At 42.8% G+C, this 288,358-nt stretch overlaps 4 protein-coding genes, 1 non-coding gene and 1 pseudogene across 6 annotated transcripts; 2 read left to right on the plus strand and 4 right to left on the minus strand.

Annotated features, from left to right (window-relative positions):
* On the minus strand, positions 4,043-17,272 carry NQO1 (NAD(P)H quinone dehydrogenase 1). Its single transcript, XM_005692193.3, has 6 exons — positions 17,106-17,272; positions 9,147-9,311; positions 8,908-9,038; positions 6,649-6,762; positions 5,895-5,996; positions 4,043-5,014 (listed from the first exon to the last, which is right to left on the minus strand). Exons 1-6 carry the CDS (start codon positions 17,110-17,112, stop codon positions 4,709-4,711), a joined length of 825 nt encoding a protein of 274 aa, XP_005692250.1. The 5' UTR covers positions 17,113-17,272; the 3' UTR covers positions 4,043-4,708.
* Positions 31,917-42,251, minus strand: NOB1 (NIN1/PSMD8 binding protein 1 homolog). The gene is made up of 9 exons (XM_013971262.2): positions 42,076-42,251; positions 41,822-41,954; positions 38,521-38,651; positions 36,794-36,865; positions 36,469-36,594; positions 36,177-36,377; positions 35,457-35,554; positions 34,268-34,412; positions 31,917-32,511 (listed from the first exon to the last, which is right to left on the minus strand). Exons 1-9 carry the CDS (start codon positions 42,136-42,138, stop codon positions 32,242-32,244), a joined length of 1,239 nt encoding a protein of 412 aa, XP_013826716.2. The 5' UTR covers positions 42,139-42,251; the 3' UTR covers positions 31,917-32,241.
* LOC102174238 lies at positions 39,027-39,566 on the minus strand (annotated as a pseudogene). Its single transcript, XR_310693.3, has one exon. The product of XR_310693.3 is annotated as a ubiquitin-40S ribosomal protein S27a pseudogene (transcript).
* On the plus strand, positions 48,293-191,881 carry WWP2 (WW domain containing E3 ubiquitin protein ligase 2). Its single transcript, XM_018062219.1, has 24 exons — positions 48,293-48,395; positions 64,644-64,728; positions 73,536-73,683; positions 74,039-74,160; positions 105,598-105,735; positions 107,719-107,815; positions 130,484-130,611; positions 144,566-144,776; positions 159,205-159,294; positions 168,571-168,745; positions 175,197-175,251; positions 179,132-179,213; positions 179,799-179,927; positions 180,516-180,591; positions 180,882-180,953; positions 181,183-181,271; positions 183,335-183,494; positions 184,725-184,858; positions 185,086-185,226; positions 185,928-186,048; positions 186,375-186,479; positions 187,639-187,735; positions 187,916-187,988; positions 189,288-191,881. The coding sequence occupies exons 2-24, from the start codon at positions 64,659-64,661 to the stop codon at positions 189,385-189,387; spliced, it is 2,613 nt and encodes an 870-aa protein (XP_017917708.1). The 5' UTR covers positions 48,293-48,395; positions 64,644-64,658; the 3' UTR covers positions 189,388-191,881.
* MIR140 (microRNA 140) lies at positions 182,336-182,449 on the plus strand. The gene has a single exon (NR_129588.1). It is a non-coding gene; the product is annotated as a microRNA 140 (primary transcript).
* On the minus strand, positions 201,789-210,343 carry PSMD7 (proteasome 26S subunit, non-ATPase 7). Its single transcript, XM_005692196.3, has 7 exons — positions 210,088-210,343; positions 208,073-208,164; positions 207,086-207,178; positions 206,283-206,380; positions 205,631-205,711; positions 203,643-203,734; positions 201,789-202,730 (listed from the first exon to the last, which is right to left on the minus strand). Exons 1-7 carry the CDS (start codon positions 210,159-210,161, stop codon positions 202,292-202,294), a joined length of 969 nt encoding a protein of 322 aa, XP_005692253.1. The 5' UTR covers positions 210,162-210,343; the 3' UTR covers positions 201,789-202,291.

The following is a 288,358-nucleotide window of genomic DNA, read 5'->3' on the forward strand; positions in this document are numbered from 1 at the left end:
GTGATGTATAAATAACTGAAGCTTCAGTAATGCTGCTTTAAACAACATTCTTATACTTTCTTATCAAATACAGATGGTATCTGTTGATTCTGTGAAAGTGACTGCATTTTTTTTTAACATCCAAATGTATATAATCCATCTAAATAAGTTTTCACTTTAGGGGTCTAAAGTAATAACACTGCTGCCATTGTTCTAAATATGTTTAAAAGTTGTCTTTTAGCATTTATGGACTTCAGCAACATTGGAAAGAAGTAATAACCAGATGTAATTTAGTAAGTATAAATATCAAAAATATTTGGGTATTTTTGATCTGAAGATGGAACTACAAGTAGCTGCCAGAAAGGCTGATGTGGTCCTGGGTTACATAATCTAAGTTACAGTGTCCAGAACAAGGGAGAGAGTTTTCTTGCTTTACTCCAAGCTGATAAGAGTCCTGCTTTGTCATCTTGTGAGGAGCAAACAGTTCTCAGCAGCCATATACATATAATTAGGCCTGTCAGAGAACTGAACATCATTTATCCCTGCTTAGGGACACAGGAGGACTTTAGAAGTGTAAAAGCAGCTACTGACAAATATATACTACCATGTGTAAATTAGATGGCTAGTGGGAAGCTGCTGTATATAACACAAGAAGCTGGCCTGGCGCCCTGTGATAACTTAGAGAGGTGGCATGGGGACAGGGAGAGGGTGGCTCAAGAGAGAGGGGATACACACACACACACACACACACTTATGGCTGATTCATGTCGTTATATGGCAGAAACCACCACAACATTGTAAAACAATTATCCTCCAATTAACAAATCGCTAGTTTCTCAATCGCAATACTTATGGTCTTTCAGGAAGACAGTTGATTACTGCTCTTGTGCTCTATTTCATGGTGTCATTGTCCCTGCCTGTACTGAGGCACAATAGTATTTAAAGGCATAGTCTCTGGAGTTTGCCTCTTGGGTAAAGTTCTGGCTCCTATACCGAATGTTTAACCTCTCCATTCCTCAGTTTCTTTATAAAGTGGAAAGAAAACTAGAATGATCCCCTAAGGGTTGTTATAAAAATTACATAAGTTAATCAGCATAAAACTACTTAGTTCCTGGTACACAGGAGCTAAGTGCCTAGTAAGTGTTAACTTTGTGTTAGTCATACTAGTCCTGATACTGCTTTGTTCTGCTGCCTCTGGTGCACTGGATCCATATCCTTTTGCTTTCTCAAATACATGGTCCTTTAATTATCCTCTTTTTTAATTTGTAATTTACTTTTTAATTTTAATTCTTATTTTTGATTTTTATTTTCTGTTGGAGTATAGTTGACTTACAGTGTTGTGTTAGTTTCAGGTAAACAGCAAAGGGATTCAGTTATATATATATAATTACCCTCTTTCTCCAGCATCAAAACCTTTTCTCATACCCACTAGAATATGAATTTTCTGTAATGTTCCTCATCTCAAAATTAACAATTTTCTTTGACCACACATCCCGCATATACACTGTTTCCACTTCCTCTCTTTCCATTCCCTCTTAAATCCATTCCGATCAGGTTTTATCACCCCACTCTCCAGAAATAGCTCTTGTCATCACCACCAATGGCCTCTCAAAAGTCGATTCCCATGCCTATTTCACTCACTCATCAGCAGTATTTGACAGTCTTTGAAACACTTTCTTCCCTCGGCTTTCAGGACATGACGCTCATCTCTCTCGCTTCATTGGCCTTTTCTCTTCTCATCATCTTGACCTTCTAACGTTGGAGACCTCTAGAAGTCGATCATTAGATCTCTTCTCTATCATAACTCAATTTCCAGTCGACCCCATCCAGTCACATTGCTTTATATACTCCTACATGTTGACTTTACTCCAAGTTCCTATTATCCAGCTGTCTACTTGACAGTCACAACAGGCATCTCAGACATAACATGTCTGAAGTCAAATTTTGATTCTCCCCTTCCCATCCCCATCTTCTGCCCCAAATACTCTTTCCAGATTCTTCCTCATTTGAGCAAAATGAAATCTCCATTCTTCCAGTTGTTTAAGCCAAAATACCTTTGAGGGTTTGTGTTTTTTGACCTTTATACAGTCTGTCATCAGATCATGTTACTCTGACCTTTGAAATACATCCAGAATCCAGCTACTTCTCAATACAGCTATTGTTATCACTTTGAACCAAAGCATTTGTTGCCATAACAGTTTCCCAACAATTCCTACTTCTCTCATTGCTCCTCATACTTGATTCTTCAGTTACCAGCTAGATTTAAACGTAAGTCCTATGTTACACATTTGCTCAAAGCCACCCAGTGACTGACTTCCTGTTTCTGCATTTCACAGTGCTTATAAGGCCCTTTGTGGTCTGTCCCAGCTGTGTGTCTGACCCATCCTTCTCTTGCTTTCTCTGCTTTGGTCACACTAAGTTCCTTTCCCTCCCTAAAACAGACTGATCATGCTGCTACCTCATGGGTTTGTGCTCACATCACTCCCGGTATGCCTATCCTTCGGGGATCCACATGTCTCAGTCTCTTAACGTTATCAAGTCTTTGCTCAAATATAACCTTATTAGATCCTTCTTAATCACCCTGTATAAAACTCAGATCCCATCTCTAACCCTCTTACCTGCTCTTCCTCTCTAGCATTTATCACCTGACTGACATTTGTTCTTCAGTCATGGAATGCAATCCTCCATGAGGATAGGTATTTTGTCTGCTTTTGTATATTTCCAGTGCCTAGAAGAATGCCTGTCCCATTGATTAATCACGATAATTCAGTCAAGTCACAATAAATATTGCCCCTTGGCAGTTATTTGTTACATTCTGTGTTTTTCTTGATTTCTATACCACTCTCCTGATCCCTGGGTTGGGAAGACTCCTGGAGAAGGAAATAGCAACCCACTCCAGTATTCTTCCTTGGGAAATCCCATTGTCAGAGGAGCCTGGCCAGCTATAGTCCATGGGGTCGCAAAGAGTCAGACATGACTTAACAACTAAGCACTCCTTCCTGGATCATCTTAAATGTCCTTTAAATCCCCTGCTGCTGCTGCTGCTCAGTTGCTTCAGTCATGTCCGACTCTGTGCGACCCCATAGACGGCAGCCCACCAGGCTCCGCTGTCCCTGGGATTCTCCAGGCAAGAACACTGGAGTGGGTTGCCATTTCCTTCTCCAATGCATGCAAGTGAAAAGTGAAAGTGAAGTCGCTCAGTCGTATCTGACTTAGCGACCCCACAGACTGCAGCCTACCAGGCTCCTCTGTCCATGGGATTTTCCAGGCAAGAGTACTGGAGTGGGCTGCCATTGCCTTCTCCCTTAAATCCCCTGAGAGAATCTTAATTGGTTCCATTACCATTCAGAATGAAGCAGCCCTATTGGGCAAGCTCTCAAGCCAAGTCACTGTTTAGGCTTCTGGCCACAGTTTATCACTGAATCCTCTGATCCCTTCCCTGGTAGATTCCACTTTTGCCTAAAACCAATGAATTTGAGTTTGTTTTATAGAAATGGATTTTATTTGGAACTTTTAGAAATATACATAAAACTGCAGTGAGGATAAAGGCAACAGGAAACATTTTCATGTTTTCAAATTGAAACACCCAGCCATCTGCCATTGTGGATATTGTGGAAAGAATACCCAGTGCTTGCTGGCATCTGGCATTTGAGGTTCTCCTGCCTGACGCCATCATTTCCTTGGCAGGTAAGAGGCAACCTTGCTTTGCATCATTTCTCATGTTTTCTTTCTCTGGACCACAAGAGGGCATTCTTTCATCATTTTCAACTTGGATTATACCAACACTTAGTAGACATGCACCTCAATTATTTAAACAGGAAGTTAGATTATGAATGCCAAAATCGTTCACCAAAGTTAGTGAAACTCTAGGCTTACAATTTTGCCCCCAGATTCATGGAACCAAAACACATCCGTGAAAGGAAAGTCATCAATTTATAAATGATACGGGGAAAATTTCCAGGTTAGTTATATGGATCAAAAAATGAAGTACTATTTGTGGAAGGCTGTTTTTAGGTATTAGGAGTACTATTTCTTTTTGTGAATTCAGACATTATAGCACATGTAGTTATAGCTGTCTTGGTTTATTTGCAGATACTAAATCGGAAGAGTGACGTGAAAAAGATTTTTATTAACTTTTCATTTCAAGGTATCTGTGTTAACTAACAACAAAAGTTGAAGGAAGGAGGACATTCATATAGGCATGGTAGTCATTGTATAGTAATAAAGCTAATATATATCACAAACAAGCAGAGAGTAGCAATTATTAAACAAGTCCCTTAGGTCAGACAGATTCTGTCATTTCTTCCTCTGAGCAATTCCCTTCTGCCATAAACCACAGAGAGGTAATTAAAGAAAAATAGATCATTGAGGAGTTGGATGCTCTCTAGCCAGATTTATTCCTAAATATATATCCCTAAAGAGAGAGGAATTAAATTGTGTAGAGGGCCTTAAAGAATACTGTCTGGCATCTTTCTACCTTTCTGTCTGGCTTTGCATCCTAAGAGCCCTTTTGAGCCTAATCAGATTTTGCCATGATAGCAATCGTAAGAATTGGTTACATTATTTAATAAAGCTATCCAAAAACGTATGAATTTAGTCTGTTCTCTATTATTCATTCCTCATGGAAAAAGAAAAACACAGATCTTAAAAACTAAAGCAAATCAAGGAAGCTCAAAATAGCAACCAAGATTAGGTTACATTCTTAGAAGGAAGTCCAGTCTTGTGAGTCTTATTTTATGGCTTTGATCTGATTGTCCATTGGGATGGACTTGCCCAAGTGATGGCCCACAGAAAGGCCAAATTTCTTACTTTTCTGCTCATCCTGCACCTCCTTTTTCATTAAGAATCCTGCCTGGAAATTTAGGTCAAAGAGGCTACTTGGAGCAAAATACAGTGGCATCTCATCCCAAATATTCTCCAGGCGTTTCTTCCATCCTTCCAGGATCTGAACTCGGGCATCCTCGGGAGTGTGCCCAATGCTATATGTCAGTTGAGGTTCCAAGACTTGGAAGCCACAGAAGTGCAGAGTGCCACTCTGAGGATACACAAAGCACAGAGGTGAGTCACAGGTCAAACGCCACACACCTTGTACCACAGACAATGAAAGTTAATCTGGGTTTCCCAATAGGACACCCTGATGTGAAGGCCTTGAGAATTAGTTCATAGCTCCATCCTCTCACCTTGTGCTCTCTGTACCTAGCTGTTACCTATTTTAGCCTATTCAGCTGTACTCTTCTCTTAATGAATAAAGCCTTTGAAACTGTCCCAGCCTGGCACTATCTGCCAAAAGTGCCCAAAGTTCTGTTACCTCAGGGAGGGTTCCAGCTTCTCAGCAGCTGACTGTTGCCAAGACCTGCAAAGGTGCGTTTCTTTGCCTCTCCACATTACCAGGCAAGTCTTCATGAAGTATTCTTGCCATTTGTTCTCCAGTGTTATTACTAATACTGATTCCCTCATTCTGTAGATGGCCACCTCACATGCTCTTCTTGCCAGCCTTAGGAGATTATCCTAAGGGTCCAGTGACCGCCAAAAAAACGTGCTTCAGACTTCAGTTTTATTAGCTGAACTAAATAATTTCTTAACTTTTTTTGGGCTCTAATAGTCTGTAAGACTGTTGCAGCAACTTGGAGGACAGAGAGATTGGTGAGAGATGCCTGTCACATGGCTGTACAAACCTGGGGGAGTCATCCACGCTGTCCTCTGGCTAGGAGGAGAGAGTGGTATTTGACCATGTACACACATGAATTATTCTATAAGCCTGGGGTCCTGGGAAGACAGGTCAGTCCTAAAAGGAAGCCCCTTCTGTAGTTATTTGATCTTCATACCTCAGGTCTGTTTCCAGATGCTATCTGGAAGATTTGGACCCAATAGAAAATTCAGTTAATCCCCCTGAAGGGTCACTGAAAACAAGATACCTGAATTGGCCAGAGAATGATGTTCATGTCCCCATGGATACCATGCAGAGAGTACATGGAGCCGCTGCCACCGGTGGTGATGGAAAGCACTGCCTTCTTATTCTGTAAAAGAAAAGTCATTATCATCCACATCTCTTTGGTAACAGGAAGTTAATGGAACAGCCCAGAGAAAAGAATATAAAAGTCCCCACCCCCCACCCCCTGCTGCCTAGATCTGCTCCTTAAATTACTTCATACATTGGCTCTTCTGAGCCATGCAGTATGACTCTGCAGAAGTACCAGCCTAGAAAGTGGTATGCAGAGGGGCAGGCCCAGGATTCCATACTCTCGCATGTGAAGGCTGTCACAGTAACGCAAAATCAGTGCTGACTGCTGGTGCCTAGGTGGAGTTTTTAAAATCTGTCTTCTCACAGTACTAGGCATGTATCAAGGCTTGTGATCTAGAAGGTCTCAAAAATGCTTCTTGTGTAGTTTTGGGTGTCTAGAAAATGAAGACAGACTCCTTTTTTTAATGGACAAGTTCATAAAGTTCATATCAGTACATAAACAGAAAATAGTATGATGATGCATTCACCATCCTGCTTTAACTCTCAGTATTTTGCCATTCTAGGTTTATCTAATCTACACACATCTCTCCCAAAGGGACCTGGAGCCTGATTGTGGTATCTAACTGTACTCAAAACTCTGCATCAAGACAGTCTTTCTAAAATCCAGGCGCTAGAAAAAAGAAAACCAAGAACAATTATCCACCTACCCGAAAAGGCCCCTTATCATACATGGCAGCATACTTGTAAGCGAACTCCCCTACGAGCACCCGCTCAAACCAGCCTTTCAGGATGGCAGGGACTCCAAACCACTGCAGGGGGAACTGAGGGACAGAGGACAGAGAGGTTAGATTGGGAACACCCCCAGCACAGGAGATTCAATGCTTAGCTGCTGTCCATGACATCACTGAGGGGCAAACTTTCTTCAGGCCCTGTCATTCCTCTTGGAGAAGGTAGAACATTCAAGAAAAGAAAATTTTAAAGAAAATTATTGCCCTTGGTCAGTCAACTAGACACTCCTGTTCCTGCATACAAATAACAAATATCGGGCGGGTGTGAAGAGAGCCACGTGAAATAAAGACTTGTTTCTGTGAAATCTCATTTGGCAGCAAAATCTAAACAGCAAGGATTGGAGGCAAAGTTGGCCTCAGTGTGTGACACCTAAATCAATATTTTCTCAAGAACTTGCTTCAGTGGGTGTGGTATCACAAATATGAGACCTGTACCTTGTGTTCATGGATGTAAAGTCCTATCATTTAGAATAAACAGAACCACTCACAAATGCTATCAAATGATCAGTGTAACCAAGGTTTATCAGGGAATTCGCACAAGAAAGACCTGCTGGGGCTCTTGTCCTGGTAAAAGTCGAACAAGGCCGTACCAGTATTTCTTCTTGACTCACTTAAAGGCTATGATGACCAGAGGCTAAAAGAAAAAGCTAGGACAGAGAAGAAATTTGTGGGACTTGGTAGTTCTCTCTTTGAAGAATGGTTGACCCACAGGAAAGAGAGTAAGGAAGTAAAGTTCTGGACACAATTGAGAATGAGACCAGCATTCGTACCCTGAATCTGCCAATAATGTGAGGCATGACCTCTGCAACACAAGCCCCTTCCTCATCCGTAAAAAGAGGGGCTTGAGGGGTCTCTAGTAGCTTCTCATATTCTTACATTTAAGGTGCTTCAATTGTGAAGGGCATATCTGCAGCTTTTAGGATGTGTAGGTTGTTCAAGCAAGTAGACTTGGTCCTCTGTAAATGTTCTACAGACAGGGCTGAAAATAGAATTGGTTGGCTTGCTTGATATTAAAAGTTTACTTTCTCAGGTTCCATTTGGAGAAGTGAGACAGCTGAGCAGGGCCTAGCCTGTGTGGCACGTTGCTATGAATGCGGGCAATCTTTCCTCAGGATGTTTATTTTAATGTTGCCAGACTATCATTTCTAGCACACTGCTTTTGCTGGAATAAGACTCTTCCTGTCATCTGTTGCAAAACTGATATAATAAATATGCAAGTCTGTGGAGTTTACATTGCCCTTCCTTGTGCTGCTATTTTGTACGCTCAACCTATACAGTTGTACTGGTAGTAAAGAAAACACATGCATTGGATAGAAGCTGAATGTAAAGGCCAGCCTTTCCAGTTTTAAAATACGGTGATTCTTAGAAGCAGAACTGAAAGTTGCTACTGCTACTGCCTTGGCTGTACTGCAACGAGAGTAGAAAATGTAGACCAAAAAGGGATCCTTTGGGGCACTGGCTCATGTTATGTGGCTTTGATTCATAGCACCAGGTAGAATAAGGGACTTCAAAGGTTAGAGTCTTTGCAGCTGATTGAATAACTGCAAAAATCACCGCCAGTATCAAACTTATGAAGTTTCCAGTGTCGCATACATTTCATGTTTAATACCAAAAAGCTGGTTGGGATTGGTAGCAGCAAAGTCACTGACTACAGTCCACCATCGTCAGGAAAGGTGACTTACAAGAAGCATCCCCAGTTTCAGTGCTGACTGCTAAATGGTGAGGCAGCTTCCAGGAGGAGAAAGGCCATGGTTTTGCTGCTAGAACACATTAAGCAGGGCAGTGCACCCTGCACTGGGAGCTCCCATCGCAGAGAAGCCAAGCTCTTATGCCTCTACAAAATGTTTCCAGGAGGCTTATGGAGATGGGGTGAGAACTGCAAACTTGAGTGATTCCATGAGAAATTACTAATTGAAGAAAAGACTAAACATTCTCGGGAAAAGAGCTCAAGGCTCATATGTCATCTCTGCAGTCACAGTCATACTTTCAAAGAATACACAGCCAGTCTTCATAACATCCATAAATCTGTAATCCTGCACCTTTGAAGTAATTATCCTTCTTAAAGGAGAGTATGGTCAAGGGGCTGTGACTTTCCTAAGAGCACATAGCTAATTAGGTGTCAGGTCTAGGACAAAAAAACACAAGTGCCTCAACACCCCTTCTGATGCCTTACCACACCTGAAAAATCACAAGGTCTGCAGTTTCCAGCTTCTTTTGTTCGGCCACAATATCTGGGCTCAGACGGCCTTCTTTATAAGCTAAAACAGTCTCGGCAGGATACTGAAAGTTCCCGGGGTCCTTCAGTTTACCTGCAGAGAGGAAAAGAGAAGCTGACGCCAGAGGGCGAAGGCGGGGCCCGAAAGCCCACAAGGGAGAAGTTCCACAAAGACCTAATTAAAGGGGAGAGCCGCTCCCACCTGTGATGTCCTTTCTGGAGATGACGGGATTGAAGTTCATGGCATACAGGTCCGACACAGTGACCTCCCATCCTTTCCTCTTCAAAGCCTCTATGGCAGCCTCCTTCATGGCATAGTTGAAGGACGTCCTCTCTGAGTGGGCCAGTACGATCAGTGCTTTTCTGACTATTTAGACACACACAAGGCACATGGAAAAAATCAGTCACCAACCAGCAAAGCTCAGGCTGCAGGGGAGCCCAGCTGGGCTCCACAATGGAAGACGTGACTTTGTTAGACACTGGGTTATGCAACCCATCCACTGCATCCAGAAATATATTTTCTCCTTATAAGTCCCATTCATCAAAGGAGCGATTTTTAACTCACTGGGAAAACAGTAGCTAATCTAATAAATGGTTTTGGCATACTTAATCAAACATCTGCATAAAAATAAAATTCAGTTCAGTTCAGTCGCTCAGTCGTGTCTGACTCTTTGCGACCCCATGAATTGCAGCACGCCAGGCCTCCCTGTCCATCACCAACTCCCAGAGTTCACTCAAACACGTCCATCAAGTTGGTGATGCCATCCAACCATCTCATTCTCTGTCATCCCCATAAAATGATCCCCTTAGAAATCTCATATAAGGTGTTAGAGGTCAGTACAGTGGTTATCCTCTGTCGGGGAATAATGACCGGAAGGAGACAAAGCACCTGGGGTGCTGTCTGTGTTCTATTTTATTTTTTAATATTTATTTGGCTTTGCTGGGTCTTAATTGCAGCACTTGGGAATCTATGATCTTCATTACAGCTTGGAGGATTGTTGGGGCATGTGGGATCTAGTTCCCGGACCAGGTATCGAACCCAGACCCCGTTCACTGGGAGCAGAGTCTTAGCCACTGGACCACCAGGGAAGTCCCCTGTTCTGTGTCTTGAAATGGATGCAGGTTATACAAGCATGTGTTCAGTTGGTGAAAATTCACTTAGAACTTGTGCGCTTTCCAATGTGTCCATTATATTCAATACAAGTTTCCCACTAATACCACATACAGCAACAACTTACTGGCAGATTAGAGATCTAAATTTTAAAACCTGAAACTATTAGACTAGTATGGGATGCTCTATGTACTCTGTTGCCTTCTGTCTCATTTTTAATTGAACATCAAGAGACTACAGTATTTAAATTACAAACTCTGCCAATACCTTTATCTAGAGGTTTATTGTCATTTTTGACTTTTATGAAATTTTTGTTGCCAAGAAAGGCAGGATTACATTGAGTTGGTGTAGTGTATCATTGGTTATCAGAATACTCATAGCTTTGGGACTTTGAAATGGTAAATATTCACGATTTGTGAAAAAAGCATGACACATAACTGTATGATCTTAATTATAAAAAAAATGGATGTTTAATTGTATAAATATGCAAATAGGATCTAGAAACGACATATCAGGTAAACATTATGGATAACTTTTTTGTTTTTGCTTCTTGTGTTTTTTGGTTTCCTATTATTGCATATGTTAACTTTTAAGAAATGTTATTTTTAAAACCTTAAAAAAATAAGTATGGGACGAGAGGGAGAAGTTGTATAACCTCTGGACAGAGGCTGCTTTTTAAGAAAGACAACAGCTTCAGAAACCATGAAGGAAAAGCTTGACAGATAAAGCCCCAGAAACATTAAAAATTGTGTTTAATGAAAGCTTCCAGAAACAGAGTCAAAAGACAACCAGGAGAAGATATTCTCAACTCTTACCAAAAAGAGTTAAAATCCCCCCAGTTCAGTTCAGTTCAGTCGCTCAGCCGTGTTCAGCTCTTTGTGACCCCCATGAATCGCAGCACGCCAGGCCTCCCTGTCCATCACCAACTCCCAGAGTTCACTCAGACTCAGGTCTATCAAGTTGGTGATGCCATCCAGCCATCTCATCCTCTGTCGTCCCCTTCTCCTCCTGCCCCCAATCCCTCCCAGCATCAGAGTCTTTCCAATGAGTCAACTCTTCGCATGAGGTGGCCAAAGTACTGGAGTTTCAGCTTCAGCATTAGTCCTTCCAATGAGCACCCAGGACTGATCTCCTTCAGAATGGACTGGTTGGATCTCCTTGCAGTCCAAGGGACTCTCAAGAGTCTTCTCCAACACCACAGTTCAAAAGCATCAATTCTTTGGTGCTCAGCTTTCTTCACAGTCCAACTCTCACATCCATACATGAGCACAGGAAAAACCGTAGCCTTGACTAGACGGACCTTTGCTGACAAAGTAATGTCTCTGTTTTTGAATATGCTATCTAGGTTGGTCATAACTTTTCTTCCAAGGAGTAAGCGTCTTTTAATTTCATGGTTGCAATCACCATCTGCAGTGATTTTGGAGCCCCCAAAAATAAAGTCTGTCACTGTTTCCCCATCTATTTCCCATGAAGTGATGGGACCAGATGCCCCCCAAATGCCTACAAATACTTAGAAAAAGACAATGCAATAGAAAAATAAGGATAGAGAAGGAAATTACAAAAAAACTAAATGAGAAGGTGCCCTGCCAGGCCTGTGAGGAAGAACAGATTAAAATGAGTCATCATTATTTACTGATCGATTGGGAAAACAAATTACATCAAGGGCTATTAGGAGTGCAGAAAAACTGGCACATTACCTGTGGGAAAATGCATTGCCTCAGCCTTTGGTAAGAGTAATCAAGCTGAATCTTTAGACATTTTAAAGACACACAAATCTTTGATCTAGTTGTCCAACTTTGGGGAATTTGTCCTACAGACTGTAAGCATCAGGACAGATGAGCAAGGATGTGTGCTGAACCCTTGGACCTTTGTAGTCATTAGCAAAAATTAGACATAACCTCAATTGCCTATTTATGGAGCACATCTGAATAAATTTTATGATACATACTACTGGAATGAGAAGTAAAGTGGGCCTTAGGAAGCATCACTATGAACAAAGCTAGTGGAGGTGATAGAATTCAAGTTGAGATATTTCAAATCCTAAAAGATGATGCTGTGAAAGTGCTGCACTCAATATACTAGCAAATTTGGAAAACTCAGCACTGGCCACAGGACTAGAAAAGGTCAGTTTTCATTCCAATCCCAGAGAAAGGCAATGCCAAAGAATGCTCAAATTACCGCACAATTGCACTTGTCTCACATGCTAACAAACTAATGCTCAAAGTTCTCCAAGCCAGGCTTCAACAGTATGTGAACCATGAACTTCCAGATGTTCAAGCTGGTTTTAGAAAAGGCAGGGGAACCAGAGATCAAATTGCCAACATCCACTGGATCATTGAAAAAGTGACAAGAGTTCCAGAAAAACATCTGCTTTATTGACTATGCCAAAGCCTTTGACTGTGTGGATCACAACAAACTGTGGAAAATTCTGAAAGAGATGGGAATACCAGACCACCTCATCTGCCTCCTGAGAAATGTGCATGCATGTCAAGAAGCAACAATTAGAACTGGACATGGAACAACAGACTGGTTCCAAATAGGAAAAGGAGCACGTCAAGGCTGTATATTGTCACCCTACTTATTTAACTTATATGCAGAGTACATCATGAGAAATGCTGGGCTGGATGAAGCACAAGCTGGAATCAAGATTGCCAGGAGAAATATCAATAACCTCAGATATGCAGATGATATCACCCTTATGGCAGAAAGCGAAGAACTAAGGAGCCTCTTGATGAAAGTGAGAAAGAAGAGTGAAAAAGTCAGCTTAAAACTCAACATTCAGAAAACTAATAAGATCATGGCATCTGGTCCCGTCACTTCATGGCAAATAGATGGGGAAACAATGGAAACAGTGACAAAGGTCTGTCTAGTCAAACCTTTGGTTTTTCCAGTAGTCATGTATGGATGTGAGAGTTGGACTATAAACAAAGCTGAGTGCAGAAGAATTTATGCTTTTGAACTGTGGTGTTGGAGAAGACTCTTGAGAGTACCTTAGACTGCAAGGAGATCCAACCAGTCCGTCCTAAAGGAAAACAGTCCTGAATATTCATTGGAAGGACTGATCCTGAAGCTCCAATACTTTGGCCACCTGATGAGAAAAACTGACTCATTTGAAAAGACCCTGATGCTGGGAAAGATTGAAGGCAGGAGGAAAAGGGGATGACAGAGGATGAGATGGTTGGATGGCATCACCAACTCAATGGACATGAGTTTGAGTAAGCTCCGGGAGCTGGTGATGGACAGGGAAGCCTGGTGTGCTGCAGTCCATGGGGTTGCAAAGAGTCAGACTCGACTGAGCAACTGAACTGAACAGAATATTATGCTGGTACCAAGAATGAGTCTGCTGCACGTATTGATATACTGTCACCCTGAAAGATATCTGGGATATATCATTAAATGATAAAATGGGGACTTCCCTGGCGATCCAGTGGTTAAGACCTCTTTCCAATGCAGGGAGTGTGGATTCAGTCCCTGGTTGGGGAGCTGAGATCCCATATGCCTTGTGGCCAAAAAACCAAAACATGAAACAAGTAATATTCTAACAAACTCAATAAATACTTTTTAAAATGATCCACATTTTAAAAATCTTTATAACGTGAATGTGAATCTACTTTTACAATAAAGAAAGAAACTCCATGTTTGTAGGTAGATCTGCAGTCTATTGCTCTGAAGAGAAAAAGATGTGGCGCAGTTTTCTTAGGCAAGTAAGAGGTGACAAGGGGGTAGACGCACAGGGGAAGATGAGCTTTTTCTTGGACATCCTTTGTGTTAATAAAGCCATTAGAACATGCCTGCTTCTGCAACAAGAGCATGTAAAGGGTGCTTACTATGCGCTGAGCATTGTTCTTAGTACTCTGTATTTTTTGCAGTTGTCATAGCAACCCTGTGAGGTAAACAGAATATCATTAGGGATGGGAAGACTGAGGCCCAGAAACTTTAAGCAAGTTACCCAAATTTACCTGTTAAGTGGTGAAGCTGGAATAACTTGAAAATATATAGAGAGAAATCCACACAACAACATGCAGGCATGGGGAAGAGTACCAGAGAAAGGAAGATTCACCATCCTCCTGAAATTGGAGCTAAAATTCCATACCTTACTAACTCTTCAAAAGCAGTGACTGTGGGTGGAACTGAGGAGAGAGTACACCTACAACTTCTTATAGTATTGTTGGAAGAAAATTAAGGCACCTGTAAGCCTTTAGTTCTCTCCCTGATTTCAGTATTAACCACACCTGGCATAGGCATCGCCCATTGGCTTAAACTCAGTCATATGTAAGCTTTAGGCTCCCGCTTGTCAAAAAAGAGGATTCCCAAGCTTGGCCTGGCCTTTTGGACTCCATAAACTCAGATTCGGTGGGGTATAAATTTGGTGATGATTCAAATGCTACAGAAGTGATTTAGTTTCTTCTGATGTAGCCTGGGAAAATGGAAAGGAAATCCTGAGGCTGCTTCAACAAATTCCCACCTGATTTCTTACCAACTCATGGACTGAACACCACTGAGAGCAACGTGAGTATATTAAACTCTAACATGCATTTTCTTTGTGACTTATCTTTGCATTAGTCATATCAGTTTACTAAGTACTGCTTTGTCAGTTTTTATTCTCTTGGCTTCTTACGTATGTATATTTTAATTTTTAAATTTATATATATATAGTTTCACTTCTTACCAACATTAACAAACGTTTTATAAGTAGTAAAACATAAAAGTGATTCCCAGAAAATGAGTAAGTCAAGACATCTATCTCTTGCTTTCAAAGAGCTTACATCTACTAACTACAGTACAGCCATGACTGTTACCTTCAAAAACAAAAAAAGATGAGACTCAAACAGGAAGAATATATTCACAAGAAATATAACCAATAGAGTTCAAAATCTGAAATATATAGATTTCTTAAAAACAACCCAGTAGAAAAATGGTCAAAGGCTATAAATGGGCAATCAATAGAACAGTTGTGCATATTTGCTAGAGGTAAGGGTAAAGCAAGAGATAAGCCACCTCTCTAGTTTTCAGGTCATTTTCCATGGCCAATTCTGAGATTTTTTGGACTTAGAGGGCTCAGTTTCCCTTCCTGCCATTTAGCTACACAAGCTTGACTTTATCAGAATTTACTCAAAGAAAGGCATAAGACATATACACAAGTAACTAACAGAGGAAAACTCTTCACTTCAGGGCCAGGCCCCCAGGAAAGGCCTTGAGAAGGAGCTGCATTTGAGCTGAGTCTTGAAAGACAAATGGGGTTATTATCAGTACCTCTAATTTACCATTCAGTAGAAGGAAATGGCAACCCACTCCAGGACTCTAGCCTGGAAAATTCCATGGACTGAGGAGCCTGGTAGGCTACAGTCCATGGGGTCACAAAGAGTCGGACACGACTGAGCGACTTCACTTCACTTTGCTTGTCCTGCACGTGATTAACCCATCTGCTAGAAGCGACTGTGTAACATGGCTAAGCGCATCTTGTTAATGCCTCTCTCTCCCTGCACCAGTTCCTTTTCAGGTCTCAATCCCTAAGCAATATGCTCCCAGTCCGTCCTCATTTCTCTGTGTCCCCACCGTCCTACACCTTCTATTTCCAATCCACATCCACACCAGCCAGCCTTCTTTCCCCACCTTGAAATGCTAATGTTCTCACTGACCCAGCCTCCCCACCTCAGTTTACTGAGCACTTAGGATGCACCTGGCACCTCTCTAGGCATTTGGGATATATCAACATACCAATACAAAACAAATCTTTGCCATTTCCTACTCCCGAGGATCTTCCCTACTCAGGGATTGAAGCCGTATCTCCTGCATTGGCAGGCGGATTCTTTACCACTGTGCCTACCTAGGAAGCTTAATACTAGTTATACAAGATCTAAATCTTCCCATTTTCCCTCACTAGCTCCCCCAACCCCCCTCCCCTTTTTGTGTTTTTTTGGTCTGTTACACATAGATACAGAACATTCTATAGGATTGGAGAATGGAGAAATAGTTCTTGCCCTAGTATTTCAAGAGAGGTATTGATGCCCTCCAGACAACTGGGGTACAAATAACCAAGAGGGAAACGGCCACTAATCTGCGTGCAGAAGCCTTGTCAGCCAAGCCCTACCCCTTGGGCCATGAAACCTTGGGTGGGCTTCCAGTCCCCTGCTTAGCCCTTTTCTCTTGAGCACCTAAGTAGTCTGTCAGCTCCAAAAGCAATGCCTTCCCTCACCCACTTACTTTTAGCAAGATGAGGTTGTGTGTTTGTGTGTGTGTTTTCAGAAGGTAGAACTAGGTTCATAGGGAAGGAAATTACAGAAAGGTAGAATTCTGCCTTCTAGGAAGGAAATAGATATCTAGATTTTAGCTCATTATCCAATCTCAGAGTAAGGCTCTCTGGAAAACAGGGATTCCAGCCCCAGCAGGTGTTGCAGCTGGTCCAGTATGTGTGAGAGGCCATTCACACATTAGATTCAAGTTGTGGGGACCTCCAAGGTCCCCCTGTGGTTGACGGTGGAGAAGGGAGGCTCTGTCACTAGAGCGGCACCCAGATCAGGTTTGCCCACTCCACGGGTCACAGTCTGAAAAGTTTCCTGGCCCAGCAGCCTGGAGCTGGGTCTGATGTCCATCAAACTAAAGGGAGCAGCTTCCCCGGCTCAAGCAACCCCACTGCCAGATCTTCCAGTTTTCCTCCAGAAGCTGGGAACCCACGTTTTTAAGTGAAATTGCCTATATTTATTTTAAACGTTAGCAACTTATTCCAAAAGATTTTAAATACTATTAAGGTCAAGCAGGGTGTGCAAGTTGGCCAATTTGGTCTCTGACGGCTGATTCTGACCCCAGAGGGAAGGAACCTTTTGCTTCCAAGGTCAATTCTCTCCTAACCGCCCATCGTCGTTTCTGGGAGTGGGGTAGAAACAGGAGCCTCTCCTCTCCCGGCATCTGTCAGGGCTCATCCAGCGATTCTAATGCCTCCACGTTTCCAGTTTTAAGTCGAGGAAGGAAACTATAAGCTCCTGCTGAGGAACGAGGGCTGGGGACAGCAAGGCGCCCGGAGTGGTTGGGGGGCGGGGGGCGGACACTCACCAGCCATGGCTCCGGCAGCGCGCTGATTGGCTGGTCTGCTGGTTGCCCTGGTGACTCAAGCTGGGGAGGGGTGGACGGCAAGGTCCTCAGGCTGCTTAGCGAGCTGCCGCCTAGAAGGCGTCACCAGTGCTGCTCGCCCCCGAGCGCCTGCTACTTTATACCCAGTCTGGCTGGCCCGGCCCATAAACTAGGGAGCCAGCAAAGGCGGAGCCGCCGATCAGGCCCTGGGGTGCAGGGCGGAGCTCGCCTCGGCTGAGGTTCTAGGAAGAACTGGCAGTCTGAGTGCAAGCATACGGACCCATGTGGAAGAAGGGTTCCTGGGGGATAGGGAGCAAGGGACCCATGAGTCTGGGGGGGTGTGGGGAGGCATGTTTTCTGGACGCTGTTCTGAAACCACCCTGGGACAAAAGGAGGAAGTGTCCGATGGAGTCCGGGGTTCCTTTGGGCACGCTATCCAGGCCACTCCTAGCCCTGGGAAATGGCTCTGAATGGAATGGGCCTGTCTAAGAGAGGAAAGCGAAGGACTGCAGTTCTTTAGACTCAGATTCGCTGAGTCATTGTGACTAGACTTAGGTTTCGAGGGCTGAGATGACCTGGGAGACTTGCTTCTAGAGAAAAGAATTTGTTCCTGCCTTTGGAAGTTTCCCATTTTACACTTGCTGGGGCCGGGGGGTGAGGTGGGGCTCCCCGCCTAGAATGCACTGCTGCTGCTGCTAAGTCGCTTCAGTCGTGTCCGACTCTGTGCGACCCCATAGATGGCAGCCGACCAGGCTCCCCCGTCCCTGGGATTCTCCAGGCAAGAACACTGGAGTGGGCTGCCATTTCCTTCCCGGGTACAAACCCCTTCTCCTCATAATCTGGAGAAGAGCTTTTTTTCCTGAAGAGCTGATCATCATCAGAGGAAGCATTTAAAGACTAGCCAAGATAGATAAAAGTGTGGTGCTGTTTATCCAAAGTCCTACTTAGGACAATTGATCGGAACAGAGCAAAGTTTTACGTTTTTAAGTTTCTCAAAGTAAAAGTTATAATAAAGTCTTCATCCTACAGAAGGAAGACATTGTCAAAAGGCAAAGGAAAAAGAAATAGAACTTTAAAATGCTAGCATAACCTTCAGAAGGACTGAAGGTTACCCTGGTGACCCTTCCAGTGGTTGGATCACTCCATGCATCCACTGTGGTATGCACGGATTGGATCCCTAGTCTGGGAACTGGATCCCACATATTAGCACTGTGCTGGTGGAAAGAAAAAAATGTAACCGTCAGAAAATTTACAGGTGATAAACTAAGAAAACTCGAGGGAAGAAAGTTGGGAAGGACACTAAGGGAAGAAGCAAAATTTAAAGGGGTGAGAAAACTCAAGAAGTAATCAAGATAACTTTTTAGTGCAATTTATTAAAAATCCATTTGAAGGCAAAAAGCTTGAACAGATGAAAAATTGTTAAATAAAGATGGACTTAGTACTTTTACCAAGCCAAGCCATGTTGCACCTAAAGCAAGAGGAAGAGTTAGTTGAAAGAGATTATTTTGTTTAAAAACAACATTCAGTCGAGTAAGTTTTAAAGCTCTTACTAGCTTTATTCAACAATTCAGTAATCCAGCAGCATTTAAGACTTAGCAGACAGAAAGGAGTTCTGAGGAGCTGTCAAAAAATTGAACAATTTTCTAGGTGAAAGGAAGCAGGAACAAGAAGTTATACCAGGCAAAAGGTGGGTTAATTATTGCAAGGTTACTTTCCTTTAAGGGATGGCAGGAATCTCTCAGGCAGATTACTGAAGATTCCAGATTGACTAAATTTAAGAGTCCATTTTTGTGAGAGCCAAAACTAATTGAGTTTTGACCTGAAGCAGCCTAGGCTGCTACTGGGGCCTATTTTGTTTTAAACAATGCCCTCCTTTTGATCAGACTCTCAGCCTGAGAGATGTGACTTTAAAAAAAAATTTTTTTAAGGTTTTAGTGCTACTCCCAGCAAAACTCTGGAATTCTCACAGTTTTTTATGAGTCTCTGTGTTGTATTCACAATATCGGACTCACTTTTTTTTTGGCTGCACTGCGGACCTGGTGAGATCTTAGTTCCCAGACCAGGAATTGAGGCCAGTGAAATCACTGAGGCTTAACCACTGGACTGCAGGGAATTCCTATCAGGTTCACTCTAAGTCCATTTTTTTCTTTGATTTTCTTCTACGATTCTTTGGGAAATCCTTGGTTTGGTGGTGAGCAGTTGCAAATAAGCGTTTTAAACTTTTGAGAAAATACAGCACATGAAGGAGACGACTATGATCTTTATAAGGAGGCATGTCTGGAGTGCACTTGAGAGCCATAGTCCCCAAGACCCAAGCCAATCAGAATCAAGTAAGTCAAAGAAAGACACTATTGAAGGAGGGTCTCTTTTCAAAGTCAGCTGGCTTACCCAGTGATCTTATGTAGCTGAGTCTTAATTTCCTCAGAAGTGTCAGTCCAAGTATAGCAAGTGGTGTGGTCTATACGCAGCACAGTTGCTCAGCAAAGCATACTTGTCTTTCTTCCTGACTTACTTCACTTAGTATGATAATCTCTGATTGCATCCGTATTGCTGCAAATAGTGTGAGCACACACAGACTATTTAGGGCTTCTGCCCATTTTTTGATTGGGTTATTTGGTTTTTTGTTGTAGAAATAATCTTGATCCGACATTTTGGAGAAAGCAGTCCACCTTGCAGTTGGCTACTTCTCTTCCTCGTCAATTTGATTTTGAGGTCTCCAATGTTTGTACAGGACCAGATGTCAGGTAGAGCCTTCTTCAGGTGTGAAATATGCACCCAAGTTTCAGCACCTTGTAATTTGACAGGGGTATCAATGATCAGAAGCACTTGGTAGCACCCTTTTCTTGAATCTAACCTTTGCAAAACATCAGAATAAAACAGTAGTAGTCTGTAGCCGAAAGACTTTAGAATGCCCATGATTAAAGATTTGATGAGAGTTTTTTACAGTGGATTAACAAGGAAATTTGGTCATTTATGTGATATACAAATTTTAAGATCATAAGTGGAATTAGGATTGATAACATACTAGGATATGTCAAATTTCTAGGAATTTCTAAAATACCACCTATATTAATAACATGCATCATACAAATATAATCTAAGAAGGTTTAACATCACTTCTTTTTTTTTTTTTGATAATGCTTCCCAAGTAATATAACAAGTCAAATAAATGTAATTAGCTCAACATCTTATCTGGTGAGTAACAAATACTTTAGATTTTCTAGGGGGTTTTGGAAAGACTTAAAGTAAGTTTGAGCTTTAAAGACTCCACTTAGGGACCTCCTTGGTGGTCCAGTGGTTGAGACTCTCTGTTCCCAATCCAGGGGGCCTGGGGTTGATCCCTGGTCAGGGAGCTAGATCCCATACACTGCAACTAAGACCTGGCACAACCAAGTAAATAAATATATTTTTTAAAAGACTCCACTTAGAAATTTTTAAATTGAAGTGTACTTCATTTACAATGTTGTGTTAGTTTCTGGTGTATAGCAGAGTGATTCAGTAATTTGTGTATATAGTCTATACTTTTTCAAATTTTTTTCCATTATAGTTTATTATAGGATATTGAATATAGTTCCCTGTGCTGTACAGTATGACATTGTTGGTTATCTATTTTATATGTAGTAATTTGTATCTGCTAACCCCAAACTGTTAGTTTTTCCCTTTTTCCCATTTGGTAACTGTAAGTTTGTTTTCTGTATCTGTGAGTCTATTTCTGTTGTGTAAATAAGTTCATTTGTATTATTTATTTTTTAGATTCTACATAAGTGGTGTCATGTGATATTTGTCTTTAGCTATCTGACTTCCTTCACTTATAAGAATCATTGCTGCAAATGGCATTATTTCATTCTTTTTTATGGCTGATTAGTATTCCATTGTGTGTGTGTGTATATATATATACACGCCACATCTTTTTTATTTATTTAGGCTATGCCATATCTTCACTGATGCACCGGCTTTTCTCTCACTGCAGGGAGCGACGGCTACTCTCTAGTTGTGGTGTACAGGCTTCTTGCTGCGGTGACTTCCCTTGTCGTGAAGCAGAGGTTTCAGGGCGCCCGGGCTTCAGTAGTTGTGGCTTGTGGGCTCAGTAGTTGCAGTTGCCAGGCTCTAGAGCACAGTCTTAGTTGCTCTGCGGCATGTGGGATCTTCCCAGAAGAGGGACTGAACCCATGTCTCCTTCATTGGCAGGCAGATTCTTTACCACTGAGCCACCAGGGAAGACGGGAAGACCCCTGCATCTTCTGTAACTATTCATCTGTTGATGGGTCTTAGGGTTGTTTCCTTGCTCTGACTGTTTAATGCTGCGATGTACATAGGGGTCTTCTTTTGTGCTGTGCTCAGTTGTGTCCGACCCTTTGTGATGGCTCCTCTGTCCTTGGGATTTCCTAGGCGGGGATACTAGAGTGAGTTGCTATTTCCTACTCCAGGGGATCTTCCTGACCCAGGGATCATACCTGTGTCTCTTGAGTCTCCTGCATTGGCAGATGGATTTTTTACCACTGAGCCACCTGGGAAGCCCTAACATGAACTTAACTTGACTTTTAATAAACTTAGGTAGAATAAAAGTATTCTATTTAATTTTGATAACTGTAAAGGCATGCCTGTTTTCATCAAAACACAAACTAGCTTTTATATACCAAAGATTATTTTCATCACATGAATATAAATGGAGCTCTTTATAAATAGTACCTTCTAGAGACAGAAACGGAGAAGGCAATGGCACCCCACTCCGGTACTCTTGCCTGGAAAATCCCATGGACGGAGGAGCCTGGTGGGCTGCAGTCCATGGGGTCGCTAGGAGTCGGACACGACTGAGCGACTTCACTTTCACTTTTCACTTTCATGCATTGGAGAAGGAAATGGCAACCCACTCCAGTGTTCTTGCCTGGAGAATCCCAGGGATGGGGGAGCCTGGTGGGAGGCCATCTATGGGGTTGCACAGAGTCGGACACGACTGAAGTGACTTAGCAGCAGCAGCAGCAGAGACAGAAAAGGATGACTCATTTATAACATATAGACATACATAAACATGCAGACAGAGGCAAATAGGGTCTTATGGCTTTTGTTTCTCAATTTTATATCTGGGACAAGTACAATGATGCAAAATCCACTAGTTTAAAATAGAACAGTTGGGTCCAAGTTGTATTTCTGGCAGATGGACTAAAGTTTAGTTTTCCTTCTCCAATAACTGAAGCTTTTCGCTAATATTTGTGGTGAAGATTTTTAAGATTTCTTTCACAGGCCTAATTTCCAAATCTGCCTGCAGTGCAGAAGACCAGGGTTTAATACCTGGGTCGGGAAGATCTTCTGGAGAAGAGAATGGCAATCCACTCGAGTATTTTTGCCTGGAGAATCCCATAGACAGAGGAACCTGGCAGGCTACAGTCCATGGACTTGCAAAAAGTTGGACACAACTGAGCAACTAACACACTAATTTCCAAATCACCTCCCCCCACACTCCTTCTGATAAGAATTACCTTTGTTTCTAGAGGAGACCAGGTAGAACATTTACAAATCACATGGCACAGAAAAAGAATTTAAGTTTCACCAAGAAAGAATTTTGTTCCCCAAGTCCAGATGGTTTTACAATATCTGCTGCTGCTGCTAAGTCGCTTCAGTCGTGTCCGACTCTGTGCAACCCCATAGACAGCCTCCCACCAGGCTCCCCCTGGGATTCTCCAGGCAAGAACGCTGGAGTGGGTTGCCATTTCCTTCTCCAATGCATGAAAGTAAAAAGTGAAAGTGAAGTCGCTCAGTCATGTCCGACTCTTAGTGACCCCATGGACAGCAGCCCACCAGGCTCCTCCGCCCATGGGATTTTCCAGGCAAGAGTGCTGGAGTGGGGTGCCATTCTACAAGCCTTTTAAGATGGATAGGAGAGGTTTGGGAATTGGAAGAAAGAAAAGGTGTGGTTTGAATTGCTTCTAGAGATACATTTCAGTTCTTGTAAAGACTCAATTTGCAATACAAGAACAGTTTGGTTTTTTTAAATATTTATTTATTTTGCTGTGCTGAGTCTTAATTGTGGCATGCCAACTCTTAGATGGGGCGAGTGGGATCTAGTTCCCTGAACAGGGATCAAACCCAGGCCCCCTTCATTAGGAGCCTGGAGTCTTAGCCCCTGGACCACCAGGGAAGTCCTAGTTTTTCACTAATTTTGATTTTAGTTTCCTACTGGATATTTAAAGAAATAACTGGTAAAGTTGACCAGAGAATCTCTTGGAGTCCCATCAACATGGGAGGTGTCCACACATGGGCCTCCTTCAAGGGTGGAAATGGGGGCCGTTAAGTTTAATGTGGAATGATTTTGTTGCAGAGAAAAATCCAGTTCTGACTCCATGTTGGAAACTGTTTCTTTGACTTGCTTTCCATTTCTTTTGTTACTATAATTATACTTAATAGCTGTTTCCTTTAGGAAATGGCAAGTGTCTATCATACAGCTTATCTAACTTAGTACTGATCAGGCAATTCCTGATTGACTGCCGTTAAGGTTCTGTTTCTAGGAGAGCAGAAACTTTATTGGTTTGGTGATGTGGGACATAGCAAAAGCTATTGTCATATTTTAAACAATTTAGTGTATTATTTTTTTTCATCCTGGATTTCCTTCACTAATTTTGATTAAAAAAAAAAAAATTGCATGATTGGGACTTCCCTGAAGGTCCACTGGTTAAAGCTCAGAGCTTCCACTGTAGGGAGAGCAGGTTGATTCCATGGTCGGGGAACTAAGATCCTGCATGCCTTGTGGTGTGGCCATCAATGAATAAGTAAATAAGCATTGTGTGATCCAGGGGATTCCCTAGCCGTCCAGTGTTAGGACTCTGTGCTCTCACTGCTGAGGGCCTTGGTTTGACCCTTGGTCAGGGAACTAATCCCACAAGCCACATGGCACAACCAATAATAATAATAATAGTAATAAATAAAAATAAGTTAAAATGCTGCATGACTTATATTGATACTATCTAAAGCTGATAAACCAAGAAATAGAGCACATTATCAGAGTGTAACCACCAGAACCTTCAAACACAGTGTTTCACAGTATTTCTTCTAGGAATGAAAAATGACAGATTATTTGTTTATATTTAAGAACTAAAACTGCTAAGGGGTATGAGAGTTTAATGAAGAGTTTGCTACTCAGTAAGAGTTTTCTGGGGGACATGAGAGTCCGTCTAGTCAGTTCAGTCTCTCAGTCGTGTCTGACTCTTTGCGACCCCATGAACTGCAGCACGCCAGGCCTCCCTGTCCATCACCGACTCCCGGAGTCCACCCAAACCCAGGTCCATCGAGTCAGTGATGCTATCCAACCATCTCATCCTCTGTCGTCCCCTTCTCCTCCTGCCTTCAATCTTTCCCAGCATCAGGGTCTTTTCAAATGAGCCAGCTTTTCACATCAGATGGCCAAAGTATTGGGGTTTCAGCTTCAACATCAGTCCTTCCAGTGAACATCCAGGACTGATCTTCTTTGGGATGAACTGATTGGATCTCCTTGCAGTCCAAGGGACTCTCAAGAGTCTTCTCCAACACCACAGTTCAAAAGCATCAATTCTTCAGCGCTCAGCTTTCTTCAGTCCAACTCTCACATCCATACATGACCACTGGAAAAACCATAGCCTTGTTGGGAACACAGAGTTTTAGCCACTGGACCACCTGGGAAGTACGTCCTTTTCCAAATTCTTGATGCCTTGTGGTATGCTGTGTTTTAAAGTAATGTCTTGTGTGTGACTTTTCATTTTAAGATGGTGGTCCACAATGTTTACGGCAGCAGAGATGGGTTTCGTGGAAGGCAATTATTCCATAGACTCGGGCTGGGGCGGAGATGATTCAGTGAAGAAGCTGGCGATGGGGAGAGGCACATGAAGCTTCTCACCTGCTGGTTCCCACCTGCTCTGCTGCCTGGCTCCTAACAGACCACAGATGGGAGCAGTCTTCGTCTGGGGGTGGTGGACCCCTGTTTTAAGACAGTACTTATTGGCTTGCTATTATGAAAAATGAGGATGAGTACTTGGACAGTATCCACCAACTCCACTTTTTCTCCCTATTTTTCCAACATGGTGATATCAAAAACTCTGACTGAATCAATACTTAGCATTTATGCTATTATGACAACAGACCAAGCAATGAATTATGATTACATTTCCTCTCTTCTACAACTTCGTATCTTTCTGGAGTAATATTTGCCTCTCTTTTTTCATGATTTTTCTCTACTGCAAGCACTCATGGTTCCCAACCATGCCATCTGATGTGTAAAAAAACAAATAGCATACATACCATGAATGCTATTTTTTCTCTTGGTGAAATTCATCAGATTTCTTGTCAGTTCTAGTCTTTGGAGAAAGGCATGCTGGATGTCCTGTCTTCCAGGCTGGGCTGATCACTCTCTGAGCTTTGCTGCACAGCTGTCTTCCGGGATTCTTTTTACCTTTGTCTTATGTTAGATCCCAACTGTTTCTCTTTTGTTTACTCTTCCCCGCCCCACTCTGGATTACTTTCTCCAGTAGTTTCCCCAGAAAGGATAAATGAAAGGTAACTTTTTTGATATATCACATATCTGACCATTAGACATCAGACCATTTGGTTGTGTGTAGAAGTCTATGGTTGTCATGGAAAATCTGATACAATTTGCTTCCTGATCGTTTGGATGTAGATCACTTACATTTTTCTCTGTAAGCACCTGAGATCTCTTTACTCCCAGTGTTCTGAAATTTTACCAAAATGAACATTATAGGGGTAACCCCCTCATATGCCCTTATTCTGTATATTACTATGAAATGTAATATGTACATTTGTATATTACTATGAAAACCATATTGTATTAATTTGTGCTTTTCTAAATGATCAAAATATACCATGCTAGGCTTATCAGTGGACAATTCTTCTAATTTCATTATACTTCATGGAAGAAAAGTCAACAGATTTCATTCCTCCATCCCTGTAGAGTAGGAAATAATGATCATGGAATCACTGAAGACTTACTATGCATCAAGGACTGTTCTAGATATAGTTATATATGTGTAGCTCATGTTAATTCCCCATAAAACCCTTTGAGAGAAGTGTTATTATAACTCATTTTTTAACAGCTTTATTAAGATATATGAGCCATAAAATGTGCCAATTTAAAGTGGCTAATACAATGGCTATTAGTATATTTTTAGAGTTTTGCTGTGAGGACATTAATCTCATTTTAGAACATTTTATCACCTTCAATAGCAGCCTTGTACACAGCAGCAATCACTCTCCCATTTCCCTGGCTGTCCCTGACCTTTGGTCCTAGGCAACCAGTTATCTACTTTCTGATTGCCGTTCCAGGCATCTTATAAATGATATCATACATTATATGGTCTTTTGAGACTGGCTTCTTTCACTTAGCATAATGTTTGCAAGGTTCATCTGCTATTGAGTCCCAGTTCGTACTGCTCGCTGCACAACAGGTCAATACATTGAGAGACAAGTTGTTGGGGCAAGGAAAAGTGATTTCATTCAGAAAGCCAGCAGACCCAGAAGATGGTGGAATACTGTCCCAAAGAACAGTCTTACCCTGGTTAGAATTCAGGCTTCTTTTATACTAAGAGGAGAAGGGGATGTGGCTCATTATGGCAAACCTTTTGGTGCTGGAATCCTTTGCTCTTGCAGCTGGCCACAGAGGTCTGGTCACAGTGTTCCTATAAACATCCAATAAGACAATTTTTATTTTCTGATTTTTTTTTCTTTTTATATGAATGGAAAAGTGTTAAAGGTCAGAGCCTTGAGAATGGGCTGTCCTATAAATGTCAGGCTATAGGCAATATTCATTTATAAAGGTACAGAGACAGCATGGCTAAGCACAGGCAACAGAGCACAAAGATTAGAGCTAAAGAAATAGATTCAGTACGGAGTCAGGTTTGTTTTCTCTGTTACGCATCCATGTCAGTACTTCCTTCCTTTGTATGACTGTATAAGACTCCATGGTGTGGATAAACCACATTTCGTCTGTTCATTCATTAACATTGTTTATTCATTCATTCATTTATTCATTCAGTTGAAGGACATTTGTGTTGTTTCCACATCTGGCTATTATGAGTAATGCTACTATAAACATTGTACACAAGTCTTTGTGTGGACAAATGCTTTTTATTTCTCTTGGGCAAGTATATATAAATAGGTGTAGAATTGCTGCTGCTGCTACTGCTGCTAAGTCACTTCAGTCGTGTCCGACTCTGCGACCCCATAGACGGCAGCCCACCAGGCTCCCCCGTCCCTGGGATTCTCCAGGCAAGAACACTGGAGTGGGTTGCCATTTCCTTCTCCAATGCATGAAAGTGAAAAGTGAAGTCGCTCAGTCGTTCAGTCGTGTCCAACCCTCAGCGACCCCATGGACTGCAGCCTACCAGGCTCCTCCCTCCATGGGATTTTCCAGGCAAGAGTACTGGAGTGGGGTGCCATTGCCTTCTCTGGTAGAATTGATAATAACTCTATATTTAACATTTGAGAAACTCCCAACCCGTGAGGTCAGGAATAAATGCTCCATTTTACAGATGAGGAAACAGGCACCCAGTGCCCACCGGCTTGTCCACGGCTCTGCAGCTTGTCAGTGGTGTCGTTCAGAATCGGAGCTCAGGCTCTTGGTCTCCAGAGCCAGCTCCTATCTCCCTGTTATCAGAGCTAGGGTCGAAATTCTTGAGTCTAGCTCCAGGTCAGCTGCTAATGCTTGTCTCTCTGAGCCCTGTTTGCCTTATCTGTAAAAATACAGGTTGGGACTGCATTGTCTTACAGGTCTCTCTAGCTTTAATTTGCTGTCAGTTTAAGATGGTACAATTCCCATGATCTTCTCCAAGCAGGCCTCTGTCCCAGGTGTAGGTATGTATTGGGCATTGTGTATCAACTGAAAACAATGTCCTCAGGGCCTTCCGTGCATCCCCAGGGAGCATGCCAGCACCATGGAGCTGTAAGAAGCTTTGTTGACCGTTTTTGTTATCTAGAAATAAGAAGCAGGGGCAGAACCCCCAGGGGTCCCCCATCCTCCTCTCGACGAAAGAACACAAACAGCCTCATTAGTCACCTGCCAAGTCCCTGCATCCAGAAGTCCCCAAAGCCCCCTTGGTTTTTTCCAGCTGCAGGTGATGGACTTAGAACAGTAGCTCAGAGCCATGTTTGGACCCGTCTGGGGACCCAGGCCTCTCCTGTCCTCAATGGTTCCCATGGCTACCAGCCAAGTATTCGTGGAGGGAATAGGTCCTTGGTATTAGGAGAGAGATGGTTCTTCTACTTTGAGCGCCATCCCATTTTGCCTTCCTGTCTCACAGTCACAATCACTGCTGCACAGGACACACACTGCTATGTTGGACTCCCTGTGTTCCTGTGTGTCTTGCTAGAATTTTGTCCTGTTACATATTGTGTGAAGTAGGTCATCCTCTGTTGGACTTAGACCTTCCCTGATTAAAGTGAAATTTCTCTTCAAATGGCATACATGTGTTGTAAAGAGATTTTTTCTGATGTAGCAAATTGAGTTTTGATCTCAGATCAGAGAAGTATAGAAGGGACCCGTTTCCTTTTTTAAAAAAATTGTTTATTCATTTTGCTGTGCTGGCTCTTAGTTGTGGCAAGTGAAATCTTTAATCTTCCTTGCAGCATGTGAGATCTTTAGTTGTGGCATGCAAGCTCTTAGTTGAGGCATCTGGGAGCTAGTTCCCTGACCAGGGTTTGAACCTGGGCCCCCTGCACCGAGAGTGCAGTCTTAGCCACTGGCCTGCCAGGGATGTCCTGAGGACCCATTTTCAATGCTTGATCCTTTTCACATCACTAGTAACTCTTAGATTTTGCACAAATAACCTTCAGGATGGGGAACTCATTTGTTATTTCCATGAGCAAACTAAAAAAAGTTTGGAAAAAGTATTTCTTGCCTCTTGAATTATGTTCTCCAAAGTGGTCTGAGTCACGCATTCAGCTCCACAAGCATTTGTTGAATATCATTCAAGATCCAGGCACTGAGCTTCGTGAACAGTGTAGAAAGAGAACACCCAGTGTCTGAAGAGGGAAAAGCAGCTGTTAGTAAACATGCACAGTGTAACTCTGCTTCATAGAACTACAGTTTCATCATTGTCTTACTTACACAAAAGGTTTCATTTGTAGGAATTTACCTCCAAATACATGAACACAAAAACACAGTGATGTGGACATGGTGAATGTTTCCCCTCCAGATTTCTTCCTGTCCATAAATACTGGGGTAGATAGGTAGGTTTAGTTGCTCAGTTGTATCCAACTCTTGTGACCACATGGACTATAGCCTGCCAGATTCTTCTGTCCATGGGATTTCCCAGGCAAAAATACTGGAGTTGGTTGCTATTTCCTTCTCCAAGGCATCTTCCTGACTCAGGGATCAAACTGGGGTCATTGCTAATAATGTATATGGAGTATTCTTCTAGATCCCCTAGACTGTTGCTGCTTGGCTATGAATTAGGATGATACTGCTTCCTTGGGAGAGTGTTTTGAAAATGTGAGAACATTGAACTTTCTCTTAAAAAAAATTTTTTTTTTGGCCACCTCCGGTCTTAGTCGCAGCAGGCAGGCTCGGTGGTTGGGGTGCGTGGGCTCTCTAGATGAGAGACGGAGTTTCAGTTGCCACAAAGCTTGTGGGATCTTGGTTCCTGAACCAGGGATGAAACCCATGTCCTGTGCATTGGCAGGTGCATGAGACCAGCAGGGAAGTCCCAGGGATTGTTTCTTGTTCCAGTGGGATTGGGTGGGGCCACAAGGCTGGTTCTGGCATCAAACTAGGAGTAGGATTCTTGCAAGGTTGGCTTCGTCGGGTGAGACCAGAGCAGCCCTTAGTTTGGAAGTAATTGTTTCCTGATCTGGAGTACCTGCCTGATGCCTGTGAATTAGAAAGTTGTCCACTCTGTATAGCAAGAGTATGAAGTGTCCCTGGCTTTGGGTGAGCTTCAAGGATTATCTCGTTTTGGTGGGGAGGGGTATTTCCTTCCTCAGCCTCAGGAAACTCCTCACGTTTAAGTGCTCATCAGTACTTCGCTGAGGATGCACAGCAGACCTGGAATGCTCGCGTGCACTCGAGTGCTGTGATGGTCGCGCCTTTCCTTTGTTTGGGCCCTCCTGGACTCCCGGCACTGTTGCTCCACCTCTTCCTTCTGGAAATTCTCTCTAGGTATCAAACCAGTGCAATTGTGGAGCTCACCTGTCTCCTCCTCTCCTGGGGATCACCTGCTTGACCTCCAGAAGCTGAATACTGTGATTTTCTGTGTTTTAGCTCTTTTTTAAGTTGTTTCAGGTGAGAGGGTAAATATGAACCCTTTTACTTCCTGTTGGCCAGGAGTGAAACTGTATAAAGACAACCCTAAAGGGCCTCCACAACCAAGCTAGTATTCTGGCTCTGTCTTCAACAACTGAAACTCTTAAATCAGTCAGTAGAAAGTTGTGATGCATGGCCAGCTAGTCAAGACACTTTGAGTAGCAGGTGGTGAGTTTGGTTTTTATATGTTTTTACAAAGTGAGTATTAAATGCCAAATATATGCAACAAGTATTTACTGGGCACCCACCATGTTCCAGGTACTGTTCCGTGTGCTCACGAGCAGTGGACGAAATACTGCCTTGTGTCTTCCAAAATGTAACACATACCCACACACTTTTTTACAAAAGAAAATACAAGGATAAGTCAGAAACAAATGAAATGGATTAGCCAGGGAAAAAGAGGAAATGAGGATGAGAGGGAAAGGCCATCCAGTTCTACACACACTTGTCTCATATAGTTTATATAGTTTTTACTTTTGGAACTGAGTTTTCACATTTAAAAAATACATAGGACAGGAAATATCTTAAACTGAATTTAAGCTCCCCCAAATTAGCTTTATACTAAATAGAAGGCAATGGCAACCCACTCCAGTACTCTTGCCTGGAAAACCCCATGGACGGAGGAGCCTGGTGCGCTGCAGTCCATGGGGTTGCTAGGGGCCGGACAGGACTGAGCGACTTCACTTTCACGCATTGGAGAAGGAGATGGCAACCCACTCCAGTGTTCTTGCCTGGAGAATCCCAGGGACGGGGGAGCCTGGCGGGCTGCTGTCTATGGGGTCACAGAGTCAGACATGACTAAAGCGACTTAGCAGCAGCAAATAGACAACCATACAGGGAAAAACTTGATGTAAGGAACTTTTGAAGCTAGCACTCTGTGAATATACTGTTAAAGAACTTATGAAATCTTCTACTCAGCAGGTTTATTTACCAAGTAATCTGTTAACCATCATTTAGGGTGAGGCACTGAGAACCAATGATCACGTATGTAGCTTTCTTGAACCATGTGGATCACCTCCATCTAATTACAAGGAAACATCTTGTCAAGCCCAAATGGAGGGGCATGTTGAAAACCTGGCTTATACTATTAAAAAGGTCAACTTCACAAACGACAAAAGCGGAGAGATTGTTCAGATCTGGGGGAAAATGTTATAAAGAACAGTACTGGGGCAAGTTGGTAAAATCTGAAGTGTTATGTATTAGGTAATAGTAACATATCATGTTAAATTTCCTGAATTTGATCACTGTGCTGTGGTTATGTAAAAGAACATTATTGTCCTAGGAGACACTTTGTGTGTGAAGAAAGGGAAAAGCAAATAAAAAATGTTAACAATGGGAGAGTCTAGGTATTTTCCTGGATGACTGAAATGTTTTCAAAATGAGTTAAAATTAAGAGCTAAAATTAAAAAAAAAAATAAAATTAGTACCTAGTATAGTTTCTGGCAAAAAGAAAACCTAAATGCTTGATCCTTGAGTGCACACCTACAGTGTTTCTCTAAAACAAAAGAAAATGCACAGAAGCTTATAATCACATTTATTAGAAAAATATTACCACTTAGAAGTTCCTGTCTTTAAAGGCTGAAGATCTGCTCCAGGCACCATTTGCTCTGTTTTCGTCAAACTCCCTCAACATGGCAGGAATCCCGGTTCTCTGGATGCGCACAGGTCAGGGGTTAGCCAGGCTCCACCACACACCCAACCCGAGGTACCACAGCAAGTCCCAAGGCAGCGCTGAGGAAGTCGGGCCCCTTCTGCGTCCAGGGGGTTGTGGGGCTGGCACAGTGGGGGACCTGAGGCCGGATCTCCTGGGCAGCCGTCCAGCTTGCCTGTGGAGCTCATGCTTCACCTTTTCTTCACAAACTTCTTTCTGGAAGCATTGGGATTTAACCGTCTCCTCCCGGCTCCCAGGGTGCTGTCTCGGACCTGCAGGGTGGCTGAGCGGCTGGAGATGTCATTCTCTGCAAAGGGAGACAGCCCAGCTATGTAGTCAGGGGCAAACACGTCGGTTTTCTGCCTGGCCTTTCGGGAGAGTCGCAGCTGAGGGAAGCGCTGATCCTCGGTCAGGTGGGGGTTGATGGCGTACTTGCCCCCTTTGGGAGTGGGGAGAGAGTACTGGAAACAAGAAGGGGAAAGGCCATTAGAAGGACCGGGATTCATATTCATGCACACCAGATCCTGCTAACGTAAAGCTCACTTGACGACTCTGCACGCGGGCCAACAGCCCCCGTGGAGTCTATCACCACTGCCTGCTGTGCACTAAGCCCCTGACACGCATCTTCCCACTTGAGCCTCACCTCACCTCACAGATGCAAAACCCAAAGCCGTATGCTGACTACATACTCTCAGATAAAGACAGAAAGACTGCAGGCTTCCAACTATCTTTCTCTAAGTTACTTATTAATTACAAAGAATAACCTTACGGGAAATTGGATCATCTTGGTTTTTGTTAATGATATTGATATTAAATAAGAAACTGCCTTAACTAAGTGATCAAAGTTATTACCAGCAGTAAACCGGACAACTAGTTATCATTTACCCCGACAGGATGCACCGGGAAGATCCAGCATCACTTCTGGGTGTTCCTGCCAACACTGCACAGCCTGAATCTAAGCAGGGGGGAACACCAGACGAACCCAAGGTAAGGGATGTTAAGGAACTGCTTTGAACTCTTTAAAACCATTAAAAAAGGTCAAGGTGTGAAAGACAACAGACTTGACAAACTACTTCAGTTTTAAAGGGACATGACAAACACAATGTGTGATCCTAACCCTTTTCTTCTTTTGCTGTAAAGGAAATCTGTGTCAAAGTTTGAGCACGACCCATAGACGGTAGAACCGCATGCTAAGTCGCTGAGTTGTATCCGACTCTTTGCGACCCCATGGACTGTAGCCCACCAGGCTCCTCTGTCCGTGGGATTCTCCAGGCAAGAATACTGGAGTGGGTTGCCACTTCCTACTCCAGGGGATATTCCCAATCCAGGGATCGAACTTGCATCTCTTAACATCTGCAGACAGATTCTTTACCACTGCACCATCTGGGAAGCCAGGATAGTAGTCCTGAAGTCATGTTAACGTCTTGGTTTTAGTAATTGTTCAGTGGGCATGAAAGACAAAGTCCTTGTTTCAGGAAATACACACCAAAGTATCTAGGGGCCAACGGGCATCAAGTAGCGTTTACTCTCAGATGGTTTTTAGGGGAAAAAAAAAAAAAAAAAATATATATATATATATATATATATATGACAGAGTAAATGTAGTAAACGATTAAACTGGGAAATTTAAGTGAAAGGTAAAATAGGAATTTGTACTATTTTTTGGCAACTTTTCTATAAATCTAAAATTATTTCAGAATAGAAAGTTTAAAAATGAACAACACTTCTCACATTAGTGGCATCTGCCTAGAGAACTCAGTGCTGGGCCGGCCACAGGCATACCCACTGGTCTCTCAACGCTTCTCTCCTGATTCCTCAAGACAAATCCATTCGGCTGTGTGTCCAGCCAGAACTCTTGCGCAGAGCACTTTACCCCCTTCCCTTGTGGTTCTTGGAGATTCTGGAAATTCTGCCCATCCCCAAACTCCTGCACACATCCAACCTCCACCGCCCTACAAACAATCTCTCTGTGACCCCACATGTAATTTATTGTGTGGAATTACTGGTGATTTCTTCTTAGACTGCAAACTCCTCAAAAAGCTCATGGGGAGGCTGAATCGTGAGCCTTCCCCATCTGGATCACAGGCTTTCACGAACTATCTTGTAAAAACCATGAGGTTTGTTCTTCTCTCTGATCATTTTGCTCCCCATGCTAAGAGGTCTAGCTTCCGCAACCCTGGGCTCTGCCGTGAGGGTAGGGGAAGCCGTTCCACTCACCCTCAGGCCGCGAGGATTTAGCACCTTCGGGTTGCGGGAGAAGTGCATGTGCAGGGTCCCGTCATCGCTGACGGTCACGGACACCTTCTTCAGCGTCTTGTTTCCACAGTGTGCACAGAACACTCGGCTCATGTCAGACGTTGTCCTACAGACACAAAGGAGCCTCACTGCACTGGAGCCTCAGGCAGCAAACCCAGTCCCTGGGGCACACGGCGAGTCTCGGGCCTTGGAGGAGGAGGCAGCGGCATGAGAAGTGGAAGGGGACAGGCTGAACTGCACTGCCACCCTGGACCAGGGCTGCCTGGCTGTATCGTGTGGCTGACACACGCACATTGCTGCCCCACAGTTCCAGGGAAAAATGACACAGGTAGTAAGTAAGAAAACCTCGCAGAATGTTGTTACAGTGACCGTGACCGCTTTACCGAGTTCTGTCAGGCATTATGCTACAAGTGTACCCTGGAAACAACCCTATGAGGTGGGTACACCTGCATTTCATAGGTGGGGAAATGGCGGCTAGGCAAGGTAGCCAGCTGCTCAAGGTCACAGAGCCAGTAAGTAGCAGGCATATGCCCAAGGAATATGGCTCCAGAGTCAGCGCTCCTACCACCACCCCTCCTTCTCCAGGGGCACGCTATTACATTATTACAACTATTACTGAATACCTTGGCCCCAAATGTCATGTCACTGGGCATGATGCCAGGAGGTGGCTCTGGAGATGCTGAGAATTTATTAACGAATCATATAGGAAGCACTATCGAAGCTGCTATGGTTGAATGGGTGTGGGGGCTGAGGCTGACCCCCAGGCCTTGCCTCTCTCCTCCCCTCTCAAGCCCCAATGGTGGACTCTGAACAAGAGAAGCTGCTGCTCTGAAGGACCAAGCAGGAGCCCTAGTGTCTGTCCTTGAGGAATTCTCCCTCAGTTCCCAGAGGCAGGAGACAAGAGCTGCGTGCATCTGCCAGAGAAGCCAGGCCCCTGACCTGATGTCTGTGCAAGTGAACAGAGCCCTCTCAACAGGAGCTAGGAAATAATTATTCTGTGCAAGAAACCATCCCGTCACTGGGGCTAATCTGAGGTGGAAGGAACACCTGCACAGAAGGCAAGGCTCCCTTTCAAGAAGCCCACAGAAGGTTTAGGAAGAGAGGGGTGTTTGACAGAGGGGCACCGGCGCCCACACTGCCGGCTACGTACTTGAAGCAGCCATGGCAGCGCAGGATGTAGCTCCGGGCCTCGCGGATCAGCATGCCGTTCACGGCCAGCACGTGCAGCCCCATCTGCAGCAGGACGTTCTGCAACCAACACGTTAATGGGGAACCGATCTCAGAGCAAAACCGACGCTATCTTTAACATCTGCATAATCACAGTTAAGAGAACTTCACAAACCCTGGTCTGGCTCATGAAGGGCTTCTGCTCACGAAAAGCAAGCATAGGATGCCTCTCAAGACAGGTAAACTAGGACAAGGACACAGATTCTTCTAACGTCAAGTGCCACTGACTGTGAGCATTAATTAGCCAAGACCTCCCATGAGTAATCTCTCTTTTTTTAAAGCAATCTCTCTTAATGGAGACATTCATTGTGTCAGAGCGAAATTATTCATTTCTGGATTGGAAACCTCTATCGTCTCGAAATACTGAACACAGCACAGAACACCACACACACTGAAAGAAAAGCAGTAACAGATTGTGAATGTTAGACATTAGAAATGTAATGTACTATACGTACATTTTGTCAATATGATTCCCCAACCTCCAAGCAAAACGGCAAATTACCAAAGAGCATAGGCAAGTTTCTAGAACCAGGAAGAGAAGCATTATATAACAGTTCCGCACATCCCATCCCCAACCTCCGAGGGACCACTGTCCGTAAGAGGTGACACTGAGCCCAGGCCAACAGATACCCACTCCACCCACCTGCATGGCAAAGTCTGTGGTCACACAGCCGACCCGCACGTCCCTGGGGACAGCACACTGCTTCATCTCCTGCTGGATCTGCTTGATGTTGCTGGGGGTTATCCACCCGCCCCCATCGTCATCACTGTCTTGGTCCTGTCTTTCGTCAGGTCCATTCTCTTCATCCTCCTCCTCGCTTGGGACATCCTCACCTCCGTCCATCTGAAACATTAATAGAATTCAAACTCCCTGCCCATGGGCGCAGCTGGAAGATGCTAGTCTGTGGTCATCAGATCATAAAGCAGGGCCTTACCAGCAGCTCCTGCAGTTCACAATCAATGTTAGGCAAAGGATTTCTCCAGAACATGAAGGAACTGAACTCTAGGTCCTCAGGCTCACTGGCTGGGTGTCTGTGTTCTGTTTCTCGTGGGGGTTTAGGCTGAGATGAAAAGAAAGTAATTTTAAAACCTGAAAACTGAGAGAGTTACAGATGAAATGATATACAATGTACAAGTCAGATCAGGCAGGGCTGGACACATTGCAGCATCTCTCAGGATAAATTTGGCTCCCTGGAATTTGTAGAGATCTGACATGGAGCAGAAAAAAGCATGAAGAGCCCGGCCTGTCTCAGAAATTACCTTTGAGGGCAGATGGAAACCAGAAACGTGCAGGGGTGTTTCCGGGTGCTGAATCGATGAACTCACTTTAACCTTTAAAAAGAAAAAAGAAACAAGAGACAGCACTAAGCAAAGAAATACAGGCTGAAAATTCAACATGGAAGAGTAATTAAAAAAAAAACCAGAAAACAAAATACTTCCCCCTGGTTATTGAAATAAAAAAATTTATTCAATGTTTTTAAAAAGTGAGAAACATAAAAATATATATGAAGAATTATTCAGGGAGTCCACTACCACCAAATAACCATTTTAGGACATTTCTTTTTTGGCCCTAGACATAAAGCTTTAATGAACATCATTATGTATACAACTTGGAAGTATCTTTGGTTACATCCTTAGGATAAATGCCTATAAGTGGAATTGCTGGGTCAAGAGACAGGAGTTTTAAAGCTTCTGATACAAAACAGGTCAACTCCTGCCCAAAAGACTGCAGGAAAGGGTGGTCTTTAGGAATCTCAAGTTGACAGACGCCAAAACAGAAACCCGGCTCAGCCACGAAGTCAGTCTTTATGTAAAACTATTCCCTTGACTCCCAGCCCCCCAAAACATTCTGGTGACACAAAGAAGTCTGTATTTTAGGCATCACTTTTAGACTTTTTGGATTAGAGGACTCTAAACCTGGTTGAGAACAAGTGAAGGCAGTTCCAACTAGAATAGGAACATCAGTCCACTACAGTGGAGTGGTCAAAACAGTCTACTAGTTTTGATGACTTTAGACAGTGAAGATCAAGTAATTCTTTGTAAACACCAGTTGAAATTACTTTCTGTTTTCCAAAATCCTCTGTCCTGGAAACAGTGCGGCCCAGGCACAAAACCATTAATCTCTTCAACTTAAACGAGCTGGGTGAATACGTAAAAGCACAACAGGAACCCAGAATTTTGAAGGCTAGTAAGAAATGAAAAAAATGGTAGCTTTTTTGGTATTCTTTTTTGCTTGTTTCTGGAAGAGAATTCTATTTTTTCAAAAGTAGTGAGAATATAGTTGATTTTTATTCTTTCTGCATTTTAAAATTAAAAAATATATATTTATTTGGCTGTGCTAGGTTTTAGCTGTAGCATGCAGGATCTTTTAGTTACAGTATACAAACTTGCTTAGGTGCAGCATGTGGGATTTAGTTCCCTAACCAGGGATTGAACCTGGGACCCCTGCATTGGGAACTTGGTATCTTAGCCACTGGACCACCAGGAAAGTTCCTCTTTCAGCATTTTAAAATTTAACCAATCTCACCAACAACTTACAGGTCAAGACAGACACATTTGCTAACTACACTATGATGAACCTTATCTGGATCCTGATTCAAACAAATAAACTATTAAAAAATTTATACAATAATTAAGAAATGTGAACAAACACATATTTGGATATTTGATGATACCAGGGAATTGCTATTAATTTTGTGTATTTATAATATTGGTTTTGTGGTTATTTTTTAAGAGGACATACCTTATCTCTTTCAAGACACACCAAGAAATATCTATCAGTGAAATAAGATATCTGAATTCAAAATGCTCATGGCTAGAGTGCTCATGGGTAGAGATGAAAACAGACAGATCATGAGTTGATAACCATGGAGGCTGAATGATGGGGACACCGGGTCCATCATACTATTCTCTCTACTTCTGTACATCTGATAGTTCTCATAATAAAAAAGTAAAAATGGATGAAATCAACAATCCTTCTTATTTACCTTTTCTGGTTCTTGTTTTAGGTGAGACACCCCAACAAATTCTGCTTCCAGCTGGTAAGTTAGTGCCAGTACTTGGATATCTGTAGCAGAAAGGCTAGGATAGTCTCCAGTTTTCTTTGAAAACTCAGTCACTGTAAATAAGAGATTCCAAACTTCAGTTAAAAGCAAAGAGCCATATGACTCTGGATAACTGTAATGAAAGTATGAAAAGAACTTTGGATCAGTATCCCCCAAAACACCTCACTCATTCATCTCCTGATCTTTTTCTACTCAGAACTCAGACATTTATATCTCTCAAGATTTATGCCAGTTAGGTTTACTGTAATGTCCTTATTGAGTGCTGATGAAGGGACAGAAAAAAGTTAATAGAAAATCATTGAAAGTTAGCATAATATTTGCAAGTATTAAGTGTTCCTTTTCTAGGCTCTGGTATTAGAATAGAAAGTCTCTTCTCCCTCAGCAATAAAGTTCTCTGATTCTAACAATCCTTTTTTTTTTTTTTTAAATGTTAGCTCATATGTTTATTAACCAATATACAATTACTTGTCTTCTGGTTTGTTGAAACAATAGGTCAGACAACATTTGCCACAATAATGTCTGTCGAAGTGACTGGCCATAAAAAACTCCAGCACCACATTCATCTGAGGGACACTCCCGGCGAAGGCAACTGATTTTGCCATTCTCATCCACCTTATCAGAAAAGCCAATTTAACCTTCTTTCTCTTATGCTTGTTCTTCTTGGGAGTGGTGTAAGACTTCTTCCTTTTCTCAGCGCCACCACGAAGTCTCAACACTAGATGAAGAGTGGACTCCTTTTGAATGTTGTAGTCAGACAAAGTACGTCCATCTTCCAGTTGCTTGCCAGCAAAGATCAGTCTTTGCTGGTCAGGAGGAATTCCTTCCTTATCCTGGATCTTGGCCTTTACATTTTCTATTGTATCCGAGGGCTCGACCTCAAGAGTGATGGTCTTCCCCGTTAGGGTCTTCACGAAAATCTGCATCTTGGCAGCGGTTCCACCGCAGATGGTGGATCCGAAAGGAAGGCCCCAAGCTGGTCCACGAGCTTTCCGGGTGCTCCGGGAGGCCCTAACAATTCTTTTTAATAGAATGGATGATCACAGTTCAAGTGGGATGGAAAGGTGATTCAACCAATAATTATTGTCTATGATGAGACAAAAATACTGGGTAACAAATATTGAACAGTTTTTGTATGTAAACCCACCCCAACAAGAAAACCCACATCTCTATTTAGCACAAAGTGATCTCCAGCTCTTTTCTCCTGAAACATCAATAATAAGCATATAGAATAATATTTTGACACATTAACAGAAAGATGTCTCTGCTACATTCAGTTCAGTTGCTCAGTCGTGTCCGACTCTTTGCGACCCCATGAACCACAGCACACGAGGCCTCCCTGTCCATCACCAACTCCCGGAGTTTACCCAAACTCATGTCCATTGAGTCGGTGATGCCATCCAACCATCTCATCCTCTGTCGTCCCCTTCTCCTCCTGCCCTCAGTCTTTCCCAGCATCAGGGTCTTTTCAAATGAGTCCACTCTTTGCAGCAGGTGGCCAAAGTATTGGAGTTTCAGCTTCAGCATCAGTCCTTCCAATGAGCACCCAGGACTGATCTCCTTTAGGATGGACTGGTTGGATCTCCTTGCAGTCCAAGGGACTCTCAAGAGTTTTCTCCAACACCACAGTTCAAAAGCATCAATTCTTCTGAGTTCAGCTTTCTTTATAGTCCAACTCTCACAACCATACATGACTACTAGAAAAATCACAGTCTTGCCAGTCTGACCTTTGTCAGCAAAGGTCTGTCTCTGCTTTTTAATATGCTGTCTAGGTTGGTCATAACTTTCCTTCCAAGGAGTAAGCATCTTTTAATTTCATGGCTTTTAATTTCACCATCTGCAGTGATTCTGGAGTGCAAAAAAATAAAGTCAGCCACTGTTTCCCCATCTATTTGCCATGAAGTGATGGGACTGGATGCCATGATCTTAGTTTGCTACTTTAGCACCAGGAATAATAAGTATACAGCTCACTAAAAATGCAGCTATTAATTAAGAGCAGCTAAAATTTATTGGGTACTATGTACCAGGTGCTATGTTAAAAGCTTTTCATTTTATCCTTCAGTCAAATCTTTACAAAAATTTTTAAGTTGAAATACAGCTGATTCACAATGTTGTGTTAATTGCTTCTGTACAAAAAAGTGATTCAGTTATACATTTATACATATATATTCCTTTTAAAAATATTCTTTTCCATTATGGTCTATTATAGGATACTGAATACAGTTCTCTGTGTTGTACAGTAGAACCTTGTTGTCTATCCAGTCTATATATAAAAGCTTACATCTGCTAATAACCCCAACCTCCCTCCCTCTTGACAACCAGAAGTCTGTTCTCTATGCCTGTGATTCTGTTTCTGATAGGTCACTTGTGTCATATTTTAGATTTCACATATAAGTAATATCATATGATACTTGTCTTTCTTAGTTTGATAATCTCTAGTTGTATGCATGTTGTTGCAAATGACATTATTTTGTTCTTTTTTACGGCTGAGTAGTATTTCATTGTAATAAGTACCATATCTTCTTTATCCATTCATCTGTCAATAGACATTTGGGTGGTTTTCATGTCTTGGCAAACGCAAATAGTGCTGCTATGAATATAGGGGTGCATGTATCTTTCTGAATTACTATACCTTGTCTCCATGTATCTCTAGGAGTGGGACTGCTTTAGCCCAATCTTGTAAAGTAAATACTATTAGTATTTCCTCAGAAAGATTAAGTAACTTGTCAAAGATCATAAAGCTAGTATGTTAGAGAAACCTAAAGAAGTCACAAGTAGTGTAGGTAGCATCATCTCCAGTATCAGCCTTTAAACCCTAAAATCCCTAAAACACCCTCAACCACCTAGGTTTTTTCCAGGGCAGGACTTCTATTTTTAATCCAAACAAATTTAATATTTACAAAACGCTGGACACTGTGCTGAGTGACATTATTCTTCTTTTAATGCTCCCAGCAACCCCGCGGATAGGTACTTTTGTTAATCCCATTTTACAGATGAGGAAACTGACGCCTAGAGAGTCTGAGTGATACACGCAAGGGCACATAGCTAATAAGCAGCAAGGCCTGGCTGACTCATGACCCTGGATGCCTCTCTCCCACCAGGATCTTGACCGTGGGGTTTCTAAACCAACTCTGATCAAGTAACCAAGCTCCAACTAGCACCAGAGCAGGTTCAGTCAGCAACCTGGGGCCCAGCTTCACCACCAACATCGGGCAGAGGTACTCACCCAGTCGCACGTATTCAGGGAAGGGCTCCTTGAAACGCAGCTCGTAGGGCAGCACGGCGAGGCGCCTGCGCGTGGCTTTGTCCCGAATCTCGCTGATCACATTCCGGGTGGTGTAGATGTTCTTCCCGATGTCCTGCGGGGGGACCAGCCCAGCTCACACCATTCCGCACCACGCAACGTGCTGCCGGATTTCCCAAACCCCTTCAGGGGCCGCCAACCCAGACCCCGCTCCTCCCCACAGAAGCACCCTGTACCTGCAGAGCCGCATCCAGCAGAAACGCCCCGGCATCCGCTACAACGTGCTCCACTGGCGCCATGTTGGCCCAACGAGGCCACACCGCGCAAGCGCGCGGAGCTTCCGCCAGGCTCCGTACCAATCCGGGCCTCCGGGAACCGAGAAGAGAAGCTGCAACTAAGCGGCGACTCCTGGCGGGCGCGCCAGCATTTTCCGGCGCTGGGTCACCCGCGCGCCTGCGCAGTACGGCCGGCCGCGTGCCTGGGAGGTGTGGGCGGGGTCAAGTCTTGGGAGGGACCTGGCGTGGGGGTGGTCGCATGAGAAAACGCGCTTTGGTATCAACTATTGAGAGTCAGACACGACTGAGCGACTGAACTGAACTGATTGGCCCCTCAGGGGCTTCCCTCGTAGCTCACTCGGTAAAGAATCTGCCTGCAGTGCAGGTGACCCGGGTTCAATCCCTGGGTTGGGAAGATCCTTGGAGAAGGAAATGGCCACCCATTCCAGTATCCTTGCCTGAAAAGTCTCGTGGACAGAGGAGCCTGGTTGCAAAGGGTCGGGCACGACTGAGTGACTAACACTATTGATCGTTAGAGACACTTTAAGTGGCTCTTGAAAATCCCATGGAGGGAGGAGCCTGGAGGGCTGCAGTCCATGGGGTCACTAGGAGTCGGACACGACTGAGCGACTTCACTTTCACTTTTCACTTTCACCCATTGGAGAAGGCAATGGCAACCCACTCCAGTGTTCTTGCCTGGAGAATCCCAGGGACGGGGGAGCTTGGTGGGCTGCCGTCTATGGGGTCGCACAGAGTCGGACACGACTGAAGCGACTTAGCAGCAGCAGCAGCAGCAGCAGCAGCAGCAGGGCTTCCCTGGTTAAAAGTATCTACCTGTAATGCAAGAGACCCAAGTTCGGATCCCTGAATCTGGAAGATTCCCTGTAGAAAGGCATAGCAACCCACTCCAGTGTTCTTTCCTGGAGACACCCTATGGGTCATATTCTTGCCTGGAGATGCCCCAGCTTCTTCTGTACACTTGAATTCAAATAGTCTGTATTTGGTTTTATTGTTGAGTCAGTCAGTTCAGATGACCTAATTTAAAGATTGGGTTTCCCTGGTGGCTCAGTGCTAAAGAACACTACCTGCCAAGGTAGGAGACTCCAGTTGGACCCCTGGGTGGGAAAGAGCCCCTGGAGAAGGAAGTGGCAACCCTCTCCAATATTCTTGCCTGGGAAATTCCATGGACAGAAGGGGATTGGCAGGTTACAGTCCATGAGGTCGCAAAAGGGTTGGACATGACTTAGTGACTAAACAACTCTATGAAATAGTATTTTATAGGCAAGGGGTGGTTGCTCAAGAAAACGAGGCCAGGCTAACATTTACTAAATGGTGTATTAAGACTGAAACGAACCAACTCACAGCCACTTTCTTACCTTTATGCCAGGCCAACCGCTGCTTTCTTACTCACCCCTACTTCATTTTGAGCAATTTGGGGCAGGGATCTCTCTTTCTCAATTTTTTACCTTAATAGTCTTGCTCCACTTACATAAAGCAAGGCTCATAATTCCTTGCTGAAATTCTGTAATTATGAAATCTGGTCTGTTAGAAATTTATGCTGGTGAACTTGACTGAATAATGTCTTTTCAGTCATCTATCTTCAGTGGTGTTGAGTTAATTCTAAACTGGCTTTCTAGTCTTCACTCCAGTTTTCACCCCTTGATTATAATTTAGCCCTTGTATCTCCAAAAAGTCATTCACATCTCTGGGGGGGTCTTAACCACTGAACTACCAGGGAATTCCCTATCGTATCAATAGTTCCTCTGCAGAACTTTACATGGTTGACCGTCTCCTCTTTCTGGACTGTCTCTCCTCTCTTCACTCTCCTGATGCATCACTATGGTCCCCCTGCATCTCTGATGATTTTTCAGCCTCCTTCAGTGCACTCTCTTCTGCCTTGCACACAGGGCACCATCCACAGAATTGTCTTGGCCTCCATGTCTCTCTAAGTTTTCTAAGTTTTCTCCTTCACCAGTACTATCTATCCTCAAAGCTGGTCACAGTGATCACCTTATATGAATACCTCTGGAATCTATAGGTCCAATCCCTGTTTATTCCCTAACCTAGTCTTTTGGCCACATCTTTCTGAAAATTTTTGGCACTGTTACTCAGGAGGAGGGTTGAAACTAGGTAATTGTCTCTCCTGCCAAAAATTTCTTTCTCTGCTTAAAATTTCTTCACTGGTTGAGTTCCTATTTTTACTAACGGCATTACCAAAAAAGGCATTCAAGGTAAGAATCTCTGAGTCATCTTTACTTCAACCTGTACTCCTTTTGCTCAAGTTTATTGACGTCACTTCTGAAACGGTTTGAGGTACCTGGGTCTCTTCTCCATTCATTCCCATTACTCTAATTAAGTTTTTATTTCATGCCTAGAAAATATAGTTCACTCAACACTAATATTCCTGTCTCTAATTTATTCCTTAATTGACTGCTCTTGCTGCCTGGAAAGGGAGGGATTATATAGAAACTAGACCCTACAATAAAAGAGGTTTATTGAAATCAGCAATAATTCTGCGGACACTATGGTGAAGAAGAATGACTATAGATCAATGGTCCCCAACTTGAGGGTAAATCAGAATCACTTGGAGAGATTGCAGAACTAGAAGCCCAGCCCAGTTTCTGATTGAGTACATCTGGGCAGAGCTGGACTTACTGCTTTTCTAGTAAGTTTCAGGTGACATTGATGCTTCTGACCTGGGGTCACACTTGAGAACCACTGATTTAGGAGAATAGTCAGGAAAAGAAAGATCAGGCTTTGAGCCATTCTTTCTCTAGTAAACATTAAAAATACCTGTCAATATAGGTTTCTTGACACTTTGTAGCTTTTGTTATTTTTTGGTAATACTTTAATCCCTTTTCTCTTTCCCTGTAATGTTAGTCTCCAAGTCCCTTGAAGCCTTGGGACTGTCATTTGGTGAAAAAATACATACTGAGAGCTAATTTATACCACCACGATTTGGGTGATGTAATAGCTATGAACAAAATGATATCCTGTGTAGTGTCGAGGGGCAAGTTTGAGTTTAGAGGCCTAAGCTTTGGAGCCACATCTTGAAGGATGATGAGGGCAAAGACTCATGAGGTCTGAAAATCCAAAGGGAGTGTTCAGGGAGTTGAGGGTAATGTCTTTGGTAGCTGAGGGTGTCTGGGGACAGGTTCTCTCAGAAGTGAAGGAAGAAATTCCCTAGTGGCCTAGCGGTTAGGATTTAGAGCTTTCACTGGGAGACCCCAGTTTCATCTCTGGTTGAGAAACCATCCCACATGCTGCCAAAATACAAAAAAACAAACAAACAAACAAAAAAACCCTCAGAGGACCCAGAAGTGAATTGAACCTTGAAACATGTTGTTTGAAGCTCCTTGTTTTTTTTTAAAAATGAAGAAAGTGAAGAAATCTCAAACATTATTATGAAAATTATTGTCACTGGAAACAATTTACCTTAATAAATGAACACTTTCAAACATATGTAGTGGAGAAGGCAATGGCAACTCACTCCAGTACTCTTGCCTGGAAAAATCCCATGGATGGAGGAGCCTGGTGGGCTGCAGTGCATAGGGTTGTGAAGAGTGGGACACGACTGAGCGACTTCACTTTCACTTTCATACACTGGAGAAGGAAATGGCAACCCACTCCAGTGTTCTTACCTGGAGAATCCCAGGGACACCGGAGCCTGCTGGGCTGCTGTCTATGGGCTTGCACAGAGTTGGACACGACTGAAGTGACTTAGCAGCACCAGCAGCAAACATATGTAGAAGGACTCCATGTATAACTCATTTGGAGATAATGACAACTTTAACACGTGAGACCCTTTATGAAAGAGAAAAGGTCCTGATTGTGTGCCAGTGAAGATCTGACTTCACTTCCAAGAAAATTTACAGGCTATAAAACTTTACACTTAACAGTTGGGTAGGGAAGAGAAAAACTTGATGCAGAAGAAACGCGACTTGAATTCATTAAGCATATCTAGAATTCCTCTGGACTTTCCTGGGAGTGTCCCGGACTTTCTTATCTCTGCCTTTGACCTTGTTTTCTCTTCTGCCTGAAAATTATTCTTGCCAACCCCCACTTACTTAGTCTCCAAGAAGCCACTCTGTTGTTCCCTCTGTAAACTTGTCCTGATTACCCAAATCAGAGTTTTCTCCAAGGACAGATTTGGACCCTTATTTCCCACCATACTTAAGACATTTCAAATCTAGCCCTAAATGAGCAGTTATTACTTCTGCTTTGCATTGCAGTTACTTGGTTGTCTTCTTTAAGTAGATTAGAAGTCAGGGACTGTTTTAGGGGCCTTTTTCCGTAAATGAACATTTCAACTTCTTTTTAATTTTTTTGGGGTGTTTTCATGATGACATAGTTCAGATTTTTTATGTGTCTTAAAATATCTCCTGTATTGCAGGACCTATAGAAGCCAGTTCAGTGCTCAGTAAAAGTTGATGTAGCCTATTCATTCAACGGATTATTTAAAGAGGCCTCCTATTGGCCAGGTACTGCTTTGGAAGCTGGGTTATAGCTCCAGTCTTCGTAATTTTTTTGTAGGGGGGTAACGTAACAGATTATACATATACACATTCATGTGAAAGGCAGATAGTGCTAAGTTGAGGAATTATGGAGAGAAAAAACAAAGCAGGAAGGTACTGGTAGGAGGGGAAAGGAAGAGATGAGTTGCGATTTAAACTAGTGTGACCAGGAAAGGCTTCACTGCAAGGGACAGTTAAGCAAACATATGAAAGAGATGAGGGGGTGAGCCAATTGACTACCCAGGAAAAGAGCTTTCCAGGAAGAGGGAAAAGCCAAGTCCACAGACCCTCAGGCTAGAGTGGCTGAAGCAAGGTACTGAGTGAAACTGCTGTTGGAGATGAGATAAACAAAGGGGAGGGGTGGAAGGGACCACGTAGAGACTTTATGAAAGAAAAGTGAAGCGCAAGAAAAGTCTTTCAGTCGTGTTGGACTCTTTGTGACCCCATGGACTGTAGCCTACGAGGCTCCTCCATCCATGGGATTTTTCCAGGCAAGAGTTCCGAAGTGGGCTGCCATTATTCAGGATATATATCAAGCTTTTACTCCTTTAACTCACAGTGAGAGACTGCCTTGGCTAATCCCTTTTTTTCCTTTGGTGAACACCTACTCAAATGCCACCAAATCAAAGAGGCCTTCCCCTAGAATAGAATTAGTACCGCTCCCATCTAAAGACTGTTACTAGGGAAATTTTAATAGTTTTATAGATGGGATTACTGTAAGAATTAAGGTGTTAACAGAGGACTGTAGCTCCTTTAAAGGCCATCTCCTGGATGGATTTGGGATGGGAAAAGTAGAGACTAAATGCTCAACCAGTTTAATTTGTATGCATATCTGATCCCTCCCACCTGGAAGACCTAAAAATAAGACTAATTAGTTCACAGTGCTTAAGGCTAATTAGTTGATTCATACTCATTTTAGTTAATGCTGATTGAAAGTGAAAAATTGAGCCTTTATTCAACTTGTCAAAGCTGAAATTCTTGACCATCGGTAAAGAATACTGACTTAAAATATTTTATTCTCCAATTCATAAAGTTCTATCTAATCTATATATTATCGAAATGGGTCTAGTTTGCTGTGCTGGGGCATCTTATGGACAACAGCAAAGGTTCCAGTGCTTTTCTACCTTTGTTTTATGTCACAAGAACAGATGCTCCACAAAAGCTACTTTTGAGTTTCTAGAGCCTAGAAACGTGCCTGGCACATAGTAGGCTTAGGTTGTCAGATATAGCAAATTAAAACATAGGATGCCGATTACATGAGTATCAACTAGTTTTTTTAAACTATAAATATGTACTGTACCAGACAATATTTTGGGGCACATTTCCGTATTAATGGCTGTTTAAAATTACAATTTAAGTCGGTGTTCTGTATTTTATCTTGTCTGTTAACCCTAAGGAGTTCAATAAATATCTGCTGACTTAACAGACTGAACGCCTCCTCTCACCTGTAAAATGGGGCTAAGATAGACCCGCCCTCAGCGTTGATGGGAGGAGTAAACGAAGCGCCTGGCACTCTGCGAGACTTCAATTTGTTTGCTGGGAGACCATCTAGCAAGTGGAAAATCCTCCCACTTTTTAAACATACAAAGGACAAGAAGGCCTTCGGGCCAGAGGGTCTCAGGCCTGGCCTAGGTTGCCCACACCTGAGGCCCGGCCAGCCTCTTCCGGGTCAGCTGACCGCGCGTGGTCACGTGACCTGGCCCGAGTGCGGTCTGTGGAAAGCGGAAGTGGGAGAGGAGTTGGGCGCCGCTTCTGTGGCCGCTGCAGGTAGCCAGCGCGGGCACTGGGGACGCAGCGGGCGGGTGGGGGCGCGGAGAAGTCCGGGGGCGGCGGGCGGCGCGGGGTGGGCCGGGGGAGGCGCGGCCCCGGCGCCGGGGGGCGGCGGCTTCCTGTGGGAGGGGCCTGGCGCGGCGGTTCCGGCCTCCGAGGAGGGGTGTCCCGACTCCCGCCCGAGCGGGGTGGGCGCGCCGCTGGCCGTGCGCGGGGGCTGCTCCGAGGTGGGCGCGAAGGCCGTCCTGAGTGCGGCGGCCAGCAAGTCGTCCTGGAAAGGGAAAGCATCATAGGTGCCAGGCATGAAGAGGACTGACCTTTGTGGAGGAAGCGGGGCAGGGGGAAGGGGCGACTTGGGGGATTGAGTTGCAGTGGGTCGCCTGAGAATGGGCGAGTGACGTGGTGGGGAAAAAAGGAGAAATTAGCTAGCAAGAAGATGCAGCGTGAGCCTCACCTGAGAGTCTTTTCCTTTCTTCCTCTTTGGAAATGATTGGTACTCCAGACTTTGATTTTGTTCCCATTCAGTGTTTTAAACTTCAGGAGGGATCACAGAATCTTGACCATCTTGCTTTGGTCACACTCAGTCCTGCTTGGGTAGAGTTTCCACTTCTTGGGAACCTAGTCCTTCAGATCATTTATCTTAGAGGTTTGCTCAGATCAGATCAACTTCTAGACTTAAAAACAGAGTGTGGGCATTTTGCTCTGGCCTTAAAATAGCTTTTAACCTCCAGTGTTGAGCAGGACCTAGTCCCAGCATGCCCTCGCCAATATAGATACTGCTGTAACCTTGGACAGTGTCTGCCTACACTACTTTATGAGTTTTCCTCTTTCTTCAGTTTAAATTATTCAGTTTGCTTTACCATGTGACTGCTCATCTCCACGGACTGTAACTAGGTAGCAAGACTGAACTGTGACCTGGATCATGATTTTGAAAATAAACACCTGTGCTAAAGCTGTTCGTCCTCTTTTTCTTCGTATTTACTAACATTTGCAAAGGTGGAATGAATTTCACAGATGTATTATTGGAGTGAATGTGTAAACTGGACATTAAAAGGAGCCAGAGTCGTTTTGGATTACAAGTAGGAAAAAAAATACTTTTGTAATGAATAATGAGTTCAAGTTTTTGGAGTACTTGACAAATATTTAAAAATTGATTTTTGTGGCAGCCCTGTGAGTTAGGTTGGGAAGGTGTTATTCCCATCTCACAATGACTAAACAGACCTGAGAGAGATGACTTGATTTTTTTTTTTGACAGTTTTTTGCTTTTTCTTATCTATTGATCTCTTTCTCCCTGCTAGACTGCAAATTCCTCAGGGGTAGAGTTCATATCTTATTTGACTTATTTAACTACTAACCTAGTTTCTGGCACGTTGTGGGCACTTGGTAAGTGTTTGGTAAATAACTGAGTTTCTAAAGGTCACAGACCTGTAAGTGGAGGACAAGATTTGAACCTGAGTCCTTGGTCTTCTCTTGTCAGATGTGCTTGCCATGTTCTGTTATTGGTACATGTGAAAACGATGGGCATGAGATAAGGCTTGAGTTGGCTTCTCAGTCTCCTTCATTTAATGACTACTTTCCCAGTTGCAAAGAATTTATGACAGCATCTCATTTAATCTTTACCGTGATCCTGTGAAGGTTGGAATTGTCCATTTTCTGCAGAAGAAGAAACAGGCTTAGTGAAGTCCTTGCTTTAGAATCTGGAAGTAGTGAGTGACTGAGTAGGGACTCAGGCCCAGGCATTTTATCCTTGAGGACATTCTTTTCCATTTATAGAAGCAACATAAAGTTTTATTTTAAAATATTTTTTTCAACTGCATAAAGGATGACATTTTAAGGGAAAGCTAGTACAGGTTATAGCAAAAATTGTGAACGTGGAGTGTAACTGAAGTTTAGAAAATCCTGTGCTATACCATAGCTGCCTCTTCCTGGGAAAACATTTTTTCATTCAGTGAACATTTATAAGTGCCCACTCTGTGCCAGGCATTGTTTTAGAGTCACATTGTCCAGTATGGTGGTCACTCTGCAGTGTTGAGCCCTGGAATTAGGTTATGAATATAAAATACAGACTAGATTTTTGGAGTCTTAGTATGAAGAAAAAAGGCAAAATATTTAATTCACTTCTTAAAATATTATAATACATGATGTAAATATAATATGAATATGTGCTACAAATGATGGTATTTAAAGTTTATTGGGTTAAATACAATAGGATTGAAATTTCCTCTGTCTTTATTTTTAAAATGCTTCCTGAAAAATTAAAAATTATAGTGCACAGTGCTATTCTGAGCACCAGGACTATGTTACACAATGAAGGCAAAAACCCCTGCCTTTGTGGATCTTTCATTTTAGTGGTGAAAGGCACATGAACAAATTAACCAAGTAAATGCACACTATGTTGTAATAAAGGAGGCAGGCAGAATGTGGAGTGTTGCCTGGCATTAAAATTTTATTTATTAATAAAGTAATAAATATTAGCTGTACCAGGTCTTAGTTGTGGCACTCGGGATCTTTAGTTGCAGCCCATGGGATCTTTAGTTGTGGTATTTGAACTCTCAGTTGGGATGCATGGGATCTAGTTCCCTGGCCAGGGATTGAACCTGGGCCCGCTGCATTGGGAGCTCAGAGGCTTAGCCACTGGACCACCAGGGAAGTCTTGGCATTGCAATTTTGAAGAGAGTGCTTAGGAAGTCTTCCTGAGAAGGTAACAGTTGAGTGAATATCTGAAGGAGGTGAGAGGAGCCGGGTGGCTAAATGGGGACACAGTGGTCCAGACAGAGGGAAGAGCAAGCTCGAAAGCCCAAAGGATGGACCACCCCTGGCAGGTTGGTGGACTTGCCAGGAGACCAGTGTGATTAGAGTAGGTGGGTGAAGGGGAGGAATGAAGAGGATGAGGTCAGAGAGGCATTGAGGGTAAAGGGAGAGATGGGCAGGTTGTGGGGACCTTGCAGACCACTGTGAGGATGTTCGTTTTCACTCAGAGTGAGTTGGGGCCATTGGAGGATTTTGTGCAGTGGATTGGACACATTTCATCCTGTCTTTTAACAGACTCACTCTGGGTGCCTTGTGGAAAAAGCAAACAGGAGTGAGGTAGAAGCAAGGAGACAAGTTTAGAGGGTCCTGCCTTGGTCCAAGTGAAGAATGGGTGGGTGGCAGTGATAGAGGTGGCCCTCAGCAGTTTGGCGTGGGTTTATTTTGAAATACGCCAACAGGGGGTGTGGAGGGGACGTGAAAGGAAGAAAGGAGTTACGGCAGCGCAATCTGTGGTGTGAACACCTGGAAGAATGGAATTGCCACTAACTGAAACAGGAAGTTTCAGACCACCTGACCTGCCTCTTGAGAAACCTGTATGCAGGTCAGGAAGCAACAGTTAGAACTGGACATGGAACAATAGATTGGTTCCAAATAGGAAAAGGAGTACGTTAAGGCTGTATATTGTCACCCTGCTTATTTAACTTATATGCAGAGTACGTCATGAGAAACGCTGGGCTGGAAGAAGCACAAGCTGGAATCAAGATTGCTGGGAGAAATACCAATAACCTCAGGTATGCAGATGACACCACCCTTATGGCAGAAAGTGAAGAGGAACTAAAAAGCCTCTTGATGAAAGTGAAAGAGGAGAGTGAAAAAGTTGGCTTAAAGCTCAACATTCAGAAAACGAAGATCATGGCATCTGGTCCCATCACTTCATGGGAAATAGATGGGGAAACAGTGGAAACAGTGTCAGACTTTATTTTTTGGGCTCCAAAATCACTGCAGATGGTGATTGCAGCCATGAAATTGAAAGACACTTACTCCTTGCAAGGAAAGTTATGACCAACCTAGACAGCATATTCAAAAGCGGAGACGTTACTTTGCCAACAAAGGTCCGTCTAGTCAAGGCTATGGTTTTTCCAGTAGTCGTGTATGGATGTGAAAGTTGGATTGTGAAGAAAGCTTTGAATTGATGCTTTTGAACTGTGGTGTTGGAGAAGACTCTTGAGAGTCCCTTGGACTGCAAGGAGATCCAACCAGTCCATTCTGAAGGAGATCAGTTCTGGGTGTTCATTGGAAGGACTGATGCTGAAGCTGAAACTCCAATACTTTGGCCACCTCATGCGAAGAGTTGACTCACTGGAAAAGACTCTGATGCTTGGAGGGATTGGGGGCAGGAGGAGAAGGGGACGACAGGATGAGATGGCTGGATGGCATCACCAACTCACTGGACATGAGTTTGGATGAACTCTGGGAGTTGGTGACGGACAGGGAGGCCTGGCGTGCTGCGATTCATGGGATCACAAAGAGTTGGACACGACTGAGCGACTGAACTGAATTGAACTGACTGAAACAGGAAGACTGTAGGAGGAACAAGGCTGGGGCTCAATTTTGTTGACTCTGATTGTAAAATGCCCAGTGATGGCGTCATGGACCGTTCAGTAGGGAAGTCTGGAGTCAGGCTGGGCTGGGGATGTACCTGTAGAAGTGGTTAGCATGAGCAGGTGAAGAGACTGGGCAAGGTCACTTATGGCGTAATGTGAATACATAGCCAAGAGGAGTGCTAGAACTTAAATTTTGAAACAAAAATCTTGGTTTATACTAGCAGGTATTTTAAGCATTTCAGTGTGTCTTGGGGATCTTGGTTTTCTCTCCTTTTCACTTTTCATCTAAAGACCCTTTTGAAAAACCACAAACTAATGGGTTTCTTTTCTTTCTAAGAAGGTGACTCTTCCAAGCGCGTGTCTCTGTAGTGCCTCCGAAAATCAATTTGAGTTCCAGTTTTTGGAATTAGTTGGTCTGTCTGGGTTGGCAACCAATTTAGAGACCTCCAAGAAAGAAGGGAAAGAGACAGACAGCCGGCAAGGACGGGTAATGGCTTTTTACTGTTGGAAATGTTGGTTCTACCTAAGAGGTATTGAATGAATGTTGTTGCCAGGCATCCTGCTGTTTTATAGATTTAAAACAAACAGAATCTCTCTGTGGTGAAGTGATCCATGCATGAGGTGGTGTAACTTAAGACATGGATGGGCTGGCGTTTGAATCTTGGTCTTCTGAACCCAGGTCTGATGCTTCTGTCAGCAGGACCTATGGTAGTGGATGCATGAATGTCAGCTTCCACTGGAATCAAGTCAGTGAACTGCTTTTGATTGACTTTGGGTCACTTCAGACAATTTTAGACTCTTGAATTTCTGAGAGGTAGGGACAAAAGGGAAAATCTTGTTTCTCTTAAAAAGAATCAACTGAATCTTTTTGAGAAGGTTGCAGTCCCCTGTTCCTGCTTCTCCCCCAGCAGCTTGAAAACAAACATTCAGTGCTTTCAGTCCCCATGTTAATCACTCCTTCCAGGAAAATACCAGATATCAAGACTTGGCAGCCCTGACCTAGGGCAGGTCCTCTTTCTGTGTCACCCATGCCTTTTGCTTCCCGTTTTGTCCTTGGAACTGCTTTCCAGTCTCCTCTGTCTGTTTTATTTTGGCCAGCTGTGCTGCTTGCAGTTCCCCAGCCAGGGTTTGAACCTGAGTCACAGCAGTGAACACCCAGAATCCTAACCACTAGGCCACCAGGGAACATCCCTGTGTCTTTTATTACTAACTTACAATTCCACTGTGCTTCCAATGCTATGACCTCCCTGTCCCTCCCTCTCTTTTTATCTGCTTGGTCTTTGTACGAATGGCCTTTGGCCAAGTTCAGTTCCATTTGATTGCTTTTCAAGATGGGCCTTTGGAGGATGGAAGGGAACTCAGTGCTGGACAGAGGAAAGAGGCCAAGAAAGAAGCATTAGTGTTGGAAAAGCAAGAGAGGGTGGAGGAAAGGAGAAATCTTCTGAATAGACCTGTCTTATCCACATCTTTCAAGAAGTGGATACAGAATGGATCTGCACTTATGAATAAGAAGCTCTGCCTGTTTCTGCCTGTTATTAAAAACACATTCATTTATTTATTTAGGGCTGTGCTGGGTCTTTGGTGCTGCACAGGCTTTTCTTCAGTTGCAGTGCGTGGGGGCTACTTGCTCGTTGTTGCGAGCATGGACTTCTTACTAAGGTGCCTGCTCTGGTGGGGCATGCACTCTAGAGTGTGTAGCTTCAGGAGCTTCAGCTTGCAGGCTCTGGAGCACAGACTCTAGTTAGTTGTGGTGCAAGGGCTTCGTTGCTCTGTGGCATGCGGCATCTTCCTAGACAAGGGATCAAACCCGTGTTTCCAGTACTGGCAGGTGGATTCTTTACCACTGAGGCACCAGGGAACCCCTTCTACCTATTTTTAAACTAAAAATCTTAGTGCTGGTGAGTTGTCTTTGCTCTTCCCTACCTCGTCTGCTGTGCAAGTTTTTCTGTCTCAAGATCAGTGTTTCCTTGAGTCAAACCTGGGTCAAGAATTTCAGGAATCTCAGAGCTGGAATTTCAACATCAAGAACACGTTTAGCTTGTAGTAATCCTTAAAGAGCCCTTAGTATTATTTGCTGGCTGCTTTACCTGAACTCGTTTATTCCCTATGATCATCTTACAAGGTAAGTATTAAATGCTATCATTAGGTTCATGTCACAGACTAGGAAACTGAAATTTAGAGAAGATGAGAAGTAACTTGTCGAGTGCCACTTGATCGCTAGTGACTGATGAAGTAGTCTGTTTCCAAAAGATTTACTTACTGGTCTGAAAGATTCTTGCTGAAGTTGAGTGATAAGAAGAATCAAGTACTTCAGACAGTGTCACTTGCTAAATCTGATGTGTGGTTGCTTTCTCCTGCCAAAAGCTCTCTGAGGATTTATTTAATGGGGGTCTCTTAGATCAAGATATCTGAGTCCCAAAGGGCAGGGGCCTCATGGCATTCTGTATTTCCAGGGCCTGGCACAGACCTGGGGCTCACCAGGGGTCTGTGAGCATGTGTTGAAAGACTGACCCTGGCTCAGGACTGGTTGGGTTGAATCAAAGGGGTTTGGAAGAGGTACAGTCAGAAGGCCAGATGTCCTCTTGCTGAAGGTGCCCTTGACAGTTATAGTCCCCTGCCATGACCCCTGCAGATACCAAAATCTGCCACTGCTAACTGAGAAGTGTCAGTCACTCAACTGTATCCAACTCTTTATGAACCCATGCTTAAAGAATCAACCTATCCTGGGAATTCCAGTGGTAGGGACTGGCACTTTCACTGTGGTAGTGTCCACGTTCAGTCCCTGGTCAGGGAAGTGAGATCCTGCAAGTCATGTAGCCCAGCCAACTGCAACAACATAAGAATGAACCCATCCTAATAACACAAACATTGAGTTGTCCATTGGCTGATGAATGGGTAAACAAAATGCGGTCTGTTCTTACAAATGGAATGTTACTCAGCTAGAAAAAGAAATGAAATATTGATACCTGCTACAGTGTGGGGAACCTTGAAAACATTATGCTAATGAAAGAAACCAGGTGCAAAAGACTACATATTGTTTGATTTCATTTATTTGAAATATCCAGAATAGGCAGATCCAAAGAGACAGAAGAGGTTAGTGGTTAGGGACAGGGAAGCAAAGATGAGTGAGAAGTGACTATTGGTTTCTTTTGGGGTGATGGAAATGTTCCAGAATTCAATAGTGGTGATGGTTGTACAACTCTCTGAATATACTAAAGCTCACCAAATTGTATGCTTTAAAAGGGTGAACTTATGGTACCTGAACTATATTTCAACAAAAACAAAGAGTCAGCCATGCATTTTCACCTCTATATTCTGTCCAGGTCAAGTCAAGGATTGTTTTTCTATTTTAATTTCTCTGGGTCTTCGGTGTGGCACTTGGTCTTCTGTTGCTGTGGAGCATGAGCTCAATAGTTGCCCCGAGGCCTGTGAGATCTTAGTTCCCCCACCAGGAATTGAATCCATGCCCCCAGCAGTGAAAGTGCAGAGTCCTAACCTCTGGATTGCCAGGAAATTCTCCAGTCACATCTCTTACCACTGTCATCCTCCTCTTTCTCTGCCCTCCAGCAGCACTGGCCCCCTTTGGTTCCTTACACTCTAAAGACAATCTCAAGAGCTTTCAATTTCAAGAGCTTTTGTTCTTGCCCTTTTATCTGCCTGGAATGTGGTTTATTTGGTTGCTTTGGGTCTTAGTTGCATCAGCAGGCTCTTGTGTTGCTGCGCACAGACTCTCTAGTTGTGGTGTTCGGGCTCAGTAGTTGCGATGCTCTGGCTTAGTTGCTCCATGGCATGGGAGATCCCTGCATGACAAGGTGGTTTCTTACCCACTGGACCGCTAGGGAAGCCCCTATCTGCTTGGCATGTTCTAAGGCAGATGCCCTCAGTTCCCTTCTTCAGATCTTTGCTCGGAAGGAAAAGTGAAAGTGAAGTGAAGTCGCTCAGTTGTGTCCGACTCTTTGTGACCCCATGAACTGTAGCCTACCAGGCTCCTCTGTCCATGGGATTTTCCAGGCAATAGTCCTGGAGTGGGTTGCCATTTCCTTCTCCAGGGGATCTTCCCAACCCAGGGATCGAACCCAGGTCTCCTGCATAGTAGACAGACGCTTTACCGTCTGAGCCACCAGGGAAGTCGGAAAACCCCCCCTTCTAAATGAGACTTGCCTTGTCTGCAACCTTTAAAATTTTACTTCCAGCTCCCACCACCAAATCCCTGTGTTCCTTCAATGCTTTGTTTTCCCAATACCGCTTGTCCCTTCTCTGGTTCTCTTGTTTGTTTCCTATTTGACGTCGCCTCCCCCCACACGCCATTTCCCTTGGTGCCCGTCTTTTACTGTATGAAGAAGCCAGCCGGTGGAGCTTCATTTATTCCTTCCCTCATGCTCTTTCCTGGTAGCTTAGTGGTAAAGACTCTGTCTGCAGTGCAGATGACACAGGAGACTTGGTTTGATCTTGGGTCAGGAAGATCCCCTGGAGGAAGAAATGGCAGCCCACTCCAGTATTCTTGCCAGGAAAATCCCATGGACAGAGGAACTCGGCTGGCTACAGTCCCTGGGGTTGCAAAGAGTCAGACATGACTGGGCATTCACGCGTGCGCCTGCATGCTCTTTCCTGTGTGTGCGTGTCAGTCTCTGACCTGTTTAGTTTTCTTTCTTTCTAAGGAACTTCTTTTCAGTAGTTTTTGCAGAGCAGGTTGTTGTTTGAGAATATCATTTTTTCTCCTTCACTTTGAATGGTAACTTCGTTGGATGGAAAATTCTAGGTTGGTGGGTTTTTCCTTTTAACATTGTAAATATCCCATTGCATTCTCTTCTTTCTTGTTTTTTAAGTTTATTTTTTGATTTTTATATTAAAAGGCCAAATTGACTTTGGTATTTTTGATACTTATGAGCTTCCTGGTTTTGTGGTTTGGTGTATGTCATTAAATTTAGGAAATTATTGGCCATGTTACTTCAGATATTTCTTTTGCTCTGTTCTCTCTTCTTCTGGTATTTTAGTTATGTGTATTTTATACCCTTTAAAATTGTCCCACAATTCTTGGAAGTTTCTGTTTTTTCTTTTTTCACTAATTCTGTTTTTTTTTCTTTGCATTTTAGTTTGGAATGTTTCTGTTAATTTATTTCCAAGCTTACTGATTCTTTCCTCAGCCACGTCCAGGCTACTCATGGGCCTGTCAAGGCCTTCATTTCTGTTACTGTGTTCTGCATTTTCTTTGTATTCTTTCTTAGAGTTTCCATGTCTCTGCTTACTATTACCCCTCTGTTTTTAAATGCTGTCAGCTTTTTCCATTAGAGCTCTTTAGATATTAATGATACTTATTCTAAATTCCCTGTCTGATCATTTGAAAATCTATGTCATATCTGAGTCTAATTCTGATGCTTGCTTTGTCTCTTCACACTATTTTTTCTTGCCTTTTAGTATAGCTTATAATTTCTAGTTGAAAGCCAGGCATGATGTATTAACTAATAAGACCTGAGGTGAGTGAACAGGCTTTTATCTAGTTGGGCATTCTGTGTAATCTGGCTTGGAGTTGGCTTGTATTTAATGACTGAAGTAATTGAAGGTACCTGAAGCTCATATTCAGAGAAGGCAGTGGCAGCCCACTCCAGTACTCTTGCCTGGAAAATCCCATGGATGGAGGAGCCTGGTAGGCTGTAGTCCATGGGGTCGCTATGAGTCAGACATGACTGAGCGACTTCACTTTCACTTTTCACTTTCATGCATTGGAGAAGGAAATGGCAACCCACTCCAGTGTTCTTGCCTGGAGAATCCCAGGGACAGAGGAGCCTGGTGGGCTGCCGTCTATGGGGTCACACAGAGTCGGACACGACTGAATTGACTTAGCAGCAGCAGCAGCAGCAACAGCAGCAGTTCATATTATGCTAGGTATCCTTGTTTTTGTTTCCCTTGTGTCTCTGGTCCTCCTAAGAACTTTTTCTTAAGTAGAGTGTATACCTTTTAGCTCTTTCAACTGTAATCCACTGTTGTTATTACTATTTTGGACCCTTGATATAGTGGCAGAATGTGGGGGAGGGAAAGCATTTTATAATTTTATGGTTGAATCTCATTTTTTTGTTGGTGTTGGGCTACGTGACTTATGGGATTTTACTTCCCTGACCTGGGCCCTCGGCAGTGAGAGCGCAGAGTCCTAACCACTGGACTACCAGGGAATTCCTTAAATCTGAGTCTCTTAATGGGTCTCTGTCCCTGGGCTGTGACCTTCACAAGTGTTTAATTAATTAGTTAATTATTCATTCATTTGGCTATGTCTAATCTTAGTTGCAGCACTCAGGATCTTTAGTTGCAGCATGTGGGGTCTAGTTCCCTGACCAGGCTTTGGACCCAGGCCTACCTGCCTGCCTTGGGAATGTGGAGTCTAAGCCATTGGACTCCAAGGGAGGTCCCTAAAGACAGTTTTTATGAAATAACACTTTTCTTTATGTATGATATACTTTTATATTTCCTACTGTTATTTTATATTTTATTTTAGAAAGTGCTTGTTGAGATCTATATAGAGGTGAAGTTCAGAAGACAGTGTTTTTTATTTTTTAAGGGAATGTGGGTAGCTCTGCCACACTTAGTTCCAACTCCCCTCTTTTCCTCCCAATAAATCCATCACTCCCTTGAATAATGAAATTCTTTGTGCGTCTATAGCTTTTAGTGGTATTTTAGCATGTTCTCCCTCCTCCCTCTGCCTGTCCCACATTTATGCTAACTCAGTTTTCTTGGGAATGACTTGAATACAAATACTTTCATCACTTTTAGCAGGGGAAAAATTTACTTGAGCATGTAAAGAGTCATTTAGTTGTGTTGCTTAGACAGGCGAAGTGTAAAATCTGGATCTCAGGTTTCATAAACTTCCTAAAGTGGGTGTTAGGAGTTTAGATCTCATGCCCATTGGAACCAGGTCCAACATGGGGCTCTGAGACAGAAATCATAGGTACTTTGGGGTAGGATCTGACTTCTTTCGATAGTGATGGTTATTTGTATTTATACATGGATTGGAAAAGTTCAATTCAAGACCTACCTTGTAGTGTCAGGGTGGTATATCTTGATAATGGATTTGGAGAGACAGACAAAGCCCTGCATAAATAACATGAGTTTTTGTGAGTAAACAGTGACTGTAATTATGAAAGATGTTAGAGAAAGAAAACATGGTAGTTTTATCTGTTTCTACTGCTTTTCCTGTTGGTTTTGTTCTCAGCTGCCTTTGGAATTTATCTGATTGATTTTGTTTTCAGGCCATGGAGTATAGATCAAGAGGTTTGGTCTTCCTCCCATTTAACAGAACATGTGGGGGCTTTGAGTTTCATCCTCCAGAATTCTCTCGAGTTCCGTCCAAAGGCTAAAAACAGCTAAAGCTCAGGGAGAACAAGCTAGTTTAAAAACTACACTCAGTCGAGTTGCTTTAGGAGAAAACAAGTCCCAGTAGATGTAAAGATTTTTAAATTATTCTTTTTTTTTAAAGTCTACAAATAATGGATTTCCAACTTTTAGTGCTTGAACCTCTGTTACTGAAAGCCCTGAGGCTCAATTTACAATCATTAATCTTTCCTTCATTACTCAAGATATCTTTTTTTTTCTCTTTTAAAATTACTGTTAAATTATGAAAAAAGATCAAACATATGATGTGGTTCAGAGAATAAGATAACAGTCATAAAAGCCACCATCTGGATTTAATGAATATTAACATTTTGCCATATTTGCTTCAATATTTTTTCCTTTAAAGAATGAAATGTGGCAGATACAGTTGGAATTCCCTTGGTCTCTCTCTGTTCTCGTCAGTGGCCCTGCCCCCTCCTCTGCTCCCCTGGAGGTAACTGCCATCCTCAGTGGTTCCTTCGCATTCATGCTTCTGTACTTTTATTCCCTTATGTGTGTCCACAACAGTAGACGCACTTGTTTTGTGTAGGTTCAAATGCATACCAATGGCATTGTCCTATTGGTATGCCATTGGTGTCTAGGCTGAATTCCTACATTCAAGAAATGTGTAGCATTGCATTTTGTAACTATTTCACAATTTATAACTATTTCACATTTTATAACTATTTCACAATTTCCTCTCACTGTTGGGCATTTGGGTTATTACAAATGCTTGCTGTTATGAACATTGCCCTGTTGAACATTTTAAACATGGTTTCTTCTGCACTGGTTGGAAGATTTTCCCCCGGCAGATACCTACGGGTGGAATCCTGGGAGGTACAGTTATTGTTGTTGTTCAGTCTCACAGTTGTATCCGACTCTGCGACCCCGTGGACTGCAGCACGCCTGGCTTCCCTGTCCTTTACCATCTCCCAGAGCTTGCTCAAACTCATGGCCATCGAGTCGGTGATGCCATCCAACCATCTCATCCTCTGTCGTCCCCTTCTCCTCCTGCCTTCAATCTTTCCCAGCATCAGGATCTTTTCTAATAAACTGGCTCTTCGCATCAGGAGGCCAAAGTATTGGAGCTTCACCTTCAGCATCAGTCCTTCCAGTGAATATTCAGGATGCATCTTTAACTCATTCAGAGGTTGCCAGATACCATCTAATTTTCATTGCTTCCAGAAGTATGGATGGAAGGAGTTGTCATTAACTGAGACACAGAACAGGATTGAGGGCAAAAGTTGGAAGCTCAATTTTGTCAATGGACAAGAGGACCTGAGGTTCAAGAGTGAGGTTCGTACTGGACACACCTGTTTGGGATTGTCCACAGAGAGATGGTAGCTGAAACCATGAGATGTGCTGAGATAACCCAAGGGGAGACGTGCAAGGGCTAAGCTATGGGACACACGGGTGGTTGAAGGTTCAGCAGCTGAGAAGAAGCCAATGAAGGAGGCTGAGAAAAAGCAGCCTGAGAGGCAGGAAGAGAATCAAGCAGGTGTGGTGTCCTGGAAGAGACCAGAGGAGAAAGCATTTCAAGGAAGAAAGAGTCAATCATCCATTGTGTCTGAAGCTGCCAATAGGTCATCTAAGACAAGGACTGAGAATTCACTATTGGGTTTAGAACCATTGATGTCTGGTCTCCAGAAGTCTTGACAAGAATAGTTGCCGTATTGTATTCCTATATGTTACCCGTAACATTCCAGAAGTTTCCACTGCTGCTTTGCATTTAAGATCAAAGTAAAAATGCCTGTTACAGACTAGTCTAGAAAAACAACTGGCCCCTTAAAATGTTTTTTGGACTGGTTATATCTCATAAAGAAGACAAATGGTTTTGTTTTGTTTTTGCTAAAATCTTGAAGCATAGAATTCATCTGTGGAAAATGTCAAAGTCAATGTGACTTAGCTGTAGCTACATTTAATTCTCATACAAAAGACTTCCATTCTTAGAATAATATGGTGCATTCATAAGCACATTTTAAGGCTAAACAGCTCTTCAGAAGAGGGAGTTAAGAGGAGAGATCAGATACAAATAGAATGAAAGGAGGTACAAATGATGTTGAATGGAATAGGAATTTCATAGTGTTCTTTTTTAAAATTGGGGTATAATTGCTTTACAGTGTTGTATTAGTTTCTGCTGCACAATGAAGTGAACCAGCTTTATGTATACATATATCCTCTCCCTCTTAGACCCCCTCCATCCCAATACTTTAGCCATCTGATGCAAAGAACTGACTCATTAGAAAAGACCTTGATGCTGGGAAAAATTGAGGGCAGAAGGAGAAGGGGACGACAGAGGATGAGATGGTTGAATGACATGACCAACTCAATAGACATGAGTTTGAGCGAGCTCCGGGAGTTGGTGATGGACAGGGAAGCCTGGCGTGGTGCAGTACATTGGGTTGCAGAGTCAGACACGACTGAGTGACTGAACTGAACTGAACTGATCTCACCGTGTAGGTGAGCACAAAGCACTGAGCTGAACTCCGTGTACTGTATAGCAGGTTCCCGCTAGCTATCTATTTCACACATAGTGTATCAATCCGCCTCCCAGCTCATCCCCTCCCCCACCCCATGTCCGCACATCTGTTCTGTACGTCCACGTCTCTATTCCTGCCTTACAAATAGGTTAATCTGTACCATTTTTCTAGATTCCATATATATGCATTAATATACAATATTTGTTTTTCTCTTTTAGCCCTACTTCACTCTGTATGACAGCCTCTAGGTCCATCCACGTCTCTACAAATAGACTATTAACTCATCCAGAAAAAGGAATGAAATTGGGTCATAGTGGGTGTTTTTTTTGTTTTTTAAATAAGATATATTTGTTTATTTTTGGCTGTCCTGGGTCTTCATTGCTGCACACGGGCTGCACAAGAGTGAGCAGGGGCTCTTCTTGATTGTGGACCACCAGGGAAGCCCTGGTCACAGTGTTTTCACAGTAGCTGTTCTTGGGTGTGGTCCTCAGGCCCCCGGTGGCCCCTCACGACTTTCAGGGTTCTGCAGGGTCAAAGCTGTTCTCATGATAACTTTGCCTTCTTCCACTGTAACACATCTGCACTCACGGTGGGAAAGCAAAGGTCAGTGAGCATGTTGGTGCTGTAGTGTAAATCAGGGCAGTGTGACCAGCCCGGGCTGCTGTCAAGTGTGCTCCTCACCACGACCCACTCAGTAAAGAGGAAAGAAAAAGCCAGTTTCACTTGAAAATGTGCTCGATGAAGCAGTAAATGACTAATATTCTGTGTGATGAAAATGGAAAATATGCCTAAAACACCTTTTCCTGTGTACCACAGTATAATGGCTGTGTTGAGAAAAAGCACTTGTATGACTCTTTGAATAGAGAGCTGAATTATATAGTTGCTTTTCTCATGAAATAACATTTTTGCTTTATAAAAAATCAACAGACAACCTAATGTTAACAGATTTGGGTGTTTGGCAGACATTTTCCTGAAGATGAATGAAGTGAGCCTGCCACTTAAAGGAAAACAACTGACAGGACTTTTTGCCAATGATAAAATATGAGTTTTAAGTGAAAATTAGAAATTTTAGAACCCTTACATCTACCACAAAGAGCTTGAAATCTTCCCAATATTCAAAAACTTGTCTGATGAGATCAGCGGTGACATTCACAAATGGGATTTTTTTGGATAGAGTATGATGAAACATGTCAACATTTGGACTATCTACAGACCTCAGTGAACCAATATTTTCCAAATGATGATGTTTATGCAATTATATATGAGTAAAAAGATCCATTCAGAAGGCAAGATAGACTTCTGCTTCTAGCCAGGATGGAGCGACGGGTATGCCTGTGGCTGATGTCAATCAAGAATTATTTCCTGTGCTCATTGGCCCGGTTCACGTGCACATGCCCGTGAGCACAGGGTGGTCGACTTGTGCCCAGGTAACTGTGGGGCTTTGGAATCAGAAGATGTAGGTTGAGTCCTGGGCTGTCATTTCCTTGTCCAATAGGCACACTTACTGGCATATCTTCTTTAGAGAAATGTTTATTAAAAGCTTCTGCCCATTTATTTATTTTTGGCTGCACTGGGTCTTTGTTGTGACATGGGCTTTCTCTAGTTACGTCCTGGGCTTTCTCGAGTTGTGGCAGGCAGGTTTTCCTTGTGCACCACGGACTCTAGAGCTCGTGGGCTCAGTAGTTGTAGTGTGTGGGCTCAGTTGCCCTGCAGCATGTGGGATCTTAGTTCCCCTACTTTTTTTCTTTTAATTGTTGAACTGTAACTTTATTTTTAGAGATATTATTTTAGGCTCTCCCTCCTTAAGACTCGGATGTAGCAGTGCTGTGTCCTTCTCAGCTCATCCAAGTCATACCCAGATTCAGTAGTCATTGCAGGAGAGACAGACAGACATCATTTGGCCAGAAGCAGCATGGCTGCTGATGGCTGCAGTTGCTTGGATGTTGCTATTTTCTTGCTTCTGTCTCTTTAAACTCAGATATTAAAATTGAGCTCAGTTCTTAGTCTCTTATTAGATGTCCTCTAAACCTGCTGCCGTATTTGTCTTTCAGTGTCCTGGTAATGACATGGCATCTGCCAGCTCCAGCCGGGCAGGGGTGGCCCTGCCTTTTGAGAAGTCTCAGCTTATCCTGAAAGGTGAGTGGCATGGTATGAAGTTTATCATTTAAGGCCCAGCCCCATCTTTGGGAAAGAGGTGGAATTATACCACATCTTGGCTTACGAGCAAAACTATTCATTCTCACAGGGTTGTCATATTATATCTGGAATTCTTAATTTTTTTTTTAGAATTAAGACATTTTTTTTGGCTGTACCATGCAACATGTAGAGTCTTAGTTCCCTGACCAGGGATTGAATGTGCACGCCCTGCATTGGAAGTGTGGAGTCTTAAGCACTGAATTACCATGGAAGTCCCCTAAAGTTGGAATTCTTGCAGAGGAAGGAAAAAAGGAACTTTTTCGAAGGATTATACAAAATGGCAGTTCCTTGCCTCCCCAGGGCTCTTCTCTATCTACGCTCCTCCCCTTTGTGTGCTCACCCAACCATATCACTTTGAGATGTCACCAATAATAAGATGACTGCCACATTTGTACCTCCAGCCTGGCCTTGTTTCTGACCTCCAGGTTTGTATATCCAGTAGCCCATTTGTCATCTCCTGAATGCTTAGTAAACATCCAAAATGTGACATGCCTCGAACTGACCTCCTGACTTCTATTTTTCCTCAAAATTCTGTATTCAGCAAATCTGCTTGTGTCTACCCTCAAAACAGGGGCCATGTTCAGCCACTTCTTACCACCCCTACTGTCCCACCAGCTGGCATCATCTCCACCTAAGATTAAGGCAGAAGCCTCCCAAGCCGGCTTCCTGCTTCTTCCCCTTGCCCCACTTCATTCTGTTGATCACACAACAACCTGTGATCTCCTTAAAATGGAAACCAGCTCCTGTCACTCCTCTGCTCAAACATATCAAGGACTGTCTCCCTCATTCAGCGTACAAGTTGAAGATCCCACGTGATAAGACCCCTGTCACTCCTCATTTCCTGTCCCTCGTTTGCTCTGGCTAGACGCACAGGTCCATGTGGACCTCCCTTGCTAGTCATTGCCCCTGCCAGGCACGCTCCCACCCCTAGGCCTTTGCACTTGCTGTCCTCTCTGAGTGAAATAACCATTTTGACCCAGTTATCTACCTGGTCTGCATCCTTACTTTCTGCAGGTCTTTACCCCAGAGTCACCCTGTTCAACTAGGCCTTCCCTGACTCCCCCATCTGAAGACCCCCTACCTTGATTTCTTCATATCTCTCCTCTTTTTGCTACTTTATCTTTTTCTTCTCAGCCCCTGGTAGTATTTAACACTCTACCTATTTTATTTTTTTACAGTTATTCATTTATTTGGCTGCACACGGTCTTAGTTATGGCACTCGGGAGAAGGATTAGAGTGAACTGCCAGGATTTTGAATTTGAGATTACAGCTTGTACTGCCTTATCTAATAATTGGCAGGACTAGGTCAAAACAGAGGCCTGCCCATGGAACCCTGCGATATCCTGAGGTCCCTGTTTTGGGGCCATGTTATTCAGGAACACAACACACTGACTTCTGAAGGTTTCTCTATTGCCTTTCCCCGGTGTGTATTTTCTTACTAGTGTGGCGAGAACCAGCTTGATAATACAGGTGCATCTCGTCATACATGCACTTAACCTGTAGGAACTTGGTAATACTGACCAGGAAGGTGGTGGGGGAAGGAGAGAAGGATAAAAACAGCCACTTAAACAGTGTGGGTGGTTCTTCCTCCCATGTGTTTCCTGGGTGGAACCTCAGGTGTAATTCGGGAAATGTGGCCTGTATCCCCTCTATCTGCCTTAGTTCTGTGCCTCTCCATAGGGCAGTCCTAGAGATTTTTAAACAATTGTATTGGAGTGTAGTTGATTTACAGTGTTGTGTTGGTTTCAGTTGTACAGCAAAGTGAATCAGCTGTACATAAACATATATCCACTCTTTTTTTTTTCTTTTAGGTTAATTTCTTTAATTGGAGACTGATTATTTTACAATATTGTGGTGGTTTTTGTCATACATCGACCTGAATCAGCCATGAGTGTTCATGTGTCCCCCATCCTGAACCCCTCTCCCATCTCCCTCCCCACCCCATCCCTCTGGGTTGTCCCAGAGCACTGGCTTTGAGTGCCCTGCTTCATGCATCAAACTCGCACTGATCACCTATGTTACATAGGGTAATATACGTGTTTCAATGCTGTTTTCTCAAATCATCCCACCCTTGCCTTCTCCCAGAGTTCAAAAGTCTGCTCTTTACATCTGTGTCTCTTTTGCTGTGTTGCATATAGGGTCATTGTTACTGTCTTTCTAAATTCCATATATATGTGTTAATATGCTGTTTGGTGTTTCTCTTTCTGACTTATTTCACTTTGTATGATAGGCTCCAGTTTCATCCACCTCATTGGAACTGACTCAAATGCATTCTTTTTTTTTATAGCTGAGTAATATTCCGTTGTGTATATGTACCGCAGCTTCCTTATCCATTCGTCTGCCGATGGACATCTAGGTTGCTTCCATGTCCTAGTTATTGTAAGCAGTGCTGTAGTGAATGCTGGGGGTACATGTGTCTCTTTCAGTTCTGGTTTCCTTGGTGTGTATGCCCAGCAGTGGGCTTGCTGGGTTGTTTGACAGTTCTATTTCGAATTTTTTAAGGAATCTCTACACTGTACTCTATAGTGGCTGTACTAGTTTGCATTCCCATTAGCAGTGTAAGAGGATTCCCTTTTCTCCATACCCTCTCCAGTATTTATTGTTTGTAGACTTTTTCATGGCACCCATTCTGACCAGCATGAAATGGTGCCTCATTGTGATTTTGATTTGCATTTCTCTGATAATGAGTGATGTTGAGCATCTTTTCATGTGTTTCTTAGCCATCTGTATGTCTCCTTTGGAGAAATGTCTGTTTAGTTCTTTGGCCCACTTTTTGATTGGGTCATTTATTTTTCTGATATTGAGTTGTATGAGCTGCTTGTATGTTTTGGAGATTAATTCTTTGTCAGTTGTTTCATTTACTATTGTTTTCTCCCATTCTGAAGGCTGCCTTTTCACCTTGCTTATGGTTTCCTTTGTTGTGCAAAAGCTTTTAACTTTAATTAGGTCCCATTTGTTTATTTTTCTTTTTATTTCCATTACTGTGGAAGGTGAGTTATAGAGGATCTTGCTGTCATTTATGTCAGAGAGTGTTCTGCCTATGTTTTCCTCTAAGAGTTTTATAGTTTCTGGTCTTACATTTAGATCTTTAATCTATTTTGAGTTTATTTTTGTGTATGGGGTTAGAAAGTGTTCTAGTTTCATTCTTTTACAGGTGGTTGACCAGTTTTCCCAGCATCTCTTGTTAAAGGAATTGTCTTTTTGCCATTGTATTTTTTTGCCTCCTTTGTCAAAGATATGGCGTCCATAGGTACATGGATTTATCTCTGGGCTTTTTATTTTGTTCCATTGATCTATATGTCTGTGTTTGTGGTAGTACCATATTGTCTTGATGACTGTAGCTTTGTAGTATAGTCTGAAGTCAGGCAGGTTGATTCCTCCAGTTCCATTCTTCTTTCTCAAGATTGCTTTGGCTATTCGAGGTTTTTTGTATTTCCGTACAAATTGTGAAATTATTTATTCTAGTTCTGTGAAAAATACTGTTGGTAGCTTGATAGGGTGGAGAAGACAGTGGCACCCCACTCCAGTACTCTTGCCTGGAAAATCCCATGGATGGAGGAGCCTAGTGGGCTGCATTCCATGGGGTTGCTACGAGTCTGACACGACTGAGTGACTTCACTTTCACTTTTCGCTTTCATACGTTGGAGAAGGAAATGGCAACCCCACTCCAGTGTTCTTGCCTGGAGAATCCCAGGGATGGTGGAGCCTGGTGGGCTGCCGTCTATGGGGTCGCACAGTCAGACATGACTGAAGTGACTTAGCAGCAGCAGCAGCTTGATAGGGATTGTATTCAATCTGTAGATTGCTTTGGGTAATATACTCATTTTCACTATACTGATTCTTCTAATCCACGAACATAGTATATTTCTCCATCTATTTGTGTCATCTTTGATTTAAAAAATATGGACTGCTTCACGAATTTGCGTGTCAACCTTGTGCAGGGGCCACGCTAATCTTAGTGTATGGGCTGCTAAAGTGAGCACTATCCATTCTTTTTAAAGATTCTTTTCCTATATAGGTCATTACAGAGTGTACTGAGTAGTATTCCCTGTGCTATAAGTAGGTCCTTATTAGTTATCTTTTATATATAGTAGTATGTATATGTGTCAATCCCAATCTCCCAGTTTACCCTTCCCCTAGTCCTAGAGTTTTAAGATATAATTTTTAAAGACACCAAGGCCCTCAAATGTAAGCCAACTATTTTATCTGATATTTAGCTGAAGGAACACCGAAAACAGCACAGCGAAGCAAAAATCTGGCTGTTTGGAATCTATTGAAGGATAATATGCCACCCTGTCTTCTGTTGCCTTCCTAAGAGCTCTTCAGGGATGTCATTTTGGAAATACGTGATTTTTGCCTTATTTGTTGACTTTAAAATTTAAATGCTATGTGAATATTTGACTCCATGTATAAGAAACTGACATTTTATGTTTCCTCAGATAGTGAATAAATAAACTCTAGATGAATGTGAGACCTTTATTTTGAGTTATCTTTTAAGAACAAGAAACATTCAAAATACCATTTTAAGCATTCAAAATTAATTATAAATTATTGAAAGGAAATGTATCTTTACAGTGAAGTGACCTGACAAACTGGGCCCACATTAACCACAGGATCAAAATTAGCATCCCCAATAAGGGGTTGCCTGGTGTATACAGTAAGTCTAAACCCTAACCTGGGTGGTTAGTATTCTTGACAAAAATGTTCAATGTGCATCTAACCATGAGGGAACAATCAGAAAAATGCAGAATTCATTGTGTCCTATGAGATATCTGGTGGAAGTCTTTAAAAATCATTGTCATGGAAGAAGGGAGTGCATTCTAGGTGTTAAAAGATTAAGGAGACAGCAACCAAAAATAATTTATTCATCTTGATTGGATCCTGGGTTGGGGGAAAACAGCTTTAAAAATATATTTAGGATAATTGGGGAGATTTGAATATGGAATGGTTATCAAATGAAGGAGGGAGTGACTGTACATTTTTTTTTTAGGTATGATGACAGTGGGGTAGAGGTGGGATGGGAGAATGTCCTTATTGTTAGCAGTTGCTTTCTGAAAGTAATTTGGGCTGATCTGTCATGAGGTCTCCAACTTACTTTCAAACAGTTTACCAAAAGTTAAAATGTGTGGATATAGATGTATATACGTACACATGCAGACATAGATGTCTTACATCTGTACCTTGTGCTATCCAGTAGGTTAGAAAGTGTAGCCACAAAAAACTATTTACATTAAAATTAAATAAAATTTAAAGCTCAAATCCTCAGTCTCCCTAGCATGGTTCAAGTGCCTTGTAGCCATGTGTATATTGCAGCAGTGTATTGAACAGTGATGGAACAGATATTTTCATTATTGTAGAGGTTCTCTGGGTGGCACTGGTGATAGTTACAGTGGGGGCAGGGAGGCTGGAGTGAATGTAGCAAAATGATAATAATTGGTGAAGAATATGCTATTATTTTTCTTCAATACTTCTGTAAATTGGAAACTTCATGGTAAAAACACTAACAACACTGTGTGATCTTAGCTTGCATCCAGGACTAGAAAAAAATCTTTCCTTTTCTCTTTTGCTATAATGGACATTGATAAGATAATTGGCAAAATTTGAATAAGGTCTGTACCTTAGATAATAGTATTAAAGAATGTTGAATTTCCTAATGTTGATAACTGTACTATGGTTGTGTTAGAAAATGTCTCAGTTATTAGAAAAGACAGCCTGACATATTTAGGACTAAAGGGGCATAGTGTCTATAACTCTTAAATAGTTAAAAATGAGTATGTGTATGAGAAAAATCAAGGGAGATAAAGAGAATGATAAAGCAGATACAGTAAAAAGTTAATGTTTGGTGATTCTGGGTGAAGGGTTTATAAGAATTCTTTGTATTAGTCTCACAACTTTTCTAAACATCTGAAATTATATATATATGTATATACACACACATTGTATATGTATCAGTTCAGTTGCTCAGTCATGTCCGATTCTTTGTGACCCCATGAATTGCAGCATGCCAGGCCTCCCTGTCCATCACCAACTCCTGGAGCTCACTCAAACTCACATCCATCGGATCAATGATGCCATCCAGCCATCTCATCCTCCGTCGTCCCCTTCTCCTCCTGCCCCCAGTCCCTCCCAGCATCAGGGTCTTTTCCAATGAGTCAACTCTTCGCATGAGGTGGCCAAAGTACTGGAGTTTCAGCTTTAGCATCATTCCTTCCAGTGAACATCCAGGACTAATTTCCTTTAGGGTAGACTGGTTTGATCTCCTTGCAGCCCAAGGAACTCTCAAGAGTCTTCTCTAGCACCACAGTTCAAAAGCATCAATTCTTCAGCACTCAGCTTTCTTCACAGTTCAACTCTCACATCCATACATGACCACAGGAAAAACCATATCCTTGACTAGACGGACCTTTGTTGGCAAAATAATGTCTCTGCTTTTGAATATGCTATCTAGGTTGGTCATAACTTTTCTTCCAAGGAGTAAGCATCTTTTAATTTCATGGCTGCAATCACCATCTGCAGTGATTTTGGAGCCCCAAAAATAAAGTCTGTCACTGTTTCCACTGTTTCCCCATCTATTTCCCATGAAGTGATGGGACCAGATGCCATGATCTTCGTTTTCTGAATGTTGAGCTTTAAGCCAACTTTTTCGCTCTCCTCTTTCACTTTCATCAAGAGGCTTTTTAGCTCCTCTTCACTTTCTGCCATAAGGGTGGTGTCATCTGCATCTCTGAGGTGATTGATATTTATATATATATATATATTTTAAGTAAATACTAAAAAACAAGAACCAGAACTTCTCTGGTGGTCCGGTGGCTAGACTCTGTGTTCCCAGTGCTGGGAGCCTGGGTTCCATCTCTGGTCAGGGAACTAGATCCCACATGCTGCAACTAAGACCTGGTGCAGTCAAATAAATAAATATTTAAACAAACAAAAAACAAGGGCCAAAAGAAAACATGATGGCAGAGTTCACAGAACTGGCCTGGGAGCTGGGAGACTTGGTTCAAGGCTGAGCACTGCTCTGACTAGCTCTCTGATTTTGGGTACATTGTCTTACCCCTCTGGATCTTAGTTGGCCCAACTGTTAAATAAAAGGCTTGAGCTTGTTGATTTCGAAGAAACTGTCTTGCTCAAAATGGTAGGGCTCTGCAAATAGTCCTTATTTTCTTTTTAGATTTGAGTCTACACGCAGAGCTGCCCTTGTACCACTAGGTGGCCTCAGTTACCTCAATCTTTGTGTGTCGTAGCCTCATTTTCCCGCTCTGGGCCACATTTCCCATTTCTACACCCTTTTTTCCTAGGACCATCCATTGTTGCTTCTGAAACTTCACCACAGCTTTGTTGCTGTTGTTCCTTGATTTCTCCCTCCTGTTTTTTGGGGCCTGGAGAAGAAAAGGATTGCTAGAAGAGAATCAGAGGTGGCTTTGCCCTGTCCCAGGTTGGGGACCCTTATAGGATTGTCACCCCTCAGAAGGATCTGGGAGGGAGAAGTATGCTAACTTTTGGTGGGAGCTCAGGCTCAGGCAGTCTTGTCATCACCGGTGAGGACTGTCAGTTATATCTTCTGATTTAGGGCATAGGATAGAAGCCATGTAGATGGGTTTTGTCCTAGTGACCTGGAGTTTCCACTGTGGCTGATACATAGTATAAAAGGAGCTTGTCTAGCATCCAGCCCTGGACATGTGCTTGCGTAGGTGGTACTGAGTCCCTGGCTAGCTGGTAAGTACCATGTGAGCATCAGAAATGCTGCCACAAGAAACGAACAAAAGAGGAAATGGAGATGGTCAACAAGTACACGGGGAAATATTCAATCCGGTTAGCGACTGAAGAAACAAATAAGAACAAATAAGCAAAGTCTGTTCGGCATGATGTGGAGTCAGGCAGCCAGAGGCACATCCTGGCTCGAAGCTCCTGGATGTGTAGCCTGGGGCAGTGACCCAGCTTCCCCAAGCCTGTTTCCTCGTGGGTGAAATGCCGTGATGATGTCATTTCCTGCTTCACTGTAAGGATTCAGTGAGATAATGTGTGCACAGCATAGTATCTGTGATAAGTGCTCATTAACTTGTAGCTGTTATCTTTATGCTATTTCTTTATTTTTTTTTTGCTTCACCTACATGATTTGCCAAGAGTGAAAAAAAACATAGTACTCAGTGCTATGCAGTGGTGAAATGGATATGTTCCTATAGTGCTGATGGGTATCTATACGGGTTTAGAAAGGAATTGAGCGGTTTTAGGAGCTTTAGAAAATGTTCGTATCCTTTGGAAGAATACTCAGACATACATGCAGATACTTTATACATTTGTAGTCATTTTTCCTGAGCCAAAAGTTGGAGGCAATTTATTCAACTATGGAAGAATAGTTTACTAAATTATGGTATATCCTTATAAACGGGCTTAGGTTATAATTTTGAAATGAATTTTTTGGGGAGAGGATTTTTAAGGAATTAGGGACGTAAGAGATGAAAGTCTAGAAAAAGTCTGTGTTCACCAGATAGCAGAAAAAGTCTGGTATGACTCAATGATAATCATCCCAGTGTTTTCAGGTTAGGAGTGATTTTTTTTCTTATCTTCTTTTCTTGTGTTATATATATATTTTTATATTCTCACATTTTGAAAAAGTCTTTTTAGAATGAGGAAAAAGCAAAATTTCCTTTTTTAAAGGAAACAACAAAAAAGAGGTAGAACTTGTGCCACAGGGGGGCAGCTGGGAGCCCTCTGACTCATCCTTGACTTTTTCTGTCTTTCCCGGCCAGTGGTGTCAGCAAAGCCCAAGGTGCATAGTCGTCAACCTCGAATTAACTCCTTTGTGGAAGTGGCTGTGGATGGACTCCCCAGCGAGACCAAGAAGACTGGAAAGCGAATTGGGAGCTCTGAGCTTCTCTGGAACGAGATCATCATTTTGTAAGAGAAAACCCCTTCTCTCCGAAGGCAGCTCCCTTGGGGGAGGTCGAGAAGTGGGTGGTGGGAGATCCAGGTGTGGTGTATCAGCCTCTAGTCCCCTGCCTTGGGTACCTGAGGCGCCTTCTCTTCAGGTGTTTTTACACCATGGAGCTCACAGAGCATTCATTGTTTGCTAGATGGTTCCAGGGTCAGCTCGGGTGGGGGTGGGGTGGGGAAGGGTATCTGTGACTGTCTTCCTCTTTGGGGTCTCCCCTCTGGTCTCCAAGAAGACAGCAGTATAATTTCTCTGCCTTCTTCTAAATTACAGGAATGACTGGTCTGCTTGGTTGTGATGAATCAAGTATTTGTTTTCTAGGAATGTCACAGCCCAGAGTCATTTAGACCTGAAGGTCTGGAGCTGCCACACCTTGAGAAATGAACTGCTAGGCACCGCCTCCGTCAACCTCTCCAATGTCCTGAAGAACAATGGGGGCAAAAGTATGTATGGTGCAGGGGTGGCTGACGTGATTCATCTGTGGGTGTGGGGAAGGGATATGAAGACGGGGATCTCTCTCATGTGGCGGATAAACCTGGTTGACCCGTTTCCTCCCGGGCCAGGGGCCGCAGTGACTCTGCTCCCTGTGCGTGGGATCCCTGGAGTTCTGAGAAAGCTGAGGGCTGCCCTCTGCCTCTACTGCGGGACTCTGCCCTCTTGGTCCAGGGCCCTTCGTGTTGGGATGCAGTGACATTTCCCTCTTGATCTTTCCTCAGGGATATGTGTACTCTCCTTCTGCCCCTGCCCCTCTTTTCCTGATGGGTGATGTGTAGAATCAGACTGTTGAATGCTTCCAGCCTAAATCATCATTTTCCCAGTCTGATCCCTCAAACAGAACAAAGGAGCTCTGCGCATGTGTGTGTGTGTGCACGTGTGCGTGCGTGTCTGCATGGGATGGTGTTACAAACGGTGCCCTGTGCAGGCACTTGATAAACATTTTCTGTATATTGGAATGTGATGGAAGCTCCATCATGATTATTCAACGTGTCTCTGCTACACAGAGATCTAAATCCTAACGTCTGTTTATTGCTGTTTGTGGTCAGTGGAGTAGCTTGTGGTTGGGGCATCTGGACCCTCCCTCATAAAGCCTCTATTCAGAGCAGCACCAGATGTGGTGAGGGACTGCCACAGAAAGAAAGCCTCCTTCTTCTCTTGATGTCTGCTGTCTAGCGAATATTTTCTGAACGTGGATGTAGCTTGAGAGAGAGGTAGGGCTGGGGAGCGCTGAGATTCAAGGGTCTCGCCTTTTTGAGCCTGTCCTTTCTGATGGGCCTGGTGAGTGCTGTTTGAGGCTCCCCCAGTCTCTTCCTTTCTGCTGGGCACGCAGTGACGTGCATCCACTGTGGACCCGGGAATCGTCTGAGATCAGGGCCTGCCTCTGTTCTAATTCTATAGGGAACTACCCCCTGCTCTGTCTTCTGAGTCGGTCTTTATTTTCCCACGTGCTAGTCTACCTTTTATAGTTTGATTCTCAAGGGTAATTATGTTTACTGTGTCATTTGGAAATATACTTCTGGGCATTCTCTTGTTAGGATCATCAGCCGACATGCGTGTGCTTTTCTCTCCTTTTCCTCATGTCCAGTTGGCGTACTTTTGCTTTCAATGGCAAAGGTGATTGTAGAAAAATTGGGACTTACACAAAAGCACAGACACACAAAGAAAATAAATTCTCCTGGAAGCACAGTACCTGGTGATAATTACTATTAACTTTTTGATATATACCATTGTGAGGTGTTTTTTTTTCCTGTATGCAGTGTCTTAATATTTAAGATGTCAGTGAAACAAAATTGAGATCATACATGATCATATTGTTTTGCAATATGCCTTCTTTTTCTTCAAAGTTTATTAATATAGAGACTTCCTTGATGGTTCAGTGCTTAAGACTCTGCTTCCACTGTAGGAAAGTCTTAAGTAGGAGGCATGGGTTCAATCCCTGGCCAGGGAACTAAGATCCTCATGCTGAGCAGCATGGCTATAAAAAAAAAGAAAAATTAGAATGTGTTAATATATTTTTATTTTAATTGTGATAAAAAGCACATAACATAAAACTCATCTTCTTAACCATTTAAAAATGTATAGTTGAGTGTTATTAATTTCGTTCACGTGATTCTGTAGCTATCACCTCCATCCATCTCCAGAGCTTTTTCATCTTGCCAGACTTGAACTCTGTCCCCATTAAACAGCAACTTCCTTGCTTCCCTCAACCTCACCATTCTGCTCTCTGTCTCTTTGAATCTACATATTGCCTATAAGTGGAATCATGCACTTCTGTGTCTTTCTTCTTTCACTCAGCATAATGTCCTTAAGTCTCATTCACGTGGCATGTATCAGAATCACCTTTTTTCTCTTTTTTAAAAATGTATTTTATTTTATCTTGGTCAAGCTGTGTGACTTGCAGGATCTTAGCTCCCCAACCAAGGACTGAACCTGTGCCCTCAGCAGGGAAAGCACAGAGTCCTAACCACTGGACCACCAGGTATTTCCTGGCAATCACCTTTTTAATGTTGAATAATATTCCATTGTATGGATACACCACACTTTGTTGATCCATCCATCCATTAAAGGACACTTGAATTGCTACTTTCTTTCCTATAGTGAACAATGCTGTTGTGAACATGGGTGTGCAAATATCTCTTCAAGTCTATGCTTTCAGTTCTTTTGGAAATATATTCAGAAGTAGAATAGCTGGATCATGTGGTAAATCTCTTAATTTTTTGAGGAACTACCGTACTGTTTTCTGTCACCGCAGTTCCATAAGATATATCAACATAACTTTAATTGTTCTTCAGAAGTCAGTTTTTGATGTCTGTCTGGTAGTCGTCTGTCAGATGACTGTGTGAAAATTTAGGGTTAAACACGTGAGTAATTTTCAGTGGTCACAGATAATTTTCACAGTCACAGATAATGCTGTGATGGTGCTCTTAAACAAGTTTACAGATTTTTGTACCAGTTGTTGAAAACTTGTGTTAAATTACTGAACACTGACTTGCTGGGTTTAAACATTTTTCAAGGCTTTGGACACATATTGCAGGATTACTCTCCAGAGAAGTTCTCCCCATTTATCCTGCCATCAGTTTTTGCCGATGTGGCTGGTTTCTATTGTACTTTGGCATTTATTAGATTTGTTTGTAAGAAGAAAAAATATGTGTGTGTGTGTATTTGGTAATTAACATTATGCCAGATTTGCTTCATCTGTTTATTTTTGGTTGCAGTATTTTATTATTTGTTTATTTTATTGTTATTACTTAAAAAGTGGTTTTATTTCGTATGTATTTCGTTTTTGGCTGTGCCTGGTCTTTGCGGCTGTGGGGGGTTCTAGCTGCCACGAGTGGTGGCTCCTGTCTAGCTGCAGCATGTGGGCTTCCCATGGCAGTGGCTTGGGTAGCTGTGGAACATGGATTTAGTTGCTCCTTGGCACATGGGATCTTCCTGGACCAGGAACTGAACCTCTGTCCCCTGCATTACAAGGTGGAATGTTAAACACTGGACCACCAAATTAGCCTTGGCTTCAGTATTTTAAAGTAAATTACAGATGTTTCAAGCTTTTATCCTAGATTCTTCAGCGTGCATCTCATTAAAAAAGGACTTTTTAATTTTAAACATAGTTACTTTTTTTCTTTTTACAAAAGTACCATTGTCACATCTGGCAATATTTAACTGAATTCCTCATTTTCAACTAATACCCAGTTCATATTTGATTTCACCATTTATCTCAAGGTATTGTTTTACAGTTGGTTTCCCTGAACCCTGGCTTTGGGCAAGGTCCCCTCACTCCTTTTGGCTGTTATGTTTTCGAAGTCCCTGTCCTCCATTCCACTTTTTTTAAGGCTGTGATTTACTCCAGGAGACAGAATGTTTTTTAAAAGTGTGTTTGTTGCCTTATTAATGTCTTTTGCTCAGTTTTGAACTGAAATTTACTTATACTGTATTTATATTATTTATACTGCATTTTAAATTTATTTATACTGCATTTTTCTCTCTTGATTTTGAAAGAGCTCTTTATATATTAAGGTTGTTATTCTTTGTCTTCTAATTTTTGTTTTCCCAGTTTTTCATTTGCATTTTGATTTTGCACTCATTTAAAAAAATTTTTTTCCATACCGGTGTTTTAAATTTAGTAGTCAAATCTTTCACCTTTTAGGTTTTCAGCCTTTTCTTTTATGATTTGAAAGGCTTTCCCTCATTCTGAGAACAGGTAAATGATCATTTTCCTCTAGTTTACTGTGATTTTGTTTTTTTTTAACTTAATTCTCCATCCAAATGAATTTATTTTTGTGTTCACTGTGAGTAGGGATATCATTTATTTTTTATTCTATTTTTTAAAAAACTGGAATGTAATTGCTTTACAATGTGTTAGTTTCTGCTGTACAACAACATGAATCAGCCACTTGTGTACATATAGCCCCTCCCTCTTGATAAGGATCTAATTTAATTTTTCCAAATATTTAACTTATTACTTTAGCACTGCTTATTGAATCTATATCCCCAGTGACTTGAGTTGCTACCTTAAGCATATATTAAAAACATATGTATATCTGGGCCTGTATGGGGACTTTATATTTTATTTGTTGTTTAGTTTCTAAAATCTCTGTTTATGTATTTGCTCTGATCTTAGTGGCAGTGCCTGGAATCTTTTAGTTGTGGCATGTGGGATCTAGTTCCCTGACCAGAGATCAAACCCTGCATCGGGAGCTTGGAGTCTTAGCCCCTGGACCACCAGGGAAGTCCTTGTTTGTTTTTTTAATTGGCCTTTTAAAATCACTTTGTCTTAGCTATTATAACTGACAGTTCAAGTTTCTCTTCTTTTCAGAATCTTCCTGTTTTTTTCTTTGCATGGATAATACCGTCACATGAACTTCATTTTATTGGGTTCTCCCCTCTTTCTATTCTCCTACCCCAAATCCCTTGAGATTTTGTTGGAATCCTGTCATGTGTAATGTTTCCTTTATGGAGAATTTCCATACTAATTCTTCCTACACAGGAACATGGAATGTCTTTAAATTCACTCAGGTCATTTTGAAGTTATCTTCAGATAGATTCTTTTAATTTTTGAAGAAGCTTTGATATTATTTTCAGTGGGATAATTTCCTATTATGTTTTTTGACTTAATGTTTATTATTGGTATATGACTATTAGTGTCAGTTGCTGACTTCTCAGTATAGATTTTCAAGTTTCTTTTGGTAGACTTTTTTTTTTTTTAATGTGGGCCATGTTTAAAGTCTTTATTGAGTTTGTTACGATATTGCTTCTGTTTTTCTGTGTTTTGGTTTTTTGGGCCATGAAGCACAGGATATCTTAGCTCCCTGACCAGGGATCAACCCACACTCACTGCATGGGAAGGCAAAGTCTTAACCATTGGGCCATGAGGGAAGTCCTTTGGTAGATGTTTATATGGTTTCTAAGATCAATAATTTTGCTCCTCTTAGGAGTTAATTATACTTCTTTTTCTAATCAGTTGCTTTGCATACAACTTCCTGTTTTAGTGGCTATGGAATAGGTATTCTTTCCTGTTTAATAACCAAGCTTATATTATAGTGACTTCTTTAGGTATGAGGTTGAGGATTAGGTGGTAACCTGTCTTCTTGGTTTATTAATCATTGTTGTCTTTTAAAAAATATCTAGATGGGGTTTGAATTTTTAGCAAATAGTTTTTAAGCGGCCATTAGGATAATTACATGATTTTTCTCCTTTTGATGTATTATATTAAGTTCCATGTAGTAACAACCTTAGAATTTCTAGAATATACCTAATTGCTTCTGGTAGATTATTCCTTGAAAATTTTCTTAGAATTGCTTGTTCATATTTTATTTGGGAGTTTTCCATCTATATTCATGAGTGACATTTGTTTGTAGTTTTGTACTATTTTTGTCAGCTTTGGAATTGAGGCTAGGCTAATTTTATAAAGTAAATTGAAGTGCTTTCCAACTTTGGGAATAGACTCTATAACATGGGAATTATCTGTTCCATGAGTGCAGGAAAGAGCTTACCCATAAAACCAACTAGGTCTGGCAGCTTTCTCTGAAATAATTCTATGATGACTTTTTCAGTATTTTCCCCCCATAGTGATTGGTTTGTTCAGCTTTTCTGATTTATCTCGTGTCAATTTTGTGAATTGAATATGAATTTGTTTTCTGAGAAAACCATTTCATGAGATATTCAAATTATTAATATAAAGATTTTAGATAGCATTCTCATTTTAAAAAATGTTTCTAATTTTTCTCACTTACAAATGTTGATATTTGTGTGAAAGTGAAAGTCGCTCAGTTGTGTCTGACTCTTTGTGACCCCATGTGGACTATACAGTCCATGGAATTCTCTAGGCCAGAACACTGGACTAGTTCTCCAGGGGATCTTCCCAACCCAGGGATCGAACTCAGGTCTCCCACATTGCAGGTTGATTCTTTACCATCTGAGTCACAAAGGAAGCCCAAGAATACTGGAGTGGGTAGCCTATCCCTTCTCCAGGGGATCTTCCTGACCCAGGAATTGAACCAGGGTCTCCTGCACTGCAGGCGAATTCCTTACCAACTGAGCTATGATATTTGTGTATTTTTTCCCAATTTTTTTCTCTTGCCTGGCATAAACATTTTTGTTTTAATTTTTGGCTTTTGATTTATGTTTTCACAGGACAGCTAATGTATTTGGACTTATCAATTATATTGTATTTTCTAATGTTAATTTCCATTTTTAATGTTAACTTTTTTCTACCCTTTGCTCTAGATTTGCCTTATTTATTCAGTCAATCATTTATAGCTGTTTGAGTTGAAAGCTTAGTGACTTTACTTTTGTCCTGTCTTATTTAATAATGAAAACATTCTTGCTTTACTCGTGCTTTTGGTTTTCTTTTCCCCTTGGTATTCAAGTTGTTTTTTTCTTTTAAAAGCGCACACATCTTAAGCGAGACAGCTCAGTGAGTATTTACATATGTCCACATCTGTGTAATGACCCCTCAGATCAAGAGAGAGAACCTTCCTAGGACTCCAGGAGTCTCCACATGTCTCTTCCTTGCCCTGCCCTGAGATAACCACTATTCTGAATTTTATCATTATTGATTCGTTTTGCCTGTTCTTGAACTTTGGTATCACTGAAATCAGCTAGTGTGTTTTCTTGTGCCTGACTCTTCATTATATCTGTGAAATGCATCTGTGCTTTTGTGTGAAATGAGAGGTTTTTTCTTTACTTGGGTGTGGTATCCTACTGTATGAATATGCTACAGTTTATTTGTCTTGTCTCCTGTTGGTAGACATTTGGGTTACTTCCAGGCTTTAGCCGTCATGAGCAATACTGCTGTGAACATTCTTTTTTTTTTTTTTTTTCCATTTCATTTATTTATTTGGCTGCACATGGTCTTAGTTGTAGCACAAGGGCTCTTCAATCTTCGCTGTGGCATCTGGGACCTAGTTCTCTGACCAGGAACCGAACCCGAGCCCACTGCATTGGGAGTGTGGAGTCTTAGCCACTGGACCACCGGGGAAGTCCGCTGCTGTGGACATTCTTACACATGTGTTTTGGAGGACACAGGCACACACTTCTGTTAAATCTGTCTACCTTTCTGTCTCCACCTTGTGGACTTGGTTCATTGGGTGGGCATATGTTTAGCTTTAGTGGAGACTATCTGCTGGTGAACTGTTTGCCATCCCTTATGTTTTGCCGGTTCTGCTCCTTTTTTTGTAATTGCTATTGTGACTTTCTGTTTGAGCCCAGAGCGATTCGGGAGGGTGTGTTCTGTGGCTCCCAGGAGCTTTGTTGCTTATGGCAGTGGCTACAGCTCCTGCAGCTCTTGCTGACACCAGCCTCAGCACTTTGAGCGTGTGGCTGGGTTGAGTTGTGCGGCACATCAGATCTGAATCTGATGGAAAAATTTGGGCACTGGGCTGCTTTTTCTTAGAAAAACAAACCTAACCTGGCAATGGCATAGCTGATAACAGATAATACTCATAATGCCTTCTGTGCAGAGCAAGGCTGCTTCTGGTGATTGTAAATCTGTTGTGTAGAGAGAAGTGGTTAAGAATGTGTAGACTCTGGAGTCAAACTCCCTGGGCTTGACTCCTGATTCCCCCAGCTTTGTACATCAGACAGTCACTTCACTTCACCATGCTTCTGTTTCCTTGTCTGTAAAATATTGTTTTGAGGTTCAGTGAGCTAACAACAGTACCCGACACATGTTGGTGTACTATATTCGTAGTAGCAATGGTAGTTATTAATATTATTCTGTCTCCTCTGATACTTTCCTTCCCAAAGATTAGAAAGTTCACATTCCAAAGATGGACAGGCAGAGACCCAGTTTGCTGATATGAGACCTCCTTGCCTAACTGGGAGGCAGCCCTGAGGTTGTTCCAAGAGAGAATGTAAAGACTGGACAAATGCAGTCTTTGCAAGTGTGAATGCTGAAGGAACACAGGACGTCTCAGCAGTGTGGTCTTGGCATCTCTTCTCCTCTGGGAGCTGCTGGGCCAGAAGTGCTTCCAGAGTGGCATCTAAGGTTTTGTAGGGAAGTGGCTCCCAGTAGGTGAGGTAACCCTCCTCTCACTGTGGCTGGGTCTTCCTGGAACCACTTTTCCTGGGAAAGGGCATGAGGGTGGTGCTTGCCTCACCTGGTATTTTTCTGCTCCATGGGACATAATTCATCCTTTCATTCTCTCCCTTGTTGTCTCCTGGGTGGACTTGGTGGTAGACTGGGAGACCCAGCTCATGTTTCCTGCGTCCCTGCTGGCCAGCAGTGCTACAGTGGAGGGTTTTACTCAGGTCCGGCAGTTACGTAATGGTCAGCCTTGGCCAACTCAGCAGGGACGTTGACCTGGCTGTGGTTGCGCATAGAGGACTTGACCAAAAGTCCTGGTCTGGCTCTTAAGGATGGTTCTAGTCATCTCTGTGCGGAAGCCAGCTTTTGAGGTTGAATATTGATTTTTAAAACCCTTTTTGTTTGGGGTATTTTCAAACATAATCCCTACCTGCCCAACTTCAGTGACCATCGGCATGTGTTTCATCTGTACCCGAGACTCCCTTTTCTCTTGTAGCTCACCTCTCTGTCACCTGGCCTCATCAACATTGCAGAACCTGGCACTACCAGATTGTCCCACTTTCAACGAGGGAAAATGGCTTGAAGTAGATTAAAAAAACAAGCAAACAAACAAAAAACAGCCAAATTTCTTTATTTTAAAGTAATTTCAAATTCAGAGAAGTGTTATAAGACTTGGACAAAGAATTTCCTAGACTCTTCGTCCATGTGCTAATATTTTGATGCGTTTGCCTTAAACATCATCTGTATATGTGTATCTACGTGTGTAGTGATTTGTTGAATCATTTCAAATTATAAACCTTATATTTTTTTATACCTGAATATCTAAGTGTGTTTTTTCTAAGAGGGGCTTCCCTGGTTGCTCAGCTGGTAAAGAATCCACCTGCAGTGCAGGAGACCCCGGTTTGATTTCTGGGTTGGGAAGACCCCCTGGAGAAAGGGGTAGGCTACCCACTCCAGTATTCTTGGGCTTCCCTGGTGGCTCAGCTGGTAAAGAATCTGGCTGCAGTGCAGGAGACTCGGGTTTGATCCCTGGGTTGGGAAGATCCCCTGGAGGAAATTAACCAAATCAAGAAATCTGACATTTTTACAATATTGTTATATAATTCATGTTTTCCAATTGTTGCAAAGATGAACTTCAAGTGATTTCTTCCCCTGTCCCCCACCCCATCCAGGATCCCATGCAAGATTATGCATTGGATTTGGTTGTCCTTAAATCTGGGGTCAGTTCCTCAGCCTGTTTTTGTCTTTGAGAGCAGCGTCCTTTTTGAAGAGTTCAGGCCGTCTTTTTGTGGATTCCCCTCAGTTTGGACTCAGAGTACACATTTTTGGCGGGAACACTAGAACTGATGTTGCATTCTGTTATTGTGTCAGACCAGAGGGCACCCCACTCAGCTTGTTTGATTATTGATGACGTGAACTTTGTCTATCAGGCTAAGGTGGGGTGTGCTAGGTTCTCTACTGTAAAATGACGATTTTCTCTTTATTTATTCAAATTAAAAAAATTACTTTATTTTTGGCTGTGTTGGGTCTTTGTTGCTGTGCACAGGCTTTCTCTAGTTGCAGAGAGCGAGGGCTACTTTCTAGTTGTGGCACTCCGGCTTCTCATTGCGGTGGCTTCTCTTGTTGTGAAACACAAGCTCTCGAGTGTGTGGGTTTCAGTAGTTGTGGTGCATGGGCTTAGTTGCCCTGAGCATGTGAAATCATTCCAGACCAGGGATGCAACTTGCCGTCCCTCGCTTTGGCAGGTGGATTCTTTACCACTGGACCACCAGGGAAGCCCTGTTTTTCTCTTTATAACTGAAAAGTTATTTCTGGAGAGATACAGTACTTTGACACCATGTAAATATGGGTTCCTCATGGCGCCTTCAGAGAAGGCAGTGGCACCCCACTCCAGTACTCTTGCCTGGAAAATCCCATGGATGGAGGAGCCTGGTAGGCTGCCGTCAGGGGATCGCTAAGAGTCGGACACGACTAAGCGACTTCACTTTCACTTTTCACTTTGATGCATTGGAGAAGGAAATGGCAACCCACTCCAGTGTTCTTGCCTAGAGAATCCCAGGAACAGGGGAGCCTGGTGGGCTGCCGTATATGGGGTCGCACAGAGTCGGACACGACTGAAGCAACTTAGCAGCAGCAGCAGCATGGTGCCTTCACCTACTAGTTTTTGCATTCGTGAACGATTTTTGTCTGAATCAGTTAATACTGTGATGGTTGCAGAGCTTTTTTTTTTTTCCAATTTAGTCATTCCTTCTACATTTAGTATTTGGTATACTGCTGTAAGGAAGAGCTTTTCCTTTTCCTTTATGTAAGTATGTATTATCAGTCTCATGGATTATTATGTAGGTATGTATTATTATCTCATGGATTCTTCTTTTATTCACGTGTTGTAATTTATTATTTCAGTGCTCAAGTTATCCTTGATTTGGCAGTGGGTAGCTCTTTAAGCTCGCTCCTGTATCCTTTTATAAGTCCCCATCATATTTTTTTTCCAAACATCATCTAATATACATAGAATTTACTGTGTGATAAAAGTGGCATTTAAAATCAGTAAAGGACTTCCCTGGCAGTCCAGTGGTTAGAGACTACATGCTTCTACTGCAGGGGGTGCAGGTTCTGTCCCTGGTGGGGAAACTAAGATCCCACATGCCATGTGACACAGCCAAAAATAAAGAAATAAAATCAGTGAAGAAAGGCGAACAAATGGCATTGGGACCTTCAGTTAGCCCAGTGGTTTCAAAGTGTGGTCTCCAGAGCACCTGGAAACGTATTAGAAACGTAAATTCTCAGGCTTTATCCCAGTCCTACAGAATCAGAAACTCTGCAGGCAAGGCCCAGTGATCTGTCTGTGTTTTAACAAACGTTCCAGAGGATTCTGAGGCCTGCTCAAGTCAGAACCGCTGAGGTGCCACGTGGGAAGAAGTGCAGTTAGATACCTTCCTTATGTAACATTTGTGATGGTTTTCTTTATTTAGTTTCTAAGATGTTTCACTCTTTAACTAATCTGGAGTTTACTTTGATGTATGGTGTAGGCTGAGGATCTGGTCGTACTTTTCCCTCCTGGGTTTTACACAGTGGTAAACTCTTTTCACCGGAGGGAGTGTCAGTCTCAGGGTGTACCTCTCTCTTCTTTCTACTTATTTGTTTGGCTGCATCAGGTCTTAATTGCATCATGTGGGATCTTTTGTTGCAGGGCACGGACTCTCTAGTTGTGGCGCATGGGCTTAGTTGCTCTGTGGCACGTGGGATCTTAGTTTCCCCACCAGGGATCAAAATCCATGTCTCTTGCATTCCAAAGCAGATTCTAAACCAGTGGACCACCAGGGAAATCCCTGGACATAATTCGTCTCACTGCTCTTTTTCTTCAAAATGTTCTTGGCTTTTGAGCCTTCAGTTTTCCTGAAAGACTTTATGTACACACACGCACACGCACGTGCAGACACATACGTATTTCTGTGCCCGTATATTGGATTGGCCAGAAGGTTCTTTCAGGTTTCACTGTAACGTCTTATGGAAAAACCCAAATAAACTTTTTGGCCAACCCAGTATTCTACATGATGAATTCATGCTGCAATTGGTAATTCAACCTCACAGGGTTCTTTCTAACTTTCCTCCTTTCCGTAGAGAACCCTGGCTCTCACCATCATCCATATATTTACTCACTTCCTCAGTTCTATATACATAGGAGGTGGTTTGAGAATTGTTGAACCCAGACCTCTGTGACAAATGAAGTGCCTGTGAAAACTCCTTGCTTAGCTCTTCCTTTTCAATATGTGTCTGTTTTCTTTCCCCATGTGTGTCTCCCAGATTTAAAAAAAAAATAAATGAGAGAGAAAAAAAGCAAACAGCTTCCTATTTATTTAAAACTCTTTTAAGCAGAGGGCCGTCACTGCACTTTATGTCCCGGGAACAGACAGACCAGTCACACGGGCTGCACTGCCTCCCTCCCTCTGCTGTGAGGGTGAAGCGTTCTGGGGCGTGGGGATCTCAAGGAGGCGGGCCTGACAGACAGTGCTTGCATTTGTTTTAAAGTAAACACACTGTTTTTCCAGTTTTTCAACTGAAAGATAAATAAAATCACTGATCTTTGGAACCTGAGTCAGAGAAGAGAGAAAATTTTTAAAAATTGCTCCTCAGTTAAAAACAGTTCTAAATCTGAGAAATTATTCGCAACTTCTTCAGGTGAGGAGCAGGCGGGCAAAAGACAAAAGTGAAAGGAAGGGTGTGACAGTCCTGTAAACCGGTAGGGAGCTGGTAGTTAGAACATAGCTACAAACTCCAGTGTCTTGATTAGGCCTGATGGGAGAAATGGCCAAACCAGTCCTGGCCTAGCCAAGGAGTTACTTTTATGAACCTGGCAAACCACTAAGGCCTAGTTATTTCAGTCTTATGGAATGCTCACAGAAGACTTCTGAGAAATTCAGCCTTGCTCCCCAAATTGAAAACATTATAATTGTCCCTTGGTGTCTGTGGGACCCCCTCCCCCTAATACCACAGTCTGCAGATGCTCAAATCTCTTCTATAAAATAGCGTAGTATTTGCATATAACCTGTGCACGTACCCCCATATACTTTAAATCATGTCTCGATTACTTATAACACCTAATACAACCTAAAGAAAGAGAAAATGAAGTCGTTCAGTTGTGTCTGACTCTTTGCGACCTCATGGACTGTAGCCTACCAGGCTCCTCCATCCATGGAATTTTCTAGGCAAGAGTATTGGAGTAGGTTGCCATTTCCTTCTCCAGGGGATCTTCCCGACACAGCGATTGAACCCAGGTCTTCCACATTGCAGGCAGATGCTTTACCGTCTGAACCACCAGGGAAGCTCTAATATAACCTAAGTGCTTTGTAAACAGTTGCTGGAGCACAGCAAGTTCAAGGTTAACTTCTGGGAACCTTCTGAAATTTCTTTTCCCTGAATATTTATTAAAAAATTAATTATTTATTTAATCTGGCTGTGCTGGGTCTTAGTTGCAGCTTGCAGGATCTTCGATCTTCGTTGTGGCATGTGAACTCTTAGTTACTACATGTGGGATCTAGTTCCCTGCCCAGGGATCGGACCCGGGCCCCTTGCATTGGGAGTGCAGAGTCTTAGCCAGTGGACCACCAAGGAAGTCCTTCCCTGAATATTTTTGATCCACAGTTGGTTGTATGTGCAAATGGGGGAATTTTTTTTCATGCTTATTGAAAAAAAAAGAAAAGACAAAAACTTTGTGAGTGCTAAGTATGTACCAGGTATTGTTCTGAATTCTTAAGATTACATATACGACATACTATACTATGCTATTGCTATTGCTCTTGCTAAGTCACTTCAGTCGTGTCCGACTCTGTGCGACCCCATAGACAGCAGCCCACCAGGCTCCTCTGTCCCTGGGATTCTCCAGGCAAGAGCACTGGAGTGGGTTGCCATTTCCTTCTCCAGTGCATGAAAGCGAAAGGTAAAAGTGAAGTCACTCAGTCATGTCCAACTTAGCAGCCCCATGGACTACAGCCTACCAGGCTCCTCCATCCATGGGATTTTCCAGGCAAGAGTACTGGAGTGGGGTGCCATTGCCTTCTCCGATACTATGCTATAGTATAATATAATATAATATATATAAATTTATAATATTATATATTATATATATATAGACACACATATATATATATAACTCTTTCCTGGAAAATCCCATGGTTGGAGGATCCATTTAATCCTCCAGTATACCTATCAGGTAGGTTGTACTGCCATCCCCTCAGATGATAGGTAGATATAGGCAGGTATTACGTAGCTTGCCCAAGATCACATAGGAGGTGGTGGCAGAGCTGGGATTTAACCTAGGTCTTTTGGTCTCTGAGTCTTTGTCTGCAACCTCTGTTAATTACAGCCTTCCAAAAAAAGTGAAAATGTCAGTCTCTCAGTCGTGTCCAACTCTTTGTGACCCCATGGACTGTAGCGTGCAAGGCTCCTCTGTCCATGGAATACTCCAGGCAAGAATACCAGAGTGGGTTGCCATTTCCTTCTCCAGGGGATCTTGACCGAGCCAGGGATCAAACCTGGGTCTCCTGCATTGCAGGCAGATTCTTTACCGTCTGAGCCACAACGGAAGCCTTCCAAAGAAGGAGAAGGTAAAATCACTGGAAATTTTATTTTTTCCCTACAAAGCTTCAAATCATACTCTGTTATTATGAACTCCAATGGATGTTTGTGTTTTTTAGACTTTTTTTTTAATAGCCAGTTAACAAATAGTGTTGTGATAATTTCAGGGGAACAGTGAAGGGACTCGGCCATACACGTACATATATCCATTCTCCCCCAACTCTCCTCCCATCCAGGCTGCCACATAATATTGAGCAGAGTTCCATGTGCTATACGGCAGATTCTTATTGGTTATCTATTTTAAATATAGTAGTGTGTACATGTCCATCCCAAACTCTCTTAACTGTCCCTTCCCCAGATCCTTCCCCCTAGCAACTATAAGTTCATTCTCAAAGTCTGTGAGTTTCTTTTTGTTTTGTAAGTAAGTTTGTTTGTATCATTTTATTTTATTTTTTTAAAAATTTATTTTAATTGGAGGCTAATTACTTTACAATATTGTAGTGGTTTGTGCCACACATTGACATGAATTAGCCATGGGTATACATATGTTCCCCATCCTGAGTCCCCCTCCCACCTCTCTCCCCATCCCATCCCTCAGGGTCATCCAGTGCACCAGCCCTGAGCACCCTGTCTCATGCATTGAACCTGGACTGGCGATCTGTTTCACGTACGATAATATACATGTTTCATTGCTATTCTCTCAAATCATCTCACCCTCGCCTTCTCCCACAGAGTCCAAAAGACTGTTCTATACTTCTGTGTCTCTTTTGCTGTCTCACATATAGGGTCATCGTTACCATCTTTCTAAATTCCATATATATGTGTTAGTATACTGTATTGGTATTTTTCTTTCTGGCTTACTTCACTCTGTATAATAGGCTGCAGTTTCATCCACCTCATTAGAACTTTTTCAAATGGCTGAGTAATATTTCGTTGTGTATATGTACCACAGCTTTCTTATCCATTCATCTGCTGATGGACACCTAGGTTGTTTCCATGTCCTGGCTATTATATACAGGGCTGGGATGAACATTGGGGTACACATGTCTCTTTCAGTTCTGGTTTCCTTGGTGTGTATGCCCAGCAGTGGGATTGCTGGGTCATATGTCAGTTCTATTTCCAGTTTTTTAAGGACTCTCCACACTGTTCTCCACAGTGGCTGTACTAGTTTGCATTCCCACCAACAGTGTAAGAGGGTTCCCTTTTCTCCACACCCTCTCCAGCATTTATTGTTTGTAGACTTTTTGATAGCCATTTTGACCAGTGTGTGATGGTACTCACTGTGGTTTTGATTTGCATTTCTCTGATAATGAGTGATGTTGAGCATCTTTTCATGTGTTTGTTAGCCATCTATATGTCTTCTTTGGAGTGTCATTTTAAAGATAATTTTTTAGAGCAATTTTAGGTTCACAGCAAAATTGACAGGGTACATGGACATTTTTTTATTCAGAGCTAACCTGGTTAATATTTTGTTATATATCCACTCAGCTTTTTTGGGTATGTCAATCGTGTATGTATGTATGTATGTATGTATGTATGTATGTATGTATGTATGTATGTGTGTATGTGTGAATATATAACTTTTTTCCCAAACTGGGAACTGACTATACATACTGCTTGTAACTTGCTTTTTTCCACCCAGTTTTTCTACTTCAGTGAAACTAGACCCTTTTAATGGCTCCAATAGCATTTTTTTGCTATGAATGTACCATAGTTTAACAGACCTTTTCTTGTTGGCCGTTTCTCCTTTACTGCTATAAGCACGACTTTTCAGTAAGTTCTTGTAAAGATACCTTTGTTTTCCTGTCATTTTTCTTAGGGTAGTAAATTCCTAGGCATTCATTGCTGGGTCGGAAGGCAGGCGAGTTGCAGGTTTCATGATACCCACGGCCTGGGGCTGCCCACTGTGCGCGCGCGTGTACTTGTTTCCCTTACCCCCAGTGGTGATGGGCATTGCCAGTCTTTTAACCTCTGCCAGTCTGTTTGGCTACAGCAAGTGGTTTCTCTTTGTTATTTTAATTTGCGTCTCTTTTCTTTTCTCCTCTCATTTCCTTCCTGAGGCACTCTCAGGCAGGCTTTTACTCTCGCTGCCCTGCTGCAAATATTGTACCAAGTCTGCGGTCGCCTCCGTGTGGCTCAGTTCTCATTCCTTGAGGTGGAATCCATCGCTTCTCCCTGACCTACTCTTCTCACTTGGTTTTCAGGACACCATGTCTGGATGGTGTTCTGTCTCTCTCTCCGGTAACTCTTTTCCAGTCTCCTTGGCTAGTTTCTTTCTCTCCAGTCTGAAAACATTGGGATACTCCAAGTGACCTCGTTTTACATCTGCCTGTTAATTTGTACCTCTAACTTTCACGGTCTTATCTGGCCTCATGACTGTAAATTTGGTCTGCACACCTATGACTGGTACCCTTTGCCTTTCCTTGGGCAGCTCTGTGTTTCCAGCCGTCTAATCAGTGTCCTCAAATTAACGTGGTAAAAGCTGAGCTGCCTGCTTTCCTGGACTTCCCAGGTGGCTCAGTGGTAAAGAATCCACCTGCCAATGTAGGAGACATGGGTTCAATCCCTGGGTCAGGAAGATATTCTGGAGGAGGAAATGGCAACTCATTCTAGTATTCTTGCCTGGAAAATCCCATGGACAGAGAATCCTGGCAGGCTAAAGCTCATGGGGTCACAAGAGCTGGACATGACTATCTGAGCACGCACATGCCATATAATATACATTTACTTATTTTTCTGACTTATTGTCCTCTATACCTGGTATGTTAGCTCCACGAGGGCAGTCATTGTTTGTTTTTTATTGACTCTTCTTTTTTTAAATCTTAGCGATTACCTGATATAACATGTTTGTTTATTTTATTTTTGACCACACTTTGTGACTTGCAAAGCTTCCCCAGGGTACGAACCCACGTCTGCAGTGGAAGTGTGGGGTCTTAACCACTGGAGCACCAGAGAAGTCTGGTTTTTGTTAACTCTTGTATATCCCCCAGCCCTGTGACTAAAGCACAAAGAAGATACTAATACAATATAATACAATATCATGTAATTTGATAATATTTAGTATTAGTATATTATATATATAAAATAGGCACACTTAATTAGATTAGTGAGGACGAACATCTCTTTGTGTGCTTAGGTTTTGTGGCCTGTGTCGGGGCTGAAGCAGAGGTGGGGCCAGGGTGGCGCTGGGTGCCCTCTCTCAGGAGACATTGGTCAGAGTCCATCCCCAGACTGCAAATGCAGAAGTCTTTGTTCCATTTTTGCCTCCTTCTGGTCGCAGTTACATCGGTGACTACTGTTTTCCTTGATTGGCACCAGCTGCCAGGCACTAGGATTTAAACCTGTCTGTAACCGTCTCTGAAAAACTCCCTGTGCGTTGCTTCCCATCATCGTGCACCTCAGGACAGATACGGCCGAGCCAGAACCTCAAGGAATTCCCGAAGAAGCCAGAAGCCACCCCCTCCCCCTCCTCCAGACCCCCCTTCCCCCCGCCGGCTTCTCAGAGTTACAGCCGGGCCCATCCGTGGTTTTGGTGTCAGTGGAGAGCTGGTCTAAAGAAAAGGTCCTTTTAGCCAGGAGTCTCAAAGAGTAAACACGCAGGCCCCAGCAACGCATGTGAAAACAGACCCGTTCTCTGTGTCACTGGCTGAGAGGCTGCCTTGTGGAGCCTCACTTGAGAAAAGAAGAAAAGCTTTTTCTGTCAGGAAAGCCTTTCCCGCCGTACATGGCTGCCCCAGTGTAGCCTGGGGTTTCAGGCCGCCTCCAGAGCGTTCTGTAAACTTATCGGCTTTGGAGGGCAGTCAGCCTCATGGGAATGTATATTTAAACAAAGAGTGATTCCACCCCTCAAAGCATGAATGTCTACCAAGGCGGTCCCCTTTTTTCTTTTTCTTGAGATATATTGAGAACTTTTGCATTTTAATCCATAGTATGTGGTCAGATAGTTTTCTCCTTTCTTCTTTTTTTTTCCCTCCTTAGACTTGGGAATTTGTCAGTTTTGGATCAGAGTTTTGTGGGACAGGGAAGTTTCCTTCTTCTTTTTATTTATTTATTTTTTGCCCATACTATGTGGAATGAGGGATCCTAGTTCCCCAGCCAGGGGTTGAACCCATGCCTTCTGCACTGGGAGACTTGGAGTCTTAACTGCTGGATCACCAGGGAAGTCCGTCTTCTTTATTTGTCAGTGTTCACACAGCAAGTCCCTTTAAGCACCAGCTTGGATGCTGGAGATGCAGCAGTGAACTGAGGCAGACATCTTGGAATTTAGGATATAGAAAGGAGAGTGGACGGACTGGACAGGCAACCAGCGCAGACTGCTGCCGTGGTGACAGATACAATGGAGGAAAAGTACAGGGTACCTAACCCAGCCTAGGGACAGGGGCTGTTGAGGACGGCTTCCCAGGGGAGGCGACACCAGAACTCTAGAAAAATGAGAAGTGATTGTCCAGGTCAACAGTAGAAAAGCATTCCAGGCTGAAGGAAGCTTTGAGGCAGGAACGAACTTGGTTCACCCAGGTCACACAGAGAACGCCGGCTGGGCCTGGGCAGTGAGAGCTACTCATGATTATGGCCCCCAAAATGGCAGGAACGGGGCACCTGAGCAGCACTGTCCATTAGAAATGAGAAGTGAGCCACATAATGTAACCTAAAGTTTTCTAGTAGCCACATTAAAGAGAGTAAAAACAGAAACAAGAGGGTCAAATTGGTTTTAATGATCTGCTTTCTTCAGTCCAGGAGAAGGAAATGGCAACCCACAGCAGTGTTCTTGCCTGGAGAATTCCATGAACACAGAAATCTGGTGACCTGCAGTCCATGGGGTTGCAAAGAGTCAGACACGACTGAGCAACTAACACTTTTCTTCAATCCAGTATATCCCAAGTGTTGCCATTTTTGATATATGTGGTGGTGTTTGATATATGATGTGTTGTTTATACCCTCAGCACATCTCAGTCTGGACCGGCCACATTGCTAGCGCTCAGTGACCACATGTGGCTTATGGCCGTCACATTGGACGTTGCTCATGTCTAGAGGTTAAGTTACTCAAGGAAGATTTGGGAGATTTTTCTTCTAAACCAGGTTGCTAGTTTGTACTGTGCGTGTAGTTCTAGAAACTGCCGCCTGTCCTCTAAAGCCTGTCATACTGTGGTGCTGAGCTGTCTCCTAGAGGTGCCATGCTGTCTCTGATCATTACAATCTGCTTCTGAATTGACTGCTGTTTCAGGCATGAAATGGTAGCCTTGCAGAGAACCTGGAATGGGTGATAGGAAAACAAGACTGTTGCCTGGATATGAGCTGTTTCCTTCTCCTTGCCAGAAAAAAAAGGAAAACCCCAACAAAACAGCCCTGAAACATTGCATCTGATGGTGCGGTCTCTGTCTCTGTCTTAGCATCTTTCCAGGAGGCCACATAGCAGTGTCAGCTGTAGTCACCATGCTGTTCATCACACCCGCAGTCTTTATTGATTTTACAACTAGAGGTAGTTACATTTTGACTGGCTTCATCCAATTCCTCCTCTATGCTAATTAAAAAAAATTGTATTCACTTATTTGGCTTCTCCAGGTCTTAGCTGCAGCATGCAGGATCTTCAGTCTTTGTTGCGGCATGCAGACTCTGTTACTGCCTATGGGATCTAGTTCCCTAAATAGGGGATCAAACCCGGGCCCCCTGCATTGGGAGGGTGGAGTCTTAGCCACTGGACCACCAAGAAGTTCTCACTCTGCTGATTTTTTTAAAAGCAGAACCTAAACCATGGAAGTTCTCTTCTAGCTGGGCTCCTACATTTTGCTGTTCAGATGCGGTTGAAAAGGTTTGTTCATTGAAAACCAGTCTCTACTGTATTTAAATCACAAAGCCTAGATTCTGTGCAATGGAGAGGGATGATGTGGTTGCCCAGGTTCCCTGAAGGCGCAGAGAATGGATGAGCTGCCAAGACAGGGCTGGTCTAGGAATCCTAGGAATTAATGGGTGATGAGGACTTTGCCCAGCTTGGGGAAGAGGGCCTCTGGTGACAAGGCAGCAATAACTCATGTAAACTGACAGTTTATTCTAAAGACGTATCTTTCCCAGATCTGTATTTATTCCCCCTAAATCACTTTAAAAATAGGCGATAGCTTGACAAACAGTGAGATTCACCAAGACATATAAGGCATTTTTTCATTTTTTTTGTTTGTTTCCTGTGTTAAGAGAACACTCTGTTGATGCAAGGAGACTCCTTGTCTATAATGTACTTGTTAGATAGATGACTCTGATGAATAGCTGGTTCTGGAGTGTTTACACTGGTGTGTTTTTTGTTTTTTCCACAAGTAGAGAAAAGCATTTGTAGCTGTAGGGGCTTGGACTTTAGAACACTGGGACCCTGCCCCTAAAAAAACAATGTTAATTAGCTATACCCCAGTACAAAATAAAGAGTTTAAAGCTACCAAAAAAAAAAAAATTAGGGCAATCGTGATTGATGAATCTGTCATGAACCGAAGTGAGGGTGTGTGTGCCTAACCTCTCCTCACAATTCTTGTGGCTGAAGGCGAGCTGTCCCTCTTCCTCCCATCTGAAGGGCAGACTCTCCGTCCATGCTTTGGAGCCCACCCTTTCCTGCCTTCTCAGGACTCCTATCTGACTCTGCTGCTGCGTCTCTGCCTGTTCTCTGTCTTCTTTGCAAGGTCATCTTCATCTGTTAGGCTATGACCTGAGTTTCCCACCGTTCCATTCCTCTTCTTCTGTTTTCACTTTCCTATCCTCTTTATGCATAACTGCTTTGTGCAGGTGACCCATAGGTTTGAATCTCCAGCCTAGACCTTCCCTCTGAGCTCTTACCCAGTGCCTGACTGCTGTCTTGCCATCTCTTTGTGGATACCTCAGAAGCACCTCAGATTCAATGTATTCAAATCTGAACTTATCCCCTCTTCCCTGGACCTAGACCTCTTCTAGTATTTCATATTTCAATGTATAGATCCTCCATTTGCCCAGTTAAGTAAGTTAGAAGCCCAGGAATTGCCTTTGATCCCTCCACTCCTCTTGGTAGTCTCTGTCTCTGTCACTAAATCGTGTCCGACTCTTGCAACCCTGTGGACTGTAGGCTGCCAGGCTCCTCTGTCCATGAGATTCTCCAGGCAAGAATACTGGAGTGGGTTGCCATTCCCTTCTCCAGAGGATCTTCCTGACCCAGGGATTGAACCCGGGTCTCCTGCATGGCAGGCAGATTCTTTATCAACTGAGCTACAATCCACTCTTCTTGTCTTCTGTTTACTGGTTCTCTTGGTTTTTACCTTTGCAAGTCTGTCCACTTGTAAAACCTCCACCTCTACCGGTCTGGTCCTTCCCTCTGGCCTCCTGCCTGCTCTGCTTGCATCTGCTTTTACTCCTCTCCATTCTGTTTTCCATGCTGTGGAATGATTTTCAAAATCATGAAGCTGATGTTGCCACACCTTGATTAATTAAAAACTGTTAAGTACCATGCTGCTGCTGTTAGGATAGAGAAAGACTTCAACATTGGGGCCCACAAGCCACTGTCACGTCTGGTCACCACCTGGCTCTCCTGCCCCATTCAGATCCCATCCCATTCCATCCACACACACTCGTCTCTGTTCAGTTTCCCAGATGCATCTCCCTGCATCTAGATGTGCCCGTCCAGCCTGCTTCACACCCACCCCCCAAACCTGCTGGCTCTCTTCCTGAGACTTCAGATCACAGCTGAGTTGTCAGTTCCTCAGGAACCTTTTCCTGATGCTCTGACCAGGCCAAGTGTTCAGCGCTCATGGCACCATAAGATCTCCTGCATGAAATGTTTCACAGCTGCAGCTTTACATTTCTCTGTGAGGTTATTTAGTGATTTCTGTTTCTATCACTGACTTGGTGAGGTTCCTAAAAGCAGAGGCCATGTCTATTTCCATTCTTCATGATAACACAGCTTCTAGCACAGTGTCAATAGTTGATGCCCAGAAAATGTGTCTTGAATGAATGCACAAGACAAAAAAGAAAAGTTCACACACTTTGTGAAATGAAGCACTTCTCATTTCTGGAGGAGTTAATGCAACCCTCTGTCAGCCAAGACTTTAATTTAGAGATGATTATTAAGAATGGATTCCCCGCGTTAGCTTACAGAAGAAACTTCCAGGCCACACTAGGACTCTTATACCTTGTTCTCTGGGAAGAGGGCATGAGTGACGGGGGCTGCAGGAAGGTGGGGTGAAGCAAAGTCAACATTGGTACCCCAACAAGAATTCCAGTGTTTATGACCTGCTGCTAGCCTGGTAGAAAAGGCTTTCTCTTGTTAGGCTCTAACTGAGGTTGGAAGCCAAAGAGACATCGTTAACAGTAAATCCTGGAAGCCCCTTGGCTTCCTTTACTGAGTAGGGAACGTGAAAGGGTGTTCTCTTTAAACCTGGGGTAGTCTCCAGGCTGTGTGTGTCTGAGTTAATGGGGAACCAGGGAAGGGAAAGGGGTCTGTTTACTCTCTGCCCTTCTGGAATTTCCTGCAGTTCCGTTTCTCTGTGCACCAGTGTTTCACAGCTATGTGCAGAAGGAGCACTGACCTGTTAATGAATGCCCTGCTTATTTTCGCTTTCTTCTGATGGGCCTGTGGGATCAAGGGCAGAAGGAGGCAGGAAGAAGGAGGTTTGTTTGCTCTGTTGAACAGCTCTGTTGAGGCCAAGTTAGTCACGTCTTCATAAGGCTTCTTCTGAGACTCCTGGCCCGAGAGGACTTGGTCTCCCCTAAAAGTATCCTACTTTGTGTCCTTTTTCTCAAATTTCCAGGTTGATCCTTCCATTTGTATTCTGAGTCAGGAAGAAAAAGGGAAGAAAATATTTTTCTTTTTATAACATAGAAGTGTATATGTGCACATGCATTTTGGGGGGTATGAGGGGAGGGAGGGACAGTCATGATAGAAGATGATTCTAAAGTAGAAAGTCCTTTTGTACTTGGTGGTGAGACTGTCCAACTAGGGGTTCTGGATTTAACTGAACTGCATTATAAGGGCACAGTTTGGCAGTTCTGGTATATGTAATTTCTTTTTTCTTCTTCTGTGGGAATGAGGAAGGTAGCTTCCATGCTCTGTTTATCTATACTTATTGGTACCATATGCAAAAAACATATTAAAAAGTCCAAGTCAGGAAAGGGAAAAAGTAACTCTTAGAAAAATATTACTCATCCTTGTTGCACGTAACAACTCTTCCCAATAGGAAATTATTAACCTGAAGCCACTTGCAAATCTGAAGCTTTGTAAGCTTCTCAAAATAAGAGTCAAGAGCTACTCCTTAAGCAGCTTGATTGTGTATTTTCCTTCTTTCGTTTTTCAAGATGTGTAGGTAATGTTAAATTTGTGTGTGTGTGTGTGTATGTGTGTTTTAAGTTTACAGTCTCTGTTCTTTAGTATGCTGGCTGAAAAAACCCCCAAAAACTATCTTGGAAAATGTCAGGCATCCACAAAAGTGGCAAGAGTAGTCCATGAATCCCTGCTTGCAGAGGTGGTGTGTGCTTCCACTGGAAAGCACCTAATGTCTTCTTGTCTCTCCCAGTTTGCCAGCTTTTAAAGAGATTTCCTGGCACAGTACTTGAGGATTTTCCTAATTCTTATCCCCTAGCTTCTAATATCTAACCCTACTGCTGTCTTTGACCTCCAGAAAGTAGCATCACAAGGTATTGGTAACCAGAGGGTTCTTGTAGAACAGAAGAGAAGAAATAGGCTTGCTAAAGTTCATATGCATTCGGGGCCTTAGCTTTCTTCAAGGAACTGAGGTCTCTTGCCAGTGAAAAATTTTCATGGTATATATATGTTCCACTTGATTGTAATTGAACCTGACTTCTTCCAGCCATGCACTAACTGGGCACTTTTTGCAGCCCCTGCCAGTGATGTGCCCAGAGCTTTGATTCCAAGAGCCTGGTGGGCCAGTGGAGCTTGGCTGGTGTGCTAGGTGGGCAGCCACAGGGCTTTCTTAACACATGCTGGCAAGGAAGAGAGGGGTGTTTCCCTCTGGCACCCCATGCCCAGGAGACACTGCCGTCACCTGGACTGGCTGCCCGCCATGACCTCCTCGCTGGCCTCATTGGCTTCCTCTCTGGCTCCTCCTGCAGCCAGTGTGACGGTGCTGCCACAGGTATCACCTCCCTTCCTTGTTCACAACCTTCTGGTGGCTCCCGGTCTCACACAGAGTAAACGCCAGACACTTCGCCAGGGCTCCAAGACCTTCCTTGTGAGTTCCAGCTTCCCACCGCCCTCATCTTGCTTCTGTCTTTGCTCATCCACTCCACCCACAGCGGCCTCCCTGCCCTTGCTCAGACCAGTCAGGTGTGGCCCCTATTTGGGGCTCCTATATCTCACTTTCTCCCTGCCTGGAATACCCTTCCTCCAGACAGAGACATGGCGCCCCTGCCTCATTCTTCTTTAAGTCTTTGCCTCACTGTCACCTTCCTGGTGAGACTTTCTTGCCAACCCAGGGCCTCCTTCTGCCTGTGTCACTCCCCATCTCTTTCCCTCCTTTCATTTTTTTTTTTTTCTACTGCATTTGCTGCAGTCTAATGGATTATGTGATGTACTAAAAAAATGGATAGTGTCTGTTGGCCTCAGCTAGAATATAAACACCCAGGGGCACAGCATTTTGTCTCTTCCGTACCTGTTGGATGTCAGAGACCGGAAAAGTGAGTGCTTGCTCGCTATACACGTGTAAATGGCACGACCGCAGATGGAGCAGGGCCGCACAAGATTGAAGGAGGTCAGTGAGCCTCCGATGCTGAATCTGGTTCCAGTTCTGGAACTCGACTTATAACACCCATGTTTTCATCAGCTTTTTGATTTTTGAGCAGTGCCTGAAAAGGTCTGGGGAAGACCTGGTGCAAGAGAAAGGCCCTTTGTGGAGTGCATGGCATGGCTGGAGTGAAACCTGAGGGCCCCAGAGGCGAGGTGGCTAAGGCTGCTATTTATAGCTCAGATTCCAGTATATGTTTTCCAGCCACACTTCTTTCAGCCTCCCCTGTATGCTCGAGTCTGTCACTCAATTAGCTAATGGTTTCTTTAGTCCCATTATGCATTGTAGGGTTCTCCTGGCTCAGGTGTTTTTTTTTTTAAGAGAATAATAGAGTGTTCTGTTCTCAGAGTTTTAATTTTGTAATAGCCTTGCCAATTAAAAAAAACAACAACCCTTTCCCAACTTTTTAACATGCAGTTTTTTCAACATACAAAAGAATGAAAAGAATAACACAGTGAACACCCAGGTGCCCTCCACCAAGAACCAACACTTGCTGCATGTGTTTCACCTCTGTGTGTGAGCCTGTGAGTGTGTGTGCATTTATTTTTTCTCCCTGAACCACTTGAAGGTAAACTGCAGATATCATGACACTTCACTCCAGAAAACTTGTCTCAGTTCAGTTCAGTTCAGTTCAGTCCCTCAGTCGTGTCCGACTCTTTGCAACCCTGTGAATCACAGCATGCCAGGCCTCCCCGTCCATCACCACCTCCCGGAGTTCACCCAAACTCATGTGCATCGAGTTGGTGATGCCCTCCAGCCATCTCATCCTCTGTCATCCCCTTCTCTTCCTGCCCCCAATCCCTCCCAGCATCAGGGTCTTTTCCAATGAGTCAACTCTTCGCATGAGGTGGCCAAAGTATTTTGATTCCAGCTTGTGCTTCTTCCAGCCTACAAAACCATGAGAGTGAGTGCAGATATCATCCTAATTTCTCTTGGATCTCCCAAGAATGAAACCATTCCTAAATACAGACATAGTGCCTTACTGAACCTAAGAAAATAAATGGTAATTAAAGACATCATTCAATATCCAACCTGGATGCGAATTTCTCCAATCGTCCCAAGAATATATTTTTCAAACTAAGACTTAGCCAAAATTCACACAAGACATTTGGTAGTTATGTTCCTTTAAATCCAAGAGTCTTCTTCCTGCCTGTCCCACCTCCCATTTTAAATGTTTTTAATGACATTGGCTTTTCAAGGAGCCTGGGATAGTTGCCCTATAGATGTCCCATATTCTGGGTTAGTCTGATTGCTGTCTTGTGGTATCACTGAATTTGTTCCTCTGTCCCCTTATTTCATGTAATCTGGGAAGGAGATTTAGTGGCCTGATTGGATTCAGGTTAAATGCTTTTGTAAGAAGACTATTTATTTATTTATTTGGCTGCATTGGGTCTTCATTGCTGCCCAGAGACTTTCTCTAGTTGCCCCTCGGCATGTGGGATCTTCCTGGACCAGGGATTGAACCCATGTCCCCTGCTTTGGCAGGTGAATTCTTAACCACTGGACCACCAGGGAAGTCCTATAATAAGACTTTAAAAGTGCTGTTGTGTACTTCATCCTGTAACACGTCAGGAAGCATGTGGGTGTTGGATTGTCTTGCTCTTAGTGATGCTCAGTTCAATTACTTGGTTATAATACTGACAGCCAGAGGTCTCTCTGAAGTGTTTCTCTTTTAGTAAATAAAGCATGAGCGACTTCACTTTGACTTTTCACCTTCATGCATTGGAGAAGGAAATGGCAATCCACTCCAGTGTTCTTGCCTAGAGAATCCCAGGGTTGGGAGAGCCTGGTGGGCTGCCATCTATGGGGTCGCACAGAGTCAGACACGACTGAAGCGACTTAGCAGCAGCAGCAGCAGCAGAGGGTTATGTTCTTAGTTTAAAGGGATCTTCCCTGGGGGCTCAGCATTAAAGAATCTGCCTGCAGTGCCAGAGTCCTGGGTTTGATGCCTGGGTTTGGGAGTTCCCTTGGAGAAGGGAATGGCTATCCATTCCAAAATTCTTGTCTGGAGAATTCCATGGACAGAGGAGCCGGGTGGGCTATAGTCCATGGGGTCGCAAAGAGTTGGACATGACTGAGCGACTAATACTAAAGAGAAAAACCTCCCCCATCACTGGCTCTTTTTGAAAGACAAATGTGTCTCCAAGACTTGTAAGGTAACTTCTGCACCTATGTGTGTATAATGACACTGCTCGACAAGGTGAGCAGGTAATTGAGTTGGCGCCTTGACATGAGCCCAATGGAGAGGAACATGCAGTCTGTGCCCCTGGCTTTGTCAGAAGACCACAGTGGGGGTGGCTGTCAGGAGGTGGAAATTAGCAGCAAGAGACCTTGGGTTCTTCTAGTTTCCTGTCAAATGTTATCATTCCTCCAGGAAGGACGGAGGAAGGTGCCTGCACTCTCTTTGTAAAGTGATGGCCTTTGAGATCCCAAGAAGGGAATTGAGGAGCCCTTCTAGAATGCTTATCCCAGCACATTTCCTACAATGGCATGCCAGACATCTTTAGGAAGTGTCCTAGAAATACGATGGAAGACCATTTGTCCATGTGATGGATATGTGACTGACCTTGGAAGACTTTTGTTGACTCTTTTGCCGAAGCCTGAAAAAGGCTTAGAAAGGTCAGGAGAAGAGTGACTGTACAATGAATGAGTTAGATCAAGAGAAATTTGGACTCTCCAGCCTGAAAACAGGACCATCAACAGGGAGATAATAGGAACTTCCCTGGCAGTCCAGTGGTTAAGACTCCATGCTTCCAGTGCAGAGGGCTCGAGTTTGATCCCTGGTCAGGGAACTAAGATCCCACGTACTGCATGATGTGACCAAAAACAACTTTCTTCTAAATTAAAAATTATTAAAGGAACAACACAACAGGGGCATAATAAAAATGACAGCTTACCAGGAACCTACTAGATACTATTTAATTCTTAACATTTATTCTCTGGAAAGTGTGTTCTTACTCCTCCTGCTTTGCAGGTAGCGAGACTAATGCTCAAGCTGAGTGCTCCAGTCTGCCTGACTGGTACTGTGCTTGAATCCAGTCTGCCTGACTGGTACTGTGCTTGAATCCAGTCTGCCTGACTGGTACTGTGCTTGAATCCAGTCTGCCTGACTGGTGCTTGTCTTAGACCTCTGAGCTCTACTGCCTGCTAGGGACTTATGCCCTGGATCTCAGCATGAAGACTAGGGAGATGCTCCTTGATTAAAAAAAGAAAAAGTAAACATCTATTACCTCATAGTCTCAGTGTGTCAGGTTTTGGGAATGGCTTAGCTGGGCAGTCTGGCCTGGACTCTTCCATGAAGTTGCACTCAGTACCCTGGGTGGGCTGCAATAATCTGAAAGCTAGACTGAGGCTGAAGGGTCCATTTCCAAGGTGGCTCATTTGCATGGCTGGCAAATGATGCTGCTTCAAATGCCTCAGTTCTTTCCCCTCTCTTGGACTTTGTTTTTTAATTGGAGGATAATTGCTTTACAATATTGTGTTGGTTTCTGCCATACGTGAGCACCATCCAGCCAGAGATATGCGTATATCCCCTGCCTCTTGAACTTCCCTCCCACCTCCCACCCCATCCACCTCACCCCGGGTTGTCAGAGAGAACCTGATGTGAGCGCCTGTGTCGTGTAGCACATTTCCAGTGGCTGTTTGTTTTACATGTGGTAATTTATGTTTTTGCATGCTACTCTCTCAGTTTGTCCCACCTTCTCCTTCCCTGACTGAGTCCACAAGTCTGTTCTCTCAGTCTGCGTCTCCACTGTGAAACTGAAAGCGTTACTCAGTCACGTCTGATTCTTTGCAACCCCATGAACTGTAGCCCACCAGGCTTCTCTGTCCTTGATATTCTTCAGGCAAGAATACTGGAGTGGGTAGCCATTCCCTTCTCCAGGGGATCTTCCCAACCCAGGGATCAAACCCAGGTCCTGTATAGCAGGCAGATTCTTTACCATCTGAGCAATTTCCTGCCCTGTAAACAGGCACATCAGTACCATCTTTCTAGATTCTGTATTAGTTCAGTTCAGTTGCTCAGTCATGTCCGACTCTTTGAGACCCCATGAACCACAGCATGCCAGGCCTCCCTGTCCATCACCAACTCCCAGAGTTTACCCAAACTCATGTCCTTCAAGTTGGTGATGTCATCCAACCATCTCATCCTCTGTCGTCTCCTTCTCTTCCTGCCCCCAATCTATGTATGTGTTAATATATGATATTTGTTTTTCTCTTTCTGACTTACTTCACTCTGTGTAATAGGCTCTAGGTTCATTCCCTCATTAGGACTGACTCAAATGTGTTCTTTTTATGGCTGAGTAATATTCTGTTGTATACATGCACCACAACTTCTTTATCCATTTGTTGATGGATATCTAGGTTGCTTCCATGTCCCAGCTATTGTAAATGGTGCTGGAATGGACACTAGAGCACATGCGTCTCTTTCAATTATAGTTTTCTCAGGGTATATGCCCAGTAGTGGAATTGTTGGGTCATATGGCTCTATTCCTAGTTTTTTAAAGGGATCTCCATTCTTGGACTTTTGAAGGAACTAGTTTTCAGGTTACAAGTGTTCTTTTATAGAAATTTAAATAAGTTTTATTTTTGGTGTGCTGGGTCTTCCATGTGGTGTGTGGCTTTCTCTAGCTGCAGCAAGCGGGAGCTCCTCCTCACTGCGGCGCAGGGGCGTCTCATTGCGGGGGTGTATTGTGGAGCACAGGCTCTAGATGCTCTGGCTTCCGTGGTTGTGGCACATAGGCTTAGTCGCTCTGCAGCATGTAAAATCTTCCCTTACCAGGGCTCACCTGCATTGGCAGGCTGGTTCTTAACCACTGTGCCACCAGGGAGGTCCTATAGAAGTATTAAAATATGTATATATTTATTTATTTGGCTGCACAAGGTCTTAGTTGCAACATGTGGGATTTAGTTTCCTGAGCAGAGCGCAAACACTGATCCCCTGCGTTGGGAGCATGGAGTCTTAGTCACTGGACCACAGGGAAGTCCCTCTTGGGTCTTTGAAGGAACTAGTTTTCAGACTACACATGTTCATTTCTAGAAATATTTGAAACTCACCAAACCCCTTAGTGAAACTGATTGAAAACAGACTCAAAAGGATTCAGAGAGATCCATTGCAGGGAAGAAAAGTTAAAGGAAGGGAGAGATGCCTTGAGAGCTCAAAAACCTGAAGGATAACTGATTTCTACCTTAGATCCTTGAATTGATCAAGACTTTTTTTGGGGTCTAAGTTCTTAAAGGACTGTATCTATTTCTTAGAGAGATGCAAGGCAGACTCTTTTTGGTGGGGGGCGGTTGTGTCTAGGAAATGCTCATGGAGATAGTTATTTATACATACCCTGCCTTGTTCTAGAAAACCAGCTCATAATAATACAGTAGCAACTAAGAGATAAAATGAAGTGGTGGTTTGATGGGTAGTGTGGGCACGGAGGGAGGTTGGAATATATGGCATTTTCCTGGTTTGGCTTTGTAAGATGTGGGGAGGCGTGGAAGGACTCTTTGGAAGTTCTCATAAACGCCGCCCTTTCTCGGTAATTATTGAACAGCCTTGAGCTGGAGGCTGTGGATCCCAGGCAGTAACTGGATGGAGGCCATTCCGTGTGGCTGGTCTCAGTGGTGGGGTCGGGTATGTGTGTGCAGCAGTTTTCGGCTCCCCTGGGGTTTGGTGCCTTTGCCTCTTGTTGGCTTGTTCGGTTTCTTCCTTGCCCATAGGGCTGAACTTGCCTCATGTTCTAGGGGCTGGGTAACTCTGAACTGCCCTCTCACCTCAACTCATGGAGCCAGGTGTCCGTTAGTCTCTCCTTATGGAACTCAGCCAGGACAGTGTAATTGGGGGGCTAAGTTGCCCGTACTGAGCTTTTGTTGTAAACTTTTTTTGCCCCTTATTTCAAAGCAAAACATTTCCAGGATTGAAAATTTAAAAACAACTATTTTAGGGCTTCCCTGGTGGTCCAGCGGTTGAGACTCTGTGCTTCCAGTGCAGGGGGGAGTGTGGCGGCGCAGGTTCAATCCCTGGTCAGGGAACTAGATCCTGAATGCCTTGAGGCATGGCCCCCCCAAAAATTAATTTAAAAAACCCAACTTTTTAGCCCAGATAAAAAGTCCCTACAATTGTTTATGTAGAGATGATTCCTGATGACTTTTCCTTAGTGTCTCTTGACCTGTCTAGACTCTTTTCGCTCCCACTCTATACTGGTTGGGGGATGCTGCTTGGAACTGCTTTCTTCCTCTGCATATCATCAATACCTTTTACTCTTTTTTCTCGGTCCTGCAGATATAAGCAAACATATAAGGAATTACCTAGCAAACCTAATGCTCTAAAATGTTTAGAAGAAAAAACAAGCACATCCTTCCCCACCAGCCTGATACAACAGTTAGGCATAGTCCTCCGTGTTCCTTTTTCCATGCCTTCAGACAAGTTTGAAGATGCAATGAAAAACGTTGCCAGGGAAGCCAGAGTTGGTGAAGTGGGAGCTCATAACTTACAGAATCTTAACCTTGGTGTGGGTTTGCGTTTGTCCATCCACATTGCTTTTTGTGTCCAACAGTGGAGAACACACAGCTGACCCTGAACCTGCAGACAGAGAACAAAGGCGGTGTTGTCTCGGGTGGTGAGCTGACAATTTTCCTGGACGGGCCGACTGTTGATCTGGGAAGCGTGCCTAATGGCAGTGCCGTGACGGATGGTGAGTGCCGCCCTGCTCCCCAGGGCTGTGCTGGGACAGGGCAGGGTGGGGCGGGGCAGGGCAGGGCTGAGGAGGTCACCAGAGCTTGGTTCTCTACCAGATATCTGGGTTCAAGTACTGCTTAGCCGGCCCTGACTCTTCTGAGCATTGTGGATCCCAATCATGACATGATTTTTCAAGGACTGCTTTCTGATAAAGGACCAAAATAAATGTCAAGTCTTTGTGAATGAGAACAGAGAGAAACATCTTTTCATCCCACATGAACTTTGGAAAATAAAAGATTTTTATTAAATATTACTTGGGCCGGGTTTTCTTCTTCTCAACCCACTTAAACTCCCTGGGGAGCTTGAGAGTGTCTTTTATGAGATGGTCTTGGTTGGGAGAGGGGAACCATGTGTATCAGAGATTCACACCAGCAACATATAGGCAAGAAGCAGGGAAATCAGAGAGTGGTTCCTGCCTCGTCCTGAATGTGGGCGGTTTGTTTCTTTTCATCTAGTCTGAAATTAGTCACCTTTGGATCTAGCAGGAAATTATTTCATGACGTCTGAGGTCTGAAATGGGTTGGCTCTCTGCATAATTTTTTCTCATTAAATGTGATGTAACTATGGCGCTTTCCAGGCCCCAACCAGGCTTTCCATGGGTGCAGGGGGTGAGATTTGAGTTCTGTCTCAAGGGCATTTGGGTGGAGTCTCAGTGACTGGATGGGCCTTACTGCTACAAATCCTCCCTCAGCTGGGCTGCATGGTGCTTGGGGCACTTTAGGTGCATCTAGAGAACATGTGTCATTCACTCATTCAGCACATATGTCCATAATTGGGCACTGGGTATGTACTAGCTCCTGGACCAGGTGCTGGCCAGATGGCAGGGGTAAAATTCACCTGGTCTCTGCTCCCTAGAGCTTGTGATCTACTTGGCAGGGGCAGGGGATGTTAGACACCAAACGAGTAAATGCACAAATAAGTATATAATCATAACTGACCTGCTATGAAGGAAGAGTGCTGGGTGGTGTGAGGTTCCTCCACTTTAGGGGAATCTCATCTACATTAGGGACCCAGAGAAGGTTTTCTTTGAGGACGCTGAGATTTGCTAGAACATGAGTTTAGGCCGGCCAAGGTGGGGATGTCAGGTGTTGGCGTGGCTGAGTAAGAGGTAGAGGGGTTTCAGGAGCAAAGGCTCTCAGATGGAAGCGAGTGTGGCCTTTCATAGCCATAGGGACGGCCAGTTGGATAGTGAGGAGTGAGAAAAGTAGAGTGGTAGGAGATGAGGCCAGTTGGATCACACAGCCTCCAAGACCTCGATAAAGATTTGGAACCTCAACATAAGAAGCAGAAAGCTGTTGAAGGGTTTTTAATCAGGAGAGTGTCATGATTTGATTTAGATTGGATCTGATCTGACATTATTAAGTTTTTTAAATTTATTTTTTAAATATTTATTTTTTTGGCTGCATCAGGTCTTCATTGTGGCCCACGGGCTCTCTAGTTGTGGGCTTAGTTGTCCTGTGGCATGTAGATCTTAGTTCCCCGACCAGAGATGGAACCCATGTCCCCTGCATTGGAAGATGGATTCTTAACCCCTGAACTGCCAGGGACGTCCCTGATTTGGCTTTTCAAAAGCTCTCTGATTGCAATGTGGAGAGATGCCCCAGTTCCTTGCCCCCACTTGGCATGGCCAGCATCTGGCCTCTGTCTCACGTGGTGTGGTTTCACATAATGTATAAGGCAATGTGCTTGTAAAGTGCCTGAGATGTTCTTGAAGGTCTTGAGGAGGAAGAAGTGTTTCCCGGGTTTGAGCCCCTTTGTTCCTTGGCCCCAATCAGATCTCACCTGGCCATCCCTGTCCTTGTTGGGCTGGCAGCTGCAGCTTAGTGGACACTCGCTGTTCCTCTGGGGTGGAAACACGCAGTTAACGGTGTTGCCGTACCCATATCTCGAACAGAGGTTCTTCTCAATGGTTCTTTCTTATGATGGATCCCTTTTCCAGGTTCGCAGCCACCTTCGAGAGAATCCAGCGGAACAGCCGTCGCTCCAGAGAACCGCCACCAGCCCCCCAGCACAAACTGCTTTGGTGGGAGATCCCGGTAAGACATCCTTCTCCTGCCCTGTGAAGGAGGGGGAGCCAGGAGTTGCTCAGAGCTCCTGAAAACATGTGGGAAAGTGACGAGGAACAGTTTATGTTAGAAACTGTCAGAAATTTCCAGAGAGCTTGTAACTGACTTGCAAGACTTATAAGTATGTCAGTATGGCCCAGAGGGGAATACACAACTCAGGATTCTCAAATGGGTCAGTGGTTCCTTGACAAAGATGGGGATGGACCAAGTTGTTTATTGCTCAGTTGAGCAGAGCTTGACTGCTTTTTGATGATCAGGTACCATGGCCACAGTTATCCTTCCAGGAAATGCAAAGGAACACTTAGAGCAGTGGTTCTTTTTTTTTTCCTTTTTATTTAGGCTTGCTGTGCAAAGATTTTCTCTAATTAATGGCGAGCTGGGGCTGCTCTCCAGTCGCGGTGCGCAGGCTCCTCATTGCGGTGATTTCTCTTGTTGCAGAGCATGGGCCTTAGGGCACACAGGCTTCTGTAGTTGTGGTACACAGGCCTCGCTGCCCCAAGGCCTGTGGGATCCTCCTGGACCAGGGATCAAACCCCTGCGACTTGCATTAGCAGGAAGAGTTCTAACCAGCAGACTACCAGGGAGGTCCTCAGAGCCGTGTTTTTGTGTATGTGACATTTTCTCTCTGCACATTTTTGTTTGTGGGGATGATCCATGATTCCCTTTGGAGTGCTACTTCAGACTTCCTGCACTCAGAGTCTGAGCTGTATTATACTTGTTATATATACATCACAAATGATGTTATTTTTAGACTTAATTTTATTTATTGACATCCCCGTCTTATACCTATGTTAATGGTGCATACTCATCTCCATGGCCACTAAATTCCCAGGCAGGGGAATAGGTTTAAGTATATTAGATGGGGAGGAGTTTTTATTATATATTGTTTATTGTTTCACTGTACAAAATTCCTAGACATTTTGAAGAAATTTTTAGGAAAAGAATCATATGGAATGTAGTTTGTAAACCAGAGAGCAGGTGGATGGTAAAATCTTCCCAAACAAGTCCTGGGGCGTGGGGGAATAATGCTTTAAGAAACAGAGTATATAGCGAGCTGGGGCTACTGTATACCCACAGCATCTGGAAAGACTGCACTGCAGACAGCAATCAGCCTGTCTGGATTTTGTGGTCTTGAGGGCTTGTGAGGTCGTGAAGGCGAGCAGGCGTCAGGAACAAGAGAGGGTTAGACGTTCGGATCTTCCGTCTGTAGCATCATTAGGAGCAGAGGTACCATTTCCCTGTTGTCTCTTCTCCAAGCTTCTGCAGAGCTGTGGCCTCATATCCTGAAGATGGGTCACCTGGTCTATCACGGAAAAGAGAGACTTTAAGTTGGGAAAAATAGCAGGGTCTCACAGGGTGGTGGTTGTTTAGTTGCTCAGTGGTGTCTGACTGTTTGTGACCCCATGGACTGCAGCTCACCAGGCTTCCCTGTCCTTCACTATCTCCCGGACTTTGCTCAAACTCATGTCCATTGAGTTGGTGATGCCATCCAACCATCTGATCTCTGTTGTCCCCTTCTCCTCCTGCCTTCAGTCTTTCCCATCATCAGGGTCTTTTCCAGTAAGTTAGTTCTTCACATCAGGTGGCCAGAATATTGGAGCTTCAACTTTAGCATCAGTCCTTCCAATGAATATTCAGGATTGATTTCCTTTAGGATTGACTAGTTTGATGTCCTTGCTGCCCAAGGGACTCTCAAGAATCTTCTCCAGCACCACAATCTGAAAGCATCAATTCTTCAGCATTCAGCCTTCTTTATAGTCCCAACTCTTACATCCATACATGACTACTGGAGTCTCACAGGGTCAAGTACCAACAATACAACTGGCAAATCTTGTATGAACATTGGCACCCAGAGCTAGAAAAACAGAATCTCTTCAGTGATGAGTGGCTGGTGGAGAGGAACACCTCAGGTGCTCACTGTGAGAATGCTGCCTCTCAGCCCTGGTGCTTGTCACTGCCATCTTGGTCTTTGAGCTGACTTGGAAAATTTGTGTCAAGCACAACTGATGTCACTTAATTTGGGGCTGGAGGAAGGCAGTGTTCAGCTCTTAACAGGTTCGGACTTAAGTTCTTGAGCTATTTGTTGCTCTCTGAGGTTCTCTGATTGGTAGACCTTCAAACTCACATATCTAGATAGCCTTCTTTGTGCTCTTGTTTGTGTTGAGGGTTTTTGGTTGTTAGAGCAGTAGCCAGACTTCAACAGAAAATCAGTCGCAACTTTGCCCACAACACACAGTGGACATTCACTGGTAGTTAATTGTCAGTGGACAGAGTGCTTACAGGTAACTGAAGCCATGTGGGAGCCTCCTCTATCCGCCTGGCTACTGCTGGATTTTCCATGTGTGGTCTGTGAATTTTCACAGGCCTCTGCCATCTAGGTATTCGTTGTATGTTCGCATGGAACCCGCTGCCATTTGGTGGCGAACACTTGGATGTGTGGCCTTTATGAAGTCACCGTGCGCACAGGGAGTGGCAGGGTGGTCTACTGGATGAGTGTGAGGCTCTGGTAGCAGATGGAGACGGAATCCTGACCTGTCATTGACTTGCTATACATTATTGGGCAAGTCATCAAACTTCTCAGCCCCTTAGTCTTTTCAGGTGTAAAATGGGGGTATCGCCTGCCTCACAGGATCACTGCAGGAATTAATTAGGATGAGTTAGGTGGCTCAGATGGTAAAGAACCTGTCTGTAATGCAGGAGACCCGTGTTCAACCCCTGGGTTGGGAAGATCCCCTGGAGAAGGGAATGTCTACTCACTCCAGCATTCTTGCTGGAGAATCCCATGGACAGAGGAGCCTGGCGGGTTATAGTCCATGGGGTCAGGAAGAGTCAGACATAATTGAGTGACTAACACACAGTAACACCTGAGGGCCTTGCACACAGGCATTGCGCAGTAAAGGTGGCCAGGACTTGCATCTGGAGACTGTCTTTCACGCCCCACTTCCCCACCCGCAAACCTGGGACGTAACGCATGATGAAGCATTCCTGTCCAGGAGTCTGTAGTTAGGAGGGTGATGAATCAAACCTTCAGGACTCAGGGACAATCCTCCACTGTCCTTGGTTTCCTGTGGCAGAGAGAATGACGGGCTTCGGCCCGCCGCCTCCCAGACTAAATATTTAGCTTTCGCCGTCTGAAAGGGTAGGTTTTTCTTGGACTTGGGTGCTGTTCTCCATGATCAAAGGTGCTCTGATGTGCCCATGGAGGTGAAGATTGCAGTGTGAAAGCAGCCTTTTCCTATCCTGCCCCTGCTTTATAAAGCTACAGAACTGGAACCGTGTAAGAGCTGTATCTTAAGGATTCATTTCCCCAAGTTCATCCAGCAACATTTCCAGGTGCTTGCTGAACAGGACCTCATAGCGCTGTCTCCTAGTGGGATCTTTCCCACTCGTTACAGGTCACCAGGTAGAACATCTTTAGTTATTTTGCCATTTGGGTTGCCACATGGAAGCCAGCACGGTGTCACCGCCCATGGCATAAAGTTATTAGCAGACCAACCACCTTAGGATCCACTCAGTGGGTCTGGTTGAGTAAAGAAAGAGTTAATATCACACACTGTTGTATAGTCTTGCAACGAAATGCTGTCTGGTAGCAAAAAAATGGGGAATAGAAAGTTAATATCAATGTCTTGGAATCTCAGAAACATAATGTTGAACAAGAGCTTCAGATGACAGAAAAAATATATAGTATAATGTCATTTATATAAAGTTTAAAAATGTAAAATGAAACCATGTGTATATATATATATTTTTATGGATACCTTTGTGGGTGGTAAAACTGTAGAAAACAGAAGGGAATCATTAACCCTGAATTCAGGAGGATGGTTGTCACTAGTGGGTGGGTTTAATGAAGAAAGAGCACAATGAAAGCTTCTGGGTACTGGGAATGCTATTTCTTAGCCCAGGGTTTTTTTTTCTTTAACTGAATATTTAATATATTCTTTCATTTGCATGATATATTTCAAAATATAGAAACTATCATCTACCAATCTAGGTAAGCTGAATAGGGATGGTGTTCGGTAGCAGAGATTGTTGTCTACCGCTGAGGCAGATAGGTTTCAGAACTTTGGGTTTCTCCAGGCTGGATGACGAGCACTCGTTTCTCTTCCGCTCTGTTCATCTTTACAGCAGTGGAACTGGTGATTCTAAGACGATGCTCCGTGCTGGCCTTGGTGGCTGCGCTTCCGCCACTTAGAGATATCAGGTGGGAGAATGTCATCTGGGCCTTGGGAACAGGATCCAGATGAAAGCTGGCCACTGCCAGACCGTGTGTCAGAATAGCAGTAATCTTGGTGGCCCGAGAGGGCCAGTCTGGTGCCATTTTGTGCGTGGAGTGGGGGCCGTTGCGTGGGGTGCCCAGAGCTCTGTCTGCGCGTGTGAGGGACTGTGTGTCAGAATAGCAGTAATCTTGGTGGCCCGAGAGGGCCAGTCTCGTGCCATTTTGTGCGTGGAGTGGGGACTGTTGCATGGGGTGCCCAGGGCTCTGTCTGTGCGTGCACTGTCCCGGCCTGCGTCCTCAGCCCGTGTTCCCTGTTCAGTGTTGCGGAGCCCCCGGGAGAGTGTGTGCTAGTTGGCACTGGGAAGGCCTTCCACACCCTCCAATAATCCCCCAGTGTTTGTTTTATTTTGCTGGAATGAGGGCTGACTTGGGAACCGTGCCTAAGTCAATTCAGGTTCTGCAGATCTCCTGTGTGCCTGGTGTCGTGCACACATTGCCTTGCACGAGGCTTGCCAGAAGCACGGTGTCTGCGTTCACATGCAGTCTTCATGACATATGCAATGAATGTGAAGTTTCACACCATGGGAGGCTCTGAGAGAGAAGAGATGAGTGTGTGGGGAGGAAGACACGAGGAGAAGGAGGGCGGAAGTTTGCAGAGAGACTTGTCCAGCGTCCAAGGGTTCAGTACAGTGGCTTAGGGGCTAACGTTGGTAACTAGAGAAGCTAACAGTGGGGTGAGCATGGAGGGAAAAAGAACCCAGCAGGGGAATCCCCGATGGTACTGGCAGACCTCTTTAGAGATACCGTCAGGTGAGAAATAGTTGGGAAATTCCAGACTGAAGGTGGAAAGCCAGAGCATTGGAATCCCTCTGTGGTTTGCTGATTCTTCATCACCTGTGATTTCACCCCCTCCTCCTTGGCTATTACATGAAAGCAGGGAGTTAAGGTGGTGTCAACTGATGGGTGAAACCATCATAGGACTGTCTGTGAACTATGCTGTTGCTCCAAGCACAGATTTAAGATTCCTTCTGACTTGCAGACAGAAAAGGATAAATATCCTTTGACATCTCTTATATGCAGAATCTAAAAAGAAATGATATGAATAAACTTAGAGAACAGAAAGAGATTCAGACTTAGAGAATGAACTTATGGTAGTGGGGAGGTGGGAGGGAAGAGAGAGATAGGGAGTTTGGGATGGGTGTGGACATACTGCTATATTTAAAATGGATAACCAAGACGGACCTACTGTATGGCACATGGACCTCAGTTGAATGTTATGTGGCAGCTTGGATGGGAGGGGAGTTTGGGGAAGAATGGATACATGTATATGTATGGCTGACTCCCTTCACTGTTCTTCTGAAACTATCACAATGTTGTCAATCCTTAATTGGCTATACCCCAAAACAAAACAAAAAATTAAAAAAAAAAAAGATGAGAAAAGATTTCTTCCAACTTGAACAACTAGCTCCTCTGTCTAGAATCCCTATAGATTTCCCATCGTCCTTCAGGGAAATGGTATGAGCAAATGGGAGAATGTGTTGAATTTGATTTTGGGTTCATAGAGGTTTTCACTTATAGGCCTGAAATCTGTGAAAGAGATCTTGGTTAAGAAGATACAGGGGCTTAAATAATTAATTTGTCTTTATTACATACTATATACATATTTATTGTAAGAATATGTGTGAATGTACACGAGTGTGCATGAGCATGTTTGTGTGTGTATTTGGTGTGAAGGGCTGGAGGCCTCTGTTCCCCATCAGCCATCAGTATTGGACCGTGTTGGTCAGAATCTGCATTTTAACAAGCTCCCACACAGTTCTTTGACACGTGAGTTCATACCTTCCTAGACAGAGTTTTCACCCACCCTCCTCTCCTCTCTCTCTTTTATCCTGCTCTGATGAAAGCATATCAGATTTATTGACTCCCTTGCCTTGGCATTAGTAATCTCTGGAGATTTAAAAGCCCTAATCTCAGAGACATGGAAAGGCCCAAGGTCTCTGTTGAGCTCTAAATAGCTCATCAGCTGTGTCTGCAGACAGCCTAGCCCAGAAAGGAACTCCACCGAGCGCGAGGCTGCTGGGAACACTGCTGGAAGTCCCTGGGGGACCAGCGACGGCCGGGAAGCAAAGCTAATGGGAGCAAGAGGCAGGTGGGAGCTGAGCCTCCGGTGCGGGGCCGCTCTCTGTCATTGCTGCCCACTGCCGCCGGTCCCACCACGGAGATGGCTAACGGTGCTTGATTTGGAATTGCAGTTAGTTAAATCTGGCCATGCTGTGCCACTTGAGGACGTTAGTTCCCCAGCCAGGGACTGAACCTGGGGCCCCAGCAGTGAAAGTACCGATTCCTAACCACTGACCACCAGGGAAGTCCCTTCAGCCTGCAGTGATGTGGCGATGTCACCCTGTCAGCGTGCCACTGATCCAAATGTCTTTATGGTCTCCATTCAGGTCTCCCGCCCAATAACTTCTACTTAAAATCTAGCTGTAGGCTCATTACAATTGCTAGGGAAGAGATAGGAGCAAGAAAAGGAATATGAGTAATTTGTTTACTCGTATGGTAATAACTGAGACCCGGTTCCTGCACAGAAGGAGCTTGCAGGGCTCTCTTCTGAGTAGATGGTATGTAAGGAATAGGGTTGACACCATGGACAAGAGCTACCCTGCATTCCCAAAGCCGCACATTGAAAAGTCATCATCGAGATGAAGTACACATTTATTTATATGTTAATTTATTAATTCTGCACTGATTAAAATTATGCATTATGGTACTTTTTCTGTTTTAGGGTTTTATTTTTGTTTTTTTGGCTGTGCCACGTGGCTTGTGGGATCAAGGATTGAGCTCAGGTTTATGGCAGTGGAAGCACAGAGTCTTAACCACTAGACCAGCAGGGAATTCCCTACTGAATGTTTGTTTATTCAGATTCGTTTTATCTCATTGGTCTTTATTGGAGGCAGTTTTTGCTGGAGGCAGTATTTGTTCCACAAACATGAATGCCAGGCTGTGAGCTGGGTTGTAGATAAAAAGATAAAAAAGTCATGGCCCTTGACGTTGAGGACTGGCATCTGGTGGGAGACAGAGTTGACAGTTCCAGTGTAGTGCGATGGACCCCATAGTGGTGGTGAGCGAAGCTAGTGGAAAGTTTACCTAAATCTACCAGGGGATAATAGGGGAAGACTTCACACGTTTGATCTGTATTTTGAAGGCGTTTGCAGACCAGTGAAGTGGGGGAAAGGGAAGTCACTCAGGCTGAGGGAACAGCGTCAGCAAAGGCAATTGAGAACAAGAGAACTTGGCACATTTGGACATATTAGTCATTTGGTAATGTTGACACAAGATATTCAGGATGATAGCTGAAGCCAGCCATGGTCTGCAGGTCAAATCCAGGCTGCCACTTGTTTGTTTGTTTAGAGCAGTGTTTGGTTCACAGCAACACTGAGCAGCAAAGTACAGAGATTTCCTGCCTACCACATACACACAGCCTCCCGCAGTGGGGAGCGTGCCGTCAGCATCCCACACTAGAGTGGTTTGTGTTCAACAGTTGTTGAACCTACATTGACATATCATCATCCCAAATGATAATGAGAGACTTTATCTCCCAGTGTCCATAGTGTATATTAGGGTTCACTCTTGGTGGTGTGTACTTTATGATTTTGACACATGTATAGTGACATGCATCCACCATTATAGCATTATACAAAATAGTTTCAGTGCTCTAAAGATCTCCTGTATTCTGTTAACCATTGATCTTTTTACTGTCTATATAGTTTTGCCTTTTCTAGAATGTCATCTAACTGGAATCATAAAATTTGTAGCTCAGATTGTAGCCCTTCACTTAGTAGTATGCATCTGAGATTCCTCTGTGTCTCTTCATGGTTTGATAGCTCATTTGTTTTTTAGAACTAAATAATATTTCTGGTCCCATCACTTCATGGCAAATAGATGGGGAAACAATGGAAACAGTGACAAACTTTATTGTTTGGGGCTCCAAAATCACTGCAGATGGTGACTGCTGCCATGAAATTAAAAGATGCTTGCTCCTTGGAAAAAAGTTATGAACAACCTAGATAGCATATTAAAAAGCAGAGACATTATTTTGCCAGCAAAGGTCCATCTAGTCAAAGCTTTGATTTTTCCAGTAGTCATGTATGGATGTGAGAGCTGGACTATAAAGAAAGCTGAGTGCCGAAGAATTGATGCTTTTGAACTGTGGTGTTGGAGAAGACTCTTGAGAGTCCCTTGAACTCTTGCAAGGAGATCCAACCAGTCCATCCTAAAGGAAATCAGTCCTGAATATTCATTGGAAGGACTGATGCTGAAGCTGAAGCTGCAATACTTTGGCTACCTTATGTGAAGAACTGACTCATTTGAAAAGACCCTGATGCTGGGAAAGATTGAAGGTGGGAGGAGAAGGGGACGGCAGAGGATGAGAGGTTGGATGGTATCACTGACTCGATCGACATGAGTTTGAGTAAACTCCAGAAGTTGGTGATGGACAAGGAGGCCTGGCATGCCACATGCAGTCCACGGGATTGCAAAGAGTTGGACACGACTGAGCGACTGAACTGAATTGACTGAAATAATATTTCATATTCTGGACATACCACAGTTTATTTATCCATTCACATACTGAGGGTCATCTTGGTTGTTTCCGAGTTTTGACAATTTTGAACAAAGCTACTGTAGACAGCCCTGTGCAAATTTTTATGTGGACATGTTTTCAACTCCTTTGGATAAATACAAAGGAGAGCAATTGCTAGGTTGTATGGGAAGAGCAAAAGAGTACTTTTAGTTTTGTAACAAATTGCCAAGTTGTCTTCCAAAATGGCTATACCATTTATATCCCCACCAGCAACAGATGAGAGTTCCTGTTGCTCCACGTCCTCACCAGCGTTTGGTATTGTCAGTGTTCTAGATTTTGGCCTTTCTAATAGGCCTGTCGTGGAGTCTCATTTGCATTTCCCTAATGACATACGATGTAGGGCACCTTTTCATATACTCATTTGCCATCTATATATCTTTTTTGGTGAGGTGTTTGTTCAGGCCTTTTGCCCGTTTTTTAAATCAGGTTTTTCCTTTCCTTGTTGAGTTTTAAGAGTTCTTTGTATATTTTGGATAACAGTCTTTTATCAAGGTATGTTTTTCAAATATTTTCTTCCAGTCTGAGTCTTGTCTTCTTATTCTCTTGACCACTTCTTTTTGTAAATAAAATTTTATTTGAATACAGCACATACTCATTCATTTGGGCTTCCCAGGTGACACTAGTGGTAAAGAACCCGCCTGCTAATGCAGGAAACACAGGTTCGGTCCCTGGGTTGGGAAGATCCCCTGGAGAAGGAAATAGCAACCCACTCCAGTATTCCTGCCTGGGAAATCCCATGGACAGAGGAGCCTGGTGGGCTACAGTCTGTGGGGTTGCAAAAGAGTTGGACATGACTTAGCAACTAAAACAACAAACTGCTTCCAGAACCTAGCTGCCTTGTTGTTGGAGAGTCTGCTAGCCCTTGGAGTGAAGGGGTAGGAGAAGGGACACAGGAGAAGGCAGAAGAAGGTAGGAATGTCTTGACACAGTGGAGGCCAAGGCTAGACTCAGGGACCTAGAGGATTCCTAGATTCAGGTCCCTAGGACCTAGGGATCAGGAGGATTGCTGTGGGAACTGGAGAGAGAGGAGTGGAGGACTAGCGGCAGGTGGTGACTCCATTGCAGCATGCAAACACTTGGTTGCAGCATGTGGGATCTAGCTCCTGGACCAGGGCTCAGATCTGGGGCGCTTGCATTGGGAGTGTGGAGTCTTAGTGACTGGACCACCAGGGAAGTCTGAAGCTGTCACTTTAAAATGACTTCCTCCATAATGGTCGTATTAGTGCTTAGCCGGCTCTGTGGAACAGTGGTACTGAGTGACTCTGGGGCAGAGTCATTCCTCTCAAAGTGTATCCATAGGAGGAGAACACAAGCCAAACCTAGGAGATGCAGAGGACCACAAAGTGTATTCCTGACATTGAACAGTGGTACCAGTATAAGGGTCTCCATGATTTAGGGGGCAGGGGTGAAATTTCTACTTTAACGAGACCTGTATCTGGATTCTAGGACTTCTCAGTCCTAGAAAACTGTAATTGAAAGGGCAAGAGTTAGGACTTCCCTGGTAGTCCTATGGCTAAGAGTCCACACTCCCAATGCAGTAGTCTGATCAGGGAACTAGAACCTGCATTCTGCAACTAAGACCTGGAGTACCCAGATAAATAAATAATTAAAAAAAAAGGAAAAGACAACGGAAGGGAAAATGTTTAGAGAGAAGTCAGTAAAGAGTATGGATCTCAGAGAAAAGACTTGAGTCACAGGAACTAGCGCAGTTTGGGTATGTGATGATCAGAGATCGGAACAGAACTGACTGGAAATGCTTTGGACAGATGTGGATGGTGGGGAAAAGGACTGCTGAAGCCATGGTGTTTGTGGCTGTGGTTTGGTGTGATGAGGTTAGACGTTTCCTTTAGGAGTCTGTTGGCCCTGCTTGGCTCCTTTCGAAAGCGCCAAGGTCTGTGGAAGTGGAGATTTAGGGTTTGGTTTAGCGACTGCCTTTATGATGGCATACTCAATAACCTAAATAGAACGACTTTTTTATACACTGGAACAATTCTATATTTAGGTTTTTCACTTTGCATTAGGTAAAAATAGTTACAGAACTAAAGCGCAGAACACATCACAGGATTTCCTGAAGTTGTTATGTACCCATACCTATTGAAAATATAGCGAAAATACTAGTCTCAATATTCTGAGTCTCCTATCCTTATTCCTATTTATGTGTTAGTTCACTTCATTCTGGCATCTGCCCCCTACCATTCTGCCAAAATTACAGCCGCAAAGGCCCAGCTGACCTTGTCTGCAGGTTTGATCTTGTGGACTTGTTACATAGCAATAGGATGCACTATGAAATAATGCAGTTGAGAGAGGTATGGTTAAGAAGGCGACCTGTAAGCAAAGCCTTGAAGAAGGTGAGGGATTTCTCCATGAGGCTCTCTCGTCAGGGAAGACTTTGGGCAGAGGAGTGGCTCTTGCCAAGGAACTCAGTTGGGAGTGGGCCTTTGGAGTTGAAGGAGGCCAGTCTGGCTGGAGTGGAGGGAATGATGGGAAAATAGGAGGAGGTGATGGCAGTTAATAGGTGGGGCCAGGTTGTATCCAAGAATTTCTGCTTTGTGTATTTAAAGGTTTTATTCTTGGACCCACTATACAAGTTTGAAATATGTCTTATGGGTGAATTGAAATTTTTATCTTGTGATCCTCTCTTTTTCTAGCATCGTTAAAATTTTATTTGTTCTGGGCAATAAAAAGGAACAGCGTTAAACAACATGGATGACTCTCAAAAGAATTATGCTAAATGCAAGAAGCCAGATATATAAAAGACTTCCTTGGCAGTCCAGTGGTTAGGAGTCCACGCTCTCACTACCTGGAAAGTGAAAGAGAAAGTGAAAGTCGCTCAGTCGTGTCTGACTCTTTGCGACCCCATGGACTATACGGTCCACGGAATTCTCCAGCCCAGAATACTGGAGTGGATAGCCTTTCCCTTCTCCAAGGGATCTTCCCGACCCAGAAATTAACTGGGGTCTCCTGCATTGCAGGTGGATTCTTTACCAACTGAGCTATCAGGGAAGCCTTACTGCCTGGGGCCAGGGTCAATTCCTGGTTGGGGAACTAAGATCCTGCAAGCCAGGTGGTGGGGTCAAAAGTAAATAAATAAGTAAAATAAAATGATTAAGATGGTAAATTAAAGAAAAGCCAGACACAAAAGGCTACATTCTATGTGATTCCATTTATATAACTTTGTGGAAGAGGCAAAATGATTGGGACAGAAATCCTGTTAGCAATTGTTGGGAATTGAGGGGAAGGATTGACTACCAAGGGCACCAAGAAATTTTGGGGGGCAGTGTAAGTATTTTATATCTTGATCGTGGTGATGATAACACGGTTGTATATGCTGGTAAAAGTCATTTAACTCTACCCTTGAAAGGGAGTGAATTTTACTATATGTAAATTATGCCTGAGTTTTAAAAATCATTTAAAAAGTTTGTTTAGTTTTGTATTTGCATAACTTCCCCAGCTTCCTTTTGTTTTGTATTTTCTTGTCATGTTTTCTGCATCCATTTAGTTTCCACATTTTTGGTGCTTATATATTAGATAGTGTTGCTCGAAACATCATTGAACTGGATTTTTAACAAACCGTGCAAGGAGGGTGGCAAGTTGGAAGAACTAGATGAAGGGCACTAAGAGATGTAGACTTCTGGTTATAGAATAAATAAGTCATGAGAATATAATGTACAGTGTGGAGAATATGGGCAATAATTTTGTGTTCACTTTGGTGGCAGATGATTCCTAGACTTTATATACATCGGTTCAGAATGTATATAAATGTTGGATGACTTATGTTGTATACCTGAAACTAATACAGTTTGTATGTCAGCAATACTTCAGTTAAAAAAAAAAAAGATTGAAAAACAAACCCAAACCAGTATAATACCTTGTATCTTTAAACTGTCATGGCTGGTCCATTTGTTTCTGTGATTCATGATGTCTTTTCATCCTCTTGCCTTTTAAGTTGCTGTCTGTTCTGCTTTCTTTGCCTCTCTTTGCTAAGCTAACTAGCCACTCTAAGCCTGTGTTTGGCCTGCCTTTTCTTTGTCTTTATGAGTTGAAGGTATCTTTGGCTCACGGATTATTTGATAATGGAGTGTGAAATTCTGCACCTAACAGCGTAGAGAGAACAAGAATTTCTTCCCTGGCCCCCTCTCTGAAGATTTTCTGTTTGGACTGGGACTTCTCTTGGACTTTCATGGCACGTCTATGTGTCGGGTCTATTTTGTGTGCTCATAAATGGCCTTTGAAGGTACAGCTTTCAAATGAGAAATTGACAACAATTTTTAACATGAGATTAGTGAAAGTCTAGAGTGGGAGATGGTGTGAATCACTACTGTTTGGTGAAGGAGAAGGGGAGATGAACTATGGTTGGTTTTGTTCTTTCTCTTTAAAGTTTTTCCCTTTAAAAAAGGTAAGCAAAACCTTTATTTGAAATCACACCCTACAGTTTTGCTTTACATGTAGAGAAGAATGATGAAATGGGGACTCCTGAGGAGTTGGTTTTTTTCTCTCCCATCTATAGCACTCTTGTTTTGAAGGTGAGGAGGGGTACAGGGGGAGTTCTCAGCCAAACTCATCTGGGCCTTATGCATCTTTGTGTCCCCACCAGGGCCCGGAATAGTGCTCGGCTGCACGTAGCAGCAGCTCAGTGAATCCTTGTTGAGTTGAAAGAGTCTTGTGTTCCTGCTTCTCACTTGCCAGGACTTCAGGGTGGGTCTTGCTACCAGTTTACATTCCTTGGCACCTCGACTCCCTGAGAAGTGATGGTTTCAGGGGCACAGGGTACAGGGGAGACTTTTTATCAGGACAGCCTTGTCTTTCTAAAGCTTAGCGAGACCGCCAAGAGGGTGGTGGATTCCCCCTGTTTTTTTTTTTTTTCTGGCTGCAGCATGCAGGATCCTGGTTCTCCAACCAGTGCTCCAGCCCACGCACCCTGCAGTAGAAGCATGGAGTCCCAACCTCCGGACCACCAGGGAAGTCTCTGCTCCTCCTGTTTTATTTATTCTTCATGATTGATACTTCCACTTTGAACTTTTTTCTTGGATTGTTCTTTTCAAGTCCTTACAACTTCGATGGTTAGCACTGGAATCAGAGATAAGCTGACACATAAATACGTCTTATTTGGAAAAAGCATGTGTAGTAACGTCCATGTTCCTGAACTCTACCAGGAGAGAGTGTTACTTACTGACCCTCTGAGAACAGCGATGTCCCACATATAGATAACTATTCACATCCCCAACTGATGATTGAAATGTCAAGAGTGTGTGTCTCATGAAGGATATTTGGATCACAGAAATGGCACCCCTGTGAGATGAGCACTGATTCCACAGGGCATTGCCATCTCTCTTTAAGACCTCCAACTTGAGTAAGGCCACGTGCTCAGCAGAAATTCAGGCTGTGTGATATGTCATCACAGTCCCTGGTTTTATGCATTGAGGTGGGGTGTCTTTGGGAGAAGGGGCATTTTAGAAAATATTCCTGCCATAGAAGGTATCTCTTAATCCCCATGTTCAATCACTTGCCTAGTCTTTACCTGTTGGAGAATGCTTGAAAACTATAGCTAGAACAACAAAAACAACAAAACTATGATAAATAAAATTTGGTTGGATGTGGAGACTGTCTTGCAGTTTTAGTATATGTGGCACACAAGAAACTGTAATGATATGATTTTTATTTGTAGACCTTGGTTTGCAGACTAGAGAATGTTCTTACGTGATGTTGAGGGCTAACCTTTTTGGAAGACACTAGCTGTGACACTTCTCAATACCTACTACCTTGTGGATTCCGTCTCTTGGCAGAGATTCCATTCTTTAAAGAGGTGGTTGGAGACAGGGAGGTGAGGAGTGACTGGATTGCCAGGAACATGGGAAATATTAGAGGTTACAGGCCCAAGAGTGCTTTTGTACTTGAGAGGTTGCGTCTTTTATTCATTCAGCAAATGTTTCTTTGTGCCTACTGTGAGGCCAAGCAGATGCTAGGTGCTGGTTATATAAAGTTATACCTAAACAGACATGGCTTCCACCTTCATGGGCCTTGTTGAAGTTAGACATTAAACAGATAAACAAACATAAATTACAAATAGAAAGGCTGAGTCCCTTCAGCTGTTCACCTGAAACTGTCACAACATTGTTAGTCGGTTATACCCCAATACAAAACAAAAAGTTAAAAAAAAAAAATGCCATTAAGGAAAAGGATAGAATGCTATGCCAGAGAAGTCAGGGAGTTTAGTGCAGCCTGGGAGGTGAGGGACATTTAGACTAGGATTTGAATGAGGAGCCAGCTGGGCGAAGAGTCCAGAGAAGAGGATGCCAGCGAGTCGATCAGCAAAAGCTCTAAATTTCCCTTGGGAGGAGTTTAGAGGGAGGTTTGGAGGAACGTCTGATGAACATATTCTTTAAGGAGCGTGCCTCCTTCCTGCTGAATCCCTGCCTTTGTGATTTGTTGTGTCAGAGCACTTAGAAATAGCGTCCTGGGCACTGTCATTCTGGTACCGTGTGGTCCTTTCAGGTCTGTGGCTGTAGCTCAGGGATGTTCTATGATAGGCCAGGTTCAAGCAAGAGGTGATGCCAGGGGGAAGAAGGTGGAAGAGCCTTTTCTGGCCCACCTATAGCAGAAGTTGGAGCCCCGTGTTCAGGGTCGGCCCCCTGCAGCTTCCTGCTGTGTATCAGTGGAGGTTGACAGTCTCCTGAGCTGCTGGAGCGTCCTGTGCCCTTGTACCATCTCAGGACATGGGACAAATAAGTGAGGGGCTTCTGTGTTCAGGGAACCCCAGGTCATTCCCTGCTGCCCCAAGTGGGGGTGGGGTGGAATGAGACACTGACCGCTTCCGCTAGAAGCCCAACATAAAACCTGGAATGAGATGAGTCAAAATGTAGTCTATAGTCTCTCTTAAAGTGAATTTTTCAGTCTCAGAAAGCTGCCACCGTTGAGAATGTCTCTCTGTTCTCCAGATTGTGCAGAAGTAAATCACTTGTCTTTCTGTCATGTAGAATGGACTTGGCAGTTGTTTTATTTTTACCTTTCCTGTCATTTCTGAGGCTGGCAGCCAGAGGTAGGGTGTGGAATGGAGCCGTAAATTACCCTCAGAATGATTCCAGCGGTCCCATTTTAACTCTTAATTGCGCCTTTCCCTTTTCACCTCCCCCTTTTACCCCCCTCCCATCCCCCCCCCTTGTCCACATTTGAATGAACAGGAAGAATTGAGGAGGCTGCATGTAGGTGGGAGCAGGTTTGCTTAGTGACGCCTCTCTGAATGATGGAAACCATTTCTTTTCCCATCACTGCTTCCCATTTTTCCCTCCATGATTCTATTTTAAGTGACTGTTTTTTTTTTTTATCCTGAGTCTTTTACTGGAAACAGGCCCAGCCTCACTCATTTTGTTTCCATGCTGCTATTAAAAGACAATGCCCAGTTAAGAGGACTTGGAAGAGGGGCAGGACGGCCACTCTCTTGCTTCTAGTCATCTAGGCAAAAATCAATTCCCTGGATTGGGATGTGAGAACAGTTTTAAGTTATTTAGGCAATTTTAACTTCTGTGTCCGTTTTTTTTCCTTTAATAAATTTAAAGGGAGGAAAAACCCCACTATCAGTGGTTCTGCCCAGAAACTTCTCTTTTGCCAAGCTAATGGGCTTGAATTCTGAGGTCAAAGAACTTCCCTTTATATTCTGGGCCTCTTTTACCAAGATAGAAAAATACGCTTGGCACCCAGTATCCGGTCAGCCATGAATTCTTGACATTTGCAAGAGATGTGTCCTCGGGCATTGAAGAATCCCTGTATTTATTAATACAGAGTGTTTGTAGAGTTCTGAGTATTGCCTGAATCATATTCCCTTCAAGGTTCTTGTTTTCTGGGTGTTTTTTGGGGGGGCAGATCCCCTAGAGAAGGAAATGACATGACAACTCACTCCAGTATTCTTGCACAGAAAATCCCATGGACAGAGGAGCTTGGCGGGCTACAGTCCATGGGATCACAAGGAGTCGAACATGACTGAGTGACTAACACACACATATCCTCATACCATACTTAGGTTTTCTTTTAAAACTTTTTGATTACTTAAAAAATTTTTCTCATGTGATGAGTTGTTTTTGCAGTGACTAAAACACACAGATTGCTTTTTAAAATGAAGATAGGTCTGTGGAGGTATAATTTGCATACAGTAACATAAACCCTATGCAGTGTACAGTTCTGTGGGTTTTGATGGAAGTATAGAGTCTGGTGTGTCCTCAGTCACTCAGCTGTGCCTGAAACTCTTCTTTATCCTATGAATGGTAGCCCTCTAGGCTCCTCTCTCCATGGGATTTTCAGGCAAGAATACTGGAGTGGGTTGCCATTTCCTTCTCCAGGAGATCTTCCTCAACCAGGGATCGAAACCATCTCCTGCATTGGCAGGTGGATTCTTTACCACTGTACCACCTGGAAGCCCATATGCTCTGGTAACCACCACCGAAAATCAAGATACAGAATGTTTCATTTCCCCCCAAAGTTCCCTCTTGCCCCTTTGCAGTCAGCCTCTACCTCTTTCTCCAGCTACTGGCAGATACTATTTCCTGTCCCTGCAGTTTTACCTTTTCTTAAATGTCATAAAAATGGAATGATACACTCTGTAGCCTTCTGTATCTGTCCCCTTCTGCTTCACATAATTCATTTGTGATTCATCCATGTTGTTTCATCATCAGTAGTTCATTCCTTTTGTTTGCTGAGTAGTGTTTCACTGTGTGGATGTACCACATTCGATCTGTTCATTCACGGATTTGGGTTGTTTATGGTTTTGCAAATTATGAACAGTCACCCAAAATAGTTTGCCTACAAGTTTTGTATAAACATGTTTTCTTTTCTCTTGTATAAATACCTAGGCCTAGGATTGCTGGTTGGTACACTAAGTGCATGTTTATAAGAAACCGCCAAACTTTTTTGCAAAATGATAGTACCACATTGCATTCCCTTCAGCAGTGTTTGAGAGACCTGGGTGCTTTGTGTTCTTACTAACACTGTTTACTGTCAGGTTCTTTTGTTTTGTTTTTGTGTGTGTGTGTGTCAGGCTTTTTTGTTTGTTTTTACTTTGTCTGTTCGTATAGTTGTGTGATGGTATCTCACTGTGGTTTTAATTTGCATTTTCCTAATGACTTGATGGCGAGCGTTTCTCCTGTGCTTATTTGCTGTTTGTAGATCTTTTCTTTTAAAACTTTTCGGTTAGTTTTATTGGTTTATTCTTTTTATTATTGAGTTTTGAAAGTTTCCTTATATATTCTCAATAGAAATTCTTTATCAGATACATATTTTACAAATAATTTTTCCCAGTTTAGGGATTGACTTTTCATTTTCCTGATAGTGTTTTTGAAAGGGCAGAAGTTTTGCATTTTAATGATGTGCTTTTTAAATCCATTTCCTCGCAAGGGGTATGGTAGACTTACCAATCCCAAGTTCTGAGCCACCACCAAATTTTGAATTTCATTTTTTAATTTAGCAGAAACTTTTCTTTTTCTATCTTGTGAGCTATTACTTCTTTTGACTCTTCATTTTGTTTTAACTTACATTACCGATAGTAAGGCTGCTTTTTTTTTTTAAACGAAGTTTTGTTTATGCGCCACATAAACTATTGCATATGTGATGATGATCAACAAAGCTGCACTGGTTGATAGAGCTAAGTTACCTTCAGGCTCACTCACTAGCCAGTGACTCCCACACACCAGCTTCATAGGGAGTGATGCAAATTTGTGTCTGAGCAGAATTATCGATCACTGCATTTCCCCTAGCATGTAGATCCTTGAGGTCAGGAACTCTTTTTATTTTGTTGCTAGCTCTAGAACATGGCCTAATAGGTCAGAAAATAATGATTGAGTTCAAGTTACTGGCTTTCATGAAGGACAGTGCCAAATATCTCACAGCATTTGAGGCTGTGGCTCTCAGGGTTAGCTGAGGACCGAGGCCAACACTGAATGTCAAAGCTTGAATGGCAAGGGACAGCCAAGAGCCCTCTCCTGGGGGCCTCACTTGCATCAGATCGTTTTCTGAAACATGGGGAGATAATCCCAGGACCCAGACCTTGACTGGTATTCCTTAGGGAGGCCTTAGTTTCTGGCCTGAGACACGAACTTAGGTAAGTTCACACCAGCATTCTGAGAAAGCACATATACTCTAGTGAGAGCTGAATCTTGGTAACTAGAGGACTGAAAACCATTTGTGGAGTTTTGCTGTTCCGCCGCCTTTTGACTACCCCAGGGTCTGCATAGCTGTTCCCTCCTGCCCCCAAAATGGCAGAGGCATCAGGCCAAGGTTGAAGTCATTGGCAGAGCCGTAGCCAGGCTGCCTGTGGTGGAGCCCAGCTCATCTCCACCCATCACCCCACTTGCGTCCTGGTACTATTTTGGCTTATGGTGCGTGGTTTCAGCATTTGGGCCAGCTTTTTAATCATGACACAGTCCCATCTTTTAAGGGTTGAGTGAGTCTTCACATGAGTTTGAGCAGGCTCCGGGAGTTGATGATGGATAGGGAAGTCTGGTGTGCTGCAGTCCACACGGTCACAGAGTCAGACCCGACTGAGCAATTGAGCTGAACTGGGTCCTCCCAAAGAAGCAGCTGCTGAAGAAGATTTTCCTCAAATGTTCAGGCCTTCTCGTCTTTCTAAGAGTCTTATTTTAAAGATAATTCAAGAGGGGAAAAGTAGAAGCTCCAGATTTAAGGCAAGGGAAGAATCTGGGGGAAGTGTGTATGTGTGTGTAAGGGTGTGTGTTTGGGGGAAGGGTGTGTGTGTGTGTGTGTGTCTGTGTATGCGTGCGTGTATGTATGGTGGTCGGGTAGTGGGGTGGCCGTGTGTGTGTGTGTCTGTGTGTACGCATGTTTGTGTGTGTATGGTGGGCGGGTAGTGGGGTGGCCGTATGTGTGTGTGTCTGTGTGTGTGTGCGCGCGCGTGTGTGTGTGCGGTGAGCGGGTAGCGAGGTGGCCATGGGCCATGGGCAGGGAGGTGGCAGTTCACAAAAAGCGGTCCCAGCTGCCCCTGGTTCTGGGCTGACCCCAGCGCCGCTCCAGCCTGTCATTCCGGCTGTGCTGCTGTCATTAGTGGCTGAACCTTTCTGAAAGTGTTCTCTCTCAACTCTGACCACACGCCCTTTCGGGGAAGGGAGGGAGGGGCCAGGAGAGTAACAGGACCCACCCTGTTGTCATGCGCAGCCGCCTTGCAGAGTCAAGGAGCCCAGGGGTCTGGAAGAAGTCACAGGCCTGTCAGAGCCCGTGTCTCAGGGTCCAGCCCTCTGCTGTGGGCTCTGAGCACCCAATCACAGAGGCTTTTTCCTTTTGTCCTTTTAAGGGGATTCTTGGCTGAAATAAACCTTCTATTAACCAATTTGATCTCTCTCAAGCTCTCAGCCCTCAACACATACACACACATTCACCAGCAGCTAACGACCATCTTCCTCTCTGGAACTAGTCTGCACTCCTGCTTTCGATGAGGACTTGTGGTAAAGTGCTCAATGCTAATATTCCTTCCCATGGAGTGGGGACTCTGAAATATTTTTCTTGACTGAGGTGTGGTTGACAGCTTTGATTTATAAAATTAGCTCAGGGAAAAATAAGATGGAAAAACAGTCCAAATTAAATCTTTATTTCCATAGCTCAGTTGTGCTCTCCTGTCCATTTTTAACTGCCACGCAGTCTTAGGTACTAAGGACTCCAGGGTTTGCTAGGTTGCTTTCTTCTTCTTCTTCTTCTTTTTTTTTTTTTTTGTAGTTTTGGCCTAAGAAAAACTTCTTCTTTTTAAATAATTGTGTTTCTTCCTCCCTCAAAAGGAGGCAAGTTTAATGAAGAAAATCAGAAAAACCTAGGAAAGCACAAAAGGAACCATCCATATTCCCAGCATCCAAAGACAGTCACTGTAAACATTTGGGTGTGTACCCACTGTGTTGGAGAAGGTAGTCATGGGGCCGCTTCCTTCCCCTGGGAATCTCTGAGTTTGTTGTGCTGCAAGATTTTCCCCAACATCCTGGACCAGAATGTCTCACCAGCAGAGGTGTTCTGGTGGGTGTGGAGCCTTCCCATGGGGGAGATTTCTGCTCAAGGTCTTCATCTCACCGTTGGCCGAGTGACCCATGAATAGCCTGAAAGGGATTCAACTTAAGTCCAGGCTTCCCCCCACCCCCACCCCAGCCTCCAACCAGGGAGCGTGGACTCTTGATCTTAGAGTATCTAGATTCAAATCTCTGCTCCATTGCTCACTTTCTCGGTGTCTATTTTCTCACTTGTAAAATGGACATCATAATAGTCGGCGACCTCTAGGGTTGCCGTGTTAAATGAGATAATATGTGCAAAATGCATAGCACACCGCAGGTACCTGGAACCTGATATTCTAGCCCTGCTAAGTTGCTTCAGTCATGTCCGACTCTGTGTGACCCCATAGATGGCAGCCCACCAGGCTCCCCTGTCCCGGGGATTCTCCAGGCAAGAACACTGGGGTGGGTTCCATTTCCTTCTCCAATGCATGAAAGTGAAAAGTGAAAGTGAAGTCGCTCAGTCGTGTCTGACTCTGTGCGACCCCATGGGCTGCAGCCTACCAGGCTCCTCTGTCCATGGGATTTTCCAGGCAAGAGTACTGGAGTGGGGTGCCATTGCCTTCTCCAATATTCTGGCCCAGTGCATATTAAATACTTCCTTCGTCCTTCAGTTCATTTCAGTCATTCAGTTGTTTCCGACTATTTGCAACCCTGTGAACTGTAGCATGCCAGGCTTCCCTGTTCATCATCAACTCCTGGAGCCTGCTCAGACTCATTTCCGTCGAGTCGGTGGTGCCATCCAACTGTCTCATTCTCTGTTGTCCCCTTCTCCTGCCTTCAGTCTTTCCCAGCATCAGGGCCTTTTCCAATGAATCAGTTCTTCCCATCAGATGGCCAATGTATTGGAGCTTCAGCTTCAGCATTGTCCTTGCTTCCACACTTATTGTAGGTGGTATTCTCACTGCCCCTTGTCCTGTGGTTATAAATTGTTCCTGGACCTCTCTCTGCCTGGACAGGGGTGATCTTTTCTTCCCTGGGTAGTATAGAAATCCTCTCACTGTATGTAGTGATGGAGTAATAGAATAATCTCCCTTTGACGAAACGGAAACCCAAGGGCAGGGAACCTGAGTTATTTTCATTGAGTGAAGGAAGTCAAGCTGTGACAAGACTGTGGAAACACATACTGCCTGTTGCCTTGCGTTCTCTGAAGATGTCTCTGTTGCTGAATTCCACCACTTTTCCTGTACAGATCCCTCTCTGCATTGTTCCTCATTTACTTGCATAGTTACTGTTGAGTCACCTTTTGTAGGTAAAACATGGCAACATGCACGTTGGTTGAAGCTGTCTAATCCCCTTAACATTTATTCCCAAGGCAGGCATGTTTCTAGCTATAGAGCAAATGGATTTGGATAAGTTTGGGGCTGCTTTTTTGGCTAATGGGAAAAATATGTTGTCTGTAGCCCATCCAGTGATTTTCTTGTTTACTTCCTACGGTCAAGCCCAATAAAAATAATGTGATGGTCACAGGATATTTTGCCAGTTATTTCAGATGTAGGGGCAATTCACTCTGGATTTGTTTACTTCAAGTGGAAAAATTTACCCAAAGTTACCTTCTGTACTTTTTACCAAGAAGGAAGCTTACCTGGGTTTCTCCGTTTGGGGCTAGCTTCTGTCGAGTCAAAGACCAGAAGGACTATTAGAGGGCTTATTTCCCATAAATAGTGAGAGAGGGAATACGGTAACTTAGGTAGGGGCACAGCTCGCTCTTCTTCATGGTAACTTATGTCTGTCTGTTTTATATTTTGAACCTGCAGGACGCACAGACATTCAAGTGGTTCAGCCAGACCAGCCACAGCAGCCGGAGAGCAGAGCCCCGGTACTAGCAGCCGGCACCACCAGCCCGTCAAGAACCCGAGCCACAGTGGCTTGGCCAATGGCACAGGTGAGTGACAGCGCAGAGCACCAGCCCAGACTAAAGCTGTGCTCACGTGGAGCCGGGACTCTGCCTGCCGTGTCAGAATGCCGGGTGGGTGAGAGAAGACTCCCAAACTAAGGTGGAATTTGAATTCATCATTCTTTCCATGACCCATCTTCCTTTCTCTCTGGCATAGTCTGTACAGCCAAGGTCATTCTCCACATGACTGCACTGTTCTCAAACCTTCCTTGGCACAGAAATAAAAAGCATTAATTTTAAAATTCATTTCTTATCAACCTTGGATTTCTTGAGTGGGGATATCTTTTTTAAGTGACACTTTTTTTTTTTCATTTCCCTAATTTATGGAAATGATCAGACTAAGGAGAAAGAAGGCTAAGTATTATTGTTAAGAGCTGGTTTAGAGAAGATGGTGGTGCTGTTGAGTGGGTTGAGATGCTGAACTGGGGCAAAGCCCTGGTGCCACCAGGGGGCCTCCTGTGGCTGTTCCATTGAGAGTATTTGTCCCATTTGAGAGAGGAGAGTCCTTCCACATCCACACCGAACTTCTCTGCACTTGATCCTGCTTCCCCATAAGTGGGAAGAGAAGGGCCTGTTTCAAAACAAATCCATTTTTGTGCCGCGTTTCTTCCATCTCATTGGGACAGTGCTGAATTTAGAAGGGAAAAGCCATCCCCCAAAAGTTTATTCTTCTAAACATCTTGAGGATTGTCAAATCTTTTGTGATTTCTGGTCATTTGGTGGTTTGTCTTAATTTGGGGCAGTTGGGCCATTTGCTTTGATAAACTATAGGTGGGGGAATGCAAGTGTTTAAATCAGAAAGTGACACAAATAATTTTGAAGATGCTTGTAGTAGCAGAAGTGTGGCAAGGACAGGAAATTTGGAGCAGCATAGCTTCTTCTTTTTAATAATTACAAAATTATTTTATTCTTATGTTTACAACACAATATTTAATTTCGAATCTTTATTTAGCAAGATCACTATTTAATATTTCCTTTATTTACTGGAAGTATTAGATTAAAAATGAAGTGTCATTGGATTGAACATAGCAGCCTAGCTTCTCCATGCAAGCATTAGCCTGGTGTTGTTACTGTCCTTTCTGTAGCAAACTTATTGAGCAGGAGGCATCATTTGGGACTACCTTCTAATGACTTTCAGTTCTCTGGCAGCACCATCTGAGGGCTCCAGAGCCACTGTGATAGCTTAGGGTGTCGGCCATGACGTTGTCTGTGGATGACTGCAGGACAGAGTGGCCTGGGTCCTGCGAGATTCACTGTCTGTGAGGTGGCCTGACTTTCTCTCTGGAGTTTGGGACCTGCCTGCAGGAACTGAGTTGGCCAGCTGGCCCTGAGCCTTGAGGACGAGGAAGCACTGGAGGTGAGGAGGATGAGTGGCTGGGCTGCCGTCTCGACCCACCTGGCACTCCTGTGCCAGTCACCGTGTCCAGGCACTGGCATTGCCAGTCACAGAAGCCAAGGGTGGCCTGGCTTCCCATCTGTGTGGTGGAGACGGCAAGGTGGTGGCCATGGGCCATGCCGGAGAAAACCAGGTGAGCACCATGGGCGCCAGTAAACATGCTTCTCAGAAAAGCAAGTCACCCTTAGAAGAGGGCAGGTGTTCACAAATGGGCGGGGAACTGGCTTTTGGAGTCAGCTGTGACCTCGATGCCATGGCCATGATACCAGCCTCTGTGTCCTTCCAGGGGCCTCCATTCTTGTGATGCTGGTCTCCCTCAGCCATCTCTGCTTGTCTTATAAAGACAATTCCCTACTATGGGTAGGAGTAGGTCCCTACTATGGGCACCCTACAGGGTGTACTCAATCCCTGGTAGGGGAGCTAAGATCTCCTATGCTTTGTGGCCAGAAAAGCAAGCTATTAAACAGAAGCAATAATGTACCAAATTCCATAAAGACTTTAAAAAAAAGTCCACATTAAAAAAAAAAAACAACCCAGCTATGGGTAAATTACATTTCTATGGTTACGATCTTTGAGTTAGTCTCCTTGGACGTTTAAACAGGTCTGTGTTTCCCCTTGGCTTATTTTTAGGTACCTTCGCATATTGTCCTTATCTCCAGGAACATTATGTATTTCAGCAGACGAGGCAGGTGCCAGCCACGTCTTCTGAAAGCCAAGTATCTGTAACCCCAAACTGCCTTAGAGATGTTTTATGGTGCTGTGTCTGAATGTCCAAACCGCTCCCAAACCCGTCTGTGAAAGACAGTTGTTGCACGTTAGCGATTTCTGCCTGTTCAAATACCAAGGCCTTGTCCCCTGTCTCGTCTCTCTCTTTTCTGCTCTGAAGATGGTTCACCATGCCTCACAGCCAGCCTGGACCTGGTAGGCTTTTTAATGTCTATCCAAAGGGTACAGAAAGATCTCAGTTTTCCTTTGGGGAGCAGACAGGAGCCCCCTCTCTTTGGCAGCACAAAACAACAAGGGGGTTGTGGCTCTGACTGAGGACACCTCCATCCCTCAATATGTCTCTGTTCGAACTGTGGGGACCGGTTCCAAAATGGTGGTGGTAGTGAGCCGTGCCTCCAGGGAAGGTTTCCAGGGACCCACAAGATTTATTTAGCAAGCCTGTTTTTGGCTGTGCTCTGCAGCTGTGCATGAAAAAGACATCTGGGGCAAAAAGGGAGCCGAGTTCCAGGTGGTTTTTTCACGTTGTCACAACTATAAAGTATCCATTTTTTATAAAAAGAAGGTGAATGGCAGCCTGTCTGTATAAATATAATGTTTCTAAGGTTTTAGAAGTGGTGGAATCGGGGTCTAGGACAATGCCATGGCACTTTATTGAGACTTGTGTGCAATGATTTACTTTCTCACTTTTTAATTGAAAACTTTATCCCCCTCAAAAAATTACATCTCTCACTCAATTCTCCCTTAAATGTGATTTCCATGCATATAAGGTCGGGAGTCACACAGGCTGTGGTTAGATTCTACATCCCCATGTGCAGCATGTGTATAATGCCCAGGGACTTGATGGCCCTTAGATTTCTAATTAATAAAATCAGGACAAGAGTTTATATCTCCCAGGCTTGTTATAAGGAATAAACTATGTAAGACATATAGCATGTCTCGCACAGTACCAGTACATAGTAGGCTCTCGATGTTAGCCTGGCAAATAATTTCATATGGTTATAATTATGTAGCATGGATAGACGTTCTTTTCTGCATTTCATTATTTTTTTTTAAAGATGTTTTTGTTGTGGACCATTTTTAAAGTCTTTACTGAATTTGTTACACTGTTGCTTCTGTTTCATGTTTTGGTTTTTTGGCCGAGAGGCATGTGGGATCTTAGCACCCTGACCAGGGACTGAACCCGTATCCCTTCACTCTCACCTTCGCATTGGAAGGCAAAGTCTTAACCTCCAGGGAGGTCCTCATGTCATTATTTTTGATACACATGTCCATGTTTCAGGGTCTTTCTGTTTACCTTTTTTTAGTGGTTTCATACTGTTTATCAGTTAATATGCCATAACTCATATAACCATTTCTCAGTCCCTGTGCATTTCTCTTACATGAAAGTAAATTCTGATGTAAACATCTTTACACACAACTTGGTTTCTTCTGGAATGAAGGTCTTGAGTCAAAGGATAAGTAAGTAGTGTTAGTCGCTCAGTTGTGCCCGACTTTTTGTGACCCCATGGACTGCAGCCCTCCAGGCTCCTCTGTCCATGATCTTCCAGGCAAGGACACTGGAGTGGGTTGCCGTTTCCTTCTCCAGGGGATCTTTCCAACCCAGGGATCGAACCCGGGTTTCTTGCACTGCAGGCAGATTCTTTACCGACTGAGCTACGAGGGAAGCCCCGAGTCAAAGGATGTGAACTTTTAAAAATCTGAAGTGTGTTACCAGATTGCCTAAATCTGGTGTTATAATAATCATATATGCCAAGGCATTGTAAAATTTTCCTCGTGGCGTATGAAGCTTATTTTTTCCTTGACCTTGTAAATACTAGGTTGTCATTTTGCTAACAGGTATAGAGTCCCACCTCATCGTTTAAGCTTATCGTGTTTCTACAGTTATCAGCTGCTTTTCTCTTATGTGACTTCTTTGATAGTGTTCAGTTATTTGACTTGTGGAGTTATAGAGGTTAACTTTAGAGATTTATACAGTCTTTTTAGTAAAATTGTGGTAAAATACGCATAACATAAAACTTACCATTTAAGCCATTGTTAAGTAAATAATTTAGTAGCATTGAGTGCATTCCCAATGTTGTGCAGCTTCATCACTGTCCTTTCCCAGAACTTTTCATCTTCCCAAACTGAAACTCTGTACCCTTCACCCAAAAGCATTCTCCCTTCCTTCTGTTCCCCCACCCTATCCCCTGGAAACCTCTGTCCTACATTATTTTTGCTTATTTATTTAGGACTGCCCTGGGCCTTTGTTGCTCTGCATGGGATTCTCTAGTTGTTGTGAGCAGGGTCTGCTCTAGTTGCGGTATGGGCTTCCCACGCAGTGGGTTCTCTTGTTGCAGAGTGCAGGCTCTGTGTGTGCGGGCTTCAGTAGTTGCAGCGCCATGGGCTTAGCTGCCCCTCAGCATGTGGAATCTTCCCAGACCAAGGATTGAACCCACCTGCCAATGCAGGGGGATTCTTAACCGCTGGACCACCAGGGAGTCCTCTGTGTTCTACTTTATGCTCTGTGAGTTTGCTTATTCTAGGTGCTTCATGTTTTACGTGGAATCATTTGTCCTTTTGACTATGGCTTATTTCCCTTGCATAGTGTTTTCAGGATTAACCCATGTTGTAACAAGTATCAGGGTTTTGTGCCTTTTCCAGGCTAAATGATATTCCGCCGTGTGTGTTCACCACATCTAATGCATCCGTTCATCTGCTGATAGACATTTGGGTTGTGTCCTCCTCTGGCCGTTGTGCTGCTGCTGTGGTGACTATGGATGCCTGAGTCTCTGTCTGAGTGTGCTCTGGTTCTTTGGCTGTACACCTTGGAGGAGGGTTGATGGCTCATATGGTAATTCTGTGTTTAGCTTTTGAGGAACCTGCGCACTGTTTTCCACAGCAGCTGCACTCTTTTCCCACGGGCAGTGGATGAAGGTTCCAATTTTCCCACATCTTGGTGAACACTTGTTTTTTTCTTTTAATACTTAGTCATCCTAATGTGTGTAAAATATCTAGGTACACAAGTTTTACTGGTTATTTTTATGATTATTAAGTTTTTATTATATTTTTGTTTTGCCTTTTATCTCATTTTCTGTGGTTTTTCTAGAAAAGTAGTTAACTTAAAAAAATTGTGCCTGAGCATTTTTTAAAAACTGTAATTTCAACTTTTGCTTCCATAGTGAGAAGATTCTCTCTTGTCTCTGCTGCTGCTGCTGCTAAGTCGCTTCAGTCGTGTCCGACTCTGTGCGACCCCATAGACAGCAGCCCAGCAGGCTCCCCCGTCCCTGGGATTCTCCAGGCAAGAACACTGGGGTGGGTTGCCATTTCCTTCTCCAATGCATGAAAGTGAAAAGTGAAAGTGAAGTCGCTCAGTCGTGTCCGACTCTTAGCGACCCCATGGACTGCGGCCCACCAGGCTCCTCCGTCCATGGGATTTTCCAGGCAGGAGTGCTGGAGTGGGGTGCCATTGCCTTCTCCAGATGGAATAAATATTTTCTTCTGTTTTACTTTTTTTTTTCATGTTAAACTATCCCACCAGAAATTATAGTGGCATATCTGTATATGCATACGTATGTATACATTCATATTATATGCATAATGAAGGCTGAGTTTCAATTAATTTTTCCCTGTAGTGAGATCCTATTATCCTATGAACATTAGTTGCTTTTTTTTTTTTTTAAATTGTGGTGATGCTTTGTGTTTATCACTTACTATATTCTTATATTCTTATATGCAGTGAGTGTTCATTTCTGGACTCTTTACTTATCCTGTTTATCTCTGGTCTTAAACCAGTCTTGTGTGATTTCGAGTATCGACATGTTTTTTTAATGCCTGGAAAGGCTAGTCCCATCTTACTGCTTTTTCTCCATGATATGCTTTGATAGCTTATATATTTTCAAAACAAATTTCAGACTTTGAATGCTTAGGAACTTGAAAAATAAATGAAAGTGTAACTCGCTCAGTCATGTCCGATTCTTTTGCAGTCCCCGTGGGGACTGTAGCCTGCCAGAGAAGCCTTTAAAAAATTGGTGGAAGGTAAATGGAAATTGTCTGAATCTATGTATTGACCAAGGAAAGATGGAACATTCCCATCAGGTGACATAGTATGACTTTATCCATTTTCAATTTTCCTTTTTCCATCTAATTTAATTGCTTTTCTTTATATAATCCTCACCCACCACCATGTCATGCTAGTTATGAACTGTTTTTCTAGTTTTGGTTGGTCTCATGAAGAGCTGAGTTGATCAGTTGCATTGGAAGGCATTGCTTGGGTTTCACGGGTGAGACATACTGACTGCTTTACCTTGTGTCATATGTTATGAGCTGGTCTTCCATTTAAAAAGCTTCCATTGTTGGCAGGCGCCTTTTCCACACCCGAGTGAGGGGGCTGAAAAGACGTGTGTGTACAGTGAGAGTCTGTGCTGCACCACACACACACCTAAAGATCTTGGAACACACAGTGAGCTGGCAGCGTGTCTAGGATTAAGCAGAGGAATTTCCAATTCCTGATCTCTTTTTGGCTAACTGTGACTAGAGTATGTCTGAGCCCTCAATGAATATCTGATTCATAAAGTCACAGTGTTTAACCAGCATCACAGAGGGAACTTTGTGAAATACCCACAGTGGCAGAAATCAGGCATTTTGCCTCCTTACCCCATTTACCCTCTCATCTCGGTACCCAGCTTTTCTTCCCATATGTGAGAGCCATCTAAGCCATCTCTGCTTCTCTTTCCCCCAAACCCTTCCATTGTGTTTGTTTAGTGGTCTTCTGGATTTGAGTGCTGATTCTGCTAGTTGCTTGCCACCTCTCTAAATGGTACTTCTGGGAGCCTCTATTTTACCTTCAGTAAAATGGGGATAATACTACTTTTCTTATGGGGTTACTAGGAAGAAAATTGAGCTCATGAGAGTGAACTTGTGAAAAGCAGCATGGGATCCTGGATTAGATTTTGAAATAGTAAAAGGACATTAGTGGAAAAGCTGGTGAAACCCAGATCAAGTCTGGGATTTAATTAATAGTAAGGTACTAATGTTATTTTTTTTTTTTAGCTTTGGCAAATGTGCCATAGTTAATCAAGGTAGTAATATTATATAGCATGGATGAAGGGCATGCTATCTTTGTACTGTGTTTGCAACTTTTCTATAAATTTGCAGTTATTCCCAAATTTCAAAATTTTAAAAAGAACCTGCTTTGCAATGATAGTGTTATCCAAATGTGAGGCACATTTATTTCAGATATCTTTTTCTAGATTATTAGGCCTATTAAATAAGTATTTGTTCAATGAATGTTTATCAAATGCCATTTTACTAAGTGCTATGACAGTATAAAAAATTATAAAATAAGCCTCTGCTCTATAGTCTGTTTCAGGGAAAGAAGCTGAAAAGACACAGTCTGCCAAGTGCTAACACAGTAGATGTCACAGGGACTGTGTGGTTGAGTAGCTGAGACCACAGGTACTATGGGCTCTGCAGAGGGACCCGTCTGGGCTGAAGCAGTACAGCAGTATAGGAAGAGCCTGTAAAGAAGCGGGGCTGAGGTGAGCAGAGGGATGGAGGCAAGAACATAGGAGGTAGAGAGTAAATGTAGCCAAAAACAAAGGAAACAAATTTTCCCTCATTCTCAAGAAGGATACCATCCTTTGGGATAGATAAGTTGTGTACATCAAATAATTAGGATTAAGAGAGAACACTGGCTATACTGAATAGAGCTTAAAAGTAACATACAGCATTTCTCTAAGGGGTGGTGAAATTCTAGCTCCTCGTCTTTGACAGTCCAGTTTTTCTCTCTACATTAAGTCGTGGTTCAGGATCGTGCCCTGTCACTGTTTTACCAGGGTGACCATGGGGCAGTAACTGAAGTGTCCGAAATTTGGTTTCTCCTGACTATAAGCTGCGACGGGGTGGATTTAATTCTGAAATTCCGAGCCCTTGTGTTCTAAGAACATGTGTATATATACAGGCACACCTTATCTTATCACGCTTTGCTTTATTATGCTTCATTTGTTGCTTAGTTGCCAAGTTGTGTCTGAATCTGTGTGACCTCATGGACAGTAGCCTGCTGGGCTCTGTCTATGGGATTTCCCAGGCAAGAATAGTAGAAATGGGCTGCCATTTCCTTCTCTAGGGGATCCCCCGACCCAGGGATGGAACCCATGTCTCCTGCATCTCCTGCTTGGCAGGTGGATTCTTTACCACTGAGCCACCAGGGAAGCCCATTGTACTTCACAGATAACTAAAAAAAAATTTTTTTAAGCAAATTGAAGGTCTGTGGCAATGTTGCCTCAGGGCAAATCTGTGGCACCATTTTTCCAACAGCATATGCTCATTTTGTGTCCCTGTCATATTTTGATAGTTCTTGCAATATTTCAAACCCTCTACTGGCAAAAGAGTTGATGGTTAGCAATTTAGCAATAAAGTGTACATTATATTTTAAGACATAATACTGTTGTACACTTCATAGAGTATCAGTTCAGTTCAGTCACTCAGTCGTGTCCGACTCTTTGCGACCCCATGAATCGCAACACACCAGGCCTCCCTGTCCATCACCGACTCCTGGAGTTCACTCAGACTCACGTCCATTGAGTCAGTGATGCCATCCAGCCATCTCATCCTCTGTCGTCCCCTTTTCCTCCTGCCCCCAATCCCTCCCAGCATCAGAATCTTTTCCAATGAGTCAACTCTTTGCATGAGGTGGCCAAAGTATTGGAGTTTCAGCTTCAGCATCATTCCCTCCAAAGAAATCCCAGGGCTGGTCTCCTTCAGAATGGACTGGTTGGATCTCCTTGCAGCCCAAGGGATTCTCAAGAGTCTTTTCCAACATCACAGTTCAAAAGCATCAATTCTTTGGTGCTCAGCTTTCTTCACAGTCCAACTCTCACATCCATACATGACCACTGGAAAAACCATAGCCTTGACTAGACGGACCTTTATTGGCAAAGTAATGTCACTGCTTTTCAATATGCTGTCTAGGTTGGTCATAACTTTCCTTCCAAGGAGTAAGCATCTTTAATTTCATGGCTGCAATCACCATCTGCCGTGATTTTGGAGCCCCCCAAAATAAAGTTTGACACTGTTTCCACTGTTTCCCCATCTATTTCCCATGAAGTGATGGGACAGTATAGTGTAAATATAACTTATATGCCCTTGGCAAGCAGAAAAATTATGTGACTTGCTTTATCATGATATTTGCTTATTGTGGTAATCTGGGATCACATCTGCAATAACTCTGATGTATGTCTATACATACATACACACAGTTTATTTGAGAGCAGAGAGGATAAGCATGGATGTGTAAAGTTTCAATGCTAGGATATCTGGCTTTCATATTTTGTCTCTAATCCAAACTGGAGATAGCACAAAACTCTTGAACAGATGAATGACTTTGGTAAATCACAGGCTCTCAGATAGCTCTGTGCACAGACTCAGTCCTGGTGGGAACCCTTGTAACTAGATTTGCAGCTGCACAGATGGTCAAATCCGAATAGTATTGACTGGACAGTCTTTTCCACTGGCATGCCACAAGGCTCTGGTTTTATTCTTTTCCTGGTTGACAATTTCATCATAATTTTTTAATAGGCAGTACTTACATGTTGTCAACACTTTATACAAAAGTAAAAAAGCTTAAACAGTGTAAAGAAAGTCTCTCCTGTTCTCGTCCTCCAGCCTCCCCTTCCCTCCCCAGAGGCAGTCCCTGTTCTGTTTCTTATAATTCTTTACAATTTGAATATACAAGCATGTCCATGTATATTATTTGAACGTATACACATAAATGTTAGCACAATATACCTGCTGTTCTTCACTTTCCCACTTAAATCATCTTAGAATTTTTTCTGAAAAACTTGAAACTGACTTGAAAATCTTTGCCCCTTCAGTCTCCTGTTAACCCCAGTCAAAGAAGGAAACAGTTTTAGTTCCAATAAGAACAGTAATCACAGCAGATTGAAATACTTTTTGTTTTCAGTTGCTCAGTTGTGTCTGACTCTTTGTGACCCCGTGGACTGCAGCACGCCAGGCTTCCCTGTCCATCGCCATCTCCCAGAGCTTGCTCAAACTCATGTCCATTGAATCAGTGATACCATCAAACCATCTCGTCCTCTGTCATCCCCTTCTTCTCCTGCCTTCAATCTTTCCCAGCATGAATGAAATACTTGAAACATATTTAAATCTGAGAATTCATAATGATTTTTAAACAGAATAAAATTTCACTTTTTTGGGGAGGATGTGAGAGTATCCGCTCATTCTTCTGAAAACTGGTAAATAAAAGGAAAGTCTCCAACTATTCTCCTTCTTTTTCTTCACAAACTGAACCTTGAGGTAGCCAAATAGTTTTTTTTTTTTTTAGTACATCTATTGGTTTATTTTTGGCTGTGCTGGGTCTTCGCTGCTCTAGTTGCAGAGAGCAGGGGCTCCTCTCTAGTCGTGGTGCGTGGGCTTCTCATCGCGGTGGCTTCTCTGGTTGCAAAGTGCAGACTCTAACGCGGGCAGGCTTCAGTAGTTGCAGTGTGCTGGTTTGTTGCCCTGTGGCATCACCCACCAGGGATCGAAATGGTGTCCACTGCATAGCAAGGTGGATTCTTAACCACCAGGGAAGTCCACCAAATAGTTGATAGGTCAAATTCCTCTTTAGAGGCATGATAGATTATTACTGTTTTGCAGTCCCTCACCAATTAGTGGATTCAGGCAATAATCATCAATGGCTGGTAACATTGCAGGAGAGACACCAGACATTCTGTGCCTCCTGATGGGAGTACTTCATATGTATGGGGTAATTTGTATTTCCTTCACTGTGGAGTATCTTTGTGCATTTTTTTTTTCTTGTTGATTTGTAGAAGCTTTTTTCATATCAAAGAAATTAGCCACTGGTCTGTAATATGAGTTGATAATGATCTTTCCCAGTTCATTGTTTTTTCTTCTAATTTTGCTTTTGCTTTTTTTTTTTTTTGCCATTTCAATTAAAAAATGAATATAGTTGAATTCATCAATCTTTTATGACTTTTAGATTTTGGGGGGTCATTTTGTTAATTAATTTATTTTTGGCCATGTCTTATGGCTTGTGGGATCCAAGTTCCCTGACCAGTGGAAGCACAGAATATGACTTTTATTGATAGATTTTGTATGCTACCTTAAATACTCTTTTCTGCTTTGAGATTGTAAAAGTATTCTTCCCTATGTTCTTTTAGTTCCTTCATGGTTTCCTCTTTATGTCAAAATCTCTGGTCTGTCTGGAGTTGATTTTGATGTAAGGAGTGAAATAGGGATGTAACTCAGTTTTTGTCTAGTACTCTACCCACTTGCCATAGTACAGTTTACTGAACAGTCTGTCTTTTCTGTAGGAATTTAAAATGTCACCTTTGTCATATATTGAATTACTTAATTCCAGTGTGTATTTAATTATGTTTCTGAACTTTCTTGTTTATGTAATCGACATCTGTCTATTCATGTATCAGTGCCACATTGTTTTAGCTGTTGTAACTTAATAGTATGTGTCAGCTAATACTTTGGAGAACACCCCTGCCCCTACTTCCTCATACACACAAGACTCTTCATCTCTAGAATGTTTATGGCTATTCTTCTGTATTTAGTTTTCCTTATAAATTATTGAATAAATGTATTTGGTTCTCAAAAAAGTCATGGTGTTTTAAATTGAAATTGAGTAAAATTTATATATTTTGTGTAAAGAGACTTGCCATCTGTTGTGTTTTACTAACTCAGCCAAGATACTGGGAATATAAATAAAAATTCTTGGATTTATGTTGGGGAAGCATCAGTTGCTCAAAATAAAGTTGTTTATTAACTAATTTACTCTGCATGTCAGACAATATTTAATATATTGGAGAGAAAGCAGATTATTTAAATTAATCACAGGTGGTTCTTAGGCTCTTTGCTGTTAAGATCAAGCTTGGCATCATATCATGTGAAGAAATTATAGTTTCAGCTGACAACCAATCTTGCGTTAGCCGACAGGATCATGTGGTTGCTTCTGAGGTATAGTCCTGGGTCACCTCAGAGGATGTGCAGAGAGGAAGAAGTAGTGTGTAGCAAGTGAGTGGTTCAGGCTCTGAAGGCAGACAGCAGGGGTGTGAATTAGGTGCCCTATGACCTTGGAAGTTTGTTTAACCTCTTTGGGCTTCAGTTTCCTCAACTGTAAAATGGGGTTGTGTATAAGGCTTAAATGAGATCATCTAAAAGGCTTTGCACTTTGTCTGGTACATACTGGTGTTCTTTAAACATTGCTGTTATCATTTATATTGGGACTCTAACTCTGCTGGTCTGATATTGTCTCATTTATTATGTTCAGTTGGTGATATCATTATTTAGAAATAAAGGCAAGAGAAGATAACTAGAAAAGGGCAGCCAGGCCGTTAGAATATGGCATGACCTAGAGACATTAAAGAAATGGTAGGCCTTTTACTGGAACAGAGAAAGTGAATGAGAAACAGGGTGGCCAGGTATTTATTCTGTATTGCTTGAGAGCATGGGGATTAAAACCATCTAGTGGAATTCAGTTTAACATGAGGAAAGTCTTTCTGGTAGCTATTTCTGTTCAACAGTGGAATGGCTGTTGGAGGAGAGGGGAGTTTGCAGGAGAATGGATACATGTATATGTATGGCTGAGTCCTTTTGCTGTTCTATCAGATAACTGCAACTATCATAGCATTGTTAATCAGCTATACCCCAATACAAATAAAAAGTTAAAAAAAAACCAATGGAATGGCTCTATAGTGAGCTGTTTCTTAGAAGACATGTTCAATAAGGATCTGGATGGCCATTAGGAAACACCAAAAAGAGTTTCTGAATTAGAAGATGAGGCTAAACCAAGGGGGTTTTCCTATGGAATTCTAGTGTAAATGTACATATATGTTAGTCACTCAGTCGTGTCCAACTCAATGCGACCTCATGGACTGTAGCCCGCCAGGCTCCTCTTGTCCATGGGATTCTCCTGGCAAGAATACTGGAGTGGATAGTCATTCCCTCCTCCAGGGGATCTTCCTAACCCAGGGATTGAACCCAGGTCTCCTGCATCGGCAGGTGGATTCTTTACTGTCTGAGCCACCAGGGAAGCCCAAATCACATATGTGGAAAATTCTCTGTATATTTTTGGCTTATCCATTTTCAAAGAATTTTAAATGTTTGAGACATTGTGTGGTTCCTTTCTGAGTGAGAGGATATTGCAGTGCCTTGGGGTCCTTGTGAACATGAGTGATCATCAAAGACCTGGAGAAATGAGGAGACTCAGGAATCAGCTCATTTCACTTCTATCTTTGTTGTTCCCTTGGAGACAAGTCCCTTATCTCTGAATGCCATCTTTTCTGTGTAGGCTGTTAATCTTTGCTCCCCACTTTGAGTATGTATCTTTAAAAGAACAAGCAGGTTACTCAAAGTTTACTACCTCTTAGTGTGAATGGAGCTTTTTGAAAGAAGGTGATATTTATTTGGACCTAGCAGATAAGTGACAAGTTTAAAGAAAACCCTATAAACTTGACTTTGGCCTTGACTGTGCTCCATGTATCACTAACACACTTCCCTGGTGCCTTACTTTCCTGCTGCTTTTATTGCAATAAATGTAACCATAGTGTGTTAGAAAATTTTAATAAAGTTATATAAAGGAGGTAATATTTAATAATCTGTTTATTTCAGATCCATCTTCCTTTTTTTTACCCCTCGCAGGCTCCTACTGACTTGCTGTCTTTTCCAGTATTATGTTCTGTAAAACCTTTTGCTATCACTGGGTAACATTTGTGGTACCCTCGTAGGTTCTGTGTTATACCACTAAGTGAGAAACCTGGTAAATGTGAACACAATGCTGAGTTGATCTCTAAAATACCATTTCTGTATTTTCAGTGAATGACGAACCCACTGCAACCACCGATCCAGAAGAACCCTCTGTTGTTGGTGTGGCGTCCCCGCCTGTTGCAGTGTCCAGTGTGACCCCGAACCCCACCACCGCGGCTATCCCTGCCACGGCCACGCCGGCCGAAGGGGAGGAGCCCAGCACTTCGGGCACTCAGCAGTTCCCTGCAGCTGCCCAGGCCCCCGATGCTCTGCCTGCTGGGTGAGTAGCCTTCTGTCCCACCGCAGCACCCCCTGACCCCCTAGAAAAAAACCAACTGGCGCTCCTTCACTAGGGCAGAAACAACGTGCTTATTCATTACCTGGTGGCTAGCAGTCCCTGGGGAGGCTGCCATGCATAGGAGTGAGGAAGGTGTGGAAGGACTGCTCATTCTACATAAATCTTGAAAAAGACCTAAATCATCTGGGGCTGAATCAGTGCTACCTTATACAGTGACTTGAAATGAACAGCTCGACTCAAAGAGTGTGGCTGTTATGGAACAAGGAGCTCATTTTGCCCTCCAGAATCACTGGGTTTGCCCAGATCCTGCCTAGAAAACAGCTTTTCTCCCTTGCATTTTATCTTAATGGCCCATGGAGGGCTTTAGGCCCTGAGTATTACTGTATGTTTTTCCATGGCTGGGGCTGATGTTAACGTGGACTCATAGTTTTCCTGCCACCTTTTCGTTCAGAATGAAATCTGATGCGAAAGGCCTTGGGTGACAGGAAGATGGCCCCAGTAGGCCAAAAGCAAGAAGAAATGAAGCGTAGGGACCTGGGAATCAAGTAGATCTGGATTTGAATCCTAACTTGACCCTTTATGACCTTGCCCAAGTGACTTACCACCTAGGTAAGGTAGAGGTGATAATCACGCATAACTACCTCCCCAGGAATTTGCTGTTGTTCAGTCACTCAGTCATGTCTGACTCTTTGTGACCCTGTGAACTGCAGCATGCCAGGCTTCCCTGTCCTTCACCATCTCCCGGAGTTTTCTCAAACTCACGTCCATTGAGTCAGTGATGCCATCCAACCATCTCATCCTCTGCCGCCCCCTTCTGCTCCTGCCCTCAATTTTTTCTCATCATCAGGGTCTTTTCCAATAAGTTGGTCCTTTGCGTCAGATGGCCATGGTGTTGGAGCTTCAGCTTCAGCATCAGTCCTTCTAATGAATAGTCAGGATTGATTTCTTTAAGGGGCTCCCATAAGACAGTGTATGTGAAGCCCTCACCCAGTGGTGAGTGTTACACCTGGTGAATGATATTTTTGAAGTGGTTATGAAAGAATCATAAAAGAAGAGAATGGTTCTGAACTGGGAAACAGTCTTATCTCAGGGCTCCCAATCACTTGTCAGGGCCAATTCCATGTGGTCTCACTGCCCATCCTGGTTATCAGCTTGGAACCAGGGAAGCCCTTGTGATAAAAGGGAAGGATGGTATACTGATGTATAATACACCATACTGTTCTTCAGCCACTTTAGAAAACCCCATTGTCCAAACAAACAAAAAATCCTAAATCTGAAGACATTTGGGATTTTTACCACTTATATCTCGCATCCCTAGCATCTGGCACACAGCTCAACTTAAATTTCTTAACAAAACATGATGAATACATGAAAAATATCACAAATGGTTTTTAATCCCTCAGACCCATAGAGAATCAGGAGGTACTGAGAGGTGGCTCCAAAGTCTTCTGTGAAATTTTTCATTTTGTGAAAAGATTTATAACTACTTGCTTCTGTGCAACTTCTTCCTACAGAGGTTTTTTTTTTTTTTCTCGTGTATGTGGTAAGGAATACTCGAAAGACCCTTGTTTGGTTTATAATTTGAAATCTGTATATAATTTGGGAGGAGCAGAGTGGGATCATTTTGGCAGAGGGAGAGAAGATGGCCGCTCGGTGCCTCAGGAGCCTGTTTGCTTTCCGCTGAGCAAAGCCTGGAAGGCGGGCTTCCCTCCCGTGTGTCAGTCACAGGCAATTAGGGCTATTGGCTCAAGGCGTCTTTATGTAGGGCGTGTGTGAGGGTTACTGTTCTCCTGGATTGGGCCCTTCCTGTTTCCAGGCAGCTGGAAAACTCCAGGCCCTGAAAACACTCTTTATTCTGAGTCTGGCGGTCAGAGCAGCTCAGAGAAGCTAGTTTTCCTACTTGGCCTCCCAACCCACCCCAACAAGAGGCCGAATCGCTTCTCTTGGGTAGAGTTTGAACAGCATCTTCTCCCTGGAGCGTTTAGAATGGGATGGTAGGTCTGAGGAGGCTGCTTCCCACTTGAACATGAGTGATGGTCCGGAGAAGGGCACTGAGACCCAGTCTTGCCACCCAGAGGGGCTTCCAGGTGCCCACTGGGAGTCCTGGTACTCTGCGGGCTGTCTCAGGGCCTGGCGATTACCACTGGCGGTGCTGAGTGTGTGGCGGTGAAGCTGGCAGGCTTTCAGTTCTCTGCTCTGTGATGGCAAGCCAGAAAGGGCACACTTTCCACCCCGAGCCTTCCAATTCACAGACCTGCCGTCTCCACCCTAGCAGCTTACTTACAAGTTTAGGAGATCCAGACAAGATGGATCATCCCTCCCTTCTTGGTATCTTACATTCAGGAGTCAGGGGAACCACTTTTAACCTTTTAAATAAAGTTCTGAACATAACATTTCACTACCTAGAATGCCTCACTGGTTTCCTCTTGTCTTTAGGAGTCAGTTCTCAAATCCTTAATAAGACCTGAAAAAGCTCTGCAGGATAAGGCCTCATCTGCCCCTCAAACCTTCCATGGAAGACACGCTCTGCTTTGCTCTCTAAGCTTTACCCTTAATGACTTATTTTAGTTTGACGAGTATAGCACCCTTTCTCTGGGTTGGGGACTGTTATGCTGGTTACCGCTCTCTGAAACCTTCCTCACCATTTTGTCCGTTACTTTCTATCCGTCTTCAAGTCTCAGATTAATCAGCACTTGCTCTGGGAATCCTTCCTCAATCCCCAGCACACAAGGTCAGACCGCTGTGTATATTGCAGTTCTTCTCACACGCGTAATTGGTGTTCTGCCTCCCTCTACCCAGCTGGGCTGTAAATGCCAAGATGGCAAGGAGCCTGGCACAAAGCCAGCTCCCAAGACATACTTATAGTACATTAATGAACCAGTTTTTTGAGGATTCCCCACGTGGCTTAGTGGTAAAGCATTGGCCTGCCAATGCAGGAGACGCAGAAGACATGGGTTCCATCCCTGGGTTGGGGAGATCCCCTGGAGGAGTCAGTGGCAACCCACTTCAGTATTCTTGCCTGGAAAATCCCATGGACAGAGGAGCCTGGCGGGCTTCAGTTCGTGGGGTTGCAAAAGAATTGGACATGCCTGAACGACTGAGCAACAGCAATGAATCAATTTAAATGCCATATATATGTATATATATATTTTTTCTCCACCTGGATGAATGTTTTCTGCTTCTTTGATGTCTCAAATAAAGAGGACCTATGACAGGATTTACATTTTTTTCCTAAGAGCAAGACCTTAATGGGTCCCTCACTAGGTTGTCTGGCTTTGGGTTCATGTATGACTCTCTCACAGGGTCGGGATGCTGCTTCCTGCCCAGTAGGGATCTGCATGCCTGGGGAACACTGCAGAGCATGTCTCCCCCTTTGTGTGGCCTTTGTGAGCCACGCTAGACTGGTTTTTTTTGAGACATCCAGCCGACTCTGTCTCTTTCCAGCCTTACCTTCTCAACTCCTTCATCTCCTTCACAGAGCAGTCAGGCACAGTTCACTTGGGGATGCCAAGGGCTTATTTTTCCAGTTGCCACATGGCCTTTCTGAAACTTGCAGCAGATGCAGCTGGTCACAAAGATGTCACATCCGCCTGTGTTTTAGTGACTGAAGGCCACCGAAACCTGGGCTGCCTCAGTCCAAACAGAACACCCTTTATCCCGTTCCTCTCTCCCGGTCTCCAAACCCTCCTCCTGTCTTCTGTACCTTTTAATTTAATTAGCGAGAAAGAAGCCAATTGGAAGGGCGTGGCGCTTTCAGGCTGCGAACGCCTGTCAAGGGAAGGGGTGCCAGCCAGGCTCGAGAGACGTGGTGAGATAGTGGCTTGGGCGAAGGGCAGTGGGGAGGGAGGCCTACTTTGATTAGCTGGCCCTGCATCTGGTTTTTATCAGCAGGGAGCCCACTTTGGGGACCAAATGCTCATTAACAGACCGTGTGTACATGGCTTAGATAAACTCCAAGCGCGTCCCGGGCCCCGCCGCTCGCCCAGGCCCTTGCGCACAGAGGCGCATTATCCCAGGCTGGCAGCCGGCGCCGCGCTGTGGTTCCTTACATAAGGGAGGCCGTTGTGTTTGGACTCTGCCGGCTTACCTCAGCACTGCCATTTCACACCATCCCTCTCCTCCCGCAGTCATTGGCTGCTCCGGCTGTTTCCTGCCTCAGGAGAATTAGTTGAGGAGGGTGTTCTTCGGATCTGTTGGATGTGCCATCTCCCCCCACCCCCAGGTCCAATTCTGCAGAGGTCCTTTCTCCAGGTGGTCCTTGACACGCTATCAAGGATGACAACCTGGTAAGAGTTCTTTGATGTTTTCTTCGTGGAGACACTTTAAGAGACATTGGAATTTGCAGCTTCTCTGCTAAGTTATAAACCAGCTGCTGCCATTGAATTTCATTCCAAACTCAATTTTGTCGCTAGCCAAAGATCCTTACCCAAGGAGTTTTAAAACAGTGCTTTTCAAACTGTCTGTGAAAAACTAGTCCTTTTTTTCTCCCCACTGTTTTTGTTTGTTTTAATTTTTTTTTCAGTCTCTTATGAACTCTTACTTTGGTCCTCTATTTAACGAAATAGATCTACAGATCATGTATTTGGATGTTGTGGCAAATTGGTACAAAAGTTTCTAAAAGCCTACAAACTTCTGAACTTTTCTGGTCACTGAACAGTAACAGTGTGAGCCACGGACCATACTTTGAGTAGCAAAGGATTAAAGGATTATACTGGGAGAATCTGTCCCTTTGTGCTAAGTAGTATGGTTTAGTTCTTGACTCTGCGAGGATTATTACATGCTTAGGTAATGCCAGGTAGTACATGTTACTGGCTTCCTCCTTCTCATCTCAGAATGAAATCCTTGTTTCCAAAGATTCTACTGTGTCAGGGCTGGCTCATGAGAAGTTCTCGCCCTGCTCTATGTATGTTTTTGTGTGTAATTAGGAATTTTCATTTTACTACACTTTCTTGAGGGCTCCTCAGGAGCTGGTGTTACTGTGTCCTCCATTTTTTTATTCCCAGCACCTAGCATAGTACTTGGCTTCTAGAGAGATGGAGTGAGAAGTGGCTGTTGAATGACAAGTGTTTTCATTCTCAATAGCTGTTACAATTTTTTATAGTTTCTTTTTGAAAAATTGGGAAAAAAAAATAGAAGAAACAGAACAACAACAGTAACAGACACCCACCTAGATGTAACCATTGGCACTTTTCACGCACCTTGTATCTATTTTCGCCTGATCATTAGTAATTGTTAACACATGTTAAATGCTCCCAGTGTGCTGGGAGTGCTAGGTTTCATAAGTGGGTTATTTCAGTCTTCATGGCACTCTGTAGTGCTCCTACACTGCTGCTGCTGCTAAGTCGCTTCAGTCGTGTCCGACTCTGTGCGACCCCATAGACAGCTGCCCACCAGGCTCCTCCGCCATGGGATTTTCCAGGCAGGAGTACTGGAGTGGGTTGCCTTTGCCTTCTCTGAGCTACTACACTACTTTTACCCTTATTTTGCAAATGAGGAAACCTTAAGTGGTTTGCCCAAGACCACATGTACAGACATGTACATGTAAACATTAAACATACATCTACCAAAATTTAATAATCTTAGGGCATATGCTTTTAAATTTTATTCTTTTAATTGTAAAATATTTTAAGCATGCAAATAAGAATAGTGGGCTCCCCAACTCAGTCTTATCAAACTTTAGCATTATGCTGCATTTAGTATAAACCTCCCCCTCCTTACCTTGTTTTTTAACCTCTTGATGAAGAAGACATTATAAAGTTTAAAGTCCCTGTGAATGCCTCCTTGATCCCATTCCCTATATACAGAGATACATGGAACTGGGGACATTCATTTAAACTGCTCTATGGTATTCTGTTGTATGAATAGATAAAATTTTATTTTTATAATTAAAATTCATGTTTACCGTGTCTGTGGTAGATATATAAATATAAAAATCACGCTTTATGCTTGTGTGTGTTTATATCATACTTGCCTTAATTAACAGTGCTGCAGGGAAGTGTTTTCTGTGCCTGCCTTTTTGTGTGCATGTTTGTTTCTTTAGGGGAGGTGCTCAAACTGGAATTTCTTCTTTGTAGGAGGATGGGGGTTTTCACTTTTAGTAGATGCTGTCAAATTGCTTTTTGAGTCAGTTCACCAATTCATACTCCCATGAGCATACATAAGCATTCCTGCTAAAACAAAATTGTCAGATAGTTTTCACTTTGGCCAGTCTGAGGGACGTGAATGGGGTGTCTCATGCTGGGTTTACTTTGAATTTTCTTCATTATCCTTGAGATTAAACCGCTTTTTATATTTTTTTAAAATTTGGCTTTTGAGTTTCTTGTGAATTGCCTGTTCATATATTTCTGTCAATTTTTCTGTTTGGCTATCTGTTGTTATAATCTGCAGGATTTCTTAATATGTGCTGGATACCAATTGCCTCTCAGTTATGTGCATTGCAGATATTTTCTGTGGCTTGTCTTTTAACCTTTTTATGTTGCTTTTTGTTGTACAGGAGTTCAAATTTTAAGTAGTCAAGTTTGTTCATCTTTTTCATGCGCCTTTTGTGTCTTGTCTGAAATACTGCCTTACTCTGATCATATAAAAATTTTACATGCACACGTGACTCCCCCGATCCCCATGTTTTGTAGATTCTGATATGTACGTTATTTCACATTTAATTTCTTTAAAATCAAGATGTGATTTACAAGCATTAGAATGTTACAGTTTAATTGGCAGAGTTTTTCTTTCTTGGTTTAAAAATCTTATAATTGGTGGCATTTTAGATTTAATGAACAATAGTGTATTTTTATCGGAGAAGGAAATGGCATCCCACTCCAGTGTTCTTGCCTGGAGAATCCCAGGGATGGAAGAGCCTGGTAGGCTGCCGTCTCTGGGGTCGCACAGAGTTGGACATGACTGAGGTGACTTAGCAGCAGCAGCAGCAGCAGAGTATTTGTATAATTTTTAAACAAAATTTTGTTTATCGTATGCATGTTATTTTTTCCACTCAGCATATTGTAAATCATATTTTAAATGACTGAATATTCATTATAGAATATTTACTAACATAATTTACTAATTTTCCATTTTAAAGCATTTAGGTTTTTTCCAGTTTTTCTGTAACATGCTACAACGTACTGTGACAGATACACTTACTGCTAAATCTTTGACACATAATTATTTCCAAAGGATATATCTTCGAAGTAGAATTGCTGAATTAAAGGATGTTTATGTAGGAGAAGTTTTTAACCAAGTTGCAAGATTGCCCTTGGGAGCGTATATATCCATTTTTGTTCCTATCAACTATGTCTTTTAAACACTTAAAATTTTTTTTTTAATTTAATTTTTTTGGGCCATGCTATGAAGCCTGTAGGACCCTAGTTCCTTAGCAGGAATTGAACCTGCTCCCCCTGCATTGGAAGCATGGAGTCTTAACGATTGGACCACCAGGAAGTCCCCCACCAACTTTTTTTTTTTTTAAACTGGAGAATAATTGCTTTACATTGTTGTGGTGGTCTCTGCTTACATAAACTCGAATCGGTCATAATGATATATATCTCTCCTCTCTCTTGAGTCTCCTTACCCCCAACCCCCTCCATTCTACCCCTCTAGGTCATCACAGAGCACTAGGCTGGGCTTCCTGTGTTATACAGCAGCTTCCCGATAGTTATCTGTTTTACACAATAGTGTATGTATGTCAATGCTACTTTCTCAATCTGTCCTACACTCTCCAACTGTTTTTTAAAAATAATTTTATTTGTTTATTTTTGTCTGCACTGGGTCTGCACTGCTGTCTGAGCTTTTCTGTAGCTGTGGGGAGTGGGGGCTGCTCTCTGGTGGCAGTGCGTGGGCTTCTTGTTGCAGTGGCTTCTGCTGCGGAGCACAGGCTCTCGGGCATGGGGCTTTAGTAGTTGCAGCATGTAGGCGCCGGAGTTGTGACGCCTGGGCTTTAGAGCACAGGCTCAATAGTTGTGACCCATGGGCTTAGTTGCTCCACGGCAAGTGGAATCTTCCCGGATCGGGGATTGAGCCCTTGTCTCCTTCATTGCCAGGTGGATTCTTTACCACTGATCTACCATGGAAGCCCTCTTCACCTATTTTTTAAGAGTGACTATTTCCCAACATTACCAAACTTATCTACAATTTTTAAAATCTGCAAATTTGATTTTTAAAAAAGTTTTTATTTTTTTAGTAGACACCATCTCTAGCACTTGTCTTGCATCTCTGTGAAAGCATATCTTTTAATGTTGTCATCTTCCATTGAAGAAGATGGCTTTGTGGACCTTTCCAAGGCAAAAAAAAAAAAAAAAAAAAGGAATGGTTGAAAAAGGAGGAGAAAAACAGACCTTAATTCAGAGTCCTCAGTAGCTACTACTGTGCCCCTCTATGCTTAGAGGGCATAAAGTGCTGCTTGTTGATAGTTTTAAAAAGGGGGTTAGTGTGCTTGGATTTAAAGGAAAGCTCAGTGTTTCGAGAAGGGTTCTGGGGGGAAGGTCTGAGTTTAACATACTTCTTACCTAGTTTATAGAGGACCTCCTGAAGCAATGAAAACAGTGACGAGGAGATGTATTCCACTGCACACAGATTTTTGACTCATAAAACAGCCTGACAGTGTCCCTACAGAGGAAATAAATCTTATGGTTCACCTAGGAAGTGGCCAGAGCTTGGGGAATAAATGGGATTTGGTTCAGAGTTAAAATTTATTATAGGATCATAATGTAAGAAAACATGAATTTCCTATAATATTTGCCTGAGAGAAGTTGAATCTCTACATAGGCAGCTTTAAGAATACCTGAATACTTTCAGTGTATTTTTCTGAAGTTTAGTTTGTGTCTAAGTAACCAGCAAGGCATCTTTTGTTTACTGGTACCTAAGTACTCTGGTAGGACTTTGTTTTCTGACGAAGAGAGTGTATTTTGAATGAGAGGCAGCTTCACTAATGCCCAGTGCTTGTGTTAATAAAGTTTATTAACAAATTATAAATAATACAAGTTTATAATGCTCTTAGTAAGAATTTGTGATTCATCTCATCCTAAACCAAAATACTTGGGGACTGTCAGATTTAAATTCCTTCTCAATTTAATTTGACTCTTGGTGAAACTGTGATTCTGTCCAAACTTATGGGAATCTGACCAAGATGTGTGTTAATCAGGATGGTTGAATATACACTGTAATGGCAAGTCACTGAGAACTGATTTCCTGAAGACCTTTTAGGAAACTTTCCACAAGAAAATGTGGTTCAGGTAGCCAGACAGTTTCCTTTCAGATAATGTAGAAATGATTGCATGCCATCCTAATCATGAAATTGAGATTTTCTGCCTTTAGCTTTTTAATAATGATGGTGGTTTGGGGGGAGAACTGGGGCATGGAAGAGATACAACTTGTTATTAATACCAAACACAAGGTCGTGTGTTTGATGCACAGCGAGGCCAGACAATACCTAAACGTTGTGGTTTGGAGGGCAGAGAAAGGTTTATTGCAGAACCATACAAGAAGATGGGTGGCTTGTGCCCCCTAAAATCCCAAACTCCCCAGAGGGTTTCAGCAAAGCACTTTCAAAGGCAAGGTGAGGGAAGGACATGGTTAGTTGTTGCAGACTTCTCGGTGTTGGAATCCTTTGTTCTTGTAGCTGTTCCACATAAGTCAGGTCACGTTGTTTCTATAAACCTCCAGCAAGACAAATGTTATTCTCTGTTCTGAAACTTTTTATATGAATGAACTCTTAAAGGTTAGAACCTTGAGAATGGGCTATCCTGTATATTTCAGACTATGTGTAACATTCTTTTACAATAGGTGCAGAGCCAACATGACTAAGCACACAGTTTAAAGTAAGAGAAACCGATCTAATATGGAGTCAGATGTGTTCTTCCCTATTACACACTGAATAAAGGACAGTTAAAATCCATAGGAGCAAAGGGAATTTAGGTGTTTTTTAAAAAGTACAGAGATTAATTGAAACTGGAGACTGTTTTTTAAGTCCTTTCAAATAGAAAGACCCTGTGTAGTCCATGGTCCAACTGAATGTTACGCATTGAAGGCCAGGGAGCAATGTGTTGGGAAGGGACCTGAATCGAGCTTGGGCTTTTGAACAGTTTCTGAGAGCATCAAAGAAAGCTATTCAGTGGGAGAGGATGTGACCCACGTGACCAGGATGCAGTATCGAGACCCATGGGTAGTTTCATTGAAAAGCCTTTTAATCTCAGCATGAAGAAGATGCTTATAAGGTTCAGAAACCTAACCCCAGCCAGGGATGCGCTGATGAAAGGTCGCTGCCAGTATCACTTTCTTGGCATGGGGAGACCAAACCAAGACAGTCAGAAGGCTTAATCTATGTGGGTCAGCAGCTACAGAGGGGAGAGGAGAATCGGGAGGCTCATTTGATTGACGATAGAATCGACCGACTCTGCCACAGGAATGGAGGGGAGGGATTTGTATGAATTCTGAGGAGCCGTGCAGGTAGGGAGGAGTTGAGAGTTCTCTAGGAAAAGCAGCTAGGCCAGGTCACAGATCAGGGAGGACCCACATGGACATTTAATCCAAGCAGGAGTCCAATTTTAAAAGGAAGAATGTAGATATCAAAAAAAAAAAAAAAAGAAAAAGAAAGGTAATGGAAGAAAGGTCTTATTCTTCTTGGTAACTATTTTTCTAGCTAAGCCAATTGAGAGGGTTCATAGAAGGACACTGAGATTCACTGGACAATAATAGTGCCTGAAAGAGAGCCTTTCATTTCTAAGGATCAACTGGGATCAAAGACAGGGTAGACAGGTCTTGTCTAGGCTTGGGAGGAGCAGCCATAACTCTTGAATATAAGCAAAGAGGACTTCACGCCGATTTCCTTGCCGACAGTGCAGGAAGACCACTGTGCCAATTAAAGGGCATTTATTTCATGGAATTTTAAGAACTGTCCCTTCTTCAAATGAAAATAGTAGTCAAAGTATAATAAAACCAAAGTTCTCTCCTTGCCTCAAATGAAATAGAAAAGAAGCCAGAAGTTGAGACCACTTATGAGATGAAAGTTACAACAAAAGAATTGTTGAAATAAAGAAAAATGTGTTTTAGCACCTTTTCTCTCCAACTACAACACCACGTATTTTGTCTTTATTCAAGGGACAGCCCCACCCGCCTATTATGGTCAGTTTTCCAAACAGTGACTGCAAAATGAGCAAAGTTGTTTTATTGGGGCTTTTGTGCCACAAAATTGCCAAGGACAGGAAGGATAGAGCTAATTTCTTAGGAAATGCGGAGGAATTCTCGGCTCCTTAAATCTTTATTAGGAGCAAATGTTACGAAAGAGTGGTTTGCTACCCTGCCTTGAGGAGCTTCCATATTTCAGTACTTATCCTTAAGCCAAATATCTTTCTCAAGACCTTCTTTATTTCCAAATTCAGATGAATAAAGAGTATCAAATTTGCTGCTTGATTACCAAGCAGACAGGAAGAATTTGGAGAGGTGGTGTGAAGTCATTCTATGTTAGCCTCCTTTGTGGCTGAAAAGTCCCTACTTGATCCCCAGAGATGGGACACTAGCCTCTTGAAACTTTCAATATCTGTCACTCTTTTATCTTTAATACAAAAGGGCATCGAGAGGGAGAAGAGCTTTAACTTCGCCCTGTGTGTCTTTTCACCTGATCACTTTTGCCAGAAGATTCTCCCCCCTGCTGCTTCTTTTTTCTTTTTGTTTAAATTTGGCTATGCCGAGTCTTAGTCGCAGCACTCAGGGTCTATATTTACGGCATGCGGGATCTTTTAGTTCTGCCTTTTAAATGAAATACCAACTAAAGTGCATAGATCTTCCTTTTGCTGTGGGAAGAGCCAGGGCACTTGGGCCAGGTTACCAGTAACCGCTTCAACCAGAAGCTGGAGTGGGAGTATATAATATAGTGTTAGTCATTCAGTCATGTCCAACTCTTGGCGACCCTGTGGACTGTAGCTCGCCAGGCTCTTCTGTCCATGGGTTTCTCCAGGCAAGAATACTGGAGTGGGTTGCCATTCCCTTCTCCAGGGGATCTTCCTGACCTGGGGGATCAAACCTGGGTCTCCTGCTTTACAGGCAGCTTCTTTACCACCTGAGCTACAGGGAAGCCCCAGGGAGCAGGAATACCCAGAGAACAAGTATCCTTGAGCACATTTTAATGGTGTTTGTAGCACTCTGGTCCTCAAACCAGTAGTGGATCCCTTTTGAGAGGAGGGAATGTGGAACAAGCAGACCTCAGTGCTCCCAGGGGGAAGCCTCCTGGTGGTGCAAAGTGTGTAGCCTCTCTCTTCCTGTAGATGATATCTGAGCAGGGGTTTGTGATTAAAAATGGAGCCTAGAAATGAACAAGGTGGATTTACTGTGATGTCTCCCCAGTCGTCATGATCCTGCAGGGCTCCCTACCTAGACTCCTGTGCTAGGGAGAGCTGTTCACATTGGGGTGGGTGGCGGAAAGGCACCCGGCACCTTGTCTGCTGGGTTGTGGGTTTCTTATAAGTTCCACTTGCCCTTCCTTTCTTCCTTTCAGGGGTCCGTGGTAAAACTCATAGGCTAGAGAGTCTGAGCTGAGTTTTATTTAGCCCCTCTGAGCCTCGGTTTCTTCGATGATGATGGCATGTCCCACATTAAAGGATGGAGGCAGGACTGAATGAGGTAAAACAGGAACCTGCAACTCATTGTGGATGCTCTGTGGGTGATGATTACCCCTTCCCATTTTTGCCTTGAAAACCTTGCATGTATCTCTATCTGAATTAGCCTCAGAGGGGCTCATCAGTGCTGTCCACTGATCAGATGTGAGAAACGGTATCAAATAAAGCTCGTATCTATCTGAGTGGATACACCAGGCTTAGTGATAGAAGTTAGGACATTTATTTCAGTATACAGTCAACTCTCTGCTATAACGTATGTGTTCCTAGGAATTACCACTGCCAAATCATGCAGCAAAAACCACAGGGTTTATGGGAAGAAATGGGTTAAGGACATAACAGACAAAAATTTGTCAGTGACACACACACAAACAAGAATTAATAACATAGTAGCACAGTTTTACACATGTTAAATGGTTGAGATCATAATACTACAATAAAGATGCAGGATTCCACGAGAAGACCTGCAGTTTGCTTGTGGAAGCAGGTGCCTGAGGATTAGAGCTTGTTGAGTGTTGCCTTAAAGTGGTACAAGAAGGGTTTTCTGAACTCAGATGGGAGTTGTAACACCAGATGTGGGTGAGTGTGATATGTAACACGCTCCAAAGTGAGGTAGCCGGTAGATGTGTGTGGTTCTTTGTGTTCCTATGATACTGGGTTCAGCCCAGGGAAGTCTTCTGTGTTCATATGGTATGTTTAGAAGACAAATACATGCACGGCAAACACAAAATTCACATCATGCTCACGTTCCCTTAAGTATAAAATCACACTGGCATAGACCTATGTCTTTAAAATAAGCATTTCAGCAGAACTGACTGTACTAGCTTCCTGGTAAAGTCCACCTTCCTCTTGGCAGTACCCAAAAGTAGAAGTAGATAAAATCAGTGTCAAACATAAAGACTAAGGGACCATTTGCATCCTTTATAAAATGGTAATCATTTTATAAACAAAGATAAATCTTTGCATCCCTTATATGTAGGTTACTGTATTCTAGGTCAGTGGAGTTACTGTCAGACTGTGTTGAATGTGGGAATAACAGGAGTATGGGGATGGGTGGTCCTTGTCTGTATTTTGTAGTGATTTTGCCTTTGGATCCACTGCTTGGATCATCTGCTTACCTTGTCTTTCCGCCATTGGCACAGATGAGCCACCCTCAGCACCCACACACTGAGACAGGGCTGGAAAAGCAGCAAAACACAGTTTGCTGTGTTTCTTGGTTCATCCAGATCTCTTTTAAAGACCCTCTGTAAATGAGTCCTATATTTTAAAAAGAAATGTGATCTTGAATATATATGATGCTAGGAGAACAAGGGGAATTGTATGATTTGTGACTTTAAGAAGTAATAGGTTACAAGGGCTGGAGAGTCCATGGATGAACTTTAGGTGTGGGGGTCTGTGAATCCCAGAAACTGCACACATTTTTGTTGGTAAGTGCATTTTGGAGGGAAAGAGTCTTCAGCTTTCATTACCTCCCTAAAAGGACCTTTGATCCCCAAATGGCCAGTAAACAGTGATTTGGAAAAATCCATGGGAATGTAGATTCATAGGGATTATGTAGGGGAATTTAACACTATCTGTGGGATATCTAATAACCTTGAGTCTGTAGAGGGGAGTTCTTGTAGTTTTCTCAAGAAGCAGGCATGGGTCCCGTTATCAGGGATGGCGTGGAGCTGGTCTGACCAGCGGGTTGGTCTTGCATGTTGTCTTTGATGTTTTCTGTCAAATTAGCCACATCAGTAGTGGACGCCATTGAACCAGGACTTATGCCTTTCACCAGTGCATCTCATGCCTCCCTTGACTTTATTTTGCAGATGGGAGCAGCGAGAGCTCCCCAACGGGCGTGTCTATTATGTTGACCATAACACCAAGACCACCACCTGGGAGCGGCCTCTTCCTCCAGGGTAAGACTTGGACCAATGAGCCCCGAGGCTCTGGAATGGGCACCGAGTCCCCCGTCGGCTTCCCCACCACTCTGCCACAGTCATCTCCCTATTTCCCCCACTCGCCTCCTCTCTCTCTCTTTCCCCTCCTCCGATTGTCCTCCTCTTCTGTGGCCTCTGCTCTCTCATTCTACTTTCCCTTCTCCCTCCATTTGTTGCCTTGGCCATGGGAGTTCTTTTCTTTCTTATTTATTTGTTTGACTGCACTGGGTCTTTGTTGTGACATGCAGGATCTTCGACCTTTCTGGTGCATGTGGGATCTTTTAGGTGCATCACGTGGAATCTAGTTCTGTGCCCAGGGATCGAACTTGGGCCCCCTGCATTGGAAGCCCGAGCTACTGGACCACCAACGTAGTCCCCTGGCCCTGGGCTTTCTTAAGTGATACTCAGAGCCCCATGGCTGTTGGGTTCTGGAGGAAGGAGGGCTTGGGAGGCCTCTGAAGCCATTGGTCTCTCAGTGGCTTCAGACATTTCACCTGCAGAAATAACCTATAGGGTGCAGTTTTCAGTTTCAGCAGACGTAGCAAAGTATAAAGACATTTATCCTGGCTCCCTTGACTGCTTTTCCTACCCACTTTAATTCTGTTCTCATTTCTTAGGACATACTAGGATATTCAGAGCATCTGTGGGGGGGATAGAGTGCACAAGGAAACCAAGATAGAGAGGGTGTCGATGAGTTTCGTGGCACCCTGCATCCTGCCAGCCCCCGGAGACAGTGCGGCGTTCGGCTGGGCTTTGTGAGAACGCAGCTAAGTTCTCCAAAACCCGAGGATAAGTGAGGCTTCCAAGTAAAGGAAGACTGTCCAAGTTCAAGGAGAAGGGGTTTGGTTCCCTGCCTGCCAGGGACAGAAAGTTCTTTCCACATGTGTCTCCCAGTCCTGAGAGCTTTTGAAAGGGAATGTATTCTGCTCTCGGGAAAGAATCACCAGTAGAGCAGCTATGCAGGCCTCCTATGCAGAACATGAACACTGACTCCCTCTTCCGAAGCTGGCGGAGGGAGAGGATGTCAGAGTGGGCAGGGAGAACCCTGTGCTCTGTTCTGTTCACCTGTCAGGCATGTGCTGGGCAAATACCACCTCATTTCCCCGTCCTACAAGTTTCCATGCATGGACTGCTTTTAGTTTCCGTTTCCCTAGTAGATTGCTTGTGTTTTCCTTTCCTTCCTTGTCCTTGTGGAAGTCACGCTCGTAATCCACCATCCTTAGTTCTCATGGCTCCCCCTTCTCTTTTCTTAAACAAAGGAAACCTCATTTATTTTATTTTTCCTAACATTTATTTATTTGGTTGTGTCAGGTCTTAGGTGTGTCACGCAGGATCTTTCGTTGCAGCACACAGACTCTCTACTTGTAGTGCGCAGGCTCATTTGTTCCATGTTTTGTAGGATCTTAGTTCCCCAATCAGGGATCAAGCCTGCATCCCTTGCATTGCAAGGTGGCTTCTTAACCACTGGACCACCAGGGAAGTCCCTGTTTTCTCCTTTGATTTAAAGTCCAAGGAACTTACCAAAGTTAAACATTGACTTCTTAGGAAAAAAATTAAACATTTTATTATGGAAATTCTAGAAATATTCATATTGAAGTTTTCGAATGTGCACAAAGAATCCCTACACGCTCAACACCTAGCTTCAATAATTATCAACTCAAGGCCATCCTTGTTTCATTTGTACCAGGAGTTGGCAAACTGTGGACCTGTTGGCAAAATCCACCTGCCACCTGTTTTCATAAATAAAGTTTTATTGGAACATAGCCCCTCTCATTTGTTTACTTATGGTCCATGGCTGCTCTCGTGCTCTTTGGGAGAGCTGAGTAATTGTGACACAGACTGCATAGCCAGCAAAGACTAAAATATAATTTACTTTGTGACCCGTCGTAGAAGACTTTTGCTAACTCTTGCTCTGTCATCCTCGTTCCCCCCTCCCCGACCCCCATCTTAGATTATTTTGAAGCAAATCCCAGACATCATATTATTTCATCCAAATTTCAGTATACGTGTCTAAAAAATGTTCTCTTTTAAAAGTAAAACCACTGTATTTTTAAGTGTTTACCTACTACTATCAAATACCCAGTCAGTAGTCAGATTTCTCCAATTGTCTCACAAATTAATCATCAGCTTTTAACAGGATGTGTTGCACACTTGTACTTTGTGTGTTCACAGCACAAATAATTCTTTAAGTGTGTTGGTTGCTTGCCTCTTAACCTCTCTGGTTTATAAGTAATGGAAGCCTTGACCTGGTAAATGTATGGTGATATCTAAATGAAGATATTTAATAGTGTCTTCTAAGAATGGCTGAGGATTTACTCTTGTTTAAGTGTTGAGGTGGGATACTAGAGCCAGCTTTCTTATTTTCGAGAGAGTTACAGTGATTTTTTTTAGAAAAATCCTTCATTTATTCTTGGCTGTGCTGGGTCTTTGTTGTGTGTGGGCTTTCTCTAGTTGTGACGGGCGTGGGCTGCTCTTGTGGGGCACAGGTTCTAGGTGCTCGGGCTTCAGTAGATGCAGCATGAGGGCTCTGTACTTGTGATGTGAGGGCTTAGTTGCTCTGTGGCATGTGGGATCTTCCCGGACAGGGATCAGATCGGTGTCTCCTGCATTGTAAGGTGGATTCTTAACCACTGGACCACCAGGAAAGCCCTGTAATGTTTTTTTGGCTCAGCTCTGTGCCCTCTATAGCCCATGAGTTCTTCCTGAGCTTTAGGCCCTTTGAACTCCTGGCACTTAGTTCTACGATGTAATAGGGAACCTGGAGAGAACAGAATGCTCAAGCTTTCATCGCTAATTAATGGGAGAAGTTCTGCTCTAGGGAAGTATTACCATGGTGAGAGCAATCTCGAAACTGCAGATGGAGCCGTTGCATCGTCTCAGCAGTCCTAGTCATCCAGGAGCGAGACTGAGCCGAAAGAGTCACTTTATTGTCCATCCCCTCTGTCTGACCCATGGGACTCTTGTATAAAGACCAGTCATCTACATGTCTTATCCTCGTATTGAGACTCATTATTCAAGTTAGAATAAAGGTTGAAATGCTTATTGTCCTAACTTGTTCATAGCTTACAAAAGCTCTTGCCACTTAATAATACCATATTACATAAAAACATCTATTTCCGCTTTATTGACTGTGCCAAAGCTTTTGACTGTGTGGATCACAATAAACTGTGGAAAAGTCTGAAAGAGATGGGAATACCAGACCACCTGACCTGCCTCTTGAGAAACCTATATGCAGGTCAGGAAGCAACAGTTAGAACTGGGCATGGAACAACAGACTGGTTCCAAATAGGAAAAGGAGTATGTCAAGGCTGTATATTGTCACCCTGCTTATTTAACTTATATGCAGAGTACATCATGAGAAACTCTGGGCTGGAAGAAACACAAGCTGGAATCAAGATTGCCGGGAGAAATACCAATAAGCTCAGATATGCAGATGACACCAGCCATATGGCAGAAAGTGAAGAGGAACTAAAAAGCCTCTTGGTGAAAGTGAAAGAGGAGAGTGAAAAAGTTGGCTTAAAGCTCAACATTCAGAAAATGAAGATCATGGCATCCGGTCCCATCACTTCATGGGAAATAGATTGGAAAACAGTGGAAACAGTGCCAGACTTTATTTTTTTGGGCTCCAAAATCACTGCAGATGGTGACTGCAGCCATGAAATTAAAAGACGCTTACTCCTTGGAAGGAAAGTTATGACCAACCTAGATAGCATATTCAAAAGCAGAGACATTACTTTGCCGACTAAGGTCCATCTAGTCAAGGCTATGGTTTTTCCTGTGGTCATGTATTGATGTGAGAGTTGTACTGTGAAGAAGGCTGAGCGCCGAAGAATTGATGCTTTTGAACTGTGGTGTTGGAGAAGACTCTTGAGAGTCCCTTGGACTGCAAGGAGATCCAACCAGTCCATTCTGAAGGAGATCAGCCCTGGGATTTCTTTGGAAGGAATGATGCTAAAGCTGAAACTCCAGTATTTTGGCCACCTCATGCGAAGAGTTGACTCATTAGAAAATACTTTGATGCTGGGAGGGACTGGGGGCAGGAGTAGAAGGGGACGACAGAGGATGAGATGGCTGGATGGCATCGCTGACTCGATGGACGTGAATCTGAGTGAACTCTGGGAGATGGTGATGGACAGGGAGGCCTAGCGTGCTGGGATTCATGGGGTCGCAAAGAGTTGGACATGACAGTGACTGAAGTGAACTGAACTGAACATATTTGAAGGTTGCTAAGAGAGTAGATCTTAAAAGTTCTCATCACAGGAGAAAAAAATTGTAACCATATGCAGTGACAAATGTTAACTACACTTACTGTGGTGATTGTTTTGCAGTATATACAAATATTGAATCTTTATGTTGTAAAGATAAAACTTAAACCTGTTATAATGTTACATGTCAATTAGATCTCAGTTAAAAAAAAAAAAGCAACCAGTCATTTTATCCAGGAGCTAAAAGTGTTGGACCTGGTAATTTAGAATGAGCACAATGATTTTTCTTCTGACACTCTTAGGTGATTCTCAGACCAGAGGTGAGCAGGGGGAGTAGGTACCATCGAGCATGGTATTGGGGACCACTGTCACAGAGGACTCCAACTTGGTCTTTAAGAAAGGCTGGGGGTGGACTTCAGTGAAAAGAGGAAGGTGATCCAGGTTAGGGGAACAATGTGAATGTGAAAGGTGTATTTGGGAATGATACATGGAGCAGTTTTGGTGGAGTGGAGGGTTTGTGTGAAACAGAGATGATCAAAGTGTGTCTAGTAAGGCCCTTGGGTTTGGCGCAGTTGCCCCCTGGAATCAAACAGCATGAAAGGGCCTCCAACTGCTGCTCTGTTTTTATCGATTGTAATTCTGCGTAAGATTTCACCTGCTGTCAAGGGTGTGATTATGCTGTTTGACAGTCTGAAATTCACCAATGCAGAGGACTTCTAGTTAAACATATGGATCAAACATGTTTATTTCCATTCCTTCTTGAAAACCCACTAAAATGGCAATAAAAGTTATGTTAAAAAGTATAATGATAAAGGCATGGAAGAGGAGAAAAAGCATATGGGAGATTGTAATCAAAGTTTAGTTGCTGGTGGATAAATGGTAGAACTGAGAAAGCTGAAACCCGAGCTTCCAGTGTGGGTTTTCCACTCAAAAAGCAGCCAGTCTACACCATGGAGCCCTAGAAAGCCTCAGCTGTCAGGGACATATGGGGTATGTGTGTGTGAATGTGTTATGTGTAATGAGACTAAAAACCTGAAGTTTAAAAGTTGTGCAGGGAGCAGCTAGATTCCTAGGTTGTCAGCCATCACTCCCAACCCCCTGCCACACGTATGTGCGCGCACACACACACATGCAACCACATGGCTGCTGCTGGTGTGAGAAGTTCCTGGTAGAATAGAAGCAGTGTGGTGAACATGGTCATAGCTGAAGGCAGAGGTGAGCTCAGGAAAAAGGGATTAAGTGAGAATGCTATCCTCAGGGAAGAGATTGGGAAGTTTTTTTTTTTTCCTGGGGTAGTGACAGGTGCCCAGTTGATAAAGAATCTGCCTGTGGTGAGGGAGACCTGGGTTTGATCCCTGGGTTGGGAAGATCCCTTGCAGAAGGGAACGGCTACCCGCTCTAGTATTCTGGCCTGGAGAATCCTATGGACTGTATAGTCCATGGGGTCACAAAGAGTTGGACATGACTGAGCGATTTTCCCTTTCACTTTCTTTCAGTGACCAGTCTAAGGGGAGAAAACTACAGATCATGATATTTGAGAATCTCCTAGTGAAACAACTGAGCAAATCCAGAAATCAGCTTTTAGACATGTTAGCACTCAGGTATGAGGATTGATATAAACGCATCATCAGATATGCAGGGTTTCAAAAAATTAACTTTGGTCCATCCTCTCTCAGAAACTCGTTTTCTTCCACCAGACAAGAGGAAACAGAGAAAGAAATCGTGAGATGCAGGACACAGGAGACTGACTCAGCTCAGGGGCCAAGAGGAAGATGAAGGAGGATGACTTAGGACAGGAATGTAGAGCAGACCTGGAGAACAACTGTCTGCCCCAGATAAAGGGTGCTGGACAGACGAGGCCAAGAGTTACGTGGCCCTGGGTGGCACCTGCCCTGTCAAGAGTCTGGGGCTGAATTCGTGGCAGGTCCTTGAAGTCCAAGCTGAATAAAACATGCAGTTCTTAACTCGAGAGAAGAAGAAAAAGTTGTACAAGTAAGGATGTGTATGTATAGTATTCTACAAAGTTAAAATCCAAACTCCGAATATTGATTTAATGATGCTTTTTAAATTGGGAGGACAGGAAAGGAGAGAGCTTTGTGTGTGTTAGCCGGTAGGGTACAAGAACTAATTCTTTAGCTTCGATAGTGGCAAGTCCATAGTAATCTCTGACTTGGCAGAAATCAAGAAATTATAGAGTAAGCATTTATTTAGAAGATACAATCAAGAGTTGAAGGTAATTGTTGCCCCTGGGAAGCAGAATTCAGCAGTGGGGAGGAGAGCAGGAGACACTGGTTTTCATTGTCTCTCCCGTAGTACTGTTTGTATTTCAAACTATAGATACATGATTCCTTTGCTAACAACTAAAACTAAATAAAGATCACCCATTGGGAGAATTTATGAGAAAGGTGGGAAGGTTCCAGGTTGTTGTGAGCCTTAAATACTAATTTGACGTTTTTGACTCCAGCATTTCATAAAGGGTCAGTCTGCTGGGGTTACCCTGATGGTAATTTATGGGCTGGATTGCATGGGAAGGTTCATTCAAGGATACTTGGACATGGAAATGGAAAGTCAAGGACAGGGAGACAAAATAAAAAGAAGCCCTGGGGCTGAGCGGCTTACTGACATCAGTGGGAAAGGGAAAGTCAGGAATGATGGTGTGGTTGCATTCCTGGGTGGAGGGCTGACGGGGGGAAGACTGTGGAAGATTCAGGTGTGGGGCGAGAATGACGGCGTTTAGGTGAATCCAGAGTGATGGCTGGTCATGAAAGCAAGGCAGTCCAGCAGGCGGGATCCATGCGCAATCCAGGAACGGGCCTTGGGAGGTGAAGAGAAGCCAATTTTAGGGAGGCTTTCAGTTTGAAAGAATCACTGAAGAGGTGGCAGCAAAAGTCAGCTAGGAGGCTAACCCTGAAAGCTGAGGAAAGTATCAGTCAGCCCAAAGCATGGTAGTCTTGTGAGTAAGACCGGAATTCAGAGATGGTGTGAGAAGGTAGTCAAGGAACAGAGACCCTCTGACACTTTGGAATCATCCAGTGTAATCCATTGTGGATTCCTTTTTTCATTGGGTGAATCCTGTTTTCTTCAGTAGTATCTCCGTCTTATCTTCTTGAAACTCCTTTTCTCTCCCTTCTCGTTTCAGACTTATAATGGAAAATTCAGGCATACACCAAATTTGAGAGAATAGTACAATGACTCCTTTGTAACCATGGCCTGGTTCTAACAGTTAGTAAGATTTTGTTTCATCTGACCTCCCCCTCTTTAGGGGAGGCGACTGATGAATTGTCAAGCAAGTCCCAGTCATCCTATCCTTTGATCTATAAATACACCACATACACCTCTAACAGATGAGATTAAAAAAAAAAAATCAGAATACCATTATCCCAACATAATTAGCAGGACTTCTGTTACCTCATGTCATGTGCAGTCTGTGTTCCATTTCCCTGATTGTCTTAAAAACATTTTCACATTTGATTTGTTTGAATCAGATCCAAACTCAAGATCAACCCATTGCTTTTGGCTGATAAGCTCATAAATCTCTCTTAATCTGTAAATTCCTTCAACCTTTTCTTGTTGTTGTTTTTTTTTAATAACTATATATCTGTTGAAGATCTTGGACATCTGTCTTGTAGAAATTCTCACATAATGAATGTGGCTGATTGTGATTCCTGGTGTTGTGTTACATGCTCCTTTATTCCTTATCTTTCCTGGCAAACTGGTCATTAGATGTGGAGGCTTAATTAGATTTAAATTCATTTTTAAATAATTGAAATATAATTTACACACAGTGAGATAAACAGATCTCTGTTAAGCAGTTCACTGAGTTTTGATAAGTGCATATATACATTCATGTCACGCACACTCCATCAAAATGTAAACCGCTTCTGTCACCCTGCAGAGCTCCCTTTCTTACTTCTTTTGATCACTTCTTCACCATATATGTGGAAATCAAGCTACACCTACCAAGAACAGCCAAGAATTTTCACTCCCTGTTCTAGCCCTGCCTTCCCCGTGGATATTTTAGAGCCAACTTTGGAAGATCGCTTCCTCACTAAAGATAATGTGGAGAGAGTCCTGCTGTCTTTTGCAACAACTCTTCCTATGACCAGTCAATATATTTTTGCTGGCATCTCATGTCAGGACAATTTCAGTTGCAAGGAAGAAAAATTTGGATACAAATTGGCTTGAATAATGAAGAGATTTCACTGCCTCATGATCCTGGAAATTCCAGACATAGATCCTGGTTTCAAGGGAACTATGATCCAGTGGTTCAAACAGTATCCCCAGGGGACTGGCGTTTTTCCCCCATTTTTCTGCTCTGCCATCCACTGGGTCAACTTCATATTGTGTTTGGGTCCAGGATGTTAGCCAGTCCCAGGACTGCGTGCTTTCTCAATCACATCTGGCAAGGAAGACTATATTTTTCCCACTGTAAGTACTAAAAATTATGAGATTCACCCTGATTGGTTCAACATAAGTCACATGCCCACTCCCGGTCCAGTCAGCTATTCAACTCCAGGGTCAGGAGTATAGTCAGCTGCCCCAGAGCCACTTGGATCTCTGAAATGGAATTCAGGGCCTGTTGGTAGAAGAGATTGGTTGGGGTTTCCCTGGTGGTCCAGTGGTTAAAACTTCACCTTCCAGTGCAGGGTGTGTGGGTTTGATTCCCGGTCAGGAAGCTAAGATCCCATAGGCCTCATGGTCAAAAACCCAGAGCATAAGCAACAGAAGCAATCTTGTATCAAATTCAATAAAGACTTTAAAAATAGTTCACATTAAAAAACAATCTTTAAAATGTTAAAAAAAAAAAAAAAAAGATTGAGATTGGTTGCTGCAGGGGCAACCACAGATGTCTGTTAGAATCATCCTGGCCCCCAAAGCCTCCGTGACTGGGCCCCACCTGGCTCTGCCTCCCTGGAGCAGCCAAGCTCCTGGGCCAGACCCTACACCAGACCTTTCCTCGCCATCCTCCTTGCCAGCCTGCCCAAAATTTCTCTTTGTGAGCGTAGGGGTGAGGTGGTCACCGTGTTCACTCGGAGCTTGATGTTTTCAGCTGGGAGAAACGCACAGACCCCCGAGGCAGGTTCTACTATGTGGACCACAATACCCGGACCACCACATGGCAGCGCCCCACAGCCGAGTACGTGCGGAACTACGAGCAGTGGCAGTCCCAGCGCAGCCAGCTCCAGGGCGCCATGCAGCACTTCAGCCAAAGATTCCTCTACCAGGTGAGACGCGGAGGCCGGCCACAGGGTGGAGGGGGAGCCTCCTGGCGCTGTGAAACAGGCAGCCTCACGCATTCTCCTTCGACCTGTTCTGTTGAGTAGAGAAAATGGTGGGTAGAAATGTCAGTGCTCTGACCCTGGAGATTTCACTCATCACAGCGAAATTCCTCCAAAACTCCGGCATTTCTAACTTAGTGACTCAGTGTCTAGCTTCTGTGTTTATGGACTCAGTACCTGTGTCTGAAACCGAATTTCCCATCTTCCTTCTGAGACTGGAGTTCTCTTCCGGTCCTTCCATCCAGGTCCATTTATACTGCCTTGAGACCTGAAGGTCACTGTGACCTCTCCCATACCTCACCTTTTCAAATCAAAGTAGTCACCCAAATCCTTTCCTTTCCATCGCTGCTACTGGTTTTCTTTAGATCTTTATTATCTGACAGATTCTAAAAGCTGGAGGGACTTTAATGTTCACCTGGATCTGGGGATGGGCAAACTATGGCTTCTGGACCAAATTGGCCCCCATCTGGTTTCGTAAATTAAAGTTTTTTTGCAACACATGTACACTTGTTAGTCAAGGTTTTGACTGTGGCTGCTTTTGTGCTACAGTGACAGAGCTGAGTAGCCACAACAGAGACCAGGTGGCCCATAAAGTCTAAAATATTTTTTTATGGCCGTTTACAGAAAAATTGTATGAACCCACCAGTCTAGATCAGCTTTCTTCTATCTGATTCCTGATTTTCCCCTTCTCCTCTCACCTGGAAGGTGAAGGCAGCCTTGGAATTGTCTCTTTGCTGGCATTCTCTCTGGTCTGTACTGTTTTGAGCAGAGCTATCTTCAAATATCACTGTCATTTTGTCACTTTTTAAAAAATCACTGTGGCGGATTTAAGGGAAGGGGGCCTTTGCTCTGAATTGATCACTGGTTCAAACCCTTCTGTGGCCATTACCTTCAGAATAACATTAAAATTTTCTAGTCCAGGATTCAGAGTTTTGTGGTCCTGTGTCCCTTTAGGAACTTTCCTGCCTGGGTCTCTGTCTCATTGGAGCCCTTCCCAGCAACCCAGTGCTTGGTGGGGAGCCTCTTTGACAGAGAGGTGGGATTCTCAAGTTATAACTCTGATTGCATTTTCTCTGAGCCCCTTGAATTTGAAACTTGGGATCTGCAATATAGAACCTGCACAGGGTGTGGTATATTGGAAGTTGGAAACTTGTTGAGCTGGTCTATGTTATTACCATGTTTAACAAATATTATTCCTATTTGAATTGAACTTTAACCCTACAGCTCGTGTCTAAGTGCTCAGAAAACCTGTAATTCCAGTTAACTGAATAGCATTCATCATCAGCTTTGCCATCATTTTCCACCTCTTTCTCTGTTCACCCAAAGCATGAGCCACCCCATCAACCATAGGACATTGCCCTTGGCTGGCTTGTTACTTCTTTTGTTTGTGGGGGCTGACTGCTCACCATATAGTGTTCCCTTAGTGTGAATGAGCAGAAAGTCTGCTGTTTGTCACATTGAGTTGCTTCCAAGGTCAGCTTGATGTCTGTCTACACTCGTGCCCCGTGGTGTGTACCTAGTTTAGCATCTATACTGCTGGGCATCTGGCCACCCACTCCACAGCCCCTCTACATATGCTGGGTATCACGTTCTGGTATGTTTCAAAACTGGGTGGAATCTGACCCTTCCCTGCATTTCAGTAATTATTCCTCTTGAGTTGGGCCCCAAGGACTTTCCCTGCCATTTCCTTGGGTGGTCGTGGCTGCAAAACTGGGGTGGTCTGAGCAGCTTTGTCCCTTGACTTAGAGACAAGGATGCATTTTAGGAGCCTTGCATAGTTTTGTCTCCCTGCTTACCCATCTTCTCAAATTGAAAAAGAAAAATCCATTGAAGGGCTCCTTCTCCCCCTTCCCTTCCCACACACCGTGTGGGTTCTGTCGGTTGGACCAGATGTTTGGTGTGTGAAAGGGAAAGTTCGGGAGCCCATGTCTGCTTGTGCTTTTGGAGGCTTCATTGCCCTCGCCTGCCTCTCTCATTTCAGCAACACCATTCTGGGCCTGCAGAGGTAGAACTTTGACTTGGAGTGTTCCCTGAAAGTAAAAGTTCAGTGCTTAAAATAAAAAAGTTCGTTCTGAGTCCTCTAACACGGTTTCCTCAGTGTGGCTGGGGATCCAGGAGGGTTCTAGATGGAGTGATGATTCCCTTTTCTCCCTGAAACAAGACTCATGTTGAAAAATGCGGTAGGCCTCTTTTTTTTGGGTCAGCTCTCAATGTCTCTCTGTTGACTTCCCTCCTCTTTGGAATTGGTTTACCCCTCTTGTTTGCTGTGGTCCCATGTCCTGGTTACAAGTAAGAAGAGTCGCTTTCATAGAGTTATTTTGGGGTTTGGCCTTGGCCCAGGGTTTGACTCGGAAGACTTAAGAGCTGATACTATAGCAGTGGCTTCCCCTCCTCCTCCTCCTCTGCCCCTCCTGCTGCTGCTGACGCTGTTGGGCCAAAACCAGACCTTGTTCTTCTTTGCTGCCCTGCAGAGAACATGAGCTATACAGTTCAACGTGGGAAGTCTAGCGAATCCCAGATGGCAGCCTCCTGCAGTTCCTTCCAGCCTCAACACACACCTTTTTCGATCTCTCTGTTACTGTTCCTTTACTTCTTTTTAAAAATTAATTAATTTTGTTTAATAAATTTCCTTATTTGACTGCACTGGGTCTTAGTTGTGGCATATGGGATCTAGTTCTCTGAACAGGGATTGAACCGGGCCTCCTGCATTGGGAGCACAGAGTCTTAACCACTGGACCACCAGGGAAGTCCAGATCATTCTTTTTTTTTAAAAAAATATTTATTTATTTTGGCTGCACCAGGTCTCAGTTGCAGCATGCAGGATCTTCAGTCTTTGCTGTGGCTTGTGGGTTCTTTAGTTGTGGCGCGTGGGATCTAGTTCCTTGATCAGGGATGGAACCTGGGCTCCCTGCCTTGGGAGCGTGGAGTCTTAGCCACTGGACCACCAGGGAATTCCCTTGGTCCCTTATTTCTGACACGTTTCCCTCTCCTGATGCTCCAGTATGCCTTTGTTACTTGTGATCATCACGTGCACACGTGTGTTTGACCCATGCTGTCTTGCTTTGCCATCTGTTTTCGTGGTCTTGCTGCCATCCGCAGAGCAAGCCCAGCCTGTTCCTGTGCATCTTCTAATTGCAAAAGGACCCTGCTTGCAGCCTGCTACCATTTCTGTGGCCACTCCTCCTCCTCTGCCGCTTCAATCCTGCCCTAATAATCAGAGAACAGCCAGTGTCAGCAAGACCGAAACACATCACTCTGTGGCTGCTAACGTGTGACGCAAAAGTGCTCTATCCAGAAACAGTGTTTCTTACTCTATAAAGAGTCCCTTGGATCAAATTCTCAAGCCACCTGGGGTTTCTTCTGCGCCTACTGGTTGCATCTTTTTAAAAAAAAAGAAAGGAGCCTGCCTTCTACACTGTGTAACCTCTGTGCACCCCCCCAGAATTTGTCTTGCCCTCGGCTATATTTGCTAGACATTCTTTATTTCTGAGTTGGTATCTTAAAATATTACTGGAACTTATTGCTTAGTCCCTGAGGGACTTGAACTCACGTGAGCCCTCTGGCTCACGGCCGGCACCCCAGTTCTCCCCACCCAGGGATGGTTACCAGGAAAATCATTCAACAGTGTTCCTTTCTCTTCCTGATAATAAAGGAAACTATCTTGGTCTCTTGGGGTCACCGGCACACCCCAGGGTCCCTCTTCTGCCAGCAGTCTCCCCACGCCCCTCTCTCTGTGCTCTCCCGGCTGTGCTCCAGGTAGCACTTGCGATCTCGTTTCGGGGGAAGGTGTGGAAGAAGAAGAGAAGGGGCAGGTGATTGGCTCATTGCAGACGTGGGATTTTGGGGTTTGGGTTTGCTAGCCAGCAAATATAGATTTTAATTTTTTTAAAGTCTCCTTGGCTTCCTTTCATCTCCTCTAAACATTTTTCAAGTTGTACTGTATACATTAGGGAAGAAATATCTGAAATAATCAAGTGCTTTGCTTTAACTGTTAAGAGGTAAAATCATGACTGTCAGCTTCCACTGACCCGTTTCATATATTTGCTCATGATTATCAGTCTCTGGCCTCTCTCCCTTCCCCAGCCGCCCCACCCCCGCCACCGTCCTGGGGAGGGGGTGATCTAATAGGATGAGAATGAGAGAGTACCAAAGGCATTTGTCAAAAAAACCACCTATATAATGTAAAGAATGTAAAGTTTCTGACATTAGAAGAAGGCAAAGGTTAAGAAAGGGGCCTATAAACATTTTTAAAAAAATTTTATTTACTTATTTATGCTGTAGCGTGCAGTATTCAGGGCCCTAGTTTCCCGACTAGGGATCACATCCATGTCCCCTGCATTGGAATTGTGGCGTCTTAACCACTGGGCCACCTGGGAAGCCCCAAACATTTTTCATTTCTAGTTCAGTACAGGTCACAGAGGCTGTGAGGAAACACCTTTTGGTGTGTTGATTTGTAGAGTTAGATGACTGTAGGCCCACTGAAGCCTGGTTGGTACCAGTTGGGAGCTAATTTCCCATCAGAGCTCCTGGATGCTTTGCAGATCATTTGTTTACTCTGAAAACAAAACAAAATAAACAACAAAAACACAGAAAACTCAAATCAGCAAAAAGAGAAAATTACATCAAATGCTGCTGCTTTTAATTTCTTAAAATAATCTTTCCTGTAGTCCTTCCCTTTTGCAAGGACATTCATTGCTCCAGCTCAGTGCTCACCCACTGCTTTCTGTTTGGCTTCATTATCTGAAGTGCGTGTGTGTTTCACAAGGTGGTTCCTTTCCTTCGTTGCCAAGTATAGCTACGAAAAAGTCAGAGGAGCTTGAATTTTATGAGATGCTGACTCCCCTCATTTCCCCACCTCCATACACACACACCAAAAAAAAAAAAAAACAAAAACCCTCTGAATTTGGGAGGTGTTTTTTTTTCCCCCCAGTAACCATCAGACAAATCTGAATTGTGGTGACAAGCATAAGGTTGAGGGCAACGTGCCCCAAATCGAGGACAGCCTAGCATCCCACACCTTGGAGCAGTCTCACCCTGCCTCTGCTGAAAGGTGACTCCGTTCCATCAGGGGACCTGTGGTTTCCAGACTTAAACATCTTTGTTGTGACTTGATTTGGAAGAGATGCCTGTGTCGCCACCACCTCGGAAAGAAAGTTGCTCTGTCCTTTCAGCTGGGGGTGGAAGGGGTTTCGTTGGCCGTTGAGTTCTACCAATGTTTTCTCAAGCCGAGACTGAGCTCCATTCATTCTCCTGCCCGTGTGTGGCTCCATCGGCCCCAGACGGGGCCAGCCAGGCAGCCCGAAGTCTGCACTGAGAACTTGATCCCCCTAACATAGCGATTAAATTTTAGTAAGTGAAATAAAAATGCTTCGGCGAGAGAGAGAGAGAAGAAGAAGAAGGAAAAAAACAACAGAAAGAGAGAAAGCAAGCAGGGAACAATGCTTGTTTTATTTCACTCTGAAGAGTCTTTGACAGCCCCCCCTTCCCTGCAGGATATGAGAACTCTCAGGCTGCTGCAGCCTGGCCCCAGGGACCCCACAGCAGAATTAGGCAGGGGGTGGGGGGCTCTAATGTAAACAGTAACCCTCAAGGCCTGGAGCCAGCCCCCCCAACCCCTCCTTCTTTCTTCCTTTCTCCTGTCTCCCCTTCTCTCTCGCCACCTCGCCCCCAGCCCCACCTCCCCAGACAGGCGCCTACAGAACACTGGGCAGCTTCAGGTTCAGGCTGGAGGAGAATAAAGGTGCTTTGTGAAGGGAAGAGAGCGCTCCTGGGGGCAGCGAGGGGCCCGGGGCCTGAGTGTGCCCTCAGTCCCTCGCACACACGCTGCTCCCTCTCCCTGCGCACCCAGGAGTGGGGTGGAGGGAGGAGGGCCCAGCCCCCAGCCAGGAAGCTCTGGGCGTGGGCAGGGCTTGTGGGAATGATTTCATTGGAAAGGCCTGCGATATTTTTTCCCCTCCCGTGTGTGGTTCTTGGAGAAAGTTGGAGGTGGTGGTGGTGATTTCAGTCGCCTTGGCCGCCCTGAGCAGGAGCTGAGCGGAGGCACCAGGCCGAGCTTGCCGGGCAGCCCCGCTCTGGGCCCTCCTGCCACGCCTGGGGCCGGCTCTGGGCTTCGGTGCCCTGGCTCACCTTCACCAGCACACCTCTCCCTCCCCCTTGCTCCACCCTCTTCACTACCTGTCCCGGCCCTCAGTGTGCAGGGTTCTTTTTGGGTTTTTGCCTTTGAAGAAGAAGAAGACTTTGGAGAGGAGCAGATGCCACCTAAGGCCCCACTGTCTGCTCTGCAAAGTGCTGAAATGTGGAAGCTAGTCCTTGGCAGTTTTTATTTTGATCGATTGGTTTATTTTTATCCAGCAGCTTTTTTTTTAACACCTGTGTTTTGCTGTGTTTCTGTGTTTAGTCTTCAAGTGCTTCCACTGACCATGACCCACTGGGCCCGCTCCCTTCTGGCTGGGGTAAGTATTGAGTTCTCTGTTCTGTACCCTCAGGGCATCAGCTGATGGCTCCATAGCGCTCTGTCCTCTTTCCCCACGCGTCTTCCTCACTCTCCTGCCTCCGTTCCCCTGTTTCGACTCTTTCCAGCACACCCTCCACACCCTCCAGGGATGCCCAGCTGGAACAGTTGCAGGTGATGGGGCTGGAAGGTGGGGAAAATAGCCAAGTTCTCCTGCACCCCTGGAACACCTCCTCCACCATCACTGCAGGGGCCTGACCCTATACGAGAAATCTCCCAGCAGCCATGGGACTTTTGGGTTGCAGTGCGAACTTTCAGGGTGCTGCCTCAAGAATCCATCCTATGTGATGAAGGCGTTGTGACACTGGCTGATTCCTAGATGCATTTGATTCAGGTCTGTGGCTGTCTTCTGAGACACCTTCCCATACCTTTCTTTGCAGTTGAGATGGTGGAGGACTTCAGCTCGATTTTGAATCATGGAAGCCATCTTTTTACTTGTGATAAATGGCTGTGAAAGGGGCCAGAGGGAAGCAGATGAGAGAGTTGAGTGTGGGCTGCTGACATTAGGAAAGTGTACCCTTGCTAGTTTATAATGCCATGCTGGACTCTCCCTGTCACTGGGGAATCCTAAGTCCTTCGTGTCATTGGCCAGTAATGAGTTAGAGGGATGGACAGCCGTGACCTGAGAGAGATGGTGGGCCTTATGACAATTTTGGGAAGGAGTGGCTGTGCCAAAAGCGGTCATGAGAGATGGTGGGACTCAGCGCATTCTGCAGCTCTGATCTGGGTCAGGGTTTTGTTCAGTATGTATGCTGAGAGTCCCTGGGAGCTGAAGAGGGCAGACTTTGCAAAAAAATGGGCATATATTGGGTCTCACTTGTTTGTTAGGCCTGCGGGAGACAGTGGACGCTGGTTTGGTGGTGTTCACAGGTGGTGTGAAGTTGGGCAGGGGTGTGCTTCCCAACAGAGATGAACGAGCTGACAATGATAGGATGAGCATCGCCTGGAAAAGTGCGGGTTGGGAGCTGGATCCTGTTGATGCAGACACTACTACTGCCTGGTCAGAATTTATGGGGTTGCATCAGCCCCCATAGACCCCTAGGGTATCACTTAGTCAATTACCACTGCATTCCAGGGCACTGCAAAGACCCGCTAGTCCTTCTAGTGGGATATATCTGTTAGTGAGGTCCCCCCATTTAGTTCTTGATTTTCAGCTCAGGAATCCCTTAGGCACACGAGTGATCCATCTGACTCCCTTAAAGGATGAAAGATCATAGTTCATCACTGTCTCAGAGATTGACAGCAAGTCAAACATGAGCGGGTCAAATAGGTTCCCTGGCTGGGCAGGAAAGGACTCATCAGATGAAATGAGAATTGTGTAAGGCTATCTGGCAGACCCTGTGACCTACAGTGGGGATCCCAGAGTTGTTCCTGGATCTCTAGAGTCAAGTGGTTTGTTTCTGTACTAGTTCTGCTAAATGATGGTCACCAAGGAGAATCCCATGGACAGAGGAGCCTGGTGGGCTGCAGTCCATGGGGTCGCTAAGAGTCGGACACAGCTGAGCGACTTCACTTTCACTTTTCACTTTCATGCATTGGAGAAGGCAATGGCAACCCACTCCAGTGTTCTTGCCTGGAGAATCCCAGGGACGGGGGAGCCTGGTAGGCTGCCGTCTCTGGGGTCGCACAGAGTCGGACACGACTGAAGTGACTTAGCAGCAGCAGCAGCAAGTAGGAGCTGCAGTGGGGTCTTGAGAACAGCTCCCAGATGCCAGGTGTGAAATAGCTGAGATGGGAATAGGAGCCATGGCTGGAGTCAGCGCTATTTTACGAATGATCAGGAAAACACACAAGACTGTGATGATGTGAAACTGAGAGGGAAAGGAGCATCTGGCCGAGGGCCCGGGAACCTTCCTGATGGAGTCCTCTGGGCTTTGTGTTGGCTTCCTCAGGGCCCATCTCCCCAGGGAGAGTTAAGAGTGAACAGAAAGAGTAGCAAAACCAGAGGAGAGTTGCGTTAAGGGCAAGCCTGCTGTTGAGTCTACTGTGCTCAGTCCCGGGTCCCTTTCTGCTCCTCCAGCAGAGACTCCACCTTCTCCCCAAGCACTGACCCAGGGGTCCAGATACCTTAGGTTTAGATCCACATTGTCTCAGCTCCTCTGACCCTGGGTGTGTGACTGAATGCTCCCGAGTCCCTTTCTTCCTAGATGAACTTGGGCTAGATGTTACCTAAGGACTTTCCCAGCCCTCAGACTACCACGTTGTATGCAGCGAGGTGGTTCCCGTGGGCCATGGGAGGCCCTCACGCAGTGACAGTGGCGTTGGCTGGCTGGATAGATCCCCCGGGCTTGGCTTTGGTTCTTGGCCAAGAATACGAGGACAGTCTAGTTCACAGCAGAAGCTTCTGGGCTGGGAGTGGTTCCCCCATCCCCTCACAATGCCGTCAGGAAGCCAGTCCTCTGTGGAACGGTCCCGCAGGCTCTTCTGAGGTGCTGGGAGCTCTGTCATAATCCCAGGCACCTTCTTTTCTTTCTTTTCCTTTTGTCTGTTGTTTTTTGAAATTTCCATCAAGTAACGGATACCAGGTAAGGCAGACAGGGACCAGGACCCTTGGTTGATAGAGATAGGGACGAGAACCCTTGGCTGATAGAGACAGGGACCAGGACCCTTGGTTGACAGAGATAGGGACGAGGACCCTTGGTTGATAGAGACAGGGATGAGGACCCTTGGCTGATAGAGACAGGGACGAGGACCCTTGGCTGATACTGTGAACATTGCAGGCTGCTGCTCAAGGGGAGGGGGCTGTGCTCCCTAGTTCTGGATCTTTTTCAGCTTTTGGGTTCCCTGTAGCTTCTGGAACCGATTATTTTTATTTCTCTAATTTCTCCCTGTCATCAGTAAAGAGGGAGGGCCATGCGCGTTGTTTGTTTTCAGGAAAGAAACAGTGTTGAAAGCCGAGAAACTTTTAAGTTGGGAAAGGTGAGCGCTGTCTTGCCTGCCATCCACCTGGAGCCAGTGGGTGCCCCCTTCAGTCCCTCTCAGAATCACCAGCTAGAGTTGAGCTTGCCCCATGCAGCCCATGCTTTCTCTCTCAAACAACTCAGGGCCATCGTTAGTACAGAAGTAAAGGGCCAGAGAGTAAATATTGTCCAAAGGAGAAAGTATGTCTGAGCTCACCAGACACTACCCGTCTTGAAGCACACACTTAGGAATTATACCAGGACACCCACAACCCCAGGTGTCTGTCTGCATGTATGCACAACATAGAGATTTTGCTGGGATGTGGGAGTTTGAGAACCAAACTTTGCCTTTAAGCAGGAGGGTACAGAGGCCTGGTGGTGCTGAGCAGAGAGGTATGAGGGAAAAGGCAGCCTCCCCACCGTGCCCCCAGTGACCCTGCCTGTGAGACAGGGATGCCTAGGTCAGCTGCATCCAGTGAATGAAGAACCAGAGAGTAGCCGTGATGGTCTGGGGTGGGCACCAGGGTCGAGGGGAGGCTGGGCTGTGGCTCCACTTTGCACACAGCTGGATGCAATTACGCCTCTGGTTTCAGCTGGCCTGCTCCCGCTCTGTGTTGCCACACTGCCCCCTTCCCTCCAGCAAACCAACCAACCGACTGACCGAAGACGGTGCATCATCTTGAGTTGAAAACATGTATACCCCTCCCCTGCTCCCCAGTAGGGAAAGATTCTCTTTGTCCTTTTCTTCGCCAGTGACAGACATGAGTGAGTCAGGCTTGTGCTGGTTAAACTTCTCTAACAGGGTGGGGACAGAGGCAGAGACGCAGACCTAGCACCCAGGAGGTGGGAGCCAGAGGGGAGAGGACGTGGGCTCAACGTGTCTCAATCTGAGCGTCCACTTTTCTTTCTCCTCCCCGGCAGAGAAGAGACAGGACAACGGACGGGTGTATTACGTGAACCACAACACACGCACAACCCAGTGGGAAGACCCTCGCACCCAGGGGTGAGGACTTAGGCCGGGAGGGCTCTGGGTGGGCCCCGTGCACCTCCGTTGGCCTGGTGGCCTCGCACTATATTTGGCCTCCGTGGCTGATGTTCTGGGACCTTTAAGCACACGCAAGTGCCCGCAGACCCTCACGATATAATGAGAGCCTGAAAGCGGCACCTTACGTTGGCCTTCCTCATGGCTGCAGCGTGGCCTGACTGGCCGGTGTTGCTGGTCTCTGGTGTACAAGCTGCTGATGAAGTGATTTCAGAAGGGTTATGTGAGAACTCCCCCCGACCCCGACACTCGTCTACTACCTACCCCCCAGAAGCCAATCTGGGATGGGGCACTTGATGTCTTGGGATTGCTGGTGGCCACTGAGGCCACGGCCATCCACCCAGGGCGGGGATTCTTTGGGCCTTGGGACAGTAATGATCTGTCTCCGCTACAGACCTTGGGTATTGCCAAGTACCTTTCCTTGAGGCCTCTGCGGGGCCTGGGTAAAAGCAGAGAGAAGGCAGCCCCAGCCTTCTGGGGACCCCAGCCCCCTTAGCATGGAAGCCCATATGAGGTCCTGCAGCCCCTCTCTTCCCATGTTTCCAGGATGATCCAGGAGCCGGCTCTGCCCCCAGGGTGGGAGATGAAGTACACCAGCGAGGGGGTGCGCTACTTCGTGGACCACAATACCCGCACCACCACCTTTAAGGATCCTCGCCCGGGGTTTGAGTCAGGGTAAGGACTTTGCACGTAGGGCTTCCCAGGTGGTGCTAGTGGTAAAGAATCCGTCTACCAGCGTAGGAGATGAAAGAGACATAGGTTCAATCCCTGGGTCAGGAAGATCCCCTGGAGAAGGAAATGGCAACCCACTCCAGTATTCTTGCCTGTAAAATCCCATGGACAGAGGAGCCTGGCGGACTACAGTCCATGGGGTCACAAAGAGTTGGACAAGACTGAGCGCCTGAGCACCAGCACCGAGGACTTTGTGCAGGTGACATCACTGTTAGCTTAGGCCTAGTATAGCTGCTCTTCCCACCCTCTAGTGGCCAGTTTCGATGCCACGCCAGTGGGGATGGGGAGGGAAGGGGCTTCTCTATTCAGACTAACACTGGTGGTCTTTCCCTGAAATCAAGAGGTCTGGCTTTTCTAGATTTTCTTTTTAACCTTCAAGTCTGCAGAAGATCTCAGTGGCGGACCCTTCCTTTCTTTTATGCTTTACTTTACTCGTCTCTAAATTAACAGAGCAGTAGCTTTCCTTAGGGCTAATATGTTGCCAAGTTTTGAGAAATCTCGTGGATTCCAGAACATCTTTGGTCTTCCCAGGACGAAACAAGGTTCCCCTGGCGCCTACGACCGAAGTTTTCGGTGGAAGTATCACCAATTCCGTTTCCTCTGCCATGTGAGTTCTGGTACTGGGGCCTCCCCCTGGAGATTGGGGTTACAGAGTCACTTCAGCAGTTTCCTAGCCTAGTTGGAGGTGTTGGAACACCTGTGTCTTAGGTGGGAGCAGGTCACTTGTCTCACTCTGAGCAGTTATGTGACATTGTCTTCCATTCCTAGGGGACCAAGTTCTCCCCGCCTAACCTGGGGGTGGAGGGTAGGGGAAGCTTATTCAACAGACAAGTGATCAGATTGAATAGTTACCACCAACGCCCCAATTTGAGGTCTCTGTTTTCCTTTTCTTTTCAGTCAAATGCTCTCCCCAGCCACGTGAAGATCAGTGTTTCCAGGCAGACACTTTTTGAGGATTCTTTCCAACAGGTGAGAGAATAATCACTGAGTCTAAGACCCAGGGCAGGGAGAAGGCCCGCTGCTACCACCCTGTCTTCTCTTGTGTGGCCCTTTAAGCCCACGTGATACGGTTTTCAAGACGTGGGCCTTGGTTATGGGGGATCAGCCGAAGAGCAGGCCTGGGAGTCCCTGGTCGCCTGCCCCCAGCCTGCCATGGAAGGGAGAATGGCAGGCTGGCCATGACCTTCTGTCTCCCCAGATCATGAACATGAAACCCTATGACCTGCGCCGCCGGCTCTACATCATCATGCGTGGCGAGGAGGGCCTGGACTACGGGGGCATCGCCAGGTGAGCTGGGAGCCCCAAAAGGCCGTGCTGCTCCCCGCTTCACCAAGCTGCAGGGCACTCGGCCAGGAAGCTGCCTCCTTGCTCAGACAGTTGCCAAAGTTCTCCTTCACCTTCAGGAGTGGGCAGGGGTGTGGGTGGTCCAAAGGGGTGCTGGAACTGGTTCCTGGGGTCCCCTTCTGGGCTAGGCATCAACCCTCTAGTTGCTGGGTCAAGGGGAAGCTGGGGGTTGGTTTCTAGGGGAGCGGTTCAGGATGATGGCTCTTTTAAAAAATTTTCTAATTTTGTATTGGGGTATAGTCAATTAACAAACTGTCATGATAGTTTTAGGTGAACAGTAAAGGGACTCAGCCGTCCATATACGTGTATCCATTTCCCCCCAAACCCCCGCCTCCCATCCAGGCTGCCACATACCATTCGAACAGCGTTCCCTGTGCTGTACAGTAGGTCCTTGTTGAGAACAATAGTTCTTTACCAACCAACCTGTCATTATTTCTTTATTTTATACATCTAGTTGCACCAGTGGGCAGTGGTTAGATATCAGTATTAAGTGGTTGTCCGTTGGAATCGACCCTGGACTTCACTTCCTCTTGAGGCAGCTGGGGCGGGCTCAGTTGGGGGTCTTGGCGTAGATCTGGCATATATGCATTGTGTCCCAATCCAGAGGGTCTTGATCAATACTTGGCTGCATGTCATGTACACAGTGATGGTAAAATGAAAACAAATGATATACTCCTAAAAAGAACTCAAAGCATTGTCTTGCCCTCACCCCAGTGCTGCTACAAAAGTTAATAGATTCTCTGGCAAAATGTTGCCTTGGACGATGAGGCATAAGGGCCCCGGCAGAGAGGAGGAGCGTCTTGGCTGCGGTGACCGCTCAGCCTGCCGACCTCTCTCGGTGTGGGACATCTTCTTGCTTGGTGTTGGGTTAACTTGCTCCCGGTCCTGTGTGTGCTGGTGGCGTTGCCCTCTATGTTGGCCCCCGTGGGTCGATTGCTCTTTTTTTCCCGTGGTGACTGTGGTGACCTCCTCTCTAGGCTCTCCTTGGTGGTGTGGCTCCCGCCCCATGTGTGTCTGTCTCTCTGTGTCCTGCCAGTGGTTTTACCCTATGGTAGGTTACGTCATGCTGTTCTACCACAGGGTAGAACCACGGACAGGATACCGGGGCACCCTCTGCATCGAAGAGATTCCTCGTCTGCCCGGCCACAAACAGCCCAGCAGCCAGGGACTGCCCCCCTTGGGACGTCCCCCTGCTTGTGTAGCTCAAGCCTCAAAGGACTCTGAATTCTGGCTTGAGGCTTGTACCTGGGGTGCAAAGAGATGCTAAGGTGTGGGCGTTGGTTCAGATGAATTCGTGGACATTCAGGGAAGGGTATGGTGGTGGGTCTGGGGTGAAGGGGTGGTGGGAGTGAGGTGATGCCTGATGAACAGAATTGTCCTGCATCAAGGATTAGGAGCACACTACTGTGTATTCATATTAGACTGCTTAGGTAGGCTGGAAGCAGGGTGACTGCTGGTCATAGAGCCCTTTTGCAAGATTTAGAAAAAAACATCCTTTCTCAAGACACTTCTGTGTTGGAAAATGGTCACAATATACTGCTTTTATTAGAAGAAAAAAGGCAGCTTGATGCTATTTGCAGGAAATTTGTTGTGACAGATGTACACATCTGTGATATTTTAACGTCACATCCTTGTGCAGTGCACAGTCTATACAACTGTGCATGGCAACCTAGAGTGCAAGGAGCCCCTTTGCCATTAGATGCTCTGGATATCAGGTGGAAAGCCCCAGAATACAGCACCTGGAGCCAACGCTCACACACATGGGTGTGCCTGAGCATTGCTGTCCAGGGCAGTTGCTGTTCTGATTCACCCTAGGTCTGGCCCTGCCCTGTTCACTGACCAGCTGCTCACAGAGGTTAGCCCAGGGCTGATCCCAGTGGGGCTGCCTCCCCAGGATGCATGTCTCCAGACTAGGTACTACTTGACGGCAGAAAAGACTCGGACCTGCAGAGCAGGTGAGCAGGGTGTGGTCCATTAGTCCTGTTTTCCTCTCTCTTCTCTCACAGAGAGTGGTTTTTCCTCCTGTCCCATGAGGTGCTCAACCCCATGTACTGTTTATTTGAATATGCCGGGAAGAACAACTACTGCCTGCAGATCAACCCTGCCTCCTCCATCAACCCTGACCACCTCACCTACTTCCGCTTTATCGGCCGATTCATCGCCATGGTAAGATTCATGGCTGTCATCAGACCTCCAGGGAGTGTGGTCACAGACCTGTAGACCACCAGCAGCTCTGAAGACTGGGTGCCCACTCTCTGAGCCCCACCCTCATCCTTACAGAACGCCTCACTAAAGATGCAGAAAGCTAGTGAGAGTTCTGGAAATAGTCCAGAGCTCTCTCAGTGCCCACCCTAGGACACTGAGGAGGTTTTCACGTTGATTTGTGTAGGACTTGTCAAGAGAAAGCCCAGGGTCCCCGGATTAAAGTCTTCACTTAACACTCAGTGCACGTGCTGTCAAGGGTGGGGGATGACGGGCCCGTCTCTGGGTGTTGCCATGAGCTGGGTGGCGGTGTCTGGGAGTGTCCCACTGAGACTTGGGCCTTCTGGAAGGGGATGGGGAATCTACACTAGCTGAGAACAGGGAGCAAGGTGATTGACTGGTGCAAGATGTTGGAGTCATCTGGCAGGAGGGAAGGGTAGGGAATGGGGAGTCGGGCGTTTGTATTTATGTAGAAACAGGAGCACAGTGTAAATTTGGAAAGGGCGTCACCTCGTGTGCATTCTGTTGAGTACCTCGTGAGCACTGAGACCCAGGATGGAGAAAGGGGAGCCCTTTGAAGGCCCGGTCCCTCTGCCACATTTGGTCGTGGAAGAGCTTTCACGGCTAATTTGCCTTTGCTTCTTCCCCTCACTTCCTGAGTGAGTGTCTGCCCTGCTCCCCTCTCAGGAGGACCCAGGAGCCCATGACTAAGTATATTCCTTCTCTTTGTCTGGAGGTTCTTGGCCAAGGTGCTAGGGCTCAGGAAGTGGGCACATTCTTCCCAGGTCTAGAGACCCGCCTGGCCCTGTGGCTGACAGGACAGAGCAGTAAAACCCTAGACTATTACTCACTGCTGGCCCGCCAGCAGCAGCAGGGGCGTCTGCATTATTTTTGGCTGCCTCTGCTGCCCAGCTCGGAGCAGCAGTGAGTCAGGGCTGCCACCTGGGGCTGTGCTGAGCGAGTCTCCTCTGTGTGGGTGGAGGTAGACCTCTGCTAGAGCGAGGGGCTGGTGGGCATGCAGTGGGCCAGAGGTGGGTCCTTGTGGTCTGCAGGTGGGACCAAGAGGGCTGCAGACCTAGCCTTCAGGCTCCTGGGAGAGCCGGATGCTCAGGACCTCAGGGAGCAGTAGCTGGGCTCTGATATGGGGCATCTGAGGAAAACCAGACCTCTCTGCCATGTCTCTTCTGTCCCCAGGCTCTGTACCATGGAAAGTTCATTGATACAGGCTTCACACTTCCTTTCTACAAGCGGATGCTAAACAAGAGACCAACCCTGAAAGACCTGGAATCCATTGACCCCGAATTCTACAACTCTATTGTCTGGATCAAGTGGGTCTCCTCTGTTGCTGTTTTCTGGGAGAGGAGGGGTCTCTGGGTGGGTAGTAGGCGGGTGGAGATGCCCAGCTTCTAAGTCCCCCTGTCCTGGGACGCTGTTCTGGGCTCCAGGCCACCTGTGAGTCCTCGTGTCCCACAGGGACTGAAAGTGAGTGACGGGGCAGGACGGAGGGAACCCTTCTAAGACAGACACCTTCCCTCTTGGTCTCTTGTGCTCCCAGAGAGAACAACCTGGAGGAGTGTGGCCTAGAGCTGTACTTCATCCAGGACATGGAGATCCTGGGCAAGGTGACAACCCACGAGCTGAAGGAAGGGGGCGAGAGCATCCGAGTGACAGAGGAGAACAAGGAAGAGTACATCATGTGAGTGGAAAGTGCTAGGGAGCCGGCGGGGCCCGGGAAGTGAGGGCAGAGACACAGCCGGCCGCAGAGAAAGAGGCTCACACTCTTATCCCGGGGCACCGTCTTCAGCTAGGCCCCCTCGTGTGGCCTGTGGGTCTCCAGGGATGGGAGGAACCTTCCGTTTTGCACTGACCCTAGACGGCTGCCGTGGCAGTCATGTGCTGGCCAGAGCTGGGTAGCCAGAGCCCGAGGCCCTGTGTTCCAGCCCCCGGGCGCTCCTTGTTCCCAAGTCGCAGATTCATGACTGCAGGACAGAATTTCTTTGAAGAGGCATAAAAGTTCGACAACTCCTTCTTTGTTCTCCTAACTGAAAGGGCACCTGTGTTCTGCCTGCTTAAACCAACTGTCACCTGTGGGATTGTACACGAACGTGCCTGTTCACTTCAGGTCCCTTGGGCCAGTCTTTTAACCCCCTTTCATCTGAGCTTCAGTCAGCGGTGATGGGAGGAGCAGGAGGAGGAGATGTTGAAGATTCAGGTGTCTGCGGGTTACTGTGAGGTTTTAAAGGCCGTGCTCTGGGGCCGAAGTTGCCCAGGTATCCCGCCCCCCAGGTTGGCTCTCAGCTGCCTCCTTGCTGCCAGCAGAGGCCACCTCCCCGCAGACCCTGAGCTGCTCCAGAGGAGTGGGTCTCGGGCTCCCCCGACGGTCAGTCTTGGTTTCAGGCTGCTGACTGACTGGCGTTTCACCCGGGGCGTGGAAGAGCAGACCAAAGCCTTCTTGGACGGCTTCAACGAGGTGGCCCCCCTGGAGTGGTTGCGCTACTTTGACGAGAAAGAGCTGGAGGTGAGAGCTGAGTTTGTGGGGACCCTGAACCCCTGGCCCCTGGGGCCGCCCTGCCCTTTGATAGCCTCGCCGAGCACCCACAGCAACTCACCAGTAAAACCCAGGATGGCAGCAGCAGGCACATACGGTCAATTTGGGTCTTGCACCTGCCCTTACCTGGGCTCTTGTTTGCAAGGGGTTATCATGCAAGACTTGGGCTACCCATACTGTTAAAACTGCCGACAGAGGTGTGCGGAGTGCTTCCACCTGCCAGGGAGTAGACGGGGCCCTGTGTGCCGTGGGGACAGTGCTGGTGCCGGGTGCCTGACACCCCCTCTCCTCCGTAGCTGATGCTGTGCGGCATGCAGGAGATAGACCTGAGCGACTGGCAGAAGCACACCATCTACCGGCACTACACCAAGAACAGCAAGCAGATCCAGTGGTTCTGGCAGGTGGGCCCTGCGTCTGTCCCCACAGAACGCACGGGGGCTCTGGGTGGGCGTGTTTGGGCGGTACCCCCAGGAGGCGAGACCAGATTGAACCCCAGGCTTTTGGATGCTTGTTGTGTCATCACCTTCCTCGTCTCTGACACTCTCCTCGCCTCCCCCAACTCCCAAAAGGAGACGAGAAACCCAGCCTTGGGATGATCGGAGCTGGGTTGCGGCCACTGCATTTGACAGGAGGTAGTGTGGGCAGTGGGCCAGCCTCAGATGCTGGTGTGCGGGCTGTGAGGGAGGGGGCCATGAGCAGGGAGGAAAGTTCTTGTAGGTCACGTGGTCTCCTTCCAGCCGGACGGAAAGCATGGGCTTGGCTCCAGAGAAACTGAAAGAGCCCCTTGTCCTGCATATAAGGAATCAGTTGCTTTGAATGTGCGGGTCTTGTCGTTATCATTGTGCAATATAGCATACATAAAAAAGAACGAGCAGAGGTAGGCTTTCTGTGGAGGTGGAGTTCACATACCATAAAATTCGCCACATTAAGTGTTTGGAGTGGCTCTTAACAATGGTTTCTGACAGTGTTGTACCCACCATCACCACTGTTGAATTCCAGTACATTTCATTTCCCTCAGAAAGAAATCTCACACCTATTAAAGCAGTCAATCTCATCCTTTGTATGTTTTTAAAGATGCAACTTGGGGGACTTCCCTCGTGGTCCAGTGCTTGAGCGCCCACCTTACAGTGCAGGGGCCGCTGGTTCAACCCCGGGTATGGGAGCTAAGATCCCGCATGCTGCAGGGCAACTAAGCCTACCGGCCGCAACTGGAGAGACACAACCGTGTGCCACAACGAAAGATCCTGCATGGGCAACCAAGACCCGATGTAGCTAAATAAATACATATTTTTTAAAAAAATGGAACTTGGCTGAGGAGGAGAATTTCTGGCCTGAAACCAAGAGATGTCACATAGACTGGTGGGAATGATGTATGCACACAGCCTCTTAGAGCGGCTTTGGGGTTTCCCAGGGAGTAACTGTCACCCACCCCCACAGACCACGCTGGGGCTCCATGTTCTCAGCCCCAAAGAGGGGCCCTGGCTCATTGCAGAGTTACAGGTCAGGGCAAAGTGCTGGGCCAAGTGGGCCCTGACTCTGCCTGGGCTTGCGGGGCTCCAGGTGGTGAAGGAGATGGACAATGAGAAGAGGATCCGGCTGCTGCAGTTTGTCACTGGGACCTGCCGCCTTCCTGTTGGGGGATTCACTGAACTCATCGGTACGTTTTCCCCGCCCTGCTGGTGCCGTTGGGTGGAAGTGAGGACAGCTCAAAGCAGGGACAAGACCTCCTGTCTTCCTGGAAGCAAGTCAGTGGGACTTGTCTGTGGTGGTGTCGGAGGGTCCTGCCTCAGGAAGGGGCCGACTTGTCATAGACAACATGTGTTCCTTTGGATAACAGGTAGCAACGGCCCACAGAAGTTTTGCATTGACAAGGTTGGCAAGGAAACCTGGCTGCCCAGGAGCCACACCTGGTGAGTGTGCTGGTTGTCGGGGGAGGTGGCTGGAACCCAAGACCCGATGAGCCCCCAAGAGCAGCCCTGAGGCCAAGGTGGCTTCAGTGCCTTGATCCTGGCAACCTGTGTGTAGTTCCGCGGTGCTTAGGTTTGGGGAGGCACACCTCAGCCCCTGGGCCTCTGATCTTTTGGGAGTTGTGACAGTATCTATGTGCCTTGACAGCCATACCGGGTATGAAATACAGTAAGTCCCCTACATACAAACCTTCAACTTGTGAACTTTCAAAGATGCGAACGTGAGTTCATGTGTCTAGTCATGTAAGTTCTCTCACATATCTGGCGCACGTTGTCACGTGCATGCATCCTCTACAAGTGGAGCAGGAAATGGCAAGGGGATTTTCTTTAGCTGACGAGGCACCGTTAGTGTTTGAGGCGTAGGACCCAAATGTAGAATGGTATATGAAGGTTGCAGCAGCCGTTCAGAATGTAATCCAGTGCTACCATGTCACCTATGATGAAAAAAAGAGCTACCAGCCAGACATCACTGGATCATTGTTTTTTTCAAGAGGGTAGATAGAGTTGAATCCAGCAAGGAACCAGAACCTGTGGCATCAACTTGAGGAATGCAGGTTGCCCGCCATCTCCTATTGCTGATGATCCTTTAGCTCTACCGTCTTCCGTCTCCAATCAGTAACTCTTCTTTCCTGTTCACTGGATGCCAAGCCCCTGTATTCCAGCTGTTGTACTCTATTTTTCAGAGCTCTGTATTGTCAGATTAAAAATTTTTTTTTATGTATTATTTGTATGAAAAGTATTATAAACGTATTACAGTATGAATTTGAGCAAACTCTGGGAGATGGTGGAGGACAGGAAGACTGGCGTGGTGCAGTTCGTGTATGGGGTTGCAAAGAGTCAGACAGTAATGGCTGAAGAACAACAGCTGGATAGCCAACTGTGTTAGTTGAGTACCTAGGCTGACTTTATCGGACTTAAGAACAAATTGGGCTTACAGACATGCTGTTGGAATGGAATGCGTTCATGTGTAGGGAGCTTGCTATATTGAAACACTCCTATTCCAGTCGGCAAAGAGCTGCTGTCCCCGGTCTTCCTCTGCAGTTCCCCATTTCCCCTGTAGCCCTGTCCCCTCCTCTAACCCCTTCACGGTCGAGGGACACAGTGGGGCCTTTGAGGACCCTGTTGTGTGTGGCCAGCTGGCATCATGGTTGAGTCACAGTATGGGATCTCTCAATACCCTTGTGGCTGTTAGAGCTCTGACCTGTGCCCTGTGCTGATTGCCCTGCTCTCCTTTCTTGACAGTTTCAACCGGCTGGACCTGCCGCCATACAAGAGCTATGAACAGCTGAAGGAGAAACTGCTGTACGCTGTTGAGGAGACCGAGGGCTTTGGACAGGAGTAACTGGGGCTGTCCCCCACCCCCAACCCCCAGCACATGTGTAGTCTTGAGTCCTCCTTGCCCGAGAGGCCGCTGGCCCTGTAGCCCCCAGGAGGCCCCTACGGATGGTCGTCCCATTGTAGGACCACACTGTCATCAGGCTGGTGGCAGCAGAGCCTGACCTCAAGAGGCCCTGCCCTGCCTTTCGCTCTTCCCCACTGGTGGTAGTCTGGAATAAAGCCCCCATGTCACCCTTGGCCCCATCAGCCATTGCAAAGTCTAGAGGGCTGACCTTCTCTGGAAAACTCATCCTTCTCCCTTGAGACCAACCCTAGGTTTGTGTGAGTGTGCAAGGGAGGGTGCCCTGTGCTGAAGCCCTGGGCCTCACAGGCTGGTTAGGTGAGAGGGAGACTGGCCATTTGGGGTAGCTTTTCTGGGCTGAGGAAGCCCAGGGTCTTTGTCAGTAAAAGAGGTTCTATTTTGTATAGAACTCTTCCAGTGATCTATATAAATGAAGGTCTGAGGGAGGGGAGCTCTGGACCAAGGTCAGCTCTTGTTCCTGGCTAGCCAGCTCCAGCCAAGGAGGCCGAGCAGCACGGCCGCGCTCCTCTCAGTGCAGCCAGCTCCAGCCATAGGGGCCGAGCAGCACGGCCCCGCTCCACTCAGTGCTGGCCAGTGTGTCCCCGCCAGCAGGCAGAGGGTCGTTACCAGTTGCTGGGATGTCAGGGGATGGAAACGCCCTCAGACTTTCCTCTCCCTTTTACATAAACTTGAAGTATTCTGTGCATAGGGCCGCTTTGTGTTCTGTGGTTGGTAAGCTGCTGTCACTTCCTGTCAAGGAGCTGGTGCGCCAGGCATGGCTGGGACCCAGAGGCACACAGCACCGTTGGTCCAAGAATTTCCCAAACAGCTGCTCCTCTTAGGAGCCTGCTTCACAGTTCTGTGAGCTCGGGCAGGCCTGACCCAGTGGCTCAGCTTCCCAGCAGCCTTATCCCCGAGCCTTTGACAGAGAAGGGGGAAGGGGATTATTGTCCTGAGTGTCACCCCAACCTCGCTGCCTCCAAGAGAGGAGAACTCCCTTTGCTAGATGGAGTGATGGGGTGCATGGGGCTGACCTGCTAAGACCCTGGACCTCCAGGCGGCTCGTGCATCCGGATGGAAAATGAAGAGTGTTCCTGCTACTGTAGAGTGTGTTCACTCTGCCTCGAAGTGTGGCTTTACCTGCACAAAAGAGATGATGCTCTTGGAAACCAGCAGAAGGGCCCTGAGCTGCTCTGCACAGTCTGACTTGATTGCTGGAGCTCCTGCCGACCTCTGCTGTGGGCGTCCTGCCACGTGTTCAGATCTTTCAGGCGAACACACTCCTTTGGGATGCTGGAGTGGTGATTGTCGCTGGGTCCCCGTGCAGGTCCTCAGGCTACCCATGGCGTTGTCTGAGGACAGGCTCGTGCTCCCAGGTCCTCGTCCTCCCCTCTCCACCCTGGCCCGTGTCTGCTCTGTTGTGTGTACTGATGTGAGCGGCTCAGCTCACTGCAGCCCAACCTCCTCCTTCCCTCGGATGGTTGGCTGTGCTTCCCTGCGGTGTCTCACCGTGTTGGGGATTGGGGCGCAAGCCACCATGCCATGCAGGGTTTGGGAGCCTCAGGCTCATGGGCGTGCAGAGTGCGTTCATGTGGGTGTGTGTGTACATACGTGTATATAACTGAGGTGTCTGTACGGAATGCCCTTTGGTAGCTCTGAGCTGGTCACCAGATTGTTTTGTAATGCCCACCCCCTTGCCCTTGGTATTGCCAGTTTCTTGTGCAATAAACAATCAGCAGCTGTGGGCAGTGTTGGCGTGGATGTGTCCAAAGTCACTGTCCTCCAGGCAAAAGGTCTCTGGGCCCCACGGACCTTCCAGGTCTACACGAATGGAAATGTTATGACCTTGCTGGTTTTGAGAAGTGTGTGTCATTAACCGAGGCAGCCACACTTCTGATGGGTGGCCCAGTCTTCATCTAAGGATCATGGGCTTCAGCCCTCATTTATTTGCCTCACGGCTACCTTTGGCCTGGGCTTCTCTGAGCAGTTGCCATGGCACCAGTGCATCAACAGCCCGAGGCTGCAAGTTGGACAGGTTTTAGGAACCAGCTCCTGGGTAGCCATTCATCTGAGAAACGTTTCCTGTTTTCTTGAATTCCGTGATGATAGAGGGATACCCTGGACTTGAGCTCATGGTCAGCCAGGGGCTTGCCGCCCACTTTTTTGAACTTAAAGGTTCTGATGGGATCCATCAGCGCAGTCTCGATGCCTTTGACATGGAAGTGATTTTGTCCTGGATCAAGCCTTGCTCTGATCTGGCGTCTTTCTGGGGTGGGGTGCGGGGAGGCAGAGGTGTGCAGAGCATCTTCTCCTGGGAGTTCATCTACCCCAACACCAAAGCCGTTTCTCATTTGACAGGGCTATGCTGTACTTTGAGGAGGTTTTGACAAAAGTTCATATGTTATACAGACATCTCATAATAAATTCAAATAAAACAGCCCTAGTCAAAATTGTTCTCCCCTTTCCTATCTCCCGAAATAGCTGCTGTTCAGTTTGCTGTCCTTCCAGACTATTTTATGTGTATAAATCATATGTACATATAATTTAAAAGCATATAAAAAATGAGATCTTACACACGTTAAGCAGCTCATCTCATTAAATGAGGTAGTAGGGACACCTTTCCGTGTTCGTCAGCCTAGGTCCAGTGAATTCTGTAGTGTGTGATAGTCCATGTCATGGTTGTTCTGTAACACACCCACCTTTGTCCTCATGGGCACAGCATTTGTGTCCAGCAGTTTGCTGGTGAAGCCTCTCGGCCAGGTCTTGTGCACCGACGCTGCTTTTCTGGGAGGCGGCAGTCCTAGAGTTGGACTACTGAGTAAAAATTTTAAAAAGGTTTAAAATTCCAGGATAAGGAAGGGTTCACAGTGAAAGCCCCCCTCTTTTGTTCCTCAGGCATTCTGGTCACCATCTGGAGGCAACTATTGTTGCTGGTTTCTTTTGGATCCTTCCAGACAGACTTTAAAATCCCAGCAAATTCTACTCAGTTGCCCTTGAAAAAGGTTCTTGTTTTAACAGCCTTAGCAGTGGACAGGACCCCTTGCCACTCCACTCTGGGAACTGGATCTGTGAGCTCCCGTCTGTTCTTCCAGTCCTTCTTTCACTTTTCCACCTCCTAACTCTGGGCATCTTCCCTCTTACTTTTACCTGATCAAAGTTTTTTGTTTGTTTGTTTTTTTAAAACATTTACGTTCTGTTCTGTAACCATAATGCTCTACTTTTCCTAAAGGTTTATTTAGAAAACTGAAAAGCAAGAAGAATGTTAATATTACTATAATGATATAAATGCTGTTTACTCCAGAATCTAAATGGTATAATGTAATACAATTATGTATTCTTCATACAGCTCTTTAACCCTAGGGTTTCTAATTACTGATCTTTGCTTTTATTATATCCTCATTTTTTTTTTTTTCTTACTCTGAAGTGTTTCAAGTTAAATTAGACAGTCAGGAAGGGTCCCTACCTCTACATGCTGTAATAAGTCCCTGATAAAATCAGCCAAAGCTACAAAATTATTTTGGAAGTGAAGAGCAGATCTGACTGTTTGTCACCCAAAGTCCTTAGTGGGGCTCAAGACTTTACATAAGTAAGACCTCACTGGATTTGGAAAGCTCAGCTGTTGCTCCCCCACTGTCCTATATCAGGGCTCACGGCAACCTTCTAGAAAAACTTACACTAAAGATCTATGTGCTTCCATTCAGGGAAATGCTTATAAACATCAGGCTGTTCTTGGTCTTGAGCTAAACTTAGCAACAAGGCCCCAGTCTCATCTTGGGGAAGAAAATTGAGTCAGTGCTCAGAATTATTACCTCTACTCAGTTCTCAGCAGTCTGCCCCATGAATCTTTTTCTCCAGGTCGCTCTGATTCTGACGTTGGTTCAAGTTCCACAGTCACAAACTCACTTTCCTGTGGTCCATGCTGCGAGTCAAGCACCTATCAGCAGACTCAGAGAGGTGCACGTGATTTATCTTTGGCCTGCTGTCTGTTATTTGTGCCTTCTGAACATCATCCTGGACTCAGGGCCTCGCTCCAACTCAGTTGGTCCCGGTGACAGTGATCATTGTTTTCTTTTTGATTCCGTCACAATTTTGGCCCCTTCACCTTGATCTCTTGTCACCGCTCCAGATGGCCTTGATGGTCTCTGTGACATCAAATCCCAGCTCTAGTTCTCTTGCCCAAACACAGAACCAACTCCTCCACTGAGCCCTGGTTCTTTTTGGTATAAAATAGTACTAGAAACCGAAATGTGGGGGTTCCATCAAAATGGTACCATGAACTCATGACTTTATCAGCTTCTTGGCTCCACAACCATTAAAAAAAAAAAAAAAAGAAAAATATAAAAAAGAGAGAAAAGGCTGGCTCAGAAACAAGATAAACAAGTTCATGGGTTATAAATAAAACAAAGATGCAGAACGTTGGGCAAGATGGAACCGTTTGGGTCTGCTGCACCTAGAGCCTGGCAGTGGTTGCTGAGAGTTCAGCTGCTGTGGAGTAAAGGGTCTAATTATGCTCCAGAATAGATGGGGGGTGGGCACCAGTTGTGTACCTGATATGGCTTTGAGAAAGATGGAGGCCCAAGGAGGCAAACCCCTTAAGCCAAACCATCCCACTGGTTGTGGCCTGGATCTGTGACATTCCCAGGTTACTCTAGGCTAGGGCCCCAAACTGCCATTCAAAGACCAGGCTGCAGAATGCATGGACAGCACGACAGGACGTGGCAGCTGCAAACCATCCGACAGGAAAGAATGAGTGCGGACGGAAGAGGAGGGAAAACAACTCCCTACTGAGAAATCTTGGCTCCGCACTTCTGAGAAAGACTCTCCTGAGTGGTCTCTTGCCTGAAGGCCTTCGCTGTAAGGGCAGTAGGTGGCTAGTGGACTCTCATGGAGCCTTAAGTGTCATTGTTTTCTGGGGAGTGACCAGTTTCTCCAGAGATGAGTCCTCTGCACCTCACCTGAGCAGGAGACTATACCTGAGTCAGGTGGCCTGCCTATAGGCTTCCTGGGAGTAAGAAGCAGAAAGGAGCCAGGGTTCTCGGAGTCCTGACCACTGACCTTTTCGTTCCCCCTGGCCTTCTGCTCTGGCTCAAGTCCTTGGAGCCAGCAGAGTGGAGGGAGCCAAACTGTACAGGGGTTCGGGGGCGGGGACCCACTCTTCTGTGTAGAATCTTTTACCTACCCCAGTTTTCAACTTCCTGCCTTCCTGCTGCCCCCAAGTACTGAGTCTTTGAGGACTCGCTCATTTCCTGTCTGCACCTCCCTGTGTCTGAGGTTAAGATTTCTCCCTGGTTAGTTACACTCCTCCAGGTCCAAACTCTTTGTTAAATGACTTTGTCCATTGCTGAATCCTCTTAATGTTCTCTCTGTCCTTGTGGATTAAGACTTTTCATAAAGTGTTCTTCACAGTTGTCTCAGCGAGGCTGGAGAGGGAGAAGAGGCGCTTCATCTGCTGTCTCAGTTAACTTCCTCTCCTTTGATAGGTCTGCCTGCGGGCAGCTTGCAGCTGTGCAAAGAAGGTCCCCAGGAGGGCTTGGCTGTTCTGTTATATTGACTTTCCACTAAGCTGCTGTGTTTACCCCCGTGGCACTAACTCCGATCTTAAGCCTGAACCTTTCCCAGCTCAGAACCCTTGTTGGCTTAGCTCCTGCCGTGTGAACTCTAGGCTGGGGCTCCTGCTGCTTGGTCACTACTCCTAATTTCCTCCTTCCAGAAATGTGTCGAATTCCCTCGTCCACCTCTCATTTGCTGCCTCTCAAATTGGGTCAGTTGGCAAGGGGAAAATAGGAGATCTTTGACATTCATTCACACTCGTTTTAGTACAGTCTCAGGAGGGAAGAAGGATAAATAAATATTGATATGTATATGTCAGAACTTTTTTCCTGTTTATTTTTTAAATTGGAAAATTGTTAATTGGAGGACATTGTTACAATGTCATGTTCGTTTCTGCTGTACAACAGTGTGAGTCTGCTCTATGCATACACATATCCCTTCCCTTCTGAGCCTCTCCCCCATCCTGCTCTTCCAGGTCATCGTAGAGCGCCGAGCTGAGCTCCCTGTTACACAGCAGCTTCCCGCCAGCTAGCTGTTTTACACACGATAGTGTGTATGTCAGTGCCTCTCTCTCAGTTTGTCCCACCCTCCCCTCCCCCTGCTGAGTCCACAAGTCTGTGTGTCTGTTTCTGTCCTGCATATGATAGGTTCATCAGTACCATTTTTCTAGATTCCATATATATGCATTAATATATGATATTTGTTTTTCTCTTTCTGACTTTACTTCACTCTGTTATGACAGACTCTAGGCTCACCAGCATCTCTAAAAACAGAACTGATTTTTGCTAATTCGCCATCATTTTGCACCTTATCTCTTAAGAGCATCAACTTGGTTCCTAATTCTAGGGGTTTTATTTTGTTTTGGTTTGTCATCTCCAAAGCCACTGGGGGCAGTAGGTAGTCCTGCTTATAAACAAGAGGGATGTGTTGCTTCTGCATTTTCTATTAGCATCTTTATTCTAAGGTTTTCATTAGGCACTGAAATTTAAAATGAAAACCCTATATAGTCGATTGTGGACTACCCTGGTGAATTCTTATTTTTATCTGTAGGGGACAGGCTTCTTAAGTGCCCCCCCATGACCCCTCCTGATATGCACACCTTGTGGTATCATTCCTTCTCCTTGAGTGGGAGTGGTCTAGACACTTGGCTTCTAACAAACAGAATGTTGCAGAGGCGATGGGCTCTCTCTTCTGTGATTAAATTACCAAAGATTGGGACCTGCTTCTTGCTTACTGACTCTCCATTGCCTTCTTGGCTTGTGTACTTTTATTTTTTATTTTTTTAAAAAAAGGTATGTATGTATGTATTTACTTATTTGACTATGCCGGGTCTTAGTTGCGACACACAGTATCTTCGATTTTTGTTGCAGCATGCAGGATCTTTAGTTGCGGCATGTGGCATATATTTCCCCAACCAGGGATTGATCCCAGGCCCCCTGCATTGGGAGTGTGGAGTCTTAGCCACTGGACCACCAGGGAATTCCCTTGGCTTGTGTACTTGGATGAAACAAACTGCCATGGTGGTGAGGCCCACATGGCAAGGGACCAAGGGCCTCTTCGTGTCAATAGCCAACGAGGAACTGAGGCCCTCGTCCGACAGCCTGTGAGGAGCTAAATCCTGCCAGCAGCCACATACTCCTGAACCTTGAGACAGCAGCAGCACGGCTGACACCTTGATTGCCACCTGTGAGTGTCGGTGAGCAGCGGACCCAGCTAGGCTGTGCCTGGGCTCCTGACAGAAACTGTGAGAACTAATGTATATTATTTTCAGCAGTTTAAGTTTATGGTAATTTGTTATGCAGCAGTAGATAACTAACACACTATCCTAGCTCAGGTGAAATGGTCTTGGATTAGCATGTCTTACATGTACCAGGTCCTGAATGTGGCCATGATTTTTTGTCTTTTTTTTTTTTTTGGCTGCGCTGCACAGCATGTGTGGATCTTAGTTCCCTAACCAGGGATTGAACGTGTGCCCCTTACAGTGGCAGTGGGGAGTCCCAATCCCTGGACCAGGGAAGTCCATGGTCATGATTTTTAATAATGAGAGCCTTGGCATGTAGTTCAAAAACAATCACACCAACTAGGGATAAAGGCAGAAAGGTACCAGCATCACTCGCCTTCCTTTTCTTGGGGAAAGAAAGTACTTGGGAGTGGGAGTCCTTTCAATCCCCACCCTGAGTCCATGGCCTGAAATCACTGCCCGGGTGGCACCGATGGCCTCAGAGGCCTTGGGTCTGGCCGAGCCTGCAACGGTGCTCTGTTTTGGGGTTGTCATTTGTTCTTATTTGGGCAAGCGTCGGCACGAGTCTTGTCCAGACACTCAAGGACAATTTTGGGTTCGTTCTCTGTATAATCACAGGGTGAGCAGTAGGTAGACGATGCCAGTACAGCAGTGAACGCGTCTGGAGGGCAGGCTCTGCTTTAGGACTCCCACTGGGGTTGGTTCAGGGGCACGTCTCCCGCCTCAGTGACGCCTCCCTCACGAGCATCTGGGCCTTGGTGAGTTGTGGGTGTAGAAGCACTCTTTTCTCCTGGGGTGGAATGCATTGCATCTTTGAACTTTGGGTTTTATAGTCATGGTTGTTTGCCTCTTGGGATTGGTTCACGTTGGTTAAAATATGGGGCATATGGGGTAGGGGAGGAGTAGCTCATGCATTCAACTCTGGCTTTTAGCCCATCCCTACTCTTGAACAAGGGCACAGATCCCTGAGGTGCCAGTGTCTGCCTTGAGGTACAGGGAAGCCCCAGGTTAAGTGTATTTTTCCCCAGCTTTATTGAGATACAATTGACATAATGTGTTAGTTTAAGGTGTACAATGTGATGATTCATGTACATGTCGTGAAGTGATTGCCACAGTGAGGTTCACTGACACACCCATCACCTCACGGAGTTCCCATTTTGTTGTTGTTGCGACCATTTAAGTCTGCGTTGTGGTGAGAACTTTTAAGTTCGACTCTCTTAGCAACTTTCAAGTACAGGATACAGTCCCAGAGTCTTATCTGCTGAGGGGATAAAGCCAGGGTTGAAAATGAAGCAGAGGGGATAATAGATGAACTGAGGCCGTTGATTGGGTATTTTGGTTAAAAGTTAAGCCAGACTATCACTGATCAGACGCTAGCTGTACCATATAGATAGAGGTAGATACTGGGGCTATGTTGCAGAGAAGGACGACGCTTTGTGGGTCGTAATAGACACACATGTATGAGAAGAGATCTTAAGCTGGGAAAGGACTGGTCCACAGAGTGCTGATGGTAAGGCAAAAAAGTTAGTAGTTTTATCTACATTAAATAAAGGTTGTCTAACTTGCATATATGCAGAAACTACCAATTTCTTAAAAACAGATTCCCAGAGATTCTAATGCAGTAGGTAAATTGTATAAATTTACAAAGAAATAAATGATATCTGAAAAGGGGTAATAAATGCTCCCTATGCACTGTAGCTAAATGATTTTACTACAGTTTATTATCATGTTTTCTTCAGGTTATTTTTATCTATTGTATCCATATTTGGGTAATACTATGTTATGCTGTGCAATGTGCATCTTTTCCCAATTCATGTTGGCCTTGAAATCAGCTGTGTTGGGAGTATTTACACCAGGGAAATTGGCAAAGGCCACAAATCAATACCCTTCCTCCTCTCTTTTTAGAGACCTGGTTGTTATACATTTACCAGCCCTTCACTGGATATGGTCCTTAAAGAAACCAGGAGTGGTATCAGTAGTGAGGAAAATCCAAGCATGAACTATCTGAAGGGCAGAGAAAACTTTATCTATTTATCATAGAGTACATACAGCAGGGGTGAAGCTGTGGCAACTTGACCCAATTTTTTGCAGCAAGATGCTCTCTAGATTCCTTCAAAGCCTAGCCTAGATGGTTGCAGCCAAAAGCAGAAGTGGTGGGAAGCAACTTTGGGGAAGGTTCCCAATTCCATGATGAACTGGAATGTGAACCAATGTGTCACTTGCTGAGATGATATTAGTCAATGGTGCCATCTAGTGTTGAAGTACAGATTGGCTCCAAAGAGGGACGCTTGGAGGAAGCTTGCTCTTGACTTAGGCCTTGGAAACACACTAACACGGTTTCCTCTGTTTTCTTTTTCTACTTCATTTCCCTACTTCTGGAGTCATTTTCTACCCACTCCTCCAACAAGAATAGCCACTGGTGTTTTCTTGTTATTTTTTATTTTTTTGAAATATATGAATTCGGTGTGGTTTCCAAGCAAAAGAGAAATGCCAAGAGTTGAAAGGCATAGATATGGAAACCAGCACTTTCCAGTATTATGTATAATCTGGAATGAATTTGCTTAGGAAAGTTGTAGAGATCTTCTCTTGTGGGTCACATAATTCAGATGCTTCTCTGCTTTTCCAGCATGTCCCGGATATCCTTCCTATTTCCTGTGACAGGGGCACATGAAGTCATCAGCATGTTGTAGCATAACAAAGAACCCAAATTCATTCTGAAGTCTTTCTGCTTCATAGATATTTTTGTAGAAAATAGTAGAAGGAAAGTCCTGTTCATGACTTCCAAGTGAGTAGGATCTTTCACTCTTTTATGAGAACTTGTGTTAATAAGTCTTTTATTTGAAATGAAAGTAATTCTATATGATCAAGTTCTCAAAGCTGGAGAGTCCTCTAGAAACTGGAGTAAGATTCTGGGATTAATTCCCACTGGAAAGGTTGACTGCATCATGAGCAGTGGAGCAAGCAGTATGGTAGTCCCTCAATGAATATTACTTCCTTTTTTCCCCTTTGGTGATTGATGATCTGTGTAAAATGAAAGATCATTTAACTAATTAGTGGGCTCAAAGCTGTTATTCCACCCTGACAGTTTTTAACCTTTTCACTAAGGATAACTGACCTGTAAGTTTGGGACTATTTCAGATGTTACTTATCAAACAGAATACCAGTAGGGAATCGAAGTTATACTCTCTGTAATGTGTGTAGCTGGAGTAGCCTGAACTGTTATTGTGAAACCTTTCAAAATGGAAGGAAGGGAATGTCACAACTCTGGATACAAAGTCCGAAAATGGGATTAGACTTTACCCAGGATACTTTTTCAGTGTTCAAAGAACAAAAGTAGTTTAGAAATCTCATCTTGAGACTGCTAAGCTATCTGAACACATGACTTTATTTTAGGTGAGGGTCATGGGTTTTGCAGTCAAGTCAGCTGCTATTTATATAAGCAAGCCTTCATCAACAAACAGCCTTATAAAGCTCACTGTCTTACATAGGATGGCAGCAATTTTGCTTGAGAAAATGAGCCTGCGTGACTCTAGAGGCGACATACACTTTTTGTTAGAAGGAACTGAAGATCCTGTTAGTGAGGTCAAAGTCAGTTTTGTCCATATGCAGGTCCAACTGTTAAATATAACAAGGCCTGGGTATTCCCATGTTCCTACATATTCAATAGACATTCCAACTTATCAAACGGTGACAAACGTCAAGCCTGTGACATTGTCCTTTTAGACCCTGGGAAAGCTTTTTAAGTGCAGATCATTCTTCTGAAGGTGGATCTGATCCTGTGTGGTCCTGAGTTGCCCCCACCCCACCTCCACCCTACATAAAGGACTCACTCTTTGGGATAACTTTCTCCTTGTCCCTGCTTAGCCTCAGATCCATGGCATCTCTGGTCTTTGCTGCCTACCCTGGAGAAAGGTTCCCTTTCTCACACCAGTCTGTTCTAAACATGGCAACAAGATCTCAAAAAACTTTTAATAACACACTTGTCATTTTAAATGCATCTCAAGCTTTGAAGTATGTATTTCAAATTTCTTTTACTTAGATGTATTGGGAACAACCCTCTGACTTTTGACTGCCATAACAGACAAAAAACTTCTCTAGCTCTTTTCCCTTTGCTATTTCTTTTTATCTCAGCATCTTAATGAACTTTGAACTGACCACTGATGTGGGTAGTTCTGTTTCTGTCAGATAAAAATCAACCCCCAAATTTCCACTAACTCGTTCTTTGGCAGGCAGGTCTGCCGATTCAAAATGGATGCTTCTGGCAACTTTGAGGCACTGTAACATTAAGAAGTGGTTTATGAGATCCCACTGACTTCATTTTAGTGCTATTTTATTGTATTCTTAAATAGTTGAACACCGATAGTCCAACATGGCAACCCACTCCAGTACTCCTGCCTGGAAAATCCCATGGACAGAGGAGCCTGGTAGGCTGCAGTCCATAGGGTCGCTGAGAGTTGGACACGACTGAACGACTTCACTTTCACGCATTGGAGAAGGAAATGGCAACCCACTCCAGTGTTCTTGCCTGGAGAATCCCAGGGACGGGGGATCCTGGTAGGCTTCCATCTATGGGGTCACACAGAGTCGGACACGACTGAAGTGACTTAGCAGCAGCAGCAGCAGCAGCGAACTCTTAAGAGAGGTTCTAACTACTCAAAAAAGGAAGTTAGTATCCAAGTGACAACTATTAAGTCAAATGATTAAGCACCTTTACTTACTTTGGGAAGCTTTGTTCCATCCCACTGACATTGTCGTTTAACGTACCTACTGCAATAGTAAGTAAATGTGTCCCTTATGAAAACTTCAGAAAGACTGCTCTAGGGACAGGAATCTGAGATATGAACTATGACCCAGGTCTTCTGGGCTCAGTTGGGAACTCTCATTACAACTTTATTTTTAAAGGAATGTTATTCTCTTTTTCATAAAGGATCCAGTCTAAAATAATTCGTTCAGGCAGCTTAAGGATTAAAAACTGTCAATTAAAAACTATCTTTGTTGCTTCTGAAAACAATGGATCACCACTCCCAGAGTTAAAAAAGACCAGAACACAGACTTAAAAACCAAGCTATTTAATTGTGTCTTTGAAGGTAAACAATATCTTGATCCCAAGCCCCGAGAATGCCAGAGCTACGGGTCTGAGAAGTCCCGTGGGGCAGTATTCTCACAGAGTCCTGAGGGTCAGACCTCAAAGTGTTCCAAGGCAGAGCACTTAAGGAATTCATGCATTCCATTCTGCAGTTTTGCAGACTGCCAGAAACAGACCCCAAGAGTCTCTTGAGACGGGAAAAATTCAACTCCTGGTCTCATAGATAAAAGTAGGGAGAGTACCAAAAATGTTTCGCTTACTTCTCTTCACTTTTCTCACACAGTCCAAAACCTGAGCTGTCACCTCCCCAACTCACAGTAGCCGAAGCTGCAGTTTAGGTTCGAGACCAGTCCCTCTATCCAGAGAGCTCTCATCAATACAGCTTTTTAACAAGCACTTTAAAGAACCCTCTGGCGGCACAATGCGTTAGTTTACAAGATTTTAATTTACAAATTAAAAAGCTACATGTTTTATTTTTTCTCCTTTTTCTCTTCTTTCTTTACATCACTCTTTTCCTTCTCTTTCTCTTTGTCATCTTTTCTGTCCTTTTTGCTGTCTTCCTTTTCTTGCCCTTCTTTCTTTTCTGCGTCCCGGTTGGCAATCTTGTTGTTGATGAGGTTGTGCAAGGCAACCACAGAACGGATCAGTGAGGCCAAATATACTACCACCATCTGATCGTTGGTCTTCAGGTAAAAGGCCTTGACAAACTCCTGCAGGCTGACATCTGGCAGCAGGTTGAAGACGTCCTGCAGCTGGTAGATGATCTGGTGGTTGATGGGCAGCTTGCCGGTGGCCACCTTCTCCAGGTAGCCCCTGATGTCCAGGAGCTTGGAGTTGAGTCCCTTCAGACCATGGACCTGGTTTGTGATCCGCTGGGAAAGAGTGCCCACTGTAGTGTCTTTGATGTCTCTGTAGGAATCCACAAGAAAGAGCAGAGGTATCCATCAGTGTCCTATACCATCACATAGATTTTCACATTCTAAGGGAATAACTCAGTTTGTGAGGAGGGGCAAGTTTTCTAAAGCAAAAACGCTACTTCTCCGTTTGATAAAGATTTGAGTATAAAGTGCCTTAACCTTGTTTTCATTTGGAAGCGCATGTTTTATCTTTCTCACTGGACAGGGCATCTTTCAAAAGACAGCGCTAAAATGAAATCATGTTCACTAAAAAAAAATTTTTTAATCCCTCTCTACTTCAATTTCTCTTGTTTCTAAAGAGGGTAGCATTCTTTTCACCTGCATCTATAAGATGTTTTGAGATGCTTTTAAATTAGTCAGTAGTAACTTTCTGAACTGAAACAAATCTTATTGTTTGAGAAAATCTATGACCTTTCAAATAAGTCAGGGTTATGTAAGTATTTTTCTTTTTTTTTTCTAAAATTTGGCCGCGCCGGGTCTTAATTGTGGCACTCTGGATCTTTAGTTGCAGCATGTAGGATCTAGTTCCCTGAGCAGGGATCAAACTCAGGCCCCCCGCATTGTGAGTGTGGAGTCTTAGCCACTGGACTACTAAAGAAGTCCCCTAGAGTGTAAAAGGCCTTGATGCAGATTCTCTGCAGAAAACTGGCTAGCTCCATTCATTGTAAAGGAGGTACACTTAAAGAACACACACTTGCTTTTAACATGCAAGTGTTCCTGTCACAGCCAGCATTATAGCTTCCAGACAACGTGCGCTATCCAGAGTCATAAATCGTAACTCAGGACACTTCATAGATGATCCAGAACTAGAGCCCTGGTCTCTGGACTCTTGATATGAATCTTTTCCTTACACTGAACAGCCTCTTGGGCAGTTTCTGATTCTGATGCCGTCCTAAAGTCTCACCGTAATAAGTGTTCAACTCCGACTTCCTCAGCTTCCTCTGCTCCAATTTCACTGGTTACGTGCTCAAATGTCTTTGAGGTTGGAGTTCCATCCTGGGAGAGGAGACTTAATTATAGTTATTTACTTACAAACAAATGAACACACTAGCACATGTTCCTTTTCACACCTTGATTCTTCTGCTTTAAGTCAGATCACTTGAGAGGTGTTATTACTGGGTTTTCTGTGGCAAGGGTGGGTAAAGTTTGCTTTGAAAGCTGTCACAGCAGTCCTACTCAGGGTTGAGGTATACTGGGGCATATCCTTAGCTTATTTCTGAGGAAAATCTTGATATTAAGTCTTCAGTAGAGATGGATATTCAGAGAAGTCTCAATTTGGCTAAATTTTAAGGACTGTCATAGTTCATTCTAAAATAGGCCATATTCTGAACATTGTGCCTGAGACAAGCTTATGTTAGAAAATATAACTTTGAACCATCTACTGTCCATTGGGTCAAATGATCAGTGCACCAAACAATGTGGTGAGAATCACTGATTTTCTGGTGGCCTGAATTAATCAAGGAACCCATTAGTGGATGTAGTTTGCTGTATCACCTACTTATTTCTTGACGGGACTCAGGAGAAACTTTTCTCAGATCTAGTGCCAGAAGAGGCTGTGCATCTCCTATAAAGGCTGTGAACTGTTTGCAAGCAGGAGCGCATGGCAATGTGTGCACAGGATGTAGGCAGACGGCTTAGATGCAAAGCCTGGCTTTGCCGTGTGTGTGCTAAGGGAGCTGTGAGATCTTGGGAAAGTCACTTCACTTACACTAAGTGGTATAAACATCAGCTGTTGTTGTTTTATCCAGGATAGTGTGAATCCTGAATATGACATTTTCCTCTTGGCTTTGTACGCTAGGATGGTCAAAGCCTTCCAACACCTGTGCAGGACTTCATGGCCTGTCTTTTCAGGTACTGATTTTTCCATGGCTTCATCTTATAATATGACCCTTACATCCCCTCTATTTTCTATTAAAAAATCCTGTTTCATTGGGGGTGTGTGTGTGTGTGTGCATATGTATGTGTGTATGCAAGTAGCCTCAAACTGCTTTTTGAAAGAGGCAAGGTAAAATTTAACTTGTAACAAATGTACCAAGACCAGGGATGAAAGCCTTACTGCAACTAGGCAACAGATGCGGATCTAAGTTCTCTAGTAGTAAGGCAAAGAGAAACAGGGGCACAGAGGTCAGGGCAAGGAACATTTGCAGGAAGCTAAGTTAAAAAAGCCATTTCCAGATTTTAAAATTGAATATATGGATAACTATAAGAAGAAAGACAATATTTACTCCATCTCTCCAACTTTTGACTTTGGAAATTCAAGATTGAGCTCTTTGTATACCCTAAGTGCAAATAGTTTATACTCAAAACAAAACTCATATAGTTTTACAACAAATCTTATCCTAGAATCTGCGTTCAATTCTGTTTCCTGGAAATAGAGAAAAGCTATTTTGGCAGCTTGTCCTGTCCATACCCAAGGCACAAGCTAGCAAGACCACAAAGCAGGTACTGAATACAATGGAGCCAACTATATAGGTGTCAAATCGTGCAGATGGGTTTTGCCATCTAGCTCCAGGCAGTTCTGACTTACTCTATTTGAAAACCTAGTAACTTCTAGAAGACTGTCAGAGGTGGGCAAACAGTGGAAATGGCACTAGATTAAGATCAAGCTCATCAGGCTCTACATTTACTCTGCTGAGAACATCTCTGGCTGATAATTTGACTACTTTGGTCTCAGTTTCATTTGTAAAAGGAGACTTTAGATTTCTGTGGTCCTCTCCATTTCTAAAATTTGGTGATTCAAACACTCAAGGGGGAAAAAACATAATATCAAACTGTTGACAGAAATCAATAACCTTTTGTTATAAAGTATTTGTTGACTTGAAATGGGGGCAAAACCCAATAGCCCTAAAAGTAGCAAAGCTAATCTCCTAGGCTCATAACATGATGACTTACATCATGAACTTCTTCCACCGAAATATATGCTTCTGTGGGCAGTCCCAGGTCCTTTGGTTTCACATCAATGATGACCAATACCTGGCAGAAAAACACATGTTAGCAAACCACCTTGTACTAAGCACATAGGGAATAGCTGCAGCCATTCTGAAGATGATTACTGAAGCTTTTTCATTCATTTAAACAGATAATGAGCCAGAATTTTCAGGAAAAAAAAAAAGACTTTACACTTCAAATTTCTTATTATTTGCTCTGCTCTTCAACCCCATCCATTAACAAGGTGAAAGGTAGTCCAGTGAGGAAGGAATCAAGCAGAAGGAAATTAGAGTCAAGACAACCAGCATTTTAATCCCAGCTGCACTCTCAGAAGACCTTACTAACCATTCTGAACCTCAGTTTTCTCATTTGTGAAAAGGCTAACAATCCCATAGTTGAGAGGATTAAGGAAGGTAACTTACATACTTAGCACTGAGCAGATATTTAATTTACTAAATACATTGGGTTACTGTATACTACACAAAGCACTGCAAATTAACACAAGTTTATAGAGAAAAAGTGGTGAAATGATTCACTATCCACTAGGAGGCTCTTTTTCTTGAGTTAACTGGCAAACAATTATCAGTCAAGGGTTTTAAAGATAAAGTGCACTTACTGAGTTAGGGCAGTATCTTTTCATGAGTTCATTGATGGCGATGTCATTCTTGTGTAGTTTAGGGCCTGTGTGGTACCACCCAACTATTCTTTCTCTGGCTGTGAAGGAAAAAAACAGTGGCTTTGAACTGTTACATAAAGATATATATATATTACCCTCAAAAAGGGTAAGAACTTCAGTAGTTATGTTCTCTACCTTTTCAAAAATTCCAGGCATCTAACCTTGACATGCTTATGAAATCTTAAATGAAATTTTAAATTCAAAAGCAGGAATCTCTGAAAATAAACAGCAGGGGAAATCTAGAGATAGCCATATCTCAGACTAGTTTAGGAAACCAGTCATACATGAAGCAACTAGAAAACAATTCCAAGGGAATATATAAACAAATGCAAGTTCATCTCACATAGATTACAGCAGTGGGTGTTGTGGGAATAAATGTTTCCAAAGCAATGTGGCTGCTATAATGAAATGAAAATGATACACATGACAGAGATATTTACCTTGGTGGCACTAAAGCTCTAGAGGCACGTGGATTTTATTTGATAACTTTTTGCTTTTCTGCTGCTGAGGGCTATCTCTCCCCTGAAACCTAGGTGGTCTAGCTGGCCTTAAATTGCTACTCTAGTTTCTCATTTATTCTACCTCATTTGTCTACTACCATTGGCTTTACTTTAGTCTAGCTAAGTGAAACGGTCTTTGACATTAGACAAAGAAAAGTGAATACTTAGAAAAGGCATTTGGGACACACACGCACATTTACACACCACACCACACACATATACCAGTGCCACAATGCCACCTACCGTTTACCTTCTTAAACATTCCATACATGTTTTCCAAGTAATCATGGTCTAAAAACCAGACAGAATCATCTTTGTCGTCTTCATCAAAAGGAACTAGAGAAGGGGAAAAAAAAAAAAAACCAAACCCAAAACAGTTTAGGGTGCTGGATAGAACTCTAAGGGCACATACCACAACTGTGGACCTCTAGGCCAGATTTGACCCATGTCTTTAGCTTGTCCAATACAGTATTAAAAGTATTTTTGAGTTGCTTTTATTAAAAACTGCAAGATTTCACATACAAATCTAGACCACCAGGGTCTCGAAAAATTGGAAGACCTGGCAATAACTGGCTGTAGCCATACAGAGGTCACCTCCTTTGAAAAGGATATATGTTCTTCAGTTTGCTAAAAGTTCCATCATTTCCTAATACTTCTGTTGGGCAAATTACATTACTGCCTGATCCTTTTAGACACTGGAGTTAGTGACCTCTAGTCTAGCAGCTATGCCAGCAATTATTTTGTTGTTCATTGTTGCTGCTTTAATCATAAAATACAAAGATACATTCTTCTGAACATTCACGAAACAGAGTGAAAAGAAGGTTTTTATCTCCCTCTTGCCTACCCATAGCCACGGTTAACAGTTTAGTGCAGGGGTTGACAAACTATACCCACTGCCTATTTTAATAGTTTTATGCAATATGGCTGTTACTTTGTCTACATACTGTTTTCAGTTGCTTTCCAGAGCTAAGCAGTTGCAATGGAGACGATACGGCCTGAAAATACTAAAAATATTTACTATCTACTTCTGTGTGTAGCTTTTAGCCTCCCTGTTCTATACTTAAGCAATTCTGAAATAGAATCGCTTGGTTGTAGTAAAAAAGTGGAGACCATGAAATTTTCTTTCTTTTTAAAAGTTAATTGACATTTTAACCATAGTCAGAAAATGTAAATTTTGTCTATTTATTTATTAAAAAAAACTGAGGTATAATTGACAGATTTTTCTTTTACCTGCAAAACTGTTGGATACATCGAGTACTTTCTTTTGCCATGACCCCAAAAGCACACCAACAACACGTTTTTGGTTTCCAACCTTGCCTATTCTGAATGAGAAAACAAAAGATCAATCTGGATAGGCACAGACTCAACAATAAGATGCCTAACATGAAATACCAATGTACTGATACAATTTAGCTTAGCTGGGAACTGATCCCACTAAACAAATGTAGTAAGTTAGTCTTAAAAAAACAACAACAACCAACCCTCAAACCTTATAGAAATTTAAAATGGAGAAAATGAAAACTCCCCAGATCTTACAGTTTTAAATGTTATCTGGTTGGTGTTTGAAAACACATTTAACTTTTTATTTTGATAAAAGCTTACCTTTCTTTCTTAAACTTTCTCTATCTTCTCTATCCTCCAACCTTTTCAGGGATAAAGATGCTAAAGCTGAACCACTGTTATGGTCCAGCCTGCCAACTCTTCTCTGAAACAAGCCCAACTAGATGGCATAAACAATTCTTTGTATCATCTAGGGGCTGAGAAAATGATTCTGACCCAGAAGCATGTGTATGCCATTTGTGATCTCTCTGAATGGCTAAATTAGGCAGAAGTTGGAACTGAGCTGGTGACTAATCATACTGGGAGGAGGCCTCAGTGAACGAGAAAAACTACCTCAGAATTTCTATCTTCAAATCAAACCCCCTTAGTAATTTTGTGCTAAGGAACGACAAGTGTTTCACTTATTTCATTGGTCTTTATGTAGAATTCTCCATTAACCACTAACAAATGTGACATAACAAACAATTCTGTGTTCAAAGGACAGACAAAAGTCATTGTGAAATGAACCACAATTTCTTAACAGTTGCTGGTTCACACCGATTGCACTGTACTTATCTAAACACATGATTTGGCAAACTTATAAATGCTTACTATGTCTACTGCTTGGATCAGAATTAAGTATTCTGATTTTGGGGGGAAATCTAAGTTCAAAGGAAATTTCCACACTCATGGGCTTTTCTTCTAATCTACAAAAATGCATTTGTGTCTGACACAGCAGCTTGAAGTGTCTGCCTTCACTATGCCCTTAAAAATGTTTGTTGAATTGACTGAATGGAACTGAAATGATGCCCGCCTTCTTAGAACCTCTAGTATCCTATGGGAGAAAAACAGTAATTGTACAGTAGAAAAGCTCACGTTTCTTGTTAGGCTAAGGGTCCTACAAAGAAATGGAACTAAACTGGGGACCCTAAACCTCACAGGAGTCTTTGAGTTTGGTTTTGGCTCTGGTTGAATTGGGAGTTGTACAAAGCAAGCACTTAGCAACTATGACTTTATAGCAGATGCTCCCAACTGGGTCTTACAACTTTCCAATTCAAGTAACTACTGTAAAACTTATGAACACGTGTAACAGGTCCCGCGGGACGAACAGCTCGAAAACAAGCAAGCGAAGGCAGAAGAATTATCTGTGGGATGTTTCCTTATTCATTAACGCCTACACCTCCAACTGGTCTCATTTTTAGAAGAAAAACTCGACTTTAAGACTTAATATATCTACGGTTTAAGCTATCGTCTAACCAGATTCCCACTTCGGAAACTTCCACAAGTTAAAAGCACAGTTCTTGCAAGGACCAGACTTTCGGTGACAGCCTTCAGAGCCAAAAAACGCGAGTCTGAAGGGCTTTCCTACCAAACACCGAGTCTCTTAGGCGAAAAGGGACGGACAAGGCGATAGATGGGCACGAGGACTGGGGGATCAGGATCAAATGAAACCTGCTCCCCATACTCTGGCATCGTACGGACTGGGTAAAGGGAATGATCAGCTCAGTTCCCGAGAATGCCGGCTGGGCAGAAGACTCCGGGTAACTTGGGCTTCATGAATGGACTTAATCTGGGCCCCTCGGCGACTCAGGGCCACCCCTGGTGCGTCAGCACCCCCGCGGCCGCCGCGCCGTACCCAGCGCGCCCGTGACTCAGCAGCGGCGGCGCCACCGGCCCCGGTAGGCCGCCCCGTGCCGCCCGCTCACCGATTGAAATGATCCACCACACTGAGCAGCACCAGGGGGTGGACCACCACCTTCTGCACCGCCAGCTCCGGCATCGCGACACACCCCGCCCGCCAGGCCCTGCTCCCCGCGACGCGCAAACACCGGCAGCCGTAGCGGCAGTAACTCTCGGCTATCCTCCAGGCCTGGCTCCTCCTCTTCCGGCTGAGCCGCCGCCGCGCGGCTCCTTCTTCCGCTCCCAGAGTGCCGCGCGGGTCGGGCTGGTAGTGACTCTCCTGCTCCAGCCTTGAGGAGGGGAAGTGCAGGGCAAGGCGGGACCTGGCTCGGGTGACAGGCTAAGAATTTCCCAGGTCATGAAAGCTAACAGCTCACTAGAGACTGATAAAGGTTGACCTCCTGGTGTTTGCCCTGTACTGTCACCGCTGTGACTTTTCACCTCAGAATCTTAGCTCCCCTCCCCTCCCCCATCCGAAGACTGGAGAAAATGCTGAGAAAAAAATGTAAATAGTAGTGTTTCCGTCATTCAGAAAATGTTCACTTTCAATTCTAGTTAAAATCCTCCAGAATTTCTTAGAGGTTGTTATTCAGTCGCTATGTTGTGTGCGACTCTTTGCGACCCCATGGACTGCAGCACACCCGCCTTCCTTGTCCTTAAAAGACTCTTCTTAGAGGAACTAGCTTTAAATCTCTAGCATTAGGGCATTCCTTTAAAATAGGTTTGATAATTTATCTCATTATTATTTTATTGTCGGAGAATTTCCTCTTAATCTTTGCTGTGGACTCTTACCTGGCTATATTTCCCCATCTGTCTTTATATTACTTACCATTTAACAAGAGCTCTAAGAATGAAAACTTATGAAAAGATTGACGAAAAAACTGGAAAGCAGTAAGGGAATACATTTTCATATTTAGCTGGAAAAGAGAAAAAAGACTAAAAGCGGAAATGTAGAAGGGTACGGCTACCCACTCCAGTATTCTGGCCTGGAGAATTCCATGAACTGTGTAGTTCATGGGGTCTCAAAGAATCGGACAAGACATAGCGACTGAATAATAACAACAACCTGTTTTTAAGCACCTTCCACCTTCGCTGTAACACCAGAGAATCTGACCTCTCTGAAGAATGACCAGGAGACTTTTGTTCTGAACCTTAGCCTTCTTCCAGTATAATCAGGAGGCTTTTGATGGTCTTTTTTTTTTTTTTTTTTAATTTTTTAAATTGGAGGATAATTGATTGCAAACTTTTGATATTCTTTCTGGGCCCTGCCTCTCGCTTTCATTTCATGTACTGTTCCAACTTTTGGGAACACTGTTTTGGATTTTTCTCGTTTCTTTTAAGAGTTTTGATTTGGCTGTCAGATAATTGCTGCTACTTCTTAAGACATTAAATAATAGAAATTTTAAATTAAGGAAATTTAAGTCAGCCCCAATTGTGTGATGTGTTAAAGCTTGCTTGCTGGTTTTTAGTGCCTTATTCAAAGGAGATGTTCTTGTTTCATCTTTTATATGATGCTGTTCAACACGGGGTAGACATGTAACTGTTAACAAAAAGATCTTGGAAGGTTTTTTCCCCTTAATTTTTTAGGATCAAAGGTTGATTTTAATTTTTCTTATGTGTCATCTAAGGCATAAGAATTGAAGTCTAAAAGAAGCTTATTTTTGGACTAAATTATTTAAAGGATATAAAGAAGACACCTTGAAACCATAAGTAAGGTATTTTTCATGTCCTATTTTTTTCTTTTTCTTTTTAAATGAAACTGACTTGAAATAATAACTGATTTTGTAGCCACTAAAGGCTAAATTCATTCAGAGGAATGTAGAAGAAGACATAAGAAATCTACTTTCTTTTGTTCATTTAATTCTAGACTTCACTTTAAGAGGCTCGGATGAGAGCATAAGTGTAATACATTTTATTTTCCTTTAACTGCTTTTTCATTTTTTTAAAAAGAAATGTAATTTAAAAATTTTTATTTTTTATTGATGTCTAATTGACATATAAGTTACAGGGGTATGATATAGTAATTCACAGTTTATAAAGGTTATACTCCATTTATAGTTAATATAAAATATTGGCTATATTTCCTGTGTTGTATAGTATAGTTTTGTAGCCTATTTTATAATAATAGTTTGTGCCTTTTAATCCCTTACCCCTATGTCTTTCTTTTTTTAGTATTAAGTTCATTTCTCAGATTTATTGAGATGTAATGGATATGTAACATGTAAGTATAAGGTGTCCAATATGATGATTTTATGTTTGTATTGCAAAATGATCACCACAGTAAGTTTAGTTAACACTTGCATCATTTCACATAATTGCCATTTTCTTTTTGTGATAAGAACATTTAAGAGCAACCTCAAATATATAATAATATAGGATTATTAACTATAGTCACTACACTGTACCTTAGATCTCCATTTTATTATAGGAGGTTTGTACCCTTTGACCAACAACTCACATTTCCCCCACTGCCAGCCTCTGGCAACAACTGACTATTCTACTCTATTTCTGTGGATTCCAGTTTTTTCAGTTCTGCATATAAGAAAGATCATATAGTATTTGTCTTTCTATGTGACATTTCACTTAGTATTAATACCCTCAAGAACCATCCATTTTGTCACAAATGGCAGATTTCCTTCTTTTTTATGGCTGAGTATATATACACCACATTTTCTTTATTGACACTTAGGTTGTATCCATATCTTGACCATTGTGAATAATGATACAATGAACATGGGGGTTCAGATATCTCTAGTAATTTCATTTCCTTTGAAAGTGGGGTTGCTGGATCATATGGTGGTTCTATTTGTAGTTTTTATTTTTTTTAGGAACTTTCATACTCTTTTCCATAGTAGATATATCAATTTACATTCCCACCAAGAGTACACAAGGGTTCCCCTGTCTCCATATCCTCACTAATGCTTCTTGTCTCCTGTCTTTTTGATAACAGCCATTCTAACAGGCATAAGGTGATATCTCGTTATGGTTTTGATTTGCATTTCCCTGATGATTAGTGGTGTTGAGCATCTTTTCATGTACCTGTTGGTTATTTGTATGTCTTTAAAAAAAATCTCTATTCAGGTCCTCTGCCCATTTTAAATTGGATTAGGTACTGTAATCCCTTACCTGACGTTCTTAGTGCTTGTGAAGTTATTTTTGCATGTGGATGGTTGTTCCAGTTGATGTTTCTGGGAGAGCCTGAGTGCTAGAAATTCCTATGCCACTATCTTGTTCAATCTGTCACTCAGAATTCACATTTGTCTTTCAATTTAGGGAGATAGCTCCCAGAGACCTTAGTATCTTGAAAGAGCTCTTATTTTTGTTATGTCCAGAACATGGAATAACAGTCCTGCGAGCATGGCAGCAATACTTTGAACTCTGCGGCCTCTGTTTATCATCTTATTAGGTTTGGAAGAAAAAGATAGAAGATATGCCACCTTTAGTCTAAACTGTATTAATTGCTGGAGTTCACACATCCTGCAGGTGTGCTGAAAGTTTACCATTTTCTTTGGTGGTGTCCTGTTTCCCCAATTCTTGTGTTCCCTATACCCATGCACAGATACCTCTGCATTTGAAGAAGCAGTCATCTCTTCCAGACTTTCTGGACTGACTTCAGAAAAAAATAAATACCTTCACTTGTGAGTGAAGGCAGTCTGGAGTGTGCTATGGCTGTGGCTCTAGTGGTGTGGGGTGTTAAGTATGGGTGTGAGTAGAACCTCAGGGTTCAAGGTGTGTGACTTGTTGGCTCATTATCAATGTTGTCCACCACATCGATAATGCATGGTTCTTGGGGAGAGCTGTGGTCTGCAGTAGCTGCAAGGGCTGTTGAGGTACTCAGTGGTACCTTTAGGTCTGGCGCCTAGGTTCCAGTTCAGGTAGCAGTGGTGGTCAGAATCTGGTGGTATGGACATGTTTGGCAGTAGGGGCCAGCTGCAGGTGCCAATGTGGGGGCAGGGGCCTGCTGTACACACACACACACACGCAGTGATGAGAGACAGGGCCAGCAGCAGAGGTTGGAGCCAGCTGCGCGTTCATGAGTAGCCGAGGGGACCCTGGCTGTTGGTGTAGACCCGTGTGATTGCATGGATTACTTGTAGGTATGTGTTCTAGCTAGACCATTCTTAATTGCTAGTAATGGTACTCTAATCAGCTGAAGCAAAGAGAAATTCATTCTCTCATGTAACAAGCACATTCAAGGGCCCTGCTTGTTTCTGCGGCTCAGTTTCTCTCTCCACCTTTTAGCATCTTTCAGTGTTTTGGTTGCATTCAGACAGATTTCCTCCTAGTGATGGGGAGGCATGTTGATGGCTACAGATAGTCACAGGTTTAAATCTTTAAAGGAAGGGGGACTTTGGACTCCAAATCTTTATGAAATTTGATTGGCCTTGCTGGCATTGGGGGCCTTTCTGAACTGACTGCTGTGCCCAAGGGAATGTAGTTCTCAAAATGTCCAGTTTAGAATCAGTTTGGAGATGGTACAACTATGATGGACCGATCAGCTCAGCATGACCACTTTGAGTGCGGAAGGAAAAAGGGGAAGAGGGGAATGAATGCTTAGCCGGCAAAAACAAGTCTGTGATATAAAGAGCTTAGCATGGTTCTTGGAACATAGTAAGAATTCAGCAGATGTTAGACATGGTTATCATTAGATTGTAGGATCGTTATTATATATTATAGCAGACTATAATAATATTTTCTTGGGAATTCCTTGGTGGGCCAGTGGCTAAGATTCCTGCTTTCACTGTCAAGGACCAGGGTTCAACCACTGATTGGGGAACTAAGGTCCTGTAAGCTGTGTGGCACAGCTTAAAAAAAAGAGTTTTTTACTTTTTATTAACTGGTGTTTATATTTTAAGTAATCCAGCAGTAAAAGAGTTGAAATTTATCTTTTGCATTTGCTGAGTGTTTATTTATTTATTTTTGGCTGTGCCTCATGCGGGATCTTAGTTCTCTGGCCAGGGATCGAACCCATGCCCCCTGTATTGGGAGCATAGTCTTAACACTTGACTGTGAGGAAAGTCCTTGTTGAGTGTTTCTTTATCCTTCTTTAACCTCAGGTATATTTAGTTTACAGAAGAGTGTTTAAAAAATTCCTTTTTCTAAATGTATTGGTTATCATTTTGATTTTTCAAAAGGCTAATTGTTGCAGAAAGATTGGATACGTTTAAAGAGGTTTTCCTTGTTTTATGCTTTACACAAGTGATGGCCCTGTGTGTTAGCCATGGACACCTGCATGATTGTTATTTCTCTTATTGTTGTCGTATTTCATGTAACTGCAAATTAAAAAGGACCAAAAAAATTACAGCAATTTCTAGTTTATATCCAGAAATGGAACTCTCCACAGGAACCCTTGCATGGTACAAATATGTCAGAAAACCATTTTCCATTGTGCTTTGAAAGCCTGTAAGGAGGCCACAGTGGAGCATAGTTCATCTGTCTTAGATGAAGCCCAGAGAGACTGTGCAGACTGTAGGAAATCTCCCATCTCAAGAGTTGATTTTCTTTCAGGATCAGTGTTAGCGGCTGCTGTGATTAAAAGAGGACACTTTAAGATTGGTATAGGAACACTTATAACAGTTGACTATAAAAGAAAACCCAGGAGGCCAGATTCAGCCTTGGGAGCTACTTTGGTTTGAGCCTCAAAGACCTTTATTTTGAGTTTACCTATTCTTTGATTACACATGTATTCAACTATTTTTTTTTTTTAGTATTCATTAATGAATATAGGCAAGCAATTAGTTTCATCTATGTAATATTTTAAAATATCTTGAATGCCATTTTTGTCTTTTGTTCCTATTCTTTTCAGAGCTACTCTTTTTTTAATTATTATATATTGGAGCATAGTCGATTAGCAATGTTGTATTAGTTTCAGGTGTACAGCAAAGTTATTCAGTTATATATATATATGTGTATATATATCTATATATATACTTGTATCTATCTTTTTCAAATTCTTTCCCTATTTAGGTTAATACAGAATATTGAGCAGCTTTTCCTGTGCTATACAGAGGCACTCTAGATAACCGTGTAAAGTTAAACTTTCTTTTAAAACCAGATTTTTAATTTTTATTTATTTAAAAATGTTTATTTATTTGGCTGTGTCAGGTCTCTGTTGCGACACATGGGATCTTTGTTGTGGCACATGGACTCTCTAGCTGTGGCATGTGGGCTCAGTAATTGCAGGACATGGGCTTAGTTGCTCTGCAGCATGGGGGATCTTAGTTCCAGGGACTGAACCCATGTTCCCTGTGTTTCCAGGCAGATTCTTAAGCACTGGACCACCAGGGAAGTCCCTTTACCAAATTTTTAGATGCAGATTTATGAATGTAGTATGGAAACAAGTATAAGGTTTGAGGACAGATCGTTTTAAAGTGAAAGTCAGTCGTGTCTGACTCTTTCTTTGCAACCCCATGGACTGTACAGTCCATGGAATTATCCAGGCCAGAATACTGGAGTGGGTAGCCTTTCCCTTCCCCAGGGGATCTTCCCAGCCCAGGGATCGAACCCAGGTCTCCTGCATCGCAGGTGAATTCTTTACCAGCTAAGCCACAAGGGAAGCCCTTCATCATTTTAAGGACAGATATATTTTCCTTTATTTTCTTCAAGATAGTAAATCAAAGTAGCATTTTTTAAAATTAGAAAAACTGGGGGCAAAAATATTAAATAACAGCTGTTGGAAGGAAAAAAAATCAACCATAATCCTAATCTCAAGTGGAGCAACTGATTTTAGATTTTTGTATTTACCTTTCAGTTTTGGGCACGTGCAAACATACTTCAGTTGAAACTGAAGTTTTAATGCAAGTAGAAAAACTATTGAGAAATTTATGGTGAGTTGAATCAATTTGAAGTTGCTGTACTTTGTGTTTTAAGAAGAGAGTAGTGCTTGTCTTTTTTTTTTTTTTTGCTTTCAGGAAGAACAAGAAAGGGCAAAAGTCAGTGCATTGTTCATATAACAAGAAAGATTCTTCTTTTAGACCTGAAAGTCAGAAGTAGGCATTAACCTGGGTTTGTGGTAAACTTGGGTAGTGTGTTACACAGTACATCCATAATGTTGGTCAGTGATCTTTCAGCATGCAAAAAAGTAACAGTATTCTCTGCAGTTTCCTGTTTAGTCAGTGATCTTTCAGCATGCAAAAAAAAAAAAAAAAAAAAAAAAGTATTCTCTGTAATTTTCTATTTTAGTCTCCCTGTATACAAAACCAAAACAAAACCAAAAGTTTTATGGAATGAGCAAAGCTCTTTGATTAAAAATTTCCCATCATTGCGTGTCATTTTAAATATACCCGTTGTTTTGAATATAAATGAAGTGTGTTGAAATGTGAGTGAAAAAAAAAATTCATGCACTGTTATTGATGAAACCATTCAAAACCAAATGGTATATTCTGGGTAGCTATAATTTTTCAAAAGGTACTATGTACAATTTTAGGTTAGTGTCAGATAACCTCTTCACCTTCATTTCTCTCTTAACACCTTTTATCATAATTTCTGAAGCTCCCCTTTGTAGTTCGAGTTAAAAGTCCTGAGGCAAGCTCTTTAGAAGTCTAACACCTGCTTAGGGCTGAACTGGCAGGGGGAAAAACTGAAAAGCAGTGAAGAGTCTTTTCAATAAAGTACTTAGCATTTTAAATAGTAGATGTTTGAAAAAAAAAATGGTAATAATTATTGGAAACTCTCATACCACCCCACACAGAGAGAGGAATGTGAAGCTGTTTAGTGGATTCTTACTTTGAGTTCTCAAAATCCTTCATTTGCAAAGATAGTTCAAACTTGATTTTGATCAAATTAAACTACTAAGAATGTGGACTTTTCCTTGAGCACAGATTTATACTTTCTCTTTTAAAATTCAAACCCTTTTCCTTCCAACATCAAAGAGAAATGATTCAAGGCTTTTAGAATCTTATTCTTAAATACCAAAAACCCTGGGATAATAGTTAGAAAATTAAGAAGGGGGTTTTGAAATAATTAAATTTTGATTCTCATCTGCTGTTTCATCTTGACTCTCTAAAGTACCATATTCCAGGTTAATGACAAAGTTTTAAAAAGGTACATGTGTTTTTTTAACCCTTAATGATTTTGTATTGTTCTCATGAATTCCTGGACCCTTTTAAGATTCAGAGTCCTGTGGTGGACTTTTTGAGGTTACAAATTTTAATATTCTTTTTGTTCTGTAACTGGAGGAAATTTAATTTGTTTTTCCAGCAGAGGGAGACATCTGACCATGAACGTGCTGCTGCTACTTTCTAGGAGTATTCTGAAGCCCGTTTTATCAATATACATAAAAAACTCAATGTTCAAATTAACTAGTTCAATAAGTAATTTAGCTCATTGATTTTTGGGCATATCCTAAGTGCCATTACAAGCTACGGATATTTTAAATGCCATTACCTAATAGAAGGAATGTTTTAAGCACCTTTTATTGATTTTATTACTGCTTTATTTTGCTGTCTTGGTTTAAAATCATTTTAACCACTCTGTAATCAAGAAGAAATATATCGTTGGTGAAATACAGTCAATTTCCTAAAAACCTTTGACATCGTTAAATAAGGAATTACAGTTGTTAAATCATGTCAGGCAATAACTGAGGGACAGAAGAGATATAAAATTTGGAGCAGTGGGCCAGCATACCAGTAAGCTGCGTTGACCTCTAACATTCAGCTTCTGCATGTGACAGTCACACTTCAGGTTTGCCTATGGTTTTTACATCAGCAAGACAGATTTAAAATCTCAGGTAGCAGGAAAGATGGAAGAACAATAGCAAGGTATAATACAGGGACAATTATAGTGCTTTTTAATGACCTTTTGTAGCTTTCAGTAAAAAATGATTCTCTAAGCAATTTTTAAATTTCATTTGCTTTGCTTGCTAGATTATAGTACATTGATATTCTGCATAAAAAGGAGTCAGAGTGCTCATAGAGCTTTTTCTTTTTTTTTAAACACTTTCTTTTTCTGCTCATTTGATTTTCTATTAGCAGTATTACTGAGCTGATCAGCTGGTAGATAGGCAAGGACACCAGTCCATACACTGCTTAATCAAAGAGGTGCAGAAGTGGGTAGTGACCACTGAAGCTTGATACAAGCCTGCTAATGAGTTGATTGCATTGACATTTGATGTAATTTAGCTGTAGAGTGGCAAATATCAATACCTGTATATGATTTGGCAGATGGTTGTTGAACTGTGATTAGAAGTTTAGGATGATTCCCGGTAAAAGACCACCTGGCAGTAACCCAGGAACAGAGAACTGAGTTTTCACCATTAAATGGAATAGGTCCATAAAGTCAAGTGTTTTGATCATTAATGGAATCTTCCCTTTTCTTTTAGCAAATGTTAGCTTCAAGAGGAAATTGATAATTATGCATAGGTCTATTAAATGATCTTAGGGAGAGCTCTTTGCATTCCTTCAGATGAGCTCGTATCTATATCTGTGGCGGTTATTCACCAGCAAGGAAAGAAAACTAGTTAAAATGCTGATAGGTGTCATTTCAAATATAGCAGGCGTGTTGGAAGCATCTTTGTAGAATTAATTTCTTTGAGGCTAAAAATCAGATTCGGTTGTAACATTATTGATTATTCTATATTAATTTATATACTATATGACTATATTATGAAATAATTTAAGGTATACTGAGGACTGTTATATGTAAGACACTCCTATAAGTGTTTGAAATATTAAGAACACCAAGATGATGCCCTCCTTTCACTCAATGAAGGAAGGGTGGTGGATAAACTCATATTGTGCACGTCCTATGCAAAGAATGGAATAAACGTTCAGGAGCTGTGGCAGCATAGTGAAGTCGCTCAGTCATGTCCAACTCTTTGCGACCCCATGGACACCAGGCTCCTCCGTCCATAGGACTTTCTAGGCAAGAGTACTGGAGTGGGTTGCCGTTTCCTTCTCCAGGGAACTTCCCGACCCAGGGATTGAACCCAGGTCTCCCACATTGTAGACAGACGCTTTCCGTCTGACCCACCACTTGATCTTGCATAGAGAAGAGTAATAGGTTCCTCTGTGGCAAGAGGAAATGTCAGGCAGGGCCTTATGAAGGTGTCACTTAAAATAGATTTTTAGCAGAGATCAGCATTCAGAGGTAGGGGGACTTAGCAATACAAAAGCTGTTTTAAAAAAATAGGTTTCAGTTTTTAGATCAGTTTTAGTTTCACAGCAAAATTGAGCAGTGAGTATGGAGAGTTCCTATATGCCCCCTGACCCTACAGATACACAGTTTCCCCTACAACCAACATCCTGCATCAGAGTGCTACATTTGTTACAGTTGATGAACCTGTATTGACATGTAGTTATGACTCAAACTCCTTAGTTTACATCAGTGTTCACTCTTGGTGTTGTATATCTATGGGTTTTGACAAATGTATAATGCCATGTATCTGCCATTGTAGTATCACAAAGAGTAGTTTCACTACCCTAAAAATCCTCTGCGCTCCGCCTAATCATCCCTCTTTCCCTCTGATCTTTTCACTGTCTCCATAGTACAAAAGCTTTTGAAAAATTTGAACTGTTTCATATACCATTATATATATATATATATAAATGTGATGTATAAAGAAAAGTAAAATAAATAAAATGTATTCACTTTCTAGCTGAGGTGGTAGAATATTACCAATATTTCTGAAGCCCTAGTGTATTCCTGTTCAACTGCTTTCTTCTGCCCTACCAACACTTCAAATTATTTAATATTCAAAGTACACCTAGTTGCAAATCACACAAAACCCTGCAGGCCCACATCCGCCTTATTCTTATCTTTGGTTAGGTCCATCCAAGATGAAGTGAAGAAATGGGTTGATATTTGCCTACTGAGTTCAAATTACATGGAAAGCTATTTTGTGTGTGTTGTGTGTGGAAAGAAAGGGAGAGTCCTGGATAACCTAAATGACTATCAAATTTGAAACAGGGCATAGTCTGATTTATTCAAATTATGGTATCTGCTTCACTTCAAGCTTTACAGACCTTCATTTTCTTGCTCAGTGTGTCCAGATTGAATGACTAACCTCAGAGCCATATGGTAGAGCCACATACTTGGCTGTGGAGACTCATTCAGAATTTTCATGCATATAAACATCCGTGTCAGCATGGAATACTCATCTTTAAATTTAGCAGCAAGTATTTTCAGAATTATTGGGTATTTTTATAATTTGGCTGACGTCCATGCACTTATTCCTTTGATTTCATTTTCTAGTTTCATAGGACTTATAGGTGAATATGTTTTATATTAAAGTCAGTGGTATGTTGAAAAGTAGACCTCTGTAGGATTCTTTCCTTCCATCTTTGACTCACTCTGTGGGCCAGTTCTTCGCCTACACCTGGATTATATCTCAGACACATCCCTTAGATTTTCCAGCTACTCCTAGATTTAGGAAGATACATTTTGATTACCTCTAGTCATTATAACACTCTACTTTTAGTAATAAAAATGACCAGTCCAGTGTAACATTCTGAACTTTATTACAGTCAAAACCACTCTTCTTGCCCAGCTTGGTGATGGATTAGGTTGAGAATTCCTCAGTAGGAGGTGGGGATGGGGTGACTTCTCCATTTTCCTTTTGGAGCTTCTCTTCCGCACTTATCCCAAACCCTGGGTAGGGCTGAGAGAAGTGAGGGAGTCTGGCAATCATAGGAACGTCTCCCTTGGCAGTCCTGTCCTGATCTGCTGGTTGTGTTCTCTGGGCTGGGCTTGGCAGAGGCTCTGAGTCTGGAGGTATACTCCCCCGTGCCCCCTCCGAGAATGTAGGACAGCAGCTCACGTGCCCCTCCTCTGCATTCCACGGTCCATCTCTAGCCTCTTTGTACTGGGGCTGACCCTCTTGAGTTGGGATCTCTTTTTAAATGACCCCCTGACTGCCATTTTTACATAAGGGCCAGACATGCAGTTGCTGTGGGGATTAAATGAAATAACATATGTATAAAGCTCTTCCTGGCACTTATCTGTTGAATAAGTTGATTTGTGTTTTACTGGGTACCTTCTCTCTGGGGGCACTCTGCAAGTGCTTTATAAACCTAATCATAAACCAATCCAAGGAGTTAGATTTAAGAAACTGACTCATTAGGTTATTTGCAAGGTCATGAAACTAGGAAGTGGCTAAGCTTAAATTTGAACCCAACTCTGGTGCAACACAGAAGTCTCTGGTCCTTTGGACTATGGTCTGTTGCCTTCTGAAACAGCTTTGCATGGGCCATATTGTTCTAAACCCTGGGAAATCTGGTTAATACTCTTGGATTCTAGTGCCCGTTCTACCTTATCAGTTTCTTAAATGTCAGGTGTGCTAAAAATCTACAGGAATTTTGATTTATCTTGTACTTTATCTTGGATACTTTCACTTGACCATGTGATATTTGGACAACCTTAGTTCCCTGACATGATTCCTTTATCTCCAGAGATGTGGGTCATGTTTCTGATCAACTCAATCAGAGATTCAAAGAAATTTATCCTGATAATCCAGAAATGCTCCAGTGCTTCACTGGAGTTCATAGCACATACGGAATTTTGAGCCTCATGGGGTAATCTCTGAAAGGTAACCACACATCTTTCTTTTGCCTCTGGTAGTCTGGGGACGACAGAGGATGAGATGGTTGGATGGCATCACTGACTCAGTGGACATGAGTTTGAGTAAGCTCCAGAGTTGGTGATGGACAGGGAAGCCTGGCGTGCTGCAGTCCATGGGGTTGCCAAGAGTCGGACATGACTGAGCAACTGAAGTGAACTAAACTGAGTATGAGAAGTGATAACCAAGACAGCTTTCCAAGCTGCTGTGCCAACTGCCGCAGATGACTCCAGGTTGATCTGTGCAGACTGAAAATCTCAACAGAGAGCCCTGGAAGTTTGGAACCTTGTTCATTCTTATTTACTTGGGACAGTGAGTTAAAAAATTTTACTTTGGAAAGAATTGCCCAGAGTTAGACTCAGATAGAGCAAACCATAGAAAAGAAACAAAATCCCTAGAATGTTAGTTCTGTTTTGTTTTAGTAAAGTGTCATTTACTGAAATCCTAATGGTAAAGCCAGGTTCTGGATTTACACTACTGTGAAAGTGTACTTAATCTGTATGTTCTAGAAACCTACATTGAAATTAGCTATTGTTTAGCTCCTTTAACTTTTGAAGCCCACCAAGCTGCAAACTGCCGCAAATAGATAATTCAAAGGTCTGCTTTTCATTTACTCTGTTGCTTGCAGCAAAGAGAAGTTGAACCCCACATTGTAAACTGGCCAGTTTCTGTATTCAGTCAATTTAAATGGATAGCCGTCCCTTCTTTACTCTGCTGTGGAGATATTGTCAGAGGGAAATGCATTCAAAAGTCTTATTTTGTGTGCTGTAAAAGAAATGAGGTCTTACGATAAGAATACCAACTCTAGTTAGTCCTTCTTTTGGCTTTATGGAGAACTTAGTGATAATCAGGAAAAGACATTTCTCGTTTTCTGTGCCTCAGCTTCCTCTGCAAGAAAATATAAGTAATCAAGCCTGCTCTTTAGGACTTTGTAAGGCTGTGTGGCAAAGTATTTTAAACTCCTTGGAGAAAAAACCTACTCAGTGAAGTTGCTATTCCTTTTAACGTCAATTATGTTCTGAAACACGATTTCAGAATTTCAGGATCCCAGGACCTATGATTGAACTGGCAGCTGATTGATTCAGTGGAATTCAGTATTCTCTTTCTCAACACCACACCAAAATTTGCCTTGGCTAAAAGAGGTAAAACATACAATTATGGTTAGAAATGTAATAATAAATCTACTGTAACAATCTTCTTTCCACCACATATCTTTTCTGGTATTTATCTGAATATCCATGCTTATAAAAACTAGAAGAGCTTGTAATTTCAATAGTATCAGCAACTCTGTGAGTATACAAAGCCATTTAAATTATGATCTGCTTTTATTTTTCCAAGGTGCATGTCTGAAAGATTTTTTTTTGTTTGTTTGGAAATTTTAAAAAAGGAGACAAACAGTTAAAAGTATGGAAGTTCCACGCATGCTGCTTTTTCTGCACCTTGAGGACTAGCAAAATCTTTAATATGAGACTTTATTTGTACAAAGCAAAACTTCAAAACCACTCAAAAGCTTTTCTTATTAACTGCTGTCAGTCCTGTGATTTACAGAGGCAATAAAGAACTAGAGGGGGCACATTTATCATGGAGTTCAGCACACCAGGAGCCATTTTCTCCAGCGGTAAAGGCTAGTGATAAAACAAATTCTTTTGTTCTATAACCAAGACACATTCTCTATTCCCTGCTCTCTAAACTTGGGCATGCCAGGCTTCTTTAGTGGCAACTTGGCACCACTTCATCCACACCTAATGATAAATTGTTAACATGAAAACATTGATGACACACCTGGAACACCTGGCTGTGAAAGGCGCTATGTGTTTACCTTCAGCGCACAATAGTTAGCTCTCAACATATTTGTAGATTAATTCCTGGTTTACCTTGAACAGTGCTCCATGTGTGTATGTGTGTGCACACTTCCTTTGGTTTCAGAAGGGAGTAGATGGAAACATGAACTAATTTGGGTTTTATTTATTTGTTCAATCAAGAGCATATAAAATCTGAATTTTGGGAACTGTGTATTTCTTGTTGGATTAAAGAATGCCTCATCTGAATTTTGGTACTGAAAAGCAAAATCAGTTCCAATACACATTTTTTTTTTCCAATTTGCTTTGTATTTGATTTTGATTTTGTATTTTGTGTTCTAGGCAGGTAAGTGTGATACACTTTAAAAAAGTTATTTATTTTTTAATTGAAGGATAATTGCTTACAGAATTGTGTTGGTTTATGCCAAACATCAACATGAATCAGCCATAGGTTAAGTTGTCTCTGAACACTGATTGTAACATTTGGGGGTTTTTGAAATGACTATGTCAGACTTTGAGCTAAGGTGGATGTAAAGGCTACAACAGTTTTGCTCTTTGGGAGATTCAGAAAATGGATTAAAATGGAGCATTTTGGAATATTCTGTAATTGAGTACATCCATCATCCAATAGTATTTATTAAGCACTCACCTGTGCATGACAATGTTCTGGGCACAAAGATTATTGGGAAAAAGGTCAATGACTTGGAACCAGAGACAGTGGTAGTGTTTATACCTTTGGGAAAATGAACACAAATATTAAATTGTGAATGCTATTCCTAATGGAGCAAGTTATGTAGTTAATTTAGTCTCAGAAAAGGACAAGAACACTCAAAATCTCCTGGCCTTTCCCAATTATATAATCATTAACTATGCTCTTATTGGTGTATTAATGAAAAATAGTGTGTTTGAAAGACAGTAGTAAGGAAGAAGATGTGAAAAATTCAGGAAAAAAAATTCGGGCCAGGTGCTTTTGTGACTCATTGGCCACTCTTAAAAACTTTTAGCTTTGGGAAGGAATTTGGAATAGAATTATGTGGGAGTTTCGTTTATCCATCTGTTCTTTGAAATGTATAATTTAGTGGTTAAAGTTGTTCTCTTGCTTCTGTCACTATCAGTTTCTTTTCAGAGGAAGGGGAAATAGGTCCTTTTGTCAGTAATTTGGCAGAAGTGCTGAAAAGCCCATTATCCCTGTTGGAGAGAAAGCAAACCACCCCTGATATGTGAGGGCCTGGCAGGCATAGAGAGAGATGAGCCCAGCGAGAAGGTTCTAGTGAGAGGTTTTTTTTTTTTTTTAATTTTCTGGGAGATACTGATTGTTAGACATTCTTTTTGAAACCATCTAACATTTTCTCGAAGCAAAGTAATCTGCCCCTTCAATTCAGTTCAGTTCAGTTCAGTCGCTCAGTCGTGTCCGACTCTTTGCGACCCCATGAATCGCAGCATGCCAGGCCTCCCTGTCCATCACCATCTCCCGGAGTTCACTCAGACTCATGTCCATCAAGTCTGTGATGCCATCCAGCCATCTCATCCTCTGTCGTCCCCTTCTCCTCCTGCCCCCAATCCCTCCCAGCATCAGAGTCTTTTCCAATGAGTCAACTCTTCACATGAGGTGGAAGAGTACTGGAGCTTCAGCTTTAGCATCATTCCTTCCAAAGAAATCCCAGGGTTGATCTTCAGAATGGACTGGTTGGATCTCCTTGCAGTCCAAGGGACTCTCAAAAGTCTTCTCCCACACCACAGTTCAAAAGCATCAATTCTTCGGCACTCAGCCTTCTTCACAGTCCAACTCTCACATCCATACATGACCACAGGAAAAACCATAGCCTTGACTAGATGGACCTTAGTCGGCAAAGTAATGTCTCTGCTTTTGAATATACTATCTAGGTTGGTCATAACTTTTCTTCCAAGGAGTAAGCACCTTTTAATTTCTGCCCCCTACCACCCCCAAAACAAATTCATTGGTATTAGAAGATATGGGAGAGAGAGGGAAAAAAACACAGTTATCTGAATAAAGAAGTCATATCTTTTATGTACTTTATGCTATATTCTGTGTACTTGGGAAAGGGCTGCATCTGTCCAGAGGATGGTGGAAAATTGAATACTGTGCTTCATAGTGTGCTTCTGGTAGTATTTCCTTAACCAAAAAGGAGCAGCTGTCTGTTGGGTAGCACAGAAAGCACTGTTACCAGCCTGAGCATATGGAAGTTCGAAGCTTTGGCTGATATGGATGTCTGGGCAACGGTTGCAGAAAGACTGTCATAATTGTTTGCTGTGATTTTAGGTCCACACTTCAATGTTGGAAGGGAAAACTTTTTACAGAGGCTTACTTTTTTTTTTTATATGGCTTTGAAGGGAATTGTATTTTACTTCTGACACTTATTATATTGTAAAATCTCTAGTCTCTGATATTTAAAGGTGGAAACTTTTAACTTTCTTAAAAACCCAACTCTAGGGACTTTTTAGTACTATAGCCTCTCAAATAATCTTAAAGCTTTGAAAAATGAAATACTTTATTTTATGAAGCAGTTTTGGGGTCAGTTTTTTTCCCTAAAATGTATGCTTTTATGTTGGATAGTTTAAAGACCAGCTGTTAACTGAAACCAACCGTCAACGAAGTTACATAAAGTTGTGTTTCCTATTAGTCTTGTATCTTTCCTATTAGTCATTTGTGAAAGGATATAGGAAGATCTAAGAGAACTCTAAACAAAAATTGAAAAAACAGATGTCAAAACCATATTGACTTGATAGTTTGCTATTTTTTTAAAAATGAAAAGGAGTTTAGTAATTATTAGTGGATTATGAAATAAGGCTCATGTTGCTAATTTATCAGAGAATTATTTGTAGTAGTTTGCAGTTGAAAATTGATGTTTATCTAGAATTTCAGAGAATCCAAAAAATCAATTGAAGGTTTTGCCTGGGAGGACTATGAAGGAGGCACTTTGACATTTTCAGTAGTTGGACATGCATGGGCCTCTAAAGGTGTGTTTATTACTTTGTCATGGTGAGCAGTGAATTAAAAAAATAACAAGACTGCTCCTTGGGTAGTTGTGACTTATTGGTAGTTATCTTTACAAGAGTTCCATGCTGACTTAAGTAAAGATCTTTGGTAAAAAAAAAAAAAATCAACAAACTTTATTTTTCAAGTAAATTCAGCTACGAGCCCACAGGCTTCCATGACACTGCACTGAATTATTATTAATGTGCTCTGCTGTGAAAATAATGCTTGCTGCTGTTTAACAATAACCCCATCCTCTGGAATTTTAGGCAAGTGGTAGGAAAATGAGAGGCAGATTTAAGTGCTGCTGCTGAATTAAACGTGCTGGTTGATGGGCACAACATTTTTATAGTTACTTGTGCAAGGGAGCATAGAAAGAGATCTTTATTTGGGGTCAGGTCACATGTGGGACCAGTTGTTTGAGAGGCAGTTTTGGCAAGCATGGGCATTGCTCCTGTTCAGGAAAAGATCTGTTCAGCCTATTGCCTTGGATGTCCCAGTACAGCCTTCTCTTAGGGTTATGTGTGGTGTTTCTTGAAGGCAGGGACATGATCTTTTAAGGATCTCCCTTATTGATTTTAGGAGTCTGTTGTTAAAATCAAATATTGGATACATCATTTCTCATTAGTACTTTTTAACTTGAATGTTTAGTAGACTTGATTTGAAGTTCATTATTATTATTACAGATGCCTTATCTATTTGGAGTTACCTTTGGGGCTTCCCTGGTAGCTCAGATGGTAAAGCGTCTGCCTACAATGCAGGAAACCTGGGTCTGATCCCTGGGTTGGGAAGATCCCATGGAGAAGGAAACGACAACCCACTCCAGTACTCTTGCCTGGAAAATTCCATGGACCGAGGAGCCTGGTAGGCTACAGTCCATGGGGTCGCAAAGAGTCGGATATGACTGAGCAACTTCACTTCACTTTAAGTCAAGGGCCTGCATTTTCAGACTTGTATTCCGTTATTCTGATAGTTAGTCTTCCTTCTTCCTACACTCTCATCTTCTAGCCATGCCAGACTATCTGCTGTTCTCCACATATGCCCTCTCATATGTTGCCTCTCCAGCACCTAATATCTGTGTGCCTTTTCCCATGCTGTGCAGACGAATACTTATACAGCAACCCCTGTGCATTGTATAAGGTCCAGGTCATAGTATATTACTGCTGAGAGTGCTTTCCAAAGCCATGCATATACTTGCAAGGAGTAGACTTCTCTCCGTCCTCCTCCCCTACAGCACTCATTTGTTACAGTGTTAGTGTGTTCCCTCTTCTTCTGTGGATGGTAGGCCCTGGAAGTTAGGGGCAGTGTGACTCTTATCTTTGTATCCTACATGTGGTTATGTACAGCACGTCGTGTGGTTCTATAGGGTAGGCAGTAGATAAACCTTTAGCAATTGGAATCCAGTCATGGGTGATTGCAGATCCCTTATAAGATGAGATAATCAGGGAGTTCTGGAAACTATTAATTGGTCATAGAAGTGTAATTCTTGTGGGTGGAATTTAATTTTATTTTATTAAGGAAGCCTCATGGCCATGAGGGTGACAGGTGTCACTGCATACTCCAGCTCAGTGTGACTTCCTGTTTGGGTGGAGAAGCCTCAACAATGTGGTATTTTGGAGGACATTTAAAATACTTATCTAAGGTGCTTTTGGTACATTTTCAATTAATCCTTAGTTTTCCACAGATACATGGGAATCTTAGAGATTGCCTAAAGTCACCACCTTCCCTAGGCAGAAATCTCTTCCTAGACCTTCCTCATTGTGTCTACTTCAAGACATCAGTGTGGTGGAGATTGCCACTCTGACCATTAAAAGAAAGCTGGGGAGAGGGTAGAAAGTTTCTTCCTGTGATGGCTTGTTCATAGTTCAAGTCACTTTCCTCTTAGGTTTTCTCTTTTCTAGGCTGACTCTTTCTAATTCCCCCCACCGTGTGCCATCCAGCACAGCTGATTGAGATGGACCACTTGTCAAAGTCACCTGTTCCACTGGCTGACCAGTGACTGATCCAGTTTTCTGTCTCTGGAATCTGACTAGGAGAGAGTAACTGTAGTTAACTGTAGGGAGCTGAGCTAAAGGGACATGTTGGGGAGGAGGCCTGAGTCAACACATGGCAAACCAATGTCAGATGAACTAAAGTTATAGTACTGCCATAACCACAGGTCAGAGAGAACTGAGTGTCGAGAGGATGGAGCAGAGCCACACAGACAGAGTTAGAGACAAGACTCATGTAATTCCATAGAGAGTTGGAGAGAGAGCCTGTGTCTGTCCCCAAAGGTGGGCCCTCATGGCAACTGGAACTGGGAGGCCTACTGTCATACTGATGCGTGGCACAGGAGAGGGAATGTCAGCAGTTCCTCAGGGGGCAGTTTAGTGCTCATCTCTTGAGGCAACAGTGGTTTAGATCATAGATGCTGGTATGAGACTGCCAGGGTGTGGGTCCTATCTCTGCTACTTACTACTATGTGACTTTGGGCTAGTTATTTACTCTTTCTCGGGGCCTTAGTTTCCTTATATGCAGGGTGGACACAGTACTAAGACCTACATCATAGCATTGTTGAGGAAACAATGTGTGTAAAGCATTTTACTTGAAAGAGTACATGGCCTCCAAAATGTTAACCATTACTAACATTAAAAATAATAGTTGCGGTTCTTTTAGTGTCTGAAAAATTGTTCAGACCTTATTTTTGAAAGTAAAATATAGTGGTTAAGATGGTGACTCTAGAGTCTGACTGCATGCCTGGTTTAAAATAAAACCATTTCCAGCTTCAAGTTTTTATAAGCTTCTTCTGCCTTGGTTTCCTTATTCATCTAATAGTGCTAATACTCACAGAGTTCATGTGGGTGAAAGTGAAAGTCACTCAGTCGTGTCTGACTCTTTGCTACCCCATGGACTATATAGTCCATGGAATTCTCCAGGCCAGAATACTGGACTGGGTAGCCTTTCCCTTCTCCAGGGGATCTTCCCAACCCAGGGATAGAACCCAGGTTTCCCACACTGCAGGCAGATTCTTTACCAGCTGAGCCACAAGGGAAGCCCAAGAATACTGGAGTAGGTGGCCTGTTCCTTCTCCAGGGGATCTTCCCGATTCAGGACTCAAACCGGGGTCTCCTGCATTGCAGGTGAATTCTTTACCAACTGAGCTATCAGGGAAGTTCATGTGAAGAATAGTGCTAATACTCACAGAATTCATATGAAGGTTAAATGAATTAATATGTGCAACATATTTGGAAAAGAATGTGTATAGAAGGATCTCAATAAATATTATTACTACCTCTTGTGACTTCAGCATGCCTTTGGGTCTTCACTAAGACATTATTTTAATGAAGCTATAGGAGACCTAAGTATATTTACTTGTATGCTGTTCTTTTTCAGATTCATTTTCCTCTAGGAATCATAGTCTCTCTGATGGTCATATCCAACTAATGTAGGATTTCACCAGCAGTCTACGAGGTAGAGCCTAAAGATGACTTGCGGGCTGTAGAAAATGTGCATTTGGAGTTCAGAAAGAGGTCTACAATAAAGTTATCGATTTGAGTAGGTATAGCAAAGGTGATGGAGAAGGCGATGGCACCCCACTCCAGTACTCTTGCCTGGAAAATCCCATGGGCGGAGGAGCCTGGTGGGCTGCAGTCCATGGGGTCGCGAAGAGTCAGACACGACTGAGTGACTTCTGTTTCACTTTTCACTTTCATGCATTGGAGAAGGAAATGGCAACCCACTCCAGTGTTCTTGCCTGGAGAATCCCAGGGACGGAGGAGCCTGGTGGGCTGCCATCTATGGGGTCACACAGAGTTGGACACAACTGACGTGACTTAGCAGCAGCAGCAGCAAAGGTGATGGGCTTCCCTGGTGGTTCAGATGGTAAAGAATCTGCCTGTAGTGTGGGAGACCTGGGTTCAATCCCTGGGTTGGGAAGGTCCCCTGGGGAAGGGAACAGCTACCTACTCCAGTGTTCTTGCCTGGAGAATCCCAGGGACGGAGGAGCCTGGTGGGCTGCCATCTATGGGGTCACACAGAGTCGGACACAACTGACGTGACTTAGCAGCAGCAGCAGCAAAGGTGATGGGCTTCCCTGGTGGCTCAGATGGTAAAGAATCTGCCTGTAGTGTGGGAGACCTGGGTTCAATCCCTGGGTTGGGAAGGTCCCCTGGGGAAGGGAACAGCTACCTACTCCAGTGTTCTTGCCTGGAGAATCCCAGGGACGGAGGAGCCTGGTGGGCTGCCATCTATGGGGTCACACAGAGTCGGACACAACTGACGTGACTTAGCAGCAGCAGCAGCAAAGGTGATGGGCTTCCCTGGTGGCTCAGATGGTAAAGAATCTGCCTGTAGTGTGGGAGACCTGGGTTCAATCCCTGGGTTGGGAAGGTCCCCTGGGGAAGGGAATAGCTACCTACTCCAGTGTTCTTGCCTGGAGAATTCCATGGACAGAGAGCCGGTGGGCTATAGTCCATGGGTTTGCAGAGTCAGACACCACTGAGTGACTTTCACTTCACTTCAGTCAAGGTGATGGGAATGGACAAGGTATCTTGGGAGAATGCTCAGAATGAAATGGGAAAAGGCTTGAGACAGATCCCTGAGGTTTTGGGGGTAGTGGAGATTTTGGAGTGGGGTAGAAGGTGACAAGGAACATGAGCCAGCAAATAATACTCAGTGTAGTCAAATGCTGGTATGAGACTGCCAGGGTTTGGGTCCTATCTCTGCTACTTACTACTATGTGACTTTGGTCTAGTTATTTACTCTTTCTCGGGGCCTTAGTTTCCTTATATGCAGGGTGGACACAGTACTAAGACCTACATCATAGCATTGTTGGGGAAACAATGGTACTAATAATGAACATGGTTGAAAGCATACTGTGTGTCAAACATGGGTCCAAATTATTTTATTCATTTATTTAATCTTCTCAACAACTCTTAGGTAGATATTATTATATTCTCACTTTACAGAGATACAGAGAAATTAATTTGCCCAAGGCTGCAAAGCTAGTAGTTGATAAAACCAGAGGAATTTGAACCTACGACCTGATTCTAAATCTTACAATCTTTTTTCTTCCTTTCTATATTTTCCCCTTTTGTTTGGATTTTTAAAAGTGAAGTATAGTTGATTTATAATGTCTTATTAGTTTCTGCTGTGTAGCAAGGTGATTCAATTGTGATTCAGTTATATATTCTTTTTCAGATTCTTTTCCATTATAGTTTATTATAAAATGTTGAATATAGTTCCCTGTGCTATACAGTAGGACTTTGTTGTTTATTTTATATATAGTAGTTGGTATCTGCTAATCTCAAACTCCTAATTTACCCCTCCCCACTCATTTCCCCTTTGATAACACTAAATTTGTTTTCTGTGTCTGAGTCTGTTTTTGTTTGTAAATAAGTTCATTTGTATCACTTTTTAGATTCCACATATGAGTGATTAGATCTTAGAGTCTTAATGACTATACCAGATGGCCTCCAAAGGCAAGTAAAAAAAGATAGACACTAAAAGTTGTCTCTATTGGCATTTGGATTGTTGACGCTTTCTATTTTGGTTTATTTCTTTTATTATTGTTTCAAACCAACAGCACATGATGTTGTCTAATAATAGCAACTTCATGTTATATTTAGAAGGTAAACAGTTGTGAATTGAGAAATGGAAAGTGTGTTGGTCAGTTTTCGCTGCAGTGAAAATGAAAGTGAAGTCACTCAGTCGTGTCCAACTCTTTGCGACCCCATGGACTGTAGCCTATCAGGATCCTCCGTCCATGGGATTTTCCAGGCAAGAGTGCTGGAGTGGATTGCCGTTTCCTTCTCCAGGGGATCTTCCCGATCCAGGAATCAAACCCGAGTCTCCTGCATTGCAGACAGACGCTTTACTGTCTGAGCCACCAGGGAAGCCACAGTAATAATGCATAACAAGCAACCTCGAGATGTCAGTGGTTTACAACCAGAAGTGCAATTTCTCGCTCATGAATCTGTGGGTTGGCTCTGCTTCAGGCTATAGGATGGGTCAGGTTGATTTCACATATGTATTAATTTGTTATGGCTACCGTAACAAAATACCACATCTGTGGTGGTCTAAAGAACAGAAGTTAATTTCCTTAAGAGTTGTGGAGGCTAGGAACCCAAGATCATGGTGTCAGCAAGTCTGGCTTCTTTTGGTCTTTTCCTTGGCTTGCAGTTGTTACATCTCACTGTGTCCTCACTTTGCCCATCTTTCGTCTGTATATCCCTTTGTGTACGAAATTTCCTCTTCTTACGCGGACACCAGTCAGATTGGGTTAGGGTCCACTCTGACAGTCTCATTTAATTTAATCACTACTTACAAAACCCTATCTCTAAATACAGTCACAGTTTGAGACACTAGGAATTAGGACTTCAATATATGAATTTGCTGGGGTGGGGGCCCCAGTCAGCCCACATCACTGTTTCTCCTTCTTCTCGGACCTGTGTGGCTCAGTGGGGCAGAAGCATAAGATACCTCTTAAGGTAGCTTGGAACTGGCACACTGACACTTCTGTCCACATTCTGTTTGAAACAGGCTTCATGACCAAGCCCAAAGTCAGTGGGATTGGGGTCAGTACTCCATCCACAAGGAACCTGTGGCATTAGTGCGGAGGAGAGGAAACACTGAAGACCAAATATAGAATTTGCTACAGAGCACTAAGGGCTTCCCTGATAACTCAGTTGGTAAAGAATCTGCCTGCAATGCAGGAGACCCTGGTTCGATTCCTGGGTTGGGAAGGTCCCCTGGGGAAGGGAAAAGATACCCATTCTAGTATTCTTGGACTTCCCTTGTGGCTCAGCTGGTAAAGAATCTGCCTGCAATGTGAGAGACCTGGGTTTGATCCCTGGGTTGGGAAGATCCCCTGGAGATGGGAAAGGCTACCCACTCCAGTATTCTAGCCTGGAGAATTCCATTGACTATATAGTCCATGGGGTCACACAGAGTTGGACATGACTGAGCGACTTTCACTTTCATTCAGGTGTTTGCACAGAATTAAACTGTTTAATTGAAAACCACAGTCCATTCAGAGCGACTTTCACTCATGAAGCAATAGCAAGTCTTTTCCAAGAGGTTTTGTTAAGGGAAGTAGAAAGATGGGGTAGTAGGTAGATGGGACACCTGTTCTCAACAAACGTAGATGGTGTGTAACTAGCAGATTTCGAAGACAGTCTTTCAGAGCAAGCCTGCCAGTGGCATGAAATGGAATAGGAGTGCCTTCTCTACCAACCTTGACTTCTTGGCAATCCCTAAATGCCTCCTCTTAATTCCTATTCTTGTATGCTGAATGCCTTTCACAATTTTTATTTTCTTGAATAACCACTGTTCATCCTTTAAGACTTAGTTGAAAAGTCACTTTCTCTGTGATGCTTCTGTTTCCCTGAGGCAAAGCAGGTACTTCCTTTTCTATTCTCTTGCAGCACCTTTGTTTTAGCTTTTATTACTTTTTAAATTATAACTTTGTGTGTAACTCAGATATCAGCTTTTCTCTTGTCCTCCGGGTCTAGCATCATCACAATCAGTGTATGCCCTGGGTCCACAGGATGTGAAATTCAGTGCTGCTTTGGGCTCACAATCTAAAGTGGCCATCACCGTAACAAAACCTGAAATGATAACTGCCACCCTTACCCCCTGCACAGAAACAAAAACCAATAGTAAAAATTTAGGTTCACTTGTTAAAAGTCTTAAGGGAAAAGATGCTTTTGGAAAGGAGGTGGTAGAAGGGTTTACATTATACTCTAAGGCAAATAACTACAAAAATCCCTTCTGGACATTTCTACTCTTGTTTCAAAATTTTTCTTGGTCATTAGAGATTCTTTGCCCAGCACTGCCCAGTCCCTCTGGCTCCTGCATGGCTGCTGGCTAGATCAGTGCCATTCACATAGAAAATGATGTATGTGGTGCTTCCTGGAGTTGTGTGTCGTGGCCCTGGGCCAGTTGTGTCTTCTGCCTTGCACATCTGCCTATACTCTTGGGAATTTCAGTTGCTATTCCCTGTTAGGCAAAACAATTCAGCCTGCTCCATTTAGTCCTCTATGCATTTGGTCCACGTGCACAGTGATACTTAGCCCAGAAGAAGGGAAATAGGAACCACTGACTGTAGAGGGAGGTTTAGTGACTGTTTTTGATTATTTTAGGAGGCCCTTTAGTGGACCATACCCTTAGGGGCCCATCAAGACATTTTCTAAACCAAGATGATGTTCCCTTATAAGAAATTCTTATTGTAGTTTTTGTGATACTGTAGTTTTCTCTATCACTGTACATGTTCACTTAACTGTTGACTATGATATTCTTTAAGGCAAGAATTTTGCTCTATTTTTGTATTCTGACATCCACAAGAGTCCCTGAAACTTAATAAGGGCTTAAAAATGTTGGTTGGAAACCTAAATGAGTACAATTCAACATTCTTTATTTTAAATCAGTAAGCCAATGGAATATGAATTAGAAACTAGTAAATATATTTCCACATTCCCAGAATTGAACTAGAACTGTTATTTTATTGAATCTGAACTAAATTGAAGTAAAGCTTCTTGATATTTTCAATGTGAGTCAGTTAGAATTGCTTACTGGCTTGAACCAGAGATAAGCTGCTTCACTGCTGAATGAAAAAAGGGGACTAATTTGAAAAAATTACCAGTTTATTCATATTTAGTAAGGTGCTTAGACATTCTATGAATATGAAATTACTGTTTCATTGACAGTAGATCTAAATAGATTAACTTGTAGGTAAGATCTTTTCCTCTTTCTTCCAGTGAGATCACAGAATTTCTTATAAGATTCTCTGACCTAACTGGAATTATTCTAGAGCTTGCCAAAATACTGTGAGTAGTCTTCTCTTTGTCTGTCTCTGTCTCTCATTTACTCAGTCATCCCATGACTCCTTGCCTTATTGCTAGAAACCCATTCTAGAGTAAGATGAAGATCTGTTAGGAAATTAGGAGATGGGAGTAGGGAACTTTTATTTTGGCAGGGGGAGGTAGGAAAAATAAAATAACACTAGGAAAAGCTTTGTATCAAAGTATGTGCCCAAAAGTCTTACACATTTTGCTAAATAATATTGTAAACTTTAATAACAGTAATGACAGTAATATACAGTTAATTTGGATCTGGTAGAAGAAAGTTAAGTGAATTGTGAGAAGAAAATCTTTGTATTTAAATTTTACCAAATTTCTTTTGCCTTCCTGATTTGTGATGAATTTATATTGGCTTACCATTCAAAAACATAATATCCTCCCCTTAAGTTATTTGAATTTATTTGCAAGACAAACTAAAATCTGGTGAGTAATTTCAGAATTTTGCCCTTTAATTTGGCTGTATTAATTGGTCCATAGAAAATATTTCTTGAAAGTGTTTTCCTTCTGCTAAAAAATAATAAGCATGGCTCCAAATAGTCTTATTTTATGATGAAATGCTGCATTGTCTCATCTGTTATTACAATCTGGTGATAGTCCCTTTAATTTCCCCAAGATTTTATTAGAATTTAGAAAAGTTTAATTAGTTATCCACTGATCTTAGTTGAAGAAGATTTAAAAAAATATATAATATTACAAAACATTCTAGTAGGGTATGAAGGTAACACCACAAGGGGTTACTGTAATTTTATCAAATTTGTCCTGGTAAGTTGGCTCAGAAAGTGAAATGATTAGAGCTTGCAGAGTTAATTTTAATATGCTAATACATCACAGCAAGTTGGGAACTTAAATAAGATGATACAATTAATATACTTTTATGGGATGTAGAAAGACTTAGTAAGGTCATTTGTAGATTATATTAGAGCTACATTTAGAATTATTGGGTTTAAGATTCAGCATTCTTAAAAGAAATCAGCAGATGTCTGACGTATGCATTTTAGTGACCTTTGAATGAAGAAGTGAATGCTGAATTGTGTGGATCTTGTTCTGGGTTCTTAAAATAAATTAACTCTCCGGGCTCCCCTCTAAATACAACTAGGATCAAGTCTTTAGATTTTAATTTCTTTAGTGCTGCAACATAGAAAATGTTGCAGTATGTTAATCCCGGAAGGGATTTTTTAAAAAGGATATTTAATCATAGAGGACTCCAGTTTCTTTAATGTGCCTCTGAAATGATTCTGTAATTTTGCTTGGTAGTAAATTTGAGTGGCTTGTAGTCTCTCTTTGTTGGACAATTCTCCTCTTTTATTTAGGCCTAAGTATATATTTTTTGGACATGCTGCAGCATGCAGGATCTTAGTTCCCCTCAAATCCGTGTCCCCTGCAGTGGAAGCACAGAGTCTTAACCACTGGACCGCCAGAGAAGTCCTTAGACTGAAATCTTTGAAGATGCTTATATGGCAAAGGAAATATTTTTTTTATATATAACATCTTGGTACTCTGTTTTTGTGCTAATTTTACCAGGTGTTGCTCATTTGCTGTCAGGGTAGACCAGGTGTATTTAAAATAAGCTTATGATTCATCTATGTGGAAGAAGAATTACATGTTTACAGATTGCAAACAGAACTGCTAGATATTGTCTTTTATCACATACTTACCCAGTGGTACATTGGTCCAATATTTAGTATTGTGCTAGGATTAAGTGAGATAATGTGTGTAAACTGCTTAGCTTAGTAGCCAGGGCAATGATGAGGCAGCTCACAGCCTCAGGGCTGCTGGGGGCCTCCTTGGCTCTGCCATATGCTCTCCATCTCACCACAAGATGCAAGATTAGAAAACTGCCTCTGTGTCTCTACCCCTCAGATGAGCACAAATGCTAGAATTTAGTGACTTAAAAGCACAGTCATTTTTCTTGATATTCTTCTACTCAATAAAGTAAGCAATCTATATTTTTATAATTTGTAACTTACTCTTCCACAGGACTAAACAAAATGCATAATTTAATTTTGTATTTTAAAAAAGCAGCCTTCAACTCTTTTGATGTACTTTGAATTATCCTAGCCTAAAAACATTTGCTCATGATATCCAAGGACATACTTTGGTATTTTCTTTCTTTTTTTCCTTCTTTTTGCCGGTAAGGGACTCCTGTTTACCTGAAGGCCCTGACTTGCCCCCACCCTTAGAATGATTCTGATCACTGAGCAGTCGCAGCTGTTTCATAAGATATTTTCATTGGTATCATATTTTCTTCTTGGCTTTTCAGTCCTCATGCTTGTCTCTGAAATCCTTTGTGTAAATTCAGTCTTTTGTAGTTCCTACTGTCTCATATCATTTCCCTCTGCTCTCTGTGCATGATTTCCTAATGCCAGTATGTGTTATTTCAGAATCTGGGCTCTACTTGTCCATCTTCCCTTCTGTTTTGCCTGGTGATGGTCAAAGTTGACTTGACTGGAAGACTCGGTTCCCAGTGTTACTAAACTCTGAGCCAGTGAGAATCAGTCTCTTCTTTTAGAACTTTGATATGTTAAGCTTCATATAAGCTTATCTTTGTGGCTCATAGATGGACTTGCCAGGTGGCTCAGATGGTAAAGAATCTGCCTGCAGTGTGGGAGACCCGGGTTTGATACATGAGTTGGGAAGATCCCCTGGAGAAGGAAATGGCAACACACTCCAGTATTCTTGCTTAGAGAATTCCATGGACAGAGGAGCCTGGTGGGCTACAGTCCATGGGATTGCAAAGAGTTGGACATGACTGAGTGACTAACACACACACAGCTAGCTAATAAGTAGATTATTAACAGCATGCTCAGCATCAACCCATTAAAAACTGTGCCTGTTACTATCAAAGTCACTTTTTAAATGAGTGGCTCTTAGGAGGAAATAAAATACTAAGAAATAAATTCCTGCTTCTGATGGAAGATGCAGTGGAAAATAGAGGCCCCTGTGGGGAGCAATCTTTTGCTTATGATGGCAGAATTTTAAGTATCTATGTGGAAACCAAACATTGTGACAGGAATTGTGTCTATTTTCTTCACTATTGTTTCTCCAGAGCCTAGGATAGCACCTGTCATGTAATAAGCCCATAGGAAATATTTGCTGAATGAATGAAATGAAGAAGTGGGTCCTGCACGCACAGTGGGACTATTGCATGATGCCCCCAGACTGTTTGGATGACCTGACTCTTTCGATTTCCTGAAACAAGTGCCTTTGATGGTGACCTTCAGCGTCATGTTGTGGCCCCAGAAGATCACTAAGCTGCCATCTTCCATTAGCTATATCTTTTGCCAGATAGGATATTCATACAGGTGTTGCTACTTCTAGACAAAAAGCCTTTTTATTGTTTTTCCTGAAAGGGACTGATTTATTTGACCTGTTCTGAAGATGGATTGTGGGGATTGGGATAAACTATTTCCTTGAAGATTAGGAAAAATTATGGAAAAAACCCATCTTAACTCCTACTGCTAACTCAGGGATTGACTGACATAGAGTAGATATCTAATCTTTGCTACTTGCGATGGCAGAGGCTTGCATGTCTTACAGGTTGTAGCAAAAGAGCCATAGGAATGAAACGGGGTAATTGATGGGCAAAGGCTTGGCCAAGCATGTGGTGATGGGTAGGCATCACAAGGCCAGAGGAGGGACCTTTTTTCTGGAATCTTATAAGTCAGAAACTAGATTGTTTCCTGTCCTCCTCTGCCGCATCCAGTTGGACAACATGCATGAAGTATCTTCTTAAATCTTGAGGTCTAGTCCCTTCTGGTTTTTATCTGCTGCTGTGATGGTTCAGGTTTTCACTTTTTGTAGCCTAGACCTGTAACATGGTAAAGTGCTGTACTGGACTTCTGTTTACAGCAAAAATGCTCTTCTGGACTGTTGTAAAGTGGTCCAGTGCTGTCTGCATTATTCTAACAAGTGTCTTTTCCTTTATTCTAGTCTACCTCAATTGATTCCTTTATTCCAGTCTGCCTCAATTGATTCCTTTATTCTAGTCTGCCTCAATTGACTGTTCACCCTGCTGCCAGAAGGATCTTTTTGAATAGATCTTTTTAAAATCTTTAAAAAGTCTGATCCTGTCTATTTTCTATTTGAAAAAAAAAAAAAACCCACAGTGACTCCTCCCTGCTTTCAGGATAAAATCTCAGATAGAAATCCCTGGATTCCAGGCTAAGGATCTGGACTATGCCTACTTATTTAGCGTCACCTGTTATAACTCCTATCAGAAGCTAGTCCTCAACCATATATCCTGAAAGTTTCAGTTCTTTTTTTAATCCTTGTACCTTTGTTTCAAATTTTGCTTATTTATTTTTAAATTAAAACAATTTAATTGGAAGATAATTGCTTTACAGTGTTGTGTTGGTTTCTGCCGTTTAACATTAATTAGCCACAAGTATCAGAGAAGGCAATGGCAACCCACTCCAGTATTCTTGCCTGGCAAATCCCATGGATGGAGGAGCCTGGTGGGCTGCAGTCCATGGGGTCGCTAGGAATCGGACACGACTGAGAGACTTCACGTTGACTTTTCACTTTCATGCATTGGAGAAGGAAATGGCAACCCACTCCAGTGTTCTTGCCTGGAGAATCCCAGGGACGGGGAAGCCTGGTGGGCTGCCGTCTATGGGGTTACACAGAGTCGGACACGACTGAAGCGACTTAGCAGCAGCAGCAGCAGCAGCCACAAGTATGCATGACACCTCGATCTAAAGCCTCCCCCCGATCCTTGTACCTTTTCTTGTGCAGTTCCTTGAATTTGAAGCATCCTTTCCCCTCGTTTCCATGCCTTTGTACTTGGTCTTGATGGTGGAGCCGTCTTTCCTTGGTGCCTGATTTACATTATCTCTTATTGATCCGAGGCAGTCTGCCTGCCTCTTCGTGTTTTAAAGTGTATGCCTGGTTTTGGGATGTTCACATTGTTTCTTGTTTTCTGTTCTGTTTTTTAAAATTTGATGATTTTTATAGTTCACTGAAGAAGTAATATCTCTTTAATTCTACTGTAATCATATAATGTCAGAAGTATTATTCAAAGAGTAAAAGTTAAAGAGATGATTTCTACCAATTTTAGGAGCTGTTCTGTCATGTTCAAACCAGTCAGTCCTAAAGGAAATCAGTCCTGAATATTCACTGGAAGGACTGATGCTGAAGCTGAAACTCCAGTACTTTGGCCACCTGTTGTGAAGAACTGACTCACTGGAAAAGACCCCGATGCTGGGAAAGATTGAAGGTGGGAGGAGAAGGGGATGACAGAGGATGAGATGGTTGGATGGCATCACTGACTCGATGGACATGAGTTTGAGTAAACTCCAGGAGCTGGTGATGGACAGGGAGGCCTTGTGTACTGTAGTCCAGGGAGTCTCAAAGAGTCAGACACAACTGAGCGACTGAACTGAACTGAACTGACTGTCATGTTCGCTGTCAAGGAAAGGCCTATTTAGAGTCTTCCTAAAGGCAAGGCAATGAGACTAATATGGGGTCTGATATTTGGTGGAAAAATGCAAAGAAGGGAGAATGGGTAGAAATGGAGAGGTGATGATTTAAAAGCACTTGCAAGGCGAATATACTCACTAGATAACTTTCTTATTAAAAGTTCTTTTGTGCCTCTTTCTGGGAATAGGTGTACAAATAAAGTATCTCTTTTTAAATTTCTGTGGAGTCTTGATAAGTATCGTGGGGTTTATTCTTGATTATCTGTGTGAAGCTTTAATTAGAGTATAGTAATATATTTTTGAAGCAGAAAAAGCAAGAATAAAAATATACTTCAGATAATTCTCAATTTCCATTTAGCAGGATCTGATATGAGCAGAAACAATTAGAGTGATAAAGTCTAACTGGCACTAGTAAATTTGACTAAAAGCCAAGAGCAGCACAGCCAGGACACTTATGTTCATGTTTAAATTACTCAAGTGCTTAATTGTATAATTTCAGTTTCAATTACTAAATGCCTTTAGTTTTAAAATTAGTCCTTTGGGTATTAGCTGCATGATATTGTTATTGAAGTTGGAAATCTGCTATTATGGTTTAGAGGATTATTGTAAAGTTGTTGGCATATGTCTTGTTTAATAAATAAGTTTAATTGTGCATGTAATCTGGTAATTTAATAATGATGAATTATATTTTAGAGAAATATAGAGTGACTATTTTTTTTCTTGGGATAAAACAAAATTACCTTTTAGGATTTATTTTTTAAAGGAAATATTTTATTATAAAAATACCTAAATGCCTGTTGTACCATGTAAAATCCGTGAAAAGTAAGACCAAATGGAGATTTTACATTAAAAATCCCCCCTTCCATATAAAAGAGGTTAGCAGTAGAGAAATGAAGTTTGATTAACAAGGAAGTGTTGTTTATACATTTAATGCTTTCTCAGTTTGTCTCGCCTCTAGAATATTAAGAGTATGACAAAGTAGCCCATATAGCAGATTAGTGCATTTTTGCCCCGTGAGGCATATTCCCATTTAGATGTGAACTTGCAGCTGCTATTAATGTTAATGAGCTTCACTATTCAAGTAAGTCCCCTGAGCTCATCCTGAATTACCTTGGGCAAAACCATCTGATTGGCATGATGTTGGTCATGCTTCTGTCAGCTCTAGTTGTCTCTATTGAATTCCAGTGGCCAAAAAAAAGCCAATTGTTTTCAATCTGTATGTCAGAATAAGAAATTTCAGAAATTTAGAATTTAAGTATATTCTCTTTTCTAAATGATATTTTCCTGTTTGTTGATTTTTAGTTGAAGTCATTGCATCAAGAAGGGTTGCTTTTTTGACCTCTACCTTTCTTTGATGGGTAAAGAAACAGAGGGACGAAGGGTTTCTTCATCTTTTGTAAAAGATTGTGTAACTAATGATAGAGAAAGGACTAAAATCCAACTCCAATTAAAAAATTCAATTGATACATTACCTGATTTGTTTCAACACATTGAAAGGAAACTGAATGCTTTTAAAAAACTGCGTATAAGCTTGTGATGGGACATAGAATATTAAACAACTAAAAAACAATTCTTGCCTGTAGGTAAAACAGTAAGTTGTATTAAAAAAGAAATGAAGTCAGTTACATCATGAAGCTCCGTTATAGACTATTTATATGATCATGTTAATTTAAACACTGATTGTTGATTTAATGAAAAGTTATAATACAGTTATGTTGGATAGGAGGAATTGTGTGTGTGTGTGTTTGTGGTGGGGTACCTATTAATAGATGGGTGGATAGTGGTATAAACCTGTATTTTCCTTAATAGAAAATCAATAGATAAGCATATTTTTGAAACATTTTTAAATTTGTATTTATTTATTTATTTATTTAATTTATTTTTTGCTATGCCGGCGTTTGCGATGTGCTGGCCTTTCTCTAGTGTGGCAAGCAGGGGCTACTGTCTAGTTGCACTGTATGGGTTTCTTATTGCGGTAGCTTTTCTTGTTGCAGGGCACAGGCTCTAGGGTGCAGGGCTTCAGTAGTTTGGGGTTCTAGAGCACAGGTTCAGTAGGTGTCAGTGCACGAGCTTAGTTTCTCCTCAGCATTTGGGGATCTTCCCAGATAAGAGATTGAACCCATGTCTCCTGCATTGGCAGGTGGATTCTTTACCACTGAGCCACCAGGGGAGTCCCAATGACAAGCATATTAATTAAAATACAGATGTAGATATTAGAAGAGCTAAAACAATGAACAGTGTGCGCCTATGAAGAATGCCCACCAATTCTTTAATATTCCTCTCTTCAAGAGGTGAGCAAGTGTAGGATGGACTTAGTGATTCTCATTTAATGAATAGCATAAGGCAGAGTGATAGTTTGTGACTTCTCAGATTAGATTGTAAAAGTTATCGGGGCTTTCTTACATCACTTGCTCTGGATAAAATCAGCTACCATGTGTAAGGATGCTCAAGCTGTCCTATCGCGTGATCTGCATGGTGAGGGCCACGAAGTTGCAACAGAGTGAAGCACAAGATTTAGTCTGGGGAAGTGGCTATACATGGTCTGTGTCATTTGGTGATAGACTGAGTGATCATTTCTAAGATGGAAAATGGAGACTTTCATATCCTGAACCTTTTCTTCTTGTTTAGTCACTAAGTCATGTCTAACTCTTGGTGACCCCTGGACTGCAGCATGCCAGGCTTCCTTGTCCGTCACCCTCTTCCAGAGTTTGCTCACATTCATGTCCATTGAGTCAGTATTGCTATCTAACCATCTCATCCTCTGCTGCCCACTTGTCCTTTTGCCTTCATTCATCAGGGTCTTTCTAATGAGTTGGCTCTTCATATCAGGTGGCCAAAGTATTGGAGCTTCAGCTTCAGCATCAGTCCTTACAATGAATATTCAGGATTATTTCCTTTAGGATTGACTGGTTTGATCTCCTTGTTGTCCAAGGAAGTCTCAAGAGTCTTCTTCAGTACCACAGCTTGAAAGTATCAATTTTTTGGTGCTCAGCCTCCTTCATGGTCCAACTCTCACATTCATACATGGCTACTGGAAAATCCATAGCTTTGACTATATGGATCTTTGTCAGCAAAGTGATGTCTCTGCTTTGTAATACACTGTCTAGGTTTGTCATAGCTATCCTTCCAAGGAACAGGCATTTTTTAATTTCCTGGCTGAAGTCACTGTCCGCAGTGATTTTGGAACCCAAGAAAATAAAATCTTTCACTGCTTCCACCTTTTCCCCATCTATTTCCCATGAAGTGATAGGATTGGATGCCATAATCTTAGTTTTTTTGAAGGTTGAGTTTTAAGCCAGCTTTTTCACTCTCCTCTTTTACCCTTATCAAGAAGTTGTTTAGTTCCTCTTCACTTTCTGCTATTAGAGTAGTATCATCTGCATATCTGAGGTTGTTGATATTTCTCCCGGCAATCTTGATTCCAGCTTGTGCTGGAATCAGTTGTTCCATGTCTGGTTCTAACTGTTGCTTCTTAACCCACATGCAGGTTTCTCAGGAGACAGGTAAAGGTGGTCTGGTATTCCCATCTCTTTAAGAATTTTCCATAATTTGTTGTGATCCATACAGTCAAAGGCTTTCTTGTAGTCAACGAAGCTGACATCTGAAAATTGAGCTGTAAAATATTTTAACTTCATGGTTGTCCCTATAAATTTTGGATAGTGAACAACTCTAAATGGACCTCATTAAGATTTCTAAAATTAAAGTAGAACATACTATTTAACTGCTCTCCACAAATGTTATGTGGCCTTCTAGGGTTTAATTAATTAGTTAAGTAACTGATTCTTCTTGCTTATATTTCTGGATTTCAGCTTCCACTTTACTTTTGTCCTCAGAGGTGTCCTTGGGCTTCCCAGGTGGCTCAGACAGTAAAGAATCTGCAGTGTGGGAGACCCAGGTTCAGTCCTGGGTTTGATCAGGGAGATCCCCTGGAGGAGGGCATGTCAACCCACGCTAGAATTCTTGCCTGGAAAATTCCATGGACAGAGGAGCCTGGTGGGTTACAGTCCATGGGGTTGCAAAAGAGTTGGACACAACTGGGCGACTAACACTTTCAGAGGTTTCATTATTTTCTTAGTAGCCCAACTCTGCATTTGAATTTTATCTGAAATTATACCCAGCATTTTTAGTTATTTGCAGTGGGAGAGTTACTCAGGGTCTCTAGTTTGTTCCATTGGCAAAGATTCTGATTTAGTTATGCCAGTGTTTGTGAAGAGTCGAGTCTGTGATGACCAGTTTGAAAAACAAATTCCATACTCAAGATGAGAAAGCTCAAGAGAAACTGCTCATTACCAGCCATGACAGGTGTTGTTGATACCCCATAGTATTCTATCAGCCTATCTACATTTGCCTGCACTGAGGTCGGTCCTGGGTATGCCAAGCTTTTCATCTTAACAGCTCCCACCTGAGGGCTTTCTCTGGCTCTGTAGTATCTGGGCTGGGCACAGGTGCAGCCTATAAGGGTGGGATTGGTTTCGTGCTCAACCCTCAGCCAATGAGGGCTAAAAGTTAGTAGATAAATACCCTTCCTCCCAGGCCTCACGCACGTAGGTTTTGGGGCGTGTATTACAGAAGTCTTGGAGGGTCTCGGCAGCACTGTGCTCCTGGCATTTGTCAGGTAATCTGCTCAGCAATGCACCCTTATGTGATATTTTCTTTTCCCCACTTCCTCACTGGTGCTTTCTGGGACCACTTCTCAAATTGACTGCCTATAGCTTCATCTTAGGGTTTGCTTTCGGGGGAAACATAAGATGCTATTCAGTTCAGTTCAGTTCAGTCGCTGCTATATACTTTTTTTTGACTCTGTGTATAGTGGAATCAGTCTCCATGAATCTTTAAAAAATTACTGTTATTTATTTTTGGTTGCCCTGGGTCTTTGTGGCTGAGTGCAGGCTTTCTCTAATTGTGGTGAGTAGGGGCTACTCCGTGGATTTTTAAGGTTTGAGACTTCTTTGGTGGTCCAGTGGTTAAGACGCCAACCTCCCAATGCAGGGGGCCCGGGTTTTACCCCTGGTTGGGGAAGTAAGATCCTGCTGGCTGCACAGCACGGCCAAAAACAAAACTTGCATGTCAGTTTTTCTTGATAAAATACTTGAATTTAGTCTTAATAAAAAAAGGTTAACTGCTTAGTAACAATTTCGGGTTGATACGGGGAGTGGTGTTTTTGTGGTCTGTTCTCATTTTAAAAAATGCTGTAGGAAAAGTGTTGGTAAAGCTACCTTTTCCTTTTTTTTTCTGATATTTAAATTCAATTTTTGTCTCTTAAAATGATTTAGAAGTATTGGAGACTGTTCTGTTAATTGACCCAGAAAGAAAAGTGATAAATCTTTCTAGAAATTTCACAGACTCAGAAGTGGTAGTACCAGGTGATAGCAGTGATTACTGCTGCCTAAAAAAGTGAGAAAATTAGTAAGAATAAGTATGAATTCAAACCTCTGTAAATAGTACAGAGGCTATGATTAATGTTGGTTAAGAATTCCACTTGTTATATATGTTTCTTTTTAATTTCTTACTTATACTTTTGATAACACAGAATTGTTTTAATTTGCATGTTTTGTGGCTATTTCTTTTGGTGCTCACCATTGAACATCCAAAGTAACCTATCATTAAGGGGTTTTCAGAAAGTTTCCAAAGATGAAAATAATTCAAAATAATTATATGTGCAGATAGGTTTGATTTTTGTTAGTGGTGATTTGAGTTTTTCTTGGTCATGCTGGAAGAAAGTTTTGAGCAGGTTGGAGTGTCTTTGAGGGGCAGGATAGCAGAGTGGAAGATATAACTTTTGAACTCAAGTACCCATCCTAGTCTTTTGCTAACTTTGTGCACCTAGGAAAATGGTAGTTTCCTCATCTGGAAAACTCACTTTTGTGAGGTAATTATAAGGGTTAAACAAGGTAGTCAGTATGCAGTACTAAACAGAGTGCCTGGCATATGTTGCAACTGTGTAATGCTAACAATGTAATGTGGAAACCTTGAAGTAACCTGAGCAGGATGACTGTCTCCTATTTCCCACTTTTTCATTGGTGCCTAATTTCTGAAGAAATGTGGTTTTATTTATAACTTTGCATGGGAGTTTTTTTATGTTACCTCATTCACCTATCATATTGTTGCACAGTTTATTTCTCCTCTTGAAATAGCTCATCCTAAAACATGAATCTCTCTCAAATTGTAATTTCAGCTCTGGCGTCATTTCCAAAATGGTTTGGTCTGTGGGGTTGTATTCCAAATACTATAACATCACATGTTTGACCTACTCCATTCATTTTGAAAATTTATTCTGGGCTCAGTTCCAGGGTAAGTATTTTATTTTGGGATTCTCCTGGATACTGTCTTAGGCCCCAAATTGTTGAGAGTGACTCCCAAATTGGAACTTAGGCCCCAAAATATCATATTAGGGTACCAACATGACTCTTCGATCATAGCATCATATATGTGGAAACAGTTTAGTTACCGGGAGAGTAAAGAATTAAAAATTGGCCTCTGTAATATTCCCTCCGTAAGACATGTTGAGTAGTGCTCACTGCATGGTGAGTGTTTGCAGCCAAAAAGCTTCTTTCTTAGGCACTTCTGTGCTAGTAATTTGAGTCACATACTGATAGTGAATCAAGTCTGTTCTCAAGCCTGTTTATGCCAATTTTACTTGATATTTTAACTATGCACTGTGGTTATATATTATGTAAACTGATGAATTATGAGCATAAGTAAAGAGTTGTTTTTATGAAAATTATGTTGAATACTTTAGAAAAACTCAAAGGCACACCTAATGCTGTCAAATTAGATGTTTAGTGCTGGAAAATATCACAAGTCCAGAAGTATTCTCTTCCTAGAGTGCTGGCAAGTTTCTTTAAGTATGAACTGGAAACCATAGACAATGTTTTAGGTGCAGCTCATGTGAGTGTGATACTCTAGTTGGTGGATTTATATCTAAAGAAAAGTCTTGGTTTTATATCAGAAGTTTGGCAGCAAATATTTTATAGCAAATAGATGGCTTGGATAGAGGAAGAAAATTAAAATGTCACATATTGGGCAATAGAAGGGAGAAATTATCCAACAAACAGTCTGTTGATTAGTAGTCTACAGATTAGTAAAACATTTATCAAAATATTTTATAGGTGAATATTTTTATAATATTGATAAACAGGCCCAAAGTGTAAGACACTGGTTATGAAAACAGTTACATGAAAAGTAGAATGTGCATCATGAGGAGCCCAGGAAACACCAGAGCAGTGGCCTGCAGACTACCACCTGAAGCTTAAAAGTTGCTACTTGAGGTAATTGAGCGAGTCACAAATCCTAGAGCACTTAAGACCTATGAGTTTACTGGTTTACAACAGCTCACAAAATATGGCGTGGATGAATTCTACAAAGAGTTTGTTTTTTATGAAGTTGTACGTTTTCTAAAGAAAACTACCTGAAAAAAATACTAAAAGAACTCTATTCTTTTAGCTATCACTCCTTTACATTCCCATTTTTAGGACTGTGTGAAGTGAAGTTGCTGTCATGTCAGACTCTTTGCGACCCCATGGACTGTAGCCTACCAGGCTCCTCGGTCCATGGAATTTTCCAGGCAAGAGTACTGGAGTGGGTTGCTATTTCCTTCTCCAAGGGATCTTCCCGACCTAAGGATCGAACCCAGGTCTCCCGCATTGTAGACAGACACTTTACTGTCTGAGCTACCAGTTAAGGACTGTGTAGGGGACGTTTTTCCCAGCAGATATCATCTGTTTGATTTAGTCAGTGATGGGTTAAGGAATTCTGAAGTGTTTATCAAATAAGACAAGTGGAAACGTTTGACTTTTATTTTGGAAACAGTTTAAGATAAAAATGTAGGTAGTGCAGAATTATTGAGTCACTAATGTGGTAGATACTATTTATAATATAATATTGTAGTAAAATAGTTTCCAGTTCAGCATATGTTGCATCTTGGAGAAAACTGGTCTGAACTTGACAACCAATGCAGAAAATCTAAATGTATAAGAAAATAATAAAGGGCATGATTTATTAGTTCCCTGATCTCAAATCAAGTGTTCTAGTGATTTTTAGGAGGATGATATGTAACATAGGGTTGAGGGTGACAATTTATAGGAAAATGAAAATGTGAATGGTGTAGAAATTACGCATGCCAAAAGAAGAGATGGAGCTGAATATGAAGAAAAGAACAAATCGAGAAGCAAAATTACTCATGTTGTAACCAAAAAAATGTCCCTGCATAGTATACTGAACCACAGTCTGAACTGACAACAGTCAACAAACATGGAAGGAACTCGATATGAAAGTTGCATGCCAATTAATTTGTGTCTAACAAATTAATATTAGATTTATTGAATGAACATATATTTGCTTTTTCAGGTAAAATGTTTAATTTATGAATTTAAAGTTATTTTTCTTCTTTTGACCTAAATTTAAAAAAATTTTTTTAAGTTAGCATGTCAACCATCAACTCTGAGTAAGATAATAAGATTTCTTATTATCTTCTTACATATGCTCTTCTTACATATGCTCTCTGAGCTGCTGCTGCTGTTCTTAGCTTGATTCTTCTCAAGTTGGATTCAATAATGTGAGATGAAGCTTTATCAATTGAGAGTTGAGAGGCATCCAGAGTCAGCAAACTTAGTTCCAGTGTCTTCCAAGTGACACAGATATTATACCTTCAGAAGGGCAAGAGCAAAGTGACCACTTAGGCATTTAGGTGACTTGGAAGCTGTGATCTTCACCCACATCTCTTAGACAGCATTGGGATATTTCCTGTACTGGTCAGTCATATAAGTAGATACCCATAGATTTGGGGACTAAACACTTTCAGTATAGACGCAAAATTAGCTGTCTTTGAAAATCTGAGTAATGCATCAGCACCACGCGCCCCATAACTGCAGTTGCCCATTCAACAGCTGTAGTTTCGCTGTGATGCCAGCAGGTGAGGTCACAGGATTGGTGGCAGTTTTGTGAGCTAATGCAATTATGGGCTTATAAAACTCAGTCTTTATGCAGACTTTTGTGTGCTTCTATTTTAGTTACATTTTGTCTTTTTTTCCCTTTTTCCCATTCATCACCCTTTGGCTGTTAGAGTTGAGGGGGAATCCCTTGTGAATTGTATGAGCCTCAGAAAAACAAAGCAAACATAAAGACAAAAGGACTTGGTTCTCTGTTCTCACTGCTTACATGAACACCCAGTCGCTGTTTCCTTTTCACAGTGAATAGGGTCTAATATGCCTCACGTTATGAACCTTAGAGCTTCAATTAAGTGATTCAGCCACTCTGTTTTGGTCATTATGCAGAATTGACAGAAAGTTTTCTTCTTGCTCCCAGAAATTGCTGATACTCCTTTGGGAGAACTAAATAAAGACACTGTTAAGAGGAACATTAGGAAACCTGACAAATGAGAACAACAGACAGCAGAAGTCAGCACATGTTCAAAGGAAAGTTACTACAACCTCTGTCATTGCATTTTCAAAAAATCCCCTTCTCGGATGATTAGTACAATGCTCACGTACTTCCTAATGTATTTTGCTCATGACGTGATGTATTCTAGGCACATTTGTGGGTATAGCAGGCGTTTCTTTTACAAAAGATTTGAATCATAAGATGGACTGTCTATTTAAGTGGCTTTTTTTGGTTGTTTCAAAAACGCAGTATTAATATATAGCAGTAGTAAAACTGTACACTAGTAACTCTCATTCTCCCCAGCTTTGGATCAAAATAGCAAGCTATTGCATCATCGGTAATATAGATATGAATTTAATACGGCTGACAATATGGCTACACCTCTCGGAGTTTTGAGGAATGAAGAATATAAAAAACAAGCCAATAGCTATTATTTTCCTATATCCCTGTGCATCCCTTTAACATCAAAATCCCTTGCTAATGTCATAACATTCTTCTTGTTCCCTTTCTTAAACTCTTCAGTTTAGCTACTTTGTAGTCCCAGACAGTCATATTAACACCTGGCCCTTATTGTTCTAGGAACTTCTCTACTGGATTCAGCAGTTTGGTAAGTTAGACTCTTGGTTAATGTTGAATGAGTACATGGTGTCTCTCCCAGCCAATCTTGCCTACCAGTCTTGCTTTTCTCTTCCCTTCACTGGTATCTCCAACCATTCCAGTGTCTTTGTTTCATCCAGGCTTTTTGGTAGAATTCTATGGTTTATCCATCATTAAGAGTGCCCTTTCTAGTACCTATTAGAGATACTTTACCACTTGCAGTTTATTAGTTTCGCAGTTTTCTTTATTCTCCCCTGACCCTGCCCTTCCCTAAACACACACACACTTACACTCTGCCTTCTAATCCAGAGCATGTCAACAGTCAACAGTAGTATCCAACAAGCTCTGGCCTCTTCCCTCTGCTTTCTTTCTATATTCCTTGCAAATAATTTATGGCCTCTATCAGAGGGTGGCTTGACCTGATTTAAGAGAGGTTAGGCTACCCAATAAAACTACGTATCCTATGTTTGACACATTATTTCATAGCCCTTCTGACATTCCTTTCGTACTTCTGTGGCAGTCTCAGATGATTCTTTTCCCTAAAGCTGATACTTGTGTTTTGGCACCTCAGCCCCACTGTTAGTCATAATCATTGCATCCTTGAAATCTTCCATTGTTCTAGTCATATTTCAACTTATTTTCCCCTTGGTTTTACATTTAGTATTTCTGTTTCAATTTTGTTTTCTCAAAGTAGGTTATTCATTAATTGCATATATAAAGAGACACCACCTTTTGTTTGGTTCAAGTAAGAAAAGTAGGATAAATGCTTGACTCATTTTTGTTACTTACCCATTTTTAAGATCATGAATTAGTTTCTAACTATACTTTAAAGGTGGCCAGTTAATTTCTTTAAGCAATTATTTGTCATGAACTCTTAAGTTGAAACATACTCAATAGGTTTCAACCCTTATCGAAGTGTAAGTTATCCCAGGTTTGGTTAGTGGGAGGCTCTTTAAATTGGCACTTGAATCTTTTTGGCATCACTCTGGCAGACTTGGCTAACTTTCCTGCTATATGAGATAACAAAACTTTCAAGCTCATTTTATTCATTTCCTGCCAAAGACAGTTATTTCACCAAGAAGACCTGTATTCTTTTGATAGGAAATGCTATTTTGTCACCATAATCTGGACACTAGGGAGGTTCAATACTTTATTTCATTGTATTGTGTCTGCAAAATGTCTGCTGGAATTTTGATTGAGATGTATTGAATCTATAAGTGAATCTGGGGACAACTGATGTCTTAACGATATTCAGTATTTAATTTGGGTTATCATTTCATTGATTTATGCTTTCTTAAATTTTTCTCAGTGTTCTGTTGTATTCAGAACACTGTAGACATTTTTGGTAAAATTTATATCTATGTGTTTCTTAATCTTTGATGTAATTGATAATTGCTCTTGAAATTTATTTTCCAATTTTTCCCCTTTCTAGTATATAGAAATATGACTGCCTTTTGTATATTGACCTTGTATTCTGTAATCATTTTAACACATTTATGCTACTTAAAAAAGGAATCTGTAGGATTTCCTGCTTCTATGACAGTGTTGACAGTGTAAATAAATAGTTCCATTTATACTTTATGGTTTGGATGCCTTTTATTTCTTCTCCCTGCCTTATTCACTAGCTAAAAACCAGTAGCATAATGTTGAATAGAAGTGGTGAGGATGGATATCTTTGCCTTGTGCCCAATCTTAAGGGGAAAGTATTTGTTAGTCTTATGCTGTTAACTGTGCTGCCAGATACAAGTTTACATAGATGTCCTTTATCAGTTTGGGAAATTCTCTTCCTAGTTTGTTGAGATATTTTATCAGGAATGGAGGTTAAATTTTTGTCAAGTGTTTTCTTTCCATATGTTGAGATGGTCGCAGTTCTCTTTTTTAATTTAACGTGATGGGTACATTACTTGACATTTAAAAATTAATTCAGTTTTGTATTCTTGGGTTAAAACTCACTTGGTTATGCTGTGTTATGCATTTTATGTATTGTTGGTTATGTGTTAAAATGCTTAGAATTTTTGCATCTGTGTTTATGAAGCACGTTTTGTGATTTTCTTATTTTTGAAATTAATTTATTTTTAATTGAAGAATAATTGCTTTGGAATACCGTATTGGTTTCTGCCAAACATCAACATGATTCAGCCATCAGTCAGTTCAGTCGCTCAGTCGTGTCTGACGCTTTGCGACCCCATGAATTGTAGCACGCCAGGCCTCCCTGTCCATCACCAACTCCTGGAGTTTACCCAAGCTCATGTCCATTGAGTCGTTGATGGCATCCAACCATCTCATCCTCTGTCGTCGCCTTCTCCTCTTGCCCTCAATCTTTCCCAGCATCAGGGTCTTTTCAAATGAGTCAGCTCTACACTTCAGGTGGCCAAAGTATTGGAGTTTCAGCTTCAACATCAGTTCTTCCAATGAACACCCAGGACTGATGTCCTTTAGGATGGACTGGTTGGATCTCCTTGCAGTCCATGGGACTCTCAAAAGTCTCAAAAGTCAACATAGACATAAAAATGTATTTTACATATAAGCAACATATAATCAGAAATTGAAGTAAAATACCATCCATAATAGCACCAGAAACAAAATATTGTGGTATGAATTAATAAAATATGTGCAGGATCTACACAATGGAAATTAAAAAACATTAATTTCTGAGAGAAATAAAGTAATAAATAATTGGAAACATATACCATGATTTTATATTGAAGGACTTAATACTGTTAATTTTTCAATTCTATTGGTCTTCAGTTTCAATGCAATCCTGATTCATATGCCAGCAGGAAGATTGTAGAATGTAACTGCTGCTACTGCTGCTAAGTTGCTTCAGTCATGTTCGACTCTGTGACCCCATAGATGGCAGCCCACCAGGCTCCACCGTCCCTGGGATTCTCCAGGCAAGAACACTGGAGTGGGTTGCCATTTCCTTCTCCAATGCATGAAAGTGAAAAGTGAAAGTGAAGTCACTGAGTCGTGTCCAACTCTCAGTGACCCCTTGGACTGCAGCCTACCAGGCTTCTCCGTCCATGGGATTTTCCAGGCAAGAGTACTGGAGTGGGGTGCCATTGCCTTCTCCGGTAGAATGTGACAAACTGATTCTAAAATGTATATAGAAAGTAATGTCAGCAAGATGGCTTAGTAGGAGATCCCACTCTCTATCCCCACAGGGAAAACAACTGGACAGACAGATGTGAATAAAACGGCTCTGATAGGCTTCATGAGTTCACTTAAGAAGCTGCAGCAACATAGTTCAGTTGAGTTTCTCAGTCGTGTCTGACTCTTTGCAACATCACGCCAGGCTTCCCTGTCCATCACCAACTCCTGGAGTTCACTCAAACTCGCGTCCATAGAGTCAGTGATGCCATCCAGCCATCTCATCCTCTGCCGTCCCCTTCTCCTCCTGCCCCCAATCCCTCCCAGCATCAGAGTCTTTTTCAATGAGTCAACTCTTCGCATGAGGTGGCCAAAGTATTGGAATTTCAGCCTCAGCATCAGTCCTTCCAATGAACACCCAGGACTGATCTCCTTTAGGATGGACTGGTTGGATCTCTTTGCAGTCCCAGGGACTTTCAAGAGTCTTCTCCAACACCACAGTTCAGAAGCATCAATTCTTTGGTGCTCAGCTTTCTTCACAGTCCAACTCTCACATCCATACTTGACTACTGAAAAAACCATAGCCCGGACTAGATGGACCTTTGTTGACAAAGGAATGTCTCTGCTTTTCAATATGCTGTCTAGGTTGGTCATAGCTTTTCTTCCAAGGAGTGAGCATCTTTTAATTTCATGGCTGCAGTCACCATCCACAGTGATTTTGGAGCCCCCCAAAATAAAATCAGCCACTGTTTCCACTGTCTCCCCATCTATTGCCATGAAGTGATGGGACCGGGTGCCATGATCTTCGTTTTCTGAATGTTGAGCTTTAACCTAATTTTTTCACTCTCCTCTTTCACTCTCATCAAGAGGTTCTTTAGTTCCTCTTTACTTTCTGCCATAAGAGTGGTGTCATCTGCATATCTGAGGTTATTGATTTTTCTCCTGGCAATCTTGATTCCAGCTTGTGCTTCATCCAGGAGTGGTGGCTGCACTGCGCAGGAGAAGCTGAAGTTGAACAGTTTTATGAAGACCTACATGACCTTTTAGAACTAACACCCAAAAAAGATGTCCTTTTCATTATAGGGGACTGGAATGCAAAAGTAGGAAGTCAAGAAACACCTGGAGCAACAGGCAAATTTGGCCTTGAAGTACAGAATGAAGCAGGGCAAAGGCTAATAGAGTTTTGCCAAGAGAATGCAGTGGTCATAGCAAACACCCTCTTCCAACAACACAAGAGAAGACTGTACACATGAACATCACCAGATGGTCGACACCAAAATCAGATTGATATTCTTTGCGGTCAAGGATGGAGAAGCTCTATGCTGCTGCTGCTGCTAAGTCGCTTCAGTCGTGTCCGACTCTGTGTGACCCCATAGACGGCAACCCACCAGGCTCCCCAATTCCTGGGATTCTCCAGGCAAGAACACTGGAGTGGGTTGCCATTTCCTTCTCCAATGCGTGAAAGTGAAAAGTGAAAGTGAAGTCCCTCAGTTGTGTCCAACCCTCAGCGATCCCATGGACTGCAGCCTTCCAGGCTCCTCCATTCATGGGATTTTCCAGGCAAGAGTACTGGAGTGGGGTGCCATTGCCTTCTCTGGGAGAAGCTCTATAGAGTCAGGAAAAACAAGACTGGGAGCTGACTGTGGCTTAGATCATGAACTCCTTATTGCCAAATTCAGACTTAAATTGAAAGGGGGGAAAAACACTAGACAATTCAGGTATGACCTAAATCAAATCCCTTATGATTATACAGAGGAAGTGAGAAATAGATTTAAGGGACTAGATCTGATAGAGTGCCTGATGAACTATGGGTGGAGGTTCGTGACATTGTACAGGAGACAGGAATCAAGACCATCCCCAAGAAAAAGAATTGCAAAAAAGCAAAATTGCTGTCTGAGGAAGCCTTACAAATAGCTGTGAGAAGAGAAGCAAAAAGGAAAGGAGAAAAGAAAAAGAGATACCCATTTGAATGCAGAGTTCCAAAGATTAGTAAGGGGAGATAAGAAAGCCTTCCTCAGCGATCAATGCAGAGAAATAGAGGAAAACAACAGAATGGGAAAGACTAGAGATTCAGACATATGTATACCTATGTCCCCTCCCTCTCAAACCTCCCTCCCACCTCGTCCCACTCCTTTAGGTTGTCACAGAGCTTGGGTTTGAGTTCCCTGAATCACATAGCAAATTGCCATTGGCTATCTGTTTTACATATGGTAATTTGTATTTTTCCATGTTACTTATTGTGTTATTATTTTTTGGTATTAACATAATGCTAGCTTCATAAAATATGTTAGGAAATATGTTGTTTTTGTGTGTGAGGTTGTTTATATTTTTTATACTTTTCCTGTCTCTAGGATCTGTAGTGATATCACCTCTCATTTCTGGTATTGTGTTGATGATTTGTGTTGTCTTTCTCCTGATCAGCACAGTCAGTAGATTTTTGAGAATATTACAAGGGATAAAAAGTTATTTTATAAACAAAGTGATGAAGCTGTCAGTTTTATCAAGAGAATATAATAATCCTTGATGTTTATGGACCTATTAACAGATCTTCAAGTTACATTAAGCAAAAACTGATAGAAATGTAGAAAAAATGGACAAATTGACAACCGCAGTTGGAGATTTCATCACTTGGCTCAATCATTGATGGAAAAAGCAGACAAAAAAGGAAGCACATAGACTTGAGTAACATTATCAACCACATTTACCTAACATACATTTATAGAACATTCCATCCAACAACAGCAAAATAAACATTGTCAGGTGTATATGAATATTTGCCAAGATAGACAATCAGTTCAGTTCAGTCGCTCAGTCGTGTCTGACTCTTTGCAATCCCATGGACTGCAGTATGCCAGGCTTCCCTGTCCATTACCAACTCCTGGTGCTCGCTCACACTCATGTCTGTCAAGTTGGTGATGGCATCCAACCATCTCATCCTCTGCTGTTCCCTTCTCCTCCCACCTTCAATCTTCCCCAGCATCAGGGTCTTTTCCAGTGAGTCAGTTCTGATCCTCAGGTGGCCAAAGAATTGGAGCTTCAGCTTCAGCATCAGTCTTTCCAATGAATATTCAGGACTGATTTCCTTTAGAATGGACTGGTTGGATCTCCTTGCAGTCCAAGGGACTCTCAAGAGTCTTCTCCAACACCACAGTTCAAAAGCATCAATTCTTTGGCGCTCAGCTTTCTTTATAGTCCAACTGTCACATTCATACATGACTATTGGAAAACTCATAGCTTTGACTAGATGGACCTTTGTTGGCAAAGTAATGTGTCTGCTTTTTACGTTTCTTTAAGGTAGACATGTTTTACATTACTTTAATAAGACAGACAATATTATGGTCTATAAAGTCTCAAATTTAAAAGGGATTTAAAAAATACAAACTATGCTCTTTGACTTCAATGGAATTAATTTAAAAATCAATAACTGAGAAAATATGGAAAACCCCGAAATGTTTGGACACAAAACAGAATAGTATTAAGTAAATCATGCATCAAAGAAGAAATCAAGGGGAATTTAGAAAGTACTTTTAACTGAATGAAAATGAAAGCAAAACAATACACAATTTGTGACTACAACTGAAGCAGTGCTAGAGGACATTTATGGGGTTATGACCAACCTGGATAGCATATTCAAAACAGAGACATTACTTTGCCAACAAAGGTCCTTCTAGTCAAGGCTATGGTTTTTCCAGTGGTCATGTATGGATGTGAGAGTTGGACTGTGAAGAAAGCTGAGTGCCAAAGAACTGATGCTTTTGAGCTGTGGTGTTGGAGAAGACTCTTGAGAGTCCCTTGGACTGCAAAGAGATCCAACCAGTCCATTCTACAGGGGGTCAGTCTTGGGTGTTCATTGGAAGGACTGATGCTAAAGCTGAAACTCCAATATTTTGGCCACCTCATGCGAAGAGTTGACTCACTGGAAAAGACTCTGATGCTGGGAGGGATTGGGGCAGGAGGAGAAGGGGACGACAGAGGATTGAGATGGCTGGATGGCATCACCACCTCGATGGACATGAGTTTGAGTGAACTCCAGGAGTTGGTGATGGACAGGGAGGCCTGATGTGCTGCAATTCATGGGGTCACTCAGAGTCAGACATGCCTGAGCAACTGAACTGAACTGAAGCACCTATATTAGGAAAGAAGAAAAGAAGAAGCTCTTCAGTGACTTTATCTTAAACTTCTATGTTCCGCCTTAGAAACTAGTGAAAGAGAAAAACTAAAAACAGGTACAAGAAAGAAAATAGCAGAAATCATTGAACAGAAAAACATAGGAAAATAATGAAACCAAAAACTGGCTTATTGAGAACCTGCCTTCATTCCCCGAGAAGAGGATGAAAGACTGTAAAGATCCCTGTTCACATGGAGCTTATGTCTTAGTAGAATAAGATTTAATAAAATCAAGCACTTGAAAAAAGTTATGAAGAAAATATAATGGAGATGGTAAGAATAGTACACTTTAGGAACAGGTCAAAAAGGCCTAGCTGGGTGGGCCTAGTGTCATATTTTATCCAGACCTAAATGACAAGAAGGTGTTGTTGGATCAAGATCTAGGGGAAAACTATACAAGGCTGGTGAAAAGGCCCTGTGGTAGGAAGAATAAGGTGAGGAAGAAATATGCTTCTATCTTGCTTAAGCCGCTGTTCATTTAAATATCTTTTTCTCATCCTTTTTTCCCTCCCCTACCCATGAAAATTTATGTATGTCTCATTTACGTAGCATGTAGCTGGATTTTAAAAATCTGTTTTGAGAGCTTCTGTCCTTTAAAACTTGAATTTAACTAACTTACATGTATCAAATTATAGACATTTATTTCTATATCTTCCATTTTATATATTTTTCTAATATGCTATGCTTTCTTCTTTCATTTTCCTTTTTCGTTTGTGGAATTTATTACCTTTTTGTCACACTTTTCTCATTCCATTATTTTTTATGTTTTGTAATTTTATATGCTTTATATAGTGGTTTTCTATTAAAATCTTTCATTAGTATAGTTGATATACAATGTTATGTTAGTTTCTGCTGTAGTATATAGTGGTTTTTAAATGATCACATTCAAGTTTAACATTTTTCTTTGATGCCTAAAATTAATTATTGCATATTCATTAGTTAGTTCAGTCGCTCAGTCATGTCTGACTCTTTGCGACCCCATGAATCCCAGCACGCCAGGCCTCCCTGTCCATCACCATCTCCCGGAGTTCACTCAGACTCACGTCCATCGAGTCAGTGATGCCATCCAGCCATCTCATCCTCTGTCGTCCCCTTCTCCTCCTGCCCCCAATCCCTCCCAGCATCAGAGTCTTTTCCAATGAGTCAACTCTTCGCATGAGGTGGCCAAAGTACTGGAGTTTCAGCTTTAGCATCATTCCTTCCAAAGAAATCCCAGGGTTGATCTCCTTCAGAATGGACTGGATGGATCTCCTTGTAGTCCAAGGGACTCTCAAGAGTCTTCTCCAGCACCACAGTTCAAAAGCATCAATTCTTCGGCGCCCAGCCTTCTTCACAGTCCAACTCTCACATCCATACATGACCACTGGAAAAACCATAGCCTTGACTAGACAGACCTTAGTCGGCAAAGTAATGTCTCTGCTTTTGAATATGCTATCTAGGTTGGTCATATTCATTACTTATGTACAAAATGAGAATCAGCATATTGCTTACTTTTCCCCAACCCATCACTTTCTATGTTAAAATTATCTTGGGTTTTATTTCTAAATTGTTATTTTGAAATCAGGTATTTAAACTGAAATATTGATTTTATTAGTTTATTTGCTTAGCACTTTCCTGTCTGCCATATCTCCTTCCTGGTCTTTGTGTTCTGGATCTTTAGTGTAATCACATTATATATGTTCACTAATCTCTTACTGGATGATGGATGACGATTCAGTTTTGCATCTCTTGAGCTTGGCTTGTAGTAGATACATAGGAAATGTTCACTGAATGATTTTAAGTTTTGCTATTATATCTTGGCCCTGTGCTTGCGTTGATCTGCTTTCCTCTTCTTTTAGGTTACCTCATTCTTCTTGGTCTAAGTCCTTATATGGTAACAGAACAAGGCTGTCTGCTCCTTTTGTGGTGTACCACAGGTACATCAGATTTGTCAGGAACAGTCCTTTTAAACTCAGGTCTCAAGGAGATCTCCTTGACGCATGTTTGCCTTGACCTGCTTTCACTCTGCTTTGACCCTCAGTCAGTTGCTGAAATTTATTTCCCTAGAAATTTGTATGTATGGTGGCAGAATACTTTATAGGGTTGAGATAGCTAAAGGGTAGGGATGTTAATGGAGGAGCAGCAATGCACCGAGTATTTATTTGCTAATTGTGAAACAGGAAACACACATCTCAGGCATTAGATTGTGGATGAATCTCCAGATGGTATATCTGTTTATCTGGTCATACAGTCTGACTATGTGACTCAAGGCAGGATCATTCTATAAAGATTCTTCTACAAAATCCTAGAAGTGTTAGGATGTTTATCCTAGGCCTACATTTTACATCAATTAAGTTTCATTCTATTGTATTCAATCACTTGAGATATCAGACTAAAAATTTTCCTCTTGTGTTTACACCTTTAAAAGCATGTATTGGCTATTATCATGGGTCCCTAGCTAACTCAGTGGTTGTTTGGCCAGACTATTCATTATTAATTTTTTACCTTTATACTTTTTATGTCATTAGTTCTGCTCTTGTTACTTCTGCATTCCCATCCCTACCCACAGCTGGCTTGTATGTGCTAAGCCACTTCAGTTGTGTCTGACTCTTCGTGACCCTATGGGCTGTAGCTCACCAAGGTCCTCTGTCCACAGGGTTCTCCAGGCAAGAATACTGGAGTGGGTTGCCGTGCCCTCCTCCAGGGGATCCTCCCAACCCAGGGATCCAACCTGCCTCTCCTGCATTGCAGGCAGATTCTTTACCACTGAGCCACTGGGGAAGCCCACAGCTGGCTTGTGTCTACTTAGGCTGTCTTAAAAGAACTCAAAGAGTTTTTCAAGCAATGCTTTTTGTTTATCTTTTCCTTAAGAAAAGCTACCACCAGGTATAAGTTAGGGCAATGACCAGGAATCCTGTACCAAAGGGGCTGCTACAGTCATGGTTGGGAGGGTGGGTGGGGGTATAGCAAAGTGAATCCAACCAGTACCAGAATGGTCCTGGATATGCTTCCTCTCCACCTTTCCTTCTCTCCACCCTCCCAGGTCCCTTTAGAACCTAGCAAAGGACACAGACATAGTTGGGCATCTTTAGCCTGAGGGAGTAACTGTTTTTTGTTTTTTTTTTTTTTGGTTGCTGTTGTTGTTCCTAGTGATCATTAACATTTACTTTCACCACCAATAAGAAATGACCAAGAAGACAGCTCGGCTTAGACTTTTGGAAGGAGGCTGTAGGAATATGGGGTGTATTTGTGTGAAATGTACTTTGCCATAGTTGCATGTTCAGGCCTGCAATTAAATAGCCTGATAGTTGACAGAATTCTTGCTTTCCTCTATGGAATTTTCAGTCTCTGAACTGAATTATGTAAAATATTCAAGCATTTAAAATATATACTCACAAGAGATTTCACTTAGAATAGGACTCTCTGAATATTCATGGTGAAGTATTTAGCCTCAGGGTGTGAAATATTAATCTCTTACCTGAGTTTTACATCTAATTCTTTTTCAGTGATACAGAAGAAAATTAAATGTTACCTGCCACCAGGGGCATCATTAGGACAGGCTCTTTAGGTTAAAGCTCTAAAAGAACTCAGTCTCAAATAAATTTTTGCTGATTCCTATCATGCGACAGACACAACTTATAAAACTGTTACCCTTGTTTTCGTGCAGTAGTGACCTATTTCTCCAGATGTGACAACCACATAATATTAAAGATCAATTTCTATTGTAATTAATATGAGTAGTACAAGTGGTTTTTTTTGTATTAGAATTTGCCATGAAGAGAGCATGCCTAGAGATTATAACATCAATAGAAACTATAAAGATAGATTCAATATGATAAATAAGCAATGAAAATAAGTACTCTACATTGAGTAGGAAAAATTAAGATATAGTACTGGATTATATTTCTGTTGTGGTACATGTTTATTTGTGTTTTTAATTGTTTGTTGGATAGTTTCAGGTTTTTCTTTTTTGAAGGGGTGAGATGGGTGAGACGGGTAAGGAGTGGAGGGGAAAAGGCAGCTGAGGGGTAGGTTTTGTATTTGTTCCATTTTTTATTAGAAAAATAAATATTCACTGAGGAAAATTTAGAAATAATGGATAAATAAACCAAAAATACTTCTGACCTATTAATAGGAAAAACCACCACTATAATTTCAATTTCTTATAGTTTATTTGGTCCTTTATTCTATATTAAAAATTTAAATAAGTATATTTTATAAAAGCAGAATCATACTGTTAAAGTCACTCAGTCGTGTCTGACTCTTTGTGACACCAAGGACTGTACAGTCCATGGAATTCTCTAGGCCAGAATACTGGAGTGGGTAGCCTTTCCCTTCTCCAGGGGATCTTCCTAACCCAGCGATTGAACCAGCTGAGTCACAAGGGAAGCCCATAGCTTGCTGTACTTCAATAATTATGATAGTTTTCTTGGCATCATTTAAAATAGCTGCATAGGATTCTATTGAGTTCCCCTGATGGCTCAGATGGTAAAGAATCTGCTTGCAATGTGGGAGACCCAGGTTTGATCCCTGGTTTGGGAAGATCCCCTGGAGAAGGGAATGGCTACCCACTCCAGTATTCTTGCCTGGAGAATACCCATGGACAGAAGAGCCTGCCGGGCTAAAGTCCATGGGGTCACAAAGAGTCGGACACGACTGAACAACTAAGCATATACACCCACTCCAGTATTCTTGCCTGGGGAATATGGACAGAGGAGTCTGCTGGACTACAGTCCATGGGGTTGCAATGAGTCGGACACGATGGAGTGACTAACACTTTCAGGATTCTATTATATGGATGTATTATAATTCATTTAAATTGGTATTTTTTGATATTTACATTGTTTCCAATTTTATGTTGTTATAAGTGGCATTTCAGTGAACATCCTGAGACCTTAACTTGTGAATAGTATGTATTTTTAGTACCTTTGATATATATTGTCAAATGGCCCTCCAGAAAGAATATATCAGTTCATGTTCCCTCACCTTCCCTAATGCCAGGCATTTTCATTAAAATATATATGTATATTTGCTAAATTTTATAGGGAAAATTCAGTAACTCTTTCATTTTAACTGAGTTAAAATTCTACCTTTATCACATGAAATGTATTTTTAAAGGCTAAGTTCTTAAAGAATAAAAGAGCAAAAGAAAATTTTCCTTTCCTTTGTACTGGAAGGAGATGGAATATCTTCAAAAGAAATGATTTTCATTTCAAGGATTAGTAATAATTCCAGTTGTGGAAATCATTGCAATGGTAGGACATCGCTCCATTGAGACACAGATCTTTCTCCATAGCTTTTTATTGCAATTAGGTTCATTGTGATGAGATTTTACCTGTATTATGATTCAGCAAATTTACATATAAAAAACTAACCATGGGTTTGAGATTGATACAATCCCATGAATTTAATGACTGCAAGAGTCTGATTCAGGGTTATAATTAAGAAGCACATGGGTGGCCTTGGATATAGGCTAGCCAGGAGTAAGTAGATTACTTTCATATTTTGAGTTTAGTCCTAGGTGGGGAGAAGAATGCCAGATAGCATGAAAGGATAGTATTCCAACCAATAACAGTATTTATATTCTTTTAGAAGAATTGTTATTGTAATAAGAAAAATGTTGGTTTAGGCTGAGCTACTCACTAATAAAAGTTCACTAACATGTCCATGGATTGACCTTACTAGCTCAATTTTGAACTCAAAGGTTATATCCATTTATTTTGGCACCTTTGTTGGAAGATTAGCTTGAGTATTGGGAATTCCAATGAAAAACTGTAGCATGAAGGCATCCTGCTTGTGTCTCTTTATTTAAATGCTACTGGAAGTCTGTGTTTTATCACCCATATTTACTAGATTATGAGAGGTATTTGACAAAAGCATATTAGATCATCCAGTTTATTTGTTTATCATTGTTATTCTAAGATGATCGTTGTTTCTGTTATCCCTACTCAACTATTGCAATTCTCTTCTGTGGTTCCCCCATACCAGACACATTATTGCTAGATTAAATGTCTAAAGAACATTAATTTGCTGCATTATAGACAGATCATATCCCATCATGCCCAAATCCTTTTGAAATCTTGAGTGGCTGTCTTTCCCTTTAGAAATTAGTAGGACTCAATTATCTGCCAGTCAAAGCCCATAGTTGTAAATGTTATTGCCTTCCTTTCCAGTTTCATGTTTCATCTGCGGTTTCATACCCTGCATAGAACTCTTGCTGTCTTACCTGCTTGCTTTTTAAAAAAAGCTTCTGTTTTGAACTGGGATATGCTTTTTCATTTACACAAGAGAACCTTGGGATATAAAGTTTGGGAGAGACCTTCAACATTCATACTTTGTGATTTTTCGAGACTCAGAACATATATTCCTGACCCTGATTTCTAGTTGAAATGATTTATTTCCTCTGATTTTCTATGTTCTTTATTCATACTCCTTTTAAGACAGCATTGATCACGTTCTGCCCTATTTTATAGTTGTTTATGTACTTGTCTTATTCCTGTAACAGATTAAAAACTGCTTGGGATCAGGACTGCATTTTATTTTCTTGTTCTTGAATTCTTCATAGCACCTAGTACAGTGCTCAGCATACATTATTGATACACTTATATGGATAAATGTCTAAACAAAGATACAGGGAGAAATTGTTGGCATTATTATTCATGTGATTTTGAGGGTATTTAATTATGATAGTAAATTTTGATGACATCCAAAACTTCCAATTTTTGTGCATAGAAACAAAGACTTTATAGTATAGTTATAGTTCATTATAGTTATACTGAATCTTTTGGAGGACAGATTAAAAATTTTAATTAAAAGCTTTGATATAACTTGAAGTTTATTTGAAAAAAAGCAGCATGGAGGCAAAATTACCATCCTTATAAAAGAGTAGTTAAGGCTGACTTGAGAGACGGGAGTGAACATAAAATGTGTAAATTTTCTATTCACTCAGCTTCTTGATTCTGTCAGTGCCCTGTTCAGTCATCTTGAAGGAATTTAGACCTAAGGCATTTTTTGGGTTCTCAGCCAGTCACTGTATTTAATCTTTTTAGAGAACAGTTTACAGATTTGTTGCCTCTGCTCCATCTCAGCCTGAATCACTTGAACAACTGGCCTGACCACCTTTCTTCTTCATGCATCCCCACACTCAGGGCCCAGGAAACACTCTCTGCTTAGAATCGTCTGCAGAAGTGTCGTCAATAAACCCGTTCCCCGACATCATTCACAAATTCCTGTTGATGAAATTCAGACTGGAGCTTTGCAGTCTGTGCTCTGGCTAATCTGGTTCCATTCTACCTGTGCAACCTATCTTGCCTTTTGCAAATGGCATTTTTTTTTTTAAACTTGGGGAATCATAACTTGGAGGTCTTTCAAATCCACTACTCTTAGTCTTTCTATAAGCCCTGTATGCTTGATACTGCATGGAGCAATTTCTCTCTCCCTCCTTTTTCTTCAGACTTTGTCTCTCTGGCCAGGTCATCTTGCCTCCACAGGAATTCCCTCCACAGGTGCTACAGCCTCCCCTCTCTGGCCCCTTGATGGTCTAGTTTGCCCAGTTGGTCCTGGTTGCCCAGCTGCTGCATTTGCCTGGTTTCTCTTAATATACTGAGCACTGGCACACACTTGGTGCCAGGGTAAATATCTAGTGATAGAAAATGGAAATCATGATGTGTGTATCTCTTGTGTTGCTGTGGTGCTTATAATGTGCTAGGGAACCTTCAGTGAACATCTGAGGGTCTATAGATTGGGCAAAAGTTCTGTCTATAGTACAGTTTGCTGCCTTTCAGAAAGTTTGTGATATTTTCATGATAATTTTGTCTATTATATATTTTTTCTTTCCCCCCAACTTTTTGTTCAATTGCCAGTTGTGACCAACTCTTTGCAACCCCATGGACTGCAGCATGGTAGGCCTCCCTGCCCCTCACCCTCTCTCAGAGTTTGCCCAAGTTCATGTTCATTGCATTGCATTGGTGATGCTGTCCAGCCATCTCATCCTCTGATGCCCTCTTCTCTTCTGCCCTTAATCTTTCTCAGCATCAGGGACTTTTCCAATGAGTTGTCTGTTCACATCAGATGACCAAAATACTGGAGCTTCAGCTTCAGCATCAGTCCTTCCAGTGACTATTTAGTGTTGATCTCCCTTAAGATTGACTGGTTTAATCTTGCTGTCCAAGGGACTTTCAGGGGTCCTCTGAAAGGAGTCCTCCTTTCAGGAGTTGGAAGGCATCAATTCTTTGGTGATCTGTCTTCTTTACCGTCCAGCGCTCAGAACTGTACGTGACTGCTGGGAAGACCATAGGACCTTTGTTAGCAGAGTAATGTCTCTGCTTTTCAACAGCTGTCTAGGTTTGTCCTCACTTTCCTGCCAAGAAGCAATCATCTTCTGATTTCATAGCTACAGTCACCATCCTCACTAGTTTTGGAACCCAAGAAGAGGAAATCTGTCAATACTTCCACCTTTTACCCTTCTATTTGCCATGTAGTAATGGGGCTGGATTCCATGTCCTTAGTTTTTTTTAATATTTAGTTTTTAGCCGGCTCTTTCACTCTTCTCCTTCAGCCTCATCAAGAGGCTCTTTAGTTCCTTTTTGCTTCCTTCCATTAGAGTCATATCATCCGCATATCTGAGTCTGTTGATATTTCTCCTGCGTATCTTAATTCCAGCTTGTAACTCATCCAGCCCAGTATTTCTCATGTGTTCAGTGTATAGGTTAAACAAATGGTAATAGCAGACAGCCCTGTTGTACTCTTTTCTCAATCTTGAACCAATCAGTTGTTCCATACAGAGTTCTAACTATTGCTTCTTGACCTGCACACAGGTTTCTAAGTGGACAGGTAAGATGGTCTGGTATCCCCATCTCTCTGAGAGCTTTCCACAGTTTGTCATGGTTGTCCGTGTGTTTGAATTCCTGTAGAGGAAAGAGGAGCTGGCCAGAGATACAACTTCAGTTCAGTTGCTCAGTCGTGTCCGACTCTTTGCGACCCCATGAACCACGGCACGCCAGGCTTCCCTGTTCATCACCAACTGCCAGAGTCTGCCCAAACCCAAATCCATTGAGTCGGTGATGCCATCCAACCATCTCATCCTCTGTCGTCCCCTTCTCCTCTCGCCCTCAATCTTTCCCAGCATCAGGGTCTTTTCGAATGAGCCAGCTCTTCGCATCAGGTGGCCAAAGTATTGGGGTTTCAGCTTCAAGATCAGTCTTTCCAATGAACACCTAGGGCTGAGACAAATTATAAAACCCTAAAAAATATGTTGGATTTCACTGAAGCACCTTTCATATGATAATTTTAAAACGCATGATAAAATTTAGCATCTTCTTATGCATGACCAGAGTAGACTTATGCCTAAATAACAGTATGGCTGTTGGCTGCCTAAGTAACTTATGCCTAAATAACAGTGGCTGTTGGCTGCAGTTGGGCATTGAAAGTGGAGGTCAGGACCATCAGCCCCTGTCTCCATGTATAAATTTAAGCCAACTTCTACAGAATTTTCCTAAAAGCTACCTAAACAACTTGGAAAAAACCTCTGATTTTATAGGACTTGCCAGTGGAATTTGTGTTGGCTGTCCCAAGTTTATCCTCTCAGGTGGCAATGTACAGTAGCCGTTCCTGTGCTCCCAGACGGAGAGGATAGCCCATTCTTTGGGTAGGAAAATGAAAGGACTAAGGCTTTCTGATGGCTCTTTGAAAACTCTGATCTTTCTCTTTGCCTTCTTGTCTGAAATATTTATTTGAGTATTACTAAAAACTAATCATTGCAATTTTCTCCTTGTTTCAGATTAAATGGTTCCTTGCAGTCTAACACTTGATTTAGCTCTGCTTTGTTATTCAAATTTTACGTTTTATATCAGTACAATAGTTAACAGCTAGTAAAGCTCTGTGAACATCAGGGCATCTGACCATGACAGTAAACAACACATACCATGGAAGAAGTCATCTGCAAGTTTTAAAAAGCCATTGTCATATTTATAGAGAGAGCTCTGTATTTTCTCCACAAGAGGGCAGGAAAGTCTGGGCTGTAAATACAATTTTTCCAAAAAAAGTTTTTATGGGAAGAAGTGTTTTATCTTCCATACATATTTGTTAAAATATAAAAATGTTTCCACTTAAAAAAAAGATCCACGAGTAGATTTTTTTTTTTAATGTTTCTCTTATCTTCTGGGCAGGTACTCTTTAGCTTTACCTCTTCTAGATTCTAATCTTAGGTTCTAATTGCTGAAAGGAGTGTTTTTAGGCTATTGTTATCAGTAACTGAAGTAACTCCTTTTCATCCTCTCTTGATTTTAGACCCTTAATAAAATGTGGTGGTTAGGAAAAGACTAACGTTTGAGGAGCTGTTTCTGCCAATGAGAAAATAATACCCATGTCAAAGGAAAACAAAAATCACGTAATAGGTTTGAGGCCAGTCTTGAATATCTACAGGCATTCATACATTCTCCTGTTCATATTCAGTTTTATTCTTCACTGCTTCCCACTGGCTCCCACCCCCACACTACTTTCATCTGTTTTGTTGTGAGAGATTTAAATTATAGGCCATGCTACAAAACCCATCTAAATCTGTGATATCAAAAACTAAGTGCTTCTCTCTTCTGGTGATCACAACAGGGTTGGCCTAACATGTTAGGTCCCACTGTGCTGACATAACAACAGGATATGCCATGAAGGAGGAGACATTTGACAAATTCAGTTTATTTTCATAAACATATACTTGGGAAAGTATTTGTAGGATTCACATTTGGGGGTTGAATGCTCCTTGAATATGCACTGCCAAGTGAACATTTTTTTCTTTCTTTCTGCTTATCTTTCTAATTTTTTTAAAAAAAAGAGCTCAGAGACAATTTGAAAGATAAATTGTGTAAACCAATAAGGCATTAAAGACTCAATTTTTGTTTAAGGCCGATAGTGATTCCCCCCTGTAGGGCATGAAATTAAAATGTGTGCACAGAACCAAATGATTGCTTCAGTACCATGTTTTTAGTAGCAGTTGTCCTCTCGAAGCAGTTAGTGCTGCTAAAAGGAAGCGAAGTGGAACAATGCAGGTGGCAAAAGACTGATTCAAAGAGGATGTTTATACAGAAAAATTATTGACAGCTACAGACATGATCAGTTGGCACAGCTTGGTGATAGGCATGGCGAAAAGATGTGAGAAAGATATCACAGAAGTAACATAGGGGCTTTTTTTTTTTTTTTTAGCTTGTGAGATGCAAGTGTAACTATTGCTCACTTGCATACCACAAATATAAGCAACATGGCCACCTACATGCTCTGTTTGCTGCAGTATGACTGTCCAGAAATTTCAGGTCATTTGGCACCCCTTCCTTTCAGTGCCATGACAGTTTGCAGCCCTACGAAAGGTTTACTTGAAAAATCCGTTATTGTCTCACTCCTCATTATAGATACAGATGGCCACATGGGTTTGGGAAAAAAACTGTAGAATATGTAACAGTCCTAAAAGTTCATTTCAGTCCTTTGAATGCTTCATGTCTTTTTTTTCATAGTTTGACTTCTTTTCAAAACACAGACAGTGGGAGTTAACTATTTTTCTTTAAAAGTAGTGTAATGGGTAGGGTGTATGTGTATCTGTATCTATATATTATATATATATACATATATATAAAATAATTTTTCTTTTCCATTGTAACTCATTTTTGCCCGACTTTAACACAGTCAGTCCTGGTTGAGTGAGTGATATCCCAGCATTTCTGGCTTCCTTCCAGCAGGCAGCCCTTTGCAGAGGGAAAAATGACAAAGTTCGACCAAGAATTCCATAGCACAATGTAAAGAGGAATGTACTAAACAGACTTTACCCAAAGGAAACATGAGGAAAACATCTTATTATAAGATATATATTTAATATGTTTTTCATATTTGGAAAGAGAAGTTAATGTCTGGGAATGTCCTTTGATTCACTGGCCAGAAGGATTTTTGTTACTCTATGTACCTCTCCCCTACCCCCAAGTCTTTAGATTAGAAATGATTTATTTACAGAGAAAAGAACAGTACTTTGATATGTTATACTAATGTTAAACATTTATGGGGTTTAAAAATATTTATGAACGTGTAAAAGTTATTAAAGCAAATGTGCTTTAGGTTACCTTGTGATCAGGTAGTATGAATACAGAAACAGGAATTTTTATGAGAGAAAAAGACAGAGAAAATATTTATGAGTAAATTTGTAAAGTTTAATAATCTTAGGGTATATGAATGTGTCTCTTTTGTATATAATTTAAAATATATACAATAATCTTATTTAATGTAGGTTTAATATATATATGTACTTTTGTAGAGTCTTGATAAATTATAATCGTAAAGCTCCAGAAAAGTTTCCTTATAACTCTTTATTTCTATTCATTCAAAAAAGTGAAAAACATTTTTCAATAAAAAACTTACATAATTTGCTCTTCATTAAAAATTATTTGGAGAAACATTGCACTGCTTTTTTGGGCATTAGTTTTAGAGGAAGGGAATTTTTATTTGTTCTGTAAGATTATTCAGGCCTTATGTTAGTTCACAAGAAAAATGTTCAATACATTTATATAAAATTGCATGTACAAGTAGGATACGAAGATAGAGGCTATGGACTATTTCAATGACCTAAAGTAAAGTGAACCTAAAAGTAAAAGTTTACTTTATATCTTTATTAACTCCCATTTTTCTAAAAGCATCTGCTGCTGCTGCTGCTGCTGCTGCTGCCGCTGCTAAGTTGCTTCAGTCGTGTCCGACTCTGTGCGACGTTGTAGACGGCAGCCCACCAGGCTCCCCGTCCCTGGGATTCTCCAGGCAAGAACACTGGAGTGGGTTGCCATTTCCTTCTCCAATGCATGAAAGTGAAAAGTGAAATTGAAGTCACTCAGTCTGCCCGACTCTGAGCCACCCCATGGACTGCAGCCTACTAGGATCCTCCGCCCATGGGATTTTCCAGGCAAGAGTACTGGAGTGGGTTCCCGTTGCCTTCTCCGCTAAAATCATCTACTTACCTTAAAAGGATACATGCCATTCTAGCAAAGTTAATGGCACACCTAACACAAAGCAAGGCCCTTTTTCCCCCAGTTTTTCAAGGAAACCCCCAAGTTTATTACTCCAAAATTTTTCTTAGTTTTCTATTTTGCATCTGAGATTTGTAAGCATTAAATGAAGCTTAAAACACATACACACAAAATCCTGGTCTTTATGTACTCATCCAAACAGGGGTTAGGGAGTTAATGAGACCAACCTAAACATGTTGAAGATATACCGTCTTCCTACTTCCCTTTCTCTCAATGTTCAGGCCCCTTTTGTGGCTTTATAGCCGACTGGGCCAACCCACCCCAAATTAAAGCCTCACAGATCTCCGTTCACTGTGGAAGAACTGGAGACGATCCCAGTGCAGCTAAACTTTATGTACTTCATTATTATTTTGCCACCTCAAATTCTTTCTGCCTTGTTGAAGCTTATGTTGAATTTTCATACATATCTACAACTGTTGTGATTACTTAGTTTAAGCAGAAAATGAATATTTTGATCCTAATCCCATTATTGATGGCAGGAGATGTGGGAGATGAGACAAGAGGAACCGTTATAAAACCTTAAGTTTTGTGCTTTGCTTTGGTGTAATAGCTGTGGTTTATAAATTTTAATTATAGTGAAAATGAGTAGGACATGCAAGGTAGATTTTTTAATTAAAATTTTAACTGTAAAGAATCACTTGATAATTTAGTCTTATCAAAGAATTGTAAAAACCTGTATAAATTTTACTTATTTTTCTTACTAAAGCTTGCATTTTATATCTGTATAGCCATTTAAAAATATTTATTTATTTGGCTGCACTGGGTCTTAGTTGAGGTATGTGGGGTCTTTTGTTGCAGCTTGTGGGGATTAGTTCCCTGGCCAGGGATTGAATCTGGGCCCCCTGTGTTGGGAGCTTGAAGTCTTAGCCATGGGACCACCAGGGAAGTTCCTGTATAGACATTTTTAATTGTAGTCAATGACTGTCAAGATCTTGAGATTTTTATACTCAGTATTTGCTGTGGTTCTGTCACTTGGGTAAGTAGATAATGAAGGTTGAGACTAGTTAAATTGTTGAAATGGAAACTATATGTAAGTGCTATCTTTATGAAAATGTTGAGTAGGTGGGTATTTTTTAATTTCTGTAAACAAAGATGCCATGGTTGTATCTTTAATTGAAGCACAGCTTTCGCAGTGTTGGGGAAAAGGCAGAAGGTGAACACTAACAACTCAGTGTTCAGCTTTGAGCATCAAATCAAGTTATGGGGGGAAGTTGCAGTAAGACAGTAGTCTTGAGAGTCAGGCTTTGTCAAGAGAGAGAAAGGACTTCGGTTTTCCAAAGCTCTTGTTGCATTGTCCAGAGACAATAACAGAGGCTGAGAATGCAAAAATGGAGATATCTACTGGGCTCTAACAGTGCCAGAACAGATCAGAAGTTCTTTCAGTGAGGGACTTCAGCAGGGAATACTGCAGGGTGACCAGGAGGGAAAGAGCTATCTCTCTGGAGGATACAAGGCAGTGAGGACCCAGAGGACAGCTCAGAGTCTGGCCCTTGAACTCCAAATGCTATAAAAATAGTACAAAGAACTCCTCTGTATTCTTTACTCAGAACTACCAATTTATAACTTAAGCTTTAGCAGTCTCTAATATTATTATATATAATATATATGAGATAATTATATCTAAAATATTATTTTATAGTATATATGATAATAATGTAAAATTATTTTCTGAGCCATTTGAGAGTAGGTTGCATAAATCATGCCTTTTTACCCCTCAGACTTTCTGGGTATGTTTTCTAAGAACAAGGATCTTCTCATACCTAATCATCAAATTCAGTACTTCTATGTAGTCTATGGTACATACTCCAATTTCATCCTTTGTCCCAACAGTATCCATTTTAAGCAGATTTTTTCTACTCCAGGATTTAGTCCAGGGCTACCTTTTGAATTTTGTTGTCTTGTGAGATGGTAGCTTTAATTGACAGTTTCTAGTCCAATTTTCTCTGGAGAAGGCAATGGCACCCTACTCCAGTACTCTTGCCTGGAAAATCCCATGGACAGAGAAGCCTGGTGGGCTGCAGTCTATGGGGTCGCTAAGAGTCAGACACAACTGAGTGACTTCCCTTTCACTTTTCACTTTCATGCATTGGAGAAGGAAATGGCAACCCACTCCAGTGTTCTTGCCTGGAGAATCTCAGGGACGGGGGAGCCTGGTGGGTTGCCGTCTATGGGGTCGCACAGAGTCGGACACGACTGAAGTGACTTAGCAGCAGCAGTCCAATTTCTCACTCTACACACCTAACCTCCACCTCCCAGAATGGAACTTCAGGGCAAGTTTTTTCTTTTTTCTTAGTTTTATATATTTATCTGTAACACATGTTGATTGTTCTACACATATCATCTTGTACCCATTACTGTTTCCAAATGCTTCCAAATGAGCCCTCTATGTGCAGTTGAGAGATTTTGTCTTTATTCTGCATAAAATCTGCATCAAGTAGACTGTCAACCCAGTGACAAAGGGGTTGTTCTAACTTCTCTAGGCTTGTAGGGTGCTTTAAGGAAGTTAGAAGAAAGTCAGGGTCATATATATTAAAATACAATAGCTACATTTTATTACGTGAACTAGGTACTTAATATTTACACTCTTACTTGATCTTCAAGCAAGTCCATGATGTAGGTTATATCCTTCATGAATCATAAGTCCAGTGTTCTCTAGCCTTTGTCTGACTTCCCACCACCCTAGTGATTTTCCGCTCACAGAGACCTTCAAGTTTCTCAGAGGGTTGTGTTCTTTGACATCCCAGGGTCTATACAAACACTCTTCCCTTTGCCTGGAACATTATTCTCAATATTTTTTGAAGAAGCTTAGCTTACAGGAAGATGAGAGATAAGAGGGTCAAGGGGGAGTTTTGTGTGTGGTTCTTGTTTCTGTGTATATTTTAATGACAGCCACATATTTATTTTAGTAGCTGAGGGGAAAGAGTAAAGGAGATAGGATAAAGATACAGAGGATAGCCATTAATGGAGGGAGATTCCTAAAGAGGAGAGTGGGATGAGAAATGGGATACAAGTGAAGAGATGAACTTTGTACAGCTAGGAAAAATCAGTGGTGAGTGTGCCAGAGGTTGAAGTTTGGCTTTGTTTAAGAGTCCTACTTTTCACTGTATAATGGGAGGTTAGGTCATCTGCTTGGCTGCTCTGAGTAAGGAGACTGGAGGAGAAAGGAAGGATGAAGGGTGAGAGTGGATAGTCAGTAGGGCCAAATCATAAACTGAGGAACTTGGGGACAGACTTACCTGTGCCTGCCTTCTTATGCTGGGGTTCTGGGAAGCAGTATGATTTTAGAAGCCTCTTAGATGTAGCGTAGTGTGGGAGCAAAAGGAATGTAGGTATAGGGTACCTGAGAAAGACTCATGGAGTCCTGGCCTATAGGAGGAACAATAAGAGTTTTCCTGTGTGGCTAGAGTGACGCAGATAAAAATACAAGGGGCTATGGAAATGAGGAAGAAGCAGAAGTGATTTGTGAAAGGAAACCAGATGGAAACAAAAGCATTTGAGAGGACACCAGCCTGACTGATAAAACTGATGACCTAGTTGTTCTTCTCTATGCATTAGTTCTGTCTAGTACCCCTAATGGAAGATGGTAAAAATCTGAGCTACACAGAAAGGTTGTCTTCTGAACCTACATGCCCTAAGAAAATATAATTGGCTTATAAATAACATCAAAAAAGTCTTATAAGACAAACCCTAGTTCAGATATCTTATAAATGGGAGACACTTCTAAATGTTAGTGTTACAAGGACTGAATTGGTTGAGGAAATTCCATTGAGAATTGGAACTGAAAGAGATGTGCAATGATAGAAATGGAAATCTTTCTCTTATGAGCCTTTGGAATATAGACCTTTTTACTTTCCAATAATTTTCTGCCTGAAGCAATGACATGTCTAATTAATAATAATATTCTATTAAATAGTATGATTAATCTGAGAGATCATTATGAACAAGTAGATTAAAAAAGCGACCTAAATCCCCTTGGTCTGCTTTAAGGTAAAATAAACCTGAATTTCTTATCCAGAGAGATTTTTTTCCTTGTGATATAACTTGAGGGTATATTCTATTTCTTTGATTCTTTTGGTGTGTGTTTTTTATTATCTGATTAACTTACAGGAGACTTTTTGAATAACTAGCACCTATTCAATTGCCCCTTAATTTAATTACGCTTTTGTGTAAGCTATTTGCATGTGGATATTTTTGCAGAATATATTAGTTACATAATATCTTTCTGTTGTTAGCTTCATATGGGGCAAAGCTGTTAATCTTAATATTTTACTAATAGAAAAAAGATTTGAGAGAAATAGAAAGAGAAGAACCCCATGAAATATTTCAGCATAAATTCTAAAGCTTGAAGCTTTGTCTGATTCCTAAGCTAGAGAAGTGGCAGTAGCACTGTTTAGTAAGTTCAGTGATTGAAAACAACGTAAATGGTCTTGATTTCTTAAAGGGCATGATTTTAAGCAAGTCCAGATATTTTAAGAATTGTTGTTCCTTAAATCTCTAAGTCATACATGAGAAGATTACTGATAAACTTTCCCTCAGCAAGCATTGGAATACTGCCACTGAAATTGAGGTTTGGGAACTGCTTTGCTTCAGGTTTCAGTTTGCCACTTACAGGCCGTGAGATCTTTGACAAGTTGGTTAATGCCTCAAGCCTCAGTGTCTTCATCTATAAAATCAGATCATCACTGCTTTGCTACGCAGAAATTCCTCATTTCTGTGCCTTTTCCACAGAAGGTGTGAGTGTTGATCTTCTTGGCCCTTTCACCTTAGGCCTCCAGGAGTGGGACAGACTTCATGGGTTTCTATACATACTGAGTAGTGGGAAAGTTGAGGAGGCAAAGCCAGTTGTGAGAATTAAAAGTAATATATGATGAAAGTGAAGCCGTTAGCTTTGTCTGGGACCTCATAGTTGTTCCGTGAAGGTCAGCATTTATTACTACTTATTGCAGTTGAACATTCATCAGATTTTTAGATTATATATGTTATTTTTAGTGAGTCTTTTAGTCAATTGTCTTTCAGTGAATTGTCTTTCACCTGGAATTTTAACATTACAAAGAGGTATTGATCAGCTGAAACTTGGAGCCATATGACAGCTACCTAAATTTCCTAGTAGTACATGGACATTATATATATTTTACATTTTACAAAACATTTCTCACATCATATTACCATTTTAGTATATGATCAATACTAATTATGATCAGTTTCAACATTTGATTTTGCCTAAACTGATTGTTTCTGGATATCACATAGACCAAATTCTGAAAGTTCAAGAAAATGCTACTCACATGTACACACCCCTCCTATCTATAGATTGTTTCAGTAAAACACACACACTGCTTAGATAGTAATACTTAGAAATGTTGACGCAGTTGTAGTAGTTTGTGCTATTGTGTAATAAAACTTGATTGGCATTGGAAATACTTCCTATAATTCCTTCTAGTAGCTAAAACAAGGGTGAAAATGTAGTAACTAAAAATGACAGAAATATCTCATGATGCAGATAACATGAGTAAAGTTTTAAAGTGTCAATGGAGAATGAAAAAAATTTCTGGGTTGCCAAGAATTTAAAGATGCAGCTTTGAAATGAAAACATGTTTTAAACTAAATATATTAAGTGAAAGTTATCTAGAAGACAGTTGTTTGGTTGCTAAGTCATGTCTGACTCTCCTGCAACCCCATGGACTGTAGCTCACTAGGTTCTTCTGTCCTTGGGATTTCCCAGGCAAGAAAACTGGAGTGGGTTGCCACTTCCTCCTCCACGGGATCTTCCCAACCCAGGGACTGAAACCTCGTCTCTTATGCTTCCTGCCTCCTGCATTGGCAGGTACCTTCTTTACCACTGAGCCACCAGGAAAAGCCCCTAGAAGATAGTAGGATAAAAACTCAGTATAGGTATATGCTCTTTTTTTTTTTTTTTGAGGTATATGCTCTTAAAGTACATTGTATTGATAGTTAATCATCGTCTCCATGATGGTTTTCATGTATTTCAAATATTTATCTATCCATAAAGAGCATATGCAGGGCTTCCCAGGTGGCTCTAGTGGTGAAGAACCCACCTGCTAATGCAGGAGACTTAAGAGACTCAGGTTCGATTCCTTGGTTGGGAAGATCTCCTGGAGGATAGATGAGTCAGGAGAGGAGCCCATTGACTCTAATGCATTTCCACTATTGAGTTCTCCTCTGTGGGTAATTTTAGTAGCCCTTGAGAAAGTCAGAATACCTCCTAATCTGGTTAATTGATTCTCTAATTTCTATAATCAGAGATTCATACCTTTTTGGTCTTATCAATACTTAGTGTAGTGCGAGTAGTTCAGACTTTAAGCAAGGTAACCTTGGCTTCAAAATATAGCACTGCCACGCTGTGCAGTGCCAGTGGGTACCATAACGAGGTAGTTTATGTGCGTAGTGCCTAAGTAAACAAAGGGCATGGAAAGGGTCAACCTTCTACATACCTTAATTCTTTCGAGTAGTTCAGATGCTGGTTCTGAGTTTGACAGGTCATGTGAATAAAATTTTTCCATAGTAAGGACCATGTGCAAAAAGCCATTCTGTTCAGGGACACATTTGTGCCTGTCCCATGTAGGCTTTACTTAAGTCTCATATGTACACATAACAAAAATCATGTTAATTCAGACTCCACTAGATTGGAAGTTCTGGTAATGGTGATGAGAGCTAGAGTAGCTTCTTCCATCTTCTTTCCATCACTCTGCTTTGGTAGGTCCTGGCCCTATACTCCTCTTCCTATCCAATATCCTGGTTGGAGGTCTTGCTGCCTCTGTTAACATGGTGATCAGCTAATGAAGCTTAAAATGGTTAATGAAGGAGTAGATGTTATAAGTTTGACCTCTGTCATCACCCATAGGGCAAAAATGAGGAAGGGCTACTCTTCTCCCCTAGATAAGCATCCCATTCCACTTCTGCTTTCTATTTGTGAATTTGGTGAGAACTTGCTGAGACTCTTGTAGAACTTCTATTGTCCTTTGGCTTATTTACAGAACTGCTGTGATCTAAATCTGGGTCCTGGAGTCTTGCAATAAGTGGGGTAGAATTTATTTTACTTTTAGAATGTTTATGATCTATTGAATAACTTATTAGCATCATAAAATTGCAAGTTCCCTTCCATATTAAGAAGGTTAATTTTTTTCAGACAGTTTTAGAAGAACTATTTCCACATGGACAAGATACTTACAGTGTGACACAAGCTTGTATTATTTAAATTGGTAGTCTAATTTAGCTGGTGTCTATAGTAGATTGTTATAACAGCCTCTCAGTGAATCACACCTTTCTGCTCCATACCTGCTTTGTTAATATGATGTCATTGTTCTTGCCATCAAGAAATGGAGTCTCTTTCTCTACTCCCTTGAGTCTGATCTGGCTTTGTGACCTGCTTTGGCTGATAGGATGTGATAGAAGTGATATTTTAGACTTCTAAGCCCAGGTCTCATAACTTCTGTTCCCATAGTAGGGGGACATAGCTGTTAAGAAATCCAGGCTATCCTCCTGGAGAAAGAGGCTATGTGGAACAGCCCCAGCTGAGCACCAAGGCCACAGACAGTGAGTCAGGCAGTCTTGAATCCTGAAGTCCCAGCTGAGTCACTGCTCTGCCAAGTCCTTCAGTTAAAATGGTTGTTCTTTCAAGTCAGTATACTTTGAAGTGGTTAATATGCAGTAATAGATAATCAGTTGAACTGCAAATCAAAACCATCATAGGGGGTTTTATAAAAAACAGATTCCTAGGTCCCATCTCCAGAGATCCTGATTTAAAAGGTCTGCTAAGGAGAGGGTTACCTCAAACCCTGTAATGTCCCCATGCAACTTTAATTTGGGAAAATTTCATATCAATGGAGAAGCTGAAAAAATAGCACAGAAAGCACTCAACTACTCCTAAATCTACAGATTGCTAATATTTTACCTATTCGGTTCATCTATCTTATTAGATAAAAGAATCTGTCTTATTCATCTCTTTTTTTGCAGATGTCATTTATTTCATCTGAATACTTCAGCATTTATTACTGAGGAAAAGAACACTTTCACGTGACCACATTATCATTCTCATATCTAAGAAAATTAACATCGATTCAATAAAACCACTTAATATAGTTTATATTCAAATTTTTTAAATTTGGAAATGTCCTTTATAGATTAAAAAAAAATCAATTGCCTACTCCTATCAAAGGAATTCCATTTCTTATATTCTGGAATATAACTCCTTTTGCCTTCTTAAAACTTCACTTCTTTGCATCATCAATTTTTGCCTTTGTACAGAATTGTTACTATCAGCAAATGAACACATGTCCTGTCATCTCCCTTTCCCTGACTTCTCATCTCCTCACTCCCATCTCAGCTAAGGCCTCATCTCTAGGTTGCCTTTTACAACAACATTTAAATCATAAAAGTTGCTGACACTAGCTGTTTGTGCTTCTTTTCATCTTATTATCTTTTCAAAACTGTTGTAGGTGCTCTGTCCTTTCACCTGCACAGAAAGTCTCTTTCTAAGGTTACCAAAAATTTTAATGATTTCAAATCCATTGGTTACTTCTCTATCCTCACATTTCTTGACCTTTCAAATGTTTTCCCCATAGCAAACTATTCCTTAAAACGCTGTTCCTTTGGCTTTTGTGACATCACACTCACCAGGTTTCCTTCTTATCTCTGTGGCTGCAACTTCATGGTCTTGTTTTTTTTTTCTGCTGATTTTTGTAACCTTTTCTGCCTGACCTCTAAGTGTGGGAGATCCTCAGGGATCTCTCATTCACTGACAGTCCCTCCCACTAACACCCTTGCTCCAAGCCCCATGATCTCATTCAGTCCTAGGCCCTTTGCATGCATATACTGAGAGGTTCCCCAGTTCATATCCAGCCCTGACCTCTCTTCTGACTTCATCTCATATAACCAACTGCCTACTTGATACCTCTACTTCAATGTCTAAGGGGTGTCTCAAACCTAATATGCCCACAAATATTTTTAATTCCCTCCCCTGCCTTACTTCTGCCCCAGTCTTCCCCATCTCAGTTGGTTTATTTACCCAGTCCCTCAAGCAAAGCCCAAGAATAAACTTGCTCTATTTTCTTCACCCTGCACAGCTAACCCATTTGCAAGAACTTCCAACTCCACCCCTGAAAGGGACCCTAAGAATGCCTAACTTTTCTCACCTGGTCCAAGTCACCTTCATTTCCAGTCTAGATCACTGAAAGACCTTTGAGCTAGCCTGTTTCCTTTTTTACTCCCTAATCTATTTCCCCACGATCTGTCGTCACTTCTGCTGACAACCTGCAAATTTTTTCCTTTACACTCAAAATTCTTACCTGGCCTGTAAGTCTTTGGTAACTTGACCCTGCTTCCCTGAATCTGGAGTTTTATCTTGTTCACCATGACAAAGCTGTCTTGGCCTTCTTTATGCTCCTTGAAACTGCTCTATTTTCTTCACAGCACTTATCAATTCTAATAGTACTCTTTCGTTGTAGCTTTCCATTTGTTCTCTAAGTTTAGAGGTTTGAATTCTTATGTGGGCACTGTTATGTCTTCAGTATTTAGAATGCTGTCTGGCACTTATTAGGTAGTAAATAATTATTGAAATGGTGGATGATACCAGTATTAGAAATCTGGGACTCATCCTATGATTCTCTCATGCTCTGGCTTTCTGCTTCTAATGAGTAGCTGAGTTGTGCAGATTTTTTACTCTTAATTTTTCCAAAATCTGTCTCCTCTTCCCTCATTCTACTACTGCTCTCTTGGTTTATACCATTAGTACCTATGTGGTTTCTAAGCCTCTGGTCAAGGACTGACACTGCATAGAACTTTTTTCTTCCTACCAGAGAAACCAATCAGCTACTCTTTGTGCTACTATGATATCCCCACTTCTGCAGTAGGACCTCTAGGGCTTGGTCACACTTACCTTTTACTGTGTTCATCTCCTTTTATAATATTGTAATCCCTCTAGATACAGGGACCACATCTTTCTGGTTTTTTTATTCCTGACACCTAGCACAGTGCCTGGCATGTAGTAGATATCCACTAAACGTTTGTGATGGCACAGGAGCGCAGCCGAGAGGAGCTACCCTGTGCCTGAGGGCAGGGGCAGTGGCCGAGGGGAGCTACCCTGCTTCCGAGGTAAAGAGCAGTGGCCGCGCTTTCCTGGAGAAGCCGTGAAGAGAGACCCCATGTCCAAGGTAAGAGAAACCCAAGTAAGATGGTAGGCACTGAGAGAGGGGATCAGAGGGCAGACAGACTGAAATTACAATCACAGACAACTAGCCAGTCTGATCACATGGACCACAGCCTTATCTAATTCAATGAAACTAAGCCATGCCTTGTGGGGCCACCCCAGACAGCCGGGTCATGGTGGAGAGCTCTGACAGAATGTGGTCCACTGTAGAAGGGAATGGCAAAAAACTTCAGTATTCTTGCCTTGAGAACCCCATGAACAGTATAAAAAGGCAAAGAGATAGGACACTGAAAGATGAACTCCCCAGGTCGGTAGGTGCCCAATATGCTACTGGAGTTCACTGGAGAAATAACTCCAGAAAGAGTGAAGGGATGGAACCAAAGGAAAAACAACACCTAGTTGTGAATGGAACTGGTGATGGAAGCAGAGTTTGATGCTGTAAAGAACAATATTGCACAGGAACCTGGAATGTTAGGTCCATGAATCAAGGCAAATTGGAAATGGTCAAACAGGAGATGACAAGAGTGAACATCTACATTCTAGGAATCAGTGACCTAAGATGGACTGGAATGGGTGAATTTAACTCAGATGACCATTATATCTACTACTGTGGGCAGGAATCCCTTAGAAGAAATGGAGTAGCTATCATAGTCAACAAGAGAGTCCAAAATGCAGTACTTGGATACCATCTCAAAAATGACAGAATGATCTCTGTTCATTTCCAAGGCAAACCATTCAATATTATGGTAATCCAAGTCTATGCCCTACCAGCAACACTGAAGAAGTTGAACAGTTCTATGAAGACCTACAAGACTTTCTAGAACTAACACTGAAAAAAGATGTCCTTTTCATTATAGGGGACTGGAATGCAAAAGTAGGAAGTCAAACACCTGGAGTAACAGGCAAATTTGGCCTTGGAGTAGAGAATGAAGCAGGGCAAAGGCTAATAGAGTTCTGCCAAGAGAATGCACTGGTCATAGCAAACACCCTCTTCCAGCAACACAAGAGAAGACTCTACACATGGACATCACCAGATGGTCAACACCGAAATCAGACTGATTATATTCTTTGCAGCCAAAGATGGAGAAGCTCTGTACAGTCAGCACAAACAAGACCGGGAGCTGACTATGGCTTAGATCATGAACTCCTTATTGCCAAATTCAGACTGAAATTGAAGAAAGTGCAGAAAAACACTAGGCCATTCAGGTATGACCTAAATCTAATCCCTATGACTATACAGAGGAAGTGAGAAATTGATTTAAGGGACTAGATCTGATAGATAGAGTGCCTGATGAACTATGGATGGTTTGTGACATTGTACAGGAGACAGGAATCAAGACCATCCCCAAGAAAAAGAAATGCAAAAAAGCGAAATGGCTGTCTGGGGAGACCTTACAAATAGCTGTGAAAAGAAGAGAGGCGAAAAGCAAAGGAGAAAAGGAAAGATATAAGCATCTGAATGCAGAGTTCCAAAGAATAGCAAGGAGAGATAAGAAAGCCTTCCTCAGTGATCAATGCAAAGAAATAGAGGAAAAGAACAGAATGGGAAAGACTAGAGACCTCTTCAAGAAAATTAGAGATACCAAGGGAACATTTCATGCAAAGATGGGCTCGATAAAGGACAGAAATGGTATGGACCTAACAGAAGCAGAAGATATTAAGAAGAGGTGGCAAGAATACACAGAACTGTACAAAAAAGATCTTTACAACCCAGATAATCATAATGGTGTGATCACTCATCTAGAGCCAGACATCCTGGAATGTGAAGTCAAGTGGGCCTTAGGAAGCATCACTATGAACAAAGTTAGCGGAGCTGATGGAATTCCAGTTGAGCTATTTTAAATCCTGAAAGATGATGCTGTGAAAGTGCTGCACTCAATATGCCAGCATGTTTGGAAAACTCAGCAGTGGCCACAGGACTGGAAAATGTCAGTTTTCATCCCAATCCCAAAGAAAGGCAATGCCAAAGAATGCTCACACTACTGCACAATTGCACTCATCTCACATGCTAGTAGAGTAATGCTTAAAATTCTCCAAGCCAGGCTTTAGCAATATGTGAACCATGAACTTCCAGATGTTCAAGCTGGTTTTTGAAAGGGCAGAGGAACGAGAGATCAAATTGCCAACATCCTGTGGATCATCGAAAAAGCAAGAGAGTTCTAGAAATACATCTATTTCTTCTTTATTGACTATGCCCAAGCCTTTGACTGTGTGGATCACAATAAACTGTGGAAAATTCTGAAAGAGATGGGAATACCAGACCACCTGACCTGCCTCTTGAGAAACCTATATGCAGGTCAAGACACAACAGTTAGAACTGGACGTGGAACAACAGACTGGTTCCAAATAGGAAAAGGAGTATGTCAAGGCTGTATATTGTCACCCTGCTTATTTAACTTATATGCAGAGTACATCATGAGAAATGCTGGGCTGGAGGAAGCACAAGTTGGAATCAAGATTGTCGGGAGAATTATCAATAACCTCAGATATGCAGATGACACCACCCTTATGGCAGAAAGTGAAGAGGAACTAAAAAGCCTCTTGATGAAAGTGAAAGAAGAGAGTGAAAAAGTTGTCTTAAAGCTCAACATTCAGAAAAAACCAAAGATCATAGCATCTGGTCCCATCACTTCATGGCAAATAGATGGGGAAACAGTGGATACATTGGCTAACTTTATTTTTGGGGGCTCCAAAATCACTGCAGATGGTGATTGCAGCCATGAAATTAAAAGACACTTGCTCCTTGGAAGGAAAGTTATGACCAACCTAGACAGCATATTAAAAAGATACATTACTTTGCCAACAAAGGTCCATCTAGTCAAGGCTATGGTTTTTCCTGTGGTCATGTATGGATGTGAGAGTTGGACTATAAAGAAAGCTGAGTGCTGAAGAATTGAACTTTTGAACTCTGGTGTTGGAGAAGCCTCTTGCGAGTCCCTTGGACTGCAAGGAGATCCAAGCAGTCCATCCTAAAGGAGATCAGTCCTGGGTGTTCTTTGTAAGGACTGATGTTGAAGCTGAAACTCCAATACTTTGGCCACCTGATGCGAAGAGCTGACTCATTGGAAAAGACCCTGATGCTGGGAGGGATTGAGGGCAGGAGTAGAAGGGGACGACAGAGGATGAGGTAGTTGGATGGCATCACCGACTCGATGGACATGTATTTGAGTGGACTTCAGGAGTTGGTGATGGACAGGGAGGCCTGGCGTGCTGCAATTCATGGGGTCACAAAGAGTCAGACACGACTGAGCAACTAAACTGGACTGAAACGTTTAAAAGAAAATGAGTAAATGCAAATGGATGAATCTGCCTAAATGGGGCCACTTGAAAACAGCTACAGTAAAATACCTAAAATTTAGATATATAGATAATGATGGTTAACTTGTAAATTTAAAATTTTATAATCAAATTCACCCATTGTAATTAAGCCTCAGTGAGTAATGATTGATAAACTTGCTTTTGGAATTACTGTGCTCTACATTCCAGTATCTTCAGTTCTGACTCTTAATGTTTTTTTTAGATAATTTTTATATGTGAAAATTAACAAGGTATCATCTGCATTTTTTTCTTATAGAGATTTAAAAATAACAGGGTAAAGAACCCCATGTTACATACAAGTTTTAGAAAATATATATTTTTTCTTGTCCTTTGTGTCTTTTAAATATACAGGGCTACCCTGGTGGCTCAGATGATAAAGAATCTGCCTGCAATGCAGGAGACCTAGGCTCAATCCCTGGGTCAGGAAGGTCCCTGGAGAAGGAAATGGCAGCCCACTCTAGTATTCTTGCCTAGAGAATTCCATGAACAGAAGAGCCTGGTGGACTATAGTCCATAGGGTTGCAAAGAGTCAGACACAACTGAGCGACTAACACACACACACAAATACATTCCATATATCTAAAATAGTTTAGGAAAACTGTAAATAAAATTATTCACACATCCTAAGACCCTAATCTAACCATGGGTGACTTGACTTTTCATTCTTTTTTTGCTACAATACTCACTCCATGTGTATCTTTTGTTTTTTAAAATATTGAAATCAGAATATATAAGTCCATATTGATTACCAGGAAACTGTAACTTTGTACCATTTCCAGACAATGATTATACAGTATATTTTGCATGTAATTTTTATCTCCTTCCATGAAGTGTAACAATATGTTGTATTTGCCATGGGCCTTTAAAGCTTCAATGTTGTGAAGAGCTCTGCATGAAATTTTAAAGAGACTGGACCTTTCATCTGCACAGCAGCAGGGTACCTTGCTATAGGGACAAGAAAGGGGGAGAGAGAGGGAACATTTCTGAAGCAATAGCAAAAAATAACAGCAGAAGCAATTATTTCATCAAAGGTTTATTTTTTTCTTTATTCCTTATATATGTGTGTGTGTGTGTATATATATATATATATATTTTTTTTTTTTTTCAAATTTCTTAGCTGGAGATTGCTGTATTGCCTTCGTCTTCATCTCCTGGTATATGTTTAATTTGCAGGTTTCACATGGTCAAAATGGGCATAAATTCATAAATGAAAACTTTATTTTAGGAAGTGGTGTTATTGATAACAGTATTTAAATACATCTGCACAAGATATGCAAGCTGGGAATGATGCAAAGAACTAAATTTGGCATTTGCTAGGGTTCTTAGTGTGTTTATCTGCTTGGGGATGTGAGTGATAAAGATATGTTTTCTTCTTGACTTCATTTTTTCTCTTTTTTCTCCCATAAACATTAGCATAAACTGACTGCCCTGGGAGGGTAAGAGAGTTTTCTCTCCGTCTCTGTGGCTAATATTGACATTCTTTTTATTTGGGCTGGGACTGGACATCCCTGGCTGTGAAGTGAATGAGTACTTAGCACTTACAGCAAGGACGTTATTTTACTGGCAGTGAGAAAAACCAAATGTAACCCACCATTTCCTTTTACTGTGACCCTGAGATTGCATCAAAATGAAATGCCTGGGCTTTCCTGTGTATAGGACCTGAACTTCTCACTCAGACGAAGCTTGGTAGTCTTCCAGAGAGCTTTCTGCATTTTTGGAGGTGGAAGAATCATATTGCATTCCGGGTGTTAAACTTGGTAGTATTTTCTTTTCTGCTGTTTAGTCTTGGATGACTTGCTCTCACTTTTCTCTGTCTCCATTTTCGTTCTTTTCTCTAAACTGTTGAGAGGGTTAATAAAATACTTACCTGAACTTTGAGGTTTCTGAAGGAAGCCCCATCTCCCCATATTACTTTCCTATTTATTTCGTAACTAACTATAAGCTTAGTGGCTTATAGCCTCTGGAGGCTCCAGGGAGAGAATCTGTTTCCTTGTCTTTTACAGATTATAGGAAAAGAGTACCTTCCTTGGCTCATGGCCCCTTCTTCCATCTACAAGGTGCCATCACTCCAGCCTGAGCTTCTATCACCCTATTTCTTTCTCTAGAGCCTTAATCACACATGAAAAGTTCTCATTAGCAGGTAAGGTAACATAGTCACAGGTTCCAGGAATTAAGGCATGGACATCTTTGTCAGCGGGAGCTATTATCCAGTTTATCACCCCTTCAACATTAAACTACTTAAAATTTTTGTAATCCTTCTCTTGTTTCTTTCCTCTTCATCCCATCCTCAAATGGCGATGATTGTGAAATTCTTAAATGTACAAGAGAAAAGTTTCGTTGACATCCTCTCCATAGTTGCTCTTAAGAGTCAAGCAGTGATTAGCTTCAGAGGAGTAAACTACTTTCTGAGATGACTCCCTAAGTATTTGAGAGTGTTTTGCCTGTATCTTTGAGAGGCCTGTGGACTGTGAGGAAGCAGATTTTTAGGGTCCATTGCTTTAGGTTCAGCCTGATGCCTGGAGGTGCAAATGTTTGAATTCCAGCTACTCTATGCTTTCTCAGTGGGTGGTTATACTTCATTCTCACATTTGTGATAAACCTCTCTTCATTTTTTAATCAATCCACATTCTGACCTGGTGCTTATACTTTTAGGAAGTAAAATTTAGTCATCTAAACTTCACCCTCTCTTTTCTGTAGCACTTGGTATATATTTTTATTATAACTCCCATCTCTTAGTATTATAAGTCTGTGTCTCCTAAAAAATAGATGTGTTCGAGGGCAGAAATCCCAGCTGACTTACCTTCTTATTTCCTTCACTAAAATGGTGATTGGCACAGAGTAAGCAATTAGCATGTATTTTTCTGAACAAGTGAATTACTAAACAACTTTAAGTGGATCCCCATACTCTATAGACTGAAGCCCAAATCTCAGCAGATTATGAAATCTTGAGTTTCCC

This window comes from Capra hircus, chromosome 18 (assembly GCF_001704415.2).
Source record: "Capra hircus breed San Clemente chromosome 18, ASM170441v1, whole genome shotgun sequence".
NCBI lineage: Eukaryota > Metazoa > Chordata > Mammalia > Artiodactyla > Bovidae > Capra > Capra hircus.

Bases quoted from the DNA above. Each gene is read 5' to 3' on its own strand.
- NQO1 (XM_005692193.3), bottom strand. The intron at 6,763-8,907 runs GTGTGGTAAGGC...TCTGTCCCTCAG, and splicing joins CAGACCTTGTGATTTTTCAG to TTCCCCCTGCAGTGGTTTGG. The intron at 5,015-5,894 runs GTATCTTGTTTT...GTGTATCCTCAG, and splicing joins TCATTCTCTGGCCAATTCAG to AGTGGCACTCTGCACTTCTG.
- NOB1 (XM_013971262.2), bottom strand. From the start codon at position 42,138: ATGGCGCCAGTGGAGCACGTTGTAGCGGATGCCGGGGCGTTTCTGCTG. The intron at 36,595-36,793 runs GTAATTTCTGAG...TTTTCATCTCAG, and splicing joins GTTTCCATCTGCCCTCAAAG to CCTAAACCCCCACGAGAAAC. The intron at 32,512-34,267 runs GTGAGTGGAACG...TCTTGTTTCCAG, and splicing joins TAAATCCTCGCGGCCTGAGG to TACTCTCTCCCCACTCCCAA.
- WWP2 (XM_018062219.1), top strand. From the start codon at position 64,659: ATGGCATCTGCCAGCTCCAGCCGGGCAGGGGTGGCCCTGCCTTTTGAG. The intron at 179,928-180,515 runs GTAAGGACTTTG...TGGTCTTCCCAG, and splicing joins CGCCCGGGGTTTGAGTCAGG to GACGAAACAAGGTTCCCCTG. The intron at 183,495-184,724 runs GTAAGATTCATG...TTCTGTCCCCAG, and splicing joins TCGGCCGATTCATCGCCATG to GCTCTGTACCATGGAAAGTT.
- PSMD7 (XM_005692196.3), bottom strand. From the start codon at position 210,161: ATGCCGGAGCTGGCGGTGCAGAAGGTGGTGGTCCACCCCCTGGTGCTG. The intron at 208,165-210,087 runs GTGAGCGGGCGG...TTTCTCATTCAG, and splicing joins GTGGTGGATCATTTCAATCG to AATAGGCAAGGTTGGAAACC. The intron at 207,179-208,072 runs GTAAAAGAAAAA...CCCCTTCTCTAG, and splicing joins TGTATCCAACAGTTTTGCAG to TTCCTTTTGATGAAGACGAC.